Here is a 211,350-nt window from a genome sequence, read left to right as displayed (position 1 = left end):
GTGGTTGTTTCACTATCAATATCCCTATTAATAATCTGTGTAAATAGATAAAAAAATGGTATATTCGTTTTTAATTCGTAAATATTTTGGTTGTCTATGTAAAGCCGAACGTTTCGCTTAATAAAAGATATCAACGTTCGCTGTCACTTCGCAGGTGCTTTTCATATTTTTACAATATTTCGTTTATTATATTAAAATAAAACTTCACGGTTTTCTGTTACAAGGTTTAATTTATTGTGATACAAGATGTTGGTCGTTGGTCAAGTGGTTGGTAAGAGCACTTGTCGAACAATTAGCTTCGGGTTTCACTCCCGGGTAGATATTATTGGGTTTGGCATTTTGGATAAAAATATGGAGTATACAAGTGGGTCATTATGCTCGGTGGGTAATAACTATAATTACCTAAAATAACCTAAGGTATTCAATAAATGCCTGTCACGTATGTACGTGATTTGGTTATTTTTAAAATAAAAGTAGCCTAAGTTACTCCTTAGTAATTCAACTATCAGCAAATAAAAGTTCCGTTAAAATAAGTCCAGCTATTTCAGCACCTGATAGTTGAATTACTAAGGAGTAACTTAGACTACTTTATTTAAAGATGACCCAAATTCTGTCAGATGTTATTGTTCTACTTGAACAAAGTCGCGGGCAACAGCTAGTCAGTGTATAAAAATAGTATCGTCCCCTTTATGTAATAGATATGCTGAAGTGGAAAATTGCCGGATGTTTTGTGTTCCTACTACACTTTCCTACTACGTTTCAGGGAGAACTGTTAGAGTGTGTGTTTTATAATATTAAAGTTATTTTCTCGTTTATGTTCGCGTAATCGTTGTACTGAACGAGTTTATGGAAAATATATGTTTTGATCAGATTATAGATTTTTAAAACAGCACGATATCGTAAATATTGTGTGTATGTGTGAGAGAGAGGGAGAGAGAGAGAGAGAGAGAGACATGCCATCCAAACAATTGGAATAAGTATAAAACAAAATAAAAAAAAGGATCTTTATTATCAGAAAATAAAAAGCAATATCTACAAAATACAACGTTATAATAGTACCATTTATTATATCTGATTTCATTAATAATAAAAACGTATCGTAATTTCTGAGTTAATTCCAGATAATCAGAAACAGAATTTATTTAAGTCGTTATTATTTAACTGCTCGATGTACTTTTAATACTTTGCGAACTCTTATTCTGAAAATATTATTCCTGATACATAATACAAACACAACAAAATACACAAATATCAGGAATACGTAATAAATATTTACAGACGAGTATGGGAATTCGCAGAATATTAAAAGTATTATACTTAAGAGCAAACGGCCGGCCTACGCAGCCTACGAGATGCTACGCCCGTAGACTCGACTGGTTCTATAGTGCTACGCAGCTACGCGACCCTGAGAGCGCTACGCACTGCTACGCAACAAGAAAGGTGAATAACTTCATTCACTGATTTGCCTTTTACTACGAAAGTTGAAGTTATATGTCAAAAGTTTTACATAATTAAATTATAACTTCTATTACGGTACCGTACTTCATTTAATCCCTAGATAGGTAAACAGAGTAGCACATATAAATTAAATAGTAAAATAATTTTGATGTTTCGTAGCTCAATATCTCATGATTATCAGAGCTTCTTTAGCGATTATCATCATCATAATATCTTGGCCACTTCCTAAAGACCGATGTCGAACCATGTCTGGTGACGTCTGCCAACGTCACGTCACGCATTTTATCTCCAAATGGGGAGGCAGAGGTGCACATTACGGCACGTAATGCCGCTATACAATGTACACCCAGTTTTCACCATTTGTGTAATAAGTCCCGTATAATAGGGGGTGAGCTTATTGCCATATACTAGGCACAATTCCAGACTCCGTGCTGCTACTGAGAAATTTTCGAAAAAGCCCACTAATACTTTGCCCGACCCGGAAATTGAACCCGACACCCCTTGTCCGGCAGTCGCACTTACGACCACTCGACCAACGAGGCAGTCGATGTAATATAAGATAAATCTATTGCCAATATCGGGCACGATTCAATATTAAATTACTAAGAAGGATTTAAAAAAACCAAAGATATTATAAAATCTTCTTACAATAAATAATTAATTTATATTGGAAATTGCAGAGTAAGTCGCTGTCGTTCGCTGGAGATAGGTCAAGGCTTAGGTTGCAGCCAATAGTTTCGAGTTTCCTTATTCGGTAATTATTGTGAATTATTAAGCTGCTGCGCTGTACGGGTCGAGTGCGAAACTTTCTCAGATGCAAGCGAAGCCTTGCAAGTTTGTTTGTTTCAAACTCTGCTATTCCAATGAAAGTTCATAAAATTATATTAATTATAATTACCAGCTACAATGGTGAAGTGGTCGCAATATTGACTAACTACAACGTAACTCGTTAAGTTAATTGCTATTAATTTATTTAATGCATTTCAGTGATTATTCACTGCATTTATGTTATATGCTGAGTTTATTATTAATATTCATATATTATAATCATCATCGTCGTCAGCACTGCTAAACCCTAGTCCCTAGTCCTTCACGCCGAGCGACCACTCGACACATAAGACGTTTGTCCACCGCCGCCGCCGCGGTCACCAAGAACGAGATTATTTCGGGCCAAGTTTAATATGACGCAACGGCGATTGTCCACCGCGCAAAAAAATAAATCTATTACCAATTAAGTGTCGAGGTGACCTGTAGGTTTCACACCGCCGCTTATCATGAGAGGAATAAGAATCCGAGTACGAAACCTACCAAACGGCAAGTACCAATGTGACATTTTTCAAGACACCACTGTCAAACGGTGAAGGAAAACATCGTGTGGAAACCTGGGTTGAGGTTTGAAATCACTAACCTGTAATTGAGCAAGCGTGGTGATTAATGCTCAAACCTTGTCCATGTGAAAAGAGGCCGAGAAGAGATCGATTACAAACAAAATAATAACTGAGCTCGTGTGCAGCGCGACAACGACTCAATGATTGACACGACTCTGTTGATGTCGTCTATCTTAGATTTTAAAGCGAGTTGGTACCAGTACGGTTAATAAAAATATTCTGTGATGCTGTATATATATCATATATCATATATAGTAGTTATGGGAAGCCGAGCTTGTCCCACAAAAGAAGAACAAAATATTCCAGAAATTCGTATTCATCTATTGTGTCTATTCTTCGAAGCTCAGTTTATTACTGTCCTTTGAACTTGTACAACGCAAGTCACTATACATATTTTCATTAAAAAAAAGTTGATTAAGATTTTCTCCAGTGTCGTGGGTGCGTTCACAAACATACAAATGACACCCATACCCGAAGCAACAATTTGTGGATTACACAAATAATTGCTCCAAGTGGGAATCGAACCCGCTACCCATTACACAGCATCCAGTTGCCAAGCCACCGCATGAACTGTGCAGTCAAATTATTAAATCAAAAAAATCAGACTCATTGAAGCATGTTTTACAAATATAATATCTACAAACATAAAACTAATAAAAATAATGATTGCTAGATAATAACAACGGCAGTAAACAAGTCTATGTACAAACATTACATATTATTATATGCATGGTGCATTGATATAAAATAACAAACACGAATGTCGCACTACAATAAACGAGTAGGTACATAGGTAGGTAGTTACTTCTCGCCTCTCCTAACAAGGAAATGCGGTGTTCCAATAAATGCATAACGTCATATTCCGTGAAGGGGTCAATTATCTATGAAACCCGTGTAATGCAATAGGTACAGGGGTCCCGGCTCCGAGCGCTAACTAACAACTCTAAATCCAAATACCTGACTCCGTTCAATGAAAAACTTTTATAATCTCGAAATAACGACGAACACTTGAAATTGCAGCTAATACTTAAGCTCAATCTGAAATATCTCTATCGATCTAGGTTTTTACCTGAAACTCTATTGAGTTTCAGATTTGTCCAGATTTGTCAGAGTCCAAAAGGACTTATATCAAAAATCTACATCATACTAACAACTGATTCTTAGGTAAGATATCATTAAGTAAGAAGCTACTTAAAAAGCATTCAATTGCAGTGTACCCAATCACAAATCATCACACTGTAATGAATAAATAAACAAATAAATGTCTCCATCGATCACGAAGCGGCATTCCATCGAATCGATCCTATTAACTGGCTGGTAGAAGTGTTTAACCTTGGCAATGAGCGGCTGCACTGCCATCGCCCGGCGAGACCTCGCCGCATTCAACTCAATTGAATCCAACTTGACATCAAATAGGTCAAGGGTACGATGTTACTTTGATACACGAGCGCAACGGAAAATAGCTCTTATGCATCATTATAATATGTTTTGTTTTCATAATTATGTTCGGTAATAACTGTGTTTTATTTGTTTTAACTGCAGGGTTAGTGCTGTTGCTGAGCAACTGGCTACAGCGCACCGTGTCCCGAGTTCGATTCTCGTACGTACAAATGTTTTGTGTTATGTATTTGTCTGTCTGTTATCGTTATTATAAATTGTTGTTCCAGGTATAGATGTGAAGTTTTTTTATAAATGTAAATATTGTGATGGTAAGCAATCGGCGCTGCGCTTGGACAACCAAAACACCAGAGACGTTACAAATGCGTTGCTGGCCTTTTAAGGATTAGGAATTTGAGGATTGTTGTGCATGTGGGCCTAATCTAATCCTCAGACCACTTTCTTTATATGTTGAGGTTATAAGATGTAGTCGTCTATCTTGTAAACGTAACCATCAGTTTCCATTTATTTTTTTCTCTCTGTTACCGTCTAAAAAATCGGACGAGGTATTCAATTCCCATTCGCGTAGATTTTTTATATCATATTAACGACCTAATTTTAAAGAAAATAAAATTGTAAATAATTGTTTTTTTTTATTATTACTAGTATTACAATTTAACCCTACCGGTGATCGAATTTTCAACATAAGTACCGCACCGACCGCAGAATCAATAACACTCTCGAAGTTACATCATTCTTAACTTTAACTAATTATAATTAAAGTTTACTTCTTTCATCTGAAGTAATCGGGCTGATTTTTTTTTATAATAATAAGGAATTATAACGCAATAATACTTATTTTTAACTAATTGGGATGTCTACTTGTTTTTCACTACATTTTGGTAATTAAATATGACATATAAAACTCATCTGCTCCTAATCCCAAACTATTTGTGATTTATACTGAGAAACATAGTACAACGGCGGCACTCAAACGCATCTAGGAATGATCAGTAATTGGCTTTGAGTACTATTTCTAGAACCTCGCCCGCTCGCAACACTGTGCGGCTAATAGCTTTGTGACCATTTCATTGAGGGCACTCGAGCCGGGGATGGCACGTGTAAAACAAAGAGATATATATCATACATCGACTATGAACTATGATATTTGTAAGATTCGGATTTTCGAAAATTTCTCAGTGGTAGCACGGAGTCTGGAAATGTGTCCGGTATATGGCAATAGACTCACTACCTATTCATGGGACTTACAACATAAATTGTGAAATGTGGGTGTGCACCTCTGCCTACCCCTTCGGGGATTAAAGGCGTGACGTTATAAAGAATAAATATGTTTGTAAGTAATATTGTATAATATGATTATATGCGGCAGCACACAATACGTAAGGCACAATAGCTGGGCAATGGATGCTGTGTAAGGTATCGCAGTCTCAATAGGGATTACGATGGGGAATGAAAATTAAAAATCTGCTTACTCTGTCAGTTAGGTACCGTAATATAAAATATTAGATACAACATATTTTATCATATAAAGATAATACTTAGATAAAATGTATCAAAGTTTAGGAGTACTTAGTACTTAGAAGTGACATCGTGCGATATTTCAAATCGAAAAATCTTCCAAAGTATTTGTTTCCGTAGTTTCTAAAATTCCGAAATCTACTGACAAACGCGGCGATGATTATAATTTAAAAAAAGAGGCTTTAGTTTAATAGTGGACACCTTCCTAATGAAATTAACAAATGAACGTAATAATAATATAATTTATCTCCGCAGGTGTAAATCCGATCATCCAATTAGCTGCGGTTTAATTACAAATATTGAATTATTCACCAAATATCCAAACTTTAGCACTCATACATACACATTACCAATAGCCCGTAACAGAACGAGACTTTACCATTTATTTAAAGGGTAAAAATCATCAAATATCTTTTCTTGCCTTGGGCGAGACGAGAGGGAGTGTCAGACTCTTACTGGCTAAAAATCACCCCGTTCCTACTCCTGCTTTTCGAGCTAGAGCCCTGATGAACTCGCTAGGTAGTCCGCGGCACCGTATCAGGCATCAGCCCTACTGGGCCCCATCTGAGATTTTACCCCTACAATATCTTAATCTCCACGGCTATCAGGCGGTATGGAGATCGCAGCTCAGAATTTTATAAGGTTTATTAGACAATAAAACATATAGTCTCTTCATCAGCTCTTCCGACTCTGAGGCATCAAAAGGAGTGGTGACTGGTGACGAATATAAGGATGATCAGACAACGCTGCTGCCTGGTCTCTGTCAAACGTATAGTCCCTTAGTCGACTCTCATAATACCCTCAGAAATAGAAGGGGTATTCGCTGCCGTTTCAACTATGCCTTTGACATTTATACATATTGAATTAATTGGATTCCAATGTATTAACAATCATACGAGTATTGTTCCCATATTCCCCGAAGGTAATGGCAAAGTGATGGCTTTGTATCAGTAGCAAGTTTACTTAACGAGCTGGCAGTAGTTTTAGTACACTTACTTAAGTAAGTACATCTACCTACTATTTATAGGTCACAATGAATAAACAGTCTTAATCTAAAACCTCTAGGTCGATTTTGCACAGAAACTCCAAAGTCTTTGCAAGGAGATCGATTTTTTATTAATTTCGCTCATAAAGGAATATCTCAAGTCTTAAATAAGTCTTATAAAGAAAAAGTACCAAAGACCGTGCCTTAATTTAAAAAATATTTTCTTAAGTAAGTCTGAGACCTTTACTTTATAAATCAGAATTAAGTATTTGAAAAATCTGTGCATTTTTAATCAAACTTGACATTTAAAACAGGAGACAAGAAGAAATTCTCAGTTGCGGAAAATCCTTTTTTAATCAAAGTTCACATTTAAAATAGAAGACAAATAGAAAACTAAAGAAATTCTCAGTTGCGGAACGAAAAATTGCAACTAAAGTTTATTTTGCCCCGATTACAAAAAGGAAAGGACTAAAAAGTATTGAATAGTTGGAATTCGATACCACTCAGGTAAAATGTACAAGGGACTTTAAATTTTATATTACCTAATAATCTGTACCTACATTCTTTGCAAATAAATTATTCTTTACTATTCTGTATAAACCTAACCTTCCGTAAAATAACAGCAAAGAAAATTAAGTACTACCTACGTCCAATTTCCTTGATTACTTTGAAACAGTTATTTCAAAGCTCCAATAAAATAGATATTCATTTATTATGTCCCACTAATAACCCTCATTATGTAATTTCTAACAAGTCCAACTAACAAACCTCAGCCCTATTATGCAATTTCTAACAATTTTTATCTCAGCAATCTTCTTTGAATTCTCTTTCAAAGAAGAATGTTTGAAAACACGATTACTTCAATCGGCATTGATGTTTTATTATTAATAGCTTTTGCCCGCGACTTCGTTCGCGTGGAATAGTGACTTCCGGCAAATTTTTGGTTTTAACCACATAGTTCCCGATCTCGCGGGATCTCTTCAAAAATGAGATGTGGAAGATATTCCAGGGAACTCTTCAAAAATCAACATAATGAGCTCTGCGTTTGAATTTAATAGATGTATACTCACTTAGGGCATTGAAAAAATAGTTTAAAAACGGACTTAAACTAACTTAAAACTAAAGAAAGCTACGAATTACGAATTTATAACAATTAAAAAAGAAACTATAATACTATATCCTCTATGCTATAATAACCAAGCTTGAACTAAATAATTTAAAAGAAACGACTTAAATCTAATCTAATTAATTTATAAATTAGACTTACAATTTATTAAAAAAACTAACTACAGTAACTACTAATAATCGATATCAAACTAAACCTACGTTAAATAGTTTAACCAAAAAACCAGGAAAACCCAACAAATAAACTTATTAATTGACAAATACAACGAAACCAATTTAGAATATACGAAACAGCAGGACCACTACAGACAAATAATCATACGACTGATAATACACTTTTTCTACGATAGTACCGAAGCGCTCGGCCAATACCCAACCAAATGAATGTAACGAAACCATAGCGCGATCTATTTCGATCCCAACGCCATCTATCGAGGACAAAGACAACTTGGATTATTTATTTATACTCCGTTCGGGCATTTTCTTTGTACTAAAAGTTTAATTATATTGATATTATTTTTTTCATACCTTTTTACTAGTTACTTTTTTCGATGAATTAAAACAATAACATGAACCGAAGTCGTGTAACGATCGACATAGAATTATCTATACTCCGTTAGAGCATTTTCTTTGTACTAAATGTTTTATTGTATTGATATTATTTTTAATTAATTTATTTTTTTTTCGATAAATTAAAACAATAACATGAACCGAAGTCGTGTAACGATCGACATAGAATTATTTATAAATAATTTATTTCTTATTTTTATTTTTTGATTTTTGAAATAAAAATATATCTATGTCCTTTCTAAGGTTCTAAACTATATCTGTACCAAATTTCAACCAAATCCGTCAAATAGTTGCGGAGATTAATGGTATAAGCAAAGAATGTTCGACGTGATTCTTTAATTTGACATAACTTTTTTATTTATGAACCGATTGACATGAAACAAACACTTGTAAATTTAAGCATCCCACAATATATTCGTGAAAACCGCATCCAACTCGGATCAGCCGTTTCTGAGATTAGCGCGCACAGACGAACAGACAAACAGACAAACAGACAAACAGACAAACAGACAAAAAAAAAGTTAATTACATTTTTGGGTTCGACATCGACATAACAATAACCCCTGCTATTTTTTTTATTTTTATTTTCAATGTACAGACAGCACTTTTCTACGATTTTATTATATGTATAGATTTGATTAGCAATACATTTCATTTCGCCGCACTCATCTAGATTTTTTGATATATATTATAATAATTTTGACGTGAGCTCTTTTGTAACATATTTGCAAAAATAAACTCATTGTTTCAATGTTTCATTTATCAATTAATTTTAGTAGGTGCATAAAAACTTTACGCTTATTTATTCAAATGTAATTACGTATTTTATTTTAGTATCACCCTATTTACGTTATTTTATTACTAACTAAGCTTAAAAAGAAGATTCGCGGTGCAGTTGCATTTGTATTTTACGAAATAATAGTGGTGACTTCCTTTACCGATTTGGGTCACGACGGCCAATCTTAACAAAGACTAGTCAACCGTACAGGACACAGTAAAGTGCTCAAACACAGAGTTAGATACTCTAGTCCTCTACTCTCGTAATCCAATGGATCAGGAATCGAAACGAATAGCGATTTTATATGTAACACCGAATTTTCAGACTCCGAATATATAACAAAGGTAATTTTAATAACATAATCTTCATTATCATTCAAAGACTTCTACTGTTGAACAAAAGCCACCCCATTAGACCTATATATTACCCGTAGCAAGCAAAATTCGCTCAAATCTATCTTTAATATTTTAAATAAAGATCTTTTTTTCAGGCGCTGGTGCTTTATAAAAGTAAATTGTAGGCATTGAATCCCAGGTAACGTAATACTATTAATTTCTAGATCGCAAATGCGTAAGCTGAGCTTTTCAGATCTCAAATTCAATTGTTCCTATTATTAAGTGGTTCGATTTTAAAGTATTAAATACTTAAATACTCTAGCCTTTGTTAATACTCCATTATGTGGGACTGATATTACATAGAGGGCCGTAGCTTTGTTTTATATATTCCTATTCCTATCTTTCATAACAAGGTATTATGTATTTATTGTAAGTTTTATGTATTTATTGTACAAAGTGAAAAAGTTAGATTTTAGAACTCAAAACTGCATAAAGAATATTAATGACTTTATTTTTTCAAAATCCTCGTTGCCTGTGTCAAGTCTTAAAAGTTTTTTTTTTATATATTAAAATAGTTTGTTTTCCACGGTCTAGTGTCCATTCGTTCCCTTTTTTAATAAATTAAGCTTCGAACTTTCTGGGAATCATAAAATAATTAGTAATACGTTTGTGTTCGTTTCCTTCTGCTTTTCTCTTTGATAAATCAAAAGTGATGCGTAAAAAAAGATAATGCGTAGGAGAGTATCATTTTTACAGACATTTGCGCTCGCTCTATTTTCTTTTTAAAATATTCCCTGAGACGTACATTGCTTACGATTTAAATCATCCCACAAGTTCAATTAATAGAGCCTTTTACCTGTGACATTTTTATTTTTTAAATCGACTTTTATATATGTTTATTGTTATTTGCGAGCATAGAATTATTTCGCAGACGAGACAAAACTTTTTAAACAAAATAATGCAACATTGAATTCGCATTAAACAGAGCCAGAATATTTTAGCAATTACAAATAATAATAAAATTATACATTCGTGCACAGCAAATAATATATAAAGAGCAAATTAAATTTAAAAAAATATATCTACGCACAGAAAAATATTTAAAACAAAAAATAGTTGTAAGAAATAAAAAGAAAACTTTAATTAAATATTTAAAAAGTTTTCACTTACCTCGCGCTGTCTTCCCGGGGTCGAAAACTCAGCAAAACTTTATTTATTTAACACTTTATTTAAAACTACTAAAACTAACTTACGATAAAAACACCAAGAAATCGTAAAGTTTATCTAACACCAAGAAATTTAAAATTTTATCTAACACCAAGAAATTTAAAACTTTATCTAACACCAAGAAATTTAAAACTTTATCTAACACCAAGAAATTTAAAACTTTATCTAACATTTAATTAATATTCAAAAAGTTTTTAACACTAATTTTCACTAAGAAACTTGAGAAAAAACCTACAGAACGGGAATATAATCCTACTTCACTACACCTACAACCCTACGCACTACTTTAAACACTAACGAAAGTGAACAATAGTCCGACTTAGTTCACTTTCGTCTTACGCCAAGGCGCGAAAAAGTTTAAAACTAGTGTCAAATCACTGGGTCGGGGTCAGAGACCCCTAAAGTTTATGGGAGAGACGTGCGATGCACGGAGGATGAGCTGCGATACGCGGTTCCGCTAACACCTGCTCACGAGAACTACGTCCGAGGCGAAAGTTCAGTGACGGATGCAGAACATGGCACTGCGATAGTGCTGTAACGCAACTGAGTCCGCACGCCAACGTGTTCACATGATGCATCACCTTGACCGAGACCGCGCCGCGCCTGCGCTACGGACGCCACTCCTCCAACCAAAGTTTTGCAAACTTTTATTAATTAATACCCAATATATTCAACACTGATTAATTTTGTTATGCAACTAATACTATATATGGCCGCATATTCTGTAAAGTTGTCCTTTATTAGGTTACGCGTAGTTTTCTTTCCTTAGTATTTTGTATTTTAAAATAATAATTTTCTTTCTTAATATATCTAGATAGTGTTAATTGTTAAATTATAAAGTAATTATTCTTATTTCAGAATCCATTTATGAAATTAGTCTTTAGTCTCGGTTCTAAATGCAAAAACTTTACGGGTACATGTAAAATAACTATAATTAGTGATTTCATTGTGATCAATCAGCTTTTTATAATAACTTTTTAATCATAATGGTATGATCTGTTTTTTCTAAATACATTTATGTGAAAAAATACAATAGATTACGACTAGATTATATTTAATATAGTCTGTAAATTGTAGAAATCAAAATGCTTTATGAACATTTTACTCGAGCGTTAAATAAAATAGAAATTAAACCAACTCGATTCTAGCAATAAAAATACAGGAAAAATTTCTAGAATATTTGTTTCCGATAGTACTTATAACGATCCAAAGCAGTTGACTCTTAAGTTTAATAAAGTATAAAGTTATTCAGCAATATAAAAGTCACCGGCGACTATGAGCGATACCTCATTACCTGCGCTGACGGCTGTTACGTAGTTTCACTGTAGAGTTTAGAAGAAGACAGAATTTTCAAACTTTTAATCTTTAGAATAGGTACCATACTATTTTAGATTGTGAGGTGTTTTCCATGTTTTAAATTTTTTAATAATGGCATAGGACTGAGTCTGGAAGTATTGTGCTTGGTAATATAGGTTTATATGGATTACCCCCTAGCCCCCTATTCATAGACTCTTAACAAACCTGGTGGAAAGTATTCATCAGTTTATATACTTACGTGCGCTTCTGCCTATCCCTTTGGTGATTAAAAAGCTTGACGTTACCAGTGTATATAATTTCCATTGCACTGTTACTATTTAGGTATCAACTTCCATAACTATAAAGACTTTGTATGTATTAAAACAGATATGAACTAGCATAAACTTTGGAATTCACATACCAGCTTAATTCAATCCCTTCTCGAATGGGCTTTTCGATGAACATATTAATTTCTGAGTATTGATACCGAATTTAGAATTGTACACAGTATTAATATTACTACGATCTTACAGTACAGTTAACGTTTACATGCGGCTTCGCCCGCAATTTCGAATGAAAATGTTGAACGGAAAGGAATGAGGTTGTCTATATCACTTTTAGTCTCCTAACCTACTATGTACATATAAATGGAAGAAAGACATAAACATTCACATTCATAATATTAGTAAATATTTTATTTAGGAGCCGGAGGTATAATACTTAATAAGACGCCCGCTTCTTAAGCACGATGAAGCGTTATGATTTACTTTCTAAAAAAATATTTAGACATCACTGACAAACGGTAAAGGAACAAATCATGAGGAAACCTGACCTTATAATTTCCCAACCCGCATCAAGCAAGCGTGGTGATTAATGCTTAAATCTTCTCGTGAATGCCTCTTCTCTTAATGGTCAAAAGTGGCCACATATAAGCTTTTGATGTGATTTGATTGACTACCATCAAATCATCCCAATGAGCCGTAATAGTGGTATTTCCTTATTTAGGTCGAATTAGTTTTCATAGTATTAAAATAAGCAACGTTCAAAATTGTCCGCCTTACATTCAACTGTACAGTCGAACTGCACAGTTAAGTTGTAAGGTGTGTAGCATGCATCAGGAGTCGAACCTAAGACGTCTATGTCAAGGGCGTTTCAATCGCTTGATCGAGTGGGTAGCAACATAATAATACGTAATATATTTTATTGCGGCACCAATAATCATTGAGTAATTAACGGTAATAAGTGTAACAACCAATCTCTCGTTGGTCATAGCACGCCTTCACCAATCACTCCACAATGCCCTGCACTAACTACAAAGAAACGTCTGTCATACTACATAGAGTTCAAATTCGTGTAACTAACTTTTATAATTTTCTAAGTTATAATTTTATTGGAAATCTTTATATATATAATTCTTCTGTGAGTGTGTATGTCACTGAACTTCTCTTAAACAACTGGACCGATTTTGATGAATTTTTTTGTGTGTGTTCAATATATAATATTCAATTTTAATTTCAATTAGGGCTGCGATCAAATTAAAAAAAATTATAATTATTTACATTGGATCCGACAGACGGCGCTACCATCGCAGTGTCAAATATTTTTAGCCTGTCCCGACAGTTAGCGCTGCGATCAAAATTAAAAAAATGTTTTGTTATCATTGTGTTATTGTAGACCATGTGCTCGATCAAATATTAAATTAAAAGGCACTGAGTGTTTTGAGAAGAGTTTGCCTAAAAAACTATATATTTTGCGAATTTAGTGCAGAATCGAAGTGAGGACTACATTATATATAAAAATCAATTGCTGTTCCTTAGTCTCGCTAAATCTTGAGAACGGCTGGATCGATTTGGCAAATGTTGGGCTTGCATTATTTGTGGAAGTCCAAGATAGGTTTAAGAGATGAGAAAAAAATGTTTGAGGCGGTACGAAGTTTGCCGGGTCAGTTAGTATCAGTATAAAAATAGGTAGCAAATGTTTTTGCCTAAAAGACAATATTCCTTCACTACATAGTATAAAACAAAGTCGCTTTTCCTATGTCCCTTTGTATGCTTAAATCTTTAAAACTACGCAACGGATTTGATGCGATTTTTTAATAGATAGAGAGATTCAAGGGGAAGGTTTATAATAATATGTATAATACATGCATAATATAGCACCATTGCACCCAAGCGAAGCTGGGGCGGGTCGCTAGTATATTATATTATGTCAAAAAGTTTGTTAGACCTCACGTTTCTGTCGAATAATTTTTAAATCTTCTTTAATTAAAGTACGTAACTATTTATTTAATTTTACAGTTAAATATACAGGTTACTAACGAATCTGTAAGATAGAACCTATCACAATGATTATGATTCAAATTACTTTGTAGACTGCTGAGAACTGTTTTACATAATAAGTATAGAGGAGGAGGGGGGAGCGTAATGAGGACGTGTTGATTTGACTAGCATCACGTGCACTTGCACAAGCACGACCAATAACAAGGTCTGTGCATTCCGCAAATAAAGGTTATCTTACATATCGGTTCCCACAGCTATTAAATTTGTGAAAATGCTTTATCTTTATTGGAACCAAATACCCTATTGGACTAAAGGTCATCGGTTATTAGAGCTACCTGGTACCCGACCAGCACCGCCTCGCTTTGAGCGGTTAGTACTTATAATTTATGTATTTTTGGACAAGCCCGCCACAAGCTCCCAAACCACTACAACTTCTGTATACAAGCAGTAGAAATAAATCAGAAATACGTGAACTTCTGTAGATACGGGCTCATTACATCAACTGACAATCGCCTCGCTCACCGCGTTGATCACGGGTGGACGACGGGTGGTCCACTTGTTGCCTCCAAATGTTTTATTTTACATATATTTTTTTTAATTTAGTAGTTAGAGTCTAGCTAACGAAAGCTGTCCACAGGCTAATTTCTAAACTTTTGATATGGCAATAATTTAGCACTGTCAAAACACGATTGGATAAAATAAAACTAGTTTTAGTACTAGTCACGTTTAAAAGTTTTATACATGGTTTAATGACCAGCATGCTTTCCTTGCATTTTATTCAGTTTTGAATTGTATGACTGAGTACAATAACCAAATATTTTACAGTCCAGTTATTTTTATTATATTGTTACATAATTTGATATCTTCAGATGTAAGAGTGAAAACTCTCAGAAGAATTCCAAAAACTAACCTATAAAAAGTGACATGTAGCTGTATTTTAGGCGAACGATGGAGCATAATTAATTAATATGAATTCCATAAAATAAACAAAGTAATATTTTTTTATTCTACCTTTTCAATGCCAATATATTATTATGTATATGCCAATAATATACATATATGGCAAGTCCTATACGGCTACAAATCCAGACTACCTGACTGTTACTGAGAAGTTCCTGATGGAAAAACCCAATAACACATTGACCGTCTCGGGAATCAAACCCAGGTCTTCTTGCTCAGCAGTCACGCTAGCGATCACTAGACCAACGAGGCAGTGTAGGTAAATATGGCGTATTACCTATTAGTCTTAAATAATAAAAATATCAAGTCCGTTTAAGCAGCCTATAGTCAGTGTTAGCAGCTCTTGATTTTTTTAAATTGCCGGCTTTTTTTGTTCAGCTTTCGTTGGCCAGACTCTACCTATAAATATTTTCATGTTATAACACAAAATTAAAATACATTTAAAAAAACCGACTTCCAAAAACTAAATACTTACCCTAAACTAAACGGAATTTGGAATTGGAAGATTTGGGGTTGGAATTTCTACGTCCCCGATCTGAGGACGCGCGATCCAGGCCGAGGCCTGTTTCGGCGGTTTCATGTCGCTGCCCGCGATGCGGGCGATTTATGCGATGTCATCCGTTGTCGCGCCGCTAGCGTCGCGCTAGCCGGGCTGGCCCGGCGAGCAGCAGGCGGGTAGCGGCGCGTGGTCGTGTCCTTGGGGAGGTATCGCCCTAGCTAAGGTATCATGTGGCTGCGTCGGGTGGGTCGGCTCGACCAGGTTTCGCGGCAGACCGTGTAAGTCGGGGGCATCTATATATGGCGCCAGCGCCCGAAGGTGGTCATGCCGCGACTTACCGGCGCGCTCGAACATGTTGGTGCTCACGCTGCACGAAGTCGTCGACGCTTTACGCCGAGGTCTCTCGTTTGGTCGCGTTCCGTACGAAGCGCGGGGCCTTGAGGAAGATTTGGAAGTTGGAATTTTCTATCTATGTTTATTCGCATGTATACTTTACATGTGCGATGCAGGATATTTATGACGTCATCCGTTGATTTGTTCGTCGATAGTCTATGTGCAACTACTGTCATCTGTTACTTGCTAGGTATCGCCACAAGGTATATGTAACTTATAATTTGAGGAGTGCCCTCGATTTCCCTGGGGTCTCATGATCAAATGCTCACTAAATGGCAACAGTACCAACGTAAAAGTATACCCTTTTTTTGAGGGGGGAAAATCATCCAATGTCAGACTCTTACTGACTAAAAACCACCCCGTTCCTACTCCTGCCTTTCCTAGCAAGGGTAACTCGCCGCCCGTCCAGAAACAGACCCGTGCGTGCGGCGCGTCACGTTCCGCGCGCGCCTTTAAAGAGCCATGAGACCACCACAGATGTAGACCACCCAGTAGGGCTGATGCCCGATCCGGAGCTGCGGACAACCTAAAAGGTTACCGGGGCTCCGGCTTAAAGCAGGACAAGGAATGGGGTGGTTTTTAAACAGTAAGAGTTTGATACTCCCTCCCACCTCACCCAAAGTGGAGAAGTCATTGGATGATTTTCCTCCCTCAAAAAAAAACCAGTCGAAAGACAGAACCGAGATCTGAAGACTGAACTTACTATGTTGGTGGATGACGACCACCGTGCTTGGGCAGAAAGGCTGCCAAGCATCCGATACGCCATGAACACAACACACATACGCAAACGGTCATAGTACGGGGCACACACCACACATATCTCACATTTGGTCAAGAACTAAAGGCATATGGCGACGACGTAAAACACGATCTTCGACAAATAGTTTTATCAGAAAATTTTGTATAACTCCTAAACTCTCCCTTTTAGCAGATACCCTAAAAAGAGCGAAAGAGGCGCAAGAGAACAAAGAAGTAGCAAGAAAGAAGTGGACCGACGATCGCCGACGGCCTGCCTTCCAACCCTGGGACCTCGTCCTGGTAGCGGCCCACGGCCTTAGCAACGCAGCCCGCTATGTCATCCTGCGACGGCACGGGCCGTCTTCTTAAGTAGCACACCCAGCAGACTCAAAAACTCCACTTGGTATTTACCATTCCTCTGCACTGAGCCTTTACCAAGGCTCAGCCTCTAACCCACATAATCCAGAAAGACCTTTGCGCAGACGAGGCAGTGCCAAGAAGCAGCAGACAACCGGGGAAGCAACACCTGGTCTCTTCGCCGGGACGACTTTGGGACCAGAGGGGGACACTGTAACGCGACGAACACAGCGACGAGCCATCGCCCCTCCCGCGCACCTCAACCAACCCTACCGCCGACTCGTCACCTCCCCGCACACGGCGTCCCCGTCGCGGCCTCGACCGCCTATAAAAAGGCTTGCAGCGGCCAGCATCAGTAATTCGAGAGTTCGAGTTTGGCACGCTTCGAGTATACTCTTTGTATCGACCTAGGTTGGTCTCGAGTACCTCGCCTCTGGCTGGACTTGAGCTAGCGGCGTGTATTGTAGGTTTGTTCTCTCACGCGCCCCGCCTCCTCCTTAGCTAGCATGACTGCTTCGCAGAAGGAGGAGACGGCGTCCCAGTCGCCCTCGCTCCGCACCATGGCTTGTACCAATGCCGGACGCGAGAGGTCACCGTCGCCGACCACATCCCTTACGACACGGCGGTGCTGAGCCCACGTAGGGCACACCGCGACCGTATGCTATCGTATCCTCCGGGCGGTCCTCGCAGTGATGACACCCGGGCGTTTCCTCCCGCCCAATCAGAAACAGGAACCTACCGAAACTCCCATGTCCGGTAAGAACCTGCGTCAGGCGGTAGGTGAGGACGCCGTGGCGTCTTTCAAGCCACTCCACAGCGAGCCCAACCTAAATGTATGCTAACAAGTTATGGGTTAAAAAATACGGGTTAAAATATAACAAGTGATGGGTTAAAAAATACAACAAAATAATAATTGATACATTTATTGTAATTGTGTAGGAGCTCCAATTCAGAGACAAATTGCAGCGCAGAACGTGGTGTCGTCCATCAAAGTGCTTAAGTTGCCATTGCCGACATGACGCTTCGCTCATAACCAACAGATGACTCGTTCCGCATCAGAGTAACAAGCTCAAAAGATTTTGGATCTCTTTTCTGCAAAACGATTCATTCCATTGCCTCTAGGGGAATAGTAAGTACTGAGTTAATTTTATTTTACATGGACTTGGAGCGACAATGTTTTTATTGTTTGTCTTTTCCATTACATATCATGTGACACAAAATGCGATTGATTGACACCAACAATGCATAAAACTATCCAGTCTTGTGAATATTATATTTAGCATCATTGGGTATGTGCAAAATTTTCGATTCCGCGAAAATTATTTTTATTATAAACCAGCTCTCAACCCTTAATAAAACTTTTATTGCTATTTTCCTGATAATATCTAGATGATTAAAATATCTTCATGTTTTACACCGTTTTCCAGACACTTAGTTATGAACCAACCGCAGAAATAATTTCTATGTCCCGAGTCAGGCTGTTTAGAATAATCAATTAAACCTTCTTCACTAATTTCGTACTCAATTTTATTTGATGTTTATTGTTGGTGTGAAAACATCGCACTAAAAGTTTTAAAATTAAAATTCCTCCTGTTACAGCATTCATTATAGCATTAAACGACTATTTATTTATAATTAAAATATTTACACTACATATGTAAAACTACTATATATAAACAATATGTACAACTTACTATAACATAAAACTAAAAACAAAGAAAAATAAAAAAATAAATTAAAAGTTCTGTAAACTTTCATTGAATATTGGTGAAACTAGGAGGTGAAGTGAATCTTTATCAGTAATTTTGATCATCATCAGCCGCGTATGTCGACTGCTGGACAAAGGCCTCCCCCTTAGTCCTCCACGTAGAACGTCTTAGTAATTTTGATATTTGGAGCTATTTCGTAAAATTTTGCTAAAGACGTCAGTCGGTCAGTAGAGTAGGGTCAGGATACGTACCTGACTCTCATTTCACATTTAGATAATTTTAGGTCAAGGCCAATGGAACTCAGCCTTTCTTTTATGAAATCTTTTAAAACAATGTTGACGTCACCTCCTAGAGTTCCGTCGTATAAATATCATACCTAAACTTAGGAATTAAGTTCCCTAATAATAGGGTTTATGGCAAAACTGCTACTGGTAGCGCCAAGAGGGTCTCCTTGTTGACAACCGACGGATTCTAATAAATTATCCTTATAGGATAATTTAGAAGAGTTTCGATAACATTGCCAAAGAAAACTGTAAATTTTAGAGGGTTTTTTTGTCACCTTGATTGCTATTTAGAAAGGTAGAAAGCATGTACCGCAGCCTCGCAGCCCCCTTTGGAACCAAAGCCTAATTGTGAGGGCTGGAATTTGCTGGCCAACGACTCATTGTAACAGGCGCAGCAAATTTTGGCTGCGATATCCCTACGAGGTGGAACCTCAACGCAATGGGACGAATACCACCATCCTTCTTACGGAGGACACATAGGTTAGCCCCTTTAAACACATCGATGACGGATTCGTTCACATTGCTGGAGAGCATTAAATTGATTAGGGCCATCCACTCCTTCAAAAGGGACTGACCAGCTTCCCCGGCCCTCGAACACGTTAATTATACTTTAGATGTTGATGTGTCAAGCCGTCGAGGCCGCCGGCAGAACCATTTTGAAAGGAGTTGATGGCCCCGCGAACCTTCTGGGCAGTGATACAGAGGGTATGGAGCTGAGGGTTTGGTGGGTTAGGAAAAGTGAGGTCATCAGCCGAGGTAGGATGTTTACTCTGCAAGGCTGTGATTTGTGACAACCTCTGTAAAGTACGCAGCAACCACATCATTGCTAAATTGAACCCTAGCAGCCTCACGTTTAGCAGCATTTTTAAATACCTATTCTTTATTAGTTGCAGTGTCATTTCTGTCTTAACTGAAATGATAGTCCTTTCTTCTCTTGACACCTCCTGCTCGTATGTACCTCTAGGAAAAAAAATAAAAATAATTAGTAAAGGAGATTGTCCAAAGCTGGCTATTTTTAAACAGGCTGCTAATCAAAAATGTAATTTACCTATAATTTTATTTATATTTTAGTAAATGTCAGATGCTAATAACTTTGTACAAATTAGCATTATAAAAAACCTGTTTTTTTTTTGGTATTTGTTATGATAAAACCAAGTCAGTTGGCTTTGAATTTGACTTCAGTGCTGCCAATCTGCTGTCAATCTTTTGTGTTTTTCGTCAAAATGACAGATATTATTCGCTTTGTTCTTTTGCATTGTGAGTGTTGCAACAGCAGTTTATTGCGTGGGAAAATACAAAGTACTCAAAGTAGACACATTAGTAGGAAAACATATTTTGTATATATATATATTATATACTAGCTACTTCCGCGCGGTTTCACCCGCTCTGCTTGGCTCCTATTGGTCATAGCGTGATGTTTTATAGCTTAGAGCCTTCCTCGATAAATACACTATTCAATACAAAAAGAATTATTCAAATCGGACCAGCGGTTCTGGAGATTAGCGCGTTCAAACAAACAAACAAACTCTTCAGCTTTATAATATTAGTATAGATGAAAATAACACTGAAGGGAGGGCAGCCATAAAACAATATTGCTGCAACTGCATGCTGGGTCGTAGAATAGTAGGTTGCTGTGCACATATAATGACTACATATTATTTGGTTTTGGAGCTGGGCAAGAGAAAATTATTAAACCACCTGCCGAGTTCCTTGACCATATTTTAATTACACATGAATCGGATTAATAATGCATTTTAATAGAAAAAAATGTTTTATTTCATGCATAACCACTTTCAATAAAATGTAAAAAAATATCTAAATATAAATCTTGATACAAAACTAAGTTTGTATCTTCATTCTTACTGATATGAACTAATAAATCAAACATATATTATTAGCTGAAGTGCTTGTTTAAAAATAGCCAAAGTCCCATATACGTTGGTCAATCGCCTTTATATATTAAAATTATTGGTAAATTACATTTTTGTTGAGCAGCCTGTTGAAAAATGGCCAGCTTTGGACAATCTCCTTTGTATATATAGCCTATATAGGTATAGGTAAACATCCTCCTCTACATCATAATCTTTGGGCGATCAAAGGATTGGTATTATAATTGATGATTTCAAGTAACAAACCCAGCGAACTCCGTTTCGCCAACAATGATTTTCCCTGATTCCCTGCTTTTCCTTTATTTTTATTTTTTTTAATTTCCTTTGCTATAAAACTCGCGGAGCCCAAAACCTTTCCAATGAATGCAAAAACATGAAAATCGTTTCGTGCGTTCTGGAGTTATAGCGCCAGGAAGTAAAACCCGACTTTTTTATATTATAGATTACATAGGTACTAACCAGGTAAGATTTAAAATAAATGCCAGGTTTGGTACTGCTTCCACTTTTACCCGGGAATAGCGGTTTCTATCCCGGGTAGTAAAACGTATATCGCAGACAATTTTCTTTTTATAATATTCTATGTCGCTTTCTATTGATTTTTTCCGCCAACAAGTTCCACCCATGCCTTGAACTCATTAGGGAACTGGCACACCTGAAATTAGTATATAAAAAAATATCAATATTTCTTACATAATAACTAGCGGACCCGACAGACGTTGTCCTGTCTACACGTCTTTAATTTGAAAATTTGTCGGATCCAATGTAAAACATTCCAAAATCAACAACTACTAATAAATTAAAAATTATTTTAAAAAACATTGTCCAGCGGATAAAATTGTGAATCTAAACCATTATCAGATCCCCTTGAACACACACAAAAAATTTCATCAAAATCGGTCCAGTCGTTTAAAAGAAGTTCAGTGACATATTTATATATTTTCAATTGGGGTTTTAACCCCCCATATTATTTTTTTGTCGATAAAATTAGATGTAGGACTCAGCCTTAACAGGTTAGAAGTCTCACCCCTATCACATTGTATATAAAGATATTAATGTAGTCAGTCCTAACTACGTATACCTTTTTAATTATATTTTAATTGTTGGTGTACATCATGTTGATATATTGTAGGTGTAATGTGTTAGTGTGGGAGTAAAAGTGGTGATTGATGCAATTTATTATAATGTAGACAAATACTTTTGTACCCTTACTACGAGTTTGTTTTGCGTTTAACAATATCGAAAGCAGAGCGCGTTCGGCGCTGTGATTGAAAATAAATAAATAGTTCTCAATGACCAACCAGTACCTACCCTTAGTACGAGTGTGCTTTACTTTTAACGTCATCGAAACGAGAGCGCGCTCGGTGCTGTGATTGGTAAGTTCATTCGAGCCGGCCAATCACAGCGCCGAACGCGCTCTGCTTTCGATATTGTTAAACGCAAAGCAAACACGTACTAAGGGTACTGGTTGGTCATTGAGAACTATTTATTTATTTTAACATTTTTTTTTTTTTTATAAATTATATATAAATTTGCGTACTTAACGTGGGTTTTTATACTTATCACCGTCTCAAGAAACCGACTTTATAACATTAAATAGAGCGTGTGTTTGCTTTCTCCCGCCAAAAAGCCGATTGTAAAGCATTTTATACATAAACTTCCTACAGAAGAGTTCATTTAAACAGTTATAAACGGCAAACATCTGTATATGACAAAATATTATTATAACGAATTATTATAGTAATTAGTAAAACTTACCGGTTTGATGAGCAAAGCCGAATGCACACCCTTGGGCCATTTTTTGATTTAATAATTTGATTTGATTTAATATCATTTGGTATGATTGAAGGTACGAAATACCTTAATTTTTTTACATATAGGCACTAACCACCTACCCTATTTAAATGTATTTAAAATGTAAAATAATAAAGATATTTTTTTAGTGGCAATTAGAGCCGATGTCGACTATTCTGCCAATGTGTAAAGTAAATTGTAATAGCAAGAGTGAGCAGAATTATGATACAAGCAACTAAAAATTTAATAATTGAAAGTGTATATAACACTGTTGTTCAATTGACATAGCCGAACTTGTTGTGACATAAATATAATATTTGTTAACACATTAAAATAAGTATTTTTTTTTTTTGTAAAAGAAATTCATCATTTTTATGTCATTTATTTGACAACAAAATTGACATTTTTTTCCTTTTTTAATTGTTTCTTATAAAAAAAAATTGGCCAGTAATTTAAGCCAATGTGATTTTAAGCCAATACAATGTGATAGGGGTGGGACTTCTAACCCGTTAAGGAAGGCTGAGTACTACACCTAACTTTATCGACAAAAAAAATAATATGGGGGTTTGAAACCCCAATTGAAAATATTGAAAAATTGCATTTTTTCGGTAAAAATAATTCAGATTTTTTTTTCTCATCAAAATTCTTTCTTATCAAACATAAGAGTAATAGTCCAGTCAAATAAGGCTAAATTAGTTAAGAATCTCGGAATGCGAGATACCCAGCTGTAATTTTGTATATACTTGTATATTGACCCCCTAAAACTTGTCTCAAAACCTACATAATTTGGGTTTAAGCAACCCTTAAAATTCAGGGTCAAAGGGCCCAAAAATCGTTTCTTTGCGGTTTTTTTCGAAATATCTCATTTCCTATGGGTTTTTGGTAGTTGTATTCAATAGCAATATTGTGGTATACAAAATTCTCTACAACTTTTGTGTAAACTTTTTATTTATACGGTGAACCGTTTTCGAGATAGAGGGCGGAGAACGCGCGGTCACTGCATCTCTTTAAAAAATTTTTTTTGTCTAACCTATCCGTGATGGTTGCCTATGGATAGGACATTAAAAATACGTCATGGTTCCTAAAACCATTTTTCGTCAAAATCAATCGTTTGAAAGATAGACGCTTCCAAAGTGGAAAATTAAGAGTGTTTTTTTTAAATGTATCAATTCTTAAAAACTAATTATGATATCTGGTTCAAACCAATTTTCGTTGAAAGTTTCCATTAAAATCTGCAGCATATATTTTTTTAGTTTTCTTACTGAATTATTTTAAAAGTTAGAGGGCAGGACACATTCGATAGACCTCATTTTTCCACTTTGGAAGCGTCTACCTTTCAAACGATTGATTTTGACGAAAAATGGTTTTAGGAATAGGTTTTTTTTTGTCGATACAATTACATGTAGTACTCAGCCTTAACGGGTTAGAAATCTATCTATATATTAATACGTGATGCAAAAACTTTCGACCCCTTTTTACGAAAATTGCGCGGACGTAGGAGCATAAAATTTGGTACACTTATAGTATATGTGTAGGAGAAGTCCAGAACGCTAATATTTTTCAAAAATAATGCTTATAAAGTACATTAAATCAATAAATAAAACATTACACACACTACCATGCATAGTATCGTATTTGACAAAACGTCAAAATTGACAGACATTGTGATGATATTCTCACGTCTCATATGAAAAGAGGTTTCTCATTGAAGGAGGTTTGGTTATTCATGATGCGCCGGAATATATTAATTTGAATTTTACAAAACGAATAGCAATTCGTTAAATAAAAATTATCCTTGAACGTATGTTAAGTGATAAGTGGTATTGTAAATTAAATCGTATAAGGTCTAATTTCGACCACTAGACGACCACTAGTATATATAATTCGTCCTTTCAAAGTGGATATCGATTATTCTCACGACCGATGATATGGCGGACCGCGATCGAGTTCACTTCGATCTTTCGAATTGATCTAAGCAAACGACTCTATCTCCTACACAAGATTATTGTTATATTTAATTTATTAAAAGTGCGTCGCGTGCATTTTGGGGATTGGGAATTTTAGGATTATTAGGGAATCGGGGATTGGGAAGATAGCTAAGCGCAAATCTCAAGAACAGCTGAACCGATTTCGCAGTTTTTCTTTTCATTTTGTTGTTGTTTGCAAGAGAAGGTTTGTGTATAGTAGATAATCGCGCAAAGAAATATTTAAATTATTCCGATATCTAAATGGTCTAAGGCAGGTATCAACGCCCACAGGCTCTGCTCCCATCTTCCAAATGCCCGTATAATAAGAAGCTTAATAAATTATTAATTAATAATAATAGATAGGCACCTACCGTTTTGTTACCCAACTTCCTTTCCTGTACTAGTGTACCTACCCTATTTTTATTTATTTATTTATTTATTTGGTTCACCAACGACTGTTTACACTAACAATACACATAAAGCTTTTTTAATACATAAGTAGCAGTGTAACACTCACTTATAGGTAAACACCACATGCACATAACAAAACTTATTTCTAGTAATCTATCTTAAACTATGTAACTATATCTAATTTTGTAACAAAATGACAAATACTTATAAACTATACTAGGTACGTAAACATAATGAAAATACAAGAAAAAAAAAACTAACTTAGAGGTAGAACAAAAAGGGTTATTGTGGACCACATAAAGCTTTAATGAGCTTTGACCTAAGCTTTGGGAATGAGTCATGGTGCAAGTCAATGGAATCGCAGCAACTGTTTATGACCACACAAAATCTATCTACCTACCCTTTGGTTTTCATACATAGCGAACTCTGTACATATTATAGAAAAAGGTCTGTTGGTTTGGTTAAAAATCGAGTAGATCTATAAGAAATGAGGTATCTATAAGAAACGTCATTATGACAACATATCACAATAGAAACCAAAAAGTACGTGTATATAAAAAGTATAGTGGACACAGATAGAAACCTGTGTAGGTATCTGTGTCAACAATCACAGGTTATTTTGACGTTATATAGTTATTTTACAGTTCACAAAAATCAACAGTTTTTTGAAATATCTATCTTAAGTTTTATAATCATTTACCTACTTATTTAATCGTAGTAAAAGCAATTTAGGTACCTACCTACCCTAAAACAAATTTCAGTAAAATGGTGGTAACTAAATCAAAAAAGAAAATAGGTTTCAACTCTACGTGTGAAAGGTTTGGTCGAGTAACTGGCCATCCGAATTTAGACCCCAGCGGTCTATACGCAAAACATCCCGATGGATGTGATCCCTGCCTCTACCATCCAATTCCCATACATTTATTATGCGAAGCTACTCACAAACACAAAATAGATAAAGATCCTTGGAGGTATAAGAACGAATTAGAAGAATGGGGGAAAAACTTAGGTTACAGAAACCAAAAAATCTTAGAACAGCGACGATGGATCCGATCATTATTAGGGCCTGCTTGGCATGAAGTTAATGAGGTCCCCAAATATGAACCAGCCTGTATGAACGTTGGCTTTGGAAGGACTCCTCGGTTTAAACCGATGTTGAGACACGCCGTTCCCGATCCTGGGGCCTATTACAAATCGGTTCCATTTAAAGCTCCATATGGACCGCATTCCAGCCGACCAACATTTGAAAGAGAAGAGCCGTGCAGGTTTAAGGACACTACAGCGAAATGGTGCCTCGCCTCGAACCGCTACACGATTATCGACAAAGATTCTATCGACCAAAAGTCAAAGAAAGTGATTTCAATTAGAGGTCCCTACGATTTATTTACTGGTAAACGAGACGAAAGTACGATTAAAAATCATTTTAACACTTCTCTCAAATGTTCGGCAGCCAGTTGGCCAATCGCCTTAAAAGGCAGTTTGGAGAAATATAAGACGTCTAATTTTGGCAAACTAAACAAGACCAATAGAAGTAAGCCCTACAGAGGTCGAAACACCCTGATCGACTTGGCGATGTGCCCGCGTCGCCCTCAGGACCCTGGACCCACGCGTTATATCACCACGCCGCCTTATACTTTCAAACAATACAAACATGGTTTTAATAGTTCTTATGATAGACCCCCAGGCTATAAAAAAGTAGTCGTATGGCCAGGTGTAGGTCGATACAAGTTTTCTACTCAAAGATCTATTGCAGGGAATGGACACAAGCACGTGTTCCTAAGCAAAATAGAAAGGACAATAGGAGCCGTCATAATACCGCCGATGAACACATTCTAGCTACACTATGGTATGTGTTTAACTTTTATATTTCAAATCAAGGTTTAACTTTGTTCAACATTACTTGGCAGGTAGGCATTTTTTTATCTTGTTCCCTATATGCTCAGATAGAGAAACCAGTCTTTTAAGATAATTAATAATTTTCATTTATTTACTTTACTTGATACATTTTTAAATATTCGATTAAAAAAAAACATTTAAAAATATAAAAAGCAGTAGCCCACCAGTAACGGGATAAATCCAAGCTACCGGCAGTCAGGGCTCAAGAGAGAGGAATTTCCGGACAATACGTGCCGTATCCAGAAGTACTGCCTTCTGCATCAGGCTCTTGATCCAACCATCTAACTTTAGCCTACTCAGGTGTTGGTCGAGGCTTTTGGCTATAAGGCCATTGGCAGATACGACTATCGGCAATGATTGCTGAATTAATAGATAATTAATTAGATAATTTATTGTTAAATTTGTGCAGAAATAAAAATCGTACTTTAATTTTTAATGGCCATTTTCATTGAGGAACAAATCTAAAGGCATTTTTATATATCAACATTTTTTTTTCAATCAAATATCAACATTTTTTATTCTTATTCAGAACACCGTCTAGTATACAGTTAGTTTTGCTCCCCAATCTTCCATTAACATTTATTTTATTTTCCACTGATAGTTGTTTATTACAGTAGACAATAGTTATACTTTACACTAAATGACTGTGTGTAGTTGGCATTTGGACACGTCGATATTTAATTTTAGTGCTAAAAAAATAAGAGTTACAAGACTTCCAAATGCGACTACACATCATGTTGACATAATTATATTGAACTATATTTACAGTCAACCAACACAATCCGAAGCAAAAAATCGAACGTTACTACATTATTTCACATGTTGTATCCAATTTATCGATTTAAACTCTTACTAAAAATACCTTAAAACTTTATATTATTAAATAAACTAAATTAAGGGGATCCTTTAAGGTATATATGTATTATGTTATCGTACTATAGGAATATATGCTGCAACTGCCACGAATTCATCAAAATGTTTAATGTGGAATAGAGTAGAGCAGTTTGCAGATTTTACCAAATACTTATATACAGCAGTGGCGTTAGGATAAGAGGAGGCTGGGCGACCGCTCAGGGGCGCCGGACGAAAAGCCACCACTGTGAGGGTAATTTGGATTATGGATAGCATACGCTCGGAGAGTGCCGAGCGTGGGCTTCTGAGCGGCAGGTGTTGGTTGCCAGAACGGGTGAGACTTAGCATAGCCTACTGCTAACAGAAACAGATAATTAGAGGGAAGTGGCCTCAGTTTATGAGACTGTAAGTAATGTCCCAAAAGGAGGCTGCTGAGCAGAATCTTGAGAGGATTGATCGTGCTCGAAAATCTAGGCGCCTTTTGAAGGTCTCCCCTCGTCATCAAAAAAAGGTGGCGCCGAAGAAATCTCGTCCAGGGCTAAAACCAGCACTGAATGTATATTACAATAGTTTGTGACAATTTGATCCATCACTGTTCTGCAGTTCAATCTACGCATGAGTAAGTATCGCGGTCTGAACAACTACGTAATATAAAATTAAAAGTAATCTTACATTAATTTATACGTATATTAAAGAATAAATGAGAACAAAGACATCGAAATTTTGGCTTACATTTCATAAAGACCAGCAAACATAACGAACTTAAAGTAGATGCTCTATATGTAGCTTATAAAATACAATGAAGTTGGCACTTTAAAATATATTCCCAATAACAAATTATTATATAAAAATTGCAACCTATACTTAACAGTTTGTACATAATCAAATGCGATACTAAACATGTGTGGTTTCGGAACAAGTTTTATGGGAAATTGGACCGCGTAGTCGTACGCTTACAGCTATGTTACTATTGGTATAACACGTTGTGCTAATCTTTGCATGTAACCGACTACTAATACCTAGCCTAGGTGAACTTACATAACCATATACATATATCTAATATGCATTTTTTATATCACTCACAAAACAGTGTCAATACCATTTTATAATAAATTGTAGGAAAAATAATCTTGGAAATTCTGTCACGTTAAACTTATAATTACGTCACATAAGCAAGCATTGTCATCCACACAAAATGTGTATCGGTTCAAGCGGTTGAAGACATTGTCATGAAAATTAAGTTGTAAGATTTCACCCGAAATTACACAAAAGTTTGTAAAAAAACCAATTACGCAGATCCATCACCAAAAACCAATAATACTTTCAAGTATTAAATTTATATTCATATTGGTACTATAGTTAATATATTATGTATATGCTGTTTGGAAGGTCGTTGCAAATAAGGACTATCACGGCCTTCAAGCCATGAATCGAAAGACAAAACACCCTATTTAATCAAACTTTTTAGATTTTAGTGTTTGTTTTTTTCATTAGAAAGACCAGCTTTCATATTTATCCTTCAAGTAATCAAATCGGAATATAATTGTTATTACAGTGACTTATACAACAGATTCTTTTGGAAGTTAAATTTCATACATTTTACTTAGAAAAGTGATCCTATTGTTTACTCATCTAAATATTTGTTTTACGGAAATGAATTTGTTAAATTAATTTTACTACAGAAGTAGCTTAGCCGGTTAATATTGTTTGTACATTTCCTTAAGTATTTAATATCTGACAATATATTTTTAGAGCTTGATCACAAACCTAAACGGTATGAAAATAACACTTAGCAAATTATTATCAATGGTACATTGAGACACAATATTACTTATTTTGGATAGTCTATAGGTTACTTAGCCAATATGAAGGAGACGCACAGTAATAAGCCCGCAATGGTAGAAAGTAGTAATGTAATGAATGTCATGTTTTAGACTTTTGCGAATATCTGAAAACGATATTCGCTAATGCGAATGCGAATATTGACCAATTATTGTTCTATATTGCTTTATTTTGAAACTTATTTGACCCGCGAGTCGCAGCACACATTTGTAATTGTTTGCATCAACTTAAATAACCAAATAAGGGAAGAGCCAAATTTTGCTAGAATCTGAGATCATCATTAGGAATATAGTGTCAAAAGTCCCGATTAATAACAGTTGTAGAAAGTAATTTTATTATGTCAAAAGTCTGTGTAAGAAAATAAAATGTTTTGATAAGATTAAAATTTTCTAATACTAATGTCAAAAAATGTGCGGATATTTATGAATTCGTTACATGACTAGTGCTAAGTAATGATTCGATTCATTCACTGGTATGATGACAATGTTATTAGGAACTCTATTGTTACTACAGTTTAGTAACATGTTCACTTGTTTGAGAAATGTGACGGCCCGTGAAATTGGTACTTAAATCTAGTAATTTGATATTTTTCAAAAGTGCGCATTGGATGCTAGTTTTGTGAATGAACTATCCTAACAAACCTGACGTAAGGTAGGTAGTAGTGATCACTGATTACTGTCTTTTCTCTAAGTGCAATATAGCAACTATTTACAACAACATAAGGTGTAGTACTATGTATTAACATATGTTACACCCAAAAAGGCAAATACTTATTCAATAATATAGAGCTAATTATAATATAAATCAGTTAGTGTGCATGGCATTATGTTATTTTATCTACCTTAAAATTTTTGTTCAACAAATACCAGGGATAACACTCGAAACATTTATTCCTATACAATTCTATGTCAGTTACATTCTAAAGCAGATTTATATGTTGTCTCACAAATCAGAGTGTAAAAATGATACAATATTTATGAAACCTTTGCTGTAAATGTACAATAATAATTTAAAACTTGCATGCTAAGACTCACATAACAAAACAAATGTATGTTGTTGCGGATTCAATTTCACACGTACATCAGTACATCATATCCCACAATGATGCACATAACTTTGCCAAACCAAACAATATTCAAAATCTGTTTTTGTTTTTAATGATAAAAAAGTTAAAAGTTCACTCATCGATTTTATACTTCAGATCACAATATTTTTTTGTTTTTCATATTACAAAATATTTAAATATATTAAAAGTAAAAAAGTGGTAGCCAAGGAGATTCAGTTCAATGGAATTTAATTTAAAATTTCACAAATTATTTCAGCTTATTAATATATAGGATTTAAAACTCAATAATAATCAAGAACGATTATATTATTAGCCAACTATAAGAAGGCAAAGATGGCATATTTTATACTTTTTCAAATACAAAGCTGAACAAATAAGACTGATAATATTATGTTCTTGTTTGCAAACAAATGAAAAATCATTTTGACACAAAATTTTATTGTAAAGATAAAAGCAATAAAAAAAGTTATGTATTTGTATAACCAAAACTTTAAAAGCTAACTTATATTCAGGAAATAATTAAAATGTGGGCTGTGGTCGTTAAAACATTATTATCCTTTTACATTTATATAAATCTTTTAGCACCCCAATTTCCTTATATAATTTTATATAATTTACTATATTAGTGGTTTGACAAGTCTTTTACATTTTAAAATATCTGCAATATCAAACAAACTTTTAACTAAAATGACAGCTGGTTAAATTTATTGATGATAATTTGATTTAATTGTGAAAACATCGCATGGATTCATGTGCATCAAATTGTTTCCGTGACTGCTATGTGATAGCTAATTGCGAAAGGAATTTGTGTCCCTTGATATATCAAGGTGGGGATGACCTACATTATATTTATTAAGAATCTATGTGACCATCTCAGCAAGTAATGTTTGTTTGTAAGCTATGTCACAATTATATTCCTTAGCATTATTATTATGATGTCGTGAATATTCTTGTGGAGGATAAATATATCTAGTTTTAATAAGTCATTGTAATGTGTAAGTCTATTCTGAAAAATAACTTCTGAACCCTCAGCATATCGAAGTTTCTCATTATTTTGATACATACCCTACATATTTGATATTTTTATATATTTTGTGTTTTTAACAACATACACCTGTATATAAGGATCAACCAGCAAAGAACATACTATTCTATTTAATCTATAAGTAATACCATATCTACAACTCTTTTCGTGTAGAGTTCACAAAGGCTATGATATTATAAAAATATATAATAGCAAATGACTTATGCACATACCTACTTAAAATAAAATAGTTTATAAAAAAGAAAAAATATTTTCACCAAGTCAATTTTACAATTCCAATCCGTACTTAATAATAAGAATATTTCAAGATCGTATACACATAGTGCATTAAAGAACAATATCAAAGTAAGATGCTTCTGATTGGTTAGTAATTGTCAGTTTGTATTTTTGTTTGTATCAGGTCAAGTTGCATTTTTCGTCAAACGATAATAAAATTAGGTAAAAGGGTTTTAGACATTTGATACCCCAGTATAAATAAAATAAATTTACCACAGTTTGTAGTAATCTCTTCAAGAGCTTAGAACTACTATGTCAAAAAATCTGTTATAAGTCAAAATTCAAAGTGCGTACATTACTTACACTATACAAACTAAGTGTTAGTGAGCTTTGGTTAATATAATTTATGTTTATTACTACAAAAGGGTTTTATTGACATTAAAAATAAATCAATAACATCTTACCTTAATATCGATATTGCCAAATTATAAAAGTCTAACAAATTATAAGTTTTCTGAAAAAATACTGACACAACTGGTTAAAACTCAGTGCCGACCCGTTTTGGGGTCAAGGTACATGGGGAGGAGAAAGATCAGAATTTAAAAGAAGTAAACATAAAAAGAATTTAAAAATAACACAATTTTCACTACAGCCAAGTTAATTACAATTTTATACATTTTACAATAGTGTTACTGGCTACCTTATAATTTAGTTAATTCACTGTCTAGGATGATTTAATAATATCCGTATAGTTCTCACAATTAAACTATGCAGAGCACTTACTGGACCCAGTCCATACCGTGCTAAAGGCGAAGCAGATTTCATCGCTGTGGATTCCGACGAACGGCTTTACGAACGCGTCGGACGGCGGGGTTGCTGCCGTTGGCGCCAATGTTGAACTGAACTTGCGGTGCGCCGGCGGGAGCCCCACCGAAACTGTACACCCCCGACTGCTGCTGCATGTGCTGCTGTGGCATCTGCGGCTGCTGTAAGTTCAAACCCATCCAATTACTTTTGTGCTCAACCTACCATTGCATTCCTTATTATTATATACTACCAGCCAACAGACACAAATAATAATGTATAATTTATAATCGTAATAATGACGACACGTACCATGCACAGCACAAACTATAATTAAGAAATATCAACAAATAATACTAAAGCAGTAAGGAAATGTGAAATATGTGGTGATATTGTAATGTGGTAATAATAATAATGTCTTATGTGCATCTTGTTAGGTTTACTGTCAAGTAAAATATGTTTCTGTGAAACTACACCCAGTTACTAATGAGGGATCATCCATTAATTACGTCACACGTTAAGGGGGGAGGGGGTCGATAAAGTGTGACATTATGTGACAAGGGGGTGGGAGGGGTCTTAAATTTCGTGACGTCACATTTCAATTACTATAATAAAACTGTTAAAACACTAACTTGAAACTATTATCTAAAAACTTAAAAAAATCTAGATGTAAAATTATAAAATGTGACGTCACACTAGAGGGGGGGTCTCACAAATGTGACCAATTGTGACAAGGACGGGAGAGGGGGTCAAAAATCATAAAAAACGTGTGACGTAATTTATGGATGGCCCCTGAGTAACTTATACAATGATAATCCTATTTGTGCAGAGCTACTTGTACAACATTCGTGATCTAATAGATGACATTTATTATAGTTCTACAGATCTCCAAACTCAAACATATAAGAAGAAAATATTCTTTTTATTTTAATTGTGATATGCATCTATCTACTATCCAACCCTCGAAAAAAACAAAAAAATAATCTACTATCTATGAGAGTGAGAGTCCATACTTCTCTTGACATATTAAATCGTGGAATGAATATCCAATAAACGAAATAATAAGTAAGTATTAATATTAGTTCAAGTATTGTTTGAGATAATTACTGTCTACAAATTCTACTTTTGTGGTCAACAGTATTCCAGTTGCTTATTGCGCATATTGATGTAATGTTTCTTCCACGATTATTTTTTGAACAATCTTCAAATACATCGAAATGTATGGCCTTTTACCATTTAACACATTAGACGCCATGTCGGACAACGTTGTCCGACACCAGTGGAGGAATAGCCTTTAACAGCATTTTGTTGGCAATGAAAGGATTAAATGGTAGAAAAGGGTTGTTGAAGCCAGCAAAAGTCTTTGCTTCAAACATATCTATACTAATATTATAAAGAGGTAATGTTTGTAAGTTTGTATGTAATGGGTAATCTCTGGAACTAATGATCCGATCCTAAAATTTTGTTCACTGGTAGAAAGCTGTCTCAGGTGGTAGGTTTCGGCCGTCGGCATTATAACCACCCACCGAGCAAAACCGTGTCGCCAAGCGGCCTAGCCGTGTTCCGCCACGATGCTCGGTGACGCCGTACGAGAGGATGGGTCGAAGTGTTTGTTCCACTATGGGTAGACCGATCTGGCGCGCGCTGGTGTGGCTGCATCGGGTGGCCAGTCGCGGAGGGTAGCGGGATCCGAGGCACGGTGCACCGCTGGCCGACCGCAGATAGTTGGGGGCCCAATTAGCGTGCTAGCCACACGTGAAAGGCTGCCCCGCCATCTAGCGAAAAATCCCACGTATACGCCATCGTGCCGGTTGGCGACCGGAAGAGAGGGCCCGATGGATTTACGTGGGGGGGCTCGGGCGTCCCCGCAGTCTCCAGGCTGGCCTCCCAATGGTGTAGCCAACTGCGGTGCGCGTCTGGGGGTCGCCTGTGTGGGGAAACATTTCACTACCATTCTCTCAGCAACTTATTTACGATTATGAAAACGAGAGCTAAGAAAAGGGTTCAACAGCGGCTGCACTCCTCTCCCTCAAAGTGCACCTCTCCAACATCCGAGGCTTGCACTCAAATCTCAATGCGGTCCATCACCATCTGGAGACCGAGAACCCAACGCTCTTGTTTCTCTCGGAGACCCAGATCAGATGTCCGTCGGACGTATCATACCTGAACTACCCAGGCTTTTCCCTGGAGCACAATTTCGTTCCCCGTGCAGGCGTATGCCTATACGTCCAAGACGGCGTCTGTTACCGGCGTCTCCGAAACTTTGAGGACCCCAGTTTTTCAACCTTGTGGATACTGGTGGACACAGGCATAGAGAAAATCCTCTATGCCTGTGTCTACCGGTCGCACAGCGGAGATTTGGAGACGACCAGATTAGCGCAGCACCTTGTGGAGACGGCGGATGCGGCTCGGCAGAGGTACCCTTCGGCCCAGTTGGTGTTACTGGGGGACTTTAACGCCCATCACCAGGAGTGGCTGTTCCCATACCAGTGCACTGACCATGCTGGGAGGGAAATGCGTAAGCTTGCGCTAACGCTTGGCCTGACCCAGCTGGTCCAGGAGGCCACAAGGGTGCCCGATGTCGACTCGCACACTGCCAACTGCCTAGACCTTCTGCTGACAACTGATCCAGACAGCTACTCGGTGTCAGTATCTTCACCCTTGGGTAGCTCTGACCACTGTCTGGTGAAATCCGTATCCACGTACTCCCCACCGGATCCTTGTCCCAGAGGATCTCGGCGGATGTGGCGGTACAAGTCAGCAGATTGGGATGGGATGCGATCCTTTTTTGCATCCTATCCTTGGCGGCCTGTCTGCTTCTCTACTGAAGACCCGTCAGCTTGTGCGGATGCCATAACAGGGGTGTTGCGTCAGGGCATGGAATACTACATTCCATTCTCGGACGCGACATCTTTCGGTGGGACTCGTCCATGGTTCGATGCCGACTGCAGACGTGCTGAAGCGCGAAAGCATGCGGCATACTTGGCATGGGCGGATGCCAGGCGTCGTAGGGCTGACGACACTCTTCAGAGGAAGAGAGCCTATAACCGGGCTGCCAAGTCATGCAAAAAGGCATTACGGATGGCCCGGTTCAACCACATTGGCCGAATAGGGAACAAACTGGCTTCTTACCCAGCGGGTAGTAAAGCATTCTGGTCCCTGGCCAAGGCGGTTGAATCGAACTTCTGCCGTCCTTCACTCCCACCTCTCCTGGGGCCTAACGGGACGCTGGCACACACCGCGGTAGAGAAGGCAAACCTGTTTGCTTCTCTATTTGCGGAATCTTCACGTCTTGATACTGGTGGCGCTATACCTCCTTCTCTAAATAACGTATGCGAGACGAAAATGTCGAAAATTCGCATCCGACAGAAGGAGGTGTATAAGACGTTGCGTAATCTCGACGTGAACAAGGCCAGTGGCCCCGACGGAATCCCGGCCGTGGTTTTAAAAACCTGTGCGCCTGAGTTGTCTCCAATCCTGACACGCCTGTTTCGACTTTCCTTGGAGACTGGTCAAGTGCCGGTTGCATGGAAGCTGGCCAACGTGCAGCCTGTGCCCAAAAAAGGTAGTCGTGCCGACCCTAACAATTACCGACCAATCTCAGTCACGTCCATACTCTGTAAGGGTATGGAACGTGTACTTAACAACAGGCTCCTGGCATACCTTGAAGGTAACGACCTCCTCAGCGATCAGCAGTATGGGTTTCGCCACAACCGATCCACTGGGGACCTTCTTGCGTATGCCACCCACATTTGGAGCGAGGCCATAGAGAAGCACGGGGAGGCAATAGCGGTCTCACTCGATATATCGAAGGCCTTTGACAGGGTTTGGCACGACAGCCTTATCGGCAAGCTTCCTGCATATGGACTTCCCGCTGATCTGTGCAGATGGATTGCAGACTTCCTGAGGGATCGGTCAATTCGAGTAGTCATCGATGGCTGCTCGTCTGACCAATTTGGTATCAACGCCGGAGTCCCTCAGGGGTCAGTACTTTCAGCAACGCTCTTTTTGCTGCACATCAACGACCTGCTTAAGCCCGGTATCTTTGGGTATGCAGATGACAGCACAGTTGTTGAAAGGTATGTGTCCGATGCGCGGACTAGCGGAACACAGATCCAGTCTCTAAGAGAATCCATGGTCGAACGGTTGAACTCGTCCTTGAAGGCGGTCTCCGATTGGGGTGACGCCAACTTGGTCAAGTTCAACGCTACCAAAACCCAGGCGTGTCTATTCTCTGCCAAACGGAGTCAATTTCCGCTGGCTCCTACTTTCCGAAATGTATCCGTTCCAATATCGGATCATCTAGAGCTTCTGGGCGTAACTCTATCGCCAACGCTAAACTTCGGCTCTTATATAGAGTCGAAGGCGCATCTGGCTGGTAGGAAGTTGGGTATCCTCTCGAAGGTGAGACGGTACTTCACACCGAAACAACTGCTGAGCCTGTACCAAGCGCAGGTTCGGTCATGTATGGAGTACTGTTCTCACCTTTGGGACGGCTCGGCTAAATGCCAGCTAGATGCGCTCGAACACATTGAAAGGCGTGCCAAGAAGCTCATCAACGATGATGCGCTTGTGGAGGCCCGGCTTCAAAGCCTTGAACACAGGCGCAAGGTCGCAAGCCTTTCCGTTTTTTACCGGATACATTTCGGAGAGTGTGCGGGGGAATTGCACAACTTGATTCCCCCTAGTCCTTTTCATCATCGAACCACAAGACAATCGGCGAGGCGTCACCGCTTCATGGTAGATATCCCACCCACTCGCACGAAGCGTTTCGCTTCAAGCTTCCTTGTGCGAACTGCTAGGGAGTGGAACTCCTTGCCGGAGTCTGTGTTCCCTGATGGGTATAACCTGGGTGTCTTCAAGGCCCGAGTGAATAGGTTGCTTATGGGCAGACGTGCTCCACCGTAGGCCGCATCAAACGTCGACCCATTAAATGTAAAAAAAAAAAAAAAAAAAAAAAAGCTACATTATTCCTGAGTGCTATAGGCTATAAATTATTTTTATAACATGTATATTAACCGAGCAATCACAACTTAATATTAACACGCTTTGTGCGGATGTTTTATCTATTCACCCATAGATGGCGTTCTGCTAATACGTCATTTTTCTGAATCGCGGTGTTAAGATTTTCCACGGATTGATGACTCTCTCGAATTTAGTTATTGTTGTATTGTATATAGAGAAGTATTAAAATTAAATTAAATAGGTTCAGGTACCGAATTTGAACGAACGTTCGTTCGTTGGTATGTACAATACGGTCAACGTAACTTGGCGAGTCTGAACTGAAATAGGCTTTGCGAACTTTCGCGTAGGTACATTCGTGAAGAAAACTATTACTACATTTTTTTATATAAATCTAAAGTAGATACTAACAAAAATTCCCTAATACAGTAACGAAATACAAATAAAACCAAACAACAAAATAATACAAGCTTAAACACTAAACAAAAACTTAACAATAAAAATTAACAACCGTAATAACGAAATACGAAAAGTTTTGCTTTCGACTACACTTAAGACATATGCTAATGTGTGACAGAGACATATTACCGAGTACCGAGTATTGCCGAATAAGCACTAAGCTTGCCAAAGTAACCAAAAAGGGATGACCAGTAGGCGTGCATGAGGGTGTTGTTTAATCGATTTTATTAAAATCGATTGAAATCATATCACAGACTCTCTTACTCAAATAGTCGTTAATGATAATTGATAATCAAGTAAATCATAACTTTCAATTGAGAAAATACATTCTTTTAGTTTTATTTTAATGTCGAAATATCGTTTATTAATGACAAAATTAAATATATTTGTAAATCTTATTTCGTTTAATAATATATCATATAAAAAAGCAATAAACTCTAAATAAAAATATCGATTGCGATATCTGATCGACAAAGGATCTATTGTATTTAGACATGGACAATCTCTTTCATGTTGGGTGATTCTCATAGATACTGGATAAGCACAAAAAAAATCATCAAAATCGATCAAGCCGTTTCGGATGAGTATGGCAACGAAAACTGTGACACGAGAATTTTATATATTAGATTGTGAATTTAAACTACCATTATACATTGCGTTAATTGATTACTCCAAGCTTTCGACAGTCTCACTCATTCCTCCATTTTGACGGGGCTACATAACCAAGACACTCACCTCACATATATTAACTTGCTAAAAAATATATACCACCAATACTTTTCTATCCACAAGGGAGTCAAACAGGGTGATCCGCTATCTCCTAAACATTTCAGAGCCGTGGTCGTCGGAGAGAAGAGGTTAACAAACCTACAATTTGCCGACGACATTGTGCTTAGTCTCCTCTTGAGCATCAGAACTAGGTAGTAGTGATTAACGAACTCAGCAGAGTGAGCTTTGAGGTTGAACTGAGGATGAACATGTCGAAGCCCGAACTAATGACCAACAGCTCAAAGCATAGGTTAGAAGTAGATGGAGTGGAAATTTCATACGTCCAGGAATACATCTAACTGGGCCAATTCTCTTTCCAGACAAGACAAGCAAAAGAGGTTGCTCGACGCACCGAGACTGCCTGAAACAGCTATTGTTCCATGGGAGACCTAATGAAAGGCAACCTTCCATTAACACCAAAAAAGAAGCTAATGGACGTGTGTATTCTAACCATCCACACCTATGGTGCACAGACCTGGTGTTTGACAAAACATCAGAAGTCCACACTCAAGGTTTGCCAGAGAGCCACGTGACGGAGCGCAGTATTTTAGGAATCCGATTATCGGATAGAATAAAAAATTCCACACTGCGCTCCAAAACTGAAAGCTGACGTTGGTTAAAAAGCCGTAAGCTTGAAGTGGAACTGAGCTGGACATGTCTGCTGCATGTTGGACGAGCGGTGGGCCAAACTCACTAAAACTAAATGGAGCCCACTCAACGTCAATAGACGTCGCAGGCCCAGATGGAGATGGCGGGATGAACTCGACGCCTATGAAAATTATTGGCCACAGAAAGCTCTACAAAGAGATGAGCGGAAGGAGGGTAGGGAGGCCTTCGCCCTGCAGTGGGATGACCATGGCTGAAGAAAAAAGTGAGAAAAAGAAAGAACAAAAAAGACAGAACAAAAAAATTAAGAAAAACAATAAAAAAATTAAGAAGATAAATAATATTAAGTAGGTTTAAAAAAATCATCAATAATTACCTGTTGTCCGAATCCAAAAATGCCTGTCGTAGACGATTGTGAAGAACCAAATGTGAAGGCAGGTGCTGGCGCCGGGTTCAGCGACGGGGCCTCGAATGAAGGAATAGACGGGTTGGGCGAGCCGAAGGTTGGAGTCGCGCCCATACTTGGTGAACCGAACATGGGAATCTGTGGTGTGGGATTACTGGCCGGCTGCGGCGAGCCGAACATGTTTCCTGATGGTGGGTTTTGAACAGGACTTGAGAAGAGATTTGGCTGCGTATTGTTACTCTGGTTATTCATACCGAATATATTTTGCGGAGGCGCCGCGGCAGCACCGAAAGCCGGCGCGTTGTTACCGGTATTGAACGGTGTTGAAGATCCGAACGTGAATGCAGCCGGCTTCTGCAAGCTACTGGTCGTCGCGTTCGACACGAACAGGTTCGAGGTCGAAGTGTTGTTGCCCGCCGCCCACATGTTCTCTTTCGGTGCGGTGTTATTGAATAAGCCCGTTGCACCTCCGGTTAAAGAGTTTCCCGCCTGCATACCAGCTGGTTGTTGATTATTAGATAGGCCATTGGTACCACCTAATGTATTGGCGTTGCCCATTGTTTGAAGAGAATTTCCAGGCATTGCAGAAAGTGTATTTCCCATCATAGAATTTCCCGTAAGTCCGTTAGGGGCGTTCAATCCGTTGCTGCCTCCAAAGCTATTAGTAGCAAGGTTATTGGTAGAACCCAATGAAGATCCAGCAGACAAATTAAAAGTATTCGTATTGACGTTACTTTCAGCCGCACCGAACGGTGACTTAAACGCTGGTGGTGGATTAGTGGCAGGTGTTGTGTTACTACCAAATGAAAATTGAAATTTAGGTTTTTCGGTGGCAGTAGGTAACGTGAGTGCCGCTGGAGCCGAAGAGTTACTAGCTGTATTACTACCAAAACTGAAAATTGTCGTTGTTGTTGCTGGCGCTACTCCTGAAGCTGCTGGTGCTGCTGGTGCTAGCGATGGTGCTGGCGCTGGTGTTGGCGCTGTTGCTGGCGTGGTTGCCGGCGTTGGTGCCGGTGCCAGTGCTGATGCCAGTGCCGGTGTCGGCGTTGGCGCTGTTGCCGGTGTTGGTGCCGGTGTCGATGCTAGTGTTTGTGTCGGCGCCGGTGTAGTAATATTACTAGCCTCTTTGTTTTGGAACAGGGATGCAGCAGGTTTGTTTAAATCAGACTGTTGAAATAATGATGACGATGTCGCCGTTGCGGTGGCTTCAGCCGGTTTAAACATCGACAACGTGGGCGCACTAGTTGTTGGTGGTGTCGTACTTTGCGACGGCTGCGTGAATAAATTCATCGACGTACCCGTACTTGCCGGAGACCCAAATAGTTTTGTATTGGACGATAAACCAAACGAAAATGTTGGTTTTGGGTTCTGAGCGTCTCCCGGTTCTGGTACTGTGACGGCAGCATTCAGTGATGTTTCCTTCTTTGTGTCGTTGGCTAGCGGATTAAATAAACTTGTAGTAGGTAATAACGACTTATTTTCGTTATTTACCTGAGTCAGTACAGGCATCTGTGGTTTACTCTGCATGGGTGAGTTCAAGTCAACTGATGGAACTTCTTGAAGTTTCTCTTCTTCGGAATTTTTATTAGTCTCTGGCAATTTCGCTGGAACCGCTGCACTTGTTGATATTGTTTTCGGGATGCCAAATGTGAAATTTATTTTTGGAGCCTCATCTGTCTTTTCCTTTGAAATATCAAATTTGTTTTCTATTTTCTTAGTAGGCAGTGCAAATGTAAATGATGGGGTTTCAGCCAATACATTATTATTTGTTTCTGATGGTGGTTTTAATTTCGTGTCTAATATTGACGGAACTTCGGGTTTGTCAGCAATAGTAGCGCCTTGCGCTTTGGGATCAATACCGAATTTAAATGTATTATTCGTAATTGTTCCAAAATTAAACTTAGATTCGGGCATTTTCTTTATGCCTTCTTTTTCCGCACCACAGCATACACATTGCTTTTTGTCACTGTCGTTACGGACTAAACAGCTGGAACATTCCCATTTGTCTGAATGTTGAGTCTTCGCAATGGTTTTAAATTTGTCACTAATTTCGAATGTTGTAGTTTTGTTAGTTAAAGCCTCTGTAATACTAGCCGCTGGTTTCGCTCCGGGTCGGGCACCGCCACAGGCTGCACATTTGTCGACGCTGCTTTTGTTCGAGATCCAACAATCGTCACATTTCCAATCAGCATCCACTTTAGCAGTGTTTTGTACTGCATTTAATGGACTTATTACTGTTTCAGGCTTTGAAAACACATTAGTTGGTGTCACCGTAACTGCAGTGAAGGTAGGTAAAGTAAACTTCGTTCCTTGAAGGGAATTAGTATCGCTGGCTTTACTGAACAAAGATTTCGATGCTGTCATACTGGCCGCAGGCGGGTTGGCGGGCGACTTTTCGCCTTGTGAGGTAGACATCTTCTCACAATTAGCGCATTTGTCTTTTTGTGACTGACTATCGGCAATTTTACAAACAGAGCATTTAGTACTCTTCGTTGGCTGTTTAGCTCCACAACAAACACATTTGCTGGCGTCCGGCTTGTTTTTAATCCAGCAGTCGGAACACTGCCAGTCTTTTGGTTTGTTTATGACAGATTCGTTTGCTTTTATCACACCTACAACAACAGAAGATTCGTCATGTTTGTTTTCAAATTTCTGATCAATACGTCGCTCAGGAGAGTCGAATTTGAATTTCAAAGATGAAGATTCCACTTGTAAGTTGTTACTTGATACTTTAACAGGATTAGAAAATGTGTAGACACTACTAATTACAGTTTCTTGCTTACTTGTGGGAATGTGAGTAGCTTTTTTATCAGCTGTAGGAAAAACAATTTTTGGTGTAGATGTAGTGAGCTTAACGGCCGCCGGCGGCGGCGGCGTGTTGAAAGTAAATTGGGGCAGTTTGTCTTTGTCTAACTGTAATGTGGCTGTGGGCAATTTCACGGGAGTGGACATGTCAATCTCCTCCTGTTGCCCTCGATTAGTTCTAGTTATTCTTGATTTCATTTTAGAAGAAAATTTAGTAGGCGGTTCCTTCTCGACCTCAGTCCTAAAAGTAAAAACATGTATTAAGTTAATGAAAAAATTACATAAGAAAATTAATGCTCTTTTAAAAAATGTACACAATAAATTACTAAGTAACAATAATAGTCAAATTTCGTATTCAGATCGAAACTACTTTACTGAAATGCAAGGTATTAATATAGTAACAATTAATAAATGCACATGATGGTATCAATTGCACAATCCTTCAACAATCAAAATCAATCAAGATGTAAAATACAATGCAATTGTGGTATGGCCAGACAATTCCCTTCATTTCAATTCCATTTTATTACGATCAATGATTACCAGATAGCAATAACCGTTTTATACAGGGTGTCCCTAAAGTCGACGTCCAATAGGCACCAGACGATCGGCAAGGTTCCAACTGTTATCAGAAAAATATAAAATAAAACCAGGTCCTCAGTTTTTAAATTACAGTGACTTATTGTGTTATCCACGAAAAAGTACAGCCTGTGCCAGTCTTTTGAATCTTGTTGCTTCAAATGTTTATTTTTTCGTCTGTAGTCTTCCTTACATTATCCTGAATAGTGCTTTACTAATATGCAATCATAAATTCTTAGCCAACTGCTTTAGATTGGAAAATATTGTCAGTTATAGACGAACCAAATACTCGGAATAAATTTTTTACCTTACTTTAAGTGTCTGTACTGAATAAATTATGTATGGCGCTAGTAGTGGCAAATTTCACCAAAGTTGGCGCATTTAATAAGGATTATAAAATGGTATAGCATTTTGCACATTATTTCTTAAAAGCAGCATTCGTCGGCAATATTATCGTATTATTTATTATTATAATGCTGTGAGCGAAATCATGAGTAGACAGACAATGTTGTTTGACAAAAGGTCCTCGCTGATTTTACTGTAATTTAAAAACTGTATTTTTTTTTTCTGATAATAGTTGGAACCTTGCCGATCATCTGGTGCCTACTGGACATCGATTTCAGTGACAACCTGTATATTGGAAAATAAATCTACCAGATACATATTATATGGGTGTATAATTATGTATCTGGTAGTTTCTGATTTTTGTCCATTAATAGTAAGTAGTAGATATAAACAATAATACACTGCTCCATTCTGTTTGGATGTTAGGACTTTAATACATTACCCTTTCGTTTCCTGCCTAGGATAATCTGGAAATTCGTTAGAAGTACTGCTTTGAGAAGCCATTAACTGTCGAGCAATGTTCGTCGTGTCCATGAGACGAGACTTTTTCTTCAGGCGTAGTATAGATGCAATGCTTGGTACATGGAGTTCTCGAGTCCGATATGCTAAAATAATAGATTAATTAGTTAATTTATATTAAAACCTGTATTTCGGGAGTCATCCATAATAGTTATATATTAAAAAGCTACTGGCAGATTAGGGAAAGCTCGAAATAAATCACACTTAGACTTGGATAGATAGCTCAGACAACCTAGGTAAGATAATCTAATAGAAACGAAATTATAACGATAGCTACTACTACTATTGCTTATAAAAATTTTGACATGCCGACCATTGAGCGAAGCACACCAAACGACGTAGGGAAACACCGAAAACAGTTATACAACCCGATATAATATGTGTACTTAAAAAATAGAGACACTGACTTCCATCAAAAAACCTAAGCACCAACAAAAGTCCTCATCTCTTATTTAGATAAGCGATATTAAAACGTCAGTTCAGTACTACGCTACCCACAGTTGTTTCTATATAATTATATTGATACTAGTGTTACTGCCGTGACACCTTCTCAATGGTTAATTCGACAAAACATTTATTTTCAATTTTACTGTATTAAATATTAAGCAAATATTTATTTCCAATGTAACTTGCAATTCCTAACAGAAAGACATGCTTTCTTTTTATGATATTGTTTGTGACTGGAGACAATCGAAAGGCTAAAGTTCCATAAAACACCATGGCGAAACAAATAGGAAACTGGTGTAATATGGAAAGGGATACTCTAAAAACATCACAAAATACATGCCTATTAATCTACTGCCAAGCCTCTATTAATTATTTCAACCAACTATTGAAAACGAATCAGCTCTACCATTCAAAAGCACCTATCGGTTGAACAAGCAGGGTTTCACAAGAGATTTTCTACATTCAACCAAATGTTACATATTTAGAGATTCTGAGAGAAATACCAGAAAAATGCACAAATAAGGTAAAATATAAACTAACTCACAAGTGGCAACAAATAGAAGTGACCAATTGTACTCACAATTTTTATTTCCTTATTAACAAAGTTTTTAGTCAGACTGGAATCTGGATCTTAGATGACAACCAAATTATATTGTCAGACAGCTCTGACAATCAAGTAATAGCACATTGCATCGGCAATTGGCTAAATCTGGTACCTACTGGATAATACACTGCATTTTGCACCACAATATACAACTGGGTCCTGGTAGTAAGACTACAAGACCACAGATAGACCAAAAAGTTACCATTAGGCAAAAGAAAACGAAGATGATGACAAAATAGAAGATGCATCTGGCTAGAGCACATAGGAGTGACGACAAGCCATGAAAAATGGCACTATCTGAAGGACGAATTTTTATTTTCATAAAGTAAAAGTACATAAGATCTATATTTTTGACAAAGAACTGCTCACATTTTATGCAGTATCCTTAAAAGGATATACACTAAGTAAGACTGACTTAAATGATAAAAATTATAAAAAGAGGAAGTAAAGTTACTTATTATGTTCCATTTAGACTTACCTAAATTATTATTTGTGGATGAAGAGGGAGCGCTGCTGATATTAAATCCGTCATTTTTGGGTTTAGTATACAGAGGGATCCTGCGGGCTTCCGTAAGAGGAGAGGAATAGCTTTCTAATAAATCCATGATACGTCGCGCAGAGCTGCTGATGGCGGTGTCATCGTTGATTGGAGACTCATTTACTACTGCCACAGTCTCTTGTTTTATGTTTGGCTGGTTTATGTATGAAGACGCTGCTCCTCCATACATGGTTCTCCCAGGGTAAAATGGAGAACCAAGCAGACTAGGTTTAAAGCTGGGCTGCTTTAGGTCACGAATTTGATTTGTTGATGCTCTTGCTAAAAGTTGCATATCAAAATATTAATATTTTATTGAAGTTTATTGGTAACAGCAGCAATATGTGGTTCTTAAGCATTAGGTACATTAAACATATTTCAACTTGCAGGAATTTTGAATGTATACCACATTTTGAATTATGAATGTGGTATAAATTCAAAATTCCTGCACTACTAAGTATTGGACAAATCAAATTGCAAGCTACACATTACACTTAAACTTAAACCTACAAAGTAATATTCTAATTATAGATTTTCCTGTGTGCTGTAATTTAGGAAACATATATGTTACTATCAAAACATTCATGTTAATATTAATTCGTTATGTAAATATGTGAATTATTTCATCCTTGTAAAATGCAAACAGATGATTTATCTTTTATTTTGGTAAGTAAATTAGTTTTATCCCAAAAATAGTCCATTTATGTCTCATTTAATATTTTTACCACCATGTTATATTTTTGTTAAATAACTCTCAAGAGTTATTTAATCAAAATTTCATTGTTTATAAATAATATTTTGTTACATTCTTTAGTTTAGTACAGAAATGAAACCCACAAATTATTTTAATAAATAATAACTTACCAGTTATTTTCATAACTTCTTCTTGGGTTGTGGTTTCGAAAATAGATTTTCGTTTAGGGGCAACTGATTGGCCAATACTGGAGATAGAGTGAGACACCTTGAAAGCTCGTGGCGTGTCTCTTTCCATTGTATCCTGATGGTCTTCATTTGGAGCCCGCATTGCTGTACTGTATGAGTTGCGAGTAGGTTGTGTACACTGAGTACCCGAAAAGGGACTGTAAGGTAGTTCTATTATTTCCATATCATTCCTGGAACAGCTGGCCTGTAACATACATGACAATGTATATGTTAGACATGGGTTAGGAGAGAATTAAGAATAATAATATCGAGGGGTAACGGGCTATTTGGTTTAAGCGACATTTTGGGTGATATTGAGTTATATACATATTTGGAATCAGCGAATTTTTCTCCGTCGAATGATGCCGGTTTCATTAAAATCGGAGCACTTTTTTGGCGTTTCAAACAATACTATTTTCGTGTCGTTTCCAAAGTGGCAGTGTATTAAACGACGTGGATTTTGCATTTTTTATTAAATCATGTACTTGAACTATACCATCATATAAATAACTGTGACATAAACCAGTCACCCTATCTCTCATAAATAAGTGAACAAGAGTTAAAGCGTTTTTCCTGTTACTAAATTTTATTAAGAAGTAACTTGAATCATTTTGTCTTCCCTAATCACACGGTGTGGATGTCGCTTAAACCATTTGTCCGTCACCTAAATACGATACGGGTCGTCGCTTAAACTCTTTTAGCTGCATCTATTTTCCACGCCGAGTGCTACTTGAATCAAATACTCGTTTTTGTTCAGATATTTTGTTTAGTCGTTAAACCATTTTAGTCCTACTTTTTTTTCAATGCATGTCATTTAATACAGACTATAAAATTAATGATGTATATTGAAACATTTTGCCTGTATTCATAAAAATACAAGTCGGTATTTCAATAACAAAATTTTAATATGGTACATTTCAATCATGTCATATGATACCATGTTTATTTCCTCGTCCGGGTGTTAAAAATCGTAATCATTCAACTGAACTATCGTGCGCGGGCGCCTCAGTCACAGTCCAGAGTGTGCCGAAGACAGATGTGACGCGCGCACACCAAAATCAATCGTAGATATATTTCAAGTTTACCGATAACCAAAGCCAAATACATGGACTTAAAGAAATTGTGCGACACTGGGGTTATACCCAAGATATTTCATAAAGAATATTTAAATCTCCAACAAAGTAATACCAAAGAAGTTTTACTAGATACGGTACTGATATAGAGGACATAGTCAAAGAAAATGATAACTAAATACCTGCGTTACTTTTAATTACTTATGACTATTATCGGTTTACCAACGGTCTATAAACTTCTTACATCTATTTTGAGAACAAAAATAACAAAACATATTGAAAAACATTCCATTATGTCTGTATCTCAAAATGGATGTAGGAAGGGGTCTCGTGGAACTAAGGAGCTACTCCTCATTGATATGGTTGTAAGCCAACAGGTTCGTCGGTCCCGAAAGAATTTGTCTACATGCTGGATAGATTATAAAAAGGCATATGACTCTGTGCCACATACATGGCTCATGAGGGTGCTGGAGTTTTATAAGATAGATGCAACTCTACGCGCCTTCTTGCAGTCATGTATGAGGCAATGGAGTACTGTGCTTTGCTATCCGGGATGTAGACATCCAAGGGAGTGAAGAACCTGTAAGGATAGTGCGAGGAATATTCCAAGGTGACAGTCTGAGCCCACTATGGTTCTGCTTGGCCTTGAATCCTCTCAGTACTTTATTGGAGGCTTCAGGGCTAGGCTATCCTTTACGGAGAAGGGGTCTAGTCATATCCCACTTGCTTTACATGGATGACCACAAGTTGTTTGCTCCAAATAACAAACAACTGATGGAACTACTGAAAATAACTAAAAAATTTAGTAGTTCCATCAGAATGGAATTTGGAGTAGATAAATGTGCTGTCATGCATGTGAAGCGAGGAGGGATTGTGGAATCTGAGGGTCTAGAACTCTCAGATTTCACAAAACTAAGAGCGCTCTCAGCAAATGATACTTACAAGTACCTGAGTATGTCAGAGGGATTAGGCATCAATGGACCGGACATGAAACAATCGTTACGGGAACGCTTCTTTGGCCGCCTGAATAAAGTGCTGAAAAGTTCATTATCAGGCGGAAACAAGGTGCGAGCCTATAACGGTTGGGTCATGCCGGTTCTGATGTATTCTTTTGGTATACTCAAGTGGACTCAGACTGAACTTGACACTCTGGATAGGCGAGTCCGAACACTGCTGACTGCAAATCGTATGCATCACCCTCGTTCATCGATCATGAGGTTGTACATCCCGCGGAAGTGTGGGGGTCGAGGCTTATTAAATGCTAAGACCCTTCATAACCGTGAGGTGTGCAACCTCAGGGAATATTTCCTGAAAGTAAACGAGGGTATGCATCGAGAAGTAGCAGCAGTAGACAATGGATTCACTCCACTATCTTTAGCAAAAGAGAACTGGCGTAAACCTGTGGTACTGAGCGTCAATGACCGCAAGGAGGTATGGCATAGCAAGGAGCTCCATGGACGCTTCTTCCGGGCCCTTCATGGACCCAGTGTACATTTTCTGGCGTCCGTATCTTGGCTACGATTCAGTAATCTCTTTGGAGAAACTGAAGGATTTGTCTGTGCAATTATGGACGAAGTTATCCTTACGAATAACTACCGGAAATATATTATTAAGGATGGGACCGTTGACATATGTCGGGCATGTCATAGTCCTGGTGAATCCATAAGACATATAATTTCTGGTTGTGGTCGTTTGGCTAATGGTGAATATTTGCATAGACATAATCAGGTGGCCAAGATTATCCACCAGCAACTTGCTTTGCACTACCAACTTGTTGAGTTTGAGGTTCCATACTACAAGTATGCGCCCGATCCAGTTCTCGAAAACGGCCATATCACGTTGTACTGGGATCGATCTATCATCGCTGACAGGACTATTGTAGCCAATAAACCTGATATAGTGGTGATAGACCGACAAGTGCGCCGCACGATGATAATCGATATCACCATCCCTCTTGACGAGAACCTCGTGAAAGCTGAAAAAGATAAACAAATAAAATATCTTGACTTGGCTCACGAGGTTGTCGACATGTGGAATGTGGATTCGGCTATCGTTGTGCCGATAGTCGTGTCGGCCAACGGTTTAATACCCAACAGCCTCGACAACCACCTTAGAAGGCTGGGGTTGGGCGGATGGATCAAGGGCCTGATGCAGAAGGCAGTACTCCTCGAAACGGCACGTATTGTGAGGAGGTTTCTGTCTTTGGAGCCCTAACCACCGGTAGCTTGGACCATGCTCCCGCTACTGGTCGGCTCCTATTTTTATATTTTTAAATGTTATTTTGTTTTTTATTTTTATAAATAATGTTTAAAAATATAATTTTAGAGTGTTTTAAATAAATATATGGAGGCAATTACTCTAAATAAATACTTTGATTGATTATTTATGTTGTGTGTTTATTTATTCATTTATTCAATGTAAGCACCTGAAATTTTCGGTGATTGCAAAATATCCTGGTTGTTTTAACAGCCATTGATAGTCTTAGATATATAAACCATAAACATTAAACGTTACAATTTCAATGTTATATGTCACATAAGTAATTTAGCCTGACAGTCATTTGAATCTAAATTGGTAGTTAAGATAAATAGCTTGCTTCTACTAATTTTGGGTTTCGTTACTTCATACCTTTTGGCTTACTCCGTAAATAGAATGCGTTGTCGCTTAACTTTTTCCCCTGTAGCCAGTTGTAGTTATGAAGTCACTTAAATCGTTTTTCCTGTCTCTAAAAAAGGGCACGTTGTATTAAGCGACATTTATCTTTGTAAATAAAGGTCCGCTTTATTTGGTATTAGCATCAACAACTAGATATTTTTAATTAAATTTCAATGCAGTTTACCCCGTTTAAATAACTGCAGAAGTTTTTTTGTTATGAATTTTATTTCGAAATTTCGAACTTTAAAAGGCTCTCCTGTAAAGTTGCAAAAATGTCGCTTAAACCAAATAGCCCGTTACCCCTCGATATGTACTCTTTATAAAAATTTATAATCAATTACTGTGTGTATAAATAGTATCTTACATCTGCAGGGCTGTAGTGATTATAAGTTCCGGGAGGGTTAAACCGCATGCGTTTGGCAGGTGGTTGTTGAGCTACTTCCGGGGTGTCCACTACTTCATCATCTGAAGAATCTGAAGCATCAGCAACTGGTGCGGAACCATTTGCATTTGAAGAGCGGGGGCTACTGAACCACTTTGTGATACTGGGCAGTAAGCCCGATACTCTGGATGTCACATTCTTGACAAATGACTGAAAACAAAATCAAAAATAAATGCTTATAATAAAAGTAAAATATTTTTAAAAGAAAACTTTGCTGTCCAGAGAGGATTTTAAAATTATTAAAACATCATATTTCATCAATATTCCTTATCGCGATGGCAGAGAAAATCAAAATATTCTGACTCTCCTTAAATCGCAAATTATTAACAAAAAAAATAGCTTCATATGCAAGGTACACTCAAGCATTTGCAATAAAATCGCAGAAACTAAACATCAAATAAAATGTCGCTAAATTGTGCGATTAGCGAGCGAACTAAGATACAAATAAGAATTAACTAATTAATATCTAATTTTTAAGACTGATTGGTGGATTAATTACTTCTTTTTAACATATCAAATGTCCTATAGAATATCTTTGCTCAGCAGCCATACCTTCAAACTAATTGAGAATTTGTACATAGAACGAATTTAAATGTTCAAAATCCAATAACACAACCTTGGTACTGCAATCATCGCTTTATTTACAAGTATATTATGTATACAAGTAGTTGTTGATAATTAACTAAATTGGGTATAAATTGTCATTATCCTTAACTAAACAAGATTCAATGAACTGAATATCAACATCAACAAGAAACAACATAAACCCGCAGTAGCTATAGGCACATGTAAAATTATCTTCAGTTGGTATTAGTAAGTTGGTAAAGGTATTAAGTTCAATTCAACAGTAATCTAATGGCTGGACATTGCTGCACCACTAATTATTTACTTAATCATCTACACCGATGATACAACATAATAAATCTACCTTTTAAACACTACTCAATTTTAAGTTGTACATAAATATTGTGCTATCTCTGTCATATTATAAAGAATTGATAATGGCAGAACTACATTTGAGTGTCTTAAAATTGAGTAGCTTGAGTATTCGGGCATCACATCCCTACTACTACTGCAGATGGCTGGTGCTGGTAAGGAACTACATATTACTAGGCTGTAGAACTCTTTTTAAACTGTAATACACAACCTATCTACCAAGCGCTGATATTATGTGAAAGTAGAGTAATCCTTTTATGTCGAGGAGACCTACGGTCCAGTCAAGGCTAGATTAATAGATTTAAAATGATGTGGGTAAATAATTAAAATTATTGATTTTTCATCAGTAAATGAGACACCTTATCAAATGGTTATTTAGCTTCTCGCACGAGTTAACAGCCTTGACCATAATCTTATCTAAGTGATACAAACAAGGATTTGTAAGCAACATAAACATATTATGAATAAATCTTGACTAGAATAAGCAACATAAATAATATCATTTTGTGTTTCTTATTTATTAAAATTGTGGGTATCATTTGGTGGTGCTGATTGCTCACCATCAGGAGATATGTCTGTCCATTTACAGCTATTCCATATAAAAAAATAAAACAACCACCAGTCAACCCTTAATAAATGAACTTATCTCTCTAAGCAACAAGTTGCAATGCAATAATCCTAACTGCACTGTCTAATAAAGCATGTACACTATGAAACTAGCACAACATGATGCACTCAAAGCATTGATAATGCATGTATCAACTTGTCATTAAATCAATGTGAAATGTTGTGAAACAACAAATGAATCACAAGATTCCTTACTTGATTAATAGTAAATATGCAAACAATACATTGGTTTGTTTCTTAGAAATATCTGGACTCTACATGGGAATTGTGTAGCATCAATCAGCATGCAACATAAGAGTCAGTAACCTATATAGGTAGATATAGTAACATAACTTATAGATGTGCAGTCTCAGATCAATATCTCAATGGTAGCTCAATGCACAAAAATCATACATTTAGCTAATGAAATCATACATGTCTGATTCTGTCAATACAGTATGACTTTTATGAATAGATTGTTTCATATCTTTGATCCATAAGGAAAACAAAATTATTCAATAAAGCATGGACTTTGACAAGTCTGAATCTTCGCAAAAGCGTAAGTTGCTAAATGTATTCAAAACTCGATTTAAAAGTGTACTCTAGCAATATATTTAAAAGTCACTCGCCAAGCAAGTGTATAAATACACACAAACAACGCGTGAGGCCACACATTTCTTGAAAAACGCAACGACATTGTCGCCAAGAGCGGGAATTTGGTTATTACTTACATTGTTAGTTTCATTAGAAGGTGAACGCGATCGCTTTTCCTTATTTCTGGGTGTTTTTTGACTCATTGTGGAACTGGTATAGGGCACTGTTCAACAATTTTACGAAGTAACGCTACTGCAAATACAATTTTTGGCTAAATATATTCACAACTGGCAAAAACGTGACAAACATGGCGTCTGTAAAATGTGTCAAAGAAACGCTTGGAGGGAGGTCCGACCACTACCAATAGTTAAAATTTAAATTCACTGTTCACCGAAAACAAAGCGCAACGAAAATTTAACTTTAAATAGCAAATTACAAAAATGTAGATAGAAGTGATAAAACCACCAGTAGAGTAGACGGCGAAATCAAAAACTATTAATTCGCATTAGCGCTTAGCGCTCAACGCGCAATATGTCACAGTGTTGCTACTTTGAAAAATATTTAACCTTTTTGGCGGTTAGGGTTAGGATAGACTATAAATAGTTTTAACTTTCAACCAAGTTTTAGATTTGTGTTAAATAATTATGATTCAATTTAATAAAGATTTTTACTTATATAGATTATAAATATATTTTTAAGACAATGTATAACGAAATTACTGCTTTAACTGTAAGAATAAATGTTGAAAGAATGTTTTTAGTTATTCATTAATCTATTATAATAATATTCTAATCTAATAATCGATAATCTATTATTTCTGCCATAGGAAAAAACATTAAATGGAAATGCGTCGAAAATGGGTGTATCATTCGAGCATCCAACATTGTGACCCAAACACTAAAGCCAAGGATATTCTAGGATATAATGCGGAAACACGTGTCGCCATCGACGTTGGGTGAAATTACACGACGTTGCCCCGGTCTTTGGTCAACATATTTAGCAACATCAACGTCATTATGGACATGGGTCGCGCGTTATTACCATATTATTTCAGGTAAAATCGGCGGACTTCGCTGGGCAAGTGTCACCTAAATATGTGGTAAAATCGTCCCTTATAGTGTATCCTTAGCTTAAAATTTAATTCAAAATAAAAATAACATCTGTCTTCACGTTCACTTATTTTATTCTCCGAAGAAATACTTTTCTCTGATTCGTGAGGACGATTCCCGAAAGCAGAAAAACCAACTTTTTAAAAGTTTTAAAATCCAAACATTGCCAATGACATCGGTGACATTAGGTGACAATTACCTATCATTATTGCCAGCCTAAATAATAAAAACTTCGACACCACAGACAGAACATTTACAAAATATGTACCTTTAATTTTTTGAGAGGGCAAAGCAAAATCATCTAAAATGTTGTATATGATTGTATAAGTACTAATGATCAATAACTTTCAGTCAAAAGTCAAAAGTCGGGTTCGATTCCCGGGTCGGGCGAAGTATTATTGGGCTTTTTTCGGTATTTCCGAAATTTCTCAGTGGTAGCACGGAGTCTGGAAATGTGCCCGGTATATGGCAATAGGCTCACCACCTATTACATCAGACTTACAACATAAATTGTGAAATGTGGGTGTACATTGGCATTATGTGCCATAATGTGCACCTCTGCCTACCCCTTTAGGGGACTAAAGGCGTGAAGTTATAAAAAAAAAATTAGTCAAAAGTACTTTTAACTGATTTTTTCTAGTCAATAGTACTTTAGGGATTTAGTGAGAGAAATGAACAGCTAAGCGTCCGCCTTTGAACCCTTTTCCCAGCGAATAATGATATACATTCAGAAACCTGGTACTTATAAGGGTAGAAAGAACCTGCCGTAACCGGATACATAATTATACTACCGTTCAAGAAATAGTTTATTTTAAAAAGTTAGCTTCAGTTTGGGCAAATTTAAAAATAGTATGCTTTCAGCGTAGTATGTGGAATGGTGATGACTACTTCTAGGACTACAAAGGCCTGTGCCTGTGCCCATTTTCCAAAAAAGAGTAAGAGTTAGAGCCAGTCCACACGTGCGTTGCGTTGCGTCGTCGTCGCAGTGCTGTCCTTGCGTTGTTTTACATACAAATAACCAAGGTGTTCACACGGCGCGTTGCGTCGTCGCAACGCACACATGACGGACAGCAGCCCCCTAGACGAAGCGAGAGGGGTGTACTCGTGCGACGTCTACGTTTTTGTATTTAAGACGTGAAGACTGCGTCATAGTAACGCTGCGATGGCGCAGCGCCCGTGTGGCCGGCTATGCGTCAAAATATTTGCGTTGCGACGACGCAACGCACCGCAACGCGCCGTGTAGACTGGCTCCTATGGATTCGGTTCTCAAGCCGAAAAAATTGACATTAGTGAATAATTATTTCAGTTATTCGAAAACCATAGCTTTGAAAGCTTCCAAACAGTAGGTAGGGAGTCTCTGGGGTCATGCGTGCGCCGCCCATTCATGTTTCGAAATTATAACTCAACCTAATAAAAACGTGTTAATGTATGGAGAACCCTGGGACAGAATTTAATGAGCTATGGGCTATGGCACAGTGAACCATGCCTGTGATACCTTTCAAACAGAAGTAGACTAAGCCGTGGCGGAGCGTGGGTGTATTTTACCCACTGTTCGTTGTTATTTATAATATTACTAATTTCTGCTTCGGAATAAAGAAAAGCTTGTATAATATGTTATTCTAGATTATTACATATCTATATTAATGAATCTCTCTCTCTCTCTCTCTATTTATTTTATTTTCGTTTAAATACACTTAGCAGTTAGTGTTATACTTTTTTTTTTTTTTTGAGGGGACAAAATCATCCAATGACTTCTCCCGCCTTGGGTGAGGCGAGAGGGAGTGTCAGACTCTTACTGACTAAAAACCACCCCGTTCCTTCTCTTGCTTTGAGCCGGAGCCCCGGTAACTTACTTATACTTGGCGTTCCAGTTTCTACCTATCCCCATGGGAAGCAAGCGAGAGGTTATGTATGTATGTAATAAATGGGTAACAAACACCATTACAAATACCATGCTTTCTAACATGGGTATTTCAGCATTTATACCTAAAACGAATATAATATCTTAAACATAATTGTGTGATTGGAGGTGTAGGATAATGACCAGTCGATATAGCTAGTAAGGCTGTATTGACTGAGTGTTAGTAATTCGAAAATAAAACAAAATTCAATATAAAACACTGGTTTTATTTATTATAATATTAAATTAATTAGTCCACTCCATAACCAAAGAATAAAACTTACGCAGTGGGATAATTAAATAATTATATTTACATAAAATCATTAATATTGGAATATAAACCATCCAATTCGTATGCTCATGTGATATGATGCTGCATTTGTCCATGTTTAGTTATTGCACTTCAGTAAAACATTACTTGTACTCTCTTGGTATTGCTCATCAAATAATTTCAAACAAAGTTTGATGCTTGTACATTTCTCATTTTATGACAATAATTTGAACTTGACGTCCTAAATCTAGAAATTCTAAAATATTCTCATATCCTTAAAGATACGTATTACACGAATGACATACATTTTAATAACACGAGATGTTCCGATTGGCTCTTAGTATTTAGTAATAAGGATGGCAATGGCGAACAAATCCTACCAAGTGTAGAGGATTTAAATCAGCGAGAATAGCATTAAAGCTGGTAAAATATACTTTCTTATTATCTTATATAATCTCAACGTAAAAATACCCTTACATACCTACCTACTAACATCAATATACTATGCCGATTGAACATCTTTTTAAAACAATGAGATCTTGTGTCCGTGCACTCGCCGTGCACAGGCTTCACCTCGCGCTGCCAAACCTCACGTTGCCTTCCTCATTACCAAATACTTTGAGACTAAAGAGTACTTTGCTCTTATGCTTGCATGCTAGCTTCCACTTACATGAGTCGTCATTTGACATTTTCACTTAAAACCGTAATATAGAAATTGTAGATTGGCTATTGCTTTTCAGTTTTACGCTATTCGTAGAACGTATGGAGTGTTTCCGTTATATAACATAACACTTATAGACTAACAATATTTTTATTTCATTTATATTATTTATACCAAACAATAGACTATCTTTGAAAAATTACAAACACATGATAATAGGATCTTTAAATCTTAATACAGAGTTACAAATGCTATACTATTTATCCATATGTAATTAAAATGGTATATTGTATAAAAATTGCTTCTTCGATGGAATCTAGACGTTTTACAGAGTATTAAAATGTTAACACTAAAACAACATCGATATTTAACTGCGTTCTGCTACTCAAGTTGTACAATTGACAATATCACAAAACAATTGCGCGCCGACTGTCGCATGTGATGAGGCTGCGCGCCACGTACGCTACGTACAGTACGTACAGATACAAGTTGTACACATGCGATGCGCGACCAATCTTTAACACTTTATACTTTCAAACAGACAATACAGATGTTTATATAAACTTTTTAATAAATATTTAATAAACCTGTTAAAACAGTAGGTAATATTATTGCTTCAAGATTGTAAAAGGCAAATATATCCTTCTTAAAAATAATATTCATCCGTGTTTGTGACATCAAAGTACCTAATAGAATTGAGGATAATTTTCTTAATTTAACAATAGCTCGAGCGACACACTAATCGTCGGAAGTCTACATTACTTCAATAAACACACAATATTCGCTTAAATACGTTGAATAAGGTAATATTAACACGCTACTACTTCATTTGAGTCTGACTAAGGAGTACAAAATCTACATTTAGTATTAACATTTACTTTCAGATTTACTGAATAACGGATCCTAGTACTCACATGCGTTTAAGCGCATTAACATTAAGATAGGGAGGCAAATGTTTGGCTATTATATTAAAGTTTGGAAGGGAAGGGCAACACACGTAAATGTTATATTTATATGCAACAACCATCTCAACTAGAGAACTATCAATGACAATGGAATATTACCTAGGCTCCTGGAGCGTCGAAGCAAGTAACGCGACTTCTAACATAGACTAAAATATGGAATTTAACAAACCCGAGTCCCGAGTGCGGCAGACGGACAGACTGCTATATTGTACTATAATTACGTTTATAGTCGCTGCTGATACAAGTCGTTGCGTCGCAGGCGGTGCACGCGCGTATTTGTTCGTGACAACACTACACTACGCTGCTACAGCGATAAAATCTAAAATTGTAAAAAAATATTTTGATCCAACTTTAAAATGTTATTATTAAGGGCCACTTTACGCCTATGAGTCGAATTTATTTTAGACGCATACTTGGTTTTGGACGACGCCAAATAATCGTGTTCATATAAGTCGGACGACATGAAAACAAATTCGAAGCACTTGTATAAACACCGAATCACCACAAGATGAGGTCACCAAAAGGCAATGAGGTCTAAAATTTACTGGAGCTACATTCAGTCTCTAAGTTTTACTTGTCGACGAATTTAGTTAACTGTTACACTTTCTTACTCGAATATATATTAATCATATCAAATGCTCAACAACTTAACCTTAATATGCGCTCATGAATATTTTACCAAAGATAATTTTCTTTTATAAACAACAAATATGTATTTGTATGTAAAATTAGAAGTACAATGTCGCAAGCGTTCACTGGCGGTAGATCATCCTAAATAAGAGACAATAAATAAAATAGTTAGTCTACATGTAACATTACACAAAAGTATGAAATCTACGTGCTTACTTATCAAAGTCCTTACGCATACAGTAGGTCGTAGTAGTGTGTAAACACGGTTCATTATATACAAACTCGAAATATCTTAACGCCAAGGATTCCAATTTCGGAATAAGTAAGAAAATAGGTGCTTTACTGATGTATCAAAATTATGTTAAAACTCACCAAAGTGACTAACTCTAACCTCGCGTCCACGACACTAGAAATCACTTAAGTATACCATAAACCTAACGCAATATTAATATAACGTTACATACAAATGTGCCGATGCGCTCTTTCCGAACAGAACTTAAACCTGCATATGCACATAATCTTAATTTAACAATTAAACTTAGACAAGTGCTCGTTTTAGGAAGACGTGTTTCCAAGGCCGTAGCCAGATAAAGTATTGTCATCGCTGTTAACTTGAAATTATTTTAATACTTAAGTACATTTTAATTTTGTTAGAAATAGATTTGTAATTCACAACCACAATTAAATCACTGTTTGTATGCGTTAGTCTTTGTTAGTTACATAGTAAAATATATTGTAATCGGGGAGTTATAATTATAACGGAAGAGTAGTCGGTAAGTCAGTCGGGAGCGCGGTTGTCTCGCCAGGTTCGGAAGTCTCGGAACCTCTTAGCTACGGCCTTGCATGTACCGTCTCACGATATCTGTTGATGGCTAACAACGGTTTCATACAACGAGCTTACAATGTTACATACACTTCGTAAAGCGTCTATGTGGAAGAAAGAAATCATTAAATTACACCAAAACTGCGTTTACATATACAAAGTCCAACGCGACAGCGCGGCAGTCGCACGTAGAGCTATGATTATAATAACAAACACAAATAAAACTTATAACAATAGCTGCGATTTAATTTCATATCACAGAAAACATAGTTTACAAAAATAAAAGTACGGCTCTATTTTATTATGCACAATAAACGAATCGGAACACTTAACACAGGTTAAACTTACGTAGTTGGTAACGAAAAAAATATCACTACAACTTCAAATCCATATGATAGTATTAAATAAATGCTCCTTCAAGATTTTACACAAATATATTCTAAGAGGTAGGGATCAGGAGTCATGCTCGTAGCTTGAAAATCTAGTCCATTCAGAAACGATGCAAAGTCCAAGTATCAAACCCTTATTTCATCCAGCTCGACATCCCTAAACATTACACAATATGTTTAATCGATTGCAGCAAAAGACAAACGGATCACACGGCAAGAACACATTCAGAGAAATGTTTCAACATTAAACAGTTACCGCACACCTGTTGTTCGTCTTCCTTGAAGCATGAAGTGAAAACGGCACGTAGTCGATTACAAGAATGAGAGTGAACAGCAATCGATTCCACAAGCGATAATCGTTAAATGATGTTCAAATCGACATCTTGATCGATTTGATGGCAAATTGAACATGAATGAGCTCAATGAAATAAGGCGAGTACTATGTGTTCGCTTCGCACTTACAGCTTGATGTAGTCGGGCGTGCAGATGTTGGCAAGCGTCTTCTTGATGCGAAGTGCGGTGAGGCGGGCGGCTGGGTTCTGGTACCAGCACTCCTTCATCACCTTCGATATAGAGGACAGCACCTGTGTTGAACATACAAATTGTTGCTTAATTTGTTATGCATTAACATTCTATCAGTACAAATATTACACGCTGGTGACGCCGCATGCGTAACCATTTACATAGCAGTCAGTGAGTATACCGTTCATCTGCTTCAATCTAACAAATACGTACTGACGTCCTAAATATTGTATAGGGTAGTGTATAAAATATTTTTTTTTTTCAGTAAAAACTCAGTTAATGTAGTTAATGGATTTGTAGGTATTTATTACATAAATACACGATAATAAAAATACAATACTATATGTACATGAAAAAGAGAAAGACATTTTCTTTCTTTCTTTTCTTTTTTTTTTCTATGTATGTGAGATGTAATGGAGCGCAACTAATTCAATCGTTATCGACAACTTAATTTGTGCGCGCGCGTCACAATACGTAATGTTTGTTTAGTAGGTTTATGTGAATTACGATTATAAATTACTGATAACAGTGAATCATTCGATTCAACTTTTACTTTTGTTTCATATCGTACCTTTATATTCATTATCAACGCTTATCTGACCACACGTTGGTAAATTATACCTCTATGTAGGTAAAGTATAATTCGTAATTAAAAAGAAATGTTTAAAGTTAGAAAACAATGCAGTCTGTCCAGACCGGGCTGTGTAATCTATATTTAGCGAGCATTTTACACTAAGAGAAACTCCAAAAGCATGGGGAAACAAAAGAAGCCAACTCCGTGAGACTCTTTACAGTCGAAGATGGCTAAAAAAAGTTTCAGTCTACAGTCGTCCGCCATAAATATTGCGACCGGGACAACGAACCGTCTCGTGTTGTTGTGTGTTTTGATTTATAAACAGTCTCTATGGTGTTTGTAATGTGAAACATAGCACTAGTTCATGTTACATTTTTATAATTATGTGACGTAAGTAACAACCATCAATTGAGTTATAGCCTCGATCGATTCCTTTATTCAAGCATATACTCATAATTACCTAAAACCTTATTAATTAGTTAAAAGATAAATATGATTACTGCGGGTAAAGCCCTGCTAGAAGATATGTACTATCGGGGATGACAATAAGTTAATATAGAAGTAACGGGTGATAGTAACGAGTTCACAATGTAACTGCTAGATTTTTTTTTCCAAAACATGATCGATATTATTTATAGAAAAAATCTGAATTACAATGTTCTTTAGTAGATAACGCTAGGCCTGGTAGTTCTTATTAGCTTTTTCTCTTTCCCTAAATAACAGTGAAAATTGCAAGAAAACCCGTTGCGTTGATACAAGAATAAAGTTAAGAAACAGGAAAACAGGTGTAGAACGACTGTTCTATTTATAATCCCCAATACTATATAGTAATCCTCAGAGGACAATTGTATTGTTTAGCCTCGAACTTCAATGCTTAAAAATGTATGAAGTTGAGAAGTTGTGAACGTTTTGAATAATGGAAAATAGTACTGTAAAGCAGGTATCACTTACATGGTCCGAATGCCATCTGTTCGGTACGTTTGGTCTCCGTTTCTCAATGCAGACGACCCGACGCATGTCTTCGAGCGCTGGGTCTGGTGGCACGCAATCGTAGTAAGGAGGCTGGTACTCATCAGGCATGACACCGCATCGTCGAGCCATCTCCCACAGTACCAAGCCGAACGAGTACACGTCAGAACGCTTGTAAGGGTCGAACTGCCGCGTGTCCATGGTCTCATCAAGCACCTACAAGATTTACAACATTCCTGAAGATACCACCTCTATAGGTGCACAAAATCCTATAATACAGCCAATATTGTGATCGTGTTTAATGTATTTTTACATAATGGCGAGACCGCTACAGTCTACTACGCATAAATATACTTTGAAATGCTAATTAGTTTCGAGAATGTTTCAATCAAAAATCGAAACACAGTCCATGAAAAAACAATCGCGACTACATAACGCAGAGTAGGTAGGTATTCAGTCTGAAAGAACGTTGTGTTATCAACAGTAACTTCCCTGTTTGACAGTCTATTTTAAAAACAACATTATTTGAATTTGTTTTTTATTTTGTCGTATAAGAAAACTTTACTTAGATAAAACCAATCAAAGTTTAGGAGTGGAAGCTAATTGCATCATTTCTATTATTTTCTACGTATAAAATGTACCTATAAGTGACGCAATATTTCAATCGCCAAAAGTATTTATTTGTTTCCGTAAGAAAATAAAAACATAATTATGTTTTGAAATAAACTACCAAACAGACCGTAAATAAAATTAATTATTGTCCCTATTCGGAACAACAGGTCTCAAAACTTTCAAATGAACAATACTACCTAAAATACTAGTTAGGCTTCTTACTCTGAAAACAGAAGCCTTAAAAGGAGAAATTGTAAAGCAAAATACTTGGAAAACAAATTAAATCTATTGTTTGTAGGTGGTAAACATGGTGTGATATTGCTTACCTCGGGAGCCATGTAGCGCTTCGTTCCGACTCTGTTGGTGGTGGGCACATCTACGGAGTCACTGGCCACATTATGACGCACTGCCAAACCCAGGTCACCGATTACGCAAGTCAAGTTGCTCTTCACCAGTATATTCTTCGACTTCAGGTCTCTGTGGGCTATGGCTGGCTTGCCTGTTCAATCAATAACGTTTAAATTTAAATCTAGAAACAACTCTTGTATTTCCAAAGATGGACCTATGCTATAAGCCGTTATTTATTAAAAATGTCAGTAGCGTGAAATAACTACCCGGAACTGCGAACTGCTTAGCAGGTTACCGAGGCTTCGCTTCTCATTGGATGATTGCCCCCCTCAAAAAAGGCATAAGATAACTGTTTATTAAAGTACACAGATTAAACTAAACTGTTGCCCTTTTATTTTTACAGGTATAACGTGCGTACATGAGACGTCTGAAGGAAAATTGCAGCCACGGAGACCAATTCTTAAGTCCAACGGTGCTAGCCTAAATTATCTGTAAAACATCTGTAAACCAGCCTAGACATCAATAGGAGAGCCACAGTGGTTGTTAACCAACTAAACTTACTGAACGCAAAGATATGATAAGAAAATATTCCTATCATTGGCAGAAACTCACCGAAAAGTAAGCAAATGAAACGACCAATGATTGTAAGCGAACAGATACCAGTCGAATTGGAAACCTCCTTTTTGGGAAGCCGGTAAACAAAAATAAACAAAAACACTTCATAATAACCTTGCACCCAGTAAAAAATAACTTCAAATACCAATATAGGAGCGTTCCTTATCATTAAATAATGCACTAAACATAAATTTATCTTGTCTAGTCTAGATAATTGCATCATTATCTATACCGTTATTTTTCGATATACAAAATAAAAATACATCTGTCGTTCTTGAAATTGAAACCAAACGTTCCCTTCTTGGAAACTGTGAAACACGGAGAGAATACATGTTAATATAGTAACCAGCAATTCGACATGAGTGGCATTCAGACAGAAATCGGCCACTCCGTTGTGCATTTAGGTCGTCAATCTCCATTATTTTGTTAGTTCGTGAATGTTCTCCGGTAGCTGTGAACTCACACTCACTGCTGTTAAGTGGCTTGCATAATAGACTTGAGGTTGCTGGATATATTCGGCTTCTTCGGTGTGGTGAGACATCTTCGATTTAAGCAACATCCAATTTTGGAAATACGAAACACCTCTAAGATTCTAAGTAAAGGTTCGAAATAGGTCAGAACCCTAGAGGTATTTAAAGCAAGGATCAAAATACTTTGCAAAAATATTCGATACCTAAATGTAATAAAATCTCAATAGAAAAATTAAACATTCCAATATTGTTATGAGATTGTCTGGAATGTAGAGAATTTACGATATTTATTTTTGAGCCAATAAAATAAATTCTAAGTAAGAGGTACTTACGCACTCACAAGCCGTTGAAGTACCATCGTTATTTACATTTATTAAATAAAAAAGACTTATTGCTTTTACTGAATGTGCATTTAATGAGGTAAGAACCAGTTAGTCAGTTATTTATTTACTCCCACTGATATTATTTTCGTTATTTACAAACAAAACTTGGACTGTTATTTATAATGATATGAGATGTTTAATGTTTATTACTTTATTAAAATAGAAGATAAAATAGCATATGCCTTTTAATGTGTATTGAAAATGCAACCCTATTTCCCCATCGTTATAAGGTAAACATCAGACACAAGCCAAAGTGGAAATCTAACTGTCACTAAAACTTGGTACACAAAGTTGGTCAATGTGGTCGTGTGGGTCTAAACTAAATAACTTATGTGCTATTAGGGCGGTTCCACACTATAATGGTCAGAATTAGTGTTTTTTTTTTGTTGTGAGTGGGGAAAATCATCCAATAACTTCTCTTACTTTGGCCGAGGTGAGAGGGAGTGTCAGACTCTTACTGACTAAAATGCACCCCGTTCCTACTCCTGCTTTTCGAGCCGGTACCGCACCGGGCCGTACGCACGGTTCCGGTTTTGGTCACACAGGGAGACCCGCACTTACGGTGGCCCTAATCAGTGCTGGGTTTGATATTTTATAAGCGAAACTCATATTGAACCGGATTTTTTCCCTTACCCATATTAATACCCTCATTGTTTCTCTTATAACTAATACTTGTGCCGCGCACAAACTGAGATCGGCCTTACAGCGTGAATCAGCCCTTAACTTAACCACCTTAGTTACCGTTGCCGTCTAAGAATTTTATTATTCATTTGAATAGACAGCCAATAGCTCATTATCTAAAGACGTCACATCTAACCTTCCCAGTATTGGATCAAAATTATGTCTTGAATAGAAGTAATTTATCAATATAATGTACTTGCTATCTAGGATACTGTAGGCACATAGGTAGTAAAGACCTAATTTTGTTGTGCTCTAGATATAGCTACCTATATCTATATACCTATAATACGAATATCTTTTGAAAACTTATTGCCAGTCTGCCTCTTCCAGCTAGAGACAGAATTTTGTCAAAGCTCCATTAAAAATGTCCCAAAATTTGTATCTCTTGCAAATCTATAGACAGATAAGTTTCGGAAATTTGGTGTCAGTCATGATTTAGAAGAGCCAATCTGTGGTCAAAGTCTCTAAAATATTTATTAGGATGACGTTCGGCCACCATCCCGCCTGCTGGTAAGCGATGAAGTGACACTTTTCATCAAATAAATATAGAATACAGTGATAATATTCAGCGGAGTATAGATAGGCTCATTAATCGATTGACCTCAATATGAGAATAGCAAGTTATTACATACGTCGCATGTACGGACCAAACACTAATAGAAATAACAACAACATAGACCTGTTTTAGGTATTTGGGGAGATTTGGCCTAAAGCTATGAATTTGTTAGTGACACGAAACATATTTAGGTTTTACGACTAAATATATAACTTAAAATTGCTTGTAAATATCTGTTATTCTATATTAAGGATACATTTCAGTTACACGATTTAATAAATTAATAAGAATAAGAAATAACAATTTAATATTAGATAAGCTCCAATTAGTGAGAGTATTATCCACTTTTTATCGTTTTCTTAGAGAAGCTGTTATTAATAATCGACCTACGAAGGAAAAGGAAAACCAAGGACCTTTCTGGGAGTGGGTGTTTAATGAGAGGGCGGAAAATGTGAAATGAAATATTTATTAAAGAAAATACTAAAATAGATGTATCATACTGAGAAAATTAAATCTAAGTAATCTAGGGAAGATAGAGAGAAGAAAGCCAATCGCTGTAATAACGTAGTCGACCCATATTGTATATTATCTTTTGGTCATTTACCTCTAACTACTATATAGTGTGGTAAGTACAATGACAAGCAACTCAACCTAGACCAACAAATTCATTGGATTTACGACTTCACGTCAAAATAATTAAGTTGAAATTCGAATAAAGAAAGACACAAAGGAGTAGTTTGACCTGTACCGATAGAGAGGTGTTTAGTAATTAGTTTAATAGATTTTCTACTTAATTGAAAAATAATAAGGTTATAAATTGTGTGGCTTCGATATGAATAAAACTCTATCCAAAGTTAATTGGAAAGGTAATAAAGAATTGTTTATCTATGACATTCTAGAGGAAGCAATTATCAATTTTCTTTACAACTCATTTGTCAGCTCTCTTACTATTCCTCCGGGTATCGTGAGAGAAGACTAAGGGACTACTCATTGGATGATTTCCCCCCTCAAAAAAAGGGACTATACTATACAAGTATACATAACAAAGACTGGGCAGTAGTGCTCTCTAATAACCCGATCTTTTTAAATTGCGATCTCCAAATATGTCTGTTAAGCGTAAAGACTATGGCAAAACTATTTTGTAGAAGAGACCTAGGATATTCACAATGGCTTTGTGTACTTACCTTTAGTGCCGACGATGTCCATGTGCAGATGGGCCAAACCAGTGGCGATGGAGAGCGACATCTTCACCAGCGTCATGGAGTCTATTGTCCTCGCACTCAAGAAGTCGAACAACGAGCCATTCTCATGATAGTCAGTGATCAGCCACAGCTGGGTCCACGTGCCGTTGTCTAAAACAAAATAATATATTGTATGCCTTTTTTAAGTCTACTCGATTCTATGATATGTAAAATTATTATGTGTTACATTGGATGCGAACCGTTCAAGCGTAACGACGACTATTTGAGAAGAATTCTGTACATCTTTAGTCATAGTAAAAGGACGTAGTAGCTCTATATCAGTCTGTATTCTCACAATAAAGAAAACTTAAGTACTAGCCCTACTGATGAAATGTATTAAGGTTTTACGTAAAAAATCCTAAATACTGCCAGAAGTAATTATTACACGTGGACGAAGTCGCGGGCAAAAGCTAGTAATTCATAAACAAATAGTTGAGCGATCACAGTCCAGACTGTGACGTAAAAGGTTCGACTCGAGGCAGGAGACAACTGTGTAGGTGATCGTTTATTTAAATATTCCGTTGAAGGATAACAAATACTAAGAAAATCTCAATTCTTTATCGTACCTACCTAGCTACCTACTCGAGATCAGACTGGGCTTAGCTACTTACAAATGTCGCTAAACTAGACAGACAGCAGTTATTATTTATTTTGCTTCAATCAAACGTCTCAGACATGTTTCAGCCCCAAACCAAACATGTATTTATATTAAAATACAAAACAGTCATTTTAGTTAGCAATCGATATCAATACCTATTAGTTCGTATTTGCTTATTTTCTGTAAAGTTTTACCTTGAAGTCGTAGCTTCATTTTTATTTGTTACGTGTAGTTAGGTACATGTCATTTGGAGTCACAGGACCACACATTTAGTTATTATGCCATTATCCTGTCCTATAACCTGAGTAGCACTCGACCATGTAATTATGGCTAGCGAATCGCGCCCACGTACCATGACACCCTTTTCCTTCCATGTTGAGCGACATACCTAATTGCGGGTTTACTTGCATATAATTATTATGAAGATGCAATTTTACCGATCTATAAGCGTAACAAAGGCAAACATTGTCGTGTTGAACAAACACATCGAAATGGTCGACTCACCAGCCACAATCGATATTTCTAATTCAAGTCCAATGTATAATTAACAATTAGTCACCCTCACCACCCTAGCAAAATGTAGTCGAGTTAAAGGACATTATAGAATTGAAATGTTTTGTAAGTACTGGACTTACCCTTGTTGTCGGCGGCAATGAAGCCAAGAATGTTCTCGTGACGCAACATCACCGTCTGGTATATTTCGGCTTCGCGGAACCAAGAGGACTCTTCGCGGGAAGAGAATATTTTGACGGCGACATTCTCACCGCGCCAACGACCACGCCATACTTCTCCGAAACGACCTTTCCCGATAATGTCCACCAGCTGGATCTGACGAGCGATTGAACGCTGGACTAGTAGAGGCAGCCCTAAAAGAGAAGAAATATTGTATATTGTTTGTTAAAGACCTAAAGATTGAACTCAGCCTCAGATGTGTGCCATCGGAGAGGCTTAGTTCAACGCTGGACGGGACGAGGTAAACAAGTATGTATGTCATATTCAAAATTGTGAATTTTAAAATGAAAATAAGATAAAGGAAAGTTTCAAGAAAATCAAAAGGATACAAGGTCCCGTACACGTAACATGTCAATTTTAAAATACAGCAGGAAAGCACAAATCGGTATGTAAAATCAAAAAAGTGTGCCACTGTGTACTTTGATGTTCATACATATCGCGAACTTTCTTATTGCCTCATTCAATTCATTTGATGCATCAATGCAGATCGATTCATGGCAATGATCGTTCACTTTGGCACGTCTTGATGTTCGCATTTATGAATCCATTCATACGTAACATCGTGTACTTACATGACGTGAAGATACAATACATGTATGGAGCGACGAGCATTGTCGAGCATTGTCGCTCACTGTAATGAAGTGCTCTTCCTCAATTTAGATTAAAGTGATGAATGGAACAAGATATGAGATTTATTCCTTGTTCACATTTTTCAACAATAAACTTGATATCCATAAAACTGTAGTTTGATTTAATATTGTTAATGTGTGGTGTGTTATGAATGAATAAAGAATACTTAGCAAACAAATAGATACATACCTGAACCGGATCCAGAAGTGGTGAGCTCGATCATGTCCCTTATAGTGGGTATCATGGGGTGCCTGGCTTCACTCCCCAGCTCATCGATCGGGTAGGGACTTGGTTTATTCGGGCCATGGGATCGCTTCGCCCACCAGAAGCTAATCGCAGCGCAAACCCCGAGAACCATCAACCCCATCACCCATGGCAATACTTTCCATGCCGTCGCTGTGGTTCCCGTCTCTTTATTCAGAATGTTTGGATTAGTACACATAATTATCAAAAAGAAGACAGATACAAAGCATTCGTAACAACACAAATATGGCTGTATTTCATTATAAAATATATTACCTTCAAAAAGCCAAGATAGATACTAGCATTCAATTGGATCCCCGAATAATATAATAGCATTATAAAAAAATATAATGATATTAAAAGATGAGTTTGTCGAAATTTATGAATACAAATGTCCCCAGTATCTAGCAAGAGCTTTACATGCATTATACTAAACATAGGCAGATAGGCACCGCTCGGTGGTCGGATTGAATACTGAGTTAAACGTGCGGAATCAATTTGTGGACCAACTTACATGTGCTATAAATACCAAACTCGACTATTTATTGGTAAAATGACAACATCACGCCTTTTATTACTCGAGTCGTAAGAAAAACTTAATTTTGAAATGAAAGTACTTTCTAATATAAGTAAACTTGAAACGCGTAATGATACAGATGGAAGAAAGATATGGATTATTAGTCTACAATCGCGGCATACGGTTCGACAAGAACATTATTGTTCGCAGGCCACGTTTAATGGTTTTCAATTGATAGCTTTGATACAGAATGGCCGCAGTACGTCGACCTGAACACGAGCAAATAAAAATGTCCATCTGATTTATTAGGACGACACTAACTTTTCGATAAACTTCATAAAGTACAAATGAATCAGTTTTAAAATCTTAATTTAAATGTTCTCAATGATTATTGAAGAACGTATTTAAGGAGAGACACATTAATTTGTAATAATACTTCATGTGTGACTGTGAGTGTGATGTGTTGTGTGACAAAGGGCGTTGTATGTAATCAATACATAAACATATTTTCCGCTTACTTACAACAAATAATAGGGATGATGACCGGGTATGGAAATTAAATATCTACTTAGTCCGTCAGTTAAGTAATTAAAAAAAATTACACACATATTGACTTTACTTTGTCGTATAATAAAACGAATCAAAGTTTAGGAGTGGAAGCTAACTACGTCACTATTGAGTATAAAACGTACACAAAAGTACTCCTTTCAGTAAGAAAATAAAAAATACGTGTCTAACGTTTTCAAATAATCTACCAGACGGACATTAAAATAAAAATTAGTCATCCACCCTATTATCTCACATAACAGAAACAGACAGCGAAAGCATACCTCAAGGACATAATGAGGACAATACACAAAACACACATGCAAAAGCTGAACCAATAAACATTTAACTTTAATAAATAATATAAACTGTAAAAAAAACCTATTGAAATTGTTTTAACATAAAATATACCAAATTACCACTTAATGAGGTCTAATATTGTTTGCCGTTATTTTTGTTCAGTTAAATATGTAACCGACTGGCTATCGCATTATAAAACACGTTGAAATAAGAAGCCTTACTTACTTCTAATACCCGATGAATACAATACAGATACTTGTTCAAACATAAAAGACATGTGTGAACAAAGGAAATCTAAGTTTGTCGGATTCGTTACAGAAACCCGAAAATAAGCAATTATCAAGCCCTAACTAAAGTTTACTCCATTTTATAATTAGCTATTTTATATCGTGCAGAGGTTAGTTACATGCCCCACAGCTTTTTGTCAGTAAACTATGTAATAAAGTGCTGAAAAATATTGTTAGCAAAAATAAATTACGATAATATTATTATAATAGTTAAGTGACATGCTATTAGTATAAAATAAAATTTCATGCTTAAATCAATTGGAAAAACCGGCTTATGATCACTTACGCCTTCTTTTACGCCTGTTGTAAAATTACTACATTCCTCTTAACTTTCTGTAATCAAGACATTCGATGTCGTATAGCGCCATTACAATTGATGCATCCCGTCATGCCTTCTGTGCAATGGCACCCACTTTTAACATATGTACTACGCATAACATATGTAATCAAGACATTCAATGTTGTATAATGCCATTACAATTGATACATCCCGTCATTCATGCCTTCTGTGCAGTTGCACCCATTTTATGACACATGTACAGTTACTACTATGCATAACGTAATGTAATGATGTCCCCCTATAAAGTTCAAACGAAATATATCCGTTTTTCAAATGAGCACAACCCAATACGACCGTGTATTACATCTTTACCTTCAAATACAAGTCTTTTTACTTGTAAATGAGGAAAGCCGAGTCGACAGCATCAATAGGACAGAGTCCCATTGCCAATATACCTAATTTATGTGCTAGCCTTGCATGCACGATTGTTACCGAGCAGCCGATTATCTCAAGTCATATTAAGAACCTCTGATGAACGTTACTTTAACATGGTACGATTCAACAATACATTTGATGTGGACATCACAATGTAAGCTACCCAGACAGCGCGCCCCGACGACACATTCCGAATTAATACTGTACCTGTGAATAGGTAACGGTTACAGTACTCCGTGGCGCAGCAAGATATTTCGGGGTTTTTTCTGCGGCACCATATAGGCAAGTCCCCGGGAGGCAATATGTTTTCTTGGTCCCAACATCTACGTCCATAAATTCATAAATTAGTACAAAAAGAATAAACCCTACACGGTGGTGATCAATGCCGGTCTAAGGAAAAACAAGGTTATTTAAGAACAAAACGAAGAAAAAACAAAATCTTTAGCCATGCAGTCTCGCACCATAAACCACGGCACCCGCTGGAGGATGGGCGCTGGGCACTTGGCGATTGTGGGCGTCGAGTGCGAAGAGCGGGAAGCTAGAGTGCAGTAGTTAGCGGGGCACATCGGGGCACTACCTCCACGTCGCTCCTACCTGGCGGCTTCGGTTGCAGGTCCAGACGCAGGCCTTCATTGCACATGTCATGTGACTTACAACATTTTATCACCACTGATTCATTTTTAGTTTTCGTTGTAGAGCAACTGAAGGGATGCTCGATGGGTATCAGTGATTTGAGCTCGATACAGCTGCGCCGCAAGTGGAACCACCATACATTATGTTTAGTAGGTTAAAGCAAACAACACACACTCGGAAAATAGAGTTGGTTAAGGAGTACGGCACATCATTCAAATCATACTAATTATTTCTGTCGGCACCTGCGGCCGCACCTTCTCTTTGCTTAGTAGGTACATATTCAAATCACTAATTCAAAAGCGATTGTTAGAGTATTGGCATCTCAACACAAAACTTATAGGAAATGGCAATGCAATTATATGATTTTAATAGTACATCAAACAAACTCAAAATCTGCATCATCAAGTAGATACATGACACGCCCGCAAGTGCACAGAAAAGCTTACCCATTACGGAGGCATGAAGCACTTTGGACAATTTTTCTTGTATTATCGCATCAGAATTGCAGAAATCAGTTTTACAGCAATACATTGTAGAGTTTTTGCATTTTACTGGGTTTTCAGGAGGGAATGCAACGTTCAAGTTCATACAGCTTAAGAGCACCGCACTACACAGGTCAATCATTTGATAGAAATTGGTTAGAATTATACCTGTGAGCACCACAACAACAGGTTTGTGTTGATTTGAGCTTGCCAATTGTTTTGAATTCATTTTCAGCCAACATTATTGACTTAAAGTAAATGAAAATATGTACCTTTTCAATTTAATTACATAATGAAATGCCATCATCACTATGATTTTTAGAGAGAATTTGGAAAAAGGAAAATAATTTTGAAAATATTGTTTTTTTATTTAAATAAGTGTATAAATGAACTATACTCACTGGTACGTGAATTTCTGTATTTTATTCTCGAGACTTGTAGATGCGAAACAGTACCCATCAGTTTCACATGTTGAGTTTGGACATCTCTCACTGTTGCAGTAACATTTTAAACCTAGGAACATTAAAATGGCATCAGGACAGGATGGAGACTGGAATATCTATTACATGTTCCATAAACATCAATACACAACACTTGACATCAGACATAAATATGGAAATCTAGCTGATTGTACCATTTACACGTGTTGATATTGAAATATAAGAATAATAACGACTATAGAAATGTGTAAAAGCAAAGAAAATAAAATCTTGTTTTCTAAATTAACAATAGATGTTTAAATAACGTTTACATTGTAATACTTGTTATTTTACACAATGTAACATATTGTATTTATTTATGAGGTCAGAGTCAGAATAAATGAATTCATGATCATCCTGTGATATCATTGCAGTATATGTTTACCTTACCTACTTCTTTTGTAACCACATTTACTTAAGTATGGTTAAAAAGTTTCTACATATTTTTAAATACAAGCCATGTGAATCTCAACTGTCTTTGTCACAATAGAATTTGTTAAAAACTTATCTAATGTGCCGATTGACTTCTTTTAAGAAAGTTTACATTAAAATAGTTGCCTTTTTAACTCGTATTCTCATTATAAAATACTATTTAATAACAAATTGGCGTGCATTAAGCATTCTTCTAATAATTTATTTATTAATGCACACTATCTCAGTCACTATTCAAAATACTAGAACATAATGCCCTTCGTGCGATACTATGAATTGAGAGGAATTTTAAATAATTCTTATCACTAGCTAAGTATTCATGGCAACTATTCGAATACCTCATATACACATAAACAGATCTGTATTTGTGTTTAGACAAAATTAAAGCACGCAAATGGACAAGTAATGAAAAGCACTTACCATCGACGGTGTCTAACCTCCGATACACTGCGAAAATCAAAAAAAGAAACCATCTGCGCCATTGAAAACTATTCATTATCACATTCCTTGATGAAAACATATCAATTTACAGTTCCGGAACAGCAAAACACTTATTATTGACACTCGAACAGTACGGCCATTGAAGTGTTTCAGAAACATATGACATTTTTATTATACAATTACTTTTATAGAACAGCTTTTTTTCTAATAACTATATTAACATTTGAATAAACTTTACATAAAAATGTAGTAATTAGATAAAATATATATCATTAATTTTAATAAGAAACTACAAAACCCTCGTAGTAGTAGTTGGTAAGTAAATAGCTTCGCGTGAGTGAGTGAACCGAGTGAACTATGCACTACCACAGACTTTAGTCAACATCAAATACAGATAAAAAATGTTGCCTATTTTATGTCATTATTGATTCGCACACACTGATATTCTCGCTAACTAACCAATGTTAGAAAATGATATGGTTTGGAAATAAAAGACCTTTATAATTATTTAATATTTATTTAACATCTACTCAAACATCAAACATTTAAATTGCTAAACTAAAACCTGCACAACAATAGATAAACATAAGGGCGATCATACACTGGTATCTTGAATAAAGTTAAATGAATAATGAATATGAGGAAAAATGAATAATTTTATTCTGAATACGCCAACAAAATTTCGAATTTAATTTAAAACTATTATTTCAATCTGCCAATGTAAGCATAATGTTTTAAACTGACATAGCGCTTTCCGGGGAAAATTGTTGCCTGGAGCCTCCCGAGACATAATATTTTCAATGAATTAAAATATTATCTAATTAGTGATGCCACTATTCAGATCTATTTGTTTTTACAATCCGCTTTTTATTTCTCGTAACTTTATTGTATCTGACAACACAAATGACTTATTTTTGTGGCGGTAATTTTCAAGGATTAATAATTTACAAATTACGCCAATTATTTGAGATAATAGTTCTTCCAATGAAAAATATTAATTAAATCATTTCATCTATTTTGGTTAGAACTGCAGAAACTTAGAAGTAGTAATTCACAATAATGTTGCGATCAGTCAATAAAAATTAAAGATTTAAAAACCGTTATCCATTACAAATATAATTACAATGAATTTACTTTCATTACAAGCATAGAATACAGTGATCTTCAAGTTAACAAGATCGAAAATAAGTTATTTTATCAATGATAGTTTAATTTTTATAAAAATAACAGACCAATAAAGCATGTTATTTTGTCAGATACTAAATATACATATGTGATTTTAATATCCAGTAATTAAATGATTTCAATAATATATTGCACTATAAATTATGTAAATGCATTAGTCATATTCCATCTTAGTAAAAATAAATGTAAGTATTGTAAATGCATAATAAAAATAATAGCATTCCTATCATTAGTCTGTGATTTTTATGTCCTACAAATAATATTTTATTATACAATAATAATCTGTAAAGGGGGAACGAAAAACTAGATACATGTATATTTATACCACATTTTCGATGTATCTTTAAAAAATAATATTTGAAATTGTTCTACTTACTAATAAAATATTTTCGATCGATCTCGACTACTAATTACGTACTACTTTTGTGAATGTTTCAGAATAAAATAATTATGAATTCTATAATAATGATTCGATTTTTAAATATTAGTTTTCACTTTTAACAGGTGACGCAGGCAATAGACGCAAGGAATAATTATGTTTTTTTTTTTCATATAAATACTAAGCGGGTTTGAATGAACATCGTTATAATTTAATTGTAGCTGCGACGACATCGCGAGTGTCCTATTTTGCCAGTGCTTGCTTTCACCTGCTAAACCGTTACAACTTTCCAATACGTTCAACAGCTATGAAAATTATATTGTGCACATTTATAGCAGTTTGTGAAAATATTGAAATAACTAGTACTGTAAATATAACTGTATTGCCATACATACATATTATATTTTCAACTAATTTATTATGCGAACATCTGAAATATAAAATGGTAAGATGAAATTGATGATACAATGTGTACCAAATATTCATTCAATATTTTAACTCTTGAAGATATTTGAACTTAACTAAATATTTGGAAAATTGTATACGCGTTATCTAAATTATGCTACAATTAAACATACATATACATTAATAAAACATAATTGATTACAATGTAATTGTGATTATTTCGTGTCAAAATATTTCTACAAAGAAATCGACATTGACTAAAGTCCTACTTATTAATCGATTTCTGTATTTTTACATACTCAAAATAGACAACTGTGTGTGTCCTAATGTTGGACTCTTGCGTTTGCACGCTAACAAGGCTTTCATCCCAATCTTTGGAATTGCAATAGAGTTTAAAATTCTCACTTTCATTTCACTTTGTTGTAATTACCTCAATCAGTCTTAGTAAGCTCATATTATGCTTTCTTTGCTTCCCTGATACACAAATATAAACATGACCTTCCTTAAAATATTAGTTTAAATAGGGAATAATGTTAAAAGTTATTAAATAACTGGCAGCAGCCGAAGTAAGGGTTCCGTGTGTTACTATACCTAGTCTAAGGATAATCTAAAAAACAGGAAGACGAGACTTAGGATTAACGAGGAAGACCATGTTTTCAAACCTCAAATAAATTAGCATGTTAGGCACTCTTCTCACTTTACAGTTACAATATACGGGCTTGAACTTTCACCATAAACATGCAAGAGAATTTAAATATCCATAGATAATGTATAGTTAGTTCATTTGAGTTCAAGCACCGCCATAGCACTCCTTTTCTTGTTAATCTACATAGAGTTTGGCACCAGCCCTTCATATAAGCTGCCAGTATAGCAGCCGGCTAAATAGCAACCATTCAGATCAATCAGATCAAATTTGTCTTAGGTACATTAAATATTCGAGAAAGTTCATCAAGGCTTTAAAACCTACGAGAAACCTTGTTTGCAAGCTGCAATATACATATAAAATATATTAAATATCGTATATTATATAAATTAAAACTACACTAGTTGAGTGTTTTAGTTGTATCATCAGGCCAGATGTGTGTGTGTGTGAATGAAAGAATGATGCAACGATGTTTCCATGAAGAAAAATAAATATTAATTAGAGCCTTATATAAAATAGTAGCATTCTTAAATTAACTATTTATTTTCTATGACCATGACCTCAAATCTAAACCAGTAACACTACCGTAGACTCTGACACACACCTTTTAGTTCTACACCTACTTCAACATTTATATGAAAAATATAAATATACGTTCTAGAAGACAATATTATATCATGTTGTATAAGTTTCATAACATTAAAATTTTAAACGATCATAAACATTTAGTAAATATAATAATTTTGCCTCTCTAAAAAGTTTCCAGTAGTGTAATAAATATACTTTCACCTCACTGTATATATCTTGACAAATTTTTGGCTACAAACATCATGCCCAGCTGTAGGGGATTATATTTACTAAATCATCTATTTGCTGATGATGAAGGCTATATGGACCATCAGCGATGATAGCTCAAGTTCCTCTGAGTACGCGTTGGTCAAAGGTACGCTTCGGTACCCAGATCGCAGGCATGTGATTGGGAATACTGCCTGCCCTATGAAGTTCCTGTCTCCGAACATGTCCTCATCTTGAACAAGGAAACGAATGAGAGCCAGATCGGGGTTTTTCACCTCAAATTCGCAAATGTCGTTCCAAACCGGGTTTAGGCCGTTATCAGCTGAAACGAGAAAAGGAAATATCATTAATATTTTTAATGACAAAGTAATGTACATACAACATAGGGGTGCTGTAATGTATTCATAGCGGTATCTACTACATTTTGAATTGTATTTAGTTATTGTTAAGCCTGCCAGGAATGTGTGAATATGTGCGTATACTCACCAACTGTCTTTGTGACGAGTTTAGTGCCAGAATCATATTCCGCCCCAATAATTTCGACTTCCACCGACGGGCTGGTAGTGCCACGGCCTGTCTTTATGAGGTGCCTGGCCCCGATCAAGCGCAGTTTCACTAGCAACGGCTTCACTTTCTTTTCAATACTCTTCTTCGAATACGGATTGTAGCCTTCATCGAACATAAACTCCGGCTTCAAGACGTAACCGCAACCACCGTTCTCCTTGAACTTTCCCATATTAATCTGCATCGGCTTATCCGGGGTCTGGTAGTTCAGAGCTACCATCTGAGAGCCAGCGTTCCAGAATGGAACAGGGTTGTAGTTCGAAGAATCGATCCTCTGTCCTTTCGGGTAAATGCGACTCAGTTGTTTGGTGTGATACTTGAGGAAGAACGGAGTCTCCTGTTGGCACATCAGCCTCTCAGCTTTGGTTTCGGGGAAAGAAGACATTTCGTTGTATATGAAGCCTTTGTTGCGAATGCGCTCCTGGTTGAAAGTGACGGAGCGACAATAGACTATCAGGTCGGACATCTCTTTAGCAATCCTCCACGTGCGTTCCATCTTTTTATGCTGAAGGGAGCGGGCACTGGCACTGATGGCTGCCTCTTTGATGGCGGTGAGCCATTCGAGCGCTATCTCGCGGGTGGGCGCGGCCATGTCGAAGGGGCCGCACATCTGCGGGCTCTGTATGCGCACCAGCCAGCGCGGCGCGCCGCCCTCATCACCCACTACCAGTTCCACCACAGCGCCTAGCACGTCTACGACGCCTTTCTGTAATGAGCCCAAAGCTGCGGTTTCGTTCTCGAGACCCTATGACAATAAATTATATTAGATATCCACTCAAAATATCAAACACAGTTTCAAAATAAAAAATATAACCAAAGAAAAGAAGTGAAGAAGATGAAACAAGTAAATAAACATGAAATTAGGCGAAGAAATGACAAAACCAATGTTAACATAGAAGAAACATAGATAATAAAGAATACATTGTTATAATCAGACGGAATGTGTCTAGGGTTCCTATGGCGATGAATGCGTTGCGTGATTGCGTCGCTAGTCGCTACCGAGTCAACAATACTAACTGGGCCGTCGGGAATGTGCGGAACCTCTATTTCCTGCACGTAGTTAGCGGGGAACCAGTGGTGCTTCTTGCCGCCATAGTCTCCGCGCCACCAGCCCCCGTCCGGCTTGTCCACGTTCGTGATGATGGCTTGCTTGCAGAACGACAGCTCGTCGTCCAGCCGCGCGCGGTAGTCATACAGAGCTTTCACAGTCACCTGTTCAAAACTCATCATTAGCAACACGTTATTTTGTGGTACGCTACAATAGCCTATGCCACAAACCGATTGGTACATAAGCTGATACTTAAATCTACACTATTCATAGTAACTAGTAACTTTTCTAATTAGGGTAGACTGGGGGCAGTAGTAACAGTGGACAATAGTAACATTGGCGATATTTTGACTATTAAGCCATTAACGGATGTGTGCGTGAGCCTGAATACGCGCAGGACACGTCCCGACCTGCTCACTAGCCAGCAGCGCGCGAGCTGCGAAACTGACGTGTTAAAGACGAAATTTTATTTCTGCAGCACCAAAGTAAGTATTTCGTACTAATTAATTGTGTAATATCTACTTAAATTATCTATATTCTCTCGAGATTTTTCATTAAGTCGCCTTCTGAGCTATTGTATTTTGCGTAGCCTAATGCTTACTTTATAATATTTAGTATAGTATTAGTTATTTTAATTTTTCCATAGACTGTGTATTAAGGACAGTTGTACCACTGACGACGGGGACAATTGAAACGTTACAATTATCCCCGTGTCACAATTGTCCACGTGTCCAATTTCGGAAATTGGAAAAAGAAGACTGCAATATATATAGATACCCCAGAAAAAGAAGCTATACGTAGAGAAGCAGAAACAAGGAAAAAAGCAAAACAAATTAAAATTAATTTTAGTGCAGATAGTACAAAAGGTCAGTATAAAGGAAAGGTCAAAGAAATACGAAAAGGAGAGCACCAAAAAGAGAAAACTAAAAATATTATTGAATCTGACGAAGACCTACACTACCAAAGAGTGGTTTTGTCTTGTTTGTATAGAACCTTACAGCGCCAGCAGACCGTATGAGATCTGGATACAGTGCTCTCAGTGCAAAATGTGGGCACACGAGGAGTGTACAGCACAAGAAGCAAATTATACCTGTCACACTTGCGAAAATGTTTTTATTAAATTCTCTTTTGTCAATACTTTTTTCAACTTAAGTTGTTATGTTTGTTTTAGCAGAGTTCTAGTTTATTTCTAGATCGTAATAACTTATTGTGCTGAAGAATATGAGTTACGCGGATGGGGATATTTGTAACAGTGGACAATTGTAACACCATACAAACAGAAAAAAGTTGTTTATTTCGTATTTTATAAATGTTACTGAGTTATTACCAAACTTAAAACGAAAAGTAAGGCTCCTAATATTAATTTGTCAAATAAACATCGTTTTTGTTTGTTGAATAAAGCTAGAATAGCTATGTGCTTCTAGTTCAAATATAATTGTGTCCAGTTTAAATAATTAAAGAAATATCTTGTTTTTGTGATTAAAAATTGATTCATAACTGATAAGACTGCAATTAAAAATTACTTTGAGTATTCTTACTTAACCCACTTGTGTTTTATTTCATAAAAATCTTTTGTTACAATTGACCACACGATGGGTACAATTGTAACAATCGCCCTCCTAACGATAAAACTCAATTTTTAGGTTTCCTTTATTACATTAGTCGACTACGAGTAAAAAATACTTTAAATAAATAACCAGTGCCCCTAAATTCACTAAAAAAATTTATAAAAAACAAATAGATTTAACACCAGAGCCCGTCAAACAAAATGTGTTACGTTGGCCCCCAGTCTACCCTACATATAATATGTAAATGAATTATTTACTACTCATGTACCTAATTTTAATATACTATGATGTTAAATGTAATTGTAGACATACAGATCTACTTATGATCTAAGTAAGTACTTCTCAGGAAGAACAAAAGAAGAGAGGTACCTCTTACTTTCACGATGTTCATTTTTAGTACACAATATTAATTAAAAGTCATGTCCAGAGTTAGCATTAATACGTGCATAGTTAATTATAAGCAGTTTATGCAAAGTATTATATCAATTTGTTGCTAAATGATACGAGTTTCCTACTTCGATAATGCGATCGCAAATCAGTACCTACCGTTAATAAGAGTTTGCTTTACGCTCAAAGTAATCGAAACGAGAGTGCGTTCGGCGCTCTAATTGATTGGTTTATTCGCGCCGGTCAATCAGATCGAACGCGCTGTTGTCGTTTCGATTTCGTTCAACGTAAACTTGTACTAAAGGTACAGCATTAATTAACATTTCGACATGAATAAATTCAACCAGTAACAACTATGCATGGTAAATATTATCTAGCTAACAATTGAGCAAGATTAAAATGAACATATTGATTAAAAACTTATGTTAAGTAATACTAAAACAATAATAATGGATTGTATTCAATAACTTGACAGGCGACAAATATATTTATGTTAAATTGGTTCAAAAGAGTATTATATTAAGCAGGTTATTAAATACAATGTTACTATAACTCAAATTGTAAAGCTAAGTGCATTACTATAAGCTGGTTAGTTAACCTGTTCACCGATCCACCAATACTCCGTATCTCCTGAATCTATACATATAAGAAAACATTAGGGAAAAGATAGTGCAAATCATTACATAGTATGAACAATATAATTAGAGGTATCGTTATGTTACTTTTAATGAGAAAGTTTGAATACTAATACAGGTAATTTTAATAGAATCTTTGTTACAGGCCGTTCGATTCTGATATACATACATGTACATTTACAGGACAAGAATACAAGATACCACAAGAGACGCATCACCATTTAGGTAACAGAGACATATACTATGATGTTAAATATATAATCCATAAGTTACCATTAGTGTTACACTCTATTCTCGCTACGTTCTTACGTTTACGAAGCAATTTCTATGCTTCTTTCTCGGCACTGCCTGCTTAAGATTTATTTTAACCGAATTAAAAATTAAGGTGGTCCTCAGTTTGACCGGTATGTTTGTGCGCGATTCTCTCGCGTTTGGGTGAACCTATTTTGATGCGGTTTTCAGCATAGTATATTTCAGACTTTAAATATTTTAGGTATATTACCCGACTTAAAAAAAGGAGTATCGCACGCTGAATTAAGAAGGTGATCCCTTTTTTTAAAAAAGTTTTTGTGTATTTTAAAGGCTACCTAATTTTTAATATCAACGAATCGAAATACAAAACCACGTTTGCCCCCATATTAATGTTTATTCTCTACTGTTATATCCAGTTGATTCAGTACTGTGCAAGGCACTCGTGTTATTAGTAAACATGCAATAATTGCCAAATTATTACTCCATAATGTGCCATGCATTGGACCAACCATTTCATTTTAAAAGCATGTTAGTTGTCTCTACTGTATTTGAATCCTATACGCAGTTGGGTATTGGTATCTCATTAATAGGTCATACATAATTATGTGAAACTAGATGAAAACGGTGTTTAGTATAGATTGAATAAAATTACCTTAGAAGTGAAAGCTGTCGGATCCATGTAGCCTGGGGTCCCGTACACAGTGTTGTCGTCAGGTTCCTGTGGAACAATATATTATGTATTCTTTATGTGACATGAACATATCTTTCTTCGTTAGGAATTTTAGTTTGTAAGGGAAAGGTCCCGGTCTATTTATTGGTATGATACCGAAATTTAAATTTTAAGTTCAAGTAAGTGTTAGAAAATACAGTATTTAGTCACAATCATGGACTCTGTCGGGCACAGCAAAATTAAAATTCGTAGGAGAGAGGAAGGGCGTTTAATATTAATTTATGTTATTTTAATTTATATATGCTACTTACGGCAATAATACGCCTAACAAGTTCTTCGCTGATGGGCAGCCACAGCGTAACCTTCTTGTACAAAGGATTCTTCTCGTAGTAGCTGACCAGCTCGACCAGGCTCTCAAACCTCACCGTGCCGATGGTGTACAGACGACCTTCGAGCTTGATCCTGCAGTGCTTTATCTCCCTTTGCGTCCTGAAAACGTAATTACGTACATGCTACAATCTGTACCTATATCAATTGCTGTTCGTTAGTCTCGCTAAAACTCGAAAACAGCTGGACTGATTTGGCTAATTTTGGTCTTGAATTATTTGTGGAATTCCAGAGAAGGTTTAAAAGGTGAGAAAAGAATATAGAGGCAGTACGAAGTTTGCCGGGTCAACTAGTACGTATTAAAATTCATAGTACCTACGTATAGGAACATAGAGCGTGTTATCACAAATAGTCTGAAACGGCACTTCTAAACGCGTAGTCACAGCCGCGATTATGATATGTACTTAAACCGCGGTAATTTCACATTTAATCTAGAAGTGCCAGTGTAATTTCCGAGCAATAAAATCCAGTCAAATTCACATTTAACTACGGTAATAAAGTATACCTACGCAATTTGACAACATTTTTGGATAATATTACCAATAGGAAATAATATGTATGCCAATGATTTAATTCCCATAAATGAGTCATGTAGGCACTATCTATTGTGGAATAGCTAAATCACGAAGATATAACCTTCGTACCTACTTTTATCTAAATGTGCCAGTCATTATAAGTTAACCGATTCACAATTTTCGTGCCATAACATTATTTAACTATGGCGTGCGATGAACTTAACAGTTTGAAAAAATGTTATGTACAAATACAACAGGGTAGGAATCATTAAAACCAGACTGTTGAATGCAATTTAAAAATCAAATACATTAGAAGAGCTCTTGATTTTAGGTTGCACTTATTTTTTTTATAAATTGTCGATCTTTTCCTAAACAATTCAACTTAGGCCAGGGTCTACATGAGGGATCAGGTATTTTACAGAAGATCCGAAAAGTGCGATGCAACAGGGAAAAACACAGTTGCCATACACGCAACACGAAAAAAAATACCGTAAGTCTTGAAAAGAACCTAGAACTTGTGTATCCCAGACGATTGAGTCGGGCAGAAAGTATAATAGGAGCTCCTCGTAAAATGTATACGATTAGCCGAGATTCAGCGCTGACCGCGGCCTAGTTGGGAAAGGTCAGGAGAAAAAACATAACTACGTAATTTATTACTATTCCTTAGCAATTCAATTTCAAGGGCATTTTCTTGCTTCGCTTGCAATTTGGTATAGTTGCATTTCGAGAACGGAATTTCTTCAGGTCTGAGTCACTGTTGTGTGAATAGTATTTCTATTTGTAGAAACGAAAAATTCATTCTATTTCGGTGTTTTACAAATATTTATTGGTTTATTCAGTCGGTCATTGATTTGATTAAATCTGATTTTTAAATCTCGAAATTATTGGCACGAAATTTGAAATTTTCTTGAATTGATACAATTTCCATAAGCCTGAACTTGCAATACTACCGTTACAGAAATAAAATTAGAATTAAAATATAAAATATATCTTTATAAATTACCTGTAATAATACTCCTAGGTATTTTATCCGTTAAATGTTTTATACATTTATTGGAACTAGTAGACGATAAGACAAACCCGACGATGGAAAGCTAATAAGTATTTGAAAGAATCAATATACTAACTTTACAATGTACCTACGTAGGTAAGTATAGAACACTGGTTAGCATGCGGATAATGCACTTATAATGACAATGTACGTATTATAATAAGAAAGATGCAACATGACGGTAACTATCGATGACCTTAAGATTAGTACTTTGACTTGCAACTTGAATTGTTGTTACATAAAAGGTATTCAAAACAGTATCAGATTTTAATACAATTTTGTAAACGAGTTATCGCACAATTTAAATATTTATCGCACAAAGAATGCTCTCCGGAAACGATTAACACAAAATAGTTACACCTAGGTTTAGATAATAATCAGACACTATGTACCTACTTGTAGTATGAGGTATCCACGATACGACACCACACGAAATACCAATAAGGGTTTTAGGTACTATCACAAAGACAGCTCCTGCGTGAATGCAGTATACCGTGTGGGTACGCGATGGGTAGCTAGCTAAACCGATATACGTGTCAAGGCGGCAAGGCTATTCAAATAAATAAAACGATAGATGCACTAGATAACAGCAATTTAAACGCATTTTTCAATTCAATCACACCAATTTTCTTATTGTTCTAGCTTGTTAGCCGCGGAGGGGTCGGAACGCAAAATATTTGCAGCGATACTTCAGCTCAGATGTGGTTCGCGTGATTCTTGTATGATATATTTCTTTATGAATGGGGTATGACAAGATACCATGGTGGCATATACGCAATGCTAATGTATGGTGAATAATTCAATAAAATATTGGTGATGCTAAGATCCAGTGATCATAAAATCCACTAGGTAATATTTGTGTCACCGAAAGTTTTATGGTTTTGGATGTAGTGTCGAAAATATAACATTATAAAAAGTATTTGGTATATAGCATCCATATTGCATATTATTCATTATTTGGTCAAAGTTTTGACATTCTTACCTGAAACTTATAGCAAAGGAAGAGTTGTCCTTCTCGCTGGGCCGGACGAGGAACGCGCCGTCAGTGTTGGCCTTGCGTAGCAACTCTTCTGCCCGAGCACGAGTGCAGAATGGGTGGAACCACTCCTTGCCCTCGTGCTTGTTTGGCTGAGGCACCGGTTCTCTCAGCGTAATCAAGAATTCCTAGAAGAATATTACTTTGTAATTCTGAAATGTTTACAAAACCAAAAAGCAATTTGTTAATTTTAAAAAGCCTACCTGACTGCGCAATGGATGCTGCCTGTAGTGTGTGATCAAGCTATAGAGACTGTCAAAGCAGACGGTGTCAATGAGGTAGTACTTGGTGACCCCGCGCTCCTGCTTCAACTTGATGCGGCAGTGGTTGACTTTGCCCTGGCGCCAGAACGACAGGCAGTAGTCGCCCACGAATGTGACGCTCTCGCGCACTAGGAACGTGCCGTCTCCGAGGTGTGCGTGGTTCCGCAGCAGCTCCTCGGCCTCCTGCCTGTTCCCCGCCAGCTTACCGTGGAACCAGCACTCCCCGAAGTGCAGCTCCTCCTGAGGAACCACAGGGGCCTCGGCTTCAGGCTCTCCATCACTCTCCGCATCAGTCTCCTGCTGATTGCTGTAATGCTCCGTATAATACAGCTTGGATTCCGTCAGTACGAAAGCGTGGGGATTCCACTCCTTATCTACCGGGTCCTCGAGCAACAATATTCCGTTCTTGATAGAATTCCGCAAGTCTAAATCCTTTACCTCTTCCTGACGAAACGAAAAGGAAGTTTCTTCCGCCCCTTCTGGTAACTTCTTGTGCTTTAGAATTATTTTTCTGCGCAGGTTTTCAGGTGACGGCAAACAAGTCTCGTTTTTGTCAAATGGCTGGACGACCAGCATGTCTCCGAAGACATCTTGGAAAGCGGTCGCCATGCGGCGTTGTTGAGGCAAGGTGCAGTTATCTTCAATCGACAGAATCAACGGGTAATCGGACGCCACGAAAGCGTGTTCTTTAATTGTTCGTAGGACATCCATGAATCTTATTTTGGTGGTCAGTGTGTGGCCGTGGTAAATAAATGGAGTTCCATCCGGGCCATCCCAGCAGTCGAGCTCAATGCATCGGCACCCAGACCGCAGGCAACGAACGTAAGCTTCCAACGAAGATTCACTCGAAAATTGATCGCCGGTGAGATACCTAGAAGGACAAACATAGTTCATGCAGAGTTAGACACAGGTTATAAATCTCGACAGTGTTTCATGCGACGTTGGTTACGTCAATATTTCTTGTTGACGTCAATGGATGTGGGCGTACCTGTACAGAGAATTTGAGATGAAATTTAAGTCAAAGGGTGCTTACGTATTATGCGATGAAGATATCCAGTAATGGGATAGTGGTCTCGTCATGTCCTGTGTCACGGCATCATGTTTACTGTCCCAGATGGTGTTTTGTTTCGAGAACAGCATCTCAACAAACTGAAATAAATCACTACTATAGCAAGAGTCTTTTATACCTTTGTAGAATCAATTGGTGCTGAAATTATTTTCCAACACATAGTACTAATTCAAAAAAGAAATATATAAAGTAAACCTACCTCATTCAAAGTGAAATACGGTTCATAGATATCCCTTTGCGGATCGCGCAGGTAATCTCGTATGAACTGGGAAGCGACGGCTTCATCATCTCCAAGCCTGTCATGCTGTTCCACTCGGAGGAAGCTTTGAAATTCACGTAATGTGATGGTCGAGCCATTCTTGCAGTACAACGAGTACTTGTCAAAAATATCGTGGACATTCTGTTGATGTAAACATATAATTTAGAATTTTATTCAAAACAATGCGTATGAGTAGATGTAGACACTTTTTTCAGTCAACAGTTTTATGTATCAAAACAGTATGATATTATGTTTACATAGTTTTTATTTTATGTGAAAATATGACCAAATGTTTGAATGACTTACATTTTCGTCAAAAATCAGTTTCTGGTAAAGGCTAGAGAAGTCGTCGAAGCCGATTTCTCCCCTTTTATCTGTGTCCACCTCTTGAAATATATCCCGCAGCTTGTTGGTGGCTATCTTACAGTTTATTTTCGGAAGGAATCCCTTCACTTCCTTCAATGAGATGCTAAATAATACCAAATACACATCAGTCACGTTCATGATGAAGCATATAAACGATATAAAGTCTTTTTACAGGACATCATGTTTGAACAAAAAACGAATACCAAATATATGAGCAGTATCAGGGCAATGCATTGAAGTCTTTTGACATTGTATCAAACGCCTTATAAATTTTTCTAAGGATATAGATGATAGATCTAATAACTTAAATGTTTTCTACAGCAAAATATTATTTAGAACCTTATTTCAATTTATTTGTGTCTAGATAAAAACATCTTTACTTTAAACCGTCACAATGTCTTAATACCATTAAAATATTACTTCAATACATGCAGTTTTCCAATGCAATGACATTTTAGCAATCCTATTACTAATATAAAAAAAAAGAAAACTTAAACAAACATTGACCACATACTTAAATATTTTAGCTTCCATAAGCGAACCATGCTGTCTACTCATAAAAAAAAGAAAAGACTATGCGCAGCTATGCTAACCAGATTTTACACATCTGGAAAACAAAATCGATTGTGTGATACAGAAAAATTACGTGTGTTGTTTTTTCACCCTCGATATTCTTCCGAGTTTTAGTTTAAATAACTTTACTGCGAAACATTTACTTAGTTTCCTGTAAATAAGTAAAATATCCTTATTTTCGAATATTCCTTTGTTCTCATCAAATACTACCATTTGCTTACCACTGATGTATATTGCATTCTTTGTTTTTACAGTTTTATTCTTAGGAATAAAACTGAAAAAACTGAATAGGAGGGCTGTGGATAACCACAGCTCTCCTATTCAGTTCAACACCAGACTATACTTATTTGTATATTACAGGATTAAGAAACAGTTTACAAATGATTTTGTGTTTTGAAAAAACTGATGCCATAATATTTATTCAGTTGCACTTCATTAATATTTATCAGGACAAACATAATAAAAATTAGTTTACAGCTTGATTTTTTCTTTCATGTCTATATTATAAAATCTGTTTAAATATCAGTATAATGTATGTAAAAAAAAGTCTCCCTGTCTATATTCTGTGGGACACAGCTACAATTGTATCTGATATCAAATGCCAATACAAAAAAAGGATATATTTTATTATTCAATATTCACATTTGACAATGGTCGTCCTACTGAAGGTTAGGAATATTTTAATTTACATTGTATCAAATAAACAAGACTCCTACTTACTTTTCATGAGCGTTTTCTATAGCATAGAACTCCTTCCGCAGCCATCTCTCAATTTGCAAGGGGTATGATGCATTCACTGCCTCCTCAATGAGAAACCTGATTCCCTTTACCCAGGCTTCACATTCCTTGTCAGTTTGGGCTGCAGATTGTGAAAGTAGCTCAGTGACTCAGTTAAAACATACATATTGCCAGAAATGTGTACATACACTGATCAAAACAATAACTCGGCAATGCAAATTCTATGTAAGTTTCAAATCCAGCCAGCAATTTATGTGACAATTTGGTGGCCCCGATATAATTAGACATGTTTACAAACTATAAATTACCTGCAAACGAAGCTGCGCGCAGTTTGAATTCAGAACCATAATAGATGGTGAAACATTTGGAGCTCTCCAGCCTCTTCACCTCCTCCGCCCAGCGCTCGAAGTGTTTGGATCCCTTGCCGAGTCTCACTTCCTTGATATCTCGAATGTCGAGCGCGCCTTCAAACATATTCTTCGGAGGAATTCCTGCTCTGGCCCAAATAATTTGTAGGGTTTCCCTCCTTACGGAGAGAGAACGACGCTCGGGCCGCTTGCGCGGATAAAGTTTTAGTATCATGGATCCGCGTTCAATATGAGAAATGAGCTGGTCAGCCTCATGTATAAGTCTATCATGGGCCCCCCCATTATAGCAGACGGGATTCATTGCACTAGTGCTATCACCGCCGGATGTAACAAGACTGTGGTAGTGCCACCAACTACATGGGATAAAATAATGATCGGATGCAGTTATGTATGAGCATTTAAGTAAGTATTCTCGAGTGAATAAAATAAACCGTGCGGCCGTGTCTCACACACACACACTGCACTAATGTTTGTTTGACATTTACAAACAGACCGTACAGTATTCGGGAGACAGACAGTGATGGATGGATGACTCTAGAAATATCAGATGCGTTCAGATTTAATCATTTCTGCCTCCTATATAATTTTTGTATATGGCAAGTATGCAGGTAAAGCTGACCATTCACCATAAGAGTTTTATTTTAACCTTGAAAACGGCCAATACCAAAGAAGACTACTATAATATATTTGTTACTGTTTTCGTTTCAAACTACGAAATATGGTAATAAAGAATTCATTCCTAATGCCTTTAATCAAATCAACCGTAATAAGTATTTGTATAGCGATAATAATGTTGAGGAATGAGGAAGGAAAGGTATTACTAAAATAATTGGGAATAATTTAAAAACTAATAACTCGGATCACTGAATAATTTCCTATCTATTTGTAAGGGGTACAATGCAAGTATGATATGTATGTTTAAAGGTGTACCTACCTACTTTTTATTAGATACTTAATTAATTGACATCACTTTCAAACTAACAGCAAAGTACATTATGGTGCCTGACTAATAGAACTAGAATAGTAATATTATTATGTAATAAAAAAAAAACAATTTTGGTAAAATTACATAGATGGCGGAGTCTCTACAGAAGAATATGTTTCTCGCATCTCGTGTAAGATGGGTCAAGGGTATTTTCGAACCAGTGCTATTCACCGTCGTTCTGGGTAGCCAGGTGAGGAAGAAAGTGATAATTTTCCACTTTAGAGCCAAAAAAGTAAAATATGGGTGTTCTTACTCCTCGCCCAAGTCGTGAGATAGTCTAGATACACCCCTAGTGTTCAGAGCTCAATTCTTAGGTCTTTTTGTTTAAAAATTCTCAGTATGCAGAAGGGTCACTCCATATTACAGTCAGATAGGTACTGACTTTTAGTGACCATTTCACCTTCCTCGTTCATAAGTAGTACCCAGGATAGTTACCTAGGGTACTTAACTGGGTATTAGGAGCGAAACAATAAAAACACCAAACTTTGTTAAACGTTTTATTTGTTAGAAAAAAATATACACTTATAGTTATCTCAAAATATTTTATTCTCAGAGTCCATCTCTACATAGATCGGAATTTGCAAATTCAACAATGGAGTGTCTACTTTATTTTCAAAATAAATATTAGAACATAATTATTATACCTAGGCAGCTAGGTACATTTCGTCTATTGATCTAGTCATATATTTCTCCCTAAAAACGGGTCATTTATGGTAAAACAGTAACTTGAACACATTCTAGATACAAAGTTACCAACGTGAATAGAATAATAAGCTTGCCCTGGATTAACATGAGTACATAGGGTTTCCGCAGACAAACAGAACATCAGTCTATAAATATTCTTCTATTTACTTTCCATTAATTCAACAGTGATCACAATAATTATTATAGGATGGACGAATTGAGCGTGATTTACTTAATCGCAATAGTGCATAGCAAAATAAATTTAAACGTCGTCGTTAACTTATCAAAAGCTCTGTTCGCTTACCCTGCTTAACACTTAAATAATCAGCGTCGACTAACATTAAAAATCGTTTGATCGATACAAATAATTTACTTACATAAATTAGTCAAGAGTAATGAGCTACCTGTCTGCGGAACCCTACAACTCGAAACAATCGACGAGCTGCAACGTCCGCCGAGACAGACATTGCAACGACGTCTGAGGGAGAGTGAAACAGATTGCAATAAAATTTATTTAATGTATAATAAAACTGCAACAACGTGATATAAACGAGGGCGAGGTGGACACTGCGCGCCGTCCGCGGCCATATAAAACTGTATTATTGCCATAGGTTTATTATCGAGATCTTTCCGATCTTGCTAACATTAACCGACCGGGTGGCCGCACCGCCCCGCCCCCAACACAATACAAATTCAGATCTACGTGACATAACAGTAACTATACTAACAACGAGTACACTCGTGGCTCAGTAAGTAAACTGATGGGCACGGCTCTCATTAACATTAACTTTATGCGATGTGGCTGTGGCCGTGTAAAAACAGGACTCAGTTTAGTTACTCGAAGCACACGCGTGCCGTTGTCTTTCGATAAAGCGACGCCAGCGGGTCCCGCCGCGTCGCCCAGCTTACTAGCAACTGCTCAATTCTGAATTCAATAAAACAGTCGTTTGATAGCTCTCACCATTTGTTGTTAGTTTGGAATGTTTGTGGCGTTTGTTCAGGCGGCTAATCATAACGGTATTTCGACAAGGCCCAATTTTATACAATAATTTTGTGGGCGTGACCGATCACTTAAAATCCAGGAATAGGTAAATTCCTGCAGTTTAACCCTTTGACTGCCACATCACAAAGCAAAGACGTGCCATTAGTGACAAGCTAAGATCAACCTTAAATAGATTTTTACATTATGTGTAATTTTTATTTTATTTTATGTAAATAATAAAAAAAAACTTAAAAAAAGAACAGGAGAATAGTCTACAAAAATCCAATAGGAATAATATGTGTAGTACCAATGTACTTTTTTATACACGAATGTGTTTGTGTGTAGATAATATAGATAAATAAATAAAGAAGGTAAAATAATGTAAATGGGAACTAGTCAAAGAACATAATTAGCAATATAAATGAAAATAAAGCTTCATGTCAAGTCTGTCTTGTAGTTGCGACTGTGTAGCGTGCTGGGCACTTTTTGGCTTATCGTCTATACATCACACTGGCAGTCAAAAGGTTAACAATTTCATTATTATTAATTTAAATTATTCGTAATTCAAATCAAAATTAATTAGAAGATATAAATAATACCGTCATAAGTATAAAAAATATTGTACCTTTTTATGTGGTGCAGTTATTGAGAAGCGTTCTAGGGGTCGAGACCGCTTCCGAAATGAGATCGCGTTACAACCCAGAGTTAGGAATATTCCTAGAAAAACATTGTTACTCTGCCGGCTCTGTCGTGAAATACTAAACTAGACGAGAGAGCTTCTGAAGGACAAGAAAAGGGGCGCGAGCGCCTTGTTCACTACGACTCTTTATTTTTGGTAATCCCACAGATGTTCTGTACCCCAATAGGGGAAGTAACAATGATATCCCCACTGGTTCAATAACTGCCATCGAATATACCAACTTGTACGAATTCAGCACAAAAGTTGCGACGCACCTACAAAAATATCTTATTCGCGGATGACAGAATTGAACACGGTCCGGCTCGGCAGCTTCACATCACACTGTAACTGGACTACTAACATCGTCAAAAAATGCACATGTAACGCATACTAACACGTGTTTATACATACGACGGATATTCTTGACATGCGATAGACTAAAACGAGTCAATATTCTTACGAGTACTAGTTTAGGTCAGTTCAATGTGCTATGTGGTGCGTGATGTAGCGGCGGCATGTAAAGAACACCGAGCATGTGAGCCACGTTGGTGAAGGCAGCGATGGAGTGTTTACTCGAGTTATTGCAATGTGTAGCCGGCCGGGTACGCGGCCGCTAGCTAGGGCTCGGCGGCGGCCGCCTGCATCACCTCCTCGAAGGCCTGCTCGAGGCAGTGCTTCAGCTCGGCGTACGACACCACCAGCACGCTCTGCTCGTCGCGGGACATCAGTTCCACCTGCACCAAACAATACCACTGTATTTCTAATTATCACTTATCTACATATTATAAACCATATGATCAATTCATTTCATTCATACATTGCATCAAACGAATTCATGAAAGTGTAACAATTGCATTCAATTGGAAGATAACAACGTAAGTGCAACGTAGGGTGGATATAATAGCGACCGGAATCTGCAGTGAGGAGCAATTGCACCGCTGGCAATCATTCTATTGAATAATAGCTCTAATCTTATTAAATGACCTCGACTTCTCCTCGCGATCTAGGTCCCTCAATAACGTCTGTTAAAGGTGCTATGCACATTCTCCATCAAAGGATTAAACTTATCAAAATCATTTATTAGATGAATTTCGTCCAGTGCTAAAAATCAAGATGTTATTTCGCATAATTCTAAGCCCTGACAAGTGACATAAACATCGCAATAAGGCGTCAAAATCAACCAATATTTTTTTCCAATCTCTTTATCAACTTACCCTAGCCGTAGTGCCGCCATCGAGTTGATTGAGGCAGTGCGCAAGATGCGCCTGGTCGAGCCAGGGCCTGCCGTCTGCGGTCACTGAGTGGAACAAGTAGTCCCGGAACAGCTTCAACATGTACCGGTCACCAGTCTCAGACCAAGACGCGTCGAGGTTCAACCTGCAAAAAAGTAATATTAAAAAATCTTCACAAAAAAGTTTGGACCTTTCGGATGAAGCCCAGATTAAATATCTATCTCCAATGGCCAAATGAACTGGCAGATAAGAAATGGCTGTTCGAATTTCGACAACTTCATCTACATGGCGAACATAACGCAAGCGTTGTTTCATTCAAGCAGGCCGATTTGTGCTTGAAGCATAGCTCACTCATGTAAAAAGCAGTCAATTTAAACTGCGTAAAATGGTTCAAGTGAAATGGCATCGTACCCTAAGTGAAAAGGATTATAAGAAACATTATGGATAGTGTGTCACTCACTCGGGCCTCTCGTTAACTACTCCTAATTTGATGAGTATGCGTAACAGTCTTCCATTATCAATCTCGCGAGCCAGTTGATCTTCAAATACATCGGCGCGTCGCTCCAACGCCTCCACCTACAGAAACATATTTAAGTCATAACATAACATCTTTTTGACTCCCTTTTAAAATATCTATATCTTACGCATGTACAATTTACGGGATGTTTATACGGCTCGTATCCTCAATACATCCTAGATTTAACACGACATTAATCACTACCATAAATGATTGGTTACAACAAAACGTCACCATTCAGTAACTACGTACGACATAAATAGTACCTTTAACCATAAAAGCAGAAACATGCTCGTCAACAAACATTTCTAAAACTGACTATCTACATGAAAATGGACGATTAAAATAACAACATTAATGCATTTTAGTATTGAAATAAAATTTACCTGTGAGTAAAACTACTTTCTCAGAGATAATTGTGAAACGGTACATAAATATGGAGGAAACAAATAAAATTACCTGCGTGTAAAACCTGGCACCTATCATCGGCATGAGATCAGTGACGGAGCGGCGAGCGGTCGACGACGATAATAAATACCTAGATGGAATTTAACATAATACAGAAACAACAATCATAAGTGTTGTAGTGTACACGCACAGTAATGGTCACATTTAGAGGGCACGCAAACGGGGCACATATGAGGTTGGAACATCGAAAGCTTAAGCAGTACCTATCATATCACGAATAAAGTATTCAACACCGACGACTAGCGTACAAATAAATAATGATCTACATCCATTCAGTATTAGACATATATCTGAAAGGGTACTCCAAAGACATACGTATCAATGTTCTGTGCCAGTCGCACTCTTTGAATCATTAAGTCTTTGTTATGAGAACTACTTCTTCTTCCTCAGCCTGGCGGACCCTCTGGCATATTGTGTCGATCCGCTTTGCTAAAGGCTACTACAGCTATGTGCTCATTGAAACCAGCGCGCGCAGACGTCGGGGCGATTGTTGTCCGACCCCGCAACACGGTGATTTATCAGGTTTCGCATATTAACCCTGCCAATGCAATTACAATGACCTTTCGTTTTACCTCACATCTTAATTAAGTATGAAAACATAAAGGGATACACGGCAATATAACTGAGAGACTAACGTGAACCATTAGAAGCAAACTGTATGGGGAGACTAAATAAGTCTTGTCGTCTGCTCGCGGGGAATGATACACTCACGAAAGATATATTAATACTACACGGACAATAACTACAAATGAGCATACGAAAAGACTTATTAATTCCGGCTAGTGAACAATATTAGTGACTGAAAAAAGGTATGTATTTTAGAGTGATTGAAATGTAATCGAATGATAAAACTTTAATATCGAAATAATGTAAAGGCTGTCTCGCATGGCAAGAGTAACTAAATGAAACCGGTCGGAATAATTTATGAAAAAGAAGATGACGAATAAACTCCTGTAGTTTGGATTAGATTGGAAAGTGGTGCGTAAGCTTAAATGGCAGTGTAGATAAAAATATAACGGTATTGTCATACAGTATAAGGTTCTTTAGGTCGGCGGAGTAGGTCCGCGCGACGAGCTCCATGGAGGCGGCGAGGTTGTCGCAGTGGATGGTGCGGCAGGCCAGCGCCAGCGCGAGTCTACCCAGAGCCGTCAGGTCGTCCTGCTGCGCCTACGACCAATTATTCATGATTGTTACACCAATGATTGATGATTATTCCCGTTAGTTGTAAAAATGTTACAAGTGATTTGATTTTGAACAGCAAAATAACACGACGACAATAGACTACAAGTGGAATAATATTATAATGATTGACTTGTGCTATATTAATCTGTGCGAACTAAAGAAGTAGTGGTAGTGATATGTTACCTGCGCAACATCAGTGCTGTTAGCATGCAGAGCGTCCGTGGCTCCGGACCAGGATATGCGCACGCGACACCCATTCATGACCACCTTCGTGGGATCCAAGCTACTGGGGAAAAGGTTTCTTATTAGATATGCATTAGGTGTCATACTTCATTACAATAAGCAGTAAATTTTAATTATGTTTGTCATAGAAATGTAGAGTCTGCTGGTATACCTGCACGCTAGTCCGGCAGTGTGTATAGCTCTAAGCGCCGCCGTGAGTTGCACAAGGAGACTCCACAATACAGCCTCGGGGAGCAAGGCGCCACTCGCCACCGCGCGGAGCATCGCATTTTTCTGCATTTGGTCATATATTTTACAGTGGAACTTCAGAGATACCAATGAAATGATATGAAGCCAGCCAATGTCACCTAGTAGGTGATATTGTATTGTATTTCTGGACTAATAATATAATTGTAAATAATAATTCCGTTACATTCGAGTCATCCACCATAGTAAGTCTATCAATACATATTTACCTCCAAGTTGTTTGTCGTGCAGTTCAAAGAATACAAATAAAAAACGAATGTGTTTTCACATTTCGATTGCAAAAGGATCAATAAATTAGTTAAACAGCGACGACACTCATTCTCTTCAGGTAAATGTTTCACGTTTTATGATTTTGCATAACAAATACCTTTGTTTTGCTACGTTGGTCTCAAAATCGATGAATTTCTTGGTATGGTACGCATCAAATGAGGAAAATTGATTTCCCTATGTTCAAAACAAGGATGCTTGTAGCAATGACCCCAATAACATTATATTTACCTATGTAATGTAAAATTGAGTTAAGAATAAGTCAAACCTGATGAGTATATGGACGGGGTGCATCCGGGTCGGAGGAGAACGGGTCGTGGAAGGCGCCGTTCGCATCGTTGGCGGCGTTTCCAGCGCCACCGGACAGATACTTATTCATCAAAGTCGTGCACGCTGGGTGGTACGTGTACACCAGTACCATTGCTGTACAATACAAATAACCAAGTGTTAACAAGTGAACCAAGTGAGAGTCAACAATCGAGTGTCTGACTGTGCCGCGTTGATCTCATTTAGCTTCTGTAACGGTTTCGAAACATAATTTCCAATTTAAGAGAAACGGCACTAATAGAATTATGCTGATACGCAAAATCAACGTTTTTATTTTTAATTTCATACAAACACATCTATTCATTGCATCATTATCTTCCAGAACGTTAAGGCTTCGTCCATTTTTGTTCACGTCAAGATTGCATATTAATAAAAATTGTAGTAAGTGCAATGGTGCGAACTTTCGGATTTGAAACTTCGTGTTTTCGATTTCAACATATGCAGTAGGCTCTCTGAATTTGTATCTATGACTGTGCCTTGGGTTGAGCTCATTTGGTTTCTGTCATAACGGTTTTGAAACCTAATTTCCAATTTAAGAGAAACGGCAAAGAACTCCGCGGTCATATGCATGTGGGCTACGGCCTCTGTATGCTGATACGCAAAATCAAGGCCTATGTAAATCACATTACAAACACATCAATTCAGTGCATCGTTATTTTCCAGAACGTTAAGGCTGTCATTTCTGCATAACAAGATTACATATTAATAAAAATTTGAAAGTGTAATGGTACCAAATTTTGCATTTGTACTTGCGTCACTCCTGATTTCGATTTCAATATATGCAGAGGGTACCAATTGTTGTGGAGTGGTACCCACTGCATATTATGTTAAAATTTTCACTGCATACGGTCATCTTTTTGTAAAAAACCAATCATTCATGAGGGCTAGCAGTTTGTCATTTACGAATACGTATAGAAACAAAGGACACTGAAGTTTACATATAGAACTTAAGGGGCAGTTCTGTGAAGACCAACAATTTAACGTGTTTGCATTACGTTTGCAACAAAGTCTATATTTTTCATTGCATGAACATTGAAAATTATAGACTTGCATTTTAAATATCATCTTATTTTTATGGTGCCAAGATATTATGATGACTCAAAAATATAATTAGTATCATTCAGATATTAAAGCATTAACTGCAGAAAGAAAACTGTTGAAGGTAAATCCTCCGCTAAGCGTCGACGTGGCTGTTAACGTGTTAATTAAATTAATTACCTACCATTTTTATAATGCTTAAATGTTACTCAGTACAAAGAAACACATTTATTCTTTTGGTCATAACTCAGTTACTAAGGTTGTAATGCAAACCCCATTGTTTATGGAATTTAAACAGCAACGGCTAGTATAATACTGCAGCTATGTATATAATACATAGACGCAAAACAATGGGCTTTTATCGGTATAATTATAAAAAACAAGGTTAAACGATCTACTTAGTAGTAGCGCGATTATGAATTATAGTTTCGTGACGCAGCTTGGCATGTGTTCTGGTATTGAATGAAATTGTGCATTTCGAGTCGGAAAATACTAGACTATTATAAGTATTTAAACTTAATTGAAACAGCTTGTCTAAGACTCGTTGCAAAGAGACCTTAACGGCTGATAAATGTTAATTTTACAAAAAGGTACGATGATGAATTAAGCATCGAATCAAAATTGACAAGGGTCGGAAACAAGGACTCAATCGGGATTCATGGCGTATTAATTAAAGGCATTGGCGTCGTTTGTATCTTGTGTTTTTGTTTCAGCAGACATATTATTTTCCATGTATTACAGTTATGTATGGATGTGATTTTATCACATTTTCAACAAAATTAGCAGACCTATAAAAGAAAATGTTTGTTTCCTATTTTGGATTGAGTTTATTTATATTATTAGTGATATGCATTAGTACAGTGGTTCCCAAAATCGTCTGGACTACGACCTATTTAAATCAAGTTCCTAACCTTAGGACCCATCTTTAAGGAATTAAACAGTTACCAATATGAAAAATAAAATCCAAAACGGTTGGTTAGTGCGTTATTATACACAAAAAAATCACTTGCGACCCACCAATAGGTCGCGACCCATAGTTTGAGAATCCCTGCATTAGTATGTGATTTAAGTGCGTATAAGAGTAAAGGTGCGTCCATACTCACAGTGGTCCCCAAAAGCTTTAGTAGTGAACCAGTCGTGTAGTTTCACGACGTTGGGGTGGTCAATCTGCTTCCACATTTCCAGGCGTTTCGTGATAGACGTGGAGTATGAGTGCAGACGCCTGAGAGCGTAGTGTTCACCGCTCTGCCGGTGTGTGGCGCGGTACGACGTCGCAATGGAATGCGGCGCGACACTCTCCAACGGTGTCAGTTCGGAATACATTTCCACGTTTTCCGGTAAATCTGTGGACAAACAAATTGTTTACACGGTCCTTTGGTATGGCTGAGTTGCCATTTTGAATAAAATATATTTTAGATTTTAGAAATTCTCAGTAGTTAAGTAAAAGCATAGAATGTAGAGACTAAGGAGTGGATTTCTTTGCCAGAGTCTGTGTTTCCTGATGGGTTGCTCACGGGCAGACATGATCTATTGTACGCAGCGTCATCGCTTACCACCAGGTGAGATAGTGGCCAAAGGTCGACATATATACAAAAAACAAAATACCCTGGATAGCACTCAAAGCATCACATTTTATTACTTGAGACTCCTATGGCACATAAATGATATTGTTATTATTTTGTTTTGTGAGTGAACTGAACAAATACTAAAGTTATAAAAAGCATTGAATTGAGGCTGGACTGAATGCTTTTTATAACTTGCAAAGTCTTTAAACACCTAAAACCTGAATGGCTTTTGTAACTCAGGTAAAAGTTTCTGCCGTATTGTTTGTAATGGCAATAGAAATCATTGAAGTTTTAACTTGAAACCTTTTTATTTTACTATGCTGCCATAATCCCTTAAGCTGAGTAAAACTGAAGGATAATAATAATATCGTTTTGAATATCATTTTAAACACTTGGATATTATTTTCTAAACTCTGGTGGCCATAGCAGACATTTTCCGCTTCAGTGACTAACGGAGTCTCCTACGTGAAAGCGAGAAAAAGTGTTTAGTGCCTTTCACTCTATTATAGCAATTGGGACAATACTAGAATAGACTAGTTTGCCATATTGAGTATGCATGATTTATGAATTTTATCATCATCAGTAGTTGAGTTCACGACTGTCCTTATTACTTCATGATTAGAAAAATAAGTAATGTTGGTAACTTAGGGTACGTTACCTATGTGTAGCTTGGATTAGTTTAGAGTAGTTTGTCCTGCCGTAGCCTGGACTTAAGTTAAAAGGATTTGCTTACCTGGATACTGGCGCATATCTGCTTGCAAGAAGACATCGTCGTTTCTCTCGTAAATCTCAGAGCGGATCGTCTCGGGCATGTAGAAGGATGCGGCCAGACCTTCGCAAAATAGAATAAAATAATTTAAAACAAGCTCACTTTTGTTAATGTTGCTCATTTTTGGAACTTGAAATTACATTTTGGAGGGTAAATAACAGCATTGGACGTTATTTACCATAAATATAATGAGACAAATTACAACATTATACGCAGCATTTGCACAAAGAATTCGCTAAACATTAGAGCTCTTAGATCAATAAAGAACTTAACATTATTTAATGTATGTTTTTAGAAATATCATAATAACTCTATCAACGTAAGTTAGAAAAGAAAATAACTATGCATTGCCAACAGCATACAACCGCACTTGAATTCGCCATAAAAAGAAATAAATATCATTATTTGGTATCGTTTATAACGGATACAGAGGCAAGGGATCTACGCAAAGCCAATAAATTTGTAAAATATTCAGATTTTTTGGAATTTAGCCTACTAGGCTGCACTAAAAGTATATAATATATTCCGTATCTTTTGAATTTAGTCTAGGTCCTTCTCCATACTCCCTATTATTTTAATTGGTTTCTATATTCAACGTGAATTTATCTAAGTATTGAGGTTACATTTATTTATCCTCAATTTATTTCGAATAGGGAAGAGTAAAGTGCAATTACCTCCATATGTTGTTAGCTTATTAATTGTTTAGGCATGATGTTTTAATTGTATTGTAAGTATCGTTAACATCCCGTGGCAGTCCACAGCTGAACTATAGGCTTCCTCAGCATAAAGGGGCGTCCTCCCTGTCTAAGTTTAGAATGTAAACACGTGAACCGCCACGTCAGACAGACGCTTAGCGGAGGATTTCCCTTCAACAGTTTCTTACGACATTAAATAATTTAATTGTATATTTAGAATCTCATATTACATAACATCAGCTGTCAATGGGCATTTATAATGCTTAAGTTACAAAACATATGTTGATATTGATACTATTTAAAAAGTAGTTGCTCAGCACAATAGTAATTGCATGTAGTATTGTGTAATCGCTTTGCAACGTAAACATTCGACAGGTGCAATTTGATAAGTGTACGTAATCATCGTCTAATTGTTAACTATTACTCTATTAAACAATGCTTAGGTACAGTACACAGCACAGCAAAATCAATATGATTATGTTTAATGTATGTTAGTCCCCCGTTTAGGGTTGATACCAATATATATTTTTGTGTTAGGTCGTAAAGTAAAAATCTTCATTAAATTATTTTTCAAGATAGGGTCTCACTTGAAATCACCTTTAGAAATTCCTATTGATTTGACTACTATAGTATATCTTACTATGAACATAATAAACTACTTTGTTCAAAATTAATTAACCTCATTCGTTACAGAAACGTTTTCTATGATAAGCAACTAATATGTATAAGTACATACATTTGCCATTGCCTTTTGTTTTTTCATATGTGAATCGTTAAATATTATGTATTCTCAATTAGAAGCGCTCAGCTCACGTATAATGATAAACCAACAACACATAGTAGGTATGTTTAGATGCTTCTGATAGATTCAGATAGTCTGTAGCGGCCCTTACTCACGCCACACAAACGAGATGATTTGTCTATAGCGTCTGTATACTACGTCTGTAACGGGCTTAAAACTATAAAGTTTTAAGATTATAGACAGTTTAAGATAAAGCTTATTATTAATATTAATCATCTCATAAAGGTCATTCGAGCAAATAAACATTATATTTTTACGACTTTAGAAAATGCTGTAAACTCTAGCAATCTTCACGTCTAATAGTAAAATGTGAAAACAAAACAATGGATAAACAGCGGTATCGATCTCGTAAAGTTCGCAATAAGCAATATAAAACCATGGCCTATCACAATTCAACGTGACGTAAGCCTAGACTGGCATATGATAATGTTACTTGTTACATATGTGATTTTCAGTCGTGACCGCTAGAATAGCAAATCGCGACATTGGAATTTGTAAATCGGAGAAACTCGTGGTGTCTTATCCTCAGACTAGGATTAGTGACTATTACTTTTCTTTTGGTATTGTAATTACTTACGATAACAGAGTCTCAAGTAAGTACTCGACCTACATGTCAGTCATAGTTGGTCAATAGGTAGTGAATATGTTCCTGCAATCATGACTGATGACAATTTCCTGCTGGTGCATGCAACGTGACTCGTAGATTGATTCTAACAATCTGCACTAACCCTACTAACAGGCAGTTATCTAACTGCAGTTCTAGGCTGTTCTCACGGCTCGGTTACAACACGAGGCGCGGCGGAAGAGTCTCCTTCAGATAGTGATACGATAATGAATACATGTCACCGGCTCCCAAGATCACGCTACAATTTGCATTTGATTCGCAGCTGACATAATGCCGACCGGCTATCACGAGCAATTTACCAATATCCTCCAGTGAGAATAACAAGCTCGACTGCGCTATCAATCCTAAACGCATCTCTTGTTATACAATCAAAAGCGTTTGATGTGTTAATCTAATCCAATCATAGTAGCCAAGGTGGCCGTATATTTACTTACATCGGCAGATGTAGAGTTGCTTCAGATAACAATATCACATATCACCGTACTAAAAGAATGAGGTAATGATGGTAACTATCCTCCTATGGGCGACTATAAAAGAGGTATTTACTCAAATTATGTGAACAACTCTTGAGAAAATTGTTACACAAAATAGAAACATAGTTACGCCAGACAGGCGAACATAATTGATCCTTTACTTTGCAATCAATACCACCCACACACGAGTTTAGGTACAAAGAAATGTGATTAATGAGAGAAAAGTATCCGAGGGTGGATATTTGATGATATATTTGGATCAGAAATTGCTTTTCTTTCGTATTTATATGTTCTTGGCGTCCCGCAGAGTTATTTGTATGAATTGAGTCAATTAATAAATTGAGAAGCCATTGTAGAGAGCGACGTCGATTTATTGGGTGATGAGACGAATGATGTTAAGGTCAATATCGATAGCTTGGCAACCTAATATTATTTATGCGAGGGAGAGCACATTTGCATAGTAAATCACGATAGATAAAGTACATAAATAGGTAGTTCAGAATTCGCTGTTTAGAAGTTTAATTTTCTACGTTAAGCATATAACTAGGCATTACATAAAGTAACCATCATATCGCATTAGATTGCAGATACGGGTGAAATTTTGCTATTTAATACAAAATGCGTGAGCTCTTATACTGGTAACATATTTTTCTAAGAAAAGATGCATATCAATGGCTTAAGATCTCATTATATAGCACTAAATGACTTTTTAATGGTTTATCTCTGTGTGAGAGCGTAAAGGCTCAGTGTAGAATTTGCTAGTTATTTACAGTATGGAATATTATTTTGATTGAAAAAGTAAATTACTTCGTTTTACTGTCATTGTAATAAATAAAACAACTATTACCTTGTTTCGAAGTCATCGGACCCATATGGGTTGGTGTTCCGGAGTAGATCTGAGTGGCGTACGGCGAGGCCGCACCGCCCACGGCACCACTCAAGCATGACTCCGAAGGGCCTGAAGCAATGAGTAGGTTTCATAACTTAAATTGAACAGGCATGCAAATCTACCAAATAACAGGCATTGATATCAATAATAAGCATTAAGCACCTATATCTGAATTTATTTCTCTTATATTTCTCTCTGCCTAGTCACTTTGGCACATTAAGTTCTGCGTGTTTGAGGAAACTGTATGTTAAGAAAAGGTCACACTAAAACGTTTGACGTCACCAAGAGTGTAGGGGAAGTAGGCATAAATAAACATAGGCATACAAATCTATATTTAACTTGCCCAGAACAGAAACATAATAAATTACGTATAATTCGAGTGAATCGTTTACACTGTCTTTATTCCTCTTTCGCTAATGTATAGCGGATTTTTTTTTCAGTTTTTTTTTTTTTATATAAAGGCGACAAATTTTCTCGTATTTCGACGTTTGATATCCAACAATAATGGCTTTATTTGTAAGGTATGAACCTTTTGTTACAAATGAGGCCATCTAAATTTATTAACTGACACAATAAGTAGGCGAAAGATTTCAACAAAAGGTAAATTTCCCGATACCGTTTTCTCAGTTTTTAAGGGAAACCTCATCGGTAGATACCTTTAGGTCAATGTCGAATTTCAAACATTGTTGTTAAATCGCCAGTCGAGTTACGGCTCGTGCATATCGGAACCATACCTAACTAGTGTTTTGCGCATCACGCAGTTGAGCAAATAATGAAGGAAACCCTGCAATTATTATGAGAATCGATAAGAAATTACAACACTATATGCTGTAATTGCCATCAATAAGTAACTATTGCTTGCATCCCTCGCTGTCGTAAGTTTGGATATCGATACGTGCGCTTTTATATCTCGAAACCACGATACGATAGCATGATCTTTCATCAATGTTATCGGCCAATTAAAAATGTGTATTATTTTTTATATTGCGATACTCTTGCCAAAGGATAATAATATGTAATATCGTTACAACTACAACTGTTATCCGTCGCGTCTGAATCTCAGTGCAATAAAAGCTAAACATGATTCTAGCTGATAAAAATAATGTGATAAGTAGACAACTGGTTGCCCAATCGCCGTATCGTTCGATTACTCAGGGCGTTAACTTTAACTTGCATACTCTTATCTACAGATGATTCACGACATATAGATATCACGATATATATCTATTCACTTAAAATCCGCAGCAGTATTCCTTACTGGTTTAATTCATGTAAGCAATTAAAATATAATAAGGAACGACGAAATAAAATTAAGAAGCAAAAAATTCTAAACATTTCCTTTTCATTTGAATTCAGTGACCAGCCGAGTGTTAACAATATCAAAAATGGTACAATAGTTCTTAAATATTTGTTATATGTGACTAGTACAAAAATTAACACTCAGTGGCATAACAAATTCCATTCATAATATATATACTACTATGTATGTCATAACCATAAATATATTCATCGACATTTTTTTTCGATATTGATTAGAACATAGTTCTTTCACCTTGAGTAAACAAAAGTAGAAATTGCAACCATATCTAAACACAGGCTAGTGTGATGATAACAAGCTTACCATGAAAAATTACTGATAACTGACCACAGTTAATGCATATCGCAGTGACCAATCAATTGAGAAAATTCACCGCCTAGTTTACTAGAAGATACTTAAACTTTTTTCAAACTTACCAATGGATGCGGAGGAATTCAAGGCTCCAGAAGTGTTCAGGCTATCCGAGTTGGTGGAATAGAAGTATGTGGTGCCACCAACATTTTCCTGTAACAAAAACAAAAACCCTTACAGTCTATTTAAAGCTCTATCTTATCAACTTCATTACTTTGTAAACTACTTATTATCAGAACAAAAAGAATTAGATACACTGATAACATTATAATTTGAACTTTTTGCATTATGTTCCATTCTATAAGTTACAGTTTATTATATTAAAGCCATTATTCTCTGACCCCATGACAATATTGTTACTTATTTATGTTAAGAATCAGATCAAGTTTTGAAAGTTGGTCATGGATAACTGGTTATTTTGTTAAAGCTGCATTTCAAACAAGAATATTGAACCTTAAGGCACAGTAATGTTGATACTGTCCCAATATAAACACCGCTGATGAATTACCACATCCTGTTTATTTCATATATGCATCTCGTCTATGAATATTCATTTAATGTCAATGTACAGTTTAATTTATTGAACACACAATGTTATTAAAAAAATATATATTAAAGGCTACACTGATATACAGGGTGTCCCTGAAATCGACGTCCAACGGGCACTAGATGATCAGCAAGGTTCCAACTGTTATCAGAAAAATATAAAAAAATTCTAAGTCCTACAGTTTTTAAATTACAGTGACTTATGTGTAATCCACGAAAAAGTACACCCTGTGTCAGTCTTTTGACTCTTATTGCTACAAATCTTAATTTTTTCGTCTGCAGTCTTCCTTACATTATCCTGAATAGTGCTCCAGTAATATGGAATCATAAATTCTTAGCCAACTGCTTTAGATTGGAAAACATTGTTAGTTTTAGAAGAACCAAATACTCTGAATAAAATTTTCACCTTACTTTAAGTGACTGTACTGAATAAATTATGTATGGCGCTAGTAGTGGCAAATTTCACCAAAGTTGGCGCATTTAATAAGGATTATAAAATGGTATAGCACTTTGCAAATTATTTCTTAAATTCGACACAAAAAAAAGATTTTTCAACGAAACTCCGTTTCGATGAATTTATTTGAACTTACTAATATTTCTTCTAGTGTACTCAAATCATACGTTATAACCTCGTATGCACTAGACAGCACTTTGCACGCGATTTGTTATCATCATGTTGAAAATCAGCGATCTCTTGTCAAACAACATTGTCTGTCTACTCATAATTTCGCTTGCAGCTTTCGTCGGCAATATTATTAGACTTACAAGAGGAACTGATGTTGTGTATCATGTTTCACTAAATAATATTGAATGATTGCAATATGATGTTCATAGTGCATCAAACACATTATCAAATGTGTAGTAATATCAAAAGGAACGGACGCGGCAGCGTCATGTATACAGCATATCGACGCGGTAGTGGTATGGTGTACATGAGCCCTTACGCACAATAACTCGTCATATCCCCAAAAAAAAAAAAAAGAAATGGAGGAATCCTCCGATTAAGTTACGTGTTCAAACCTTGTGAACCATCAAATATTCTTTAGTTTATCGAGAAAGAGTTATTTGCACCGTTACAAGGAATTGAAGGTAAAACAAAAAATAATTTAAAAAATAAATAATCAACACGGCGCAAAAAAGCCTGTGCTCAGCTAAAATGCCGAAGCCCGGGTACGATGGCTCGAGATGCACAACACCAGTTCGTCTAGCGATAATTTTTGCCGACGAATGCTGCAAGCGAAATCACGGGTAAACAGACAATGTTGTTTGACAAGAGATCCTCGCTGATTTTCAACATGATGATAACAAATAGCGTGCAAAGTGCTGTCTAGTGCATACGAGGTTATAACGTATGATTTGAGTACTCTAGAAGAATTTTTAGTAAGTTCAAATAAATTCATCGAAACGGAGTTTCGTTGAAAAATCTTTTTTTGTGTCGAATTTAAGAAATAATTTGCAAAGTGCTATACCATTTTATAATCCTTATTAAATGCGCCAACTTTGGTGAAATTTGCCACTACTAGCGCCATACATAATTGTCTGCGACACATTCATTCATCGATGACACATTCATTCATCCACAATAATTAATATATATAATCTGTGGCATACATTCACACGTTCACTCATTTTCATTCATTTTTCATTCTATCTAGCCAACATGGCCTCACGCTGTACGTTCCAATAATATTTTATTATAATTGTTTAAAAACTAGAGTAAATGTTTTATGGAAAACTTCAAGCTTGTTTGATTCATCACGAACAAGAATTGGCGACCGTGACAGGACCTGCATCGAAGCGGAGCCAACAGCTGCTCAGTTGTTCTGCATCGAGGACGCGTGGATGGCGTCGACGACGCGTCGTCGACAAAAGACGATCTAATCTAAACCAGCAACGGGCCGTGTTGAAAATCCAAGATCACTGCGCCTGAAGTCCTGCTACCTAGTCTTCCTAGTCTAATCTACTGCCTGGGTCGAAAAAACGCCGTCTTCGCCAAGCCATTCTTAGAACTGCTGGGACCGCGGAAGCCCGATCGAGCAAGGTCCACCATAGAACGAGTCCATAGCTACATACGTGCTGCTGGCTACCTGTGGATTGCAAAGGATCAGTTTGGCTGCCTATTTAAAGTGAGCTCGTTCCATATTACCAATACGCCCATTGTGTTGTCCCTTAATCAGTGCATTTAGCGAGCTTAGTTTCTCAGGTCAGGTGAAATTCCTACGTTTCGATTTGTGTCTATTTTGCCTCACCAAATTAACCTCTAGAGGTCTAAATTTTCAGAGGATTCACACAAATTCGCCTAATTAATTTCACTTATTCAGATACTCGCCGCCATCTTAAAATTTTTCTTTTGTTTATTCAAACTAAACAATTTTTATCAAATCATCCCACTATTATCGCTTCTTTCTCCCATTTATCACTCAATTAAATCTCTTACATACTAAATATCTCCCGAGTTTTCAAAGTAATAAACTTATAAGCCGTCATCGCTTCGTCATACGAGTGATTAGTTGTCGTTTTCAGTGCACTAAGACACACGGATTAACCTGTTTCAGAGATCGTGCGTTGTTATTTATAACACGGCATCGCTTGAGCATCGCTGTTATCTGACTGCCGGCGCTCCCTCCGACCCATCTTACCATTGCATTGCAAACGACGCGAGCCGTGAGCACCAGCTGATCAACAAAGCGAGGAGCGTATCGTATGCTATTATATCTATTTCTTTATCTATTAACATCTGTTTGTGTTAGCTCATTGCGAGTTTATTACAATGTCTGAATCTTTAAAGTTAAAGGAATTGATAACCAAACGCGGTTCTATTAGAGGGCGCGTTACGAAATTTAAGTTAAGTCTAGACAGTTTAGCTTTGGTAGAATCCATTTCAAAACTAGAAGTAGATAAGCTCGCATTGAAGTTATCCAAAATTGAGACGTTATTCGTTGAATTTGACGAGGTGCAGAATCTTATAGAAATTAGTAACGAGGAAAACCAAAGCAGCGAGTTAGTTACTAGGGATTTAATAGAAAACGATTTCTACCATTGTATAGCGACGGCCCAAAGCTTAATTAAGAAACATTCTGAAGTTGAGGATAATGAAAGTGATTCTCAAAGTAAACCGTCTGTAGCTACGTGTCATCATAACGATCACAGTTGTAATGCATTGGGTTTTAAGTTACCGGTTATTAAAATTCCAAACTTTGACGGTACGTATTTCAAATGGTTGGAATTTAAGGAAACATTTGTTTCGTTAGTTCACAATAATAATAAGATTGAAAGCATTCATAAATATCATTACTTGCAATCTTATTTAGAGGGAGAAGCGGCTCGGGTGATTGCTAACTTGGAGGTTTCTCATAATAATTATTCCGAAGCATGGAAACTTTTATGCGAACGGTACGACAACAAGCGTCAGTTGATAAATAACCACCTTAAATCTTTGTTTAATTTTAATTCTATTCAAGAAAATGACAAGTCCTTAAGATATGTGATTGACCACGTCACTAAAAACCTTCGTGCACTTAATTCACTAGGGCTACCTACAGACAAATGGGATGTTTTAATTATATACTTTATCGCTGGTAAATTAAGTTCTAGTACATATTTTAAATGGGAAGAACATATAAATAATTTGAGTGACATACCTTCGCTTAATGATTTCTTCAGTTTCCTTAAACGTCGCGCTGATGTATTAGAAACCGTTTATCGCCATAAACATGACCCTCAAGACAATAAACAAAAACAATTATCTAGTAATCAAAACAAACTTAATAGTTCCAAGTCTTTGGTAGCAGCTGTGCCAAACGGAAACAACACTTCTTCTTCTAAAACACCGGAATGTTTATTTTGTAAAAATAACCATCGCTTATATGAGTGTCCATCTTTCAAGTCCATCTCATTAGAGGAGAAGATAACCTTTGTTTCTTCTAACAAATTATGTGAGAACTGTTTGAGACCTGGGCATGTCGTTAAACGCTGTCGCCTCTCAGCTACATGTCGTCATTGTAAGCTACGGCATAATACTCTTCTTCACAAATCAGAAGAAAAAGAAATTTCTAATTCAGTTAATTCTGTTAGTATGTCCTCAACATGTTCTTCTGAAGTACTTTTGTGTACTGCTCGAGTAAAGGTTACCAACCCTGCCACAAACGAGACTATGATAGTGCGAGCTTTGCTCGACAGCGGGAGTCAGTTGACAATTATTACAGAGGCCGTGAAGCGTCATCTAAACCTGATTCCTCAGCCATCAGACACTACCATAGTAGGTATTGGTAATACTCAATTAAATATTAACACAGAACGCTGTATTCTACGCATTCACTCTGAGACAAATTCCTTTAATGTGACAGTTTCATGTTTAGTTTTGCCGCAAATTACCGGCAACGTACCTAAATCAAAATTTGATTTAAAACAATTGAATATTCACGGTTTTCAGTTAGCAGACCCCACTTTAAATGAACCATCCCCAGTCAATATGTTGATCGGTGCTGACTTATTCTGGGATATTATTAGTGCCCAGCAGCATTCGTTAGGACATGGTTTCCCTAAGCTTCAGGCTTCAAAGTTTGGATGGCTCGTTACGGGTCCATTGCCTTGTTTTAATCAAAATAAAACTGAGTCAGTCATGTGCAACTTTGTCTCAAAAGACACTTCTAGTAACATACACGATGACTTATCTAAGTTCTGGGAACTTGAGAATTTTCCTCAAAAAAGGCCCCCGAGTAGTGAAGAAAAATTGTGTGAGCAACATTATCTCGCCAACACTACTCGTACTAATATTGGTCAATTCTGTGTAGGGTTGCCACTTCGTGACAGCATAGATTGTTTAGGCAATTCCTATAACTTAGCCAAAAAGAGGTTTTTCAATTTAGAGGCTCGTTTTCGAAAGCAACCTGAATTAAAACAAAAATATTGTCAATTCATAGACGAATATGAAGCGTTAGGTCACCTATCCGAATCACCGGAGTCTAGACCGTTAAATGCCTATTTCTTGCCCCACCACCCAGTGATACGGGAACAAAGCGAGTCGACTAAGTTACGCGTTGTATTTGACGCCTCGGCTCGCACTTCTTCTGGTGTTTCTGTAAACAATTTACAAATGGTGGGACCAGTAGTGCAAGATCCATTATTTAATATATTAATTCGTTTCAGACAGCATAAGTATGTCCTGACAGGAGACATAGAGAAAATGTTTCGCTCAGTGCTTCTCAGAGAGTCTGATCGCAATCTTCAACTTATACTGTGGCGGGATAGTGAGGATAAGCCTTTAAGGACACTTCGTTTAAACACCGTTACTTACGGCTTCGCTAGTGCTTCCTTTCTTACTACTCGTTCTCTTTGGCAGATAGGCGAAGAATGTTCAGATCAGAAGATCAAAACTATAATTCAAAGTGATCTATATTGCGATGACCTACTTACCGGTGCAAGCAGCGAGGAAGAGTTGCGTCACATTCTTCTTTCAGTCTCTTCCGAGTTGGAAAAAGGATGTTTTCATCTACGCAAATATCGGTCAAACTTACCCAAGTTACTCGCGGACTCCGTTGACCTGGAAAGTGGTAATCTTATGATTAGTAATGCAACTAGCACGCTAGGAATAGGTTGGACGCCGTCTTCCGACGAATTTCACTTTCAGCATAATGTTTCGGCTTCTGAAAATGTCACAAAGAGAACTATACTTTCCTCAACATTTAAAATATTTGATCCTCTTGGTCTTCTGTCTATTTTCACAATCAAACCTAAAATAATACTACAAGAGTTATGGAGTCATAAAATGGATTGGGATGAACCAGTTCCTCCAGAAATAAGGAATTCCTGGTTAAAGTTTTCTACTAAATCCTCATGTTTGTCTTCTTTAAAAATTCCTAGATGTATTTTAATTGATAACGCATCTTTTGTACAGATACATTGTTTCTGTGACGCTTCGCAGCGGGCTTTTGGCAGCTGTATTTATCTGAGGTCTATTTCTGCTAGTGGCGTTGTACAGGTCAACCTAGTATGTGCAAAATCGCGGGTTGCACCTATCAAACCCACGACAATACCACGGCTCGAACTCTGCGCTGCCCTATTAGGAGCCCAACTAACTGCTACAGTTTTAGCCGCATTACGTTGCCCTATTGAGCGTCAAGTGTATTGGACAGACTCTAAAGTTGTGTTAGGTTGGCTTAACTCTAATAAAACCAAAACGTTTGTTGCCCACAGGGTAGCTGCTATAAATGAACTATCAAACCCTTCAGACTGGCGTTATGTTCCCACTTCTGTCAACCCGGCTGACCTAGTCTCGCGTGGTGTCGATCCGGACCAAACAGATCTCTCTATATGGTGGAACGGTCCATCGTTCCTTTTGGAATCCGAAGATTCCTGGCCCGCCTATACTGCGGACTCTATAGAGTTGCCAGAGCTTAAGACCCATCACACTTTAGGGGGGGAGGATGCATCTTCCATGCCAGATTTGTCTGAAAATTTAGCAAAATATTCTAATTTAACCACTCTTATTCGGGTTCTAGCTAGAGTTTTAAGGTTCGTCAAAAACTGTAGATCAAATATAAAATCAAACAGATTACGAGGTCTACTTCAAGTTTCTGAATTAGAAAACGCCCACAGCGTCGCTATAAAGTTAGCCCAGAAAGATTCCTTTCCTATAGAATTAGAACAGCTAGGAAAAGGTAAATCTTTAAATTCTAAAGCCGCGCTCGCTTCTCTTAATCCATTTTTAGACGAAAATGGAATTTTAAGAGTCGGCGGACGCATCGAGTCATCTTCTTATCAGTATGACAAACGTCATCCTATTTTATTACATGCAAATCATTTTTTAACAAAATTAATTTTCAAACAGGAGCACCTACGCTTGTTGCACGCCGGTCCTCAGCATCTCCTGGCATCTATTAGAGAACGTTATTGGCCTGTAGGAGGCAGGAATCTAGCCAGACGTGCAGCACGCGAATGTGTAACCTGTCGTCGATTCAATGCTCGCACTATGGATAATATTATGGGAAACTTACCTGCAGATCGCGTTGAAACTGATTTCCCCTTCTCCACTATAGGTACCGACTTTGCCGGCCCATTTCTTATAACAGACCGCAAAGGGCGCGGCTGTAAAATAACTAAAAGTTACCTATGTATCTTCATTTGCTTTCGCTACAAATGCGTTCATTTAGAGTTAGTCAGCGACTTATCAATGGAGGCATTTTTACTTACATTAAAAAGATTTATAGCTCGTAGGGGTAAACCAAAGGTCATCTACTGCGACAATGGTAGAAATTTCGTTGCAGCAGCCAAGGAAATAAATTCTTTCCTCGAGTCTAATAGCGACTCCATTAAAGACTCTGCATCTCGCGAAGGCATTGAATTCCGCTTCTCACCAGCATACGCTCCTCACTTTGGTGGTCTCTGGGAAGCCGGAGTCAAGTCAGCGAAATTCCACTTATACAGAGTCCTAAAAAATATTCACTTGACTTTCGAGGAATTGAGTTCGCTGTTTGCTCAGATCGAGGCGATACTTAACAGCCGTCCTTTATGTCCTTTAAGTCCCTCTCCACAAGACCTATCTCCGCTCACCCCGGGCCACTTTATAATTGGTAGGCCACTAACGTCTTTGCCATCACCGTACCTACTGGACTATAGCACAAATCGTCTAGACCGTTTTCAGCGATTGGAGCAAGCTCGTCAGCACTTTTGGAAGCGATGGTCAACAGAGTACGTCACGGAGCTCCAGCAACGCACAAAGTGGAAGGTGCGGTGTCGAGAACTAAAGGTAGACGACCTAGTCCTCATCAAGGATGATGGGACTCCTCCCCTATGTTGGCGCCTTGGAAGAGTCTCAAAGTTATTTCCCGGTACTGACGGTGTGCCTCGCGTCGCTGATGTATCCACTTCACAAGGCACCGTACGACGAGCTATCAACAGATTGTGTTTGCTGCCTTCACCAGATGACTGCACGGCATAGAATCTTGAAAGCTTCCTCTAGAGCTTTCAAGGCCCCCGAGGATGTCTGCGACACATTCATTCATCGATGACACATTCATTCATCCACAATAATTAATATATATAATCTGTGGCATACATTCACACGTTCACTCATTTTCATTCATTTTTCATTCTATCGCTGATTTTCAACATGATGATAACAAATAGCGTGCAAAGTGCTGTCTAGTGCATACGAGGTTATAACGTATGATTTGAGTACGCTAGAAGAATTTTTAGTAAGTTCAAATAAATTCATCGAAACGGAGTTTCGTTGAAAAATCTTTTTTTGTGTCGAATTTAAGAAATAATTTGCAAAGTGCTATACCATTTTATAATCCTTATTAAATGCGCCAACTTTGGTGAAATTTGCCACTACTAGCGCCATACATAATTTATTCAGTACAGTCACTTAAAGTAAGGTGAAAATTTTATTCAGAGTATTTGGTTCCTCTAAAACTAACAATGTTTTCCAATCTAAAACAGTTGGCTAAGAATTTATGATTCCATATTACTGGAGCACTATTCAGGATAATGTAAGGAAGACTGCAGACGAAAAAATAAAGATTTGTAGCAACTAGAGTCAAAAGACTGGCACAGGGTGTACTTTTTCGTGGATAACACATAAGTCACTGTAATTTAAAAACTGTAGGACTTAGATTTTTTTTTATATTTTTCTGATAACATTTGGAACCTTGCCGATCATCTGGTGCCTGTTGGACGTCGACTTCAGGGACACCCTGTATATATAATTTCTCGTAAATTGTTGTGTTTATTATTGTAAATAATAGTATAGCAACAGGAAACACTGGCTTACCTGATGTACTTGAGAAGTGTTGGGAACTGCCGCCATAGTAGACGGGGAAGAACTTTCTGGAGAGTCCGGCTGGAGTAGGCTAGGTGGAGGAAAGTAGTTCATTGGAACAAATTCTGTTATCACCACCTGGACACATAAAAACAAAATATTTTTTAACTTATGTGAAAGTAGCACACTGAAATGTTAAGTGACATCAATGAGTCATCTTGACTTACCTTCTTAATTGCAGTGGGTGAAGACTCCAAGCTGAGTTTCCCAAGAGCCTGGTTGAGGGATCTTGTGGGAGTGGAAGTGGAACGATTCTAGAACACAAAAAATGTGTCAACTGATAACTGAAGAAAATCCACAAAAACACCACGAAAATTGAAAAATAAACTCACCATGTAGGTTGCCAACTTCGATTCTTGTGGTAGCCCATTCGGAGGGGATGGTGAATATTGTAGAAAGATCGAGGGATCCATGGTTTCCAGCTCACGGTGCAGCCAACTCATGATGAATAACGAAAAAAGGCTCTCCGAAAATAAGGTGACCGACAGCGGATATCCTTCGAACGTCTTGGACGTCTAGGCGCTTTGGTGTAGCTACGCGATCTGAACTTCGCTCACCTGGCTGCTCATCAACAACCCATCTTCCTCATCTGTTACACTAATCTTACTGATCTCAAACATCACAACGGCCGACCGCGATCTCGGACATTTTCGCTTTTCGTTCTTTCTATGTACTTGATACACTTTTTAACACCCGTGACAGAAGATCAAGCCATACAAAAATAAGTGATTATGATTGCTAAGCTCATTGTCACAAGAATTATACGTAAGATAATCGCTTATCAATCGATCGAATCATGCAGGATCCAGGATTTTTTACAAGTTTATAACATTTAAAATTTCTAAATAAAAAAAAAACAGAGCATAGGGACACGAAGACAAATACACATTAATATTACTACACATAAATACGTATACAAGTACGTAAACGTATTTCTATGAACAACGTAGGATATCAGTGGTCATAGACAAGATATTATGCTATCAACAAAGATTGCCTTTTGCGTCAATGGTACACAACTGTACTTTGTTAGTATTACGTTTTGTAGGGTTATAATTGTCTATGAATAAAATGTTGAAATTGAATAATCTAATGAATGGGACTTTTAATGTTATTAGTACTATGTATATTTTAAAAAATATTTTAATTTCATATTTATTATGATTACTATCAAAAAGTAAGAATATGACGCCGCATTCAATATGTAATCTCCATAAAGGAATAGACACTGAATATTTATAGGTGGTTTTTTTCCTACTAATCATTTAATGGCATGGTGTTTTAATTGTAAATCAACTGACATAAAACCAATACCAAATATATAAAATAATTCACTACTTTCTTTATTCAGAATTTATTTATTCAGTAAATAGTAATAATTTATTTTGTACTAGTCAGCCGATTCCTAGTGGAATGGTGTATAGAAATCTTTAGTAAAATGTAGCTAAATTTTATATAAATGTATATTACTAACTTACAGAAATAATATTACATAAATAGAAAAATGGGCTTCATGGATTAATTTTATTAATGATTATGATTTATATAATAAATAAGTAAACCAATTTAGTCGATTTTTATTTTTTTCACCTGTGTACACATTTGAGTCATTTAAGTGACAGATCATGACATGACATTAACATTAGTGTACGTCAAGCAAGGGTGTACGTAGAGTAGAAAAGTGCATTGATTTCATAGAAAAGTTTCAAGTAGATTTTGTTTGTCTGACTTGACTGCTACGCCGTTACTGTACGTTTATTTTTTTGTATTTCTAGCCTATTTGAAAATTAAGCAACCAATTGTGATTAAATGTACTTTGTAATTAGATTCGATTTTATTCTCAGATCGTAGTTGGTACATGAAAAATACATTCTTGTGCCGTAAAATAGAACCAACGTCACAATTTAATATTATCATACAAGGTGTAACTCGATTAGTGTTTACGTCTCTATAGAAAAGCATTTCTGCGCTGCGCGGTTATAGCAAATGCAAATTTTTGATTGTGGTTTTTGGTGTCATTGTTATAGGTAAATTCAGGATGGATTCCTCATACCAGGGAGGTGTGTCGTTCGAAGACAGGGACAATAATTTCCAGCGCCTGTCCCAAACTATAGCCAGCAATATTAAAAAGATTTCACAGAATGGTTTGTACTTCTATTGTTTTAATTTTATCAAATTTTATCTCTGTTATTATCTTTAGTTTCATTCTTTTTATTGTTTATACATCCTATTCTATTAGGTTTCACTAGTTTGTTTGAGGGAAGTATATATTGTATAGGTACTTAGCTTTAATGATAGGTCATGAATGTTTCTCAATTGCAGACACTAATAGCTGTAATTTGCTAGAATGATATTTAATGCACAATCTATTATTTTCATAGAACATTGTAGTTTGTGTAAGTCATGGCTGATGTAAGAACACATTCAAGAATTGTAGAATACTCTAAAACAAAATCTAAAGCGATGTTTGAAATACAGTAAGCTCCTTATTCGCGGGGTATGCATTCCGTAAATATGCCGGGAATATGGAATGGTAATTTGTATAGGGTTATAGGGACTACGTTCCTAGATGACGAAATCAAGAAGCAAATAGTTGATAAAAAAATGTTTAAATGAACTTTCTGATCATAGAGATTGCCTGATGATAATATTATTATCATCAGGTTTAGGTCACACTAGGTTTAGACAGAAGTCACAATCTAGACGTAGTTGTAATAATGTCTATTTTATTTTTTTATCCTTCTACTGACACATTGACAAAGGATAGCGGATGTATTTTTTTAGGTTACGCACTGATATTTCGATTCGATCTGCGAATATAAAAATCTTAGACCTTATAGGAATTGGATCGCATTTTTTCAATCCGCGAATAGTGAAAACGCAAATGAAGGAAGCGCAAATAAGGAACTTCTACTGTACCTTAAAAAATAAAAGAAGTAGTTAGGGTGTATTCTTTGTAGTAAATAAAGATGATTCATGTATTTGTCATGACTATGATATATAAAGTATGTTCACATTGCTATCTTATCTTTATTCGGTGAATTATTCACATTTAAGACAAATAGTGGCAAAGTTGTTTTTTTTGTTTTGTTTTTTAAAAGCATTGCCCCACACTAGGTTTTTGTCCTGTTGTGGGTGCATTGTATATTTGATCCAGGGGTAGACAGAAATGTACACACATTAATAGCAATAACAAACCATACTTTACATCAGATAAAACCTTTATTTTTTGTAAAAATTTGAGTAAATACAAAAGTCGACAGTACTGTATCCATTTGCCGTCACCACATAACACTAGCAGATAAGTCGACTACTAACTAGAGGAGACCCAATTTCCATCAAATAAAAATAATAATAAGTTAAATACTAAGTGTAAATTATGATTCATTGTAGTTATGTAATTTTAATAAATAAATTATTAAATACCTTATTCTGGGTAATGGCAAATTAACTTTCCTTTTATGGCTTTGTTTTCATATCACAATCTAAAAATGACTCAACTAACAAAAAGAATTACAAATATTTTCGCATTTGTAATATGAGTATGTAAGGGTAACAAGAATAGCTGTTTTGTCAGAATCAAACAAAGTTAGGTATAGTTTACTCTATATATTTGTGCAAAATTGTGGTGACTGTCTACAATCATCTTCTTTTCATTGTACAGTATCGTCCATGTCAAAGATGGTCAACCAGTTGCAGACGCCACAGGATTCCCAAGAGCATCGGAATCAACTGTAAGTTCAACATTCAATAAAAAATACTCCTTTAGTAAAGTATGTGTCGACCGGTGAAAGGCTAATTGATCTGAGCATATTTATTTTTTTATTCGGGATAAGCAAATTTTTCTCTATTGTGTTAGGTAACCTTAATATCGTAAAAAGATGTCCCTAAGATCAATTTACCTTTCAACGGTTGATAAGTAGAATTATTTATTAAACTATCTACCAATCATTTTGATCCAAGATTGCTATAACAATCCTATGACATACAAAATAGATTGCTCTTATGTTTAAATATTAAAAAGTTAAACAATTTCACAGACGTCAAATACAAAACTACAACCAGAAACTGGCAAGGGATACATCTTCGCTGATCATGGAGCTGATGAAGTTGCCAACTGATCAGCCGGCGCACAAGATGACAAGGGAGCGCCTCAGAGATGAATACATGATCACACTCAACTCATTCCAGGTAAGTTTACAACTAACTGTTGCACTTAGGTATGTATTACACAAATCTTTGAAAAAGATATTACCTACTAGAAAATAACATTGACGTCCTGACCTTTGTCATCTGGCTAATCTTTAAAAAAATATGCTGAGATATAGCAGATAAATAGGTCATACAATGCAATTGTGCGCCACATGCCACATTTCTTTTCATACAACATTGTAATGTCTTTGTTACTGCAGTTTACAAAAGGTAGAATCTTCTTTGTGATATATATTATCTAAGTCGGATGCATTGTATATCCTTATTATATTTAACACAATGCTCTACTCTTGAATGTGTTTTATGCGATCTTTTATTAGTGCAGAGATCAGAGGTTAAATGATGTTAATACTTAATTAGCATGATGGTAATGTTTAGATACTCATAAGATAGTATGCAACAGTTATTACAATATATGAATTATGTAGAAATCTACTTAGAAAGAGGATTTAGACTGAAAGCACCATTATGTTCCTATAATAGTAATGTTACACGTGGACAAATCAGTATTGAGTGGTGGCCAAGGTTGGGTCAAGTTCATAATGGCATCGAATTTATTAGGACTAGCGCCGGGATGGCGAACCTTTTTGTATTATGTGCTATTTTTGTAAACGAATGTTTATTAGTTTATTGTCATTACCATTAAATAATGTTGACTTTGTACTTTACACCTGCTATCAGTACCTAGCAATTAAGCTTACGTCAGCTGCACTATACCTTAGGTACATAGCAATGAAATAGGAAATGCATTAAATCTATACTAATATATAATATGTTTTGTGTTGGATAGTCTATTTATTGAGGAAAGTTATAGGATATAAACATCACTTTACGATCAATAGGTATCGAGCATAGCAGGCGTAATCGTCCGAAGCCGATAGTTTAATATGATAAGTTTGTTGCCGACTGTATGTGTTTAGTGATGTGCCCAAAATAGTGCAATCAAGTTACGCGAGCCAATGGTTCGCCATCCCTGGAGTAGTGCATTAACGCATTGAAAAGTATGAAGTATATTAATTTTAGTGACCGATTAACCTTGAACACTATACTTCTGATCGTTTCTGATTTCATAATTTTAATTGTTTACTATTCTTATATGGTCCTACTGTAGCTTTAAAACAAATTTGGTTGTGTACTTGTAGGTGTAGAAACTGACTTAGAGAGTTTATCACTCTGTGATGCAAATTAGTTAATCAATTGTTCATTGAGTCTATAATTTTCTACTACACATAAATATATAAATAAGACAACAATCTTATACATTGTGAAGCTTTGATACTAGCAAATCCAAAAAGATGTTTGAAAAATATACTGTAGCTATGAAATTCCAATGGTAACACATATTCTTTATACTAGTGTAGTATCAACAATTTACCTTGTTTGACTCAGACACCTATTCTATGGGCTGTAGGTACTAGTTACTACATATTAAATTATTACATTTTTCAATCATTTTACATTAATGTAATTAACGTGACAGTGCAGATTATATTCATAAATTGACTTTTTTTACAAAAACATTACATTTCTTTTGCTCAAATGGCTATTCAGGATTTATTAATAGCCCCATTAACATAATTATAGAACTTATTCGTAAAAAAATGTTGTATGAAATGTGGACGTGGACGGTTCAAATATTTGTAACGAATCAATTTTAATTATTTGCTGATAACACCATTTGATAAAACATTCGATGTTGTTTTTTTGATCACATATATTTTATTTTATCATGGAAATGCGAAAATAAGTAATGTGCAGGAAGACCTATAGTTTTTAATTGATTAGCTGCAAGTAGGAAACTTACTGAAACGGCCAGGGTCAGCACAAATGACGCGCAGCAGTGTCGAAGTATTTTCCGACTGATACTAAGACATTGACCTTGTTGAATTGAAATAGAACAATTAAAATAACATGATTTTACGTAATAATTTTAGGCACGCTGAAATATTATTAATGTTTATTTTAGGTACACAATACATGTTTACATTTATTTATATAACATGCATAGTTTGAATATTAGGGTATTTTTCCACCAGAAATGTGCTATGCTACGTTGCGTTTGGCATCCACTAATCATATTCATCGGTAGCTTAGCACTGGTCGAAACAGATTCAATTAAGATATGTATTTTATATGAAAAGATGCGTGCTTGGATATGTGCTATGGATGTGTACTATAGCGCGAGTAGTGTAGTACGTGTTAATCACATAGTTTCACAGCTTTGCTATTACATCCTCGCAGTATATCTACATAGCACATCTCTGGTCGAGAAAAACTCTTATTCTAAAAACATGTTCTATAGGATTTTTGGCCATATTACACAGTAATCGACGTGAACAAGAAGATAAGATGAAGATAATGTCTTTTAATTTTATATTTTACTATTTATTTAAATCTGATAAAATATCTGTTATAATTTAACTTGCTTCTTTAATTCAGTACTTAGTTTAATAAAAGCACAGAGCAACAAACAGAATGATAAACACTGACAATCGAACTTGTATTTAAAAGCATAATTTTGTGTTAGGCATAAATTGTTAGGTGGGTACTTGAAAAGAGTGAATTGACAATGTACCTAATAATAATTAATTTTGTTATTTCATTCTTCAGTCTACACAAAGGCTGGCCGCTCAGAAGACCAAAGAAGACGTAAGAAAGGTGAAGGCGCAGTCTGCGAGCATCAACATTGGAGATCCGTTCGCTATTTCAGGTAATTCATGAAGTTCACAGAAGAAATTAGTTAATACATTGATATATTTTTAGTTTTTGCAGAATTATAACGGTACAGTTCGACAGTTGTCTAAAATTTAAGTGGACTGTTCTCCAGGTGACAGCAGCAACAAGGAGTTGATGGAGATGGGTGAGCCGACGTTGCGCGAACAGGAGCAGGTCATGCAGACTGAACGCTCGCTCGTCGAGCTGGAGGAGCGAGAGCGAGACATCCGACAGCTTGAGGTGAGATCTACATACGTCATTAAACCCCTGTTATGTCTGAGGTTACGCACAAACAGATTTACTGGTACAATAACACCAGGTTTCCTTAAAATGACCTTCTTTATAATAAAAAACCAAATGAAACCTTAGTTTGAGGATTACATGCTGCGTCTGTCTGTACATCAATTGACAATTGCTATTATAGTTTCCATTCATTAATACGACATTACATATTATGCCGTCCGATCCAGTCCGTTTTTTGTTTTAAAACCAAAATCAAATGGTTGTTTATCAAAGAATTAGCAACGCGATCGTGCACTATATAACGAATCGATAAAGCTAACGTTTCAACTAATGGTGTACAGTTACGATACAGAATATCTGTACCGTACATTGTTATCCTCAAACGTAATAATTATGTTCGTTTTAATTAACAACTGTTCCAGATTAAATCTGTAAAGCAAAATTAATATTTTTATTTGCGTTGCTTTCATTTTGTTTTAATACCTGCTATATGATTTGTTTTGTCGTAGTTAGGTGCTGATTACATGTTAATTTCTTATCATGTCACAAAATGAGATCACAGAAACATACTATCTGTCGATATCGTAATAATATTTTCGAGACACAAAAGAAGACAATGTAGTATATCGTTATATCTATGTCATAACATGGTTGGCTAAGCAAATATTCATATAATATTTTGCTTGTAGGTATTTCATTCCAATGTCATACAATTATTGATCAAATGTTTGGAATGGATAGTAATTTTATAATTATTAATTGACTCAAACAACATGATTGTAGAATGGTTTATACTTGCTATGCTGTTCTACCCTGGAGACATAATAGAAACTAAAATGTAGCTATTTAAATTAATAGTGCTTAGAGTACTAAGCAAAAGCTAATTTTAGCAAAAGTGCCAAATTAATTACTGTTAATTATATACTTTGGCACTTTTGCTAAAATTGCATCATGGATGGAACCCCATTACTTACACCCTGGTCCTAGTAGTCTTTTTCATGACACTGCAGTAGGAATGGGGTGGTGGACGAAGGTACATCTCCATCGCTATTCGCTAATAATTATATTTCTTTTGGATTCTGTATCTAAGACACCAATCACACAAACTTTTATGTTTTCTATTAATAGTTTTATATTACTATATTTAATTCTGTTTATTTGTACTTTCAGAGCGACATAATGGATGTGAACCAAATCTTCAAGGAGCTTGGAACAATGATCCACTCACAGGGAGAAGTAGTCAACTCCATTGAATCCAGTGTGGAATATGCTACGGTGAACGTGGAGAGTGGCACGCAGGAACTCCGGGAGGCTGCTAACTACAAGGTAATACTTGTGATACCATGTTTATTGAAGGCTGTCTGTCTTTCAGTGAGGACTGTGAAAATGAATACTTGTATTTTCTTCTAACTCACTTTCTGTTTACATAAAGTATGAACATAATCATAATACAAATCTCCAATTGTTGTTACCTCATATAGATGTAATTAATATGTTTATACCATTCCAGACCACTAAGAGCAGAATAATAATTTAATTTTATGATTTCAGAACAAACTGCGCAAGAAGAAGGTGTACCTGTTCCTAGCGCTGATCATCATAGTGTCGATTATACTCATCATTATATTCCACAAGTGATCTTTAGCCTCCGTCGAAGAGTCATCGTACAGTTATGAAACTTATCGATGCTTCTTTGTTTTTGAATAAAGCCTGCACTTTATTCTGTGAAGAAAGATGAACTGTTAACAAAAATATGTAAATGTTATGTTTTATTGTGAGACTACAATATATATTTAACTCGCTGTACTACACATTCCCACTAAATTGTTTCGAAACCCCTTCAAAATCTGGTAAAACCAGTAAGTCTAACATCTTGACAACATCACCTATTATACCAATTGTATATAAAATTTTATTTAATGTCGTGTCAAGTATAATCAAATATAAGGGGATTCGGGATTGGTTTGCAGTAGAACTTAGCAAAGTGGTGTCATATTTTATCTTTATTGTATCTTCAATTTGCCAACACGCAATAAATCAGCAATCTATGTATTTGTATAATATATTGTAGAAATTATATAATTGTATTCATGTTCGTAGCGAATTTGTGTAATTTTGAAGCGTAATTACATATTATAATATTATTATCGAGGTATGAAAGCGTAGTGGTTGTGTCGACTTCAGCTCGCGAAATTAGCTTTTTTGAAGTTGAGCCTATTTTAGAAAGGAAATACTACGGAACTGTTCGATAGGAGTCTTTATTTCGCGATTGTATTATATTTCCTTGTGCCAGTTTCGTTTTCTCGATGACAATGACTCGCTTTCCATGTTAAGCCTTATTTTTAATGTGATAAGAAACCACGAAGTCGTCGTGGTGTGTTTATTTAAGCTTGCGTTATTTTGCTAATGCGACAGGAATTTTAATTGATATTTGTATTGTTTAGAAATGTCACGATATCACTTAGGGTAATAGGGGTCGAATTAAGGAATATTATTCATACGAACTAACATGTATTTTAGTTTTGTTCCTTTTCTTTAATACTTATTATTCGCGGTGTGTAGAGACATCCCAGTAAATCAGGGACTGCATACCGGTATAAATTTCTGTACATTTTTTTTCTGTATGACGTCATACCATAAAAAATCTGTTATTCAAAAATAACAGTACAGATATTCAAACAGAAATGATTCGTGTATCTTAATTATTCTTGTATCGTATAATATAACAGATGATTAGGGTAGCGGTAATTTATCTATATTATTTTGATATTCTTATGAATTATCGGTTATTCTCGATTCTTTAGCTCATCTGTCCTCCGCTCACCGCCCTTATTCCTTCGTGGTCCATCTGCCGCGCGCCGCCTCGTATTTCGGTACAGAAATAAAATATCGGTTAAAATAATTGTTGTACTGAAAACATCTTAACAGAAATTAGTTCAGTACATACATTTGAGTACTCATATATTTCTAATCAAATTTTAATATCTGATACCGAAATTATGCTTCAAAAGCCGGTATACAAATAAGAGTAGTGAAATTTTACTAGTACTATTTAAATATTTTATACCGATATGCAGTCCCTGCAGTAAATAGTATTAGACTAAAGTGTACAAGTAGTGATCCAAGGTTTCAATAGTTTCATTAAATATTGGTGATTCACGAGTCACAATATTGAAATTTGTGTGTTTGCCGAACTAACTCGTTTACATTTAATATTAGTAGAGATAGTTATTGACGAAAAACGTCACAATTACTATTTGTGTGAAGTCACTTAAGATTCTAGTTGAGATCTGCAGATTCAGAAAATTTTCTTGTACATTTTATATAATGCTGTCTCTAAACTACTTATTGTGTACATTACAACTACAGCTTAATAATTGAATTTAAGATTAGTGTGCTATTTTATTTTTTAACGGAGATTATTTCCTTATTGATAATTCACTATATTTTGTAAAGAAAGTGAAGGCCGTACGAGTATTTTCCAAAGTTGTAAACTAAACAGTTTGATAGATCAAAAAGCATGTAATGTTTTTGAAGTGTTCGGGTCCAAATAATGTTATGAGATGTAGGACAAGCATAAGTCACGAGGTTAGATTTAAAATATATGACACCGAACACCAGTCGTCGGTCTATCGTTGTGGTGCACTTGTGTCAATAGGTGCACGTTTTTATATTACTTGAGAATGTACACCCATAGATAATGTATATTATTGCAGTAGATGTATTTGACCAGAATAGTAATACTTTAAGTGTCGGCAACGTAGCCAGGCCATCGTATCTTTATTGAATTGATTAATTTAACAAACCGTCTTTCGTTATTCGCTTAAGATATTATGCTTAAACTACTAAGTATTCACGTGTAGATAGTTAGTTTAAAATTCTCAATGTATTATATTATATCTATATATGAATGTAAAGTTGTCCATGTATAAACGTAATTTGTTGATATATTTTACTTTCAAATAAATAAACAAGTATATTATTATTTTATTCTGATGTTTTATTGTTCTACAGTTAAATGCAATAGACAGCTAGTATACTAACATATGTAGCAGTACAATTCTTATTCATCATTGCTTAGTATATTAAAAGAAGTGATATTATTTTAGGAAATCCTAAATAACAGCACAAAAGAACTGCAGTGTTCGTCAATAAGTTAGACGTAATATAATTATGGAACGCCTGTATAGCTTTACCTTAACTAGAGTTGTGGGATGATAGTCTTCTCTTTAACGTTGACTCAACAAAGATTGGGAAGAGGTTAATAGTCAAACAAAATAAATAACAACAATGTTTATAAAATCACTTTTAATAGACCCATTAAATTCACACAAATATCAGTGAACAAAAAATATCTAAATGTAACATCTTCTACACTTGAACGAAAGAGTAAGATGTGGAACTTCTATAAACTAAATATTAATCGATTGTACGTCTACAAAGCTTAGAGGCGACCTCGAGTGTGAGCGTATGGCGCGTGTCCTGCCGTGCGTGCCTCTAGAGTGCCGCGCCATACCGTGGAGGTGGGGACAAACAGATCTACTGAGATTCCGCTACTGATTCAAGATTCTAATTATTAAGAGAAACCGTTCAACATCGTAACATTGACCTGAACAATCTAAGTATGTATGTGTGGCCGTCCTTCGATTCGACACAACCGGCTGGTGTCACTCCCGAGCCCCGAGCACTCTCAGCTTCCAGACAATCATCCGCTATGGTCAGTTTCAATCAACCACTAACAAGTAGCCGGCCAAAAAGATCAGTAAAATATCCACCGGCGTGTAAGTCTACATACACGATAAATTCGAAGAGTATGATACGCGCATGCCAAATCTTCACATTATTACAATCACTTCACGCCCCTTCCTTTTTATTTTAACCGCACATTTCTTTTTCTAATATACTCGTAAAATTACATATTTTATTATTATCAAATAAATACTTACAATAAATGAAAATCTCTTAATAAGCTGTTGCACGTTTAACATTTATTGTTCTCTAATATTATTTAAGTCAACTACTAAAAGCGGTGATAAATACTTACTTAGGTATTTCTTACTATACAAATAAATAATTAAAACTTATACAAAAGTTAATACTGATAATGTAAATTAATATAATCAACATGCAAAAAATCAACAAACATAATATTAAAATATGTCACAATTGTATAATTTAAGCATAACAAACAAAATTCTTTGATATAACAAAATAATTCAAAGCATTATAAAGATTCATTGTTTCCAAAACGACTGTCATCAAATGATCAACTTCGAAATCTATCTTGGTCTTAGCATAGCACCCAGCGACGTGTTAGCGCGCGCGGCGCCACTGCCGGCCCGAGCCGGCGCGCGCCACTCGACACGGACTCCGTATAATTATATCAAGCTCTCGTAATGTAAATCAATGTGGACGTGCCTGTCGCGTCGAGTAACGTGCTGTTACATTAATATTAGTCTTTATTTCGGCACAGCGAGTCCATGTCACAACAAGTAGCGCGCGGCGACACACCGGCCTGACGCCGCTTTCACAGCAGTCCCCTCATGTTCAATTTATTACTAAGTTACAAAACAACCACGCTAACTAACTCCCTTACACAGTCGCGTAAACAAATATGGATACATACATACGTGTGAAGTTAGCCTAACTGAATGATATAACGCTATATAGTGGTATATTATAATTATGTAATATATCAGTGGGTTCTAATAAAATTCTTCTTAAATGATAAATGATATAACTTCAACAGTGCGACTCACGAGATGTGAGGAACTTAGCTAGATGTTCGTGTGTCCCGGCCAGCTCGCGCGCGCGGCCCCACGAGGATGCTGGACGACACCATCGAGTGCTCAGCACGTAGTCAAGTATTACGGACAATCATTTTACACAGCTGGAGGCTGGTGCCGTGATAACATGCAGTAAAGTAGTTTTTAGTAGGTAATCACTCGTGGGGTATCAATCAGCGAGCTTTAGCGAAAGGGAGTTAGTTTAGCAGACCACCGCCTCCGAGATCGGGTTCTCGGTGATGCGGATGACGGGCGAGTGACGGCATGGACGACGGCGGCCGGCGTCCGACAGTCGCCGGTAAGCCGTGATCTTGGTGGGCGACAGTGGCGCAACTGAAAAACAAAATGCAAGTTAATGTAATGTTACGCAATGAGGCAGTACTACACACAATACTTGTTTAGTCTATTTTTTAGTAATTTACAACTTATATTGAGGACTGCTATTTGAAAAGCCGTTATTTATAGTAACTACATAGGTTTTTTGAGTAGAGGACTTTATAATATCCTGCAGTGTCGCTCTAACTTACTTTAATTTGGTGTCACAGATTCCGTTGTTCTTATTCAATTACCTATATCTATGACTAGCTGTGCCCGCGACTTCGTCCGCGTGGAATAGTTATTTTAGGCATTATATTTATTTTTGCAAACAACTTTCTCAGCTTCATAAATTATAGCTGTTACCCACGGTAAATTTGTGCATTGAAAATTCGTGATAGCACTGGATTATGATTATAAGGAACAATCCACACTCATTTCAATACTATATGTGTTTCCACTGTTTTCCGGAAACCTGCGCCTATAGGTTGGGTAACCGCAACCCCGGTTTGTATTTCAGAAATAAAATTCCTAGGGTACTTTTTAGATGGGCTCGCTACATACGCGTTATAGCAGTGATAAGTCCCCTCTTTGAAGAGTGGCTTGAGAGGCGTCACGGCGTCCTCACCTACCGCCTGACGCAGGTACTTACCGGACACGGAAGTTTCGGTTGGTACCTGTTTTTAATTCGGCGGGAGGAAACACCCGGGCGTTTCGTCTGGGTGTCGTCATTGTGAGGACCGCCCGGAAGATATGGTGGAGCATACAGTGGCGGTGTGCATTGCATGTGCTGAGCATCGCCATGTCCTTAGGGATGTGAATGGCGACGGTAACCTCTCACGTCCGGCTCTAGTTCAGGCCAAGGTGCGGAGCGAGGGGGAAAGGGACGCCGTCTCCCCCTTCTGCGAAGTAGTCATCCTAGCTAAGGAGGAGGCGGAGCGCGTGAGGGAAAGATCCTTATCACGCCCCAGCCGCCGCATAAAACACTCCGGGCGTCGAGGATCGTGTGACGATCCTCGGCCACCGTAAGCGCGGGTCTGCGGACGGCAAGTAAGAGTAGCTCGTCGCCCGATCAAAACCAGACCCGTGCGTACCGTGCGTCGCGTTCTGTGCGCGCCTCAAAGAGCCAGGCCACTACAGATGGGACCCAATAGTCTAATAAACAACGTAAAAGATTACCGGGGCCCCGGCTCAAATCAGAACGGGGTGATTTTTACACTCCTACTCGCTTCACCCAAGGCAGGAGTAGCCAACGGATGATTTTCCCCCCTCAAAAAAAAAAGAAAGAGTACTTTCTAGAACAAATGTTTTCTTTCATACATGGTGACGCAAGGTTATGAAATCCTTAAGGACCATATTTTTATACCCTATCATATTTTTATGACAATAAATTGAAGAATTGGATTTTTTTGTTTGTCAAATGTTTCAGCCGATATATTATTGCACTATACGTAGAATCCGGTTGACTTTGTTAGACAGCCACAATTAAATGTGGGCGTGTGGTAAACCGCTTTTTTGCCATTCTACGCTGTAAACAAACGCTTTCGATGGTCAATGATCAAAAAATGTTTTACTTCGTTAGTAAGACTATCATTTTTTTGAGTATAGTTACACCAGGCTCCGCGTCGTTCGCAAACAATGCCTCTCCTCCTGGCAGCGTCGTGTTTCGCACATCATGCGGCGCGGGTGAATTTTATATCGGAGTTATTTTAAAATTGTAATATCTTCTAAGATGTTTATTGAAGTTTAGTGATGTCAAAGACAATTTTGTTCACAATTAAATAGTCTTAATGAACAACACATTTATTTCGATAAAGATTAATATTTTTTCGTTAATACAATTCTTAACAAATAATGCATTAATTTTGACCCAGTTTGATTACCATAAAAACGATTCTAGTAAGTTAATCCTAAAAGATAGACATATACTGTCGCGGACTTTTTTAGATCATTTTAAGAGGAATAATTCTTTCATACATATAATTTTCGTATCTTGAACCATTTTCGCAGCGCACGCAACGGAAGCCCTCAAGAATTAATAATTTCCCCCGTTTTGTTCACATTTTCCTTTATTTCTTCGCTCCTAATAGTTATAGCGTGATGTTTTATAGCCTATAGCCTTCCTCGATAAATGGACTATCCAACACAAAAAGAATTATTCAAATCGGACCAGTAGTTCCGGAGATTAGCGCGTTCAAACAAACAAACAATCAAACAAACTCTTCAGCTTTATAATATTAGTATAGATTGAAAGGACAAAATATTTAAAAAGTACAAATAGTTTTTGTCTACACCAAAAAGCTAAACATTTAAATATTAAAAAACCAAGCAATAATTTCTAAACTTTACAAAACGTATAGTCAATAAATAAAAGTTCCATTTGGATGAAACATTGAACAACACAAACATTATACCAACTTATCTTGCAACAATGAATGTGTGAAGACCAGAAAGTAAACCAAACAGTCCGGTCAAAATATACATTCTCTCTTGCATAAATTCCCAACAAGTTAAAGAATGTAGGAACTGAAAAGCCCCAATCGATTCCATAAATGCAAAAATACTTTAAAATCCCGTTTAAGTGACTTGGTTTAAAATTAAGGGAATCCATGCAAGAGTTTCCTGTGTAACCTGACCAGGCTAGTAATAAGACCATCACGCGTGGGTAATTAAAATGTGAAGTAAAAGTATAGTTTGGAATAAATAAATACGTACTATAGCTATACACATTTGTGATAGTCTTTATAATGTTTGAGTAGCGGAAAATATAAAAACAAATAAGACACGAAAAATTAACCGATGTGAAATCAATCAACCTTAAAATAACACATTCGGTGCCTTCGGCTTCACAGGCTCTCTGATTGTAACCCAAGGAGAAATTAATGTAAAAATAGTTGTTGGTAGGTAATTTAGTTAACAAGTGTTGTTTATTATCAAGTTTATATGTTCCGCGCATAGATGCAATGTGAATAAACACTTACTTTGTCTACTTAAAGCTGGGTATTAAGGAACTGCCGAAATGTTGTTTACGCTGGATGACGAGCTTGTACTAAGACGTCGATTTAATTTGTGCAGTGCTAACACAGCTACGAGTGTAAAAAAATAAAAATAATTAAAAATAAATCTTCACGTCGGCCGTTGTTTACGAAATCATTGTATTTTGCACTTATTCTATTTTTGATATGAGTAGGTAATATACAATACACTGACTATCACATTAAAATTTTGACACACCTCAAATTTTTTCTTGTAATAAAGGCTAGTGCAAATTACAATGAGTTTTGTAAACAAGTCCAAATAATATAACATAAAATAATAAATCTACAAAATAATAACATTTCTCTTAAATATGAGATGTTTAGCATTATTCGAGTAATACTTTGTACTTTCATATACGTTAAGGGCATATGCCCTATTCACATAATACAAATATCTCATATTTAAAAATAAAACTGTTGAATCAAGCATTTTCTATAAATAAATAACATTTATTTATTTATTTCTTTAGTTATTACGGTTTAAATAAGTGATGTTATTGTTTAACGAAATTTTATGCATAGAACAGACAGTTGAGGTTTATTATATTCCTGCCTATAACTTATTATATTAAATGCATTTGGAATTATCTTTAATTTTAACTTTACTACAAGAAACCACATCTAGCCGTATTAAAATACTAACACAAAACCTCTAGACATATCTATATTTATTCTAAAGAATTCCCAAAAACTACTGAATTGTTTGATTGACAAAAGGTCTATCTACTAACGTTACCACCATAGCACGACAGTACCACAGGACTGAAAGCTTACGAACTCTACTGAAAGAAAGCTCCCTTCAGTACATACCAATTGTTAGGGACTGCATAACGCTATCGCATATCCAGGCTCAAACATAAACAGGACATAAAAATAAACTTTCAGGCTTCAGGACAAAGTATAATAATTAGCTTACCATTTAACATTAGTTAAGCGTGTCAGTATATCCATTCATAGATAGTAGTATTGTTAAATTATCATACAGTTAGGAGTTCGCTAAATGGTTAGAGTAAACAGGGGCACAATAAACATACAGATATATTGCGAGAAATCGTATTCCAATAAAATTAACGTAATACTCTAGAAGTAAATTATACAATAACTATTTATAATATTTAACATTATTTGGTCAGTATTTTAACGTTTAGAATGAGTAACATTCATCATATCAAACATATTTACATAAGCTGCAGAATAGATGCAATATGTTAATGGAACTCAGATGTTGTTTACATCCACGAGCATTGTACAGGTGAACAAATTCAATAGTGCGAACAAATACCAGTTTTATTTGCAGGTATTTTTTGTAACATTTCAACGAACGTTTGTTTAACAAGTGGTTAGTGTAATGAAATGATTAATATTGCATCTATTGAGCGTGGCGTGTTGAGTGCAATTGTTAAACATTCGAACTGCAATGCAAAGCTAAGCTTGCATCGGTACATGTCTACGTAGTTGGTAGTTGTGAGGAGACGCGGTTCACTTACCGTAGCCCTCGCCCTGCAAGAAAAGGCGGAAGGCCTCGGATATCTTAGCCGGCTGCTCCTCCAGCACCATGCCCGAATCCGAAATCTGGAATCATGGTGTAATAGGCATTAATTTCTATACTCAGTTATTGTTGCCACAATATTCTCGAGCACAAGTAACCACAACACAAACACTTTTCTTTCATATCTATTCTCATTCAATCTAAGTATGTTTGTATCTATCTATACAATCAGTATAGTTTTTCGGTTACATTTAAATTTCATACCACGCTATGCTAATAAATAAAACATTGTGGGTAGATTGTTTTTCTATATCTCAAAGAGATGTTTTTGTTACTTACTCATATCAGTGAACAGAATGGAGTAGGACAGTCCCAAAGCATTGTGTACAATGTATTTTTTTGCTTATTGAGGATCTTTTAGTTTTTTGACTATGATGTCTACATAATAGGTGGAATTCCCAAGTAATTGCAAACTAGTCAGGTCTTCTATTATTGGTGTAATCCAATCGTATGAAATATAGTACCTTTCTGTTATTGCTAACTTGACGAACCCAGCCCTAATTATGCGATTGCCTATAAGACAATAAACAAATACGGTAAGTACCTACGTCAGACTTAGCTTACCGAGCTAGACCGAGCTAGCGAGGTCAGGGTCACTGTCAGATTTATATTCAGTACAATTCCCAGAAAACTGGCACAGTTTGTAGCAGCGCGCTGACAACCAGATTAACTTGTTAGCTACCCTGACCTCATAATCCCAAGTCCCAACGCTTTAAATATCATCTAGTTGCATTTTTCTGATAGGGAGGGATTTATAACTTAAAACTGTTAACTGTTTCATTTTTGCCATTATATAAGTAGTTATTGTAGTAATGTAATAAAACGGCTAAGTCACTGAATTTGGTTCATCTTGTCTTGAGGGAATCAAACCGTCTCCAGGGGCCTAGACACCATCGCTAGTGCCACGTATATTAACCATCTTAATATTCATTAATATTAATATCCGTACCTATATTGGTGGCCTACTTAATTGACTATTGATATAACTCAGAACTTTTTAGCCTTTTGATATGACTTAGTTTTCGTTTTTTCTAAACCTAAAGGAGGAGATACATCTGACAATATGTTACTTACATATTATTAACTTGTTATATACACGTGACTTATTAACAAGTGTTCGTAACTAAGCAACTTGGAATCACATTTATCATCTCACCATCATGAATATAGCTCCCAGTCGAGTGCATAATTATTTCCCCATGCAAACTAGTAGATGGCGCTACGAGGACGATTGGTGCATATTGCACGTAGCCGTAAAAGTTTTAGATTACTTAATTTAAAACTTTAAATTCTTTGAAATATAGTGTCGAATTAGTGTGACAGTGAGAAACTTTGATTTGTTTTAGTGTTAAGCTATGTTTTAATTACTGTAAAGAATATTAATACGTACCTATATTGATCAATATTTTCTATATTTTTTCAGCCTGAGTATCTTTGCTCAGGTATACGTAATCAAGACTCATAAAAATTATTGAAAACGAATAAATAGATTTTAACAATTATGAAAATAACGTTTTTTTTTTATTCTGGGGTACCATTTTACCTTCTATTATAAAAGAATAAAAGTTAAGACATTATTATAAACATTTTACAAACTTCCTCATTTAATTTAGTTGCCTCAGGGCCTTGGACAAGTACATTTTTATTAGGGTTCCGATTTCGACATTATGAAGAATTGACTAAGCAATGTTAGAAATATTCTAGAAGAAATGATAAAAGCATTGTTTGTTGAGGGCCATGCTTCGAACGAACGGGCCGTTTCGGCCCGAGTGCAACCACGGCCTCATAGAAAACTGAAGTGTGACTGAGGTTAAGATCCCCCATCTCTAATCCCCAATGTTCGATCCCCCAATTCCTGGCTCACAAAGCACTTGTAACTCCCTCCCTATGCAATAAAAAAGTAGTTCGTCCAGGAAATGAGCTGGAAAATGAGATATATTCCATTACCTTCATCCACGTGGAGTTGTTGGGATTGAGGCGTCCATTGAAGGTGACGGTGTCGTCGACGTGCGGGGAGAGCGCGCCGGTGATGTTCAGGACCGGCACCTTGATGGTGTCGGTCTCCCGCGCGATGCCGAGGTCGGTGCGGCGCACGTACGCGTCAATCAACAAGGACAGGTTCGTAGGGTTCACGTTCCGGGTGAAGTACATGCGGTACATCTGCGTCAAGTCGTGGTTGCGCTCCTCCGGGAACTGCACCGATACATCATTCATTCAAAACATCGTTTGTTTTAGAATAAAATTACTTTACACAAGTACTTGTTAAAATATGCAGGTCATAGATTGTTGCGACGAAATGATCAGTAGGTAATCACGTCTAATAACCATTGTCATGAAGTTTATGGCCATGAACTGCGAGACGGATCGATAAATCAATAGACAACGTCGTAGTTTAAAAGAAATTGTATCGCATACAACGAGGCCGCACATACAACCGCACATAATTTGTCAAGAACGCAAGGAAACCAATGTGTACCCTCACTAAATATTTGTAGTTTGTCGTGTACAAGTGATTTTGTATCTTATATCTGCAGTGTGGAAGTTTAGTTTTGTATTGAGGTGGATAGTCACATGATAATTGATCCGTTTTGCATTCATTAGGGGTAAGGTAAGGGTACGTAGCATCGGCATCATAAAGCAATCGGTCACGGTCACAGTAATTTCCGTATAAAATATGAAATGTCGACTTCAGGTTCGCACGCACCACAAAGTTCGCCACGCAATTCGCAAGCGCATAGCGACAAACTTATTTGCTAGACCGATTCGTAATTAATGATTGACTTTTATGAGATGATTGTGAATGCTTCATGGCCGTGTATTTAGACACATGTTTCAAGCAGCACTTTTGTTCGTATTCGAACTAACCCAAGAATAACTGTAATTATCGTATTATCTGCTAATTAAATAAATTAACTGCTATATAATTTAAAGCCAATTGGATTTAAAATAATTTTTAAATAATAAAATATTAATATAATCTAGAATTTCGATAATATTGTTTGCAATAATCGCTTAGCTGGTATGTAAGGAGTTATGTAAATGAAATCAAATCGCATACGCTAGCATCACGATATAATACAATAAAACATGCAAAAGCAAAACATAACAATAAAACGAAATTAGATCCTAACAAAAATGAAATTAATATCATAATCCTATATAAATATATGTAATTTTGAGCATACCCGTCCGAAATGGTGCCACATGAGGTAGTCGAGAACGCCTTGGGTCATGCCTCGGTTCTTCAGCGAACGGGAGTTCATTTTCTGATAAGCCCACTCAATCCATCCGGCCTGATTCGACGTGCAGTTGATGAGAGCCAAAGCATCCACCTACAAAATAAACACCATACGTGAAATAAATTCGGGTTAAACTTAAGCAAATTGTATTAAGAGGCCGCATAGGTTACCGTGACTCCGACTCAAAGCAGGAGTTATGACGTAAGTTTTAGTCAGTAAGAGTCTGACTAAAAACCACGAGGCCCACATGCCTTACCCAAGGCGGGAGGCTGATTTAACCCTTTTCCCCTCAAAGAAAGGACGCCGATCTTATTGTTTTAATTGGTTTATCCGTTTTTCATGAGACCTACCTATGAAGATTGCTACTTTTATTGCGAGGTTAGTCCGGTGCATATCATGGTACTTTCTGACTAAAGATGAGACAGACAAGGATGTATCACATTAAAGTTTGAAAAATCTGAACGTTTGTCCAGTAACAACGCTGAAACTACTCAACGGAGTTTGATGTGGTATACAGACAGAGTATGATCTGACTACCTACTCTAGTACCTAAATATAATAAGAGGTAAAGTACATTTCCTAAAGCAGAGCTTAAACTTAATTCGATTCCCCAAATACTAAATAAATGGTTGATACAGACCAGACGATGACAGCACAAAAAGTAAATCTCTGATTTATACGAAATAAAGTTAATTCCGCTTCAAAATAAAGAGGTTTTTAAACCCATTTGAAAACTAGCCAGAAATCTACATTACACCCATGGCACCAGTTATTTATAATTCATTCGTACATAATAGTTCACTGGCACGCAATTAATGGAAGCGTTATTCCTTTACACTTGTTAATAATTGTACGATGTAATTGTCACTCGGCCGCGGGTCCCATGATAACTCAATACTTAACGCTGTGTCTATATCATTATTGGATATGACGAACAGACGAATTTCGTATGACGTTACTAAGTGTCTATAATCCTACTAATATTATAAACGCGAAAGTTTGTGACTCAATCACGTCAAAACGTCTGAAAGGTTCGGGATGAAATGTGAAACAGTAGATTATGCTCTAGAATAACACATAGACATTTTTTTCCCACGGGAATGTAGGTGAAGCCACTGGCAGAAACTAGTAGTTACATAATATGTAAGGTGGGTATTTCATGCTTGACATTGTTGTCGTACTCATACTATAAATAAACATTTCTCGGAAAATAATGCCTTGTGTCTAATAAACATTAATTAGTCAAATCTTTTAAGGGTAATTTACTTTACATAGAAATCTTGAAATAAGGCTAATCAGAAAAATATTGAAATAGATGAAAATGGCGTTTCATTAAGCATAATCTTCGCTGCTTCACATTCGTACTAAGTTACTACGTTGATGTAGATTACGTGAATTAAAGTAATCTCCACGCTACAGTTGAGAAGAAGAATCTGATTGATTGAATACATCGTAGTGTGTTCCTAACGAAGTGGCGAGACAAAAGCGAGGTTCCCTCAGAACTCGCAGTAATTAGAGGTTGTAGGTTATATTGATTGGGGTAATTATTGATACCCTGTAAAGTGTTGTCATTGCGGCTGTCACCTTGATACCGCACTACATAAAGGCCTTGGCTCCGGTGACCTTCATTTGTGTGTTTTCATCGACTTAATGAAGTGTTTCGTACGTTGCAAATGAAATATACTTTTATGAATCGATAACATTTGATACCTTATTGCTTTCTGCATAAGACACTTTGTGTATTGGATTTATTATATCGTTGTGTATTATTTTTTGAAACGAAAACCTGTTCTAATTCATAGGTATAGAATACCTTACAGTCACAAAATAAATTGTGTAGGTATGAGAACAAATTTTTTTTTTTTTTAACTAAGACGGTACGTAACAGAACATAAATACTTAATGGTATGTTATGATATTCTCTCATTTATAGTCGGCAGCAATAATAATACTTCAAAGTACCTTCGACGTAGATCATTTGTATAAACATTTCAAATCATAGAGCTTTTTCGATTCCAAACGCGAAAAAGATTTCAAGTAAGGGAATGTCTGTCTGAGCAATCCACAATACTTTGTATTATATCTCAATGTACGGCTATGCGAAATGCGAACAAGCAAAAGTTTAATACGAACAACGGAAACTAGACTGTCTCATGAAGGGGAAATGTATTGGACTTTCTACTACACGAGTATTTGTAATAATCTAGTTACTGTATGTTGTGCTGATAGATTCTGCAATCATTAATTTTATTATATTCTGAGGATTCTTGATAATTGCGATGTTTTTTTTTACTATGATTTAAAAAGTCACGGACAAGAAGGTATAGGGTCCATACAAAATTTACCTTTACAATTCTTCAACGGTTAGAAAATGCTTTCAAAGTTATACATATGTACGTGTAGATTTTGTGATACTAACCATTAAAGAATGAAAACTATATCAATAAAAAAAATCATCAAACTGTAGAAAGCAAAAGAAAGGATACGCCATTTCTGAGACATTACTACGTTGAATGATCATTGTGCGAAAGAAACGTCACGTCGTATTTAGACCAAACCACGCGTTGTTGTGGGGATCAATAAGGACTTAATGAGGACTCAGGAAAATAAATACATGGTGTGGACGTACCTACGCGTTGCACGTAGCCCCTTTAGATAACAGCTCTGTTTATTGTGCGTGAAACACCACCTGTTCATTTAGTGGAGTAGGGAACACATCCAATGTTAGCTATCATTACGACGTGTTAGCTATCGCCCAGTATTTATTCGTGTGAATTCACTACAAGAGCGTTTTCATTATCCTCCTTTACCTTTGTCATATTACTATCATTTATGATTGAGATTATTGTGTCTACCTATTACGTACTAATATTAGAATAGTTACATCACGAAATAATAATATTTATTTATTCATGTTATTGGTTTAAATATTATATGGTCTGCATGTTATCCTATTTAACACCATAAGCAAACAATTTTGCTGGCGTTAAATCTTTAGCCGGGTGACGCATATGCATAGATATACTAGAAAAAGGCGCATGGATCTTAATTCAAACCAATGCTATTAATATTCCAGTGGTTTCCAAAACTTCCTAATTACGTTAAAAGACATCCTGTTTGGCTTATAAAACAAACATTTACATTGACAAATCAATATAAAAGACAAAAACGTAATGAAGAAGGAAGGACATGGGGGATTACGGCTAAAAAGAAAAGCGGGTTGCAAAGCGGATTGGTTGGATTACTAAACCGAAGACCGTCCGTATCCGAGTGTACACAGTGAAACGTTGAAAGGAAATGCACCTTTGAAGTGGAAGGTAAATAATAGCGGATTTCTGTGCAATTCTTCCACAGCGGACGTGTTCCGTGCGCGACCTATTTGTGTCTGTGTGATTAGCGATCACTCACCGCCTCGCCCGTGTTCGTCTCAACGAGAATCACCTTGGAGGCTTGGAGTGAACATAATCCACAACACTACTCGTGCCGCCGAGGTTGTGACTGCCTTGATTGGTTACTCACTCGTTTTTATTTATCTACCTCGTAAGTATTTACACTAGTAAAACGACAGGATTAAGTTTATCCAGTTCTCGGTACTACGCAGTGAGAGGTGAGTGCTGTATAAATAAAAGTTTTCCAATCTTCATCAGATACACTATTAGAGAAAGAATAAACAACGTGGTTCTGCTTTACAGATCTACTTGCAATTTAAATGTTATGCTACCAAATAAACTCGTTAAAACGTAAACGGTATTAGGTAAACGTTTTAAAAACTAGAGCAGCACAAAACAAATACTGATGGTAACAACATAAATATTTCAGGAGTTTCGGCCCCATTTGGCTGGACTAAAGAGGCTTAGTGCTAACACACAGTCGACGGGTAAGAGCGAAGTCGCCATGTGCACTGAGTGGTGCATCGCTGTGTTGTACTCAGCAAACAGACAACAAACATTCGTGATATATATGTTTCCAATATCTCTCGACCAGAATGCACGAAGTATTTACTGCATTCAAATGTGCTACGAATACAGCGCGAGCCTTTTCTTTGAATAGCGATGTAGGACATTATTTCCCTGCACATCGGCTTAGACGTCGTTCAAAGAGCTTCGTTTCTTTACAATTTTTCCTTTGCTCCTTTCACGAAACACGGCTTAAAAGAAATATTTTTCTATAAAAAGAAAGTATGTTTTATCTGCTTTAGAAAACAATATTGTTAGTAAACGATAGTGAGTGTCGTGTAAAGTAGTTGAGTTTGCCGCCGAGCGCCATGTTACCGCTTTCTTTATCAGCTTCTCAATCCAATTACTGGGCGAGAGCTCCATAAGATGTTGATGGAAGTTCTTCGCACCGCTTTCTGTCACGGAACAGCGACCGTGGAAAACAGCTTACAAATAATGGCTGCCTGTTAATCTTGTACTTTATAAAAAGGAGGTGTTGAATAAAAACCTGTTGGTGTTCTTTGCTTTACGCCCTGAAATAATAAAGTGCTGCTACTTTTGACAAAGGAAAAGTGGCAAGTTTTTACTGAAGTTATAAGCTTCGCGAAGTGCTTGTTCAGATTTCAAGTAGGAGGTAGTGTTTTATTTATTCAGTCAGTCATGTAATGTTAATGGAAGTGCATAAGGCAACCCAGCACTTAGTCTTTTAGTTTGGCGAGTTGTTTGGTACTGAAAGTTATGAGAAAAGGTACGGTGTAAGTATCAGAAATGGTTTCACTAAATTACTTGCCTTTTGTGGGTGCACAAGGGCGAATCGCGCGAGGATGTTGGCGCCAGCGCCGACTCCGAACCCGATGAACGTCTTGATTCCGAAGTGGCCAAGCACGTAGTTGAGCTGGTTAGCCAACTCATCCATGGTTGGGTAAAGGTAGCTAGTGACAAAAGAAACAATCATATTAATTAAAGAAGTGGAAAATTTATGTCAATAATTTCTACATCTTATAATAAATGAATAGTATTGAGAATGGTTATTAATACCAGTTCATATTTATAACAACTAGTGGTCGCCTAGTGGCCGAAATTTGACCATATATGATAAATCAAATTAAAATTTACAATACCACTTAACGTACGTTGAAGGATAATTTTTATTTAACTCAAACTCTTTTATAAAACTCTTTTCATATGAGACGTGAGAATATCATCGCAATGTCTATCGATTTTGACGTTTTGTCAAATACGATCAGATACTATGCATGTGTGTGTAATGTTTTATTTCTGGATTTAATGTACTTTATAAGCATTTTTTTTTGAAAAATATTAACGTCTTCACTTCTCCTACACAAACTATAAGTGTACAAAATTTTATGCTCCTACGTCCGCGCAATTATCGTAAAAAGAGGTCCAAAGTTTTTGCATCACGTATTAATATATAGATTTTCCTCCTTATTGTTTGTATTTGTACATTACTAATATTTTTTTAAATACTTTCTACTATTTGTTACTATTTTGGACAGTGACAGCTATAACAAAACTGCATACAACTTTCCATCTATTGATATCAGCAGCTAGGTTACATAACACTGCGGCGAGAAATAAATGAATTATATAGGTACAGATTGCAAGCTATTCCCGAGAGCTGCCCCTATCGGCACGAATGTATCGATAAAACTTTAAAATAAATGCCTTTCAAGTACTACACGAGCTCTAAATCAGATAATCAGAATATAGATCGAGGCGAACAATCTGCACCTTAATAATATAATTATACAAGTACTTATATTTTGGAATGGCATTAAGGCAACGTCACAGTTGTGACAAAGTTACGTCTCAAGTACTAAGATGCGCAATATGAGGCGACCACGCTCAAAACCACTTCTAAGTAAGTTAAGCGCACTGTACACTACACCGTGGAGTGTTTGCTAAACGTAATCTAGGACTTGCAGACTTCGGCTTCTCGAAATAGTACCCACTTTACTTGCTAGCAAAACGTTTTGAAATCTAGTAGCCTGTTTGACGGCCGAGATTGATGACAATTCATGTACTCGCGTGTACATACATACATATTAACGTTAGATGATCATGTGGCGCACGGCTTTAGCTATAGCCCTCAGTGTGTTCTGTCCGTTCTAATATCTCACTGAGCTGATGATTTAAGCTTCGTTAAGCTTTGCTGCAGTCTCTCGTGACGTTTCATTCTACTCATGGTATTAACAATGCAATATGGAATGTTTCGTAGTAAATCTTACTAATCAGTATCACATAATCACAGAGTCAATGTCTAAGCCTGCGAGTTTTGGGTACTTAGGTAGGTTATAATTATGCGAAGATCTTTTACGCAAGTACGTACTTCAATTTTCCAGCTTTTGTAAAGAGACTATCATAACATTATACATTCTTCGCTTGCTTATTTTACGACAAGACACCGTACCAGATAGAATACATTAATATTTTCGAAAAAATATTTCGAGTAGGTTGTTGTCTTTCTTTAGAAGAGAGAAATACCAATGTAACTAAAACTATCACGATATAAGCCTATAAAATCACCATCTCTGGGACACGTCCCAATCATCCATGTCAATATTGATGTTATTTATACAATGTTGCGATGTTAATCGCAAATAAATTATTCAATTGTAAATTGATGATGATCATAAAGGGATATTAAAACAGTTAGTTTCAAATGGAAAGGTATCGAGCGATATGAGAGCGGCGGGCTATTGTGTATAGATAAAAGCAGCCAAAGTGTGAGTAAACAATTGAACAGTGATTTTGTAGAGCCCTGTAGGATAACAGCCGGCATGACCAGACGTCGTCAGCCGGCAGCCATCGCGCCGCCGTCATGTAGTAGGTACAGTCTATATCGAGCGGCAGTCTGTTACATAACACTGCGGTACGAGACCCACTGCCGATTCTATTCCGCCTTACAAATAACCGAACCTTATTCGAAATACCATGTGATTTATTAACTTACATATTTGGAAAATTTATTCATTTCACTGACTATAAACTTTACTCCCCCTGTTTGTTGGAAAAACTGAGAACTTTGTTTAAATTATCTCTATACAGGCAACATTTAACTCGTAAATTAATTAACTGTTAAAACGCCTCGTTGGTCGAATGGTCGTAAGTGCGACTGCCGAACAAGGGGTCTCGGGTTCGATTTCCGGGTCGGCCAAAGTATTGCTGGGCTTTTTTCGGTTTTTCGAAAATTTCTCAGTAGTACCACGGAGTCTGGAATTGTGTCCGGTATATGGCAATAGGCTCAACCCCGTTACATGGGACTTATAACACAAATTGTGAAAAGTGGGTGTACATTGTATAGTGTGCGCCTCTGCCTACCCCTTCGGGGATAAAAGGCGTGACGTTGTGTGTGTGCTAAAACGATGTTTTCTTAGTAAGAAACGATGTACCTGTGATTATACCTAATTACGACAACGTACTAGCAGTACCTTGCCCCGTAGATATAACTTAATCGTTTTCAGAAGCGCAAGGCAGCAAGCGAGAAAATAGGAAAGTACTAACAAAATATAAAAGCTGTGCCAAAATAACTGTAACATAGGTTTTTAAAATAACAATTTCTACGGTAAGACACTCCCGGGTGTAAATTCTTAATTAATATGCGTGTTATTTTGTTAATTCATAGATAGTGATGTTGTGATAAATATGTATTTGTATACCAACGTATACATATTTGACACGCGCGGAGTTGGCGCCGATGTGTCGCGACGCCCCATTAATGCAGTTTATTCACCTACCCTCCACGGGGAAGACTGTTCATTGTCATTTCATTACTCATTCCTGTCCTTTATACTTGTTCCTGTCACCGTTAATCTAGTTCAGTGATTTACTTTCAACATGCAAACAGTTCAAGGATTTAATTAAAATATTAAAAGATTAATTTTATTGAGTTTTGACGAACAGTATTTATAAATTATATGTATGTATTTTATAAAAGAACAAAAAGTCTAAATATCTAAATCAGCTGAAAACATAGGTCCTAAGCTACATGTACAGTACGGGTATGGCGTCTAACAGTCTAGCGCTCTGTCTGGGTATCAACGAACGCGAGAAAGTCCGCGTCCGTCATTTAGAAATAAAACCTATGCTTTTATATCAAAGGCAGAAATATGTGAAAGAAAGTAATCTATAATAATAATAAGTGCAAAAGAAAAATATTGTGTGTATAAATGCAGTAGTCTTCACGAATTTCATTAGAATCCTAACAATTTAGAAATAAGGCTCTTCGCTAATTAGATTTTTTCAAAAGCACAATAAGATTTTAGATAAATTCTTCTAAAATGGGATCAGACGAGTTCTGACTGCATTTTTTCTTTGAAGAAATACGGACTCAAAATTGTGTTGCAGCTAAACCCTGTTATCGGATTACTCTCGGTGAGATTCTTGCTGCATAATTTATTTTACCGTTTGCTGGCTTATTTTTTGCGAATAAACGCGTAAGTAGGACTTACTTAGTGTGGCCATAAATACTGTTACACTTAAAAAAATATATTACATTTGAATTTCGAATCTGTCATTTTTATACGATTGTTAATTGTTGTATTTCATTTTGGCGCCAATACATTGTGCAATATTTTGCGACATTAAAATGGAGTGGGGTGATAAAGAATAAACCGAATCGCTATGATTGCATTACACAAAGTAGGTATGGAGCCAAATGCAATTTCTAAAACTCTCCATACATTTGGTATTACTAAAATGTTTGTGTATCAGGCCATTAATAGGTACAGTGATATTTCCTCTGTTTGTGACAGAAAAGGATCTGGCCGTCCACGTAGTGTTCGTACGAAAAAGGTGGTCAAAGCAGTAAGGGAAAGAATTCGAAGAAATCCTGTCCGAAGACAAAAGATTTTATCTGGGGAAATGAATATAGCACCTAGAACCACTGTATACTAATATAGATTTTAAGTATTACTTATTTACTAATTTTATATAACAAAACACTTATAAACATTTTTTTAACTGCAAATAAATGTTATTTGCAGTTAAATTTTTTTTTCTTTATTATAATATTTATGGCAAGACTAGGTATTGCCGGTTGAGCGTCCGTTCGTATGTCGAGAGATCTCCACTTCACGGCTATGAGGAATTTACGTCGCTGCTAAGGTCACACTGTTTTATTTGCTGTCAATATAGTTTATATGGTATTAATATAGGTTTACGAGTTACTACACTCCAAAAATAATAAGAGGTCAAGAAACTAGACACCAATTTAATAATGTAACTTGGTATCGACCACGGCTACTTGTGGTAACTGATAAGTTTACAAACTTGATTCCTGAGTAGTAGTATAATAAAGGATACAAGTCTCAAGTTTCATACCCGCCAGCAGATTTAGTATAATACCCAACAATGTGGTTTGTACTGTAAGTAACAACCAAATAGAAAATCAAACTTTGTATCATCTACTAAATCTTTTGTATAAGAAATATAAAGGATTGAATAACACAACGCTTCCAAAGAACAGCCAGCACGTTCTTTGTAAACCTAACAAATGTATTCCCGATATTTTTAAAGGGTGAACGTTTTACTGTTAGACAACGATGTTTAATGGGTGTTAACGTCTGATAATATATTTTGACCGCTAGAAACGCTAGTGCGAAAAAATATTTAGAGAATTTAATTTATCGCAACAATAAATACGTACTATTATTTGGTTAATTACACTGGATAATATGAGCACGTTAATGTTGCCCTGGTTACTCGTTCTTGACTGTAGTTCCTTTATCAAAGTATAGTTTTAACAAAGGCAACCGTATTGCAGTATATTAAAAAAACAACATCGAGTACACTGTCCTATAGTTTCCTAGCAACGCCTAGGTACACAAACCGCAATACAGTTTTCGCGTTTTGTGGTAGTTTTCTAAGCACGCTCGAAAAGACAATGTTGCTATTACATTTTATTTTATCCAATATTTCTTGAGTCAGAAAAACACAATACGCACAGGTGTCAGAAAACAGGATCGACAGTCTTTGTTTTTCGATCAAAGCGCCCGCGCGATCTATTTGAAAAATGAGGACAGAAAATATCTGCAGGTTTAGCAGATGAATATTAATGTTCGCCTCTCTAGCGATTCATGTGGTCTTACTTAAACTTGGAGCATACTTTCGTTCAAACCTAAGTGATATTCAAGGTTCACTCTGAAAGCGAAATTAAATTCAACATGGCCCGCAGTTTCATGACATTGAAAACTAAAACTGCTGCAGTAGTTTGAAAAACTTAAACGAAGAGTTTCGCCTCAACAGTTTCGGCTGGTACACAAGTATTCGCGTTGACCTCGAAACTTGTTCCAAGATAGCTCTCAAATACCTTGTAGCTACAGTTTGAAAAGGTGATCTTCTGTAATTGCGTCACGATCCCAAAGGAAATCAAGGATGCCACCGAACCTGTAGTTGTTGTCTTGAGTTATCAATGAAAATTGGAAAATATAATAATTTTATACAAGCCAGCTTAACCAAACGAAGAATTTTTTTCCAGTAACTCAATGGATAAACTGAAAAACATACACACAGCCGAACATAGTACCTCCTCCTTTTTGTGAAGTCGGTAAAATATGCAGCGAACGAGGTTGCTTAGGTGGGTGCAATGTAAATAGATTAGATTTGAAATATTTGGATTGTTCGGAAGTACTGAAACGACGTTAGACTTAAAAAAAAAAAACAATAGAATATTGTAACTTCTTTCAAACGTTATAAATCAACCTTATAACATAGTAAATATGAACTATAATATAATTTTAGTGAGCATTTGAACCCGAAAAAGTTCGAGACCCGTTTGGCGGATATTCAGACTATCCAAACTATTTCAGTTCAACTGATAAAAGAATTCCTGCATATAAAATTATATTGTACTTTTAAATGGCAATTGGGAACGCAATCAGGCATAGGAAAAATAAATGGTGTGCGAAATAAATATTTATGCGGGAAAGGTAATTTGTTTTGTGGTGAAACCTAGTGCGGTTTAAATAGGTCATTGTGGATAATAAAATTGGAATGGGTTAAGTGTATAAGGGTATGCAAATGCGTGATTATTATAATGCACATAACAATGTGCATCGCCGCCCACACCAAGTCCCTAGCGTCACAAAGTAACTTTGACATGTGAAGGTGCAAGTGTCATTTCTTGTTTGTTACGTGTAGCTGTATTAATTAAAGAAAACCAACAACATCTTAGCACCCTGTGTGTGTCTACATTTCAGCTTTAATTTCAGGAATACACGAAATGAAAAATTGTTAACGTATGTACAAATGCAAAAGTGTTTATGGAAATGGAAAGCCACTTTGGTGTGTAGACGTAATTTTAGCAAGAGATGAATGCTAAATCTGCCGCAAAAGCTAGGCCGTAACAGCTTTTGAAATAACAAGCTACTTTTGCAACATTTTAGTTTCATTGTAATTAAACATTTTCTGCATTTTAGCACCCTCTGTTATGTATGAATTCCTTTTTTTTATTTTAAGTGGTTCTGACCAAACCAATTTGTTGGTAACTTTAACAAGATATGTAGGGCAGTAATAAAAGTAATATTTAGATTAGTTTTGGTGAAGAACACTAACGAGCGACGAGCAGCAGTGATGTAGCTAGCATCTGTTAAGATATCATCGAGGTCGGATGTCCCGCCGGCTGGGACTTAATGACTACTCTGCGAGCACCGCCAGCGTGCCAGATAATAAGTCCATTTTAGCGCTCGTGTAAACTCTAATAGGGTCGCGATTTGTGGATAATCATTTCCGCAATTTATGAGAACGCCACGACATTTTTCTAAGTGTACTGTGACATATCAATCATAGTAACATGCAACTTTCACCTCAAAGGACCTGGGTGGAACGGAATTTTCGTTTCCCTCTTACTAAGTACAATAAAAGTAAATAATCTTAGACGTCAAAGAAAGTTAAAACACATTACATTTGAAACTTCTATTGCGTATGAATGAGTCACACTGTAAATACTAAATGACAACCACATTGCGTGCAGGGTGTCCGTTATAAACGAACCAAATAATTTGTTTAAAAATTTTAGGGTTAACCCGAGGTTATACTAATTTTAACTGAGAAAATTAAAAGATCTAGAACAGATTGCAGGTCGCAATTACACTAATTGAGCAAAGTTGAGTAAAATCACACGTGTTTTTTTCCCAATGGGATATGCGAGGTTTACCTATGTGGTAATGAATAAATAAATTAATTCTCTGACGGGTATTCCTGATATTACGTGATCAAGTTCAGTTGACTTATATTTATAAGGTACAATGGGATAACCGATACTAAAAAGAATGTAAAGAAATTCTGTCGACTTAATATAAATCAAATAGATGCATAGGCTAATGAAGTTGCTGTAGAAGGTTTTGCTCAGGCTAATAAGGCACCAGTATCGCGTGGATGTAACGACTGTGTTCCGAAAACAAATTGTTATAATGGAGACTATAGTCCGTTTTACGTAGACAGGGCATTGTGCCATTTAGTATTTTAAGTTAGTAAAGATGTAATGATAAAATGTCATGTCAAAAGTGTTATTTTTATAATGTAACACGTAGCTTGAAAATTAAAGACACACGAGATATAACTTTTTTTTTTGTTACATTTTGGAAATACGTATTTGTTGTGTTTTTATTGAAAACATAAATGATTTGTTCTTTACAATCTTTCCAAAGCAAAGATGAATTTTCATATTAAAATCTTTTTCCAAAGCACAGATTACTCCGACGGCCGATCAATCGGCGCGCGTGTGGCTACAATTGCCGAACTTCCCTACCCTGGTTGAAATCCGAACTAAACTTTAAAAGGACAATTCTTGGTACGATTGGCAACATCGGTCTGGAACACTACAGCGACCTAAATTCGTCAATTAAGCAAGGTATAGCAACCACTTGAGCAGAATTAAACGAACAATATAGCATATCACGTTTAAACGACATCAACAGTACAGCTACACGAAAAGTAAGAAGACATACCTACGTTACGTACTAAATTCCTGTGTCCGTCACTATCCCCGGATTCCACCGTAAGTACCTAATGTTAGCGGCGTCAACTTACATCAGAGATGAGCGTTATATAAAAATCCAGGAGAATAAAATGGCAGGAGCACAATCTCCATTTATTTTAAAAGGGAAGTCAGTACAACAGAACCGTAATCGATATTTGTTTTAACGTCTCTAGACAGGAGTTTCAGTAACAAGTCGCCTTGTTGATTTTGGAATGAAATGCAAACATGTTTCATGAATGTTTATTTACTAACCCGTATAGAATCGACAGGAGTTACAAAGAGATATAGGACATCAGCCAGCCAATATTTTTTTATACTTCGTTGTTAAACTTTACAACGAACCGTGTGCCACGCAAAACTGCAATTATTTTAGGCGACAGCGAAACCTGGATCCCGCAATCAAATTCAAACCGGGCCAGCGCGTAGCGCCACACCGAGGGCAGTTTCATGCCTGATATTATTTTTTTTTTCAATTCCGAATTTCCGAACTAGATTACTCTTGTTCGAAAACGTGACGGAACCGGTGTTGATACTGTGTCATACGAAACATGGTTGGTATTTGGATAAGCTATATTGCATGAATTGCTAGTCAGTTCAGTCTAGTTCTAGTCACATTCGACTATTTTTTTCGTAGACTTCACTGATTTTTTGTTTAGTTCATTCCCTGGGTGTCCGGGGCCTTTGGGGGCCAGTTTGTACGTTGTTGTTCTTTTAATCGTTTTGTAAGGATCTAGTATAAAGAATAATAATGGACACGAAAATACTTCGTAGATATTTCGTTCATATAGATTGTCCTTTTTAGCATTAACGAAAAGGTCGAATCAACATAATATCACGCTATCACCTATGAGAGAGGAGTTGTGACCATGGGAAAAGTATCCTGCGAACGAAATCGTGGACGTAGCTAGTAGACACCTAATATATGAGAATGTCCGTCTATCGCCGCCAGTTGACTAACGTGTGAGGAAATAAATGTAAATTTACTAAGTTAGATACATGTACCATTTATAGACAATTATTATGTAGACTACTAAGTTTTGTAAAGCAACGTTATAGTCCATTGTTATAATGATCATAGGACACAAACTATGGACACAATACCAATGAGATAACCAAAAAACAAAGCGTAAATTCAACCTCTTATTGACTAGACCAGCTGGTTAAGGCAGCCTACAAATCAAATCAAATAAGTAATATGTAAAATCAAATAAGTTTAAAATAACTTCTGGAACTAAATGGGGCACAGATTTCAAATTCCATCTGCTGGAATGTAGGTTAAGTGCGACTGAAATATTTTTATTGGGCAACAGTTATTAAACATGAGACCTAGACGTATTTGGAATATTGAATTTATTTAAGCATATATTTCTTGTCTATATTTTTAATTAGGTATAAATTTAAGTTTATATACGTGTTCCAACGTCCTGCTAGTACGAAGTAGGTACCTACACGTGACTGTTCATACATCGTAAATTATTCGTAGTATGCCACAGGGTCGCTGCTGAATTGTTTGACTATTTTGGCACTAATTAGAACAATAAACTTGGGTAACATAAAGCCATGTAGACGCGGGACTCTGCCACCAACTTTAACCGAGTTAGTTTGGGGATTGATCATGTCAGGAATGTCCACTGCTGACGAGCTTGACATAACACACAAATATAATATGTACGTACATAAAGTGTTTGTAAAGTAGAAAGTAGTGGCGATCCTCCGAAGAGTAAACTCATATACAAAGTGAATATTTGGGTCACGTATAACTAGTTAGTAAAATAATTTTAAATTGTTTATCCAAGTTTGGGGAACATTGCAAAACTTTATGTGATGTCATGATAGTTGTCAACGCGTGAGAAAGGTAAAAACAGCACCGGCTCTTCTATAAATCAATATGAGTAGCATATTTCTTACATCATCTTTTATTCGAAATCCATTATAATAGAAGGTTCAAAGACCGTGTTAAAATAATATGGTCTTCTTTAGATATCTTCGTGGAAATGCTAATTACTACCAGCGAGCCGAATACTAATGTAAGCCTCATATCGATTGCGAAGAGTGAAGTTAAATGAGCAATCCTGAAGTAGGATTTCTCAGAAGATTTTACCCTGATCTCAAATAGGTAAGGTAAGGATTCTGAAGTGACATTAAAATTGAGGACTATCGCTTTAGGGCAAATCCCAGTGATTTAGCACGTGGTTCTTGTTCGAAATAAAGATTTTCTTAAATGCGGTCATACACCTATTTAAACCGTAGTAATAGTTTTGGATACGATACGAGTGGGTGGTCGGTTCCGGCGGCGCCAACTCAAATCAAGACCAAGTACTTTCGGATCGCGTTATTATTTAATATAGTTTATGATATGTTAAAATCTAGAAGATTGATAGCGGGACAAGAAAGCATTATTCAAATAGTATTACTTGGACGTAGTCGGTGGCGCGTGCCGTTCAAAAAAATCAATACAACCCGCACGGCCTGACTCGCTCGCGCTCGCAAGGACACCGAATAAACGGTTAACTAACTAAATGTTACTACTACTTACGTCACCACATTCAGTTAATCGACTTCTGATTGAAATGTCCTTCTAAGATCACTTAGAACATTCTTGAGATTTTAAATCTCTTGTGTTACATGACAAGTACATACGTAATGGAAGCCATTACAGTTGATGTCTATGTGTCCACTGTTGACTGGCATTGTTCCCTTTAGGGTTGTATAATGAACTCGGGTTACATTCGTGCAATTACTGCGTTTGGAAGGCGTGTTTGAGATACCCACAATGGGACCCGTACGCTATATACCCTACTACCTTTTGTACATACTTCGGTGTGGATGTAAGTCTGAGTAGCAGCTAGTAGAGCAAAGATCTAATAATGATTGAAGTTTCTGAATTTTTATTATAGGCGTGATTCAATACCAATATAAGCATTTTAGATCAAAGGAACTAGTGCACGTCTTGGGAATAAATCTTAATCTGAAGTTTACGAGAATCACGTGGCAAAAAGTGCGGATCTACAGATTGAGAACATTTTTGTGGTATTATTACAAAACATTTTCTTTTTAGCCAGAGTGCGGCTATATGACGGGAAAATATGATTTTCATATTAAAGGAGTCATGATAGTCGTTTATCTAGCGTAGCGGACGGAAGGGATATCGGTTAAGGGATGTGGACGGTATCCATTACCAGATGTAATAAGAGACTTGCTATTGGGTAAGCTATAAGTTTGTAATGTGTACTTATATTAGCGCGGGTTCTTATGTTGTTAGAGAATCGCAGTCAGGTTATTATTTAGAACGACATTTTTTACGCTTCTTGTATAACAAATCCGAAGTGACTGTTTAATGTACGTTAACAAATAATATTCATATGTTTCTGAGAATGAAATTCACAATATCTATTGACTTTTATTTAGCTTACCTGTATGTCTCTGTACACAGAAAAATATAACATTTGTTAAAAGCTTATGAAGTTGTCGCTGATTGTCAGTTCCAGATTTGAATTTTGAACAGTAAATAGCGCAGAGATCGCAACGCTTCATTTTATTGCAGGGAGCAGGGTTGCCATTGTGAGGAAGATACGGCGCAGCATACACTCGTGGAGTGTGTGGCTTGGGATGGGCCGCATCGTGCCCTCAAATCGTAGATCGGTGACGATCTGTCACTGCCGATTGTTGTCCAAAAAATGGTTAGCAGTGCAGAGTCGTGGGATGCAGTGGTGTCCTTCTGCGAAGATGTTATGTCACAGAAGGAGGCTGCGGAGAGGAAAAGGGAAGTCACAACTTCTGTACCTTCCCGCAGCAGGCGCACCGGGCGTCGAAGGAGAGCAGAAATTGCTCTCTTTCGACCCCCTTAAATGGGCCCGGGGACGGTGGACTTGGGGAAGTCCTCGTTATCCCGTTCTAAAGGACCCGAGATGGTGGCGCGTGTTGTGTCTTTCCCTATACTTATTATACTCTTTGCTTGTGTCCCCGCGCGCCTCCGAGACGTAGCACAGAGGAGGCCAACACCCCACTCCTCTGTGCATCTTGAGGTGGGGCTTGGCAAGGCAGGCCGCCACGAGTTCGGGGGCCGAGGAAGAATTTTGGTTCCCGCACCCTTGTACCTACGTGTGAGACGGGACACCGGGGTGGGTTTTAGTCAGTAAAAGTCTGACAGTCCCTTTCGTCCTCCCGAGGCGAGAGGGCTCCATGAGGATTTCCCACCTTGGGGTCAAAAAAAGGGAGCAGGGTTGATTTTATACTTTACAAACTTACAGATTTTTATTAAATTTGTGGCATTGAAAACAATCAAGGGAAGATGAATATTATTTTAACTTAAAGTACCTTTATTATAATTATAATACAATCAAATGGCATATTTACATAAGATTTACTTAGGGTTTAGGCAAAAATTGTTATACGATTGAAAAGCATGTCTTAAAAATATTTATTTTAGTTAAACAACCAACATTCAATGAAACCGAGCGGATCACATGGCTCCATGCATATTTATGATTTGAATTAAATTATTAGCATCAAAGTAGGTCATCCGTTTATTGCGATTCCATCTTTTCTATATTTAAACATGTTATTTGGTACGAAACCGATAAAGATCTGATCAGATCTCCATGATCTGATCAAATATCAAACCTACATTATTTCTTACAAGATTTTTACAATTTGCTGGTATTTAAGCAAAATATCCTGTTATCAAACGTGTGAAATACCTTCATAATAATCGCATGTAATGGAATTTTATGTCTACTGAGAAGCGTGGGCTTACTACCGTGAAACTTCATACGACTTCAATTTCATTACGGATTACACACACTGAAGTAATATAAAAGACTCAAATTAATGAACTGACTTGACTTGACTGCCTCGTTGGTCGAGTGGTCGCAAGTGCGACTGCCGCACAAGGGGTCTCGGGTTCGATTCCCGGGTCGGGCAAAGTATTACTGGGCTTTTTTCGGATTTTCGAAAAAACATTCTCGGTAGTAGCACGGAGTCTGGAAATGTGTCCAGGATATGGCAATAGGCTCACCCCCTATTACACGGGACTTTAACACAAAATAGTGAAAAGTGGGTGTACATTGTATAGCGGCATTACGTGCCGTAACGTGCACCTCTGCCTTAAAAGGCGTGAAGTTGTGTGTGTGTGTCAAATTAATGAACACTTTGTTATACATCACTGAGGAGAGTTGCACATTTTCTTTGATGTTATTAATAATATAAACCTTTTTAGACATAAGTTAATGGTTTAATATCTTAGTACTTATATCATTTATCGAAGGTCCTAATTAGGTACCTATTACTGAATTGAGTTTTTTGTAAAATAATGATAGTTTAGGATTACGTGGTTATGGACAACAAAAGTAAAGATATTTTGAAATTTTCGGTTTATTATTTACCGAAATATGAAGAGACCACTAAAACGACACTGTTAGGAATTCCGAAATGCATAGTTTATTGTCATTTCCTCTGCGTCACTGTATAGTTTGGGAACGAAGTTTACGTGTGAACGCGAATATACCCGCTGGGTCCGGGACAAAAGAGAATTGTGTGCCGATGGCTTAGCGAATAAACCTTGTTTGCTTTTGACCACTTCACAACTTCCATGCGGGCAGAACACTGGCCAGTCCAACCATTTCTGTTTTGTCGTCAATCAAAAGTTAAAGAGTAAATGGATGGTTTGAAAATTGGACTTTTAGGTTAAAAAAACAATTCAGAAGAAAAATATAAAACAGTTTAAAATAGAACTGTCTCGAGAATAGGAATGTTGGTTTTATCGCGATTTGTGGCTCACTTTACAATCGATTTTGCTATTTGGCTGTCGTGAAACATTCATACCGGTGCCTTGTACACTGCGTATCGAGCCTAAATCGAGAGACATGTAAGACACATTAGCTAATAAGGATTGATGGTAGAGACGTTGGGAGAAAAATCTATTCTCTGTTATCGGTAGCCAGTATTAATATTATCTACAAAGCTAACTATCGGATGGGAAACTCGCTAAAGAAAACATAGCTTCGCGTTTGCTTGTTAATTAAGGTTGAAACTTTTTATCTCGATTCAGCTCGTAGTTCATTTTCGCACTGAAAGAGGTGAAGACTTTCAAGCGTGTGTAACGGAATTAAACTTGCGTAATAACTTTTATTTAAGTTTAATTAAGGCACTAATTCAAACGGAAGATGAACGAACAACTGACTACAGTTTACTTTGTTTTATATATGTAAAATGTAGAAGCTGAGATAAAATGATAAAAATACAATAATACAGACTTGTTTGGAGTTTTATTATATGTTATTTAATATCCTTCAGCGAGAGTATAAAATTAGGTATTAAAAATACATTTTACGTCTTATGGTAGCTTTTTCTAGTCGTTTTTGTTTATCTGGTTGTATAACAAGGCGTTGATAATTATGTCAAACAATATTAAACGTTAAATTATTAGGATAAATTGAAAAAATAAGTTTTTTAAATGGAAGCAGGAAATTTTGAATGACAGTTTTATGCTTGCAGTTATAAAGTATAACCATCCGAGAGACTAGTGTTCTGTCACCGATTGTATCAAAATATGTAATCTGTGTACATATATCGTGTTTGTACGGCAGCATCGTCCTCGATGTGGCTGGCAAAATGTTTGCATTTTACCCAGCGTCGAGCCCCTCTAGCGATCAGACGACAGCCCGAGGCAATTTGCCTACAAACTCTTTTATTTTCGTCTATTTTTTGCTTGCAAGTTAAACTGTGGGTAATAAATTTAAAAAATAAGCTTGTAAATAACGGAAATGAAACTAAAACCGCAGAAAATGCTTACAGTGTGTGAACTATGAGAACCACTTCTAAAGGTCACGGCTTTCGCTGCGCGGCGGTCAGGGGTTTATGTGTAGTGTTTGCATAAATACAGTAATTAAAAATATAACCTAGTTTCACAGCTGCACGTGTAAGATATATAGTATTTGAGATCGGCATACACTTTCACAATCAATTGAACAAAAGTTGAGTTGTATAAATATGAGATTAATTTCTTAAATAGAATCAAATACGAGGTCTTTGAAAATATTCTAGAACCTTTTGTATCGATACAGACCAGTGCTTGGTGGGTGGTACATAGCTCTGAGATGAACATTCCTCTATACGCGTACGAGACAGGCACTAGACAGGTTCCCATTGAGCATTTTCCACTGGGGATGCGAGGCCATTACTACAATGGGGTGTTAAGGCTGAAGAATGCCCTGGATTCTCGAAGTGTTTAAAGTTATTACGTGCCACGACGCTCATTACAGCAGCGAGAGCGGTTGGCCAGGCCATTGCACGGCTTCACTGCCAACCAAATACAAAAAAATACTCTAAAGATTGTTGGCGCTGCCGCAGGGTGAAACTATTCCGCTTTACCGCCGTTTTTAACTCGCGTTTCAATTTCACCTCTTATTATTTCAATTTAAGTGATTCTAAGTGGAATATTATGATCGTTATGAATTTTTAAATCTCGACATTGCAATAAATAAAAGCTTGTAAAAGAAATACGTACAACTTATTGGTTTACAGACTTCAGTAACATTTAGTTTTAGACATATTTCATACATTGCAATATTAGGAACTTAAAGTAGACAACAAAATACGAAAAAGTGACAAGTCTCAGAAATCTTAATATTTTTATACCGTGTAAGTACAAAATAAAATGTTGAATCTTTGTGAGAGTGATTGATGATATTCGAATGTCTTGTAAGTGTGGTAGGGGATGCGATGCGAGTACATGACAGAGTAGGCAATATAATGTTTATTCACGCTCATAATAATACTATTAAACTATCTTATCGGTCATCCGCTATAGGTAACACTGTCATAGTTACATGCGAAAAAAATCTATAACTTTTTGTTAAGGTAAAGGTAAGGTATATCAGTCAGTATAACTTGTACCGTATAACCAGTTACAGGATGTAGGAAAATTTTAATTTTAAGCCTGTAGTTACATTATTAATCTAGATGGGGAGTGCGTATGGACCTATATTAATTATTTCCATTGTCAATTTAAAGATGAAGTGAAAACAGTTAGCAGTTTGGAAAACTATAATGAATCCGACGTGAATAATTAGAGATAGTTACGTAATTTTAGTATCGGCTACACCCAAATAGTTTGGCAGTCTGGTTGAGATCATTAATCATTAAGTAGACACTGGTGATGGATATCAACACGAAACTGTTTGAGGCAAACTGACCACGCGCAGTCAGTCAGTCAGTCGCGGGCGATATTTCAAAAACTAAATACGTAGAAATAGAACCGATATATTTTATCTTAAAGTGCAGTGATATAGTTTGTGTTCTTGTATAAAGTTTTATCGTTTCTATCTTCCTTGCAACACAAGCCGGGCACGGTACTTTAGAAACCTAATACTGTTTGACTAGACGGGCTATTGTTTGAGCGAAGAGTAAACGGATAAGCTTCTAACAATTGTAAAGAATATTTTTTATCCTTGTTGCCCAAGTAGTTTGTGCTTTAAGTTAAATAGATTTAAGTGCTTTTATAGTAAACCACGTAGCTTGAGATAAGGGCAGGAAGGAAAAGCATCCGTATTTAATCTATTTAATGTGTTTTTCTCTAAATAATTTAATTTAATTGCAAGGTTAGGAATTTAGTCATTATTTGAGAATTAAAGCTATTTTCACTATCTAAAGAGAAATCAGAATGACAAATACGTATGCATTCGGCAGAGACGGTTTGTATTATATGTCCAATATACTATAATAATATGGCCTGCAATTTATCAATGTAAACGGTACGGATGCCCCAATATTTTTGGTTAGATATGTGTGGGACAGTTCTCCCTGCAGTTCCAAATTTTGTACTGAATCAAAGAGCAAATAAGAACTTGATGGCGGATATGGTTTTATTTGATAACGGATTTGTTCATTTCCATTTTATTGGCAAGTGGTTATAGGAATCACGTGTAAATATTAAATGCGGTAAGAATACTTTTGTTACAAACCGGTGTCAGGAAAAGGTATAGCGCAAGTTGTATTGTATCTGCAAATAGCCTCGTTTGATGAAGGCACGTCGTCAGCTTCTCGCCGGATCGTGATATTACCACTTAAAATGGTCTAAGAACTTTGGTGCAAACACCAAACTTTCATAAACTATTTTAAGTGGTGGCGGCGACCCACGGCTGCAGCTAGAATAAATAATCAAATCAAATACCTCTGAAAAGTTAACGCTTGCATCTTGAAGGGCCGTAGTTTAAATTGCATTAGTAGGTACATGCCCGACGTGCTAAGTGAGTTGTGCTCGGGTGTTACTCATTGTCGTTACTGTCACGGCTCATTACATCTCCCTCATATAATAAATTGAATACATTACACGATGCAAAATTGAATTAAAATTTATTTTGCATTGTAGATCCGTGAGTACTAATTATATTAAGATTTGTCCTGACGAATTTCATGTTCCATTTTAATACGAAACATGTCTGTTTAATCACTATTGACTATAATATGTTTTTGGATAAAGGCTTGAAAGCAAATGATCATCAATCACACGAAAGGTTCGTTAAAACGAATGAAGTAAATACGAAACAGCATTTCGAATAAACATGGAAATCAGCGACAGACGTCGAAGTCATTCAATTAAACTGCACAGTCGATAATAATAGGGAAAGGAAAATTGCAACTCTTTACATGTGGGTGGACTTTTGTCGCTTAATTAACTTCCTGTATCATAAGTATCTCACTAATAATAATTTGTATAGTTTTAAAATTATTTGGTAGTTAATTCAGTACAGGAATTACCGGTGGTAATGAGTTACGTAGAATGCTTGAAATAATGTAACAGTTACCTTCACGTTGACAAACTCCAATTTCTTAGAATGTTGTCATGGGAGAAGACAATCCTACATGGAATGGTAATATTATGTGTATTACAAGCAGCCTGCAATGTGTAGCACATTCCGATGTCGGGTAAACCGCGTCAACGCAATAGAATTAATGCGACCCGACCCGGCTAGATTGCTCACAGTTTTTTGTATCGATTCTTGTTATACATTTCACTAACTAAAGATTGTCTGCCTGTCTAATATTAAGCATTCAGCTGTGTATTATTTTTACGATAAAAATAAAGTCTATAAGTAATAAGCAATTATACCTAATACTAGTGCTAAAAATTAATTTCATCCTTGTGTTCTCATACAGTAATAAGGAACACAAACATTTTTGAGTGAAAGCGCTTTACAAAGTCATTATCAAAGTAAGATTTTAATGTTTTGTGAGTGACAATCAACTTTACAGGCGTATCGATCCCTGTATTGTGGGTAGGGCAACTTAATCGCGCCAGACTGGCATCAATAAAGTTAACTACGGTTGAAGCTGTCTACTGGGTCTTTACAATGACGCCGATTTATTTAAAGTTACATAAGCTTTCCATTTGAAATGTGCCTACTAAACGCGTATATAGGTAAAGAGACAACGTAACGTCTCTTTTTACAAAACGGGATGTTTTTATTTCATCTTTTAATTTAAATGTTTTTCACAGCAGATGAAGGCTAAGGTTACGTAGGTACTCACTCTTCAGGTAGGCTCGGAGCCCCGTCCTCTTGTCCCGGCGCATTCACGTGGTACACACAGAAGTTTTCCAAGAGCGCCCTCATGTCCACAAAGTTGAAGAACGGTTGGAAGCAAACATCTGTGGACACAAAAAACAAATTAGACTTTACATCAAAGTCACACAAGTCCTTAATTTAATTGAGCTTTGCAATTTTGTGTATTTGTACCCTGAAAAACACTGCATTCTATTTGTTTATCAGTATTGTTTGCGTTAAAAAGTGGTGTAGTTAAATCAAACTAAACGGAACAGTTATTTGATATAAAGTTTAAATTCTAATAGAGTTTGGAAAAAATCTTTTTTATTTCTCTAACTGAATTAGGATGTTTTTATCAATAACATAAGAATAAATTGGTTTAATAATACTTGATGCAACGTAATGTAACTTACAACAAATTGAATTCGCTCAACGATAACAAGACGGTACTTAGATTGTTTGAGTGAAGCTTATTGTTACGAAATCGCAATGCAGTATTCGCGAACTCGCCTTGTTAACAATGGTACGTATGTTCGCGATGCAGGTCGCAAGCAGGCTTTTAGCGACATTTTCGAGTGGCATACTTCTATCACAATATGGCACAAACGCCATTGTTTCCCATAGCACTATCGGCATGCTTCACATGCGAGTGTGTGACGATAGATAAACGCAGGGCACTCATACGAATCGAATAAAGGACACAATACCTCCCATTGTTTATCCTATCCTTTGTGAATAAAAAGCTTTGACCAACTATTAATGAACTCAGTAAGCAGGTTTATTAGTTTTAGCACATTAATTAATATTTGAGATGAATTTATTGCGAACCTGCTTGCATAATCAGAGCTGCCAGCGAAACAGGAGGACTAAGAGGAGACGTCATAATATTATTGTGGTCGGACAGCCACAGACAGGGGATGCACAGAATAAAGCTTGCAGTCAAAATATGACTTGCTTTGTGTTTTGTGCTTTATATTCTCTTCTTTCAGTAAAGCACGGATGTTAAAATAATTATTAGCTTGGCGTTAATAGATTTTACATACTTTGAAAAATAATTTTCTTTGTAAGGAAAATACGATGTTTTTTCCAACGCTTTTTGTGTCGCGCGTGTTCATGAGTAGGAGTAATCATATAAAAATAATGTGCAGTGTTGTAAAGTAACCGCCTTTGCCTATGTGACGCAGAAGAAAATTGTGTTGTACAAAATAAAATTATTGGTTGATATTACAGGTAGGTAATAGCAATGCTGTTTTCAAATTCATTGGAGTCTGAACACAATTTATAGACGCAATCGGATCAGTTTCTCCTGCTGGGACATAAATGGACCGATACGATCACGTTTATTAAGTCTTATTGTATTTCTACCTGTCTGCTAAAGGCATATTGTCCACAAGCTAAATTAGATTCTTTCAGTGCACTTCGTCTTATTACATTGTTGCTACTGTTTCACCCCGTAATGAAAGGAGGAAAATGTGGGTCATAATTTCAGGTACAAGTATCCCCGCATCAACATTACGTTTAATTAACGTAACGTAACCTGGTTCTCATAGGTTTTATTTTTAATTTAAAAAAATATTCTATTAAAGAAACAATACCCTTCCTACAGTTAGATAAAAAGAACTAATGATGAATAGGAATGATCTTTCGATCTTATGTAGTATTTTAAATATTGCACGTTCGGTGTTGGATGAGAGGTATGATTAGCGGAAAAAATATGACTAGGTGAAAATTGTTCTTATTAAATGAGAAAAAAAACCTATTGTATTATATTAACACACCGAGCCGGCAGAATGTTTACATTCGTTATTCAGAGAACCGGATAACTAAGAACAGCCGTAGGCAGTGGTGATGCTTTGAAAAAATAATAACTACATTTTTCTACGAGAACAGTTATTTCGAAGCCAGAGTACAATTCGAGGATCATTTATTTGAACGGTTACATATGTCGTTACTTACAGAACCTAACTAAAGCCGCGGGCTCCCCTTTAAGCTGCCTGTTACTTCCAATGTATGGTCACCCAACTAAAATAGCAGTTATTATAATAAACCTTTTCTATTATTTTTTTATTACTTCTTTCTTGTACTTCTAAGTTCTAATTTAATACATAAGAAATGTCTTGAAGTTCTAATTATAGAATGATTTCCTAAATTTTTCTTGCGTATTTTGCTAAAACTCTACGTCTTGCCGTTTCACTAGTTTGTTAGTAATAACCGAGAACAGCTAAAACTGGCGACGTTACGTCTGCGACCTACTTGCGACGGCCAATGCAAAAATATAGTTTAAAGCTCCAGCAATTAGTTAACGATTAAATACATACGTAAAACGAGTATATTAATTTAATTGCGCAAATAATGATTACGTGTTTATTAATATTATTATAACTTCATTCTGTTTACACTGCTTAATGATATTTTAACAACGAATTAATTGGTGTTGTATAGAAATGTGTGTTTGTATACCTATAGACTACACACTACTACAGCTCCGTAATTAATACCTATAGATAACTTGCAACTGATCGATATGAAATTATTCGAACACTACCTATTATCTATTATTAGATAGATAGATAGATAGATAGATAATTTATGATTGTAGTTGTGTACCGTGTGTAAAGTTCTACCAGTTATAAACAAAAACATTTACATTTATATTAGTCATTACAATAAGTTATCAGCTTTACGGTCGTGTGTTCAGGTGAACCGGAATATTTCGCGGAAAGGTGAAGGCAAGTAATTTTCTATGGTCGATGTGTATACGGAATGTAAGGTAAAATGTAAATCACTACAAATCAATAGGCGTGCGGGTGAAATTGAAAACACGACAAAGACCAAGAATAGACCCGCCCGATTTGTAAGACAGTTTACGTCTCCTTTGATTCCGTTTCCACGACACCTTTTTATTAAGAAGTGTTGAGATCGGGTTCTTGCGATGCGATGGTAGATACGGAAGCTGTACAATGTGTCGGCGTATTTGTTCAATGGATATTTTAATTAAATGTTTTAACTTTCCTGTTGTCTCATTTGTTTAGAGAGGTTAACTTTAGAGTAAAAGGTCTTTGATTGCCGAGGTAGGTGTGTTATGTATGTTATGTATTTGTGGTGTGGTTAACATACAGTAAAGATAACAATGTTATTAATGAAAGGGTCGTAAGTTTAGCCTTGAAGCATTGTACCTAGATAGGTACTATTTTAAGACCTGAAAGAATAATGTCATCAGGAAACACTGAGGAAATTCGAATAACTTCTGTCTCCGGCATAGGATTTTTCTTCCGATAGGTAAGTTTAGTCATTTTCTGAATTCGTTATTGTAAAATATGAAAACTCACAATTTTCTTGTATTTAATTTAAGAACAATGTGAAGTAAAGATGATATAATTATGATATGTGATGTCTTTGTCTTAGAAATTTTAAACTATGAGGGAAGCAATTTTAATATGTAATTATTATAAGTTTCATGAGTATTAATTTATTATATGTGTACATTTGGTGGTATGGCAGCGATACAGCAATGCAATCTAATTACGTAAACGGATACTTGTAGTATGTACTTAGGCGCAGAGAGTTCGGGCGGCCACGGACGCATGCGCTTATTATGTATAAGGGCATTATGGCCTGTTTATGTTAACGCGTTTAATTAACTGTCTGCAGATTGAATAATCACCTCTATGGACTTCACAGATAGTTAAAATGTTATTAACATTCCCACTTCAATTAAAATTTGGCTGTAATTGTTGTTATTATTGAAACATTTTTGAAAGCAATACAATAATCTCTATTTAATGATTTTAAAGAAATATAATTGTGAATGTAGTGGTTTGTCACTAAGGGTAAGACTTTGATGTTACTAATCTACACAATTACTATCTCGAGACGCACGCAATATGAATCACAAAAATAAAAATGTACTAGTATCACTATTAAAATGTTCTATATCGAATATAAAAATAAATCTCCTCTCGAATATATGTATATATTGGTGAGTAGGTTTATAAAGCTCTATTATGGTAAGTAGTTAATAGAGCGGTTGTAGGAATGCAGTACCTACAGGCCGCGAGTCCATTTCAGCATTGGACAAATATTTGTAAGGCCCGGATGGAATGGCATGCCACTACGGTATAATGAATGAATAGTTGATCCATGTATGCATGATATTATTTGTGATACCTTCAGCAGCACGATAAGGTAAATTATACACAAAAACAATAAGAATTTTTGCAAAAAAATCCTTTCATTTCGAAGAATGGATGCTTGAGGTTGGGTCCAATTTTAATTACGTCAGCGGTAGTGTAGGTCGTAGACTTGCAGAGTGTAAAATTGTGCCAAGTTCCACACAAAAATCCTCATCATTAAAAATGTTACTGTTCTTTATTTTAAATTCTTTTGTCTGTTTAAAATCTTTGCATGAGGGATTACTACGAATGGAATATTACGGCCTGTCTATCGGATTAATTAAGTGAAGCTCGAGGTGGCTGCAGCCGGGAGGATTTAAAACTTAATAATATTTTATAAATATTTGATTTCTTCGGTTAACTGGAAAACCGGGATTTAAACATCGTGTGAGCAACAATAATAACTGGGTTAAGTATCGATTGTGGGCGCCCGAGCATTATTCGATTTTTAACAAGCTTTTTCCTGGTTTTCTGTAGGTATAATAGGTTTTATTTAGTTAATGGCCAGTGTGCAGCAAAATACACGAGCAGCGAAATACAAAAAATGAGTTTTTATGCTATGTTGAACTAACAAGCTTTGTTTTGGAGCTGGACTAGTATTCTAGCTTAACTGAACCATACATAGTATGAATAGATTTAAATATTTTACGCAAGTTTCGTAGAGTTTTATTACGAAACAACAAAGTCATGTCTGTGTATAAATAGCACATGTTTGACATTCTCCCGTGTCGGTTATTCTTTCACGTCCCAAAACTATTCGTATTAAAGTTCCTCGCGACATTTTGAAATGGAACAGCAAGTAGGTACTCCTAAGTATTTACATGAGTGAACAAGCATCTTGTAGAATTTTATTAAGATGAACTTAACGTTGAAAATACTCGAAAGGAGTATTAAAAAGTTCATTTAATCTGAGAGGGCTGAGCGAGCATACCCAAGACAAGGTATTTTTATTTGAGCGCCATCCGACCAAATATTAAGTAGATAGGTACTTTTCCACTCAAAGGATTCATAAACAGGTATTAGCTACATTATTCCATTATTTCTTGAGACAATCAAATATTTTTATGCCCGTGATACGGTGCCTACGGAGACTTCAGAACATTTCAGCGTCTCTACTATATAAATTTTATGAACGAAGAAACGAACATAAAGAAATGTTACGTACTTCATAAACTGCACTGACACGGCAATTTAGCACAAAGCTTGAAACAAAAAACCTCAACTTCAATAACGATAAAAACCTTTTTCGGTAACAAACCAATTCGAGGTAGTGACCCAAAAACTCTACGAAGAGAAGCATTCAGTATTCGCAACGCGTTTTAAACACATATAAACTTGTCACAGAGAGTCCTTTTCTAACTATTCTTTGAAGCTCTTCAGAATGTGTTGAAGACATGAATGACTCAAAAGGTCTCATTCAGTGCCAGAGGTACGGGTGGCCCAGAAAGCTTCGGCATTTCAATATCACACGCTGATAATAACATGTTATCCCTTCCTTACAAACATCCGGCAAATCTCTATAACACGCTAACAATGATATTCAAAACGCGTTCTCAATTTCCTTAAATAACTGTAGGCGAGTTATTTTTGCGTAAAATACATTGTTCATTTCAGGATAGGCGATGTTCCTCGAGCTAAAATAACTAACTTTGGGATCGAGTCTACTTTAATCTCCCTTGTTATCTCCGGATTTATTTGTACACGGTATGTTAAATCAAGCATCGTCATCAGAAAGGGGCAGGGAGCGCCGTCAGCTTAGATGTTATTGATTTCTGATACGTATCTTCAGTTGGATTTCAATGAGATAACAATAGTAAATTATCATTACCAGTTTCTGTGCGTTCAAAGCTAAATACGGATAACATTACAGTAATAATCGTGTAATTATTTGGGCATTAATGGTAGATACCTATCACATGAGAATAGAGTAGATACTCCACTAACTAACAAAGCGGCGGCGTCCAATTGTTCATGCCTAATTCAGATGCACGATTCGTATTTATTACGTATGCTTCGCAGATAGCAATTACAACTAATTCACGGTGCTACTAATTATGAATACTGGCAGATATTGGCGGAGGGGGCGGGTGCGGGGGGATATCATAGCGATTGTCAGTATGGTACAATGCAAGCAATCAATCGGTGTGCCAGCTTGATTAGTATGGTCACAAAGGCACGTAGCACGCCGACTTGCGACTAAAGCCGCGGTCGCTATTAGTAATTACTTGATTCACTGGAGCGAGCTTTGCACGTAATAGCCTCAACAACATGAAATGTTTCATTACATTATGCGCTTACGGTAACTACTTTGAAAGTCTTTGATACCGATATTGCAATTTTCAGCATCAGGTTTCCGAGCTGTGGTTAACAGGTTTACTACGTATTGGAAGTAATATTAATAAAATCACGTTTATTCGATATTTAAAATACTATCTACTGATTAAAATTGTTTTTACTGTTTGTATTCCGTAGACTTTGGCGTGTTGCCTCGTTTAAAGAGTATCTTCATTATGTTCATAATAACTACATTGTGTGATTTATTTATATGTATATGTTACGGTAAGAGTGAATAATTGAAAATTATTAATAATTATCTACTATTATTAATAATTACCGAAACTCGAGGTAAAAGTGATAAATTAATCACATTTGTCGGTTATTATTAATAATTTTACCCTAGTAATGATAAATGTAATAAGTGGCCAAGACGTTATTTTAATTTCAATTTAAACGGAAATATATTGTACTTGCACAACAAATATTTGTTGAATTCTATGACAATACTTTTAAAATTTTAATTTGATGCATTTATAGGTGCTACAGAAGATATACAGGCAAACCAAATATGATTATTGGTGATTGCTTTTAGGATTCGTGTTGATGTTGTTAATGAAACAATAATTGTTTCGTGTCCTCCGGGCGGTCTTCCCAGTGATGACACCCGGGCGTTTCCTCCCGCCCAATCAAAAACAGGAACCTACCGAAACTCCCGTGTCCGGTAAGCACCTGCATCAGGCGGTAGGTGAGGACGCCGTGGCGTCTCTCTAGCCACTCCTCAAACAGGGGACTTACCGCTGCAACGACAGCGAGCCCAGATACATGTAGAAGGGGAAGGACACTATTTAATATTCTAGTTCAGAATCTGTTAATTTGTTGTCCTCTCGGTTTAAAGCAAGTACAAGTAACCTTGTTTGTGTGATCTCTAATTAATATAATCGTAAGACGGTTATATTTATAATCGTTATATTTATTTTATTACTTTCACCAATATGTGTCGTGAATTATTAATAATCACTACAAAAAGTAATAAATTCCGATCGATTATTCACATTTACCAAAACGTGTGGTTATTATTAATAATTTTGTAAAATTATTAATAATTTTCAATTAATCAGATTTACCGTAACATATACATCAATAGTAGTGTATGAATCTTCATCAGTTTCCTTTTAACTTAACTTCTATACTAATCGTCATAATAATTATGATAAATGAGGTAAAGTTGGAAGATTCTTAATCGGTCGTAGCCGTAGCCATAGCCGTAGCAATCACGTGCTACGAAAACGACTACGAGGTAAATTGAAATTGGCCGAACGTAGCAATCGGTGTCAATGCGGTATAACTAAATTAAGTCAATGTTAGATTTTAATTTATACTTATGTATTGTATTTATAAGTTAAATAGTTCAAGAGCCACGTAAACTAACTACTCGTATCTACAATAAATAGTACGATACCATGTCTTAAAAGAGTTCTCAATTCTGAACAGTGTAAACTTCAATACTAGTTTGTACTATTCCACTCGAATACGGAGCACCACATGTAAAAAACTTTCTGCGACAATCGGATCTGCACACAAAGGTTCCGTAACATTATTATTATCTATGAAAATCCCAAAAATCCGCAGAGAAACGTATGTGTCCATTAAATAATTACGTAATTAATTATTTCTATTAAAATAAAACAATAACTAAATGTTCTGTGGGTATTTTAAAAGGTTATCTGTACCTTATGTATTTTTAATAGCAAAGCGAGAACAAAGGAGAGGTTTCCTTTAAAATAACCAATTTTTTGTGGCGACCTATACTTATTATACTCTTTGGAGTGACGACTCCTGTCAATTGACTTAATAAAAGAAATAAATAAAAGAGACAGGTGTCAAGGGTCGCACGTAGGCCATCGGCGAGTCGCGTTTGCTTTAGGCTTACTCCGATTTAATTTGCTAACTTTGATCTAACATAATTTCGTCGCGCTTCTATAATATGTCATTCTGTGTTTCCTAACTATCGTTTTCATCAATCTGTTCTCGTCTAATCTTTCACTCATTCTATTAACTATACTTGTGTTGTGTTGAACTCTTGTGACAACTTCTGTGTATTTTTTTTAATTTTTATTTTCTTTTTTTTATGTTAAATGGGCCGACGTTTGGCCGCTATCTCGTATAGCGAGTATAAAAATAAATTACTAAATACTCTATACTACTGTGAGAGACTTTTAATATCTATCTTCTGATTCTTCAATCTTCACACTTTACTCCACAACCTACAGTTTTAGTATTTGCTATTATAACGGCAAGAGAAATACGTCAATCGTATGTGAATCGGCCTCTTAGTATCAGGGTCTCATTTTTACCCGTTGTGTACGAAATCCTAAAAAATAAACTTGTGACCAAGTTCAGAGTAGCAGGTTGTAGTAGCGGCGAGACCGAGGTCGAACTGAAGGAAACTGTTACGTAATTCGACGTTGGGATTCCGAATGAAAATGAAACTCGAATAGGAAATGTGGTTTCTACAGATTTTATCCCGTTAAATTTCTAAATAGGCGGCTAATTGTGTGGTGCAGAATAGATTCGCTAGTTACGTCTTCCTATTATAATAAGTAGGTATTCAATTAAAAACTTTGCTTTTGTTGCAGTGCATGCTGTTACGTAATTGTCGTTAGTACGGGGCGCGCAGTTCTGCAATTTGCTTTGTTGCTATAATCAACGTTAGGGTTAATGATAGTCTATGGGACGCCGTCTCCTCCTTCTGCGAAGCAGTTATGCTAGCTAAGGAGGAGGCGGAGCGCGTGAGGGAACGATCCTCCTCATGCCCCAGCCGCCGCAGAAGACACTCCGGGCGTCGGGGATCGCGTGACGATCTCCGGCCACCGTAAGTGCGGGTCTGCGGACGGCGTGCAAGGGTAGCTCGTCGCCCGACCAGACCCGTGCGTATGGCGCGTCACGTTCCGCGCGCGCCTCAAAGAGCTAGACCACCACAGATGGGGCCCAGTAGGGCTGATGCCCGATCCGGAGCTGCGGACAACGTAAAAGGTTACCGGGGCTCCGGCACAAAGCAGGAGAAGGAACGGGGTGGTTTTTAGTCAGTAAGAGTCTTACACTCCCTCCCGCCTCACCCAAGGTGGGAGAAGTCATTGGATGATTTCCCCCCCCCAAAAAAAAAATGATAGGGTTAATGATAGTCTATTGCTTTTTCTACAATTAGCTCCTTTGTTAGACTAAATTATACTATCTTTATATATGTATATAATTCTTCTGTAAGTGTGTATGTCACTGAACTTCTCTTAAACGACTGGACCGATTTTGATGAAATTTTTTGTGTGTGTTCAAGGGGATCTGAGAATGGTTTAGATTCACAATTTTGTCCGCTGGACAATGTTTTTTAAATTATTTTTAGTAGTTGTTGATTTTGGAATGTTTTACATTGGATCCGACAAATTTTCAAATTAAAGACGTGTAGACAGGACAACGTCTGTCGGGTCCGCTAGTAGGTATATAAATATTGTTTAATTGTTAATATACAGATTATACAAGAATACAATATTTCAATTAGTAGGTACTGATGAATAAATTGACGAATTTTCATACGAAATGGGTCCAATGATAAGTAATTTGTCATGTAGTAATCGATTTTAAGAAAATCGATTAAACAACACCCTCACGCAGGCCACTTGAACATCCCTTTTTGGTTACTTCGTGAATCTTCGTGCTTTTTCGGCAATACTCGGTACCCGGTATTATGTCTCTGTCACACGTTAGCATCAGCGTTGTGTTAGTGTCACTATCTCTTTCTTGAGTGCAGTCGGTTAAAAAACTTTTCGTATATTTCGTTATTACTGTAGTTAATTTTTATGGTTAAGTTTTTAAGTATTTTGTTGGTTTTTGTTTAGTGTTTAAGTTTGTTTAGTATAATATTTGGTTTATTTGTACTTCGTCACTGATTAGGGATTTTTTATTAGTACCTTAGGTTTATAAAAAATAATATTGCGCGAAAGTTCGCAAAGCCTAACTTCAGACGCGCCAAGTTACGTTGACGCTATTGTACTTTGGTTGACTATTTAAGCAACAAAATATTAATTATTATCAAAATAAATTATTTCAGTATCTAAAGGACATCATACAGATAAGATTTGCCATTAGGTCATACAGTTTCGGAGATAATGTTGTACAAAGTACAGTTTATTGATGTCAATCGCGCGCGCAGTCAGCAGTTCCACGCTAACCCAAATCTTTAGTTTTAGTATTATAATTATTATTATAGAGTTAGTTAACAAACGATCACCAACCAAGACGCGTTTGCTCAACTAAAACACGAACTTGAAACTATTATCGAAAAACTCATGTCATGTTATATACCTATGTTAATTTTACTAAAAAAAATATTAAATAAAACAAATTTCGGGAAAGCTGTTTTAATTAAAACATTATTTCTAGATGTAGATATATAAAATGTGACATCACACTAGGGAGGATCAGGAGGGGTGGTCTCAGAAATGTGACCAATTGTGACAAGGATAGGGGAGGAGGTCAAAAATCATGAAATTCGTGTGACGTAATAATTATATGGACGGCCCCTAAATTGATAAACTTACGGATCTTGTTATTTTCCGGTGGCATATCTACCTTGAGATCACAGGGTTGTCCTATTTTGTAAGACAGAAATCGAGAAACTTCGTAATTATCCTGCATTATTAATAATGTGCTTAATAACCTTAGGTGTTATAACTCCTAGTTATTAATAATTAATATTTTAATGTGGGTTTATGTGAAATTCAGTGATTTTCCTTTTATGAACATTGAAGATAGAATGTTAAAAATATTTAGATTATTCATAGAGGATGTGTTTTAGATTAGGACGTGATACGGAGATTGTTTTATTGATTAAAACAATCCGCTTGGGATTAATACAATTTCTAATAATACGTGATACCCTCAAGTAACATATAATTTTGGATACAGACGTCTGTTGGATACGCGGGGTCGTGCGCTCCATGGCCCTCTACGGCACCTGTGTGTGGGTCCCGAACCTGATGCGGCAGCAAGCTCGGGCGCAGTTCACGTCTCAGAGGGTCATGGCCATCCGGGTAATCCGTGGATATAGCACGATCTCCGGGGAGGCGGCGAACCTCCTTGCCGGATTACCGCTGTGGGATTTGGAGACGAAGGTGTTCGCGCGCATCTTCAGTTTGCGCGCCGACGCGTGTCGCCGGGGCGAAACTCCACTGCCGTGCCAGATCAGTGCGTGGCGGGACGAGCTCTGGCGCGATCTCATGGCGGAATGGCAGCAACGACTGTCGCAACCGAGGGCTGGGCTCGCTGTCATTGCAGCGGTAAGTCCCCTCTTTGAGGAGTGGCTAGAGAGGCGCCACGGCGTCCTCACCTACCGCCTGACGCAGGTGCTTACTGGACATGGGAGTTTCGGTAGGTTCCTGTTCCTTATTGGGCGGGAGGAAACGCCCGGGTGTCATCACTGCGAGGACCGCCCAGAGGACACGGTAGAACATACGGTAGCGGTGTGCCCTGCATGGGCTGAGCACCGCCTTGTGCTTAAGGATGTGGTCGGCGACGGCGACCTCTCGCGTTTGGCATTGGTTCAGGCATGCAGTCGCCTCCTTCTGCGAAGTAGTCATGCTAGCTGAGCAGGAGTCGGGGCGCGTGAGGGAACGACCCTCACGGCCCAGCCGTCGCGTGAGACACTCCGGGCGTCGGGGATCGCGGGACGATCTTCGGCCACTGTAAGTGTGGGTCCGCGGATAGCGAGCAAGGGTAGCTCGCCGCCCGACCTGAACCAGACCCGTGCGTGCAGCGCGTCGCATTCCGCGCGCACCTCAAAGAGCCATCAAACCACCACAGATGGGGCCCAGTAGGGCTGAGCCTAGCTTCACTGACAGACAGACTGACAATTCAATTTGACGTTTCAAAAGTGCCTTATTTAGGATAAATTGAAATACATGCTTTGACTTTGACTTTGACTGGAGCTGCGGACTACCTAGCGGGTATACTGGGGCTCCGGCTCGAAAAGCAGGAGTAGGAACGGGGTGGTTTTTAGTCAGTAAGAGTCTGACACTCCCTTTCGCCTCAACCAAGGCGGGAGAAGACATTGGATGATTTTCTCCCTTAAAAAAAAGACGTCTGTCGGATACGGCTTTTTGTTATTTCTTTTAATTGAACTTATCTAACCCCCAACAATCCCGTATCGATTACAATTATTACAACCACAGTCTGGAAGTGAAAACTGAAAATGGAAGACAAAAGAGTAATGATGTAAAGAACACGACCTTGTTTTGTAATTTAATAAATCTTCGAGCTAAAAAACAAATTAGGTTAGTTTAAGGAGAGCCGGGATTTAGAAGCCATATTTTCTGGTGATTTTAATGCAAACAGACACAATATATCTTAAAGTATAAGTCGGTTCAAAGCACCATTTACTTCTAATAATTGTTGTAAGGCGTTCGAGGTTAGGCACACCGGGCAAGAGCTATAATGAAGCATTAAAAATGTTGCGCTTAATAAAGATTGTAAATATTTACGTGGAAATTGAGACGCTGCAAAAAATATCCTTCCAATTTTTATTAAAACATTTTCCCTGACCGACATCCAATTCTATAACGAAGTAAGGCTCACTAAGTTGATTGTGGTTCCAAGACGTAATGCAATAATCTGCAGGTAATGTGATTCTCGTCAAGCTGCTACGGCGAACTGAAAGTGAATATAAATATTCTACGAGGCGCGATGTTTGGATCATAACGTATGTTTATCAATGCTGTTTGTTAAAAGAAATCCCATACTATTGACAGTACTGGTACCGATACAGTGTCAAAGTTACCTTTTCTGACAAACGAGTCGTGGATCGTTTTACCTTTGAACAAATATCGTGGCGTTACAGATCACACTACCTAATTTTCGCAAATCTGAGCTACATCTCGCTTTGTGTGGTCAAAGTGAATACATTTGTATGGCAGAGCTAGCTTTTAGATTCAGAGATTTTGGTCAATACTTTGACTGACGAAATTTTCTGTATGGTAGGCTATATTTTCACGCCATGTTCAAACCAAGTTAAAATTAAGATGAGATATTTATTTGACCAGTTATAGATTGAACGCGAATGGAGCAAGTGGGACATGTTTGGTCCTTTTAAGTACGACCACGGAAATTCGCAGCTTGGTCTAGAAAGAAGTGGCTAGTTCCGTATTTCCTTGAACATTATGATTCAATTTCCTGTGCGGAATCACTTTTTGGTGCGGAAATGTAGAAATTAGAGGTCATTTTAGGATCAGTGATGAAGATATATTTATAAAAATACGGAACTATATGGTCAAAATGCTTTTATGGATTGTTGAAATTTTCAAAGAGTCAAATTAAATAATATCACGTTTCCAATAAATATCTATATATTAATATGTGATGCAAAAACTTACGACCCCTTTTTACGAAAATTGCGCGGACGTAGGAGCATAAAATTTGGTACACTTATAGTTTATGTGTAGGAGAAGTGCAGAACGCTAATATTTTTCAAAAATAATGCTTATAAAGTACATTAAATCAATAAATAAAACATTACACACACTACCATGCATAGTATCGTATTTGACAAAACGTCAAAATTGACAGACATTGCGATGATATTCTCACATCTCATATGAAAAGAGGTTTCTCATTGAAGGAGGTTTGGTTATTCATGATGCGCCGGAATATATTAATTTGAATTTTACAAAACTAATAGCAATTCGTTAAATAAAAATTATCCTTGAACGTATGTTAAGTGGTATTGTAAATTAAATCGTATATGGTCGAATTTCGACCACTAGGCGACCACTAGTAAGGTTAAATATTATATGATTCCAAACATATAGGTACTGATATGATAGACGATGACAATCAGCTAAATGAACGTCACTAGTTTAATCATGTGTTCGTGACAGCACTGTCTGTCATGTTGAAGCTGTCAGCTGTCAAATGTGACAGTTATGTTATTGTTCCCGCTTGTACAGATGTAACGGCCATTCGAATAGGAAGTTTCAAATTACGGCTCGGCTGTGTAAGAATGTGAATTAAACTTTTAACACTGGACAAGCTAAAAGAACTTAACCCAAAACTGTTGAATTTGGAAAGAATTAGAATCACAATTTTACGAAAAATGGTTTAAAGCTTATTGAATTAGAATCATAATTTTACGAAATATAACTGAGAAAGTACAGCTTCTTATAAATGGATCTGAAAAGGGATAATCTGTGTCCAACGAACTCTTTCTGGATGCCTAAGCATATATACACTAATGTTTAAATGTATATCTATAAGTAAAATTTTGGTAAACTAAGTACTATGACCGTTAACTGTTTTGTGAGCTTTATTGACGAAATATGTGAAGTTTCGTTCAGGATAAAAGCATATATACGAGAGATGCGGTGAACGAACTAATATAAAAACTTCACAACTTGAAAATATTTGTTAATATCGTAGCAGAAGGGCTAGAAGGCAGCAACAAGCTGAACTGTGAAGGATAATCCGCGAAGCTGGAACTCAGATATATAAATGATACGCTCTAGCAAGCGTTGAAGATTTATCGATATTCTGTAATTTACCGTTTACTAGGAGCGTCACGGTCTGGTGGACAACGGGCCCACTAACACTAAAATATCAAGACGAGGGTTGAACGTGTGCTTGCCGAAGCGTCGGTAAATAAATTAGCGTTTGGTGGTGCAATGAAGCGCAGTGACATCAGCGCTGTCTCTGCGGAGGTCGCTGCTCAACAGCTGTTTACGTAACACCAAGGTACGTTGCATTGTGACGTCATTCCAAATTTACGGTAAGTACCAACGACACAAAGCTTCACGTATTTCCACCCCTAAGGAAATTAGGATTATTTTTAACAAAGTCGAATAAAACTTTGAGTGTTTGTCAATGGAAAGCGGGACATTAACAAAATAGGAACTCATGTTCCAAAGTGAGCGAGAATGTGCGTGCCATAGACGATTTAATAAAAAAATAAAATTGAAATAAAATATGTATAAATATCATAGCTTTCAATTGTCAGATTACCGATTAGTTTCAATATTCAAACATCTTTTTCCAAGTGAAATCTAAATGATATCGAAAATGTAGACTTGACGTGGATTTTCGTTTCAATTGTCAATTGATAATAATGACTGATGGGCTACAGATATTTTGAGCCGGAGCACTGAAAACGTTCATTTATTATTTGGATACAATGAATATTCATCTATTATTTGGAACCAAAACAGTTTTTACTTTTGTTGCCTAAATTAGGAAAGGTACTGTTATGATTATATGTATGTAATATGTATTATGATAAGCAATGGGTAAGTTTGATATTCCATAACTTCGGTACGTAATATGTTTCGTATTATGTGTATAATATGCAGGATAAATGTTTATTGTTTGCTTCAAATTTATCCGAAGTTTACATAGGGCTAGTGTTGTAAAACTTTCTTAATTTGCTGTTAGTCGGAATTACTCCCATTGTAGTTATTATTGTTTAGTTTAAAGGTATTGAGGAGTTTTAACCTATAACAAGAACCATAAGTGGTCACTACATCGATATCTTATGGCACATTGTAGGTACTCGTTTCATGTTTCTAAGAACACACGCTAGCGTGCAGCAATCATGCGGCATGTATAACACAGTACAAAGCCAACAATAGAAAATTCTTAGGAACCACGACAAACACGAAATAAATACAATCATTATCCATACATACATACATATCGTCACGCCTTTAATCCCCGAAGGGGTAGGCAGAGGTGCACAATATGGCATGTAATGCCACTGTGTACACCCACTTTTCACAATTTATGTTGTAAGTCCCATGTAATAGGTGGTGAGCCTATTGCCATATACCGGGCACATTTCCAGACTCCGTGCTACCACTGAGAAATTTGCGAAAAACCGAAAAAAGCCCAGTAGCACTTCGCCCGACCCGGGAATCGAACCCGAGACCCCTTGCCCGGCAGTCGCACTTGCAACCACTCGGTCAACGAGGCAGTCTACAATCTGATACATTCACAACAATTCAGTTAAAAGGCCATGTTATTGAAATAATATTTTGCTAGATCCTGTATCACACATTTATGACGATGTATAATAAAATAAATAATCGGTAATAAATTCAAATTGAATTGAATAGAATATGAATAATTCATATTGAGAAATTTTTATCAATATACTTTTGACCGAGATCCCTTAATGATGCTGCTTTCAGTTTCAAATACCATTATAACTTTTAAACTACCAAACGGATTTTAGTAAAATAATAATGGCGAAGGAATTCTCTAAGATCGACTGGCGCCTGTTGGATTTTCTGTAATAAAATTCCGTTCCAGTAGATATCCCTTATTAAGCAGAATAATAATTATTAAGTAAGGAACAGTTTCCCTAAATTATACCTAACCTATCGCTTTCTATTAAATGTTTACTAAAATGCTTAAATTATTAGACATTTTATTCGCTCAAATTTAATGTCAACTCTTTGCCTTTGAAACAAAGCTAAGCAACCTAAAGGCAATGAGCGGATGGACAGATCACCTTGAAATGGATTTATGTTAAGAAAGGAAATATAATAAGCAATTTAGTTGACAGGTGGCTTCTCCCTAAAGATGAAACTTGTCTAGCCTCAGACTGAACAACCTGTTAAGGTAAGAGATCCTTTACGTAACTACATACTTTCCGAGGCAATAAAAGACGGTCATAAGTTCACCGCAACACCAATTTTAAAATGTCAGACTGTTAAAACGAGACAAGTACCAGTAAGTGAATAATTTGTTACCAAAACGATTTTTATTATTTGAGTGAAACACGTTTAAGTGGCAAGGTGAGTAGGGACTTTGAAAAGACAATTTGTTTTGTATTATAAATGCAATAAGTATTCCTTAATTCATAAAGTTTTTGAAGATTTTCCCTCGCAAGTGCTCTCATCTTCATTTCGACTTCGCGAGAGATTGCGTACAAAGTTTAATTGATGGACAGTCACTTAATTGAATTAATTGGTTGAGCGCTGCATCCGCGTTTTAATTTGCACCGACATCTGTGACTCTGGCTATACTGAATAATGGATCGGCGATTGAAACTAGTTTGAGTTGAGTGATATCAGTCCAATTAATTGGTTTTACTCAACAACCACATTAATTGATTGCCAAATTATATTATCGCCTGAGTGATATTAACTCACATAAATCATGAGCAGACAGACATGTTTCGCTGATTGCTAGTCGGAACAAGTGTCTTGTTTATATATTCTGCTTTACTTATTAGATGGACAGAAAATATTAATAAGTTAACTATTTGGGAAATGACGCGCATCGATGGAGGTGACCGTGTCTCGGGTCTTTTGTTATCAGCCTATTGTGTTTGTTTGCTAAATGGCAGGTTATGGAATCGACATCGAAAGGAATTAAAAGAAGCAACAACAAAAGAAATTGACTACAACATATTAAAAGGAAATTGATACTACACTAGTCAAAGGCAATGAAGAACTAATCAATAAACCGTTCGGTCTTTCCACCAAGCTTTGATCTTCATAAAGCAATAGAATGCTTTTTCTTTTTTGTCTTACTAAAGATTTTCCAATTAGTTCGTGGTTGATCAAACATTCATTGAAATGTTTACAATTTTTATTTGATTTACGATCGGCGTGGCGGTTATTGCAGAAGTCATAAAGGTTCCCTTGTTTTCTGCCACATTGCACTGTCTATTGTGGAAAGGCTTTATTGCGGAAACCAACGTCTGTCGAGAAGGCAAGAAACTGACACATTATTACATTGAAATTGTTTGTAATAACAACGTAAACTAGGAAGGGAATAAGTATTATAGTACAGAACATAATAAACATGATGTTTATTATGTTCTGTCTTCAGTATAAGCTCTGCAATTCTTTTATGTTTACGTTAGCGAGTATTCTCAGAGAATCGGGTAAGTACATGCGTCAAGGAGCTACTTATTGTTTTACTTACTTTTTACCCGAAAACGTGGGTTGATGTACGCATGTATATGTAAATTAAAGGCCCAGAGGCGCCCACGCAGACTCTCAGCGAAACTTAATTGTGTAAGCGACGCGTCAGTATATAATATTAATGAAAAGGATAAGTATTGTCAAGAATACTTTGTAGTATTGTATCTATCTAAATTACATTTTCATGAAAATGGCGTCTTTAAATAGCATGTACATATTAAATGGGAAATATTGTTAGTCAGTAAAAGGTCGTTGTCTGTGGTAGTAGCACCTATGTACTTCCACTCAACTCATTAACTCGCTTCGTAAACTTTATTACACACTTCCAGCTATCTTTGCAGAAGCATGAGCAGTCCATAAATTAGTTCAGACAAACTTGGTTCTTTCTACCGGTTCATTCTGTAACGCACATAATTATCGCATTTTCATAAAAAAATACTATCTTCCGGGAATATAATGAGGTGAAATGAATTTAATTGCATCACAATAAGTAATACTATGTAATGAATACGTGCAATACTATTTTTGAAACACATTTTTCTTCCGTCGTTACCATGCAACGTACTGTTACGTTCATTAAAAATCAAAACTATACCTTTATTGAAGGTAAGACCAATAAAATTTATGTAAGGATTGTAGTTCAATTAGATGTTCTAATATTCTACTAACGTTTTCTACTCAGAGCCAATTAAAAAACTCGATAGAAACTGTGGGCGAGTTTCAGTGAACTCATCGTTAACGATGCTGGCTTCTGGACATTGCATCCATACGAAATAGACTGTAATAAAACATTACTAAATCTGTTCTATGGAGAGGAATTACTAGCATGATAAAGATACTACTCGTGAAATATTAGCACCACGGAAGTGTTAAGATAGACGATCAAGTTAAGAAATCTCAGTTAAAGTCGATCATAAAGCACGTCACGATGTATGTTCCAATAAAAATTTCATGTATCAATGTTAATCTAGACTACAGGGTAACATGTTAAAGGAAGCAAAACTTGTGTCAGTGGGGTACAATGTACAAGTGAACATACCAATACCTGAAGCGTTGCCTTACTTTCAAGTAGCACGCAACTTACGTAACATAAGTTACGTAATCAACAAAAGCCTTAATACAAGGAGAATCTTTGTTTGTTGAGTTTGTACTAAATTGGTTATCGTTTTACTTATTTCACCTATTGCCGAATAAATACGAGTAGAACGTTCTAAAATCTCCATAAAACGTCTCTCGGCGGTATCATTACTAATGTATTGCTAGACGTTAACTGTATTTTCATGTCCTTTTCATCTGACAATGTTGTTAAAGAAAATATTGATACAGTGAAAGACTGAAATATAAATGATGTTATCACAAAACCGTTCTCGCTTTGGTAAGAATCTATTTATAGAACGTACCAGAAAAATTCATAGCTGCCGTAAAAATGTATCTCATTTTCCGAACGACCTCACCTGGCTTTTGTGAGGCAGACGTCCATAGCAGACGTATAATAAAATTAAATATTATCAATTCCGTCGGTCACGAAGGATTGATTACCTGCCCCGAATCGTCAAGATTTTCATTCAATTTTGCTTACAGTGAAATTACAGGATGAATTTAATTACCTTCAATTAATACGCTTTTGATGAAGGAAGTTTATTACTTCAAATATTTATTCAACTTGCTACTGCTACTTAGTAGGCATTCAAAATAACAAAAATAATTTTACTCAGTCGGAAACTTAAAAACTTTTCAAGAAAGACCACCGACATCGCTTCATGGTTCAGTAACTAAAATGTACAGCGTACTTATTGAACTGCATAAAAGCCAATACGATGAAAAAATACACAAAAATTGTGGCTACAAAGAGCTATTGAGCTACTTATTTGATTTAAAATAATGTAGAAGAACTGAAAGACATTTTTAGAGGACATTGTAACAATGTTTTACTACGGTTTGATGTCGTCGTCCATGTAGTCCAGGGTAATTATTTCATTTAGTTCCTTCTACAATACATGGTTGGCTATTGTGGTTTTATTACATTGGGTACTGGCTGCGAAATACGAAGGTAATTCCAGATGTTAGTGGCAGCTTTAATTAACCATTTAAAGCTGTTCTTAAGAGTAAACACGTTGGTGAGCGGAAAACATAGGATCTTTTTAAAGACCTTTCAGATGCACGCAGTTCAAAGGGTAATTTAATTATGTTGAAACACAAACACTGATTCGTTAGTTGGTTAGAATAAATGTAGGTACTTTAAGTAGATAAGAATAAGAGGTATAGTTTCGAAGAGATACGTTATTCACATGAGGATGCACTCGTAATCGTCGCCAGGGCCACGGTCACTAGAGAGACGCGCGTGCGACGATTGCTCCCATTACAGTCAACAATACAATATCGTTCCACACTAGAATAACTGCATGTTGCTCATATTACACTGATCTTGTAACTGCGGACACATGCACCGATTGAATGCAGCAGAGGTCGTATCTAGATATACCACGCTTGTAACACCTATTATTTTATACGTTTTTGCAGTGGACCGGTCGGAATTCGTTAAATGCAGTGAATGGACCTGCGTATTATATACAAAAGCTCTTCGGCTAACTAGAACTTTTAACTGCAGTATTTGTTTTTTCCCTGTAATCGAATACACGCCAATGATACTGCATAATATATTTTTGCTACATCTCGTTCGTAAAATGCAATTCGCATGAAATGTGATAAATATAGGGTAAAGACTATATTTCCACCATGCAGAAAGCGGGCTTTGGCTTGGGGCCAAGGGATGGCAAGGACCGTAGTATCCAGAACACAGAGTATTGCAAGAGTTAAGATGGTAAATACTTACAGTTGAGGCCAAGATCGTGGTACGTGATGATGGCTGGCTTGGAGCGGTCGCCTTGCACCGCGACGACGATATCGCCGCGGTCGGTGCGCACCCGCACCTCCACGCAACCTCCCTCGCCGCTGAACCGACGAGCGCTGGGGAACTGCAGCTGGATGTTCTTCAGTTCGATGTCATCCATGCTGTGGATAAAACTACCTGTAGTATCTACATCGTGTGAGAGAAGTCGGAGGAGGAATCGTACATTATCACCTACATTAGTAAACATTATTTCTCTAAAACCAGAAGATGATTGAAGCTTTCAGTATTAATTTACAATCAAAATGTCATTTAAAAGCAAGTAAATATTTTTATGTCTTATTATTAAAATTTTATATTTATCTACGAAAAAAAATTGAATTTGATTTTAATTTTAATAAAGGTTTCAAGTAAAGGGCTAATATTTGTAGAATAGGTATATTATTGTTTCATACATAACAACTAACGAAAAGCTGAACCTGTCGGCCCGACACAATATATAGACGCGTCAAGATTTAAGGACTAATGGTCGAACATTTATCCACGTTTATTGCAGAAAAATTTCCAATCCTTCTTAAGGAATGTTGCCACAAAGCTTTGAAGTGAAACTGAAAGAACTTGACCACATCGCTTTAAACTTAGGGATTTTCAAAAGAACTTTTATAAACAGTCTTCATTTTAATGTTCCCTCGCACTTGTCTAGCTAATCCCTTTTCTATTGCTCCTTTGATTACAAAAAGAACCGCCGCTCAGAATATATATTAATATAAGAGCTCGCGTTATACCTACATATAAAAAATGTTTACGTAATATGCTGGTGGTGGCAAACCACATAAAATATATTGGCCTGATTAACTTCCATGACTTGTGTTTAAAATGTATATGTTACGGTAAGAGTGAATAATTGAAAATTATTAATAATTATCTACTATTATTAATAATTACCGAGAGGTAAAAGTGATAAATTAATCACATTTGTCGGTTATTATTAATAATTTTACCCTAGTAATGATAAATGTAATAAGTGGCCAAGATGTTATTTTAATTTCAATTTAAACGGCAATATATTGTACTTGCACAACAAATATTTGTTGAATTCTATGACAATACTTTTCAAATTTTAATTTTATGCATTTATAGGTGCTACAGAAGATATACAGGCAAACCAAATATGATTATTGCTGATTGCTTTTAGGATTCGTGTTGATGTTGTTAATGAAACAATAATAGTTTCGTGTCGTCCGGGCGGTCCTCGCAATGATGACACCCGTGCTTTTCCTCCCGCCCAATCAGAAACAGGAACCTACCCAAACTCCCATGTCCGGTAAGCACCTGCATCAGGCGGTAGGTGAGGACGCCGTGGCGTCTCTCTAGTCACTCCTGACTTACCGCTGCAACGACAGCGAGCCCAGATAATGTAGAAGGGGAAGGACACTATTTAATATTCTAGTTCAGAATCTGTGAATTTGTTGTCCTTTCGGTTTAAAGCAAGTGCAAGTAACCTTGTTTGTGTGATCTCTAATTAATATAATCGTAAGACGGTGTTTAATATTATAACTAAATACTTGCTGGTCAAAAAACGTTGGGTTTATATTTATTTTATTACTTTCATCAATATGTGTCGTGAATTATTAATAATCACTACAAAAAGTAATAAATTCCGATCGATTATTCACATTTACCAAAACGTGTGATTATTATTAATAATTTTGTAAAATTATTAATAATTTTCAATTAATCAGATTTACCGTAACATATATACCTAGCAGTAGTGACATTAACATTGGAAACATTATTAGTAGAAACAGATAAGCAAACATTGCAGTAAGTATAATATTATAATTTCAGATTTTGTTATTACCTACCTATACCAATATGGTATAGATAAAAAAATATATATATTATAGTTATAGTACTACAGTAGTAGTTTATAGTACATAGTATAGTATTATATTATAGTTAAACGAGACAAAAAATGCCACGCGTATAGAGTTAGTAGTACTTGGATGGTTGTACTTGAGGTACAATTTGATATTCCTTTTATCTTATCGATTTCAGTTCTGTTTCAGTTCGTGGATTATACGAATAATGTAGATAACCAGTCAAAGGGAAGTGTTAAAGTTAAATTGGGAATTTTGACGTATTTGAGCATATTACAGTCTGTATACAAACAGCAGCTACATGAGATCTACTCAAACTCAAACTGTTTTCTCGTAGGAATGTAAGTCTGTAGATAATCTAAACTGAAGGCGTCGAATCATGAATAGGGACTTTCGTTACGATTGCTAACACAACATCAATTAAGTCCCGATAATCGCATTAATTTGTCACCACCTCCTCGCGGTAAGCAAAGCTCGACACCATCAGTAATTGGATGGGGAGTAGGAAGTAACCCGACCTTCACCCAGCGTCTAAGACACGCTAAGATAAATTAAACGTAGCTCAAGAGCGAAACTTGTTAATACACGTCTAGACATTAAGGTAGCTTGAGCCTTACATACGTTCGGTAGTTAATTCACGTAGGACAGTTGCCGCGTGAAGAATCGCGTCGTATCGTAAGACTAACGAGATAAGAGTACCATAAATATTGGTTAAGAAAAGGTTGTAAAGTGTTACTTTTAACCATCACTAAAGCTCGAGATAAACCTTATGGTTAGCTAAATGGATAGAAAGGTCTTGTTTCATGGACACGAGTTTATAAAGAAATAAAGCCTAGATTGCGCTAACAAAGAACAGAGTCAAATATCCCAACCGACCACTCGTTTGGTTTGCCCACAATGGATATTTGATATTCTAGTCAAAGGAAAATCCTCAAAAATCTAATTATAGCGAGGTTTTAAATTCAATTTACAAAACAAGGTGACCCTTTGTAAATTTTTGTAGTCATTTACTTATAGGATTCGATATTTATGGAGTCTTAAAATTGAGCAAAATTTCCGGTGATTTATGACGCCCCTGTTCCAATTCAATAGACCGCTGTTGATTTAACGCAAACGACGTGTAAACACAATCAGGAATTGCATTTTATGACATTCTCATTGGTCATCAATTTAAATGTCACATACTCATAAATCAAATACTTTTGATACATACAATAAAAGATGTTGTACAATAGGAATATTCTGTAACAAATACTTTTGAAATGTAGGGCATTGTGCGTGCGAACAATGGAATGGTCCAATTGAGCACTTATAAAATGCGACCGCTTTAGATAATGTAAAGTTTTATTAAGCTAAAAGCGGTCTCTGGGAAGGGACTGGAGAGACTTCCGTCTGTCAACGTCACAGAGGCAGTGAATTCGGAAATCATGTGCCGTATTGGGCCTCCTACGAAATGTAAAGGAAACAGCGGTCACGAAATAATGTACGTATATACGCACTCGTGATGTCTCTGGCGTAGCAAGAGTAATACCAACAGGCAATCGAAGTCTTAGTTATATAAAAATCAAGACAGATGAAACATAAACCTTGAAGAATAAAGAAGGTACAAGAAATTACCTTAAATTTGGACTATTCGAAACAAGATATAAATAAATCCAACAGTACCAAAAAATAAGCGATGTCACCCAGGTATACGGCACAGTACGAATAAAATGCAGGAGCTTTACCATCAACTTTTGAAATTAATGTTTTAAAACTTTTCGTGTCCGTTACCGTTACGCGGAATATACCTGGAAAATACGTAAGAGTAAAAAATATGGTATACAACAATACCCTATTTTTCCTATAGTCGAGGTAGGTTTTATAATATGTGCCGATTTTTGCATAAAGAAAATGATTATCCCTATTTATTTACAGATAAGGTCTACTTAGAAATATTCGTCCCAGCGGGAAATTCTCTATTGTAAAGTATTAAATTTTCTTGGCTTCTAACAAAATGCACAATGGATCTAAAATGCTCGATGGACCCATCGAGGGCCGATCACTTTAATCGAATCTATGTAAGAGTAACGTAATCGGCTTATTGAATGCAGGCTTTTGAAATAAGTTTCCCAAGCTGGACAATGGACAGGGAATTAAGCTATAGGACGACCAAATTGGCAAGGAATTATATCCTGAAGCGGGATATTGATGTTGGGTATTTCGAATTATACTAGGTGATCGTTGCCTCTCAATGGATACTATCTGACCCTGATCGGTTTGGCTGAGACATTACAATAAGGATTTATTGTTTAAGGAAACCAAATATCTGTTTGAATTAACACAAATATAAGAATCTATCTGTCATTCAAAAGTGAGATTGAAATCTATATAAGTATTATTAGCTATATCAGAAGGGTCACTTTATGTGACTAATAAAACTCTACAAAACTAAACATTAACTTGATCCGATTACACAAGCTAAACATACGTGAAAGAACAGTAAAAAGCCGGTATCACTTTATGGACAAAAGTCGGCGTAAGCGCTTTACCGCCGGTGCACACCTTAGGGACGTCGGCGTTTGTTCCGCAGTGAGAAACTCCACTACACATCTCGACATAATGTGAATTTGTGTATGTTTCAACGTTCAGTGAACTGGACAAATACTGTTTTTGGGACCATGTTTGGTTAGAAACTAGATATTGTCTATTTTACAAACTGTTTCTTACACTTTACAAAATGGAGGGACAATGTTGCACAATAAGTTGATTAAGGGATAGACATAGGTGCACAACCACTTTTCATCGTTTGTGTCCCAAGTTCAATGTTATAGGGGGTGAGCCTATTCCCATTTACTAGGTACAACTCCTTTTCGAAAAACCGAAAAATCCCAGAATACTTTGTCAGGCCCGGGAACCGAACCCGAGACCCCATGCTTCTTTAAATTAAATTCAGGGAATTTAATTTAAAGACCAATATTTAATGGTATATTACACGCAGAACGATTCTCCACACATAAGTGTATAAAATACTAAGTTTTAAAGACTACACTGATGACATATTAAAATATGTGGATATGTATCTAATGACCATAGTAATTTGTTAGTCACCATAATTACCTAAGATTGGATTTCTTTTACACTACGTTCATGGCAAAATGGTGAATTACAGCCACCTGTGGGCAATCTCTTGAATGCTTTCATTAAAGAAAACCTTTTCTACTTAAGTGATACACGTTTTTACTGAAGTTAATTTATTTATGATGTCTCACCATTAGTAACACCAAACCAGGATGTAAAAACAAAATAAAGCACTACTATTACGTTACGTAATCTTATTCACGCTGCTACTGTTACGCACGGCTGCTGGGGGCTGGAATGTACGTCACAAAGCGCAGCGCCACCTACGTTGTGATGTGGTGCCATTTTCACTTGGACAGTACAGGATTTTCTAAATATCGTAAAACACGCCTCCACAGAACGCCTCCGAACATAGGTTCACTCATAGGAGTGGAGGTAAGGACATGATATCTAGAGAAGTGGGTGGTGGTGTGACCCAATCAGCCGATGCTGTTTATGTAACCAGTCGATTATGGGATAATAATGCTTTAGGGTCTTCGGTTGGAATTAAAGCTGCATTAAAAACGAAAGTAAGAAACATCCGTTTGGAAATAAGGTCGAGACACAGGTTTCGGCTGGAGCCTTACCCAGGCGATGCCCTCGCCCCGCGCGCGAGGGGGCACCGAATCGACCGGGCTTCTTGGCAAGAGGCCAGGACGAGAGGTCGGGGACAACAGCGCCACTTTCAATTTGAGAACGACTATACCAGCCACGACCAATGCGACTCACCTTATCATTTTTTCACTAAATACCTAGCTAATGCCCTATTTCGACACTTCAACACTGAAGCAAGAACAACGTTCGTATCTTCAAAATTAACGAGCAAGTTTCACAATCCATCTTCTACCTACTGTCATTTTATATCCCCAAACTAAAGACTCATATAAAACTAGTAACTAGAGCAATTACGCTTTGACCCGAAGGAAAGTTGTCTCGAAAGACTAACTGTATGTAGGATAGGGACTGAGCAGGATACCATAGGAAAAATCTTGTTTTATATTCTGTTCAGCGCCGTAAAGTTAAAGGTAACGTTCACGCAAAGTGATGTGTAGGCGTACACAACATAGTCATTGGAGATGAACATGTAGTTTTCTTATGCGAGCAGTAGGTAAGCAAACTAGAGAATTCCTCGCGTGACCGGTCGGAATTGGATTTTCACAAAAGAGCAAGGTTACATTATAGCCATTATTTTAGCACTATGGTTCATCCAATGAACTGTAAAATCAATGTTTGATGCAGACAAATGTAACTGAAATCATGATTTACGATGCTATAAAAACCGAAACGTAACGTAGGGTAAGTTAAAGGTAACGTTCATGCAAAGTGATGTGTAGGCGTACACAACATAGTCATTGGAGATGAACATGTAGTTTTCTTATGCGAGCAGTAGGTAAGCAAACTAGAGAATTCCTCGCGTGACCGGTCGGAATTGGATTTTCACAAAAGAGCAAGGTTACATTATAGCCATTATTTTAGCACTATGGTTCATCCAATGAACTGTAAAATCAATGTTTGATGCAGACAAATGTAACTGAAATCATGATTTACGATGCTATAAAAACCGAAACGTAACGTACCTAACGTTGTTCAGTGGTTTAGAGCTTGGCGTGATATTGGAGGCCTATAACCAGCAGTCGACGCAAAAGGGGTGACCGAAAAAAACTCGATCAAATTTTGATGTGCACTAGCATAGCCTTGGAAAGAGATAAGATTAAAAGTCTACTGAGTCTTTAAGGACAAAGGTTATTTTGCATAATAAATAATTGGGTACTATCCTCGGTCAAAAATAAATTATTACAACTTTTCAATACAATAAAATATTAAAAAATAATCACACTCTCATTCATAAATTTGATGAACTATTTAATTTTCGATTTTTTCTAGCAAAATTTCTAGAAATAAGTCTGCTATTTGACGTCAAAAACTTATGACGTCATAATGCACTATTTCATACAAAGTTCATAGAAAATATCGTTTTTGACGTTTCGAAAAAAGTATTGAATTTGAGTAGTAGGAAAGTAGCCAGTTCTCTATTAATTTATTTTCATTTATTTATTTATCATACTTGTTTAATACATTTTTAAATATTTAATAAAAAAAACATTTAAAATTATATAAAGCAGGATACACGAGTAACGGGAGAAATCTACCGGGGCGGTCAGGGCTCAAGAGAGAAGAGTTTCTGGACAATACGGGCCGTGTCCAGGAGTGCTGCCTTCTGTATCAGGCTCTTGACCCAACGTTAGCCTACTCAGGTGTGAGGCTATTTGCAGATATGGCTAACGACGTAGTGATTGCTGAATCTATATACATGTTAAATTACATTATTAATTTATATTTAAAGATCGCTGACCTAATTATTGTGATCCGTGGCAACTTATAAATAAATAGTATACTGGAGCAGATTGATACATAGTAAACAGATTGATTCGAGTATACAGATTACCAAACTCGGGAACATGTTGTGGGCACAATGGCACCGGAAATTGTGGCCGTGGCTGGTACACCAGAATGTTTGTCAGCTAGTGGTAGGTATGGACATGGGAGTTTCGGTAGGTTCCTGTTCCTTATTGGGCGGGAGGAAACGCCCGGGTGTCATCACTGCGAGGACCGCCCGGAGGACACGGTAGAACATACAGTGGCGGTGTGCCCTGCATGGGCTGAGCACCGCTAAGTCCTCAGGGCACCCCCGGCACTGGTTCAAGCCATGGTGCGGAGCGAGAGGGACTGGGATGCCGTCTCCTCCATCTGCGAATCAATCATGCTAGTTAAAGAGGAGGCGGGGCACTTGAGGGAACGAACCTCATCACACCCCAGCTGTCGCAAGAAATACTCCGGGCATTGGGGATCGCGCGACGACCTCCGGCCACCGTAAGTGCGGATCTGCGGACGGCGAGCAAGGGTAGCTCGCCGCCCGAACAGAACCAGACCAGTGCGCGCGGCGCGCGCCTCAAAGAGCCATCAGACCACCACAGATGGGGCCCAGTAGGGCTGATGCCTGATCCGGAGCTGCGGACTACCTAGCGGGTTTACCGGGGCTCCGGCTCGAAAAGCAGAAGGAACGGGGTGGTTTTTAGTCAGTAAGAGTCTGACACTCCCTCTCGCCTCGCCCAAAGCGGGAGAAGTCATTGGATGACTTTCCCCCTCAAGAAAAAGCTAGTGGCAAGTATGCCATGGCGGGAACACTTGACTTGTGGATTGACAACATTGCCATGTTTGTGGTGTGGCGACCATGCAAATACTATTTGAACGCCAGTCCAAATTTCACAGCAAGAACTCAGAATACTAAATACAAGCCATTGCATATAGATCAGATGTTGCTATTTACAAAATATAAAATGTACCCAGCTTCGACACTCGAGGGACGAGTTCTGTAGAAAATAGAATCGTTTCGTAGGATATTCATGACAATCGCGCACAGTTAGGACTTTTGGAAGAAGTCTGACCTTTAGACCTTTGCTCCATTACTACTGAATAATGGCTGTTAAGAGCGTAAGCTGCTATTTTTGGCTTCCTTCAAAAATGTTTATGGATTGAAAATTATATGTTGTATGTTTAAACCGCTTTTATATTCCATATTTATGTATATTGTGTACCGCCGAAGACATATACGATCAGGTAAAAAGAATTTCCAAGGATCAAAAGTGCCTGCCAGGCTAGCAGGAACAATAAATCTTACGAAAAATAAGTACGTTGTCAATACAAGAAAATATCAGATTTATGAATCTGCTCCTGCTCTCACAATATGTTTTTTTACTGAGATTTCGAAGAAAAAATATTTATACGAGTATGATAAAGCAAATGTCACAGGCAAAATACTCACACGGCAGTATTCCTTTGAGGCACGACCTTCAAGGTTCTTTCACTTCACACGTGAGGAAGTTTCTATGATATAAACATTCATTGAGATTTAAATTTTTAGTACACAAACGATGTTTGAATCACAACCGTCACCGACACACCAGGACCGGTATCTCTAGGTTCACATGAGAATAGCTTTACTCGGTATTACGTTCGTTTTACTTAATTTGTTTTATTTGTGTCCAAGTACGAGTGCGCGGACGCCGCCTATGAGTCCTATGACTAACGCTCGAACTGCTCGAACTGCCAAACCAGTTAATTAAAATTCATAATAACGTCTCGAATTTAAATAGCGCTATACAATAGAATCAAAGTCTAGCGTAGATTATATAATCAACTGTTACATTTATAGACAAAAAGGTTTAATCATAAAAACAACTTCGTGGTTTTAATTCAAGACATGGAATTCAAAGTTTAACTACCTAATAATAATGTTGTTATTTCTAAGCGATTACGTTAAGTAATTTATGAAACTTATAACCATATTTTTTCTTGAAGAACACGTGGACTACACTGGGCTTTTCCTGTTATGAAAGTTTTTTACAAACGTATGTTTGTATATATTATATTGATGTTTGTATATTGTATATATTATATTGACTTAATACATCACGTCCAGAGCCGGAAAAACAAAGTTTATAGTGCTATTTACTACAGGTTTATGCAAAAGGAAAATATTGTGGCACTTGTTGACAGTAAATATTACTTTTATTTGAACACTCGTAGTGTTCAATGAAGTGAACTAAACGAACCACAAAAAGTCCTGTCAAAAACAAGCGGCTGTCGTTTACTGTGAAAGCATCTCTGTGTACCGAGAATGTAGCGGGAATGCGGGAATAAAAACCTGTCATTTATAAAGGTTGGCAGATAACTTGGAAAGATTTCGTTATCATTTTTTTTTCAAGAAAATTACTTTATTAACTAAAAATACGCGGATGCGGAAGTTCAATAGTCAGTGCAACGTCGCCGCGTCTGCGCACGATGCTTGTGAGGATCAATCCCTAAAAAAAAATTGCCTAGTTACGTGCCAAAGACTATACTTTGCTGTTAATTGATACTTTTAGTTTTTTGTGGTAAAACACGGGCAGCAGTCGACTACAATTTATTCAGTCATGTCTTTTAAATAAAAAGACGGCGAGTGTTTTTCTTTTTCAGTCTTTGTGACATTTGTAGGTTTCATTTATATTTATTGTAAGTAAATAGTATGAAATAAGATTGATATGTATAACAAGTATTTAACACGGTAAATATCCCGTTTCAAGTTCTAATGATATCGTTAGTGACCATGTCAGTTTAAAAACTTATATTATTTATTTTTAAACACTTATATATTGTCTATCTAGGTCCAGGAAAGTAGTAATTGGACTACCTGTCGTACTCAGAGACATTTAATGATTACTTAAACTATTCCTTAGAAACGATTTTGTTCCGAAAACAATTGCTAAAGACTGAGTTAAGTGATCGTTCAAACTATACTCGTTATACTATATGTAGAGCACTATAGGTTTTACTATATATTATGTAGTCAGCAACACATGTAAGGCAGCCTATCCTGCAGAGTTTTTGTTAACCAGTGGTTCACACTAAAGAAAGAAGACGCGTTATAAATTGTCTGTCATTTTAAACCGCGTTTTGTTTCGTAAAATGGACCACTTCTTTTTCTCAGTCTTAGCCCCTCAAAGTAATCAGATAGGTAGACAAGAACCGAATTTTTGAACTTCTTTCATCATAAAAAGAAATCCTTTGCTTTCAGTTAAAAAAAAGAACTATGCGTCTAATTTCAGGAATTCCGAAAATTTACTTTGCGGTTGTAAAGGGAGCTTCAAGTTTTGTATACGAAAATTGTTTGGCAAGTAATATTCTTAAAAGAAAGGAGTGGAAAAGTTTTAAAGGCAGACATATATTAATCTACCTACATATCTACCTTAGAGCTATAAGTATACTGGGAATATGACTCCTACGGTGGTACTAAGTATTTTTAATACGATCACTGCAATTAGAACTAACTAGGTATAGGTTTACGAAAGAAATATACAAGGCAGATATTAGTCGGGCCTTTCGGTAGAGGGCGTCCAAGACCGACGTATAGCGACCAGATTGGCGATATATTAAAGATGGGCCAAATTAAAAGTACCATTAACCGAGCATGCATGAAAAGACGGAAGACAAAACACAATGGTTTAAGTTTCAATGGTATCACAACGGGGCTAAACATCGGACTCCACAGAAATATTGCATACAAGTATCGTAGTAAGCGAATTCTAATCCGATTAGCGACTCAGCTACTGTTCAACATCGCCGCAACGTACAGTTCATTATAGCCAGTCAATATGTGTATTTAAAGCGTTATTTCTAAAGCGGTCGGGTTTTCGCACAACCCAAATTGCGTTGTAACAAGAAAACAATTCAAACTTTTTTTTACAAAATTCGACTGTAAAACCTTCACAACAAAGTTTCACAACACACACACTTCTTCACAACATTATCATGTTGCCAACATGATAAGTTCTACGACTAGTAATACAGGAATCGACGTATTATGGTAGTCAATCTCGAAGAATAAAACCTAGCCAATAGAGGTATTAAAGTAATTGAATCAAGAAGAAATACACGGTATTCCCTTTAGTGTAGTGTGAAGTAGTATGGGTATTAGTAGGTTTTATTAGGTCGGTGAACGCACAGCGCGCTGTAATTGCCCTATAATCCGATCAACGTTGCACGATGCAGCAATGTGCAGTTTAGAATTAAATTGCTTCGTTGTTATTTACTTTAGCCTCTTTGTTACAATTACATTAGAGGTAATTCAACCAGATAAATAAGGATTAATTTGTAAATTAAAAATTCAATTTAACGGTGTCCTTGTTAATGTATGACCACAAGTGTAGTAGGTATAAGGTACCAATCCAGTGCAGATCAAACTGTGAATTAATTCACTCAAAACTAGATGCGGGCTCACAAAGTAAATAGTACGCTTAAGTCGTTGGTACGAGTAGAGGCGTAGGTAGGTTCCGTGAAACGATCGTGTTCTACTTTGTCCTAATGAAGATCGGAAGTGACGTCGCTTGGTCCTCCTCCGGCTCCGTCTTATTTACTAGCGTAATAGCGCTAGACGTGGCAGACTGCGGCGCAACAGGCCGTGTGTCGTGTGGGAACAAACGAGAATCCATTTCATTAATTAACATCAAATAATCAAGTACCTAATAAAGCCTTTATTTAACCAGGCAGATACAAGGGACTCGAACAGTCCGCCAACTTTTAAGGTTTTACAAATTAAATACCTTTGCATAATTTAGTATCTACTTCGCTGAAATACAGAAACTGAACAAACCAAGAGAGAACTTCGCTCAGTCTCGGTGTGAACATTTCTTTAATAGAAGACTTATAAATAAAAATAACCTTTATGAATAATGAGTGATTCCTACTTACCCGAGTAGAGCGGTCTCTTCAGCACTGATAGGCATTTTCGTTGGCGGCTTTACTGGATCTTCAAAGGTATTTCTGAAATAGTGCAGGGTATGTAGCATACGATATATGGGCCATGAAGTGTTATAATTAATTGCAGGCACATATCTAGATTGTACGAGTACAACTGAATAGAGTCTACAAGTGTTTTAGACGTGGTTTACTAATAATGCAGCACGTTAAATGAACGCCTTGCGGTAGTTTAATTAATCTCTTTAGATTTGTTCTCTTTGTTTAGCAGAAAAGGACACAATAAAGAACACTCGCTAGTTAATTGGTTCAGCGGCAAAATTCTCACTAGGGTGTGAAGATCTTTGGAATTCTAATATGAATCACTTAAATGTCTTATCGAAATCGAAGACTAGTCTACCCCACAACCCACATACGATTTTGACCTACTTATCCGACGGTGACGGCTAATCACCAAGTCAAGACCGTTTTAGAGAGGTGGAAATCGTAAGTAGTTACCAATGTAACAGGAAGGTCTCAAATAACGACTGGGGTCTCTGACCAAGGCCGCGATGCGATGACGTAACATTGTAACTAGGTATATGTTAGAAATGGGCCGCCTAGCCGAATAGTGGATTGTATAAAAATTGGGAGACTAGACCGCAGATGAAAATTTGAGCTAACCTCTAAAGGTAACCCAATAAAATAAAGGTAGGTAGGTAAAATCAAGAGTTACCATCTGTAGATGAACTGGACTGTCCATTAACTACATACAGTAAACCTGCAGCTGTGCACATTTCTCTTCCAGTGCTCTTTACAAAATTTTGTGAAGTAGGTATTAGTTACTATATTGTTTAGCCCATTCGGGTTGATCGACATTGTGTGCAAATTCTTAGGTAACAACTAACTAGTCAGATAGCCGTTTAAAGACCTGTACGGCACATCTCTGGCTATCTAAGTACTATTTGATACTAATACCATAAATATAGACTGGTTGCTCCGTGTACGTAGTACGGAAGTTCTACGACAAGCAAATGTCGTTAGAAGAGAGGCCTAACTAATGCGGCGTCAGCTGCGGCGGGTCAGCCTCGCTTCCCGGATGTCCAGCGATTCAATCTGTTTCTAAACGAATCTGCAGGATAGTAATCGACAACAAAGTGGTCAGCGCTTGCACTTCAAAGATGTGCTTAAAAAGGCGCCACATGAAACAGGAAGCCCTTAAACGGGATATTGGCTGCGAATTGGTATTACGCTGACGGCAATGTGACTACTAAAGTGGTTCGAGTTCAAAAATCGACGCAAGAGATAGTGGAGCGTGATGAGTTAAGACTTAGTACTTGTGGACAACCAAATTAAAATATGATAACGTTGGAGGGTTGCGTACTTGCAATTAATGTGGACGCACATTCAATGCAATAGATAGGACGTCGGTCGCCTGCGCCGAGAATATAACATCGTGGTTATCGATAGAACGAGTCAATCTGCTTTGACCGAAATCGAGCAGAATAATTTATTTCCATGCTAAAAAGAGGTGCTTTGTCAAACACAAAACTAGCCACGTGTATAATATTATTATGATTGTTTAAGAGGGTCAGTTGTTCATTTTGTCGCAAGTGTAGTGAGTCATGTGGGTCGCATTCCCGGATGGTAATCGCCGCGATTTGAACCCTACTCGAGAACTTATTAGAATTTCGGAATTGTCGGTAACAATAGGAATTACTTTACTAAGTGTTTGGCTTCGTCGCCATTGGTACCAAGGAAATATACCTATATCATAAATACTGCAAAGCAAATGTACTGGCAGACATCATATTCTTCAAAAAATCATAAAAAAAAAACTATTATGTTAGTAAATTTTTGGACTCCATAATAAATATACCACCATATAACTATAGCAAAATGCACATAATTGGCGCAATATTAGATTACATTGAATATGGTATATTACTTTCAACATATCTTCAATTATATACTTAAAAAACTAAATAATGTTGGTTTTGCTTAAAAATAATTTTATCAAGATATGTGCCTTACATATTCATGGATATGGTAATGTTTTGTGGATCTATGTATAATACATATGTAAAGTAATGAAGGATCTCCATCTTTTACTAAATGAATGTATTAAGTACAAGAATAAAGAATGGGACAGTTATTTTTACTTTATACCTACTTAACTACTATTTTCTTTGTTCCTTACAACTAGTGCTTTTTAAAAATGAAAAGATAAGAAAGATTACTACAAGAAATATCTATATGTCCCACAAACTCAAGAAAGTTGAAAGTTCAGTGAGTGGACAAAAAAAATGTGACAAGCAGATGAAGCGCATGCAAAGGGCAGAGTACTCACTCCGTCAACACCTCAGTCATATCAGACACACAATCATCAAAATAGGGGTCTAATTTCTTCTTAGCTGCCCCTCCAAGGCGAAGGATTTTCTTAACATTACTCTTTTTGTTGGGCACTGTGGTACCCCGGTATACCTCACCGAGGGACATGTAAGAGCCACCGTTCAGCAAGCCCCGCTGCTGATGCATGCCAACTTAACATCAACAAAAAATAAAATAAGAAACTTTAAAAAAAGCAAGGAACCATATCATGCCAGTAAAAGCTTGCACCCAGTCACATTGGCAAATAAGAATAGTTTTAACAGTTGCACTTTCTTCGAAACTAAATAGTTTGCTGTGAACTTTATTGCCTAGTTACGTGAACAGTTGACTTGCGGAAAGTAAGGAGTGACCTAACAATAAACTATTAAAAAGAGTTTTCAACAATAAATTAACTTACCTTCTTGAAACAGGAGCTCGTTTAAGTGATAATTTATGGGTTTCGAGTAGTGGCCGCAAACTGCAAAGTCGCGCACCTGTTCGCACTGACCACCGTTGTAGCGTAACGCCGACAACTGAATAGTTGGAAGTGTGCTAGCTGCAACCTCCTCGCACTTAGTACTAGCTGTAGCAGTCGTAGCTCACTTCGCAACGAACTGGAAGCGCATGCGTATATAAATACGTCAATTATTTAATTTAAAACCCGGGAAATTATAATACTTTCATCAGAATACAGAAGAAACATCTACTTTGAATGCATGAGTAATGAATTAGGTATTTGAAACAATTCCATAGAATAAAAATACGTTGGTTCACAACTTACATTTGTAGTTCCTTAAAAATCTACCCTATAACAAAATAATGTTGAACTGAATAAAGAATTTCTCAAAAACAAAACAAACCCGCCGTTTGTAAGTGAAAACAATAACTAACACAATCCACAAGTTTTAAATTTTGTATTATTCTAATAATTTTTGACTTAGATCATAGTCTTTTTAGTATTGAATATTTAATGATGACGAAAGATCGAATGTCATTGTAAAAAAGGAGCTCAGAAAATTATTATTATCCAAAATTATTTATCCTTTTTAGTATTAAGAGAGTTAAAGTAAAATTAAATATCACTTTTCTAATTTAAACGTACAAAATTCAAGAAATGTATTTAATTCGAAGCAAAGTTGCAAATATTTACTTCTCACGCCATCTATATTTCTGTACATAAATATTGTGCTCTTCGTCAAACGTGGGAAATACTTTCAGAAACTAAACCATTCCCTAAAAGGAACCGTCTGCTGGAAGTCTCACAATGTTGCGTGGTAGATGTCGCTGAAAGGATGTAAATTAATAGCCATCGGAATTAATAACTGATACTAAATCAAAATACCTGGAGTATTCTTGAATTTTGGAAGGAAAAGTTTTCAAACAAATCAGTACTGTAATGATCTTTTTCTCTTTTCTGTTATAATCGGTATAAATTAGTATCTGGCAACCCTAAACCACGCCATCTATTTCCGATTTGTAGTACTACTTCATACGAGCTTTTAAATTTGTACGCGAGATGTCACTAGTGGCGGCTACTCAGTCTTATTAAACATCTGGCCTACCCACTGTAAATAGACTAAACAGGCAATCTCCCGCGACAATAAAATATACGTTATAAAATCGAAAAAGTGTTAGAATAATAATGAAATGTAAAGAGATACAAATACCAACATAACAAGTACCATCTTATAGATAAGTTTCCCATGAGTGGACAATTGGACACGTATTAAAATGTAGGTAAAAATTAAGAAACAAATTATGCGGTGTGGCGGAGTGGTTTTTTTTGCAGCGGTTAACGGTAGCCCCATATGGTGTGAACAGAATACATAGGTACGTGTTACGTACTTAGCAGATATGTTAGCTAGGAGTGTGTAATTTATAAAAGACAATACCACTGTTTAAGAGGATTACAGTCAAAAATTTATTTAATAAAAATAACACATTAACATTGCTAAACTTTATTTAAAAGTATAAGAGTTATCATCATCATCAGCCTGTTCTCGTACACCGGTGGACGTATACGCCTCTCCAAGGAAAGGGGCATACCACTAAGCTCGATCTTCAGCTCTAACCATCCAGCCACTACTCGTTATCCTGTGGATGTCGGATCACCACCTAGTTGGAGGGCAGCTGCAGGAGAGAGTCTTACGTTTGCCAAAGAGCGGTTTCCACTCAAGAACACGTCTGCGCCAACGGTCTTCGGTTCTTCGACAAATGTGAGCGGCCGATTGCCATTTGAGTGGACCAGTCGCACTGTAAGCCGTCATTACTGTTGGGGTTTACTATGTGTACTGTCAATCCCTATTAAGAATTTTGTTTTCAGATTTTGCTGTATATGTACCTAATAAAAAATACGATTGAATTTTTTATACGCTCGCTGTCCAGCCAAGCTGTATATACTTATATGCGTTACTATTACTCAACTGTAAGGTTTGTCCTATGTGGACATACTCCTGAACAAACTCGAGAGAAGAACCATTGAGGGTGGTCGGCTCCAGCAGAACATGTTCAATGAACATACATAACCTTCGTTTTGTCTATGTTAATCCGGAGTATAAAATATAATATAAGTAGTTCAACATAAAACACACAAATACAATAAAAGTAACTAAATATCCTCATCTCTTAAGATAGGTACGGTACGTGATTAGATTACTAATATTTTTTTTATTCGCATCCTTGCACAAATAACATCATATCTGTTGCAAATATCGGCACAAGTTCTTTAACTCTCAACTTTAAAGTAGTGCTAAGTGACGAAGTTTTAAAGTTATACTCACAAGCCGTACACAGGTACGATGGTGGCCCGATACTCGCGACAGGAACATGATGGGCCATCGATCCCAGCGCCGCTCCGGTACACAGCAACACAGCGCGTCTCATGTTCTAATGTCACATCACTAATCACTGGCAGATTCTCATCCACTACGAAACCAATATTGTCCATGATTGAATAGAAAACGCTTGAAAATTTAGATAAATGTAACCGGATTATACTGAAGGAAGTTCTTCTAGTAGTGTTCAATTTCTAGTTTGATTTGTGCTATTTTAACTAAGCCACTTTTGCGTTCCTTCCATATGTTGAAGGCAGTGTACGTGTAGGATACGTGAGCAACTGTAAAACACCATTGACGATCAAGCGGTTTTATATAGACGTGTATTGTTAATCCAGCATTTTGCAGTCATGTGGAAAATTCTCCGTTCTCGATAATGCCTATTATACGCTCTGACAATATAAGGTACATATTAGTTCTATCGAGGTTACGAAAGACTTGCTTAACGAAGCAGAATCAACATGAAATCTTTTTGATCGTTTTTACGGTTAGATAAAATGCATTAATCAACAATCTTGAATAATGTCGCCTGCACTGCACGTGTAGGTACATATTATACCTACTTATGGTGCTCTTGCATTTTGAGTGTTCCCAAGAATAAATAGTTATGGTTTGAACGTCATGTTAATCAAAGGGAAATAAATTGCTTCCAATAAGGCCAAATAACTTTTGACTTTGTAAAAAACCTAACATCTTAGGTTTCTTGTCCAGATAGTGGCAAACCAATTTACTGGAAAAACATCAGACATTAGCTATAGCTATTCAGTCAATCACAATCACAATGCAATTTACGAAGTCTAACGGAGTTTACATCTTTGCTCAAGTGGTTAGGTCAATTAGGCACAGGAAATAAAGTCTTTTGCTAGATTGAAAATGGTCCTGGATAAAATTATAGCTTAAAGATTGCGTCTGAAGGAAAATTAAATGAAAAAATCCATTTCTGTGCCAATCATTACCTAGTCTGTAAAACCGTTATCGTTTCAATTTTATTGGAAAGACAAGTTATTCCGTTTTTAAATTAGTAAGAGCAATTGAAAAATATTTTGTTAAATGTTTGGTGTTGTTAGGAGTGTCGTACAGAATTTAAAAGAACTTAACGTACTTGAAGCGTACAGTTTTACAGAAATCAGTTATTAGAATCAAAGTTTTAATTATTTAAGTAGATACGACATTTTCATAACGTGAGAGTTCACGGTAACAAACACACACCCATGTCGTTGACAATAACATGGGTTTATTTATAGTAAAATGTATGTATGTATATCGCATTAGTTGTAGATGCTATTCATTGGGTCGATCCCGATTCCTGATCACGTGCTGGGCAAGCATTTCGTTACACCTCTCCGACGGGATCCGGCAAAGTGATTGAAGTTGGCTCCGCCGACGCCTCCGATAACATTTGGGCGAGTTCGACAGAAGCTGTAGCGTTTTAAGGCCACGAAAATCAAGTAGAAAGATTCAAATATTCTTTTAACAATTTCTCATTTTAGATCTTATTTAAATGTTGTCTGCTTTGTTATTTGTTAGTTTGGTAGCACTGTACATAACACAGAATAACTAGTTAGGTCTTGTGGTCAATTCCTGTAAACAGTATATTTTCTTAGCACTTACGACTTTAATGGATTTTTTAATAATCATTACTATGCAGGCACAAACTGTAGGTAGGTACATGTTTACATAGCTTACTATCTTATCCACAACTACGAAATAGAACAACAATTGAACACAGTATAAAGAACAACTCGTACTTAGTTCTCAGATGAAGAACATGCGAGTCTTCGTTATCATTATCATCATCATAATATCAGTTACAATTAAAGACGTTACTGTTGAAAGTCAGCCTCCCCAAACATCGTGTAGTTTAGTTCTACAAGTTCCTCAGTGGAACACCGCGACCGCTATAACCCGCTACAACCCACATCTTGCGCCGGTGACCGTCCGATACTTTATCCAGCCCTTCGCGTCGTTTGCTCCATTTCATAAATTTGCTTCATAACTTTTCTCCTTGCCTATTTACAGAACACATTACACTGAAATATTGTTTATAACACTAGTTTTGAGTTCTCACACATGTAGGTCTTTTATAAAGAAGCAAATTACAATAAATGGCAAGGCGCTATGCTCTTCCTCCTACCTGTTGTACCAGTTAAATAATTGTATCTCATTATCTCCTATGAACGCAACTCCTCTAAATCTCATCATCAATCGCCTATGACCGAAACTTCTATAGAAATAGTGTTTTGTTTTAGTTACCTCCACGCTTAGTAGTCAGGATGGAGACAGGAGTTTAAAAGTGCAATCAAATCAATTTGTTAAATACACAATCCCTAAGTAAGATACTATTTAAGACCTGTATTAGTTTATTCCAATTATAATATGAGTAAGAATTCTATTTCAATCTGCCTTACATATAAACTTAAATAAATATGTACGGCTTACTATAACTTAAAACTAACACAAAGAAAAAAAATAATGACCTGTATTATGTACAACCCTGTGTTTAACAATAAGAATTTTGTATTTGAATGTTGTGGTCTCATACGACACCCGCGGCAAGAGCAACGTAACAAAAGTAAACGTATCTTTACCGTGACCACATGGCCATATACAACATTATCTACGTACGTATGTATGTAAGTATGAATGTTATTAATAATGGGATGTTAATGGCACAGCACCACATCGCGCCGCGGTCCCTCGTCGAGTAAACCGATGCCCATTAACTGGACATCGTGCACTGCTACTGATATTTAATCTTACTTATTTTATAAACGAAACTTAGTATAGTTACCTAGTATATACATAGATTGTGAACTTTAGAATCATTTCTTCTTTCATTCAACACAAGCAAAATGACAGTTTGTTATAGATAAACTTTAAAAAAATCGAATACCCTGATAAAGTTATCTGGTTTTGCAAAAATCAGCTCTAAAGGCTATAATCCATACTACCACTACTTACTTAGTTACTAGTACTACTAATACTACTTAGTGCATTCACCCATAGCTCAAGTTGTAGACCTATGCTGCATAGCACAGCTTATCGGCTCCTTATATGAAACGTTATCTCCAGTCAACAGTCGGGTGTCTAAGTAGATATTAGACAGATCAATACAGCTAATACCTGCATCGGCTAGACATGTATTCATCTCTACACTCCATTCAAAATCAGTAACTATCAACAACCTTTACGACTACAAAATTCACAACACATTTTTTAAAATGCAAAAGGAAAAATGGTTTGTGCGTTAAAAACCGCTTTTCCAGCTTAATCCCTAGCTGAGTGCATAAAAATAGAACAAAGTTTACATGGCATGTTAAAATCTTTGTACATTTTTTCAATAAATATTCGATAGATTTTTATTAATTCGATTACTGAAGCTGTGAAGTTTGAGACAGCGCGCTCTAGCGGCGAGTAGCGTCATCAGTCATTTCAACGAAACGCGACGAAGCAACGCGTGTCGTCCAATAATATGTTAATATACTTTCATTAAGTACATATATGAGTTTATTTTTAACAGTTTCATTTAACGAAGTACTTATATAAAAACAAAAATCGCAATATTTCACTAAAGGAGTTGGGAGTTTAGTACAAATATTACCTAGTTAGTTACATTATTTATTCATTGATTGTACAATGTATATACGTAGAGGCATGACATGACGTGCAAAGGCAAAAGTATGTTTCAAGGTTAACGTAATAAAAAAATCTTATAATATTTCACCTGACACAACTCAATATTTGAGCCTGAAATCTCGCGTTTGATACAGGTGTTACAACAAGTAAACAAATCTATATACAGCCGACTCTCAATAATACAAACCCCCAGAAAATCTCTTTAGGTACTTATATTACTAACTAAATCAATATTTTTTTATACATTACATTACGTATTACTAAGGTAATACGAATGAAAAAAGTACGTAAAAAATTACTCGTTACCTCGACCTTCTGGCGTTAAACTTTCAATAATTCGAAATTGTGGAAAGAATTAAATAAGAAAGAGACAGAAATATTGCAGAAATTGCAGAAATAATTAAAAAGGCTAGTTCAAATTTCGAACCGTTTGATAATTCAAACATTAAGTACCGTCATTCAAGATATTTTAAGAGTCCATTCAGTCTCGAATTAACGAGAGTCGACTGTACAATCATGTATCAAATGAAGTCCTGTTAGCTACACTATTTATAACTCATGAACGGCTCAATCGATTTGGCTGAAAATTGGTGGGAGGTAGGTTAGAACCAGGAGACAGACATACGACACTTTTTATCCAAGAATTTTACAAAAACCTACACGAATAGGAAATATCGCGATTGCGCGTACGAAGTCATGGGTAAATGCTAGTTTGACAAAGAAAACATGCCACTTTTGTCAAGATGTTTCATTACTAAACTAATAACAAATTACTGTATTCTACTCAAAAGGGTGTTGGTAAAATAAAAATGCAACATGCATTGCAAACACACGAATAACATAGGATGCAAGAACCATTGAACTGACAAATAGTTGCCTAATACCAATAGGTAACTGAGTGGTACTGCAGTACATCGAAGCCACTTAAAAATGCTTCATAAGTCCATAAGTGCTGCGAGGGATGAGCTCTATGCACTAGTTCAAACGTTAACACTTTATGGATATCCCTAAATACAAACTACATAAATTATCCAGTAAATGTAAAGCGCCACGACCGTAACATACTATGCTGATAGTGACCACTTAAAATTATACTCATTAATCAAAATCACAGAATACTTTTCATTCACATAAAAGTAGGAATATCCACATTTAATTTAACTTAATATAACTTCAATGAAACGAGCGGATTATTAAAAACACGATAATTGACCTGCACTTGTCTGGACGCTGTTACATATTTTTGTGAGATATCGGATTCATCATAAAATTCAATTTGTTTTATGATGAGATTTCGCGGAACAAAAATACCAGTTAAATTAAAAATAATTTGTACATGCAATCGTTTCAAATAATTAAAACGAATACCCGATACCGAATTTCTGGAAAAATATTACATCAATGCGAAATTCCATATTTGCTGGGCCGGTTTAGCACCACTGGCGCCCTGGGCGACTTGGTCCAGAGCCTCTTCGGTGCAACGCCTGTTTCGACATACCCGTAGGGAGACGTGAGTATCCTTTGAGCACGTGGTCAGCTCACCGTCTTCCACTATATGCTTACCCGTGCCCGTAACGGTCCGTTTATAGTTAGGCGTCAAGGCGAGTTGTCATCTCGACGCCTTCTACTACTTGATCGACCTTCTTGCGCTCAGCAACCTCGTTCAGCAACCTCCTTTAGGTTACATTACAGTCTAACAAAAAGACTGCGGCGCCCCTTTTCGTCCGGCGCCCCTGGGCGGTCGCCCAGCCTCGTCCTACCCTACCACCGCAACTGCATATTTGCAAGCAGTGTAATCCTATTTCATAGTTCGATAATCAACAAAATGATGGAACAGCATACGAGAGATGCGTTTGTATGTTCCATTCCATTAATCCCACTCCAACATTGGTACCGAATTCAAAATTCCAATATTCGGGCCGACCGACGTAAATAAGCAAATCGGATTCGAGTCTCAGGTGCGTGCAGTATTCACCTTTGTGCATCATACACGTTTGTTTCGAACATGCTTCACAGAACTTACCTACGCTTGCTTTCGTATATACGAAAGCTTGAAACTTATGTGTCCTCCGACGTAGATTATAAATAATTTTGTGTTAGGTTAATATTAGTTATTTCTGTTAGTTTATTCGTGGCTTAGTTAACTTCTGAATGTGTTGGTCGCATGGTGCTGTAGTATCCCTACGCATTTTTCGTAGGGGTGCTAAGCGTCATTGTCTACGCGCCGTAGCATACGTGTCCGCTACGATCTTTCGTAGATGCTTATGGAAGGGTAGCAATGCTACGCAACAACTACGTAGTTGCTACGCAATTCTACGTGTTTTTTCGTTACACAATAAGTAAACATCAAATTCTAAATTCGAGGAAAATGTTAATCGTTTCAAATACATGCTGTTAATAACGTTTTTCATAATACCTATGTTTGGTAAAAAAGCTTTTAACGCCTTACTTGCGTAGTTCCAGCTTTGGAATATTTCATAAAAAGCACGCAAATGTAAACGTCCATCCAACTATTAATATTTAACAATGCTTGCTTCGTCGTTTTAAAGCTCTATAAAATAGGTATTTAAGAGCGAGAATTTTATCGCCGTTCCTGAAATGGTGTTTTTAAATAAAACACATATAAAAGTATTTCAGGGAATGACAATTGCATGAGGATGTTGTATACAAGGTACAATATTAAGCAATAAGAAAACATTTTTGTCTTAAATTCGCTCCGAGTAAGTAATCGAAAATTCCATTCAATACCTACAATATTCGCTTTAAAGTGTACGAAGAGAAGTTTGGAAACTTGGAAACAGGTATTATCGATTAGTGCATAGAGGTATGCAGGGGCACAGGTGGCCTGAGATTTAAGCTGTTCAGCGCGCGATATTCAGTTAATACGTGTAGTGTGCATCAAAAGCGTGCAGACACAAATCCTTTGAGTGACGGACACCAGCAAACCAGGCGGGGAGACGGTAGCAGTGGTGTTAGCACCTCTCTGTCGTCTGTCAATCGTTTGTACAACAAAGAGCTTTGTGTGGAAGCGCGGGTGCAATAATCCCGCGTGTATTTTTCAATTCCGTGTTAAATATCCCACCAAAAACATAAATGTGAAAGGCTGCCAAGTTCGATAATATTGGAATGCTTCGCCTATAAAAGAAGTGAGATCTAAATAAGTACCAAGTTCCATACACAGACCTCAGTTAAAAATGATATAACAAGTTGGCAAGTTTTCACACACTTTGTTATAAACCTACTAAACGCAATGAGTCAAGTATATAATGTTCTATTAAAACTTGCCAAGTTATATCATTTTTAACTGAGGTCTGTGTATGGAACTTGGTACTTATTTAGATCTCACTTCTTTTATAGGCGAAGCATTCCAATATTATCGAACTTGGCAGCCTTTCACATTTATGTTTTTGGTGGGATTTCATTTATTTTTGTAAGGTTTATTTTCTTTTTTTCTTATTTTACTTTACTTTGACTAAATACAAACCTGCGTAACGAATTTTAGGTCGGTACGACTATTGGAAGATATAGATAATTTTTTTGTTTTAGTTCCTTAGGGGTATGAATTTACATCTTCATTATTTTTAAAACCGACTCACACTTGGCCTTTTTCAGATTTTTTCCTTTACCTTGACCTAAAGACCTACCTCCATGCCAAATTTCAAGTCAATACGACCATTGGAAGTGGTCTAGGTTTTTGATGAGTGAGTGAGTCAGTCAGTGAGTGTATAGTAAAAATAGCGATTTTCTGACGTCAATATCTCAAGACCTACAATAGGTACATTAATGAAATTTTGTATTTTAGATAAGTAAGTAGATCTCGACAGATAATAGAAATTTCATATGCGTAGATAAAATAGATTTTGAGTTATAGGTGGGTCGAATTTGGCCCGAAATGGTTCGTGTAATATAACCCACGGCCGGTGTGTCGGTTTTTTGCTCGAACTTGGCGGACACACTGCCGTGTGTCTAGATTATATGGGCAAGTGTGTGTATTGCAGGCGACTGATGAAAAACTTTCAAAATTTATTACTTTTTATTTAAAAATGTTATCAAATGGTTAATGGTATTTATTATTTTTATTTGAAAATATTAGATTTTGTTTGTTTGGACACACCTTAAGGAACACAACTTGAAATTGCATGTGGTTTTCACCAATGTAATGTTCGAGAACTAATTAAAATATAGACCCTTTCTTTTTTATTCCACGCGTGCGGAGTCTGGAGTCGCCGACCGACAAAAAATAACTCAGAAAGTAACAAGTCGGTAAACATTTAAAGTTTTTAATTAAAATATAAACTTCCGTTATGAAATTGACAAATACAATAAAAAATATGTAATAATAATTATCATTCAGTGTCAGTTTACTCGAGTCCAAGCCGGGGTCCAGACAGAAACCGTAGCTCCGTTGATTACGAGCAAACCGAATGAAATGAAAACGTCTATGTAAAAATAAATTCAAAAACAAGTTTGACGTCCCGCTTCGTCCTCCGTATTGAATTGTCGGGAGATCGGATCAATCTAGTGCTCCGAGATTAGTTTTGTGAACTGAGAACCGTAACTATTATATTCTAGAATTTTTCAATGGACACATCGGAGTTTGTCCAATTGTTAGCATGCAGTTTGTGACGCACTCGATGTGGAGTTTATAACTGGCGACGAGTGGATCTCTATTTACATACAGTTTATGTACTCTCCTCGCTGGAGGGACAGTTACTCTGTTGTGTACACATGATACTTTTTTAACTGCACATAAATGAATGTACGATTTCGGAACAGAAATTTAAATGAATGCACGATCTCGGAACAGGAACAAAAATTTAATAAATAAACAAAGTAAGTATTTTTACATTTTACACGCGTCTCTGATAAAAATATGTTTATTTATCATTCCGAGAGCGGTGATTGTATTTACATCGAAAATATCGAAATGCGGCAACACTATTCAATGGATTTTTCAAAAAGGATTTCGTTTTATTTATATGAACTCTATTTTTGAAAGTAAGTAATTTCTTATTCGTATACAGAAAAATTTTGAGCACAATGACATTGTTGAAAGATAATTTAATTATTTTTTATAACAAACATCAGTAAAATATGTTTCTGAAATTAGATTTCACTTATTTTTATTAATCATAAAATAGATTTCATACCGTACTAAAATATGATATTACCCATATTATTATGCTAGATAAACACATCTCAACTCGATACTCGAGAGCGAAAAATAGACTGAAAGGACTTGACACGTGTCAATATCCACGTGGAAGAGCTGCGGCTGTCCACTATTGTAATCCAATAATGGCTATATGGCAGTCACACTGGACGCTAATTGTCACATATCCAGCTGCGGAAAATCTGAAACGTCAGTTGCAAGACAGTTAATCAAATAGTCTATTCAGGAATGTGACAAACGAGACGGATTGTTGAGAGAAGAATTTTGTTCAGCGTGAACATATTCAGATTTATCATGTGGATAATGTAAGCTAGAAGTTCGTGTCGCGCCATATTAAAATGTTTCTCGGCGAGTGAAATGTCGCGGAACATAGTTTGATCCTTCTCCATAGTCGTTTAACACCATATCGCTAACACACGAACGAGAAAACTTTCCATGTAGGTACATTTTATGCACATTCCGGGCACCGAGGAGTTTCAGATGCACCATTGTTAAACTTTACATACAGGAGTGCAGAAATCTAACTAAATGTAACTTATAAATTAATAGAATTTCCGGAATATTCTATTGTGAAACCAGTTTATACGGGTTCGTACCAAGGGGACGCTCTTTCTGTACGAAACCCTAAAAACGATTATTAAATCCTACCGCGGCACTCTATTAGTTAATACCTTTGCTGTCCATTTGTCTGTCTGTCTAGTATCTTTGAGCACGTTACATATAGTTAGAATTAGAATGGTTACTGAATGTGTATTTCTGTGGCTGCTGAAACCATAAATATTTTGACCATAACAATAAATAAAGTTAAAAGACTCGCTCTTAACTCATGTCAAACATGCTCCGTGGCTACATCATAAAGTTTTGGGTTAAACCTACGTGACTGACAGTTGTCTTCGTAGGGTTGTGTGACACCAAAAGGAAATGTTTTCTTTAAATAAATTCTGACATAGTAAGTTTACTTTGCGAGGACAAAACTATTAATATGAACGAATCCGTCTGCACACTAGAGTTTTGACAATTTTAGTATTGTTCTCATATCTTCTTTTTATAATTTCCCAACTTTATCTAATTGGCCACTGCATAATTTTATATATAAAAAGAAATGATTGACTGAATCCAATTGACGCGCGTGAAGTCGCGAGCTTTGCTAGTTGTAAAATTGATTGCTACATTTTTCCGGCATCTTCGTGATGAAAGGATGTTCTAAGTTTGTCGCGAGCTGAGGAGAGAACTTGCTACTAGCTGTTGCTTGCCACTTTGCCAGCACGAAATATTGAACCTCCAACTTGTTATAAAGTTGTGGATGCAATTACAATTTTGTACTAAACTCTTTTACGTACATTTTGACATATCAACTCGTATGTGCTTTTGCCGACTTTTTATAGAAGATTTCCTATTAAATATATATTTACCAAATTATATATATATCCCCGAGTGTCACAAAGTATTGCATAATTATCATGTAGCATAAACCACAGACTACAAACACGTTATGGTCTCTACGTTTACACATTGTTTTTTACAAATTTTATAGCAACTGAATACCCCAGTGTCTACGTACCCGTCTGTCTGTCTCAAGACGAATTAGGGTCATCTCCAGCTCCCCAAACATCAGGTGTCACTCAAACCAGTTCGCCTGCTAATATCATTATCACCGTATTTTTTATCTTCCACCATTTTCCTCTAGATCCTTGTTTCCTTGTTAGCAGTGATCTTGAATAATTTTGTATAATTAGGTATAGCTTTTACTCTCTATTATTTACGTTCAATGGACATCCTGTCATTGTTACATAGCTTGGCACTAACTTACAATTAGATAACAAAAAATAGTAAAAGCTAAATAAAATGAATATTCACAAACAGTGTTACTTCATTCGTGAGAATACCTTTATCTGTTTCTCAAAGGCGAAGTAGAGATGTAGGAATGCAGTTCGCCAACTTTTCGCAAATCGCATTTGTAGTGATTCCATGTTATTACGTGAATGTAAGTCTACTGACAAACGTACACCGCGCACAAAGCTGCTGCTGCTAAATGAGTATTGCATATAATAGTCAGGGAACTAATACCCTTTCAAAGAGATTGTATAATTTGTAATGAATAATGGGCCGTGGCCGGGCCGTTCAGACGGAGACGGCCCGTCCCGGCTACCGTACATCACACGGAACGGTTTCTGCACACTGTCGCCGCAATGAAGGAAGTTTCCACAAAATTTAGGTGTCCTAGCGCCGAGAGACGCTGGAGACAGCTAACACAACCCACTTCTAAACAATTTACGATTCCATAAAAGTTCTGTTATAAGTGGGGGAGGCGTTAGTGGCTGTAATTTCATGGACGGGCTTTTAGAATGTGTGCAGGGTGGCGCACGGCGCTCTGTGCTCGAGACAGCGATTTGTGTGAATGGTTACTGCTGAAATAAATTAAATTTCCGTTTCTAAAATGATGAATCTCCGCAACAAATTATTATTTTATCTCCATTTTAGAGACTCATTAGTGGTCTGTATAATAGTTTGAAGAGGATTTCATTAAATATTTCTCCCACATTCGTTCCCATTCCCAAATAGCAATTTGCATTGAGTGTCATTGAATTTGTGCATTGCCGTATAGTATATTTGCAATTGCTATCACTGCTAACTAACAGCGAATTCCATGATTACATGAGGGCTATTATCCTGCGGAGGTAATAAATGGATTGCATGTTACGCGAGTGCACCTCAATTGGTACGTACAATAATATAATTAGAGGAACTTACTGTCAAAACGCAGCCACCAGACCACTTAGGTAACTAGATACAACGCATTCATTGTTAGAGTACTATTAATTTGCAGCCGGTAATTTGTCTAATGTGTTGCTATTGAAATTGATTCTATTAATTGCACGATATTCACTGTTGGTAAAGTGAATTAAATACATTGGTATTATTAACTTAGGATATGTTTTTTTTTCTAGAAAACATTAGACTTTCTTCCTTCCCACTTTTTTTTAGAGTCACGATGTTGTGAAATGTACGTCGCCAGTTCCTTTCTCACGCAAGAAAATATTCGCACCTCTAATCTGTACATAATTTAATTATCTTACTGTCAGCGTTTGTAATACGAATTCAAATATTCCGAAGGAAATTCTAGTGATTGTCCTGGTACTAGGTAAATAATTATTATTAGGGTTTTAAATAATCACGTTGGTGTATTTATAAATATTATCTTTTTAAGGAAAAAAAATTGTTTTTCAATGTATTGTAATTACTATGTGTCACAATAGTTAATATAAAAGTATTGTAATTTACTCAATAAGACCACAGTAAAGGTACTCGTACAATACGTACATTGTTATTTTTAATGAATGCGAAAAACATGTTGTTTTATTGCTATTTTGTTTCCTACTACTCTCTATACTCCTTCTACATTGTAGTTAGCTGTTTAGCAATCAAAAGTTATCTAATTAAAAAGTTGAAGTGAATATACTAATGGAATATAGGAATGAAGGAAAGCACGTTACTTTTCAAGAGCGGTTGTGAGCGTGGCCCGAGATCTCGCCCTTGTATCACTAAGTTCCAGCCTAAGATGTTGCAAGTGGCGAACATCTGAGCGGACACGGCGGTTCCTCTATTATTCAAATATTAGTCTTTGGGCACGGCTTCATTTTATATAACGCTTTCACCAGCGGTCCCCCTCCTGCTGAAACAATGGAACTTTTTATGTAACCGTTTGCTGATTATGTTTATTTGCGATGTTCTCCATAAAGTGTTATTCAAAGAGCCGTTGTAGGCGGCCGCTATTGTACCAGTGTCACAGAAGCTTGTATACAGAGTACTAAGTTTCTTTTAAAAGTTTCCTGTACGCTCGCTACGCTAATCCACACTCGTGCGTATTAGAAAATAAAGTTGATTGATTAGGAATGTGATGATTAAATCATGATATTCTACATATACACACCAAATGCAGACTTGTTATTTGACATCTAAAATTTTATTTCTTATAGGTAAATGATAAATGATAAATGATATTTATTTCTGTAAGTAGATTATAAAATAACACTTTTACACGTCAATATTTCAAATAGTTATATGAGGCATTTCTTATCCGACTACTCTGAGAAGAAATGCCGAAACAAATTCAGAGGTTCATAGTCTCTTTTAAAGTCCAGACTATATCAATTAGAGATGTCGGAGAACCGTGCAAGTTGATTCTGTTGTGGTCTTTTGAGGAAAGAACCACAGCAGTTTGAGCGGACCTGTTCAGATGGCAGCACGCATGTGTCAGTTTACAATTAGCTCAGCTGACGGCTGTTGCTGAATG

The 211,350-nt window shown here is 36.6% G+C and overlaps 8 protein-coding genes across 19 annotated transcripts; 3 read left to right on the top strand and 5 right to left on the bottom strand.

The window, feature by feature from the left end:
- The first annotated feature begins 25,928 nt into the window (after positions 1-25,928).
- On the top strand, positions 25,929-27,687 carry LOC118264123 (uncharacterized). The gene has a single exon (XM_035576525.2). The coding sequence runs from the start codon at positions 26,121-26,123 to the stop codon at positions 27,189-27,191; it is 1,071 nt and encodes a 356-aa protein (XP_035432418.1). The 5' UTR covers positions 25,929-26,120; the 3' UTR covers positions 27,192-27,687.
- On the bottom strand, positions 27,676-53,886 carry LOC118267598 (nuclear pore complex protein Nup153-like). Of its 2 annotated transcripts, XM_050704217.1 has the most exons (8): positions 53,476-53,886; positions 51,125-51,352; positions 46,976-47,237; positions 46,055-46,393; positions 44,449-44,611; positions 43,061-43,323; positions 40,248-42,889; positions 27,676-33,258 (listed from the first exon to the last, which is right to left on the bottom strand). In XM_050704217.1, the coding sequence occupies exons 1-8, from the start codon at positions 53,539-53,541 to the stop codon at positions 33,094-33,096; spliced, it is 4,128 nt and encodes a 1,375-aa protein (XP_050560174.1). In that variant the 5' UTR covers positions 53,542-53,886; the 3' UTR covers positions 27,676-33,093. The 2 variants fall into 2 exon arrangements, with proteins under 2 accessions (XP_050560174.1, XP_035437567.2); XM_035581674.2 differs by having other exon boundaries at positions 40,248-43,323.
- A 2,667-nt stretch (positions 53,887-56,553) lies between these two features.
- Positions 56,554-74,454, bottom strand: LOC118277691 (TGF-beta receptor type-1). Of its 4 annotated transcripts, none has more exons than XM_035596698.2 (10): positions 74,072-74,454; positions 73,142-73,253; positions 72,220-72,371; positions 69,207-69,428; positions 68,291-68,521; positions 67,001-67,168; positions 63,090-63,262; positions 62,134-62,367; positions 60,549-60,670; positions 56,554-60,243 (listed from the first exon to the last, which is right to left on the bottom strand). In XM_035596698.2, the coding sequence occupies exons 1-10, from the start codon at positions 74,169-74,171 to the stop codon at positions 60,213-60,215; spliced, it is 1,545 nt and encodes a 514-aa protein (XP_035452591.1). In that variant the 5' UTR covers positions 74,172-74,454; the 3' UTR covers positions 56,554-60,212. The 4 variants fall into 4 exon arrangements, with proteins under 4 accessions (XP_035452591.1, XP_035452527.1, XP_035452676.1 ...); XM_035596634.2 differs by lacking the exon at positions 72,220-72,371 and adding an exon at positions 72,705-72,865 and having other exon boundaries at positions 74,072-74,453; XM_035596783.2 differs by lacking the exon at positions 72,220-72,371 and adding an exon at positions 71,833-71,948 and having other exon boundaries at positions 74,072-74,452.
- A 135-nt stretch (positions 74,455-74,589) lies between these two features.
- On the bottom strand, positions 74,590-89,768 carry LOC118277373 (1-phosphatidylinositol 4,5-bisphosphate phosphodiesterase gamma-1). 3 transcript variants are annotated; one of them, XM_035596175.2, is made up of 13 exons: positions 89,189-89,768; positions 88,863-89,001; positions 88,216-88,293; positions 87,510-87,672; positions 87,144-87,344; positions 86,909-87,024; positions 85,816-86,746; positions 85,559-85,740; positions 82,935-83,112; positions 82,606-82,671; positions 79,081-79,275; positions 77,986-78,808; positions 74,590-77,821 (listed from the first exon to the last, which is right to left on the bottom strand). In XM_035596175.2, the coding sequence occupies exons 1-13, from the start codon at positions 89,547-89,549 to the stop codon at positions 77,571-77,573; spliced, it is 3,684 nt and encodes a 1,227-aa protein (XP_035452068.1). In that variant the 5' UTR covers positions 89,550-89,768; the 3' UTR covers positions 74,590-77,570. The 3 variants fall into 3 exon arrangements, with proteins under 3 accessions (XP_035452068.1, XP_035452141.1, XP_035452225.1); XM_035596248.2 differs by having other exon boundaries at positions 77,986-78,769; XM_035596332.2 differs by lacking the exon at positions 88,216-88,293 and having other exon boundaries at positions 89,189-89,767.
- A 949-nt stretch (positions 89,769-90,717) lies between these two features.
- LOC118277554 (PAN2-PAN3 deadenylation complex subunit PAN3) lies at positions 90,718-115,898 on the bottom strand. Of its 2 annotated transcripts, none has more exons than XM_035596445.2 (15): positions 115,285-115,898; positions 115,120-115,206; positions 114,905-115,030; positions 105,651-105,738; positions 103,875-103,985; positions 100,397-100,495; positions 99,202-99,441; positions 97,002-97,156; positions 96,372-96,493; positions 96,161-96,263; positions 95,826-95,962; positions 94,787-94,865; positions 94,271-94,386; positions 93,793-93,955; positions 90,718-93,312 (listed from the first exon to the last, which is right to left on the bottom strand). In XM_035596445.2, exons 1-15 carry the CDS (start codon positions 115,393-115,395, stop codon positions 93,196-93,198), a joined length of 1,854 nt encoding a protein of 617 aa, XP_035452338.2. In that variant the 5' UTR covers positions 115,396-115,898; the 3' UTR covers positions 90,718-93,195. The 2 variants fall into 2 exon arrangements, with proteins under 2 accessions (XP_035452338.2, XP_035452419.2); XM_035596526.2 differs by having other exon boundaries at positions 96,161-96,260.
- Positions 107,826-114,220, top strand: LOC126912379 (uncharacterized). Its single transcript, XM_050704215.1, has one exon. It carries the CDS (start codon positions 108,902-108,904, stop codon positions 114,068-114,070), a length of 5,169 nt encoding a protein of 1,722 aa, XP_050560172.1. The 5' UTR covers positions 107,826-108,901; the 3' UTR covers positions 114,071-114,220.
- Positions 115,899-116,569: 671 nt separating the features above from the next.
- On the top strand, positions 116,570-126,112 carry LOC118277871 (syntaxin-7). Its single transcript, XM_035596907.2, has 8 exons — positions 116,570-116,701; positions 116,980-117,096; positions 118,617-118,686; positions 118,993-119,143; positions 121,775-121,874; positions 121,992-122,119; positions 123,293-123,448; positions 123,674-126,112. The coding sequence occupies exons 2-8, from the start codon at positions 116,991-116,993 to the stop codon at positions 123,758-123,760; spliced, it is 798 nt and encodes a 265-aa protein (XP_035452800.1). The 5' UTR covers positions 116,570-116,701; positions 116,980-116,990; the 3' UTR covers positions 123,761-126,112.
- Positions 126,113-126,415: 303 nt separating this feature from the next.
- Positions 126,416-196,338, bottom strand: LOC118262731 (protein NDRG3). 5 transcript variants are annotated; one of them, XM_035574313.2, is made up of 12 exons: positions 196,195-196,338; positions 195,832-196,027; positions 195,394-195,586; positions 193,059-193,130; positions 180,778-180,956; positions 159,516-159,633; positions 140,775-140,916; positions 135,996-136,142; positions 134,758-135,003; positions 132,749-132,833; positions 131,205-131,309; positions 128,095-128,241 (listed from the first exon to the last, which is right to left on the bottom strand). In XM_035574313.2, exons 3-11 carry the CDS (start codon positions 195,579-195,581, stop codon positions 131,227-131,229), a joined length of 1,260 nt encoding a protein of 419 aa, XP_035430206.1. In that variant the 5' UTR covers positions 195,582-195,586; positions 195,832-196,027; positions 196,195-196,338; the 3' UTR covers positions 128,095-128,241; positions 131,205-131,226. The 5 variants fall into 5 exon arrangements, with proteins under 5 accessions (XP_035430197.1, XP_035430217.1, XP_035430223.1 ...); XM_035574304.2 differs by lacking the exon at positions 131,205-131,309 and having other exon boundaries at positions 126,416-128,241; XM_035574324.2 differs by lacking the exons at positions 131,205-131,309; positions 195,394-195,586 and having other exon boundaries at positions 126,416-128,241; positions 196,195-196,337.
- Between the last annotated feature and the right edge of the window lie 15,012 nt (positions 196,339-211,350).

Source organism: Spodoptera frugiperda, chromosome 25 (assembly GCF_023101765.2).
Source record: "Spodoptera frugiperda isolate SF20-4 chromosome 25, AGI-APGP_CSIRO_Sfru_2.0, whole genome shotgun sequence".
NCBI lineage: Eukaryota > Metazoa > Arthropoda > Insecta > Lepidoptera > Noctuidae > Spodoptera > Spodoptera frugiperda.
The sequence above is the reverse complement of the archived record's forward strand: the minus strand, read 5'-3'. Positions and strand labels throughout refer to the sequence as shown.

Bases quoted from the DNA above. Each gene is read 5' to 3' on its own strand.
- LOC118264123 (XM_035576525.2), top strand. From the start codon at position 26,121: ATGGTGGTAACTAAATCAAAAAAGAAAATAGGTTTCAACTCTACGTGT.
- LOC118267598 (XM_035581674.2), bottom strand. From the start codon at position 53,541: ATGAGTCAAAAAACACCCAGAAATAAGGAAAAGCGATCGCGTTCACCT. The intron at 46,394-46,975 runs GTAAGTTATTAT...TGCAACTTTTAG, and splicing joins AGAAGTTATGAAAATAACTG to CAAGAGCATCAACAAATCAA. The intron at 33,259-40,247 runs GTAATTATTGAT...TTGAACTTACAG, and splicing joins TTTTTGGATTCGGACAACAG to CAGCCGCAGATGCCACAGCA.
- LOC118277691 (XM_035596634.2), bottom strand. From the start codon at position 74,171: ATGTTTTCATCAAGGAATGTGATAATGAATAGTTTTCAATGGCGCAGA. The intron at 73,254-74,071 runs GTAAGTGCTTTT...TAATGTTCCTAG, and splicing joins GAGGTTAGACACCGTCGATG to GTTTAAAATGTTACTGCAAC. The intron at 62,368-63,089 runs GTAAGCAATATC...TAAATCTTGTAG, and splicing joins AGCGCTACATGGCTCCCGAG to GTGCTTGATGAGACCATGGA.
- LOC118277373 (XM_035596175.2), bottom strand. From the start codon at position 89,549: ATGAATCCCGTCTGCTATAATGGGGGGGCCCATGATAGACTTATACAT. The intron at 87,345-87,509 runs GTAAGTCATTCA...TTACATCAACAG, and splicing joins AACTGATTTTTGACGAAAAT to AATGTCCACGATATTTTTGA. The intron at 87,025-87,143 runs GTAGGTTTACTT...GATTTATTTCAG, and splicing joins CGTATTTCACTTTGAATGAG to TTTGTTGAGATGCTGTTCTC.
- LOC126912379 (XM_050704215.1), top strand. From the start codon at position 108,902: ATGTCTGAATCTTTAAAGTTAAAGGAATTGATAACCAAACGCGGTTCT.
- LOC118277554 (XM_035596445.2), bottom strand. From the start codon at position 115,395: ATGAGTTGGCTGCACCGTGAGCTGGAAACCATGGATCCCTCGATCTTT. The intron at 99,442-100,396 runs GTAAGCAAATCC...GTTTGTCCACAG, and splicing joins AGATATGCGCCAGTATCCAG to ATTTACCGGAAAACGTGGAA. The intron at 96,264-96,371 runs GTATACCAGCAG...CCTTTTCCCCAG, and splicing joins ACTGCCGGACTAGCGTGCAG to TAGCTTGGATCCCACGAAGG.
- LOC118277871 (XM_035596907.2), top strand. From the start codon at position 116,991: ATGGATTCCTCATACCAGGGAGGTGTGTCGTTCGAAGACAGGGACAAT. The intron at 118,687-118,992 runs GTAAGTTCAACA...ACAATTTCACAG, and splicing joins CAAGAGCATCGGAATCAACT to ACGTCAAATACAAAACTACA. The intron at 121,875-121,991 runs GTAATTCATGAA...ACTGTTCTCCAG, and splicing joins AGATCCGTTCGCTATTTCAG to GTGACAGCAGCAACAAGGAG.
- LOC118262731 (XM_035574304.2), bottom strand. From the start codon at position 195,581: ATGCATCAGCAGCGGGGCTTGCTGAACGGTGGCTCTTACATGTCCCTC. The intron at 193,131-195,393 runs GTGAGTACTCTG...GCACTATTTCAG, and splicing joins ATGACTGAGGTGTTGACGGA to AAATACCTTTGAAGATCCAG. The intron at 180,957-193,058 runs GTAAGTAGGAAT...TTTTATCCACAG, and splicing joins GAAGAGACCGCTCTACTCGG to CATGGATGACATCGAACTGA.